Consider the following 283,434-nt stretch of genomic DNA (forward strand, 5'->3'; position numbering starts at 1 on the left):
CCGGGTTAGACGGAATCCGTGAGAGAGCCCAGACCTGGATTGCTGGGGGACATTCAAAGAAGACATGATTTATGGATTCCTCAGGTGCTCCACACCGTACACATATAGTATCCCCTTGGATTCCTCTTGAACGTAGATTATTCTTTACCGCTATGCAGCCTGTTACTAGTTGCCAAAGAAAGTGTTTTAACTTAGGTGGGCATCGCACTTTCCAGCTGTGTGCTTTCAATAAAGAAACTGATGAACCAAACTCTGGAAGTGTCCTAACTTTATCTGGGTACACCCGCTCCACCTCATAACCTGATTTAACCGTATATCTTCCATTATGTGTGAAATGCCATCCGTCCCGATCTGTTATCCGAAACCGGCTTAGAGGTATACTCTCAATTAACTGGACATCGTTCGGGTCCACCAAAGCCCTAAGAACCTGTGAGTTCCATGTTCTTGATGTTTCATCAATAAGTGAATCCACTGTAAGATCCGGGTAAAGATTGTGTTGATTTTTGTTTGCTGGTCTCGGGCGGGTGGATGAGAGCCAAGGATCATTCCATACTGAGATAGAAGATCCTGATCCCACCCTTTTGATTAGTCCTTTGCTAACCAGAGATCTAGCTGAGATAATACTACGCCAGCCATAAGATGACGAGTAAGATCTAATTGGTTCCAGGGGTGATGCATTCCTGAAATACCGTCCCTTGAAAACTCGGGCAAATAAAGTATCCGGTTTCTCAATTAATCTCCATAATTGTTTCCCAAGCATAGCCGTGTTAAAGTCTGTTAGGTCTTTAAAGCCCAAACCTCCTTCAGCCTTAGGCAAACACAGCTTGTCCCATGATTTCCAATCATTCCTCTAGTACTACCCCCAGGACTCCACCAAAACCGTGCCACTGCGCTTGTCAGTTTTTTCATCACCGTTTTCGGGATACGATAGCATCCCATTACATGATTTGGTAGGGCTGTTACCACTGATTTTATAATCACCTCTTTACCCCCTTTAGTAAAAAATTTGAAAGTCCATCTGTTGACCCTGTTATTCAATCTCTCTTGAACAAAACCAAAGACTTGTACTTTTGACCCTCCCAAACTTTCAGGAATACCCAAGTATGAACCCATGCCACCTAAATTCTGTATACCCAACATATCTCTTAATTCCTGCCTTAAGCCTTCCTCAACCTTATGTCCAAACTGGATCGAAGATTTATCAAAATTTATTTGCTGGCCTGATACCACTTCATAATCCTTCAGAATCCGAAGAATAGTCTGACATTCTTCACTCTTTGCTTTACAGAAGAAAAGACTATCATCTGCAAAGAGTAGATGGGATATCGGAGGGCAAGCCCTGGCGACTTTTACACCCGTCAGAAGTTTTTCCCTCTCCGCCTTTTTAATATTCGCAACCAGCGCTTCCGTACACATAATAAATAGATAAGGAGAGAGAGGATCCCCCTGACGAAGACCCCGCTGTGGAATTATATTTCCCTTCGGTTGCCCATTAAGTAAAACTCTATACTGTACCGAGGAAATACATTCCATCATCAATTTTATCCAATGGTGATCAAATCCCATTTTGGATAGAAGTTGTTCAATGAAAATCCATTCAACTCTATCGTAAGCTTTACTCATATCCGTTTTTATAGCCATGAATTTATCCTGACACGCTCTGTTAGTCCTCAATCCATGGAACATCTCCTGAGCTATAAGTATATTGTCTGATATCAATCTTCCCGGCACAAACGCCGATTGTGTTTCCGAAATAAGAGAGGGAAGACACAACTTCAGCCGTTGGCACAATACCTTTGATATAATCTTATAACCTACATTACATAAACTGATAGGTCTGAGTTCAGTCATCCGCGTAGGTCTCTCTGTTTTAGGTATTAAGCAAATATTCGTCATATTTAACCTTGTGTCCAGTGTCCCTGATGATAAAAAATCATTAACCATTTCCAGTAGATCCTTTTTTATTATATGCCAAGAGTGCTGAAAGAAAAGAGTTGTCATCCCATCCGGTCCTGGAGCTTTTTCGGGATGCATCATAAACAAAGCTTGATGTACTTCCCCCTCAGTTGCCAGCCGGATTAACCTCTGATTCATCTGTGGAGTAATCGTGGGATTAATCTCATCCAAAAAATCATCGAACTCCGTAGGAGAGGTAGTCTGGAACAAATCTCCAAAATAATCTACTGCTACCTTCTCTACCCCTTGTTCCTCAATAATCCAATCACCATTCGTATCATATAGGCCAACAATTCTATTACAAGCCCGACGTTGTTTTGTCAGGGCATGATAGAACTTAGTATTCAAATCCCCTGCAGTGTGCCACATATTACGACTTTTATAAACTTTTTGTACGAAAAACCATAAATTATAGATATTGTACCAATGAAAATATAACAACTTTCATTATCCATAAACTTACTTGAACAATTGACCTTAATCATGTTCGGTAGTTCCCACCGCAGCACCAAAAACTATATATTCACGTTCCTTTTTGTCGAAGAAAGAGAAAGAAGCAATCTACATCAAATATACGTTATATAATATAGTCATATATACTTACTATTACCTTGACAATGCTTTTGATTTCCCATTTTTCTGGAAGAAGTAAGCTCTGAATCAGGAGAAAACTCCATTGGTATCTTTATTGTGAATCATGCAAAAAAGAAGAAGAGAGCATTAAGTTAAGAAGAAGATAACATTGGAATCGATTACCAAAAAAAGATAACATTGAATCTGAATTTTTTTAGGAAAAAGATAAACATGTATTTGTTTTCTTTTGATACATTCAAAACCCAAAAGAAAAAATCAATTCGAGGAGGAAGATGAAACTGTGGAAAAAAAAAAAGAACGAATAGAAACAAATTAGTTCACCGAAAGTTATATATACATAACAATAAACAGTTCGAAACGTGCAATGATATAGAAGTTATGATGATATGTTCACTTTTGGACGTGGTGATCTGAGAAAATTAAGGGATTTAGATTTTGCAGTTTCAAAAAAGTATGCAAGGGATTTTGCGGTTTTTTTTTTTTTTAGGTTTACCCAATTGCTGAAAATTCTGAATGTTTTTAATTAATTATTTTGAAAACAAAAGGTTATTTTTTTAGAAACTGTAAATATGACACATGTCAATCAGAGAATTGTTAAATGACTTGTGTTAGTTTAGACTCCAGAAAAAAATAAGAGATGCAAATAAAAATTCATAAAAGAAAAATTCATAAAAAATTGTTGTACCTGATTGAGTCGTAAAAGGTTGTTTATTTGTCTTATTTTCAAACTTTCATATTTTGATAATGTGTTTTACTTTTCTGTATTTTTCAATTTAAAAAAAAAAATTTCTACATGTCAACTTTAGATTGGTGATGCGACTTTGGTATACAAAGCATGGATGGAGTAAAAGTTAATTAGAGCTAAAACACTTTTTTTTTCTTTTCGAATGTAATGTTAAGAACCCGATTCCCGAGCTCCAGTTAATATATCTTTTTTTTAATGTAATGGTAATAAAAAAATTTGCGTACTTAAGAGTATCATGCCTGGACCAGATTCCGAGCTCTAGTTAACTGACCTTGGTGTTGTCATGTCTGATATGTTTCCATGTATCTCGTGTACTGAAAGTGTTTTTTTTATAGACATCCCTCTTACTAGGCCTGGGTTCGCAGGTTAACCCGCCCCGCACGACCTGCCAACCCGCGGATCATTTCTTTTTTTTTTTAGTTAAAATTTTGACCCGCTCAACCCGCATCCGTCCCACTTTATTTTACGGATAACCCGCGGGTTATATTTTTAATAAAAAAATAATTATTTAATTAGTTTTTCTATAAAATAATATATTTATAAGTAATTTTTTATATTATTTTTTAAAAATTTAATTATTTTTTTTAAAATTAATTATTTTTCTAAAAAAATCGAATTTTTCAAAAAAAAAAGATTTTTTTTTATTTTTTATTTTATTTTGCGGGTTGGCGGGTATCCGCAAATCAAAATCCACCAATCCGCACCCGCGACTTGATTTTTTCAAAACGCTCGCCCCGCGGCGGGTCAAATGGGGCGGGCCCCGTGGGCTTTAATTTAAATTCCCAGGCCTACCTCTTACCCTTCCAAATGAAAAACATCCTCTGTTCACATCTCTTTCCTTCAAAGTGTGTAAATGCACCTCTATTGAGACCCAAGCCATCTCCAATCGATTCAGAAACTCCTCTCAAGTAAAACCGTTGAAATCTATTCGCAGATCCAAAGCTTTCTCAAAGTCATCAAACACAGCCATTATACTTTTTTTTACAGAACGCAACTTACCATCGGGTAAGACCATGAAATAATCAGCTAGTTTTAGATTGGTTAAGTCTATGTTTCGACAAGGGGCGTGGTAGCTTAATTTCTGTATGTTTGTTGCAGTTTCATTTTCAAGCAATTTGCTATGATCTTTGATATAACCTTTTACAGTGATCTTTGCTATGATCTTTGATATAACCTTTTAACCTTGTACAGCCTCGACAGAGGCCTCTTTTACTTTGGCAGATTCATTTTCAAACAATTTGCTATGAACTTGGTCACGAAAGCGTTTGCTCAAAGTCTATCGAACAGTAGTTCTAAGTTCTGACACCGACACCATGAAACAAGAACACAAACTTCGAACGATAGCTGTATGCCCTGTATATAATCTAAACTAAGCTAGCTTCTGCTTTGCTTATAACATACTTGCAAGGACTGGCCTTGAACAGATAACAAAGGAGTTTACTTCGTACTTAGTTTCAGCAAACACAAGTTATCGAGAACAGAGTAATTAACAGAGTTTCAGCAAACGCAAGTCTTCACAAAATCATGTTGTAACCTGAAACTGTACGAGCCAAACTTCTGAGAAGGATCCCACAAGATTCCAAGTACATTAAGACAAACGAACGAGAGAGAAACACACAAAATACCATTTTGTAGCGAGATTCCGTGTGAGATAAAAAAAAAAGACATTTGTAAAATAAAATAAAAAACTTAGATGTTAATCTCATTGCCCTTCATTCTTAATCTCTCACCACTGATTCTAAAATACTCTCAAAATAAAAGAGTTTATTCCCAAATAAAAATTACCCTCCTTTATTTTTTTTTTCTCAAGACCCTACAGGTGCCATGTCTTTACCTTTGGTTGCAGCCGTTGCAGCAGCCGAGGCGGCGGCAGAAGCAGCAGCAGCAGCCGCGGCGGCTGCAGACGCAGCAGGGCTAGGAGTTGACGGAGGAGGAACAGGATGGCTCTGCTGTGCAGCAACCTCTTGACGCTTTTTAATCTGAGGAGAATTGAGATCGGCAAGCAACTCTTTAATCTGCTTCCCAGACATAGTCTCGTTCTGAAGCAAAGCGTTCGCAAGTGCATGCAGCTCTTTATTATAAACCGTGAGGATGTTTCTCGCATTGTTATAAGCCTTCTCCAAAAGAAGCCTCACCTCCCTCTCGATGAGAAGCCTCGTCTCGGTGCTCATGCTCTTCCCATTGTCATCGTAGTTATGCGCCACGAGACCAACCTCTTTGCTCATACCGAACTTGGTAACCATCGCTCGAGCGAGCTTAGTCGCCTGCTCGAGATCGGACGAGGCCCCTGAAGTCACCTCGCTCTCCCCAAAAATCAACTCTTCTGCCACCCTTCCTCCCATGCAAACATCGAGCCGAGCAAGCATCTGTTTCCTAGAAATGCTGGTCTCGTCTTTATCCGGCAGCTGAGAGACCATGCCGAGAGCCATACCGCGTGGCACAATGGTCGCTTTGTGGACTGGAAGAGCGCCTTCCGTGTGGATGGCCACGAGGGCGTGGCCGCCTTCGTGGAAGGCGGTCAGTTTTCTCGACTCCTCGGATATAACTGCAGATTTTCTCTCGCTTCCCATCATGATTCTGTCTTTGGCAAACTCGAGATCAGACATCGTCACGTCTTTTGCACCGTCCATTGCAGCTTTTAGAGCAGCGACGTTGACCAGATTCGCCAAGTCAGCTCCGGAGAATCCAGGTGTTCCTCTAGCTATGATCATTAAATCAACATCTTCAGCCTTAAGTACCTGAAAACACACACAAGAGCCATAAACATTTCTTAAGAACTTTTATTTTAAAAAAATTCATAATTTGGGGGCCTAAGGCGAATGTTTCATTTGGCTTGGCCCATTATAATCTAAAGTTTACCTTTGACATGTGAGACTCAAGAATCTGGCGACGACCTTCGACATCAGGGTTAGGCACAACAATATGGCGATCGAACCTCCCAGGTCTAACCAGGGCCTTATCCAACGACTCAGGGAAGTTTGTAGCCGCGACGACAATAATCCCTTCGTTCTGTTTAAACCCATCCAGCTCGACGAGGAGCTGGTTCAACGTCATCTTCATGTACTGCTGGTCCTTGGGGTTACGGCTTCCTCCAATAGCATCAATTTCGTCGATGAAAATAATACAAGGGGAGCACTTCTTTCCAGCGGCGAAAAGATCTCTCACTCTTCTGGCTCCGACTCCAACAAACATCTCTTCAAACTCGCTGCCACTGCAGGAGAAGAAAGGCACTCCAGCTTCTCCGGCGATGGCCCTTGCTAGCATTGTCTTCCCTGTGCCAGGAGGACCAACGAGCAGGACTCCCTTAGGAAGCTTTCCTCCCAAACGAGTGAATCTCTGTAAATAAAAGGAGAGAAACATTCATATATTGTTACTAGTAAGAAGAAGAGGTGTGAATTAAATTAACCTTGGGGTCACGGAGATAATGCACAATCTCCTCTAGCTCAGCTTTTGCTTCATCAACACCTTTTACATCGGCGAATTTGGTGTTTGAGTCCATACTAGGTTGCACTTCTTCATGCAAACCGAGTCCTAACATATGTTAAAGCGCAGCTAAATTAGTTTAAAAAAAAAAAAAAAAATCATCCAAAACAGCTACTGTATTAGAGAAATGAATACCTTTGCCAATTCCTCGATCCTCGATAAGTGCTCCAGCACCAGAAATAAGCAAAAAGCCAACTGCAATAGTCCGGAAAGTACTCCATAGCTGTTCTTTGAAGCTACTCCTTTCAGTGGATATGGTATGAATCGGTGCAGCAGCAGTTCCGAGAACACCATCTTTTGTTCCTTTTCCTAAGTTTCTAAATGCTGCAAGATCTCCAAAACTCTCTTGCTCCTGAGAAGCACCAGCAATACCTAAGAGACAAAACATTAAACTTGTCGTTACAGAAACCAATATAATGCTATCAATCAATCAACGAGACAGTGCATACACACAAACCTCTTTGCAATGTTCGGACGAGCTCACTGTTATCAAGCCTATCAACTTTAACCAAGGCCTTGATATACTCGGTGAGTGCAGAGGGATTGGAATGCATAGAAGGGCTGCTCTCGAATATTCTGATAACCGCTTCAGGATCGTTTCTGCGGAACAGTTCTCTCAGTTGTGCAACCTCGTTAAACTCATCTCTTTCACGCACTCTCCGAGCAAAGCTACCAACATAGCTCGATTGAAACCTTGAAGAAGCTCCACCACCACCACCTGCTGCAGCTACATAAACAAAAAAAAAAAAAAATCACATTTAACATATCAATATATGCTTCTGGAAAAATAGAAAAAAAAAAAAAAAAAAAAAAACCTCCAATAACTCTTCTAGGAAGAGAAGTATAAGCTCTAACAAGTAAGCTTTTCCATTCCCGTTCATGGCTCGAAACCTGTCATAGATATTAATTAGTAAGCAAAAATCTTCAATAAAAATGAAACTGATTTTGCTTACTGTTGTCTCAACTCAAGACTACACTTTTAGACATTTTCTTGGTTAAATTTCAAATCACAGCAACGAAAGTAGCCATGGATACAACGGAGAGACGTCTATATAAGTTTTCGAGCCTCTAGGGTTTGCAAAAAGATCATCAGCTTGTCCCGTTACACAAACCGATCTAAAATTGACCAAATCCAAAAAAAGAGAGGAAAACCAAAAAAAAACCTTGGTGATGATGCGCCTCCAAGCCATCGATCAATCCAATCAATCTCCTTTTCCCGACCTTGGTTGTGATTGAATGTTTGGAAATCGAACACGAGAACCTCTTTTCTTATTGGGTTCGGAAATAAAAAAAAAAAACCAATTTTGTCTAATCTCAACTCTTGGAACCGGACCGATACACGTGAGAGAGAATTTTGGTAAATGACATAAACGCCATTGGTGATAATACCCAATTATATAAATTTAGTGGGCTTTTTCTTTCGGCCCACACTGGCTTAAATGCTTAAAAGCGCTCTTGGCTTGACAAGTGTTTGGTAGGCTATATATATGTGTTGCAAGAGCTCATCTCTACCGTAACTACAATTTCAGACTATCCCCTGAAATAGAGAAACCACTTCAGCTTGATTTATGGTGTAATTCTCAGCTTCAAGATTGGTCTGTTAAGCTCAGAGCCATCAAATGATTCTATTGGAGATTTGACTTTCAAAGTTTGTAAGGACTTCACAATGATCTAAAAAATTTAGTCAATAACTGATTTTACCACATCATACTTTCGGCTTTCCTAAAATCTCTCAAAGTCCTTAAAAACATTATTCAAAGCCTCAACTTCTGGTTTTCCTTCTTCATGTTTCTTTGGTTTTTTATAAAAGCTAGAATTTGTGGCTTTAGTTTTTTTCTAAAACCACAGCCATAAAAGCCATATCCAATATTTTTGTAAACTCATCAGTTAGTCAAAGTCCTAAACAATCATAGCCCAAGTCTTGACACTACTGATTATAAAAACTGACAGTTTCATGTTTTAATTAAGAGGAAAACAGCAATTTTATATTTAAATTCATGGTAACCAAAAACTCCAATGTAGCTTTAAGAGAAATAAAGAAGGAATTAACATACACAACACACTATCTCACAACACAAAAGACAACAACAAGCTGTTGAAATTTTCCCTCAAAACAATTTAACCTCTTCTTGTAGAAACACCAAAAGGTTTGGAGAAATTAGTAACATAGGAAGGATCCGAGGAGACAGGGCTGCTGGTCTTCAAGTCCCCGGTGAACAATCCAGAGTTGTTCATAAACTGAAACTCATCCATGGACTGCCTGATAACATGGTTAGTCCTTCTCTTAGCCTTTGTTGATTCAGTCATACTCATGTAACTCGGCTTGTTCTTGCTAGAGTTGTCTGAAACAAGTCCAGTGGTTCCCGAAGCAGGTGTGGTTGAACCGGGACTAACATTAAAGTCATAACCAGAACTCGATGATGACATATGAGGAGGAGGTCTTGCAGATACCCGAGTTGTCACATTGTTTCTTCGAACTTTAACAACCTCAGGTGACTTCATATGTTTAGTAGGAGGCGTGGCTGCATCCGTAGCGTCCATAAGTCGAGTCTCCCATGGTCGAGCAGCCATCCAACGCTCCAACCAACTCCACCCCCAACTATTCTTATCAAACTCTTGACTTTTCAGATAGGAGATTGAACTGTTTGTCTTAAGATTTGAGCTAGGAATTGACCTCCATTGCTGCAAAAAAAAAAAAAAAAAAAAATCAAAAATTCAAATTCATAAAAATGAGATGAATAAAGTTGAAAGAGTTAGTTACCTTTTGAGCAAGAGCATAAGCCAAAGCGCGTTCTCTCTTAAAAGCACCATCTTGTCTTTGCTGCAACTTTGTCTTTATATCATCGACCGTTCCTTTCCTATCGCACCAACCTTCCTAAGAGAGTATTATCAAGTTCAAAAACCAACGAATTAAACAATTATTTTTCCAATGCGCGAACAGAGAAAAAAAAGCTGGAAAAGACAAAAAGACCTCGACTTCTTTCAAGAGATCAGATTTGCTTCTGTGCTCATCTAAAAGCTTTTGAACAGCTTGTCCTTGCACAGTCATCCTCACGCGACGAGCTCTCACACGAGCCTGAACTCGAACCAGAGCTTGCATGCACCTTAGAGTCACAGCCGCTTGTTTCCTCACTTGCCTCCCTCTCACTAAAGCTTGTAGCCTCACTATCCCTTTCAACGCCCTCAACGCTCTTCTCGCCTGATAAAACAAACAAAATCAAATCCTCCTAAGTCTCAAAATTGATTGCTCTCTCAGTAACATTCTCTTAAACATTCAAATTAAAAAAAAAAAAAATCATTTTTAATAAACACAAAGCTTTGAACTCACCAAGAAACCACGAAAAGCGGTTTGGATTCTGATAGCAGCCCATTCTTCTCTAACGGCTTTGAAATCTTTAGGAGGAGCCCTGAGCACAGTTGCAACAGCTGCAGAGTAAGAAACCGATTCAGACCGCCCGTGTCGGATTCCCTTCCAAGACGAGGCTAAATCCCCTGAAGGATTCCTCCATAGCTTCCATTTCTTGTTTTTTCCACTATTGCCCTTTTCCTGTAAACAAACAAAATATTCTTAATTAAGCTTTTCATTGAAACGATTGAGAATAAAACTAACAGTTAATTAAGCTCTTCTTACGATTTCATTTTTCTCTGCCTTCTTGAGACCCATAATTGACTTAACCCATTTTCCTGAAGCACCCATCTAGTCGTAGATTGCAAAAAAAGGTTTTGGCTCGAATTCGTAGACAAACAACACCTGAGATTTATTTTTAAGGTTTTTAGTAGAAAGTCTGAGAGGGATAGAGAGAGAGAGAGAGAGTGTGTGTGTGTGGGAGAACGTGAAATTGTGGTGGTAATGGAGGGAGTGGTGGGTTAAAGAGACGTTTTTGAAATTTGAACAAACTTCAAAAATGGACAAGAGAAAAGATTTATTAATTTTTAAAAATTAAAGTATGCTCGACTCTTTAGGCTTTTGTCTCTGGTTGTGTTTCACACTGTACCAGAGTTGCATGCATTAGAAAAATACCATAAAAAGGCACAATATATATATATATATATATATATATATATTCATTTATTTATAGATTAGGCTTTTTGTTCTTCTTTCTTTTCTACAAGACTCACTCATGTAATACCCTGTTTTGTTTTATTGCTATTATTGTTGATGTATCATTGGATTCGAAATTTAAACTCCCAAAAATGTCCCAATCAGATTTAAACACATTATCTTTTATTGTAAAGAAAAAAAAAACACATTCTCTTTCAAAAGCAATGCCCTTTTGGATTTTGTGATTTGTATGAATCACATGACGCATTTAACTACAATTTGAGTAAAATGAACAAGACTGACACCCCAGTTTATCACATAAGAAATTGTTTTAAACATACTGCATTATTTTTAGTGTAAATACTTCATATTTTCTAGTTAATTAGATGGAAAAGATAGATAGAGTGTCTAATTAGATACTCCTTCTGTTCCTTCTGTTCCTGAAAGTATGATTTTTTAGATTTATTTTTTGTTCCAAAATGATAGAATTTCTAAAATTTTAAGGTACTTTTAGTAGTTAATGTTGAAAAGTTGTATACTTTTAAGAAACATTAATTGAAAATATTTGAATTGGTTGAATACTATTGGTTGATATTTATTGGAAATGTATAGTAAAATAAATAATAAATTCAATTGTAAAAAGTTAATTGTTTTCTTAATATACGTGAATACTCTATAAAATTCTTATTTCAGGAACACAAGGAGTATATAACAAAAATAAAGTTGAAAGGTGAATTATTCTAGTACATATTATGATTTATGTCATTAACTAATGTTTTCTCCCAATAAATTTTGAAATAAATTTTGACATCTTATCTAAAATTTATTCATTTTTATCTCTTTTCTATTTTGCATAAGAAAATCATCTCATTTTGACCAAAAAAACTAACATTAGAAAATTTTGCAAGAATAAACCAATATTAGAAGAAGATTGAGATAATTGTGCACACCTTACTAACTTAAAAAAAATCCTAAATCAGCCATCAACATTGAAATTCGACCAGATGAACCAAAGACGATCAAGAGTAGCTTGTAATCCAACCTTGGATCAGCTGGGAGATCAGCTTGCGATGTGGATGAGGTCTTCTTATCCAAAAACGCACCAATTTAATAGTTGTCAAAGGGTCAAATTAGCATACTAAAAAGATCTAAAAAAGTTTAAAGAGACTAAAAGTCCAAGCCAAGTCGTGGATGTATTGTTGAATAACGTAGAATGATTGAGATCTGAGAGTGTCAAAATGGATAAAAATTAATGGATAATCCAACCATGGATAGGCAGAAAATTTGGGTACAAATGGAGTAATGGATAAAATGGGTTAATTGACTTAATGGATTGGATTAAAATGGTTTGGATTGTACTTCCTCCGTTCTTAAAAAATAGATTTTTTAGTGTTTTCACACATATTAAGAAAACACTTGAAATCATAAATTTCTTGATTTATATAATTTTCAATTTTCAACAACTTTTAACCAATAGTAATCTAATAAAACCAATTAATTTTCTTAAAGTTTGCGATTTTCTCATAGAAAACATAAAATATACATCCTTTTGAAACAAAATATTTTTCCAAAACATTGATCTTTTAGGGACGGAGGTAGTAATGGGTAAGAGCATCTCCAACTCACCTCAATATTTGCCTTTATAATAGCATTTAGAGGTAAAATCACTCCAACCCTACTATATTTCTTTCTCTAAAATAGAGATTGCTATTTTCACCTCTATATTTAGAGGAAAAAATAACATTTCTCTATAATAGAGGCATATTTTTTTATTCACAAAATTATCCTTTAACTTTTTACTTTAACAATTATAACCAAAATAAATATTTTTAGTGAAAATGTATTGTTTATATAAATATATAATCATACTTTTATTTACATAATAGTTTCTATAAAAATATTCAGGGTAAATAATATCATAATTTTATGAAGATTAAACTAAATTGGGTTGGTTTTCAACTTTCACCTAAAATAGGGAAACACATTGGAAATGGTCTAATGAGTTAACCATAACCATAACCAAACCAATAAAAGTTTACAACAAACAAAAACTTAAATCAAATATATAAACAAAAATAACAAAACCAAATTTCTAAACCAATTTAATACACCAAACTTTATTTATTTTCTGATACATATAATTAAATGTTAATAAACTAAAGCTAACCAAATTCTCACACACACATATATATATATATATATATGTATATATTATGTTGGCTTTTTATTAAACCATAAACTCGTGTTTTCCCCCCCAAAACCATAAAATCAAATTTCTCTCCAAAACCATAAAATTGTGTTTTTTCGTCAAAATCGTAAAATCAAGTTTTAAGGCCAAAACCGCAAATTCGAGTTTTCCCACCAAAACCGCAAAATCGAATTTTTCCGCCAAAATCACAAAATCGTGTTTTTCCGCCAACCGAAAAAAAAACATGTTTTCTCGCCAAAATCACAAAATAAAATTTTTCAGCCAAAACCGTAAAATCGTTTTTTCCTGCCAAAATGTCTTTTGCTTAATAATTATTTCTTTTTTTGTAAAACATAATAACCATTTAAACTATAAAATCATTGTTAATGGGTTAACCATTAAAACCATTAACTCATTAATTTAAATGAGTTATTGATTGACCCAGTCCATTTGACAAATGGATTGGTTTTATGACTTTATCCATTACCCATATAAGCTTTATGGTCTGGGTTGGGTTGGTTTACCCACTTTGACACCCATAAGAATGATGCATTCACATTTTTATAATTTTTTTTTTGAATAGAATGTTAAATTTATTCAAAGAAAAACTTTTTTACATCATGTGCGTAACTTTTGTGTTTAAAACTGGAAAGAAATAACTCTTATAGCTAAAACCAGAACAACCCAAAACCTTGGGAGTTTATGCTTGTGAAGCAAACCAAAGCTGCAGAAGCACTCCGAGTATTTGATTTCCAGTACCCGGGATGGACAGACATTTGTTCTTTACTTGACGATCAATGAATTTGACCAGGGAAGCACTAGGAGTAGGGGTTGAGCCATGACGTCTCTCATTCCTTTCCCGCCAAAGCGAGTGTAGTGAGGTTTGAAAGACAACTCGAACCAGAAATCGGACCCTGCAGTCCAAAGTGTTGCTTACAAGCAGAGAAAGGATGCCAGTTTGTACTGAAGTGCGTTCCTAGAAGCCCTCTTGTTAATTTAGTCCACACTGCTGCTGTGAACACACACTCGAAAAATAAATAATTGCGGATTTCAATACCATGTTGACAGAAGATACAAGCTGGATCAATGCTTGAGCTCCATGTGATCATACGATCCCCAGTTGTCAACCTGTTATGCAGAGCCAACCATGTGCAGAAAGCATACTTTGATGTGGCTTGTTGAAACCAAATCCCCGTGTGCCAATTAACTATAGGAGCAGCTTGGCGAATGAGATGCCATGTTCTCTTTGTGCTAACCAAGTTTTTATAAGTCCCTTCTTTTTGTTTCCACAGAGGAGTGTCCTCTGCATCAACAACCTTTAACCGCTGATTCTCCATGACTGCCTCAATCTGATTCCTGCCTCAATCTGATTCAATACATCAACTCGGTGAGCCCTTTTTCGTCTGTTGAATACAGATGCCACTGATGCTGTAGCTCTAATACCCATATCAATACAACCTCGTGGCCCTACTACATCATAGAGACTCCCCATATCTGACCAGTTATGATACCAAAAGGATGTAGATTTTGGGATACTATGTAAGAGTTTTGTTATTTGATCAGTTTTTCAGATGGAAGACGACTGAAGGTTCTCTTTATCAAACAAAAAGCTGTTGAGAGTCAACTAATTAATCAACATTCTTAAATAATAAATTCAGCCTTTAGATCAAAGATTACACAAAGTTCTACTAATAAGAACTTCAATTTACAGCCTTGCGGATTTACCAAACCAAGGATCCACTACAAATACAAAATGGGAGCTAAAAGGAAATAAACTTTTATTTGACATGAATTAAAGAACAAAGGAGGTGAGAATTATAAAGCCGTTTCTCACACCTTACTAACTTAGAAGTCACAAGACTCGCTTATTGGTGAATCTATTTAACAGCAAAAGCCTAGCAGTTTACCTGAACTCTAGGGCTTGGTATTCCCATGTATGCTAAGCGTGGAGAGACTCTTACTCTAGGACTAGGCCTTGGTGAAGGAATAGGACCGTATGGTGAGGGGAAACGTGCAGAAGCAGGCGAAATCCGAGGAGACAAGCTGACTTGTTCAAATGCTTGTGACTGCAGCTCCATGGGATAATCTCTAACACACCCAATTCTTGGACCAACTCCACTGTTCCATTTGCAAGATAGCCTCTTCGACAGCTCGAACACCGGTCTTTGTGTCTCTTTCTCTTCTTCTTCTTTGTCCTCTGAAATGTCGGTTTCCACATGTTTATTTTCTGTTTCATCTTCTTTTGTTTCTTCTTCGTATTTGAATGACGAATATTCCTCGTTCACAGTGCACCTCTACATTCAGATTTATAGCTTAGTGAATACAGATCATTCTTCAGATTTATTAGCATTTATTATGTGACAGAGATTTTGTTTTCTTTACCTTAACATTGGTGAGATCAACATTGTTCTCTTCCAGGAAACTTATGAACTCCTTGAAGTTGTCTTCTGTTGGTAGGTAGTGTCCACTGTATGGCCATATAGCCTCGAGAACACCTTCGCGGGCGACCAATCTGCCTGCAGCGGTTGTGGCACCGCCAGATAAAAAACTAGAGTGCTGGAAAACGCCTTTCTTCTTCTGACCAACGTACAAGGTTCTAGTGGTGCTAAGTACGAAGATCGTCTTGGATTCCTCTGTTGAAGTGATCAGAGTCATGTTCTGTTTGTACATTAGTCTCCCATCCTCTACTATCACCTCGTATGCTTCTCTCTCCATCTACAAGACAAACGTTTAATGAGTTAGAAGAAGGTTAGGTATGCTGTACTATTGTAGGTGAAACCAAAAAAAAAAATAAACTCACAGGCCCGAGATATTTAATACACTGTTTTTGTAGAACACTTCTTGGGTGGTGTTCAAGATTTACGTCTTTTCCATCGCCAACGTCCAACCTTTAGTTTCAAGTAATAGGAAACATAGTTTAGAACATATCCATAACTATAGAAAGAGATAAAAAAAGAGTGTGATGTAGTCTAGGACTGACCAGTAGAAGAATGGTTGTGCACTCATGCTTGCTGACCAGACATCGTAATAGAAGTGCAAGTTGTGTCCATAACGATGGCGTGGGTCAATCTGTAAACGCAGAAAAGACACAATTTTAGATTAAATCCAGAAAAGGTTGAAGATTTGTTTCATTTCAAGAGAGATATATTTTTGTCGAGACTTACAGCTTCAAGCCAATGCTGAAGAGCTAACTTCTGAGCTTTTTCATCTTTTGACAAGCCTTTTCCAACCTTAGCAGCTCGTGTTCTAGCTCGTGCCCACTTCGAAACAGCGGTTTCATGTTTCTCCTCTTCGAAGAAGGAAACCGAGCTCAGTTTCAGAGCTGCAGAATCCAAAGTCTTCCACCTATTTAAACAATTAAAAAAAAAAAATCAACAGTTCAAAACACATTTTACTAACTAATGTAGCGGAAGCTAAGATAAAAACAAATATTCTTACTAATTAATGCAGATAGAATATTTCTAAATGGAAGATCCTCAAATGACTCACCAGAGCTCTTCAACCACAACCGCGCAATCCGCTAGATTCCTTCTTGTCCGGTAACTCTTGTACACCTTTTGTAGCGTAGTTGCAGCTGCGTCAAGCTCGGTGATCGGTCTTGGTGAGAAGAACACAAAAGGCTTAGGGGGAGTAATCGTGGGTTTCGTTATTTGGATTCTCTCGCAGGTTCTTCCGTTCAAACTGTTGCGTTTAGACTTCTTCACGTCCACAATCTGATCATCTGCCTGGTTCGTCGTTGGCTCAGTCTTCTTGGCTTCTGTTGGAATCTCCCAGCTGTTGAAGCTCAAAGACCTCTCCATACCGGCGGCCTTAGGAGAGTTTTCTGGCGCCTCACTCTTGAAACTGTTGGTTCTTGATGTCAAGCCGAAGGATCTGATTCCAAGAAAACTCTCGACAGGGTTCTTGAAACTGAAGAACTGGTTTGACAAAACTTCTTTACAAGCAGACACGAGAAGTGAAAGAGAAAGTCCCATTACCTGCACGCACGCAGTCGAATCAGATCAATATCAAACGTTGACAAACGAATCTTTCTCTAAAGTAATCAACCACCAACAACTTTCATTAATATATTATTTTTTTACTGAGGTCACTAATATCATCACCAACTCAATTATTGGTGCCGGCGATAGAGATAAATAAAATCATCTTATCCAGACATTCCAACAACCTTACTAAGAAAAATCCAAACACTATGGACACAGCAAGATGCAAACATTACGAATCTTTTAATCTTTCAGAAGAAAATTTAATAATCAGGATATCTAACGTACCTCAAGATTTGCAGAGATACACCAAGAACAAGAAAACTCGTTACCAAAGACTAAAAAAAGTCAAGTTCTGTTCTCTCTCTCTCTCTCTGTCTTCTACTCTCTAGAGAAAACAAAATGAATACGACTTCCAAGTAGAAGAGTAATAGCTCTATATATACGCAGTTGGATATGCGTAGTAGTGTGTAGTTAGTTGACGAGTATTAAATGGGGTAAAAAAGACTAAAAGTAGAGTCTTTGTTTTACAAATTGTTGAATATGAGAAAAAGCTTATAGTGAAGAAGATTCAAAGATGGTGCGTCTGAAAAACATATTAGTTTTAAAATCATATTATAGGAACGAAGATTTCATTTGTTTGTTAACCCATTGTATTGTTACTTTTCCTTAACAAAATGACAAAAACATGATAGAAAACGGAGTAGAGGCCACACAGGGAAACCCACAGGGGACGCAGGGTAATTCAATGGTAGCTTCGCCGAATTTATTATTTAGAAAAGGACAATTTATTTTGACCAAGAAAAAGAAAAGGACAATTTATTAGTCTACAGTTTACTTTTTTTTGGATTTAGGGACCGCTTTGGAGACAGCTTCGGGCGGTTGGTAACGGTTGTGGGCGTCTGGCAACAATTGCTCAAATCGCTCTAAACCGATTCAAACCGCTCTAAACCTCATAAATTCAAAAGTTGGTTCCAACTAATGTTTGCGGTTGCAGATGGTTGCGGGAAGATAAATTTTTCTTTTTTTCAAAACAATATAAATACAAAAATAAAAAAATTCAATAAAAATTTTAAATTGAAATTATAAAAATACAAAAATATATCTATCATACTTTAATTAATATTATAAAATTTTAAAATAAAAATATTTTTTTATAATGTTTAAAAATTTAAATCTATAACTTTCTAAATATAATTTTTATATTTACTATAATATTATGATTTTTAATATTTTTATAATTATATAAAATGTAAATATTGTTAATTTATTATTTAACCGCTGCTGCATTTGGTAGTTAACCAGTCATAAATATCCCGCAAACACACCAATTTCTAATCGCAGAACCAGTCGTACAAATCTCTTAAAACCGCTAGAAACCGCAACCACCTACATCCGCAAACTTCCGCAACTGCAACTGATGCGTTTAAATCAGTCAGACCCTTAGTAGTTTCTATCAAATCTTACCTGAATTGGCAATAAAATCTATATCAAGGCAGAAATTATGTATAAAAATATTTGGATTACCTTTAGGCTTTAGCCTCTAGGGGTTCAGTAAACATTAAATAACACATACACTGCTTTAAAATCTTATACTTATTTCAATAAATGAAATATTATTCATTGTTTATTAAAATTTATCAAATATTTATTACTTTTTTACATAATTTTAGTCTACGTTGCACGAAAACTTCATCGGACGTCCGCTTCCGCTTCGGAACCGGAATCAAAATCGGAACCTTGTGGAAGCTTACAGAATCTCGCTTCCAAAACGCTTCTAAAATATTCTTTTTAAAAACATGTTAAAAGCTTATGATTCCGTTTTGGAATCACGCTTCCATTCCTTATAAAAAAAATACAGTGTCTTATATCAATAAAAATATAAAATTATAGTTTTAATTAATATAAAATCCAAATTTTAATAGTATTGAATAGAGAGAATTGAAATATACAAATATTAAAATTAACACTATAAATTATCTTTATGCATTGAGGTTTTTATTAAAGATAATCATATATTCAAATATATTATGTCAATTAATTATAAAGTATTAAAAATAATTAATATAATAATTTATTTTAAATTTAGTTTATGTGTATTTTCACAGTTTTAATATGAAATCATTTCGAAATTATTATAAATGAATAAATGCTTTATTTTAAATTTAAATCATATAATTTTTAGTTCTAGATTTTTAATAATCTTATGTATGTATATATATATGGATATGCGGTCACAAATAATGGGCTTTAATTATGTAAGTAAAAGAGTAAATAAAAAGAAGTAAAAATATGATGTCAAGTGGTATATAACCCAGGTTAAGGGGTGTCAGGCATAAGGAAAATAGCCATCAGAGCTGATGAATTTCTAATGTTTAATTCGTAACAAACTTATTTCTTATATTGAAGGTGTGTTAGGTTCATGGGTCTGCCTCTGTTCCAACATGTACCCGCTTCCTAATTTTTTTTAAAATCTCGTTTCCGCTTCCGCGTATCCGCTTCCGTTTTCATGTAAAATAGATTTTAGTCACTTAATATTAGATAAAGTTCATGGAAATGAAAAATATCAAATTCAAAAATATAAAATAAACAGTCTATCAGTTAAACTTGCTTTGTGCTTGAGCCAAAAAAGAAACATGAATCTTCTTGAACCTGGACATTTTTAGGAGATATGTAGTTTCCTGGAGTTGCTAAAAAAATGTAGTTTCCTGGAAATCTTTTTGGTGGCTTGATAGATGCTGATATCACCCATGAACTAAATATGAAAAATTGGAGTTTGAATGCAAAAGATTTCAAATAAGATAATTATGAAAAATGTTGGTGCATGATATGACGTTTTTAATGTCTTGTAGATGATCTAATATTTCTCCTGGCTTTTGTCTTCGGAGTCTTGATAACTTATGGCTTTGTAATGAACTATGTACCCTTACTTCTAAAAAGAAGAAGAAAAAAATCTGTTTATTACATTAATTTTCTATTCAAAAATGAAATAATAAGTGGATTTACTCCAAAAATGAAATAATCATATTCCCTATTCTATTTGTACTTATTATTCGTAAACTAGAATAGTAGCAAAACTCAGTTCCATTTCAGAAAATCAATTTTGAAGTTGCACATCATATTGTAGGTTTGGTAAGTTCACCAAATGTTATGGAGGTGCAACTCGACCAAAAGACATATCAGTGGTTTCATAAATGGAAAAAGTTGAAAATATAGGGGCAAAAATACAATAAACTGAAAATCGAAAGAAAAAAAGAAAAGAGAAGAAAAGAAAAGTGTTTCCGTTTCTCGTTGTGCATCTCTCCTCCTCCTTATCGCTATCGCATCTTTTCTAACTCCGTCTCCCATTCAGGTCCGATTCATCGCTAACTATATTTCCGTAAAATTTACAGTTGTCAACTATTGAGTATTTTCTTTTGCTCTGTTTGATTGGATTCTCCAAATTTGCAATCCAATTTACTAAAATAATTTTTGGTCTTGTGAAGATACGGTGTGTGATATAATGTCTTCTGCTACTGAAACCGTAGAAGAGCAGCAAAAGCTTCAGATTTATCCGACGTCTAAAGCTGGTGTTTCCCCCTTTTGGCGAGGTTCTTAAAGCGTAACTATTTAGCTGATTTTGCAAATGGCAATTGCTCCTTGTATTTAAACTGTTTTCTTGTCTTTCAGACAAGTATGAAAGAGATGCTAAAAAGTATTGGGATATATTTTACAAGCATCATGGAGATAGAGTAAGCCCCCTTTTTATTTTTATTTTTATAGTTCATTTCTATCTCAATTCACATGTAACTGAACTAAATAGCTAGAGATTGTTTTGTACTATAAGACTACAACATTGGTTGATTTTGGTGTCTGAAGATTAAAATGACCTTCCAAATCTTTAAAGGTCTCAAGATCTGAAATTGGTGATTATTGATATGTTTGAGGGCATTGCTTTGTTTGTATGTTTTGAGCTAACGCGAGTGTGAGCTCACTGTGCAAGTGATATTACTGTCGTTTACTTGACATTCTCTTGTTTTTTTTATCAGTTTTTTAAAGACCGGCACTATTTGGACAAGGAATGGAACAGCTATTTTTCTGTGAGTAGTAAAGCCAATTCTTCTGGTATCTGCTCCATTACCTATTCTAGTCCTGAGTTTGTATTATTCTCCTTTTTTTCTTCAGGCTAGTGGAGAAAAGGTCATTCTTGAGGTAATCACGAATCCTCAAGCTATTCCTAATATAAATCCTAAATGGCTAGATAAAGAGCTTTTGTAGAATAGTATTCTGAGCAATTCTGGTCTTGATTTTGCAGGTTGGATGTGGAGCGGGAAACACCATCTTTCCGCTGATTGCTACATATCCACACATATTTGTTTACGCTTGTGATTTTTCACCACGCGCTGTTGACTTGGTCAAGGTCGGTCTTCATTCCTCGTTTTATGTTTTTGCTTTTCTTTCATTGATTTCTCTTTGCTAGTGAGGTCAATGATGTAAGCTTTTAAACGTATTAAATGGTGTACGGTTTGACGTATGCTTCACAATTTTTTTTGTTTACTGGCATATGTTGAAACTTGATCAGAGAGTGTCATGTAACTTCAGGCTCATGAAGAATACACAGAGACGCGCGTGTGTGCATTTGCTTCCGACTTGACCGGGGATGACCTTGACAAGCATATTTCTCCATCTTCAGTTGACATTGTGACCATGGTAATTTCATAACAAAAATATAGTATATTACTGTGTTATTTATTTACTAGCTAGAATTTTATATTCTTTATAGATATCTTAATTGATTGACTATCTTTTTTGTTTCTTAGAGCCTTTTCCTTTCTCATCATGAACTATTTACATCTCATGTGTTGAGCAGATATTTGTTTTATCTGCGGTATCCCCAGAGAAGATGCCCTTCGTATTGCAGAACATCAAGAGAGTACTTAAGGTATCAATCAAATTTGTTCTAATCCCCAGAGAAGATGCCCTTCCTTTACCATCTTGTTGTTCTTTTGTTTTTCAGCCAAATGGGTGTATACTCTTCCGTGACTATGCTGTTGGTGATCTTGCTCAGGTTTGATCCCTTTTAGTTATTTCCATCGTTGTATTATTGAAATTCAGCAAAAACACTGATCAATACATCATAAATTGTATAAACATTGGAACGTTACGTTACAAGAGAATTATTAAATTTGTAGTCTGGCTTTACCTTTTGAGAAGAACAATCAGTTTTTTTATGTGTTTTAGTGTATGTTTTAACAGGAAAGGTTTTCTGGGAAGGATCAGAAGATTAGCGACAATTTTTATGTCAGAGGCGATGGCACTGTAAGTTCTTTCCTTCCTTTTCTCTTTTAAAGTATGCATTTATTTATTTTTGGCAGAACTGTGACGATTTTTTACCTCTCTACGCAGCGTGCATTCTACTTCTCTAATGAGTTCTTAGAAACTCTGTTTGGGAAGGAAGGTTTTGAAGTTGAAGAGATTGGTGTTTGCTGCAAACAAGTTGAGAATCGTTCGCGAGAACTGGTCATGAATCGTCGCTGGGTCCAAGCTACTTTCCGTCTATCAAACGGCACTAAAAACCCATCTGAGGAGCAAGAAAGAAAAGAGATTGTTGATAGTACCGACATTGACATATCCGATGGTCTTGCAATGGAAATGTTCGGAGCCTCCCCATCTACTCATGATGTAAAGTAATCTCATTGGTTTCACATATTTTGTCCAAAACTTGTAAAGTTCTCATCTCTCTTTTTTGTTCTATGGATAGATGAGCGAGTTTAAGCTAAGGGACTCTGCTTTCAAAATCAAACTTCTGTCCAAAGAGTATCAACACACTTGCAAATCCACGGGGTTGATGCTATGGGAGTCAGCTCGGTTCATGGCCTCTGTTCTCGACAGGAACCCAAACATTGTTTCAGGAAAACGGGTGTTGGAATTGGGCTGTGGCTGCACAGGGATTTGCTCCATGGTAGCCGCCAGATCAGCTGACCTCGTAGTAGCTACCGATGCAGACACAAAGGCACTTGCACTACTAACGGAGAACATCGCAACGAATCTCGAATCTTCTCTACTTGAGAAACTGAAAACAGGTGTGCTTGAATGGGGAAACAGAGAGCATATAGAAGGCATCAAAAGTTTAGCTTCTTGTGGAGGGTTTGAAGTTATCATTGGGACAGATGTTACCTATGTAGCTGAAGCCATTATACCTTTGTTTGAAACTGCAAAAGAGTTGATGTTGCGGAAAGTGGGAGAGGTTCAGGAGGAGAAGCCAGCGTTGATTCTGTGCCATGTTTTCAGAAGGGTTGATGAGCCTTCTCTCTTGTCAGCTGCGTCTAAGTTTGGGTTCAAGCTTGTGGACAGATGGGCTATGAATTCGAAGGAATCTCCTGTTGGGAACATCGTTGACCGTTGGTTTTACGAAAATGATTTGGTCGCGGAGATCCCTAGTTCGGCTTTGCATATTCTCTACTTTCAGATGGAGTAGCCTTGGAGATTTGATAAGCCAAGTTCTTATGATTTTTCTCCTGGAATCTCGATCAATTGAGTTTTTCTATATAATTTTCATTAGTGAGTGGATTGCGTTGGCTGATCTTGTTTTGTTATCTTGCAAGAATCTGGCCTCTTTTAAGAAGGTGCCAGTAGAATTACAGGGAATATATTGCACTGAATTTTCGAAGATTTTTGTTTTTGACATATAATTTCCATTTTCCAAAAATCAACCATGAAGTTACATGGGATTGTATCCAGTGCATTGTTCTAAAATTCGGTCAATGCGGGAGTATAAAAGCTGTAGATACGCTGAACGGGCAGTCATTGTACCGTTTCTACCTATACGGTTTGATCGTAAACCGGTTGAGTCGACTATAGTTTTCTTTAATTATGACATGCACATATTGTCTAATCCGTAGTTAAATATAAAAGTCAAGTTAAAGATAACGGCAACGTTTGAATGCTTCCTTTAGCGCATTTGTTAAACTTAATTTTATGCAGAAAATATATGAGACACATCACATCCTTATTAATTCTAAGACAAAATCAGCCAAATAAAAATTAAAAATTTGCTTAATTTGGTATATATACAATAGCTTTTACCTTTATATCATATATAATCAGCATATATTAAAATTTTCAAAAGAAAATATTCACCGTATATACCCCGCATAAACTCTAATATACGAGGTATACCCGGTGAATACCCCGTTTATACACTATACGGTAGACTAGCGTATAACGTATTTTAGAACACTGATCCAATGTGCTCCAATAGAAAGAGGCTCTAAGCATATACTTTAGCCTTGCCAAATCATTTGCATGTGTATTTGTGATTAAGAATGGTATAACCAAATTTGGTAGCGTTCTCTCTTGGCATGATGCATAACCATTGTAAGATACATGGGCAGGGGATAAGTACTGTGAATTACTCTAGTTGGTGAAGTAACATAAATGGTCGCGTGACCATGTACTTGCTTTAAATTCAGGAGAAAAGTGATGTTTGTAATTGAGTGCCAAAAAGTAGTGTACTTGTTTAAAAATTCAGTAGCTGAACTTTAGAATATAAACTAAATATTTCGGGTCGGCTGGACCGGATTCAAATATTCACTGGCTTTGTGGGATGGGCAGATGAAGATTCCTCCGGGTTATTCACCAAAACAGGAGGACACATGTTCCAGAAATGCTGCTTCAAAACTTAAACCCCTTTATGATCTCAAATAAGCATCGAGACAATGGTTATTGAAGTTCCGTACTCCCTACCTTAACTTGTTTGAGATTTGTTCAATTACAATGTGTGACACTTGTTTTCTTGAAAACTATTGATAATGTGTTTCTCTGTATATGTTGCGATATTGTAATTGTTGACAACAGTGACAGCGGATAACACATAGAGAAGACTTACAAGAGTGGAAGAAGCCGACGTTTCAAAGTTCACACAAGACGAGAAATTGCATACAGAATGTCAATATTGATGTCTTACAAGCAAATTCATGACCCTTGATTTGCCCTTTACAGACTTTTGAGGAAAGATTTGTAACTCTGCCTTGAATTCAATTCATACTAAGTCGACTTCATCTTTTCCCGCATCTTATATTGCAGTGTTGCAGGAGCACAATCTAGTGGTGTTTCTCCTGGTGACAGGTAACAAGTTATTCAGACAAAAACAAGAGCAATTGTTCCCATGTGGAAGAAAAGTTTTCACAAGAAAAATGAAGACAAGTGTGTGTCACATGAGAAGTACCTTGTGCATTTTTGTAGTCAAGGCTGGCTCCATGTTCCATTAACATCAACGCAATATCAGTTTGGTTGAACAGAACCGCCTGTGGAAAGCAAAGCATTATGTAATTACCCACGCAAATCGATCACACAAGTGGCCAAGAGAGAGAGAGATTACCAGATGAAGCACTGACATTCCCTGCTTGTCATGGTAATTTGCGTCCACGCCCTGAAATTTTTAATAGTTTTAGTCTCTCTGTATTTGTGAGTTATATCACACAGTTGCTGAATTGGACAAGGAGTATTACCTCACTCAGAAGCTTTTTCACACCAGCAGTGTCACCATTCTTAATTGCTTCTCTTAATCCCTTTTTCAAAACCAAATAAGATGAGATTGAAAATATGATTTATCTCATGAAAATGAGATGTAAATAGTTACCTCCCCAGTGACTTCATAGTCTTTTTGGGGCTTGTCTGGTCTGCGAATTTCAACAGCTTTAATTACTAGAAAGATATAGAAAAATCAGTGTAACAGAATGTTCTAATCCTAGAAGCAACAAAGAAGACCGGATGCAAGTTTTCTACACAACTAATCACTCATAAAAATATGAAATGCAAGAGCAAACTCAGTTTCATATTTGATTCAACTAATCAAGTAAAATCTATATGCAAAAATGTACTTACAAGTATCTAAAGCGCTTATGGAGTAATCTTTATGTGAAAACCTTGTAATGAATACTATAAGTAAATTCTTCAAACAGACCTAGCATTGGTGCTGGAAGTGGAACCTTTACTTTTAGCTGAAGTGTCAGACTTTGGTTTGGGATCTGACTGAGGAAGAGCCATAGGAGGAGCCCGTGTAGCCTGTTGTTCCAAAAGGGAGGAACATATTATAGATAAGAAGAGTAAGCAAGAAAACTCTCTCTCTCTCGCATGAACTTAAATCAAGAACAGAGAACAACACTCCATAAGCCCAACTCAGTGCATTGAAATTTGTATTACCTGTGGGTTAGAGGTTTTGGGTGGAGCAACAACACAGATGCAAAGAGGCATACCACACTTGCATTCCACTGCTTCACTATCTCCGGGGCCCATCTCGAAATTACTTGAGTTATTATTGCCTGTGTGAATCATATTGCTCTCCCAAAATCAAGATTACATACTTCATTTTAATCAAAACAAATCTGATATCAAAATGAAATCACAAGAGTTAAACCATTCCAAAGGAAATCAAAGAAAATACAATCGGAGGATTAGCGAACCTGATGGTTGAGGGAAGTTGAGACAGACAGGGCACACGAAGCGATCTAGAGAAGTCAAGAGAAGGAAATAAAAGAACACAAACTACATTTTCTTTCCCTTTAATCTTTTTTGGTTATTATATTTTCGGCCCCATATGTTTACAATACTTACAAAATATCCTTACTACATTTATGCTTTCCTTGGGGTTCCATTGGAAAATAAAAGTATGAATACATTTTTAGTTTTATACCCAGCAGTTATTGCGCTAATGTATAAATTTTGGCACATAGTAAAATAGATAAATAAGAAATTTCTCTCGTTTTCTTTGCTAGGCAATTCTAGATCTAACGAATTAACTAACGACCTTAATCAAAAAATTTATCAACAAACGGATTCTAAAAAACGAGATATAGAGAGCTTTGCAAGATTAGAGAGAGCTTGGGAAAAACAAATATACATGATCGGTGCATAAAAGTTACTTTACCAAAAGTGTGGGCCACAATGTGTGGCACCTAGTAGAAAAGGTTGAAGGTCAGCTCAACGATGATGGCACCGTCAACTTCTACTATGATACAAAACACAACCTCAACTTCTGCTTCAATTTTTTTTTTAAAATATCAGAAAAACTCATAAACATGATATCATTTTGCTCGTAAAAAGCTAAAAAGTAGATAGTATTTTTTTGGACACTAAAAAAGTAGATAGTATTGTATATAATCTCTTTTGTTGTATAAGTTCTAGTGGGAGTAGTGGTGGACTAGCCATTTTTTTGGAATGAAGAGGTTAAGATTCACTTTTTAGGAACCCTTCGCTTCATTGTTATAAAATGTAATTATGTATGTTGAAGATGACAATAAAACATTTTACTAATCCACTCTTAAAGTTTATGCATGCTCGTGGCAAAAGCTAATTGATATATTTGTAGCAGGATTGTGCCAGTACAAACCAAGGCTATTGATAGGAGATCTCAATGACATTGTAGTACCATAAGCTCTTTCTTTCTGAACGGTCTAGCATCAGCTCTTTCTGAAGTCTTCTTTGATGGCCAGGAAAATGTAGTTGTGTGGATTTCAATGTGTTTGTCATGCACTGTAAAATTCTAAACTAATTATAACACCACATTAGTAGATTATAACATTAAAAGGATTTATAAATTCCTTCATGCGCAAGCTAACCATCTAATGTTGGGGTTAAATTATTGTTTTAACAATTTTGAACGTTCAAAGGAAATCACATTAATGTTGTCTTTTCTAACGAAATAAGAGAGTTGTATAATTTCAAAGTTTACCGAATACAACACAAACAAAAATTGAACCTGAATTGGACTTGAACCATCCATTCTTATAGAAGTCTTAAGATACGAATGACCAGCAAACAAACGTCTATCATCCAACAACAAGGAAGAGAGATCATAGATGATTTAATTAAGAAGAAATAATAATTTTAAAAATAAATGATCAGAGAGCGACAGGGTAACGGTTAATGCAATCAACCCAAGGATTGTTCCTTGCCGGCTTCTTCACCTTCCTCATTGCCTTCCAAACCACACTGTTACACTTAAAACCTGACCCAAAAGCAATCTGCCAAACCCTATCGCCTCTACGAACACTCTCCTTGGCCTCCATGTAAGCAAGCTCGTACCAGATTCCACTGCTGGAAGTGTTTCCAAACCTGTGTAAAGTCATCTTAGAAGCCTCCATGTTCTCATCACTCAAGCCTAGATTCTTCTGAAGCTCCTCAAGCACCGCTTTGCTTGCCGCGTGGAAGCAGAAATGCTCGAAGGCAAGCTTGTAGTCCGGGATGTACGGCTTGGATAGATCAGAGGAGGATGACGACTTGGCTCCGTTGATTTTCGCAGTGGCTGAGGAGGAGGTGGTGGTAGTTTTGGCGGCGGGTGAGAAAGTTCTACGGATCAAAGCGGCAAAGAAGAGAAGCTGCTCGGAGAAAGGAAGGACGAGAGGGCCTAAGGTGGTGATGTTGGTCTTGAGAGCTTCACCTCCAACTTCCATTAGGTCTCTGCTTATTTTTAATCCCTTGAATCCTTGTTCATCTTCTTCCTGGTACACACTCCTGATACCATACACAATTTACTACGTTATGATCATATTTTTTTTTTTAAACCTAGCAATAAAAAGTATAACCAAAATGGCTTAAGGATTACTGGTTTCGACCCCGAACCTCCTCGTATTAAAAAAAATAAATAAATCCAGGTTACAAAAATAAAATAAAATGAAAACCTGAAGCTACGGTCGTCGGCAGCCTTGTGAGTCCGGACAATGTGCTCAAGGCGGTACTTAGCATGGCGGAAGTCACGGCGGCGGTTAGACAGCATAACGGCGGAGCAACCCATCCTAAAGAAGCAGTTAGGTATAACCATTGACTTGTCACGTCCCACGTACCAATTATACCCAACCATCTCGGTACTCACAACCACCGCGTAACTATTCGGGTTAGACTGAAGCATGTCACGAGCAAGATCAACGGCTATGATTCCTGCTGAGCAACCCATCCCTCCTAGGTTGTAGCTAAGTATGTTCCCTCTCATCTTGTAGTGGTTAATCACCATCGCGGAGAGTGACGGAGTCGGGTTAAAGATACTGCAGTTAACCACGAGGACACCTACGTCTTTCGGTTTGACACGTGTCTTCTCGAAGAGTTCGTCGAGTGCGCCGAATATCATCATCGAGGCTTCTTCACGACCTTCTTTCATCGTTGTTGTGTTTTCCGACGAAGAGATTGATCTTGGGACGTACGTTTCATCGCCTATTCCTGAGGCTTGAAGGATCCTCTTCTTGAATCCGAGGATCTCTTCGTCGAACTTGCCTGATTTTCTAGCTAGATCTATGAACTCTTCTCTTGTCACCTGAAACCAAATACGTATGAAATCAAGTTTAGACAATACACGTATTAACAATTTACCCAAGAAAATTAAAGAAAAAATCTAAACCGGAGATAACCGAAACCGAGATAGATTCTCATTTAATTATCAGTCAGGTTCCTATCGATCTCCTACGTATTTGGTATAGCAGAAGTCGAATAATTATGTATATGCCAAACCGGTTTTTATTTGGTATTATCGATGTATGTTTTCTCAATATTTTGCTAAATTATTTGGTTTTAGATTTAACCTAACCAAGATCGATAAGTTTTAAAAATAATTTGATTTGGTTCGACATTTTGGGTGTCTCAGAGCATCCATCTAACTAAACCGGTTATAACCTAAATGATGGTTTGGTTCAGATTCATTATATTACCAGTCCGGTTCCTATTGAACTCAGCGATTATACTATGGTTGTAAATAAATTTGGGTTTTCAAAAATAAATTATAAGTCAAACCGGTTACCATAATATCACGTGATTTAAGACAAGGTTTGATGTGTGAAGACGTACCTTAAGTTCATCGGAAGGCTTGAAACAAGCGAAGTCAATGAGATAAACAGATCGTGGACGAGACATGAAGTAGACGCAAACGGTCAAGACAAAGACACCGAAGAATCCGATGACGGTTGCGATATCATAGTCCCAAAGCTTCTTCCAAATCTCTTCTCCGCTTAAACTCCCAACTTCGGCACTAAACACAAGCACAAGAACCGGTATCGTCGCCAAGTAAACCGCATGGTTTATGAGGTAGTGATAACCAAGTTTCACGTACTTCAAGTTTACGGATTGAAGAAAATCCGGTAAACGTCTCCGGACTCTGACCGAGAACGTTGGTGAACCGGCGTTTGGACCGGAAGGTTCGATCCCACGGTTAACAATCTCGGTAGAGAGTAGATCTTGTTCGCTAGACCTACTCATTTCTTCTTTGTTTTGGAGATAAGTTTTTGTGAGTGAGATCTAGTGTTTGATGAAGGTATATTTTTATAAGGAGTTGTGTTGGCAAAAAGATGTAAATGTGAGTTTGTGTAGTTATATGCGAGTAATGGTAACATTGGTTGGATTGGGTTTGGTGATAGGTGAGAGGTAGTTAATGTCGCCAACTACTCGTACTGGTCGTAGTTGGAGTGAGTTATGTCACTCTTAATACCTCCGTTCAAAGAACGTGTAGTTTGGGATCTTATGTTTGCATTTATTACATTCTTGTAGTATGTGAAGGAAGGACTATGCTAGGTGAGCACCTTTTCTTCTGTTGAGAATTTGTCAACTTTGATTTCCGGATCACTCCTGTTATATTGATTTTTTTTTTTGCTGGATGATTGTTACGTGTCAGTGTAGGAAACAGAATACGTAATAATGAAATAATCGAAAAACTCTTAATTAAACTGAAAATTTATGTCAAAGGCTAGGCTGTGGATCGATCGATCTCGTATCAAAATCATCGAAAGCATTGAAACGTTCGATGGATGGCTCTCGGGAAATTCCAAGAAGAGATCACTCGATCCCAAATATGGATCCTACACACGGGCAAAAATTATGTGTTGTATTTGTGGGACCAATAAGGCAATTAAGGTGTTTTGTGTTGAACCTAAAGATTAGGGATGCACTACATAAAGTTCTTGACTAGTTGTTTTGGCAGACATCCAAAAAAATTCAGAAGACATATAAAATCTCTAAAACAAGAGACGAATTCACGTATCATCAATATTATCCATTTTTATCAACTTGAACTTTTATACGTCGTTGTTATTCTAAGGAGTTTGTGCCATAGTTCTTTGTTTCCTAATTTTACATACAAAAACTCTCAAATACCTAGTGTAGATTTTAGAATCTACATTTTTGGCTCCGTTCATTGAAACGATAAATAAAACACATACATCATTGCAAAAAACCCGATCCAAGATCTGTAAGCACAACAATGGATCTCTCTATTACGGATTCCAAAATAACCAAACCTTGCATCAATGGTGCCAATCTCACAAGATCTGAAATAAGAAACGAAATTGATACCTTTCTCACAGATACAAAGCAAACTGAATCAAATGTAACCAACAGGACGAGCCTACTACAACAAGCATCAACCCATATTAACATCTCAAGATCCTCTATGATCCCCAATTATTTGGACTCTCCGCCACAATGGCAGACCAATACGAGATGACCTCAACCATGGTATCAAGATCAGTATTTTCCTTGCCAACGGCACATACCCTCGAAGAAATAGTTGAGCTGCAATACAATCATAATAGATGAATCTCAAAGCCAAGAGCTCGCTCAACGAACTATTCTCTGTCGCTTAGAACAAAATGAAAAGAATCTCACGTCACATCGAGCCAAAATACTTGAACACCTAGGAAGCCGACCTGAAGCAAAAAATCGAGTCCCACACCTTGATAACAGCTGGATTACCAGGGAATCTTAACACTTCCGAATTTATCAACTCCCGATTTGTACTCTTTGAGATCAAGGAAGCATCTAGGACAACACCTTAATATGGAACAATCAATCTCAGTTTGAGATTAAACATGTTGGATGATATTCAAACTAGAGAAATCAAACATGAAGTCCGCCGGTTCACACCCCTTTTAACTTAAGCGATGGAAGACCTGTCCAATGACCACACAGGAACTTCCGAGCTTTTGAGCTCCTGAAAACATAACCCCATGAAGCCTGATTGCGCATCCGCATCAAACAACCAGATTACAGCAAAACAAAACATGAGCTATGGATAATGAATTTTGGTTTTTGCAGACCCAAAACCTGAAGTGGTAGACTCAAGAAGTATCACTGATGTTGAATCTTTACAAGGTTTGAGAAGAATAATGACTAGTTACGAAGAATCCACGTCATCATGCACATGGCGACAATATCTATTCCAGATATAGATCGCGTCATTGTAAGAAATCTGGCGCACTCCTTACACAAACCGAATAGAAAGTCTACTACTGCGTGACATAGGGAAAATCAGATTCCCAAAAATACTCTAGGAACACATATCCAAAGGCCATGTTCAAGCTTTTTTCCTGGTTGTCTCTTGAGCTCATCTAACTGACAAAGAAAAAGAAGTCAATTATTGATGTTTCTTCACCGATAACTTAATCGACCAGACACTTGAGTGGTTCACCAAGACTCAAAGGAAATTACATTGTTAACTTTACCCATGTCGTATTCCCAATCCTAAAGCAATACTCAGTATTCATTAAACCGACAGCTTCAAAAGCGGATTTGTGGAACCTAAAGTAAGTACCATTCAAATTTTAGGTCGTACATCACATGGTTCAGAGATATAAAAGCTCGAATCTCATACCTCAACGAAGAAGTAACCTTTGCGGCCCTCAAGAAAAGAGTATGGTTCTCGTTTAGGTTCATAGAAGAGATGTCAGTGAGAGCACAAATATCATTGGATGATGTCTTTCATTGAGCTTTATACTTCGCGGTCCACGAGGAGGAGTTTATATCCATTAAGGAACAATACAATGCGAAAAAACGGTCCCAATTCGAACAAGAAACCACCTAACCAGAACATGTCATCCACTTAAGATCTTAACAGATTTTTCTCATTTCACCAACAAAATAAAATTTAAGCCGTACTAAAAAAAATAAGAACAACAAAGAAGAAGAAAACGAAAAAATGATTCTGAAAAGAAGTCGTGAAAATGCCGAAAATATGTACTTCTGTTTTAATAAAATAGATTAGTTCATTGCAACTAATTATTTATACAAAAATTTTATTTTTAAAGCCCTTTTAAAAAAAACGTTTATTTTGGACTATGGTACAGTTGTTAATTTGCTGTCTAAATATAATTCTCTGGGTAGGTCAGCGGTCATATATGTAAGTGCGACTAATGTTTCAAAAAAGAAAGTAAATGCCACTAATGCATGCGACAAAGCAAGGACAACACATGGCCATAATCATTTCTTTACGTGGGTGTGTTTTGTTATCTTTTTTTGATAATCCAGTATCCGACCACTTTGCGTGATCGACTAGCCCACCGGGCCTAAGCCCATGCCATTACAGGATTTTTAAGCGTCCACTTAAGGGCCCCTGGTTACGCGAAGTGGTCTGGAGGGCGAGAGGCAGCCCATGTAAATACCCCCCGTGGCCGGGGCTCGAAGTCGGGTGGCGGGCACCTCAGCCGAGGTTCCTTTACCACCAGACTACGAGGCCCGGTTATAAACTTTAAAACTTTATGGGTTGAACTTTTTATAGTGACTGGGCTCACCCCGAAGGGCCACCTCGCCAGAAACCGTATCCCACGTTCAGTACTGGCCGTAGCCCACCTGACGCAGGGGTTTTTTAGCTAACCCAGTTCCACCCCGCTTTCCCCGAGTATCGAACTGGCGACCTCGGGTAGTCGTGTGTGAGAAACATTCAGTACTGCCGCTAGGCCACCTGACGTTCTCTGTTTTGTTATCTTTGGTTACCAAACAAAAATAAATGGTGAATATAATTACGTCTACTTCAAATTAAATAAGAGGTCACGTTCTTGGTTATCGTTTTGAAATAAACTTTCAATCTTCCTATCAATTGGATGATCCGTGAAACATCGGATGACAAAATATGACCCCTCGAAAAAGAAAGTAGGATACAAAGAAAGGACACATCATGATAATAAAAAGTTTGTTAGTTTAAAACGTTGAAGGAAGAAAGTAGAGACGTATGGGAAATTGGTTCGTTAACGAGAGAGAGAGAGTTGAGGATATTGAGATGTTAATTTGAAAAATGGATACAGTTAGGATGATATCTAACTTATGGCTGTCTTCTTAAATGAGTCAAATGGCTGATCCATTTAACGGGAAGTAGTTTTTTTTTTTTTTTTTTTGCTAAAATTAACGGGAAGTAGTTGAAGCAACTCTTTATCATTATTGCAATTTTTTCTCTTTTCTACAATTTTATAGTTTTAAAAAGAGTTAAATTAGATAGGTTCGATGTTTTCTGAGTCTTAAGTAGAGTGGGAATTTAACTCTTTACCTGCGGGTCCCGCTGCGGGACGGGTGTGGATCGGCCAATTCAAAAGATTCAACATGCGGGGGTGCGGGTCGAGTTGGTTTTAAGCGGGGCGGGTCGCGGGTGCGAGTCGGTTGAATTTGAATCGCAGATACCGCCAACCCGCAGAACATAAAATATTTCAAAAAAAATATTTAAAATATTAAAAAAATTATATAATTTTAACAATAAATATAAAAAATTATATAATTTTAATTATAAATATTTAATATTAATTATTTTAAATAAAAAATAATAATTTATAATTTAAATAATTTTTTATTTAAATTTTTATGACACGCGGGTTCTACGGGTTACTCGGAAATCTAAACGGGGCAGGTATACAATTCTTTCTTCGTGGGTCATGCGGGTCGAAATTTTGACTCGAAAAAAATGAATCGATCTGCGGGTTTGCGGGTCAGGCGGGACGGATCGACCCGCGAACCCAGCTCTAGTCTTAAGACTGACTTCCGTAGGCTAGAAGAGAGATGCCCAGATACAATTGACGCAATCAATCCAAACTGTACCAAAATAAGGTGGAAACTCGTGCAAGCTTGAGGTTGTTGATTATTGTTTCATTACAAGATTGAGAAAGATGACGTAGGATTGTGGGATCTATACTTTTTTTTGCATCTGAAATTATATTAAAATAATCGTAAAGGCACAAATTTGATACAAAGACGAATATCAAAATCCAGTGTCGGCCTTCAGAATATAAAGACCGAAAGCAATTAAAAAATTTAAGGTTTGGCAATCAATAAAATACTTTGAAGTATTTGTTAAAGAAAATGGAGATGCAAAGTAGTTTGCATCCAGTTGTTAACCTTTCGACTAGCTCGCCATCGTAGCAGCATCACTTGGCGCCTAACCTGTTACACCTCAAGTTAGCGCTTCATCTCACTACCTCCAAACCTGAAACAAGTAAAGAAACTGTTCTTCAAAGTGATCTGAATAACTGTAATTAAAGCCATCTAATAAATCACAATAACGTTTTTCAAATGGTTTTGACACCTTAACTCTTCACTAGTCGGTAGTCGCACTGTGTATCCCTTATATATTAAAGCACAAGTCACTTGAGCAATCAAAATTTGACATGTGTAAATTTTTTTTAAAACCTTAAAAATTAAAAAAAAATCATAACTGCTTTTAAAAAGTTAAATTTAACATTGTACAAAAAACACAAATCTGTATCACCACGTTCGTTTGATTGTAGAAGTTTAGTAACTGAAAAAAAAAGTTTCTGTTTTTTCTCTAATTATTATCATAACATGTTGAAATTTCAGCAACTTTCAATATTAACTGTTTCATCTCCTTTCATTCAAAATTTTCTGTATTTTTCTCTCCTCTTCTTTGTCTTTTTTTTTTAAGTTTTGAGTATGATAAAGATCTTTATTCTTCTCTTTTTTAAAAAAAATTTCTATGATTCTTTCTTTAGAAGTATAAGTTGAAGATTCTATCAGATTTTACAAAGGAATCGAAAGTCATAGTTTTCTTTCAGAGTACTACTATCAGAGACATGAAATGATTTCAATGTGAAAATCTTTATCTTGTGGAAAAAGGTAAACACATTTACATTTGTAATTTTGATATATAAAACTGTTTAAATAAACGAAACTCAGTTTTGTATACATTTTTTATATACAAAGAAATATAAATCAAGCTTTTGTGAAACAAAACATGATAAAGGTTAAAAGGGAGTTAGAAAAATGAGAGTGCCGTTAGTCTCTATTATATCATATATGTGAGGCTCGGTAGGAGAAACATATTCTAATTTAAATACTAAGTGTTTATGTATATATTATTCTAAAGATTGTTAACTCTACTAATCTACCTATGATTTTTTTCTTGCAGATATATAATTCAGATATAAAAACGATTGTACAGGTAATTCATTTAAGAGATTTCAATGACAGTTTACATACACTCGATATTAAAAACATTATATAAAATCTATTCTTTTATACAATGTGCTAAGCTTACGATCCAATGTGTTATCTGAGTTTAAAAAATATGTGATTTTGATAACAAAAGTATGATTAAAATAATAATTTATTTTGATATGCTGATAATCATATCAGTTTTATGATTTAAAAACTTTTAATACAGTAAAATTAATTGATCCGTGCGGCCGCACGAGAGATAATACTAGTATCACTAATTTGCATAAATAACCTTAAACGCATACAAACTTTAAGACTAATCATGTTCAGATAACAAGATAAACAGTAAATACTCAAAATTCAAAAACAAAGAGCATAAAAGATAAATAATTATTAGTACACTATATAGTAATACATTAAAATATATGTAAAATATTTGAGAATCCATCAATTTTTGAGCATTAAACATGAAAAAAAAATTATGTTAGTCACAAACATCCATCCTAATATTTATATAAAGGTTAAAAAACCGACTTAAATTAACTATGTATAATAAAAATTAATCAAAAACACGTGGAAGGAAAATTATCACTCACTATAATACCATCAATAAAATTTTAATTTAATAACTTCATAGACATTCTTCAAAATTTGAAAGATAAAAAAATAAAAAAATTAGAATACAAAAATATTTATACATAAAATTAGGCAAACGGATTTCGATGACAAAAAAGATTAAACTACATTTCTCATTTTTAGTGTGCTATAATTTGTTTTTTGATACATTATTCCAATTAACACACAGCTAGGTGCCCAAAACGAATCGAATTCAAGTGGCAGAAGTTTCAGCGGCGACTTCTTTACCAATTGAACAAATGCGGCTTGGTTGTTATAATTCCTACTATTCATTTTGAGAATTCGAAAATAGTAAATCTACTATATAATCTAAAATATGTGCTAAAGAGGAGAAATTAAAATTCATATTCCAAAAATACATCAAACAAAAAAGATCAAATGTTTTTTTTGTGTGGAAATATCCTGTCAAGCCGATACAAAAAAAAATAGAACAAAAAAGTTTTTTAAAATATTTAATACAAATTCAAACTTTTTTAAAAATAAAATAAAATAAAATAATAAACCTAGTTAATATGGAAGAAGCGTTTAGAATGTGTAGTGAGAGTTTGAATAGAAGTGGTGACTACTACTCATTACATTCTCCAATTTTGGATCTCCACGCCGATAAAGCCAAAACCCGCCACGAGAAAGCTTCCACAACCAAAGCAAAGCAACCATCTTTATTTTCCCCTACTCCGAGATTTCTAAAGCACCATTTTGTCCACAAATCACACTAAACCCTAAAAAAAAGACCACTCTTTTAGTTCTTTTGACATCCCTTTTCATAGTCTTCTTAACATTCCCCGATTTTTCGAAAGTGATCCTCTTTTGATTTTGATTCCTTTTCTTTTAATCTTTCTGCAATGATTCCTTATTTTGAATCAATGCTTGGTGGATTGGATTCTATTATAATAGCCGAGAGTGGAGGTTTAGGTCTTTTCCTCAGTGAACGATGGGCGCTCTCAGAAGAAGCGTTGGTCTGATCGATTCAAAGGGTTGCTCCAAATTGTTTCCTGTGTCACAGTCTCCTCCTCCTCTTCCTATGTCTCAGCCCAATGGACCCTTCTCTTCCCTTGTCATTTGCGTCACTGGTTTATCCAAAGGTCCTGTCTTTCTCCTTTTTAATTTGGTTCTGTGATTCTAAATTGGGTTTTAATGTTTCATTACACAAAAAAAAGTCTGTAGATTTATGTTTATCAGTCTCTAAATTTCATACCTTGACAATATTATCTATTGATTTTCCAGATGCTGTTCATAAATCTTGTTTATAATCTGTATATGCATAAATTTTAATAGTTGGAAATCAGTTTTCCAGCATTTCAGATGCTGTTCTGGTTTTATATTTTAGAAATTGGATGTTGATTTTGATTGGTGATAAGTTGCAGAAGCAAGGACACAAGTCAAGGAAGCGACAGTGAGACTCGGAGGCGAGTACAGTCCCCACCTTCACCTGCAGTGCACCCATTTGGTTGTCCACATATCCTTTTTTCATTATCTTACTGCAATAGTGTTTGGTCCTTCTAAACCTTTCTTTGAGAAGAGTTTTATTAGTTGATTGCAATTTTACTATGCTTTTTTGGGATGCTTAACGATATCTTACAGCTCATGTGGACGTAAGTTTGAGCACACTTTGAAACATGGCGCAAGAATTGGTCTCTTCGTTGTTACACTTGGCTGGTTTGTTGATAGCGTCAAGAGAAACCGTAAGTTTGCTTTAAACTATTTTCTCAATTGATTTATAGCTCAATTTTTTTTTTTATGGTTACTTCTTCAGTAAAGTAACTTTCTAGTTATAAGAGTCTTAAAAAGGTTTGTATTGTGTAATATTTGTAGTCAGGATGAGCGAATCACTTTACATTGTCAAGCAACTTGGACAAAATAGTGAAAAGGTGGATGAGCTGAGATGTGTTATTGATCTCGAACCTGTTTGTCGTCCTCGTACGATTCAGCAAGCTGTGCATTCTGGCAAATCAACGAAGCCCCACCACCAGGTATCTTCTTCTGGAACAGAGAGTGGCACTAGTGAAGACATGACGACTCTTTCTCACCATTCCATCTTTGTCGACTCAGACATTTCTGATGAGCTCCGACTTAAGGTAAGTTGCACGGTTTAATTATACTCTTTTCAACTTGCTTGACAGGCTCCACAATCTTCTCTTTTGAATCTCGTTAATTAGATATTGTTGTGTTGTTTAGGTGTCGAAGGTTGCTGGAGATCAAGGAGCAAAGGTTATAGATTCATGGTTTATTGGTTGCAATGCAAGTCTTGTAGTGTGTGAAGGTGGGGCTTCTATCCAGAAATATCTTGGCCATGTCAACACCATTGTCTCTGTGAGTTCTTCTTTATGTCTATTAAATTGATTAACAGATTTGTTTGGTGATGACTTATATACATGCTTGCTTTTGTGTGTGTTTTCTTATCAGCCACTATCGGTTTTAAAAACGGTGGAGAGGCAACGACAAAGACTTGTTCACATGTCACCTGATTTAGCCAGACAGTTAGGATTAATTCTTGAAAATCTTGAAGATGGTGCTGAAAAGGAGGCTCTTAATATTACCGAGGAAGGCAATTCTCAAGACGTTGTTCCTAAAATCAGAAGTAAATCAAAACAAGTGAGGAAAGAGACTGTAAATTTAGCTAAAACTGGGGTTAGGAGACGACGTGCTCGCCATATGCAGGTAATAACTGAGAATCTTTCTTTTTATTTATTCCCTAAAGTCTTAAGATTCTGAATTTTGGATGTTTGTTGTTCTCTTTTTTTTTTGGGATGTGATAGACTTGTCAAAACCCAATAAGACGGATAACACAGAACAACCTGCTGGAGAATATTTGCTGGACGATATCTGAAGCAGCTGCAACTGCCACTATTTTCACTGATTCTTCTTGCACTAGCAGCAGCGGTTACATCACTGAACCCCAACAGCCTTCTTCTGTTGCAGAGGAAGGGAAAGATCCAGTAGCTTCTTTTTCAAACTCGACCAGAGCACTCACCGAGAGGTCTCTTTTTCTTCATTCTTTAGTTAAATTGCTTCCAGTGATAAGCCTTAGTGCTGTGGTCAAACTATGTTTATTTACTGGTGCAGCGAGAAGACAGAAGTGATATTTAAAGACAGCTTCCTAACAATACTATATCCAGCTGATCGGTTCTCTGAGATGGGGCCTTCCTCACGCACTTATTTCAGTGATAACGGTTTCACTTGCCTCCAAATCTTAGACTACATCCACACATTTTATCAGGTAATGGCTTCCCCTGATGCTTTATGGCTAAGTCATTGTATTCTTCAGAATCACTCACTTCCTTAGTTAGGAAGAGTGATTCATAGTAAAATCTATAGATTTATTATCATCTCTAGTAATAATCAGTCTGGAGAGGTGTGTTTATGACTGTAGATTTGTATATGTCCGTTACCCCCCTCATAAATCACATGCTTCTTGCTTGCTTGTACTGATTTTGCAGGAGAACTTGCCGGATAATGAGATAGAGCTCGCAATTCACACTGATTCAAGGCATGCCGACCGTCTCAGAACAGCTTATTGCAACAAAGAGGAATCAGATGATGGATACATTGTTTTCACAAGAATAGAGTTACTAGGAAGCAGGAAAAGTTTCGAAATGCTTAAGCGTGTGAATGGTGAGAACAACAGTAATGTTTATGAGCTCATGATTAGAGCTTGAAACTTGGAAAATGTCTTTTGGAGTGTTTAAATCATGAATCCAAGACTTAAAATGCCAATGAATCTAAACAGATTTACAAAAATATGATAATTTGCAGAAGAAATGGGTATTAGCATCTATAGAGTGAAACTGTATAAAAGCATAGAGAATCAACAAAAACATCATAAAAAGATAACGCAAGAGGTGTATAGTTGATCCTCTGATGCTACAAAAAGTTATTTTCTGAACAAACCTAAAACATTTTTGATTTTTTTCCTGCTTACTTTTTTCATTTTTCAGCTACTCTCTTTCTCTTCCCATGTACAGAACAGATACAACAAAAAAGAATAGCATCCGGCCACATCTTTCCTTATATGATGACTCTAAGGAGACCAGCCTGAGGCTCGGAATAGTCAAGGCCTTCTCCTTCAAGAAGGTAGCGCTGAACAGCAACAGGGAGCCTAGCAGGTGTGCGGGAGCCTCTAGTGTGGTGGCCAGTCCCTACACATATGTAAACCTGAAGCCTCTCTTGTGTTGCTCGGGCTGTGCTCCTCAGCACGCTAAGCTCCTGCTTCAACACCTGAAGTGCTTCACTCACATGTAGCCCGTGCAAGTCTATCATTCTCTCGCTCCCTCCTTGACCCCCTGGGTTCCTGTTATTATTGGTTTGATTATCGCTTATATAAATAATAGCAGAGACTATTGAGTGCTAGTGAGGTAAAGAGAAGTGAAACCTCTGGCGGTAAATGGCTTCTTGAGCTTTCTCATGAGCAGCCTTCATCTGCAAGTTATGCAACTGTCCCTTGGCACTTAGGTCTTTAGCTAAGGCCTTATTGCCAACAAGGTATGCTTGTCGTGCCTACGCTCCAGCCACAAGAAACATAGAACAGTAAGTGAGCATACATATGATAAATAAGGCTGGACAATAAAAGAGATCACCCTCAAGATTAGGCCCCATTACATAAACGGACAAGTATATATTGTACCTGTTCAAAGTATACATTCCTTAGACGTGCATAGTCGCGTGCTTCCTCGCGATACCCAGAATACATATTCCCTGCTCGTCACCAAAATTTGAGAGCCAGATTTGCGATATAACAAGACTGAAAGGGAAAATTTACCAACGGCGTCCCCGGTCTCGAGCCAGACAGGAGCAGGTCGATTTTGCAGCTTGTCAGAATATATACTCCCACTCTTGTAAGCAGCACCAGGAAAGGCATGAGAGTTTCTGCTGGAGCCAATAGATGAGGAGTCTGCTCGTTCATATTTCCACATACCAGAATCCTGGGATGCTAACTTCTTCACAGCAGAGGCATAGTCGATTGAACCAGGTTGAGAAACTGATGAGGAGAAAAACATGTTGTCCTCCTTTTGGTGCCCCTGAGGGCTAAGGGAAGGAAAATCCATGGGAGTAAGATTAGGAGCAGCAAAACTCTTAGGGCTCATCTTCTGTTTCAAGCCGCCGCCATCCACTTGTAGCTACAGTTAAACAAAGGGATCACTAGTATGAATAAAAAAAGCATAGAAACAGATTGAGTAAGAGAATATACCTCGAGCTGAGTAAGCATCTCAATAGTGGAGTGCAAATCACAGCCATTAGCAAAATACACTTGTGCTAGACTTTCAGCAGCAAATCCAGGGAACTGAGAAGCAAGATAATCCACTGGGTCCACCTCCATTTCCCCAACGTTCGGATTATCACTGTGTCGACCAAAAGGGTTTCTTTCCTTCTCAGCAGAAGGAAACTTTTCAGCTTCGTACAAGGACGAGGCAGCTAGTGAGAAACTCCCAGAATCATCATAGCAACTGTCATCTAGAGTCATCAACTTGAAGTCTGGTGTAATGTCATCAGGAAGTTGGTGATTCCAGAACTGACGCGCTTCATCATCATCATCTGAATGGCGTGATGCAGATGATTCAGCTAAGAGTCTTGATGATGAAGGAGAGCGTAGAGTGAATGGAACAAACTCAGCAGCATGAGGGTTCAAAGTTGTTGTTGGTGGTTTGGTACTCTTTGGAACACTGGCCTGGGTGGTGAAGCTCATTTCTTTTCTTTTTTTCTTTTTAAATCCAAAACCTGCAAAAAGAAAACACTTGTCTTTCATCACACACACACTTTCAGTTTCAGTGGCATTGCAGCCTTTTATGCAAATTAAAAAAAAAAAAGAATCTCAGTTTCGTAGCAGACAGAACACAATAAAAGCTAAAATTTAATGCTACAAATCCATAATATTCCTTTTAACTCTAGAAAATTAGCCTAATCCATAAATAGCAGAATTAAAAAAAAAAAAAACAAATCACAATATGTTTCAAGGGATTCTTCGAGATTTATTTAGGATTAAAAGGAGACAAAGAAAGCTAGCAATTTCTCCCAATCTCTTTGCAGAGTGGATCCATGGGAAGAGATACAAGATAAACAGAAAGATAGATAGAGAGAGAAAGAGAACTTTACAGGTTTTTGGTTTACCTAGGGATTCGAGTTTTGGGTAAGCGTCGTCGTCGTCTTTCTATAAATCTCTCTCTCTCACTCTCTGAATATATTTGTTTTGGACCAAAGCTAATAACACTTCCACCAACCACGAAGATCTATTAAAACAAAGGAGCCTAGACACACCCAACCTTGCGCCTCTTTTTTCATCATAAAGCTAGAATTAATTCATCAAACTAAATTTATTAGTATATTTATATTTTTTTAATATTCCAATATCTATTTCAAAATCTGTTTTATTAAAATAAACAAAATTATATTTTTTAATTGACGTGTTATTTACGATTTGTCTATTAGAAATATTTAAATTCTTAAATATTTATTAAAAATAATAATACAATCAAATTCTAACTAATTTACTCATATTTTTATTTTATTTTAAATATAAATATATACTTCAGTTTATATAAAATATGATGAAAAAATTATAACATTCTCTTTAAAAATTTAATCATTTTCTACAAATAATACATTAATTTCCTAAATAATAATATAATATAATTAAAATTAATATAAACATATTTATATTTATAAACGAAGAATTCAAATTGTGTTATTTGTATACAAAATTAATCATAATTTATTTTCTTGTAGAAAAATAACATATGGAACTAAATAAGAGAAACTAGAATAAAGAGGAAGATAAATTTTATTAAATGGTAAAAATACATTTATAATTTAGAATTAATTAATATAGACTTAGAGTTTAGAGTTAAGGGGTGAAATTTTAAATATAAGGTTTCAAATTTAAAAAAAAAAAAAAATTTAAAAATTCAAAATAAGAAAATTATTTAGGTTATTTTCTTTATGGAATGCTATTTTTGTGACAAAAACTTAGAAATTTCTATTCGAGAGAATTGTCTATACGAAATACTAAACATATTTTATTTCAAATGCTTTCAGAAATTTTTGTGTGGTTTTAAAACATTTCACAAAGTTTTTAAATGCTTTCACAAATTTTCAGAAACTAAAATAAAGATTTCGTAAAGGTGAATTTGATCTCTCAAATTAGGATTGAGAGATATTTAACCTATGTTATGATACTAAATTGTAACCCCGCTCACCTGGCAAGCAAGAGAAACCCGGGTTTATAGTTGTGATCTATCAACCTAAAAACAAACAAACTAACCAATCCTAATTCAACATCAGAAAAATATAGTACAATGCATTGTATTATATTCTTAGAGTTGTAAACATGAACACAACAATGACAAGCCCTACCATTTAACCAGGCATATCGTTTCGTGACGATACATGGCTATTTAGTAAGGGTGGGCGTTCGGATACCCATTCGGGTTCGGTTCAGGTATATTCGGGTTTCGGGTTTTCGGGTTCAAATATTTTAGCTTCATTCGGGTATTTCTAAATTTTGGTTCGGGTTCGGTTCAGATCTTTACGGATTCGGTTCGGGTTCGGATAACCCATTTAAATTATTTTAAAATTTTTAAAATTCATTATATACTTTAAATTTATCAAAATCTATAAACAAAACAATATATTACATATAAATTTGAATAGCATATGTCAAAGTACCTAAAATTAACATATAAATTGGTTTGGTTTGGATTGAGAATCATTTGATATTTTTAAGTATTGTTGGTATTTTGAGTATACTTTAGCTATATTAGACATGTACTTTTGACTATTTGTATATATTTATAAGTATTTTGGACAACTTAAAAGTATCTTATATATTTTGATGTTCTTAATATATATTAAATCTAAAAATAATTAATATATAAAGGTATATAAATCAATTTTGGATATAATCGGATACCCGAAATATATACTTCGGTTAGGATTGGGTTCGGTTTCGGTTCTCTAAATACCAAAATTTTGAACCCATTTGGATATTTAATCAATTTTGGTTCGGGTTCGATACTACTTTTTCGGATCGGATTCGGTTCGATTTTTCGGATCCAGCTTTTTTGCCCAGCATAGGATCAGGAAATCCATGGAAATCATGCAAAATGCCAAGTAATTTTCTTATTGACATTTTTTTTAAGGTTGTAAAAATATCTGAAAAATCACAACCTTAGTAAAAATATCTATGAATCTTCTTTTTTTTTTAGGTAGTTTCCAAATGTAGATACTTAATGACAATTACTTTATAGTATTTGTACATGAATCTTTTTTTTTTTTTTTGTAAAAGTGTACATACATCTTGTGTACCATGTATTTCTTAATTATAGAAGGGAAACTAATCTGAAACCCCAGATAACTAGGAGAAATAATACCACCTTTTTTTTTTAACATTAAATAACACCACCTTTCCATCCCAAAATTTATGGAAGAAGGCTCTTAGAACTATATATAAGAAGTGCATATATAGAAATATCAATGCTTAATAATTAATATGAAAACTGATGTATTTCAAACCCCATTGTTCTGCTTTGCCCTGGATTCCTTGTAAAGGAGAGAATCTGAATAAGCGATGTTCACTCTTTTTTGGCCTTTACGGTGATGCCTAATGATTCTTTTATCAACAAACTTCTTTGTTTCTTTGTTGTTACTATTACGCTCCTTTGTCTCAACTTCTTGGATAGACTCCAAAACCTTTACTACGTCAGACATTGTTGGTCTATACTTGGGATTTTGGCTTAGACACTTGAAGGCTAAGGCAGCTGCTGCCTGAGCTGCCTCAGTTTTGTACTGGCATTCGAGCCTTGGATCGATTATCCGATCTAGCTTTCTTTGGTCCCTCAACATTGGACGCGCCCATTCCACGAGGCTTTGTTCCCTTCGTGCCCGGGTAGTGTCCACTGACCGTTTCCCTGTTATCAGTTCCAACAGAACGACTCCAAAACTGTAGACGTCATTCATTGTCGTCAAGTGACCTATCACATAAATAAACCATCACAACAAATCTCAAGGGATATCTGTTATATGGTAAAACATTTCTCAACTTCAACAAAAATGTTACCAGTCATGATATATTCGGGTGCAGCATAACCTTGCGTTCCCATCACTCGAGTTGTTACATGTGTATGTTCTCCTTCAGGTCCATCTTTGGCTAGGCCGAAATCAGATAATTTTGCGTTATAGTTCTGCGAAATTCACAAAATGAATCAAATCAGTAATTTAATTTATAGTGCTTGCAGTATGAGAAAGGGAAAAAAACTCACGCAGTCTAACAATATGTTGGAGGTTTTGAAGTCTCGGTAGATGACAGGTTTCTCTGCTTCATGGAGAAAAGCTAAGCCTTTAGCGGCTCCAAGGGCTATCTTCATCCTTATTCCCCATGCCATTGCTACACTGTTTCCTGTTCCAACGTAAAAATATTATTCAAATGCTGTTTAGATTTAAGGTAGTATATATAGTATATTATTATATTTTGTAAATGAAAAGTAAAGTAAAATTTGAAGAAGTCATTGTGAAGCATGTATTTTTTTTTCCATCAAACTGTTTTGGCTTGCTTGGTCAATAACCAAATGTAGTGCCAAAATTGCAAAGAACGAGAACATGTGGTTACTGAAAATAATTACAAAACTCGTATACAAAATTTTCAATATGATATATATTATAAACCAATATTACAAAATTTGTGTATTACTCAATATGATATATATTATATAGCTGTGCTATATAATATGTTTTTGAATTTTTTTTATACAAAATTTGTATTTGTTTAAAATTTATATGTTATTTTGAAAAAAATATGTTCTTAAAAATTTCGCAAATCCATAGTTTTAAAATAAACACTTTTGATAATGAGCCGACATATATGAAATGCCTTTATTTTATGAGTAAATAACAAATGTATCGTCCTTTAGTGGTATTACTCATATTTTTTAGTGGTCATTCAAAACTGTCATCAAAGACTTGGGTGACTGTTTCTTAAGATTTAACCAAAAACTGAAACTCGGTTTAAGGGAAGTATAACTAGGCCTGGGCATTCGGGGTCCCAATCGGGTTTCGGTTTTGTCCAATCGGGTCTCGGTTTTTCGGGTTTATCAAAATCAGCCCCATTCGAATTATATAAAAATTCGGTTCGGGACCGGTTCGGGTTTTATCGGGTTCGGTTCGGGGTTAGTAAATCTTCAAAGAACCGGTACAACCCGGTGTACTTTCGGGTTTTCGGTTCCATCCGGTTCTTCGGTTTTAAAGTACTTGATTTATACCTATTTTGTAACCAAAACATAAGTAAAATCAGTTCTTCGGGTTTAAAGTACTTGATTTGTACCTATTTTGTAACCAAAACATAAGTAAAATCGATTCAGAAATAAGAAAAAAACATCAAACATGATCATTCAAAGTCAAACGAAAGGTATATGTTGTTATTGATAGAAAGAAAACCAATAAATGAAATCATAAAACGAAAAATTAAGTTATCATGAAATGAAAAAAATTATTCAATGAAAATAAAACCAAAATCTAAAAGTTTCAAGCCTCAACCGCCACTTTCAACCATCAACCTTCATGTAGTAGATAGTTATTGTAGATGTTTAATAATATCTTAGTGTATTTTGGCTACATATCAGGAATTGAAATCATGTTTGGTACAAGTTCTTTTTTGGCATTTTGAATGTTTCGGGTTCTATCGGATATCCATTTAATTTCGGGTTCGGTTCGGATAATACCCATAACCCGAAATACCATAAAACAAGATCCATTCAGTATTTATGTCGGGTTCGGATCGGTTCGGATTCATTTTCATCGGATCGGGTTCGGTTCGGATTTTCGGGTTCGGTTTATTTGCCCAGCCCTAAGTATAACAATAATGGGCACCTATTTTTTAACGAACTCATGTAAAAAGTGAAATGAATAACAACTCAACCAAGTTAATATGTACGAGGTAAAAGTTTAGTCGACAACGTACGTCTAAAGAGCTGATTCTCCAAGCTACCTCGAGGCATGTACTCATAAACAAGTACTCTTTGCTCTTCTTCACAACAAAATCCTATCAGCTTCACGAGATGTTTGTTACTTAGCTGTCCCAAAAAGATTATCTCCGCCTTCAAATTAAACAAAAAAGGAAGATCACCTAACGTTAATTTATATACAAAATTAATTAAAAGTCTATGAAAGAGAAGTCAAAAAGTCTATTTAATGAAATACTGAAATTTCAGCACAATGGACTTTGTCACCCTTCGAGGCTGAATTCCAAATTCATATATACATTTATTATTTATTCTTACTGAAACTAAACTAAAAATAATTCTAAAATTCGAATTAAAATTCTAATGAGATAAATCCAGAAATCAATTTTACTTTTGTATAGTTTCATAAAATATCCCACATATATATTATTGATAATGCTAATTATGAAGGAGAAAAGTTAATTTCAAATTTAAAAGAAGTATCTTTTCTTTTATGGGTAGAGAGACTTGAATCTAAATCGAGACATATTGAAATAGAGAGATAAATAGATATTATGTACCAGCCATTCTCTATGGCCTTGGTGACCATGGAGATCAAGTGCCTTAACAGCAACCGGTTGGGCTTCTAAACCCGGTTTAACCTTGTCATCAATGAACCCTTTGTAAACTGGCCCAAACCCTCCTTCTCCCAGCATGTTACTTCTTGAGAAATTATGCGTAATAACTCTCAGCTCAGACAAGGTGAACATACGAAGCTTTTGAGATGTGAAGGAGTTTGAGAGGTCATCCATGACCGACATGGGCGAGCTTGGATCACTTATGTCCGATAACGACAGCCTCTTGATCACCGGACAAGTTCTTATTTTCATTGCGTTGCCCCTCTCCTCTACTTCGTATCTACTCGCGTTCTTTGTCCTGTAACATCCTAAAAACAGAGATGTCAATGATGTCTTCTTGTTCTTGGTTACTGCCATTTTCTTCTTCTTCTTCTTCTTCTTCTTCTTCTTCAACTTTTTGGAGAAAATGGAAGATAGATAGTGTTTTACTCTTTTTGATGTATCTTTTGTAGATTGCGTAGGTTTAGAAATTAAGGGTGTTTTAGTTAACCTACTTGTCTTCAAAGTCCTGTATTTATAGTGGTTGTTGTGTCTTATTCGTAGTGACTAACTTGGAACTTTCTAGGGACATTATATACTGTAAAGGTAATTAGTTGTTAAGTTAGTCATTACTTCTTTCATGTGTAATTTTTTTTAATTTGGACCATCACTTAGAAATTTTATTAAATGTATTTTATTAAGACTAATAATACATAGAATCTTTAAAATACTTTAATCATAATATTTTTTGATATCTTTTCATTTTAAATATAAATATATTTATTTTAAAATTTGAACAAATCTGTTTTAAAAGATTTTTACAAGATCTTCATTTTTGAAATTATATTTAAATATTTTCACTAATTTTGAAATTAGTTTGAAATGTTATTATACATTAATAAATTCAGTAATCGTTTATAAAATGAAAAATAAAAAATTATGTAATATTTTATATATTATATAATCATAATCAATCATATTAAAAAAAATTATTATATTGAGTTAAATATAATAAAATTGTATTAAATTTATAAATTTTATATATTTTATATATTTATTTTCATAAGTATAAAATATTTATGTTCAAAAATAAAATCTAATACGTTGGTAAGATGTGTTAACATTAGCAAACTATATAATACATGTATAAAAATTAACATGTATTTCTTTAAAGCTTATAATATAAAATCTTTGTAACTACTTCAATCATAATATATTTTTATTTTAAATACAATATATATTTATATATTATATTTTAAAAATTCTAATAAATCTGTGTAAAAATATTTTAACAATAATTTAATGTATTTTAAGTTATCGTTTATAAAATTAAAAATAAATAAATTATATCATATTTTATCTACTTTATAGTCATGATCATGTTAAAATACAATTATTATACTTAAATAAATATGATAAAAGTATATTAAATTGATAAGTTTATAAATTTTATTTTCATAAATATAAATTTTTATTTTAAAAATATAATATGATGATAGAACAACTTAAAATTAGCAAACCATATAATACATGTCCTAAAATTAACATATCTTAGACTTTTGTATATACAATAATATATTATCTAAAATGAATAAGCATAAAAAATATTAGTAAAAAGAAATACAACTTTGAAACACGGATCAGAATTTAGCATAAATTAAATACAAAATAATTTTAAAATATGTTTTCTCTTGAATATATTAATTTGCTTAATAACTAAATGCAAATACAATAAGATAAATATATAATAAGAAATGAAAATACATACGATTTTAAACAATTGATTAATTATAACATGTCAATTATAAAATTATTGTATTTGAAATAGTTATATAAACATTTAAATATATGATTAACGTTAAAAATATATATCACTAATGTTTAAAAACAATAATTTATGTATAGAAAAGTGAAAACAAACATCCGCGTGGTTGCGCACGTCAAAATCTAGTTTATTTATTAAAATTTCTGAGCTGATATTTATTTTTAGGAGAGAGACAATTCTTTGTTCTCGTTATCTCCAACAATAAGATTCAGATGTTAGAAAATTATAGTTTATTTTATCACATTTGTTTTCTAACTTCTAAACTGAACATTTTAGTTTAGTGGACGTAATAATGTTTGATTGTAGGTTCTTTCTAATGTACTTAGACTCATCTTTCAAAAGTCTACGCACTAACGAATATTTTGTTATATTTTCAATGATTTTAAGGTCTACATTCCACTAATTCGATATCTTTATCAAAAGAATAATTTATAATAGTTTCTGTTGTTCTTATCATTTACCTAGTTTTTATAATAATTTGGTACATATTTCCGGCTGGCTGTTATTACGCACAAGGGAAGATATGATTCGCCTTGTTCAGAGGAGAATGAGATGATTAGGACATAATTGGATGTCCGTTGACTTTATTGCTTACGTGATAACAGTTTAATGAAGAGGTAACGAAGCGAACAAATCCGTCACTTCTCCTGTTTAATGATCAATTAATATCAAAGGGTTGGTACTGGTTCTCAGGTACATAACATGACTTCCTGGCACAGGTTTTATATTGCACCGTTAGTTCTTCTCGTCAGAATTCAGTACCAGTCAATCAGTTGAGTAAAAAGGATTATTCTTTTATGTATTTTGATGCAAGCTGGTATTTTATGTTACTTGTTACGGGCTTCCAACTTAATCAATTAGGTTATATTTCAAAATTTAATGCGGAAAGCCCAAGGAGTTATTCCAAACTATTTCGTCCATCTTAAAAAGTGAAATTTAATAAAATTCTTATAAAAAACGATTAGAAGTACATAGAAAAAATAAGAGGATACATGATTTGACGAGATATCAGTTGGTATTTTTGAACCAACAAAGAATTTTTTTTGCTTGGATTTTTTTATTAGATGTCATCAAAATTATGAAAAGATAGAAATAAAACGAGACACAAGTTTAACATGCTATTGGAGAGCTTAATAACACAACTGGATAGCAATTCTTACTAAAATATACAAGGGAGTTTAATTTATATGGAGATATAAAGTAAATGTTGAATATAAAACCGATAGAATTAACCAAGTGGTGTTAACTTAATGGTAATTTTTTGGAGCTTGGTGTGTACCCACATCAGTATTGAGTTCGATTTTTTCTGGAAACTAAATTATTACTATTTGGTCAGTCTGGACTTTGGCTTCAGTCCAAGTGGTTTACAATGCGGACCGTAACAGATGGTCAGTTCACCCCGTGGTATTAGTCGGAAGGTATTCCAAACTCGGGCTAGGCAGTCTGATACGCTTTCGGGCTAATCCACTCTATTACTAAATGCGTTGCTCCCGGAGCGACCGAATCAGCCGATAGGACTTATAAAAAAAGACCCGATAGAAATGAGTTTAAAAAAAACCGATAAAATTTTAAAAGAAAAAAAAAACCGGGTAAAATTTTAACTATTGCCAAGTTTACGAATCCTACTCAACAAAAGGAATATTAAGAACATTTAAGTCATCAATAATTTTTACAAATATTTATCATTACATGCATTATCAATACAAATTCATCACGTGGTCAAACAAATTATTAATAAATGGAATATTAAACTTCTTATATAAGACTAAGTTTTTACTAAAATAAAGTACCATATATTATGTAATTTAAAAAAACTCAAGTAGAGTAAATATTTTAGAAAAATTCTTCAATTTATAAAATTTTGAAATTAATACTCATGTACTATGGCAGTGTAAATATTTGGAATAAGTACTTTTAAAATAATAGCATAAAATTTATTTCTACTATCTAGAAAAATATATATACAAATTTATCTCTATGTTTTTTAAAACTATAACAAAAAATATTTTTTAGATAAAAACACAATACATACTATCTAGTACACAATAATTATCCAAATCACTAGATATTTTCTTTTATATTGTTTATATTTTTTTTAACCAACGTAATTTTTTTTTTTGGACAAAGCCAATGTAACTTCTAAGGTGAGAGTTTAGAGCGAAAAACCACTACACAGATCATAATATATATAGAGAAATTTGGCGACATGCACATAACAAACAAAAAAATCAACAATATAACCATAACCTTCATTAGGCTATGATATTTATGTATTAATTTCTATTTTGCCCTTTCTCAATCTTCTTCTTTTTAATTGACTTTATAAGTTTAAAAAATATTTATTTGAATTTTTTAAATATTTATAAAAAACATAGATTTTTTTTCTATAAAAAAAGTTTTGAATTTTGTAAAACAAACATATATTGATAAATTGAATATGTACAGTTATGACAAAAAATAAGATTTTGTTCTATTCTATTTAAAAACCTAGAATATAATTGTTATTATACAATTTCTCTTTCTTCTATCTCTCACTCTATCTCTCTTCTCAATCTCCATCTCTAAATCCCTCCATCTTTTCTTCTGAATCAATATTTCTCTTTTTTTCTCTATCTTTCTTCCTCTCCCCATCCCCCTCCCCCTCTCTCTCTCTGCATCCTTCCTCCCCCTCTCTCTCTCTCCCTCTCTCATTTTTTCCTTATACGTCCACATAACTATATATATCGCCACAATTAATAAAATAGTAACTTTTTTTCATCATCCCATCTTCGTTTTCATACTTATATTTCTATTTGTAATTCTTCTTTTTCTCATATTTTTACATATACACCATACTTTTCATATACGCCATACTATTCCCCATCGATTATTTTTATCTCATTTAGCTTCTTTTCTTTTCTTTCCTATATACATTTGCATACTATACTATTTAGTCATAAAATATAGAATGATATATTTTATTATTTAGAGTATATCAGTCAAATATATTCTTTTACGTAATTTAATATGCACTAAACATCATTCCTGCAAATAAACATGTTCTTTCATATTGTTTACTACTTAAACTGCATTGAACCCTATAAATAAATAGTACTAATACATCAAATTCTTATAACATATATGGTTAAGATGATCTATTCTATATCGAGATTATAAATAGAATAGTATATGATCGTAGTGTGTGATATACACACGCCCACTCGCCGTAAAGGACTGTGATGTCTACTTACGTAGCAAAATGACACATTTTCTAAAGTATGGCTATATTTTTCATTTTTGCTCTGATATGGTTATACAGCAAATTGATATATATAATTATTTATATTTCAAAAAAAATTCAAATAAGAAAAATATCTGAATCCATTTCACCAGGCTGATACTCACATATAGATGGGTTGGGAAACATCTGGTTTGTAAACTCCATAATTTTCTCGTCTGTGCAGATTTTAAGATGATTCCACTTGTCCTTAGAACATATGGTTTGAGTTTAGAATTTTCATGGCAAAATACATCTTGGTTGGCAAGCTTTGGCATTGTCACTGCACATATGTCATGCTCGGTCTTTCAGTTAGTTAAATGGTGTCTTGTCGACCTCAGGTCCAGCTACCGTCATGGATGTTGCATCAGTAACTTGTTAGGAGAAATTCTCTTTTTTTTTATAGGATGAAAGTTAGAGTGTTGGCTGAGGAGAAGGAATTGGCGGTCCAGAAATCTTGGATTGCTGCTCGTTTGACACACGATCCAAAGGTCTGGTCGATGACCGAGTGTGATCTAAATGGAACCGGAAACCAACAACGCTTTTTGGATTGAGTCGGTGGGTGGAATAAATGGGTACTGACTCGTTCAATCAATGGAGAATATGGAGCTTGAATCACCCAAACAATATGGTGTGGATTCCTTAGAACTTAGAGAACTAAGGGAAAATAGGACACAAATTACTCAACTTTCACTAAAAATTAAATTTATCAAGGGTAACTTATAACTGAGATGTTAAAGGAACTTATATAATGCTCAGAAATAGCTAAGAACTTATATAATAACTTAACCTTGTCTTTGGAACATGGTTAAGTTTAAAATTTAGGCCAATTATTTTAATGGAAAAAGGCTCTTTGCTTAGTAATATATATCGTTGTTTTTAGAACACATATGTCAGTAGTTCACAAAAAAGAAAAAAGAACACATGTGTCATGATCGATCCTTCGGTCGGTCGAGTGGTATGTCTTATAGACCTCCGGTTCTGCTACCGAACGATGTCGAACGATTTTTCTCTCCGTTTTTAAAATAAAAATAATAAAATAATATGTCATTGTCACCAAAGAAACCCTGAAAATGAAATCCCTCCCAGGGACTATCGTTGTTATTCTTCGCCGTAATTGTTCGTTAGCCAAAAAAGCATATTCCTTTTTGCCATCTTTGTCGTTAATAGATCCCAAACACAACAGAGAAAGAAAACACAAAAAGCTTCACTCTTTCTCTATGTTCCTTGTCTTTTCCCTTCAATTAACAAATTTACGTCGCGTGTAAATCCTTTGCAATACATCGACTAATACGAAAATGTAAACACGATCACAAATTCGCCTGACTAATTTTGCGTTTGTGTTTGTTGGGTTCTGTCTTTGATTCATGCCTCTGGTTATGAGATCGTTCATCGATTTGTTAGAAAGCTGGTCTTGTCTTAACCTTTCTTTTTTGTCTTTATTTTATTTTTTTCTTGCAGAACCAATTAATATTATTCAAATGGATTCGGACGATGGGAACGTATCACACATTCTACCAAAGAGGAGTCTTTTACATGTACCTGGAAGCTTGGCCTTGGAAGCATTTAGTTGCATCACCAAGTTCACAGGAGCTATGCTTTGCTGGTGGAACAACAACAACAATTTGCAGAAGATGGAGATTTCTAACTATCAATTGAGGAGCTTAAGCAGCTGTGATGATTCTTCGGAGCAGCGTGTGAAGAGTTGTTATCATCCCAACTTCTCTCTGTTTCGTATTCACTACGGATCAAAAGATTTAATCCCTGCCTTGTTCTCTAAATCAACTATTCAGCATTTTGTTAATGAAGCTGAGAGGCTACACTCTTGTTCCGTCCTCTCCTTGGCTGTTTCCTTGATGTAAGTTTTTGTGTAAGGCTCGTAACTCTCTCCTTAGGGGTTGGTTGTGTGTTTCTGATGTGTGGTGTTTATTTTAGGTCGGTGAATGGACTTGGTTTGTCTCTAGGGAGTGACGATGTTCAAGTTTCCAACAACGTTGAGCATAGGTCTTGTCAGGTTGGACGCAATGGTTTGAGTTTTCACAAATTGGACGCGAAAAGACCAACGGTTGAGCCTCGAACCGGGATCGAGTTCCCCGTCTCGTTAAAGAAAAATGCATCTGGATTAACTTCTGAGGTGCTTGTTGCAACTGGATCACGGACAATGAAGATCGTCAAGATTAAATCTCTTAAAGTATATGCCTTTGGTTTTTGTAAGTTGCATTCTTCTAGCTTTGGTATACTTTTTTCATTTTTAGCTATCTTAATGAAACATTCTCTGCCTTTTAGATGTTCATCCTTCGTCGGTGTGCCAGAAGCTTGGTCCAAAGTATGCTTCTATTCCCGGGAGCAAACTCGGCAGATGTGATGACTTATACAAAGATCTTTTAAGGTATTTACATCTTTTGAAATTCAATCTGTTTTTAGTTGGTGTAGCTTTTTAGTTTCGGGTTTGATATTTTGTTTTTCATTTTTTTCAGGGAGGATATTGTTATGAGTGTGAGGCTTGTTGTTAACTACAATGGTTTGAAGATCAATACTGTGAGAGAGTAAGTGGAAAGTTCTTACGTTATTTATCTTTATAATTGATTTTCAGTTTTATTTTAATCTTTTTACTAGTCATTTGATGATTTGAATTATTTAATAAGCTATTCTCCTGTTTGTCTATTTTTTCAGTGCTTTTGAGAAGTCTATGCGTGCTCGTTTGGTGAAGGTAAACTCTGGAACACGCTGTGAATTATGTTTTTTTTTTTTTTGCGCAAAATATTATAATCCCTTCCTTTTGTTTTTGTGTTTTTTGTCAGGCAAATCCCAAGACTAATTTCAATTGCTTGAATGATTTTGGTTCATTCTTCACACAAGATATTCCAATCCCCGCGGTACTCACATCACATGGCTAAATACTTGTACTCATATAAACAAACACACCTAAGACTCATTTTAGGGGGGCTCCCATTTTCAGGGAACAGTAATAGACTTTCGACGAACAGCTGATGGACAACTAATCACGGAGAGTGAGTAATCATTTGCTGGGTTCTGTATATAAATCTAGGTTCCTTCTCTCTGTAACATATGGTAAACATTTGCAGTTGGTGGTAACCTGGTTGGAGCTGTCCGTAGCAAGGATCTTTGTAGTTAGTTCCTTCTTTCTTTTTCTATTTTATATGTTTTGTTTTTGTGTACCCAAGGTCTGAGATTTTGCGGGCAACGATGCAGGGGCATTCTTTGATATGTACATTGGAGATGTTCCAGTGTCTGAGCAGACAAAAGAGGAGATTGGTAGGAACGTTGAGGGAATCTTAAAGAGTTGCTGAAAAAATCAATTTAGACCGACCATTGGCCTCTGAGTTTTTGAAGAAGGCACTTGGGTTCGGAATCTTCCAATCAATGTCTCTAGTTCGTATATGAATACGGAATATAAGTACTTAGTAAGCTGGCTTCCAACCCGACCCAGCTTTATTTTGGTAGACACTCGGCTCTAAATAAACCCTCCCCCCCCTGCCTGGCTCTGTAGTGATGATATTTTTTTTCAACAAGGCTTATCAATTATGTAACGAAACTTCATATATAATCGGATTTATTTAATGACATATATACCTGGAAACAGTTACTGATCCAAATCTTCAGTATGATCCTGTAATGTTAGCCTGATCTGGCGAAGCAAATTATAACATTTGCGTATAATAAAACCTTAACAGGGTGCTGCACTGCTGCTAATGTAATTGTCTGTCTTTCACCATATTGTGGTTTATGATCTATTAGCCCTATAGCTATTCTAGATTTTGATATCTTAATAGCTCAGAGAAGTAGTTGCTTATTCTATTGAATTTGATCACAAATTTTTTTGTTGTAGACGAAATATGTACATTATCTTTCATATCAATAAAAGGATCAAACTATTAGTGAGCCATAAATCACAAATGTTTCAAACGAGCTCGATAATATGAGAATATGTCGATATGGATCTTCTCACTGATTGGCATCAGACATTTTTCCTCTTGGTTAGTGATAGTACTCCCCATATTTTTCTATAATCAAAAATGCGTTGTAGTGCTAATACTAAAAAACGAATGTCAATCGCTATGCACTGGCCGATCAAGACGTACTGTGACGAAAGCCTTTTGAAGAAGCTCGTAGCCAGCTAAGTTCAAAGCACCAAGAGGAGCAGTCCAGAAGAACCTCGGAACAGCTCCTTTGTAGAAAGCAAGAAACCCCTCATGCGTCACAATCGAATACGCAGCCATCCACATAGACAAATCCACGCCTTGCGGAGCCGTCATCATCCTAGTTTTAATCACATCAAACGGCGTCGTCATAACAGCCGTGAAACCGCCCGACAAGGCTCCAACCGCGATAGCCTCCCACGGCTCAAGCACTCTCCCTAGCCGTCTCTCCACCAGCTTCTTCGATTGGCTGTAAAGTCCCATGCCAGCGACGTAAAAGGGAACCTCGCGGAGAAGAGTAACGCCGGTGCCGCGAAAGAGGCCTTTGAGGCCATCTTGACGCCACGTGGAAAGCGTAGCTTCCACGATGTTGTCGAACTGATTGGCTTGTAACCGTTGTTTCAGCACCTCGCACGGTATCCTCAGCGTTGTCCCCAGAACCGTGCCGAGAAACGACGCGATTGGCTGAACCTACACAATTAAAAAAAGAAAAACTAATCAAATGATTGAAAGGAAATGTAGCATTTAAAAAAAAATGAGATTTTTTTTTTTTTTGTAATAATAACTTGGATGTCGAGGAGACCAGGAGCAACGAGGGGTAAAGCGAGTCTACTTGCTTCGTATATACTTGTTCGTAAACCATGGCTGAAACAAGACAAGAGACCAAACAAACATCATGATCCATGTCCGATGATAAGCAAAAACCTGAAGCTGTGATGTGAATTAAACCTTGCGAATTGACCAACAACGGCGGGGATAGATCCCTTGTATAAACCACGAGCACCAATCTCTGGAATCTTTGACATTATTTCAATAAACGACAGTGTTGTTGATGCTTGAACTTGTGTCTAATCAATTCATTCAACACCAAAACAACAAGAAGTGAGTTGAAGTCAGAGAGATTAGAGATTAATTAAACGGACCTTGACTGTGTCGACGGGATGCATTAGAAAGGCAGAGAAAGCGCAAGAGATTCCTCCTGCTAATGCTGATTTGAGAAGATGACCTATATCTAATCCACCAGATTTGATCGAAGGAGGAGATCTTGAAGTAAAGTTTCCAACTTTTGCAAAATTTAAGCTACATGACGTATCTGAATCCGTACATTCCCGACCAGTATCGACTACGCTTTTATGGTGAAGACATGGGTACTTTACAAACAAATGATTCAGAATAGAGACAACTTGAGATTCGGGTTCTCTTTTCTTCGCCATTCTTGATCTTCTTGGATCTACGGATACACTGAACTCTTCTTCTTCGTTGAAATCTTCCATTGTTCCGACCATGTGAAAAGAAAAACACTACAAAAGAGTTTATCGAAGATGAATATAGTGAGGATAGAGATCCAACATGTGATTTCAACAAAAAGTTTTGGTTTGTTAAGTCCGCAAGTTGTTTCTGTAAAAATATTTGTTTATACGCAACGAGGCGTATGGGGTGTTCGACCAAATGACTGAGTGGCATAAGACCATTTCTTTTTCTTATCTTCTACTAATTTATTATAACAACAACGCAAAAGCCCACAAGGATCACAACCCTTTCGGAGACTAAAGTTGGCGAGTTCACAGATCGAACATTCCGGAGACAACTGTTGGAACTCGTTTTTGACAAAGTGGTGTAGACCATTTTTCCAATGGGTTTTTCGACGGAGACGTCTATAAAAAGGACCGGAATTTGGGTACGATGTAATAGTCACCGTGAACACTATGAGTTAGTGTATTTGTTGGTCAAAATCGAAGTTGTGTTGAATGAGAAATAAATGTCCAAAGTGAATAACATACAAAGCTTGCAAAGCTTTTAGTGTGGCTAATATATAATTTTAGCAAATGAGTCACTTTGGATATTCGTGTTTGAATTTAGATTTAATATGTTAATTAGATATTATATCAATTAACTTGTTTTAAATTTTATTCATAAAATATTTTTATGTTTCTTAAATATAAAAATATAAACCTAGTAAAGTATATCGGTGTATTTGATTTGGTCGATACAACATTATGACTTAAATTTGCTAACGTCTGGAATGTTTATTCATGGAAATCGAATTTCCTTTATTGCTAGGATTATGACGTTTGTGACTCCATAAATGACATAACGTGTTTATCTTTTTTTTGTAGTTATAAAAGGAGCACTTGTGTTAACTTATTTATACACATATAAAACATACGATCCTCCGTATTTTTTTTATCTTTCTCTTTGATTTTCTTTTGAGTACGAGAGTATACACAAAATTAGTTTCGCCAAGCTTCTGATAGAGTGACGCAAATCAGAAGATTTTTTGCAGTTGTATCTTGGAACTCATTACATTATCGAACCGTCGCACTACGGGACGTATTTTGAGTTAAGAAAAAAATTATATCTCGCCTCTGCAGTTGAATCATCATTTTCTTAATCTTTGATATAATTTTATCAAATTTATTCTTTACAATATTTAGTTCTCCGTAGTTTATATAATACGGTCCTATCAACAACAAGAAACACATGATTAAACATAAGACCAGAAGATAAACTCCTAGTCCTAAAACCAACATAACTAGAGCTAAGAGGGAGTGTGCTTGAAACGCTTAGGAACTAAGGGATCCATAATCAAACTCCAAAACGAGGACAAACAAACGTTCATTTTGAAAACCTTGGAGAAGCACGTGCTGAACCCATAAACCAGAACTTGAGAGGACCATAAACTGTTGGAGTAAGCTTGAAGTAGCTTAAGATAGAAGCAACCTAATCCTATTGGTTATGGAAATTTATAAGGATTAGGAAATATTGTGTTTTGATAAAAAAAATGAGATTAGGAAATTGTGAATTCCTATATAAGAAGATGTCAATGTATGACATAACTTGTGATTTGAAATATTATGATTTGTGAGCTTGATAATAAGAGAAGGACTTCTTATTAAACACTTTGTGATTCTATATTTGGTATCAGAGCTATACTTGCGACTTAGGTTAAACCATCTTGTGAAGAACATCAAATATGAGCGACGACGGGAAGGAGGAAGTCACCATGAACACTCGAGAAACCGGGCGATCTACCATAAAGTTTCCAATGCTAAGTTCCTCTAACTATATGGTATGGGCTATGCGGATGAAGATTGCCCTCAAAGTCAATAAAGTTTGGAAAACAATCGAACCGGGAAGCAAGGCTGAAGATAAGAACAATCTAGCTATTGCTCTATTGTTCCAATCCATACCTGAAGCTCTAACCCTACAAGTTGGTGACCTTGACACGGCAAAGGCAATATGGGATGAAATTAAAGCTAGACATATTGGATCTAAGAGAGTACGAGAAGCTAGGCTGCAAACATTGATGGCCGAATTTGATAGGTTAAAGATGAAGGATGGAGAGACGATTGATACTTTTGTGGGAAAACTTTCGGAGATAACTTCAAAATCAGCATCATTGGGGTAAATCATCGAGGAACCAAAAATTGTGAAGAAATTCTTGAAAACCTTACCAAGAAAGAGATATATTCATATTGTTGCTTCTTTGGAACAAGTGCTTGATCTCAATACAACAAGTTTTGAAGATATCGTTGGTAGATTGAAAGCATATGAAGAACGAATCTCTGAGGAAGAAGAAGATTTGAGCGATGACCATGGGAAGTTAATGTATGCAAACGCTAATTCTACTCAAGAGAGTCACAGTGGCGGTTATAGTGGTAATAGAGGCAGAGGACGCGGTGGTCGTTCTACCTGGCGAGGAAGAGGTCGTGGCCGTTCAGGTTCCTTCCAAGAAAAACGTGAGGCATATCGCCAAGGACGTAACAGAGAAGTCAGAGACACCTCTCATATCACATGTTTTCATTGTGATAAACTTGGACATTACGCAAGTGATTGTCCCGATAAGTTACTTAAAATCCAAGAAACAATAGACAAGAAGGAAGACGATGATACACTTGAGGCTGACGATCTAATGGTGAATGAGGTTGTCTTTCTCAATGAAAAGAAATTTAATCCTAGCAACTTCAAAAGAGATTTAGAGAATGTATGGTATCTTGACAACGGAGCAAACAATCACATGAGTGGAAATAGGTTATTTATTCAAGATCTTGACGAGTCTATCACGGGACAGGTTCGCTTTGGGGATGATTCTTTTATTAACATAAAAGGAAGAGGCTCAATTCGTTTTGTGTTTGAAGGAAAAGAGAGAAAGGTTCTGAACAACGCATACTATATTCCGGGTTTAAGAAGTAACATTATCAGTCTGGGGCAAGCAACTGAAGCTGGCTGTGAAGTGAGTATGAAAGGAGATACTCTAATACTATTTGATCGACTGGGAGAGCTGATGATTAAAACCACGAGAGCAAAGAACCGTCTATACAAAGTTACCTTGCAAGCCGACCAAGTTCAATGTCTTCAGATCAAATCATCATCTGATTCTTCCAAGTGGCATGCTCGTCTTGGGCATATCAACTATGAAACATTGAAGCTAATGGTCAGAAGGGAACTAGTCGAAGGAATATCAGACATCACGACCAGCAAGGAAACATGCGTATCATGCTTACTCGGGAAACAAACGAGAAAGCCTTTCCCTCAAGCAACGCTTTATCGAGCCTCTCATCCCCTCGACCTCATCCATGGAGACCTATGTGGACCTATTACACCCTCCACGCCATTACAAAAGAGATATGTGCTTGTTCTCATTGATGACTATTCACGATACATGTGGACAGTTCTATTAAAAGAAAAGAGTGAGGCACTTGACAAGTTTAAAGCGTTCAAGATGATTGTTGAACAAGAAACTCAAGTCAAAATCAAAACATTAAGGACGGACAGAGGAGGTGAATTTGTTTCCCATGAATTCCAAGTTTACTGTGATCAAAACGGCATCAAAAAGCACTTGACTGCACCCTATTCTCCTCAACATAATGGGGGTGGTTGAACGACAAAACCGGACGCTATTAGAGATGACAAGAAGCATGCTGAAACACATGAGTCTACCAAATAATATGTGGGGAGAAGCAGTTCGACATGCCACTTACATCATTAATAGGGTTGCAACAAGGTCACTTGAAGGGAAAACCCCATACGAGGCACTGAGGAATCGAAAACCAAACCTGCAACACTTAAAGGTATTCGGTTGCTTATGTTATGCAAGGACAGAAGCTGCAGGAAGAAAGAATCTCGATGATAGGTCAAGAGAATTGGTGCATCTTGGAATAGAACCTGGTTCCAAGGCATATCGTTTGCTCGATCCTACGAGTAAGAGAACTGTTGTGAGCCAAGATGTGTCCTTCTTCGAAGAAAAAAAAATGGAATTGGAGTCTTCCATCAACGAGTGAAACACAGAACCCTGGAGGTTTTGAAGTAGTATTAAGAGATCCAAGTAGTAATAAAAGAGAAGAGGCTGTTACCGTGAATGAGGACACAAGTGAAGATGATCATGAAGACAACAATGGCAATGATGTTGATGATGATAACAATGACCAGGGTGATAACGATTGACAGCCACAGCTAAGGCGATCAGACTGAGTCTCTACAAAGCCATCTTATCTTAATGATTATGTCTTAATTGCCGAAGAAGAGAGTGAGCGTCTTTTGATGATAATTAATGACGAACCATGGGATTTCAACGAAGCAAAGGAGATAAAATATTGGGTCGATGCATGCAAAGACGAGATTCTATCCATCGAGAAGAACAACACTTGGGATCTCGTCGAGTTGCCTCTAGGCATGAAACCTATTGGTCTCAAGTGGGTGTTTAAAATCAAACGTAATGCAGATGGTAGTATCAGCAAATACAAGGCACGTCTTGTAGCCAACGGATACATTCAATGCCATGGCATCGACTACGATGAAGTATTTTCTCCGGTAGCTCGTGTTGAGACAATTCGACTAATCATTGCGCTTGCAGCTTCAAAAGAGTGGGAGATACATCACCTTGATGTTAAAACTGCGTTTCTCCATGGAGAGCTAAAAGAAGATGTATTTGTCACTCAGCCAGAAGGTTTCATCGTCGCCGGAAGGTTTCATCGTCGCAGGAGAAGAAAACAAAGTTTATAAACTTAAAAAGGCTCTTTATGGTTTGAAACAAGCCCCTAGGGTGTGGAATGCAAAATTAAACAGCATTCTGCGTGGTCTGAAGTTTCATAAGTGTTCTAAGGAGCCATCGCTTTAAAGGAGAGAAGATAAAACTGGCCTTCTAGTTGTTGTGGTCTATGTTGATGATCTGCTGGTTACAGGTTCATCACTGAAGATGATACACGAGTTTAAGAGGGATATGTCAAACAAGTTCGAGATGAGTGATCTTGGACAGTTAACGTATTACTTGGGAATAGAAGTGCGACAATATGAAGGAGGTATTGTATTCACACAAGCAAGGTATGCACAACGTATACTCGAGGAAGCCGGCTTAAGTTCTTGCAATCTATCACATGTTCCGATGGAGATGAACCTGCAACTATCAAAGGCACCCGACGAGGAGAATGTTGATGAGAGCGAGTTTAGGAGGAGAATAGGCTGTCTACGGTACTTACTGCATACTCGTCCCGATCTTTCTTATAGTGTGGGAGTACTAAGTAGATATATGCAACAACCTAAAGCTTCTCACGGCTCAGCACTCAAGCAGGTTCTGCGATATTTACGTGGAACTTGTTTGCTTGGTCTTGCGTTTCCGCGAGGAGGAGATGTGGATGTAGTGGGTTATAGTGATAGCTCACACAATGTTGACAACGATGATGGGAAGAGCACGACATGACACATTTTCTACCTTGACAAAAGCCCTATCACTTGGTGTTTACAAAAACAAGAGATAGTTGCTTTATCATCCTGCGAAGCCGAATTTATGGCAGCCACAGAAGCTGCAAAACAAGCAATTTGGCTCCAAGAGCTTTTGAGTGAAGTCATTGGAAAGGAGTGTAAGAAGGTGACTATACGAGTTGATAATAAATCTGCAATTGCACTTACAAAGAATCCGGTATTCCATGGTCGTAGTAAACATATTCATAGAAGGTTTCACTTCATACGTGAATGCGTGGAGAACGAGCAAATAGAAGTTGAGCATGTTCCAAGAACTGAACAAAAGGCGGACATCCTAACAAAATCTTTTGGAAGAATTAAGTTCAAAGAAGTGAGAAGTTTGATTGGAGTTCAAAAAGTATGTGAAGATGAGTTCAAGCTTAAGGGGGAGAATGTTGGAGTAAGCTTGAAGTAGCTTAAGATGAAAGCTACCTAATCCTATTGTGTTATGAAAATTTATAAGGATTATGAAATATTGTGTTTTGATAAAACTAATGAGATTAGGAAATTGTGAATTCCTATATAAAAAGATGTCAATGTATGACATAACTTGTGATTTGAAATATTATGATTTGTGAGCTTGATAATCAGAGAATGACTTCTTATTAAACACTTTGTGATTCTATATAAACAACCACAGGTCAAAACCACAAACTCACTATTACAGCCACGACATAAACAAACGAAAGACCAGAGTCACCATAAAGCCAACAACTACTAATCACCTGTCTATAACGACAAACCAGATTCGAGAGAGAGAGAGAGAGAGAGAGAGAGAGAGAGAGAGAGAGAGAGAGAGAGAGAGTAAAGCACAAGATCAAGTCTTGAAACTCCAAGTGGGGATATCTTCAAAAAGGATCATTGGCTCAAACACGCGGACACTCGTGTACCCAAACCCAACCATCTACAAGCAAGAGAATGGTCACCTCCTCGCAAGAGAAGAGAGCCAATGATCGAAACCACTGTGTCGTCTTGAAACCTCACTCCACAGCATGAAGGCACAGAGAAAGCAAGTAGATACATCCACATCAACTTACCATCCAAAAGACGAACCCCACAAACGAGACTTTGACAAACACAAACCACCGAAGGATCGAGAGAACGAGCAGAAGCAGAAGCCCCCCAGTTCAGAAGCTACGACTAAAGGGAAGCACAGCAGTGACAAAATCATACCCGGAATACATAGCCCCGCCATATAATGACCCGTCGATAGAGCTTAGGCACACACACAACTAAACTCCGAAGAAGACAAAACAACACCAACCCACACAAGAACACAACTTGACTACTACCTAGATAAAGAGGGATGAGAAGATGAACTGAATCCAATGGACTCCATGGAGATCGATTGACAAGCTACAAACCGGATCCGAAAGTACAGCTAAACTCCATATCTGAACCGGCTCAAACCACCACCGCAAACCAGATCAAAGTTTCGAACAAGTCACAACCACGCCAACCAACATCGAACTGACATGACCTCATATCCTCAACCTCCCTTGACCAAAGAAACGAAGACTAAAGAGAACTAAGACGAGGAAGGGCCTCTCCAGTACTAGCGAGGAGCGCCAGTGACCAGAGAGGTGTCGATCTGAAAGAGTGAGGCGAGAGGCGGCGGTAGAGATGGCATAAGACCATTTCAAATAGATCACTCTCTTTTTTTCTACTCAAAATAGAATAATTTTATAACAGTTTTGAATTTTACTTCAGTTCAACTTTATTTTAAAATGAAAGAGTGATAAACAAAAAAATAAATGAATTATTTTATTTATGCATTAAACTTATTTTTATTTTATTATAGATGAAAAAATGAAACACAGTTAAATTTAATTTACTCTAAATATTATTTTATAGTGAAAATAAAATAAAATTGGAGATAATCTTAAATAACATATGAAAATTAGACAGCCATAATTTTTGGAACTCTCTTTACAATTCTTTTTTTTTGTTTACGTAAAGCAATAAAAATAATGTTTGAGAGTTTCTAACAAAATATTACAGATATTATAACTTTAGATCTGAACCCGGCCGGACCCAAAAAGAATCGATCCGAACCAAAAAAAATTTAAGTATCTAGGGTCAAAATGTCTAGGATCTGAAATACCATGACCTGGAAGAAACTGATCCGAACCCGACCTAAAGACCCGTTCGCCCATGCATAATTTCTATCAATGTTTTGACCGATCAAGAACTTGATCCATGAACAATTTCACAACACTCCACTCTTGTCTTCTCTCACCTTGTAAAAATTACGAAATCAAGGGGAAATCGTATCAGATACCCTAGCTAAATCAATAAAATTACAAAACATACCTAAGTATTATCCGCTCACTCAACAACACGTCGGATCTAACCGGATCTCAATCACACCTAGACTCAAACACGATTTCTCATGGCTCTCTCCCTCTTCACAAGCAATGTTCATAAATTTCTCTTGTTCTTTTATCTTCTCTAAGCCATTTTTGAAACTAGGGAGAACTAGCACCAAGAACTACAAGGCAAGTCCCTTATTCATGTCGATTTTGATGTGATGGAGAGATGGTGGATGCATGTTGATTTCATGTGTCTCATCCAAATCTCTAGTTAATTGGTTTGTTATTGTGGCAACGAAAGATAGCTAAGATGAGATGGACAAAGAACAAAGTCAAGAATGCAACCCTCGAAGAGATATCTCTCCATGAAAATAAGAAGATACGAACTCATATATTGTCATTTTATCATATGATAAGGAAGACCTTGTACACGCTGACTCTTTTTGGAGGGTGTTTTATGGCCAATTCCCAGTTTCTATAAACTGATCATTGTTACTACTATAATAACTGAAGCTAACTCTAACAATATCACGTGTGTGTCTTATGCAGCTTTAATGTTTGAGGTGTAGACCAAAATTGTCTTAGGATGTGCACTTCAAAGTATGAAAAAAATTTCTCTTAATAATTGAAGAAACTAAGGTTAGTTATCCTTTGCATATGAATTAATTTAGATTGTTTTGTTTTAATCTTTATTCTTTGTTTACATGTCATTGAGAATATCATGATTCCATCTGGTGAAGAAGAAACTCTTGTGGCTTGAATAACATAAAAGATTATGACGATTATAAACATGATGTCATTGTTGACAATTGAATGTCGTGTCTTCCAAAAGGATATGTCGTATGGTTTGAAGAGATGTTCAACAAAGACGTGGCTTAACTCAGCTGGTATAGCTCGTGAACAACATGAAAAATATATGGGAGAATGGTTGGAAAAAACTGAGGACAAAATTGATTGGTTAGACAAAAGAGTCGCACCGTCGGAAGCTTATGTGAAAGAGAAATTAGATGATGATATAAAGGCTTTTGAGGACATTGCTTGTGTAGGGGAGAAATAAAAGGAATCCCCTATATATTAATTGAGAAGCATTTGAAAAATTAGAACCTTAATTTTGTATTAATTAAAAATAGATCCATATCCTAGGTGGCATTCTAAATGCCTTCTAAATTCTATTTCAAAGAATTCTAGAACATCTAATATAAAGTATAGTTTAATCTAATGGTGTTACATTATTCCATAATTATATAACACTAGAGAACATTATATTAACCTAAAATATATGAAGTGTATATTCTTTCCTTAAATAAAAGCTACGGAATTACCTAATATGATTTACATATATATGAGAATTAATGATTAAGAATAATAAAGATTTGATAACAATTTTTACAACTTTCTTCATTTTTGTTTAAATTTATATTATTAAAAAAACTTAAACAATCACATTAACCATATAATAAAAAAATAGATTTTTCTTATATGTTATATTTTGAATTTTTTAAAATGACTTTAAATTACAAAAATGAGGAAACCTTTATATGTTATATTTTTTTTAAACGACTTTAAAATACAAAAATGAGGACACTTTATATGTTATATTTTTCTTATATGTTAGAATTTTCTTATATGTTATATTTTAAATTTTTTTAAAACGACTTTAAATTACAAAAATGTAAGTTTTCCTTAAGTATACGACTAAAAACATTAAAATGACATGTATCAATTCGATGGTTGATTTGAAAGCTTTCAAAACCATATGGAAGATAAAAGTCAAAATAATTCAACTGTGAAAACAATACTGTTCACTTTTTTCAAGAATGTGTTCGCTGGAAAAAATAAGGTTTTTATATCATAATTTGTTTAATGTCCACTAGAAAACATTATATTAACCTAAAATATAAGAAGTGTGTATTCTTTCCTTAAATAAAAGCTACAGAATTACCTAATATGATTTACATATATATAACAATTAATGATTATGAATAATAAAGATTTGATAACAATTTCTGCATCCTTCTTCATTTTTGTTTAATTTTATATTATTAAAAAAAATAAACAATCACATTAACCATATAATTAAAAATTAGATTTTTTCTTATGTGTTATATTTTGAATTTTTTAAAATGACTTTAAATTATAAAAATGAGGAAACCTTATATGTTATTTTTTTTAAAATGACTTTAAAATACAAAAATGAAGACACCTTATATGTTAGATTTTTTCTTATATGTTATATTTTGAATTTTTTAAAAAAACTTTAAATTACAAAAATGTAAGTTTTCCTTAAGTATACGACTAAAAACATCAAAATGACATGTATCAGTTCGATAGTTGATTTGAAAGTTTTCAAAACCATATGTAAGTTAAAAGTCAAAATAATTCAACTGTGAAAACAATATTATTCACTTTTTCAAAATTGTGTTCGAGTAAAAAAATAAGGTTTTTATGTCATAATTTGTTTAATGTCCACTAGAGAATATTATATTAACCTGAAATATAAGAAATGTGTATTCGTTCCCTAAATAAAAGCTACGAAATTACCTAATATGATTTACATATATATGGCAATTAATGATTATGAATAATAAAGATTTGATAACAAGTTTTGCATCATTCTTCATTTTGTTTAATTTTATATTATTAAAAAAAATAAACAATCACATTAACCATATAATAAAAAATTAAATTTTTTCTTATATGTTATATTGTGAATTTTTTAAAATGACTTTAAATTACAAAAATGAGGAAACTTTATGTTATTTTTTTAAAAAAACAACTTTAATACAAAAATGAGGACACCTTATATGTTAGATTTTTCTTATATGTTAGATTTTTTCTTAGATGTTATATTTTGAATTTTTTAAAACAACTTTAAATTACAAAAATGTAAATTTTCCTTAAGTATACGACTAAAAACATTAAAATGACATGTATCAATTCGATGGTTGATTTGAAAGTTTTCAAAACCATATGGAAGATAAAAGTCAAAATAATTCAACTGTGAAAACAATACTATTTACTTTTTTCAAGAATGTGTTCGATGGAAAAAATAAGGTTTTTATGTCATAATTTGTTTAATGTTCAATCCGATCAACCCATGATGTATTAATTATAGTTTTGTTCTATTATTTTTAATAAAAATTGATCCGATCCATCGGAAAGAAATTGTATAATAACAATAAAAAATATTTTATATATATAAATAAAATGATCACATATATAAAAAAAATATTGATATTATATACAAATAAACTCATCCTGCGAAAAGTGCAGGTCTTAATATCTAAATGAAAGGTTATAATTGGTAATCCTTGGGTGTAAGTGTATTCGATCGCAAGCGTCCGCGGAGGAATCATCAAGAAATGACAACGTTAGTGAAAGACACGTCTATAATATTATTTGAGAATATAGTTTTAGTGTTGTACTCATGTTAAATCTTATAGTAGTTAGTTACAGAGTAAATCTTGACGAATTATAATTATACATAATTATCATTACTACAACTTTTATTTCCTTTTTGGGTGATAAATTTCTAATTGGGTTTTAATTTAATTTTCCTTTCTTTAGTTTCTACAAAACTTACGTAATAATAAAAAGGAAATATTTTTATATTTATAAAAAATTATATGTAACGAATTTAGTTTTATTATTAAGAAATTGCCACAAATACTACATTCATAGTAGGTCTGAGACTTATTATCAGAGATCCGGATTCGATACGAGATCCGCTCCGGATCCGCTCCGAAAATAGGATATCTGGGATGTCCATATCCGAATCCGAATAGTAAAATCTTGGATCCGTCTAAACTGAATTCGGATCCGGGTATCGTAATTTTTAGGTCCAGATAACCGGATCCGTATTTTTAAAACATATTGAATTTTTAAATTTCAATAATATTAATATTTGATATATTAATATTTATACATAAATTAATTTTATAATATTAGATTTTAGTTTTACAATATTACAAACATATACATATATTTATAAATCTTGTATAAATATTTAGTTTATGTATTATATTAAAAAAATAGTATTATATATTTTTTTTAAATATTTTTTTTGATTATTTTTATGGATCCGGATCCGAATATCCGCGGGTAATAGAATATCGAGACGGATATCCGAAATTCGGATATCCAGAAACCGCAAATCCAGATACGGATATTAAATCCACAGATCCGACATATCTAGATACCCTAAATTTTCCGGATATCCGGATCCGTCCCAGGCCTAATTCATAGTACCATTTTTCAAGTTTATACTAATCACTTTTACCCTCATTTTAAATGAAGGGTAAAAGATATTCATACCCTTAGGGTTAACTAATCTATACTGAGGATTTAGAGTTGAGGGGTGAGATATAATTTTTGGAATGTGAAATTAAGGATTCCAATAAATATATAAATAAATGCTTAAAAAAATATTAAAAAAATAGTTTCAAACAAAATTTTTGATTTAAAAAATTCAAAAAAATTATTAAAAAATTTGAATTTGAAGAAGTATAATTCGAAAACATAATATATATATATTATTTTTATTTTTATTTATTTTATTTGTTTAAATAATTATTTAATATGCATATAGAGAAAAAGAGTATAACAGTCTTTTGCCACTTAATTAAAAATGTATTTTTGAAAATATCTCTTTAATGGTGGTACAGATGAATAATGGTATCATGAAAGTGGTAAACATGAAATTCTTCATTTATTTTTCTTCATATTTTTTTATTAAACAACATAAATAAAAAATAAATGTCTAAAAGTTTTAATATATATATCTATACATGAAACATAGTTTAAATAAATAATATAGGAATTTGTCTTTAAAAGAAAACAAAATATTTTCAAACCAAAACTTAAAACTAAAATAATTGCAACAAAAATTAATCAGTTTTTAGCCTAATTAGAACATAAAAAGTTGTGGCTCATTTAAAACAAATATGTACAACTTATACTTAAAATCAAAGGGTTAAGTAAGTCAGCAATTTATTATTACCTAGAGTAATCTTTTATTTAGTTTTATGCTATATGATAATAACCTCCTACTATTTTTTTGAATTATACAGGGGTATCTTGGCTACACAGAAGTGATCCAGACTAATTACGTGTTGCCACGTGTCGGTCTTATGTCCCAGGCGATGCCGAAATGTTAATTCTGCAGTGGTCGGGACTCGAACCCTAGTGGTTTCACCGTATTGGACTTTTGCCCTCAAATTAATCATCACCAAGCCACGAGCCTTGGTTTCACCACCTACTATTGTTTCACCCAACGCCAATGTTTTGAAACTAGACCAAATATTGACGCGACGTACTGATTGAGTAAATGGTGGGACCAGTCTAACCGGTCCAACCAAGTTTTTATGATATTTTTAATTAATTAAAAATATAAATTTATAATTATATAATTAATTTATATAATTTTATCAATATTATAATTATAAAATGATTTGAATATTATAAAATAATATAATTAGGTAATTATCTTAAACTAATGATAATTTTTGTATACCAAATTGTTGAAATTTTTATTGTTTTACTTCAACTTAAAATAAAAACCAGATTTTGAAATTGAACCGGTTCACCGGTTTTTGCGAGTCTACCAGTTTTAAACCGGTTTCACGGTTTAATTCATATTCAGTTTTTAGAGCAACCCAGAACTGGCAAGTTAGGGATTCCGAGCGGTTCGATCGGCCGGCACGGTTAAGTTTTAAGAATAATGCCCAACACACAAATGATATTTCTACTCATTATTTAGCAACTTGTAAATATTGATCATAATATTAACTATTTTTACTTTCGCCTTTCTACCTTCTTGGTGGCTCTATAATTATTTGTATTTTGAATATGTAAATTTCGTTTAATTAGTGAAATATGAATTTGATGTTAAGATAATATTTCCCTTCTTTGAACGTCTATGGTCGAAGAATCAAAGCAAAGTTTGAAATACAAGCTTTAACCAAGACATCTTGCAAAAACAGCAAGGAATAAGAATAAATCACCAACATTCGTAAGGAAAAGAATAACTAGTTGTTTCCAGTAGCTTTTCTGAAATGGCGATCATGTAACAACGACGGTTCTCCAAGCGCCAGATATGATTCATCCTATAGAACACTCTTAACAATGACTCGGCCTAGTGATTGAGTCAATGGTGGGACCAGTATAACAGGTTCAACAGAGTTTTTATAATATTATTAATTAACTAAAAATATTAATTTATTATAAAATAATAAGAAATATTGTAAAATAATCTAGTTAGGTAATTGTCTTAAAATAATGTGAATTGTTTTATACCAAATTGTTGAATTTTTATTTTTTACTTCAATTTTTTAAAAACCCGATTTTGATATTGAACCGGTTCACCAGTTTTTATGAGTCGTACTGGTTTGAGGTTTAATTCAAATCCGCTTTTTAGAGCAGTCCAGAACCAGAAGTTAGGGATCCATGGTTTGACCGGTTCGACTAGCAGGCACGATCCAGTTTTCAGAACACTGCCCAACGCACAAATGTTATTTCTGCTCATATCATAATATTCTCATTTTTATTTCTGTGATTCTGCCACATTGGTGGCTCTATAATTATTTGTATTCTGAATATGTAAAATTTGTTTAATTAGTGAATATGAATTTGATGTGAAGATAATATTTCGATAATATTTTAACGTCTATGATCGAAGAATCAAAGCAAAGTTTGGAATACAAGCTTTTACTAAATACATCTTGCACAAACAGCAAGGAATAAGAATAAATCAACAACATTCTTAAGGAAAAGAATAACTAGTTGTTTCGAGTAGCTTTTCTGAAAAGGGAATCATGTAACCACAACGGCTCTCCAAGCACGAGATACGATTGATATCGACCATCCCGTAGAACACTTTTAGCAATGACCTGTCATAGTGATTGAGTAAATGGTGAGACCAGTCTAACCGGTTCAACCGAGTTTTTATAATATTTTTAATTAATTATAAATAAAATTTAAAATTATATAACTAATATTTATACTTATTTCAATTTTATAATTCTAAATTAATATGAAATAATATAATTAGGTAATTATCTTAAACTAATGATAATTTTTGTATACCAAATTGATGAAAATTTTATTTTTTTACTTCAACTAAAAAAACCAGATTTTGAAATTGAACCGGGTCACCGGTTTTTGCGAGTCTGCCGGTTTTAAACCTGTTTCACGGTATAATTCAAATTCAGTTTTTAGAGCAACCCAGAACTAGCAAGTTGGGGATTCCGACCGGTTCGACCGGCCGGCACGGCCAGTTTTCAGAATATTGCCCAACACACAAATGATATTTCTACTCATTATTTAGCAACTTGTAAATATTGATCATAATATTAACTATTTTTACTTCCGCCTTTCTACCACCTTTGTGGCTCTATAATTATTTGTATTCTGAATATGTAAATTTCGTTTAATTAGTGAAATATGAATTTGATGTTACGATAATATTTCCGTTCTTTGAACGTCTATGATCGAAGAATCAAAGCAAAGTTTGGAATACAAGCTTCAACCAAGACATCTTGCAAAAACAGCAAGGAATAAGAATAAATCGCCAACATTCGTAAGGAAAAGAATAACTAGTTGTTTCCAGTAGCTTTTCTGAAATGGCGATCATGTAACAACGGCGGTTCTCCAAGCGCCAGATATGATTCGACCATCCTATAAAACACTCTTAGCAATGACTCGGCCTAGTGATTGAGTCAATGGTGGGACCAGTCTAACAGGTTCAACCAAGTTTTTACAATATTATTAATTAATTAAAATATTAATTTATAATTATAAAATAATAAGAAATATTATAAAATAATCTAATTAGGTAATTGTCTTAAAATAATGTGAATTTTTTTATACAAATTTTTGAATTTTTATTTTTTACTTCAATTTTTTAAAAACCCGATTTAGATATTGAACCGCTTCACCAGTTTTTATAAGTCGTACCGGTTTGGCGGTTTAATTTAAATCCACTTTTTAGAGCAGTCCAGAACCAGCAAGTTGAGGATCCATGGTTTGACCGGTTCGACTGGCAGGTACGATCCGGTTTTCAGAACACTGTTGGCACTGCCCAATGCACAAATGTTATTTCTGCTCATATCATCATATTATTATCTTTATTTCTGTGTTTCTGCCGCCTTGGTGGCTCTATAATTATTTGTATTCTGAATATGTAAATTTTGTTTAATTAGTGAAATATGAATTTGATGTGAAGATAATATTTCAGTAATATTTCAATTTTTTTTAACGTCTATGATCGAAGAATCAAAGCAAAGTTTGGAATACAAGCTTTTACCAAATACATCTTGCACAAACAGCAAGGAATAAGAATAAATCAACAACATTCTTAAGGAAAAGAATAACTAGTTTTTTTGAGTAGCTTTTCTGAAAAGGGAATCATGTAACCACGACAGCTCTCCAAGCGCGAGATACGATTGATATCGACCATCCAGTAGAACACTTTTAGCACCCTGTCATAGTGATTGAGTAAATGGTGAGACCAGTCTAACCGGTTCAACCGAGTTTTATAACATTTTAATTAATTATAGATAAAATTTATAATTATATAATTAATATTTATACTTATTTCAATTTTATAATTATAAATTAATATGAAATATTATAAAATATTATACTTAGGCAATTATCTTAAACTAATATGATTTTTTTATTCCAAAGTTAAATTTTTTATTTTTTACTTAAATTTTTTAAACACCAGATTTAGATATTGGACCGTTCACCTATTTTTACGAGTTTTACCGGTTTAACCGGTCTAACGGTTTAATTCAAATCCGGTTTTTAGAGCAACCCGGAACCGGCAAGTTGGGGATCCACGGTTCGACCGGCTGGTACCGTCTGGTTTTCCGAACACTGCCAACCCACAAATGTTATGTCTGCTCATTATTTAGCAACTTGTAAATAATGATCATAATATTATCTTCTTTACTTCCGAGTTTTTACCGCCTTGGTGACTCTATAATTATTTGTATTCTGAATATGTAATTTCGTTTAATTAGTGAATTATAATTTGATGTTAAAAATATTTTGATAATATTTCCCTGTTTTTAACGTCTATGATCTAAAAATGAAAGCAAAGTTTGGAATACGAGCTTTTACCAAAGACATCTTGCACAAACAGAAAGGAATAAGAATAAATCAACAATATTCTTAAGAAAAAGAATAACTATTTGTTTCCGATAGCTTTTCTGAAAAGACGGCTCTTGATATCTTGCATATTTCCATTGTTTTATCCATTCACCCATGGGCATTTTGATCATATAGATTATGATTTAGACATATTTAGGTTGCATTTTGCATACATGGTCTTTATCAGGTATTGGAGTACCACGTGGAGTTCTTGGAGACAATTGAGTGCATTTAGAGCTAAAAAGAAGTGATAAAGGTGATCATTGGACGAGCAGTGCATGGGAGCGACCGCACCAGAGCGACACCGTGAAGTCGCTGTGACACCCCTTCAGAGCGACTTGACCAGAGCGACACCCCGATGTCGCTCGCGTAGAAACAACGAAAACGCGCCCGGAGCGACCAGTCGCAGCGACCCCTCCGGTTCGCTCCCGAAGCCTGGAGCGACCTTACCACAGCGACGCGGAGAAGTCGCTCGCGTCTTCATCCCCCGGAGCGACCTTACCACAGCGACGCGGAGAAGTCGCTCGCGTCTTCATCCCCCGGAGCGACCTTACCACAGCGACGCAGAGAAGTCGCTCGCGTCTTCATCCCCCGGAGTGACCAGTCGCAGCGACCTCTCCAGGTCGCTCCTGAAGAAACGACCCGGGAGCGACTTCTCGCAGCGATTACTGGAGGTCGCTCCCGACCTATTGTTTCCCCGAATTCATTTCTACTCAAGGGCCTTTTGGTCATTTCATTATGCACTCTTTACACTTTCTAAACCTATGTTTAAGAATCCTTTGTAAGCCATTTTGGAGGCAGATTGATCTGGATCTTAAGAAAAATAACCAAAAAAACCTCTTGGAAAGTTTATCTCTTTGGATTCAATCGATTTTTTGTTATTGCAATCCTGTTGTTTTCATATCGATTCTCTGTATTCCTCTACATGATTAATCTGAAATCCAATATGGGTTTAAGAGGAATCATGGAGATTAGTGAGTAATCACCTTTTGAATTCATGGGTTAGAGAGATTAAGTGTGATTAGGTTAGAACTAAGATGTTTTAGTGTAGATCATTCTTAATCCTTGCTAGTAGAGTATTCATAATGCTTCTTCTGAGTTAGCTACTCAAAAGTTGACCTTTAGGCATTTTCCACCCAGAAGGTGTTTGATGAAATGCCTGAGACAACTCTTCTAAGCTTTTAGCATATTTTACCGAAGACATTTGTTGTTAGAAGTGCTAAGATAGCCTTTAGACTTGCTAGTAATGACTGCTTTCATATTATTCAACCAAAGACATTTGTTGTTTGAAATGTGTTAGTAAATGAACATTCATCTAGACATAGAGTCTGTTTAGAATTGTGTTTAAGCTTAAGGTTGATAGTTTGATTGTTCGTTTTGCCATCCTTAGTTCGAAACTTGATCACCCGAGGTCTAATTCCTATGCCCATGAGTTCTCTTTTCCCTTAGTTAAGAAAGTCGTTTCATTTATCGTTTTTATTATTCTGCAACTGCATTAGCGTTAATCGTTAGTTTAGAAAATCTTTTTAATCATCGATTGCACTTAGATTAAGCAAAATCTCTTAGAATTGGTTCGATAATCTATTATAGTACATCATTTGTTTTAGGAGCCTCGAAAACTCTTAGCATCAGCTCTCCAAGCGCGAGATACGATTGATATTGACCATCCCATAGAACACTCTTATCAATATCTCGAGCAATTGAATTGTTCCGCACACTCTCCACATCAAACGTAATATTACTGAAACCACGCTTGAGCTTGAGCATAGAGATTTGTTGTAAAAGGAGCCGGTACAGTGGCCAATGCGAGGGACTAGAAATTGCCACAATGACCTCTCAATGATATTTTTATTTAGTTCTGAACAATTATTTATCGAAAAATTAATAAATATTTATTTTACATTAAATTTAATATTTATCAAGTGTTTATTGAGAAAATTTAATTTTTATAAATTAATAATGTTTATATTATTTTATTAAATTATAGAGTAATTAGCTTAACTATATTATAATATTTTTAAAATGGTTTATTTTAAAAAATATTGTCTTTAATATTTACTAGATTTTATATATTTGCACTTATATTTTATATTATATTTATTTAGTGGTTTGCGTATTTAATGTTTTCTGTTAAATGTCTAATTTAGATATAAATTTTACAAAATAATATACAAATATTTAAATTGTATAATAATTATAGAATGATTGAATATTGTGTACCAATTCTTGATAATATATTTATACAGGCGTGGTCGGATGGTACATTGGATTAAGAAGATGCTAGACAACTAAAATTTGAAATATGGTCTATTTATGTAAACTATGTATGATCAAAAAATATTTTAAATGATTTGTCTCGCGGTTTTTGGGATCATTTGGGTCTTTAGATTTCGACCATCTTACCTAGGTCTGGGAAAAATTAACGGGAACCAAAAACCAAACCGTCCCGAACCGAAATTATCAGATCCGAAACCGAACTGAAAAACATAATAACCCGAACGGTTTCTATCTTAAAATATTGCGGATACCCGGACCAAACCGGAACTAAATTGATAATCGAATGAGTATTTTTGGGTACCCGAAATATAATACATATTTAAAATATTACTTATATTTAGATTTAAATAACTAAAATATTTAAATTATGTTATAAATCCAAAAATTATTTAATTACTTTTGTACTAAGTACTAAAATATTCAGATTTCATTAGTTATAATTTTTAAATTAAAAAATATTTTATAAACTTTAAAGTTTTTAAAAAAATTAAGTATTTCAAGTATTTTTTGGGTAACTCGAATACTTTTTATTTGGGTAATTCAGGTAGACTGGTCATTTTTAGATACTTTTGGGTAGATTGAGTACAAAAGTAACCAGAACCGAACCGGACCTGATAATTTTTGAGTAGCTACCGGTTCCTGATGTTATTATATGTTCTAAAGCGAAACCAACCGATCCAAACCGATTTTTGGACGGTTCCTGTTTGGTTACCTGAAGTCCAAAACCGAAAAATCCGAAACCCGAATTAATCAAACCGAAACCAAAGCAAAAATCGAATGCCCATGCCTAACCTTACCTAGGAAAATAGTGATAATGATGATGATTGGTAAATGTTTTAGAAATGCTGTAGAATTTTCATTAGTAACCTTTTTTTCTTAAGTATAAAAATATTTTCCAATCATGCTTTACAAAGATTTATAAAACTACAATATTTTTTTATTTTAGAAAACAAAATACATAGAACACTTATGTATTGGCTTTAGAAAATTTACAAGTAAATAATTAAATCTCCTCATATCTACAACTGAAATTCTTCCCAAAAATTTATACAGTTACTTTGCTCAAAAAATAAATGAATTAATGAGTTACAACAAAAAAAAAAATAACGTTAATTCTACAATAAAATATATAAAGGTACGGCTCTTTCCGATCAATCCAAATAAACTAATCAAAGGCCCTATTTCAAGTTTTCAACATTAATAAACGTGCCACATCAGTTTATATTTTTCGACAAGTTTTCGGAAAAGGCAACTAAATATAAATAAAATAAAACTTGATAAAAAGGAGTCGAATATCCCCTGTAGTTCCCCTGATAATTATAAAATCAATGTCTGTCACTTCTAGACAAGTCAATTTAATTTCCCTGACCGGAAAATCCAAAGCACGGTCGTGGTCTCGGATTCAGAAAAAGAAAAGAGAGAGAAGATGAGTTCAAGATCTGACCTTACAATCATGCGTGTTTGCTTCATAATCTTCTTGCTTGGAGTTCTTGTTGAGCTATGTGATGGAGGGATTACCAGTGGATATGTTAGAAGCAGGGGCGGACGCAGGTAGTAACTAGGTGTGGCATGTGCCCACACTGTTTTTTTTTTGTTTTTTTCCTTAATAACTAATGTTTAATTTATTTAAGTGCCCTGGATCAAAATATTTGTTATATATGTGCATGCCCATATTAAACAAAAGGCTGGATCCGCCCCTGGGACTACTTAGAGGAAGTGATTTACCTGACGACATGCCATTAGACAGCGATGTCTTTTTACCTGACGACAGGCCATTACACAGCGATGTCTTTTTACCTGATAAAAAAAAAAAAGACAGCTATGTCTTTGTACCAGACGACATGCCATTAGACAGCGATGTCTTTAAAGTTCCCCCCGGTCCTAACACTCCCCAACAGGTTCATATAACGCAAGGTAACCATGAAGGCAATGGAGTGATTATTTCATGGGTGACTCCTTCTGCGCCCTGTTCTAACACAGTTCGCTATTGGTCTGAGAATGGAAAATCGAAGAAGCTAGCAGTAGCAACCATAAACACCTACCGTTTCTTCAATTATACATCTGGTTACATCCACCACTGCCTCATTGATGATTTGGAAGTAAGTCTTTAACAACTTGTTTGTTGTATTTAGTTACAGGTTTTTATTTGTTTTTATTTAAATGGCTCGGTGTACATAATACCTGCGAGAGGTAGTAGATAGAATAAACAGTCAGAGAATAATCAAATAAATATAGTTAGGTCGTTGGTTAATATAACTGCATCTTATGTATCTTATGTTTGATTTTTTCTATTTATAAAATCTATTTTGTATTTGATTCTATATGAGTGTTGCAGTTTGATATGAAATACTACTATGAAATTGGGAGTAGGAAGTGGCAGAGGCGATTCTGGTTCTTTACTCCGCCTAAACCTGGTCCTGACGTACCTTACACCTTTGGCTTAATTGGTATCAACTTGTGTCTTTGGTAGATTCATATTTTCTGTTGTGACCTTAGATATTTAATTTATTTCTAATACAATATCCAGGGGATCTAGGACAAACATATGATTCAAATCGAACGTTAAGCCATTATGAGATGAATCCGGGAAAAGGACAGGCTGTTTTGTTCCTAGGAGACTTGTCTTATGCGGATCTTTACCCTTTGCACGACAACAACAGATGGGATACTTGGGGAAGATTTGTTGAGAGAAGTGTTGCTTATCAACCTTGGATATGGACTGCAGGAAACCACGAAATCGACTATGCTCCTGAAATTGTAAGACTTTGAATGAATACCCTTGTTGGTTTCTCGAAATGGAACTTGACTTTTTTGCTTTTGCAGGGTGAAACAGAACCATTCAAGCCTTTTACGAATCGGTATCATACGCCGTACAAGGCATCGGGAAGTATCTCTCCATTGTGGTATTCCATCAAGAGGGCTTCAGCTTATATTATTGTTATGTCTTGTTACTCATCTTACGGTAATAATGACTAGAGAGAAGAAATGCACTTTAAGAAAGATAAACTATATTATTGGTTGGCTTTTCTTTAAAGACTTTTTTAATCTGATGGATTAATTAGGGGTATACACTCCTCAGTACAAATGGCTACGAAAGGAGTTCCAAAGAGTAAACCGAAAAGAGACTCCATGGCTGATAGTCTTAGTACATTGCCCCTTTTACCATAGCTATGAGCGTCATTACATGGAAGGTGAAACAATGAGGGTCATGTACGAGCCGTGGTTCGTCAAGTCCAAGGTCGATGTCGTGTTTGCAGGCCATGTTCATGCCTATGAGAGATCGGTAAAAAAATTAAATTTAGTCCTCCCCAGTAGTATTAATCTACCCTTGTATCTCCACTGCCTCCAAGTGATCATCAAGTACACTAACGCAGGAACGTGTTTCTAACATTGCCTACAACATTGTCAATGGATTGTGTGAGCCAATACCGGATGAGTCGGCTCCGGTGTACATAACCATCGGGGACGGAGGAAACGCAGAAGGCTTGCTTACTGAGTAATTTTTTACCATATTAGCTAGCTGTACAAAGACTTTCTATGTTTCTGATGAATGACTTGGTTCTTCTTATCGTAGCATGATGCAGCCACAGCCGAGCTTCTCTGCCTTCCGAGAAGCTAGCTTTGGGCACGGGTTGCTGGATATCAAAAACAGGACTCATGCCTACTTCAGCTGGAATCGGAACGATGATGGGTCTTCCGAGGAAGCGGATTCTGTGTGGTTGCTTAATCGGTTTTGGGGAGCTCCAAAGAATATTTCCCTGGGTTTTGGTTGCCTCCCGAACACAAATTGATCTATGCTAAACGATGGAACCAAATGTGAGAGTTTATCAGGTTCTTTGACGTTTTCGTTTCGCAAGGTTGTCCTTTTATAAACAAATCACTAAGAAAGTAAGAAGATGATATCTACAAGATAGTAAGTGCTATAATAAAGATAAGATAGTAAAAGTGTAATAAAAAGTCAAGCAATGATGATAAATAAAACTCGTTTGAAATTATCTGGAGTGGCGCGTTGTATATTGAAGTTTCATAAAACTTTATTTAATAGAAATTGTAATTATGAACTTGTCTTTGCAAAAAATGAAATCTAAGCTCGTCTTTACAAAATTTAATGGAACTTCTTTCGAGACGATAGATTTTGAAGTTTCATAAAACTTTATTTAATAGAAATTATAATTATATCAATAATTTATGTAGAGAAAAAAACAAAAATAGCACTAAATCAAGTTTATGTTCCCAGACTAGCACTCAAGGTCAAAAGTCACAAAAATAGCACTTAATGTTTTATCAAAAGTCACAAACTTAGGGTTTAGAGTTAAAGGGTGAGGTTTAGGATTTAGGATTTAGGGTTTAGGGTTTAGAGTTTAGGGTTTAGGGTTTAGGGTTTAAAGTTTAGGGTTTAGGGTTTAGAGTTTAGGGTTTAGGGTTTATGGTTTAGGGTTTAGGGTTTAGAGTTTAGAGTTTAGGGTTTAGGGTTTAGAGGTTAGAAATGAAGTTTTGGGGATAAGATTTCAAATATTGAAAAATAAAAAAATTAAAATTTTCAAAGGATAAACTTAGAAAGGTGCTATTTTGGTCATTTTAGTTTTTGAGTGCTATTTTTGTGATATAAACTTAGAAATGTGCTATTTTGGAAATTCGACCATTTATGTATTTTCAATTTTATATAATTCTGATCATGAGCGAAAGCGGATAGGCTGTGATTCTAGGAAGAAAGTTCACGATGGGGTATTAGTCAATCGTGTGTGCATTTGCGGTAAATCGAGACGATTGTGAAAAAAAACCCAAAGAATCAGGTATATTGGTCGATGGTCATGAGTTTGAGTGCGATCGCTAGTCACGATCATCGAGATGGATAAACCTCAAGGTCAAGATAGTAATTCAGATCAAGTCTGGTGCGAGAAACAATTGGATTGTATATGCTAGGCGAGTCATGGTTCATGAGTGGATTCACGATGAGCATGACTCAAGATGTTGGTAAGCATAGGGCTGAGAAGACAAGCAGGGGCGGACCCAAAAATTTGTTTAAATATGCGGCATAAATGTTATAAACATAAAATACAAAGATATTTTTTAATATTAAGCATGTAAACATTATGTAAAACAAGTTAAATAAAGGTATTTAAAACAAATTTTAAACTGAATTTTTAACAAATAAAAAGAGAGAGTGGAGTACATACTACACCTTACTTTTACATGGGTCCGCCCCTAAAAACAAGCCGAAACAGAGTGACTGTGAGGCTGAGTTATTGGACTGGAGTGTTTGAGTAGGGGTTATTGGTTGTTGTAGTTTAATGGATTTGGAAGTCCGAACTAAATCTAGTGTTATTTGTTCTATGATTTTCAAATCTGTATTAAAATCATGTGTTATTGGTTTAATGATTCATAAATTTTATATCAAATCAAATGTTATTCAATCGTACGGATTTACTAATATATTTGATTTCATAATGGATTTGTTTGGATTTTTTAGTTAAAAATACAAAGACTCGAATCCGAAGGAAAACTTCTGGATTTACATATTTTACTTGGATTTATAAATACTATATGGATTTCCAAATCAATCAAAATATATAAACCAATAACACCTCATCAGTATTGAATTGTTCCACACACTCTCCATATCAAACGTAATATTTGCTGAAACCAAGCTTGAGCTTGAGCATAGGGATTTGTTGTATAAGGAACCGGTACCGTGGCCAATGCGAGGGACTAGAAATTGCCTCAATGACCTCTCAATGATATTTTTATTTAGTTCTGAACAATTATTTATCAAAATTAATAAATATTTATTTTATAGAAAATTTAATATCTATCGAGCGTTTATGAGAAAAAATATTTTTGTAATTAATGATGTTACAATATATTATTTTATTAAATTATAGAGTAATAAGTTTAAATATATTATATTTTGGATTAAAAATTTTAAAATGATTTATTTTAAAATTAATAAAAAAATTTATAGTCTTTAATATTTAATAAATTTTTTATATTTGCACAAATATTTTATATTAGATTTATTTAGTGGTTTAGAATTTTCCGTTTTCTGTTAAATGTGTGATTTAGATATAAATTTATAAAATAATATTTTAATATTTAAATTTTATAATAATTGAATATTGTGTACAAATTCTTGATAACTAGGTGATTTTTCCGTGCTCATGCACAGATACTAAAATATTTATAAAGTAAATAAATTATAATGATTTATTTTAATTTTAAATAATTTTATAATTTGAATTGTAATTAATTAATATGTTATTGGCTTTAAATAATATTATGTTATTTTAATTATACATATGATTTTGGATATATAATATCTATTATGTTTGGTTATTATTTAGATATATTAATGGATAACATATATTTTTCCGGGTCAACCTTAATATGTTTGTCCTATAGATTAAAAACCTGATTATTTTTTATTTGCACTTAATTTTATTCTTGTCTTAGATCGTAAATATATTTAGTAAGACTATTTATTATTTGATATATGTTGTTTTGAGAATAAAATAGTAAAAATAAACTAAAGTGTTAGATCGATTCAAAATTACATAAATGAATATAACAATGATAGTCTTTTGAAATCTCATGCATGTATATATATACTAGGGGTGTGCCGGCGCTACGCGCCAGAATTTTATACAATAATTTACTTTATATTTTTGAACAATTTTTGTATTTTAGTAAAAAAATATTTAGCAGACATATGAAGGTATTTTATTGTATTTCAGTTTCTGCATTATTGGTTTTGAAATTATTTTAAAATAATCAAAATTTGAATGTATGTATAAAAATATTTTATTTTTTCTAAAATGGAAATTTTGACATTTATTAATCTTCATTGCTTTTGACAAATTTTTAAATTGGATTTTATTTTCCTAACTTTTAGAAGGATATAGACATAGATATTAAGTTGTGGCATATCATTTAATTCACGATTATCCTTTCAAAATTTTAAAAGTGGATTTGTTTTATGCCAATGAATATGAAATGCAGTATAAACAAAGTAAAATTATTAATCACATGTACTAATACTACAATATCAGCAAAAGTTTCATTTGAATCGAGACTAATATAAAGAATATTTTATTTGTTTCATTTGTCAGAACATAGTTTCAAACAACATATACATGTGTAATTTAATATATTCCAATTTCAGTTAGCTGAATTTTTTGGCTGAAGACTGAATTTTTTGGCTGAAGACTAAAATATATGAAGCATATTTTACTTATATCATTTGATAGAACGTAGTTTTACATCTTCTATGAAAATAATGACTGATTTAAAAGTGTAATATCTGAATTATTTATTATTTGAATGTAAAAAATTGGTTTAAGGACAAATTATGTTGTCCCAGGGATCATGGCATAAATTCCTCAGCCTTACAGAAAGTATGTAAGAACTGACATGTACATGTCTTACAGCTTATCAGTAAGAAGTTCATATTTTCTGTTTATGTTTGTATGGACTGTCGTTGTTTTTGAGATTGTGATCATTTAATCGATAACGTACGTTTGTTATTATAGATTAATAGTTTTGTTATTTCAAACTTGTCATCTTCACAATATTTGTCATGCGGAGGTCATGATTTGTTCACGGATTAATTTGCCTTAGATATTTCATTTCAACTAAAAGAAGACATGTTTAGTAAATAACTTTTGTTAATAGTCAAAACATCCACCACTGCATTGAAGTTAATATAGAATAGATAAAGTCGGTAAAGCTTTGTGCGATAAGAAACTTAAAGGACATATTTAGTAAATAAATTTCTTTAATAGTCAAAACATCCACCACTACATTGAGTTTAAATAACATAGAAAAAGAGTTGCAAAAGCTTTTCACGATAAGAAAATAAAAGGAAGACATTAAAACAGAAGAAAATGTAGTGGGGATTTGTGTTTTCGAGGTGGAGCTATGCCAGGCGTGCCTTCTTCTTTCCATTCTCATTTGGACCAACCACCTGCTTGGTTGATGCCGGACGCCCGCCTCCAGGTACAACAGTTGAGGATGGTTGATGTTTGGCATTTGTATTCACTTCGAGTTCATCTGACTCACCATATGGTAGCTCAACATCAGTCTTCTTGTCACCAGCAGAGACCTTAGATGCTACTGGATTCTCTCTGGGCATATCATCATCAGTACCATGGTCACCTCCCTGTTCAGAATGCAGTAATGCTCATGAATATATTCTTTAGGAAAAATATATTAAGACAGTATGAGGTACCAATATTAATAACAAATTCTGGGAGAGGTGCGTCCTGACGCTCAGAAATGATACGGGAAATGGTGAAGGTTTGGTGTTTGTGAGTGAAATTGAACTCTACTAACTTGAGCTGGAAGATGAAGGTCTTACCTACAATATCAGCAATAAACTCTGGGAGTTCGTTGTCCACATGAGCTTTGACACCTACACACAATATTTTTAGAAAAAACAAACATAGGAGGAAGAGTATTATGTAATGCTAAATGGCTGAATATATGCATACCAAAATATGGTCGGCTTCAGCAGCTTGAATGTTGGTTAACTTAGTCATCTCCACATCAAAAGCCACAAAGAAAGTTTCATCCGTCTGGTCTGAGACAGACAGCTCAACTTGATACCTGTAGAAATGGAATATATGTTAAAATTATATTAGTGTAAGGGAATATATGGGGGTAGAATACAATATTTGGATGAGCATGGCTATTAGAGCGTTACCTGAGAACGCCTACAGCGCTGGTATTATCACATACGATGCATGTGAAAGAAGAAATTTATCTCTGAAGTTTCTTTGAACATGTTGAACAACCTATATAGCGCCATTCTTATTCTGTCTGGATACCAGTAACTTTGATGGTGCAGAGAATCTCAATTATCTGTCATCAGTAAGAGGACTATAACAATTAGCATCAACAATTTCAGGATTAAATAATGATTTATGTAACTTTGACCCGTGGCTCAGATGTGAGAACACATTGGTTAAGCTCAGATTAGAGGTTCTATTTTCTAGGCATGAAGCAGCTTTGATGAAGAGCCAGTCTGGTTTGAGACATCCCCAAATAACTTTAAGAGAATAAATGTGGCAACACAGAAAACATAAGATGGAATCATATGGCAAAATATTTATGTCCAGTCGGTGCTGGTTGTCTAATATTAGTATTATAGTCACTTAGACCATCCGGATTAGCGGTTTATAACAGGTTTGTGGGCTCGAAATTTTAGGCCCGGTGGATTTAAAAAAGAGAAAAATGCGATTAGTTTGATGAACCGGGCCTTGCGCATGAACCCGTAAGGGGTAGATTTTGCCACGCGGCATACGCTGGTTGGTCAAGCGTTCCGCGTTGAGGAGGAGGAAAGTCGGGCCACGTCGTGTTTCTTCTCATTTTCTCCTTTCTCTGAAAAAACTAGGGTTTCACCGTGAGAGGCGACTTTTCGTGCAACGACGATTCCCGGCGATTTTCTCCACGTAATCGACGACGAGCTCTTCTATCCACGAGCGTAGGTGAGTACCTTGTAGGTTTATAGCTTTATTGGGTCGAATTTGGGGTGGGAAGCAATTATTCGATTTCGAAAAAAAATTGGGAGTTTCGAGTAAGGGATCTAAATCGATATATGGGGTTCGATCAAGGGTTGTAGATCGTGATTGTTTTTTGATTTAGGGTTCTTTTTTCTGAGATTTGAAATCCAATTAGGGTTTCGTTTTATGGGTGAGTGATGGGTTTATAAATTGAGTGATGGGTTTCGTTTTATGGGTTAAATCGAGTGATGGGTTTAGGGTTGTAGATCGTGATTGTGGTTTACGAGTAATTATTTGACAAAATCTTGATTTATTTGACAGATGGATCCGGAAGAAGATAGAAGACATTCAAAGAAGCAACACGAACACATCAACATGTTAAGTTTCGTGGCGGATTCTGAGTACGGTATTCCTAAAAGGTGTCCGTGTGGTGGGAGACTCATTAACGAGGTGCGCGAGAAGGAGGACTACGACACTCTTCCTGGGAAGCGGTTCTTCACCTGCAGAAACTACGAGGTAAAGTCTCCTCTGTTAAACTTCAGTTTAAGTTGTATATCATAATCTGATCATTCTTTATGTTCTATATTGTAAGTTGTTTATCTGATCATTCTTGATGTTATAACCAAGGCTGATGGGCTCCATTATCGTCAGCCTTGGGTGATAGGTGTGCAGGAGGAGCTCGAGAGGCTAACTAAACGGGTGGAAGAGGCTGAGCAGGTGATGCTGGGGGTGTCCAATCTTAGTAAACAGTTTGAGAGACTTGAGGTTAGTCAAACATTTTTAGCCCTTTCATCGCTGTAAATTTTTTTTCCTTGTATTTGTAATACAGTTACTAACACAAATGTCCTATACTTTTGCCATGTCCAGGAACAGGTTAATTCACTCAATGAGGTGGTCTATGACCTCACTGTGCAGGTCCATTCCCTCGAGAAGGTCTGCTTCGATTGACAATGAAAGGTTAGAGTCAGCTAAACTATATCTATGGTCATTGTTATCTCTGGATTGAAGTAGACGTAGGACTAGAAGTAGAACAAAAGTATAACGATTTGTAGAACTAGAACTAGACATAAACTAAACTAGTACGAGAACTAGAAGTACAAGTAAATATTATAAAATCGACACATTGATTGTTGGTTGGTTGGTTGCTGTGATTAATGTTGAATTGTACTTAGGTTGGTAGAGATAGTTTAATTTTCTCTCTTTTGAAACGTAAAACTTGCTGTTTTTCGCCTGATTTGATGTCTATTGACTGCTCATTACTATGTAGTAGTTCTGTAATGAATTTTGGTTGGTATAGTTAGTTAAATTTTATCTCTTTTCACACGTAAAAACTTGTTTAAAAACATAGTAACTCCACCAAACCAAAACAAAAACACGAAACCCTCAAACCAAAACAAAAACACGAAACCCTCAAACATGGACCCTTTTTCCCTTCACGCTCCCGGGTTTGTTAACCTATTAGCTTCGCAGAGCAGTAGTCCAATAGACGTTGACTCTGCTGAGGCTGCTGTTAACTCACCCGGGTTAGTTAAACCAGCGGAAAGGAGAAAGTGGTCAACCAAAGAAGACCTTGTACTGATCAGTGCTTGGTTAAACACCAGCAAAGATCCGATAGTTAGTAATGAACAGAAGTTATGGGCTTTTTGGAAGAGAATTGAGGCGTATTTCAATTCTAGTCCTCAGCTCATTGGCTCCCTTCCTCGAGAGTGGGGTCAATGTAAGCAGAGGTGGGGAAGGGTGAATGCAGAGGTCTGTAGGTTTGTGGGTTCCCATAAAACCGCTCTGAAGGAGCAAGCGAGTGGGCAAAGTGAAAATGATGTCATGAAGACTGCGCATGACATCTATTTCAATGACTACAATCTCAAGTTCACGCTTGAACATTGCTGGAGGGAACTTCGGTTTGATCAGAAGTGGAGGTCACACTCTCAGCCGAAGGAGAAAAGGAAGGAAGCTGGTGCGGAGGCGGTGCCTGAGGAGGAGGAAGAGGTTAGACCTCCTGGTGTTAAGGCTAGCAAAGCTGCTAAACGCAAGAAGCCAAATGAAGCAGCTTATGATCATATACATAGCATCCTAGCTGAGAAAAACACCATTTCCAGACAAAAGATCCTTGATCGTTTGCTAGCCAAAAACATAGACACACTTTCTGATAATGAAGTGGCTCTCAAGAATAAACTCATCTCTGAAATGCTTTGATGTCTATTGTGTGTATTTCCTTGCTTTGCTTGAGTAGTTGATGTGTATTTCCTTGCTTTGCTTTATTGATTATGTTATCTTTTCTTTTGTAGGTCACGGGTTGGAGGTGACAGTGTTGCAGGTCACGGGTTGGAAGTTTAGGTTGTTGCAGGTCAATCTTAGTGGTCGTTACCTTTGTTTGTTTGCGGTTTACTCACGGGAAAGTGTAGGTTTTGTTTCTTTCTACACTGCAGGTCACTCATGTACTATGTCTCTCTATTTATTATGCTTTTGTTGTAACTCTGAACTTGATTCACGGATGTACTAAACCAGTTCACGGGTGTACTATGTTATAACTCTATGTCTCTCTATATAAATGAAGTCTCTACTCTCTGCTTTTTAATCAAAGTTATCTTCCATTTCTTCTCTTGCTCTTGTTTCTCTTGCACTTGTTTGTCTTGTTTTTGTTTCTTTTCTCACTACAAAACGAACATTCAACAACATACAACAAACTACAACAACTAAATTCAACTAGGATGTTCTTGATCGAGTGAAGTCCGTGACCAACAAACAACATACAAGAGCAACTACCTTCAACAACAAACAAGAGCAACTACCTTCAACAACAAACAACATACAAGAAAAAGTCATCAAGGTAAGAAGTAAAAAAAAAAATTATTGTTAAGGAAAAATGGATTATGAAAATTAGAAAGAGATTATAGTTAAAATAAAATATGGAAGAAGTAAAAAAAAAGATTGGTAAGAAAATATGGTTTATGAAAATTAGAAAGAATTATAGAAATGTACAATTAAAAATATGATAGAAAAATGCAAAAAAAAAAAAGATTTTGATAGAAGATCATATAATAGAATTATAGAAATATGTACAATTAATGAAATTGTAGTTACAAATCTCCTTTTCTTTTTTAGGAAAAAAAAAACCCACCAATGTCTTCCTCATCGAGTGATGAAGTTGATGAAACTTTAGAAGAAATGGTCGACCAAGTTGTTGATAATTACATCGACTCAGTGATTCATGGTCACCCCAACAAGTCCAAAAGACGGGCTTATATCGAAAGAGCTCGGGAACAAGGACACAATCACCTATGGAACGATTATTTCAATGATAATCCTACATACCCACCGGAAATGTTTAGGAGGCGTTTTTGAATGAACAAATCATTGTTCCTTCGCATTGTGGAACGTATAAGTAATGAAGTTCCATACTTTCAGCAAAGACGAAGTGCTTGTGGAAGGAACGGACTATCTCCACTTCAAAAGTGTACGGCAGCTATACGTATGCTGGCATATGGTCAATCGGGAGATACATATGACGAATATCTCCGACTTGGTGACAGTACAGCACGTTTATGTTTGGCAAATTTCACTGATGCAATAATACTATTGTTTGGAGATGAATATCTACGAAGCCCTACAGCCGAGGATCTTCAACGATTACTCGATGTTGGAGAGGTACGGGGGTTTCCGGGAATGATAGGCAGCATCGACTGTATGCATTGGGAGTGGAAAAACTGCCCAACGGCTTGGAAATGTCAGTTCACACGGGGTTCAGGAAAACCGACAATTGTCTTAGAAGCCGTGGCATCACAAGATCTTTGGATATGACACGCTTTTTTCGGCTTACCAGGTACACTCAACGATATCAATGTTCTTGATCGGTCACCTGTTTTTGATGACATCTTACATGGTCGAGTGCCTAAAGTTAAGTTCAAGGTCAGCAACCACACTTATCGTATGGCCTACTATCTTACTGACGGAATTGATCCAAACTGGTCAACATTTATCCAATCCATCCCACTTCCTCAAGGTCCTAAAGTCGAGAAATTTGCACAAAAGCAAGAATCCGCCAGAAAAGATGTCGAACGGGCTTTTGGAGTATTACAGTCGAGGTTTACAATTGTTAAAAACCCAGCTCTACAATGGGACAAGGAAAAGATAGGTAAGATAATGAAAACTTGTGTCATATTGCACAATATGATAGTAGAGAACGAACGACACGGATACGCTCAAATAAATACTTCTGAGTTCGAATCAGGAGAGTCAAGCAGAAGTTCAAAGGTGACAAGCAGAGAAAGTATTCAAGCTGGTGATATGTTAGGCATGCGCAGAGAAGTTCGAGATCAAGAGAAGCATGCTCGTTTGAAAGCTGATTTAATGGAAAATATTTGGCAACAGTTTGGTGATGAAGATGAATAAGCTTTGTATATTTTTCAATTTCTCAATTTATGTAATCTACTCTTTTAATGTATTGAATAAATAGTTTTCACAAATTTAATAATATTTTTAATATTTTATTCATGTATTCTGAATAATTTGAATTTTAAAAAAAAATTAAATATTATTATTTTAGTCTTATGAACTCTTTCTTCAGGTTTACCAATGCAGAAAAAGACAAATACAAGTTCATAACTATTCATGGACCCATGAGGGAGTTCACCAATGCTCATGCTCTTACTTTTCACAGTGTTCTTTTCCGACAGCTGTGTCTGAGACAAATTAGATGTGGGTTCCAGAAGTTGTATTTAAAAAACGGCCTGCATAATGGGAAGTTAGTTAAGAGAATGCTATATTTGTTTGTAAAACTCAATACATCAACATTAACCGCATGGGAGAGAGGTTTTGTCTAACTGCAGGAGAGAAAAGGAATATTAAGTTTACTCACCACCAACAACCTTAGGATTGATGCTAATGACCAACATAAATTTTGGTTCAGAACCATAGCTTTCAAATTTGACATGAAATGCAAAAGATAAACCAGTCAAAAAGAGTTACTACATTCACATCTCTGTAAAGATTCAATAAAATTGCCATGGAGAGGAGAGGACGATAACATTTATAGTTGTAAAAGATGACAGCCATGGGAATCCCAAATGTAGCGAGTACCTTTATATACGCAAAGTAGGCATAACACGTTGTGTTCCTGATTGCAAAAAGCTCACCAAGTATATCTCGCAATTTTAGAAGTGGTGATGCGTTAATATGGTTGAAAAATGCCTAATTGATAAGAGAAGATTAAAAGAATACCAGGTAACTGTTTGTCGGTATTTGCCATCGTAGTCAAGGAATCAAAATATTTCAGTTTGTATTGACTTTATCGAATCTGTGATTAACGACGTATCCGAGAGTCGCAAGTTTTTTTTGGCTCAATGTAACATCAAAGCTGCTTAGAGAATAAACAGAACAAATAAACAGATTTCGGAGTTGTAACCTTTGTATTAATCCACCGTGTTTGAGCAGCGACCAGCCTTCGAATCGGCAAAAAAAGTGTAAGATTTCGCCATTGACAGAGTTGTTGCTTGATTGTGATTGACCTTTGGATTTCGTTGCAGTGCGTCTGTCCTCGCAGGGGAAGAACACTTTTTGGTGTTTTGAACGGCTACCTTGGTGGATGATAAGGCCGACTTAATGCTGGTAGGAGTGGTAGGAACAACGTTAATGCTTGGATAAATGTATAGGCAAAATCTGAAGACGTTACAGAGGCGTTGGTCTGAGGTTTTGAAATCCCAAGAGTCACGGTGATAGAACGCAGCTACGTTGTTAACGAAGAGAGAAAACCTTTTTTAACAAAAAGAATATTGCTTATGGTAAAAAATCATTGTACCAGCCTTCAAAGAAAGTTATAAGAACACGATAATATGTTGGGCTCACTTTTATAAGAGAAGTATGGCCCATTAGAATAATTCATCGTTGCATCATCGAAAGTTCGAAACAAAGCAGGAGGACACGTGGCGTAAAACGCCCACTTCTTCCTGATGACGTGGCGCATTCCGGAGATACTACAGTCTACTTTATTATTATAGATAGATAGATAGATAGATATTAATATTTCTATCATATTATTTGAAAATTTCATATTTATTTATTGATATGTTAAGTTGTTCTATAATTTATATGTATAAATATATTACTACAAATAATAATATATTATTCTTAGTTAAATTTTTTAGTTTAGATAAAAGAATTGATTAGTTTAGTTACTCATTTTGTGAGTATATTATGTTACATATATTCTTTCAAATTAAAGTATAACTATTTTAATCTCATTCATCCAAATTGAATCAACTGTATTAATTATATTAGTTTGGTCTTAGATGTGTAATAACTCATCCTAAAATTATATATGGATAACATATAATATTAAGATAAATACTGAGATAAAGTTGGAATCTTGGATGTTTTCTTAAAAATAATTTGGTATATGCTAATTTTCAAAAATAAAATTAGAAAAATAAAAGTGATGATCGGTACGAAGTTGCATAAAAACATAACCGATAAATTTTAAAAATAGTGACAATGATGATGATTGGTAAGTGTTTTAGAAATTCGGTAGAATTTTTCTTCAGATTTTTTTTTCTAAAGTATATATATTTTCTAATCATGCTTTTCAAAGATTTTATAAAACTACATTTTTTTATCTTTGAAAACAAAATACATAGAGCACTTATGTATTGGCTTTAGAAAATTTAAATAATTAAATCTCCTCATATCTACAACTAAAGTTCTACCCAAAAATTTATACAGTTACAACAGAAAAAACTATAACATTAATTCTACAATAAAATATATAAAGGTTCTGCTCTTTCCAATCAATCCAAATATTAATCAAAGGTGATATTTCAAGTTTTCAACATTGATAAACGTGCCACATCAGTTTATATTTTTCGACAAGCTTTCCGAAAAGGCAACTGAATATAAATAAAATAAAACGTGATAAAAAGGAGTCGAATATCCCCTGTGGATCCTCCGTTGGATAATTATTAGAGAAAATTATTTAGATTAACTCTTATCTTTTACTTAATTACTAGTTTAACTTTGTGTAATCAATATAATCTAACATACGTACATAAAGACCAATTAACCTAATAGTTCATCTTTACTACAATTTGCCGTTATTCATTTTATTTCTTAGTAAATAAAAAATTTAAAAAGTGAAAAATAATTGAAACCCTAGCTGTCGTCAACAGGAACAAGAAAAACTTTCTGAAAGACAAAACCACTGTTTCGTCTAAGATGTTGAGTTCAAAATTGCAGACGGTTTAATCTTCTTCCTCCGAGTTGTGTCGACTTCGCCGGTGGGAAGGCCTCTTGTTATCTCCGCTGTCAAACACTCCGACGACGAGAACCACCATTTTCAACCGTCAATTACTTCTGTCACTTCATGGCTTCGAATCTATATTTAGTTTCCTCCTCCGATTTATAAATTTTGTTTTCTGGAACATTGAGATTTCCATGGAGTTTGGATAGCTTTTGATTTGGTGTTAAGTGTTATAGATCAGAATATTGGTTACAACAACGAACCATATGGGTCTCATACTTGATTATGCATTGTTCAATGATAGGTACATGATACTTTGTCTTCTTGGATGTGAAACGTTAATGATTTGAGAAGAAGGTTTGTTACTAAGTGATTTGACTTTTTGAATAGTTGTTTGTATAGAGTTGATGCTTGGTGGGTTCTCGTAAGAGAATGCGTGTAACAAGCACATCTCAACTGTATCGTAGCTTGGAGTTTTTCTGATGATGAATAATTTGATTACAAATTTACAACTAACACTCGTTTTTGTACTAAAATTTCATGGTAACAATTTTCTTTTGTTTTTCATTGTTAGATATGGTTTCTTCTAGCAGTAAGAAAAACTATCCCCGTCTACTTTACAATAAAGGAAAAGCTCCTAGTCAGCAAAGGAGTCTGAGCTATTATAACTATTTGTCAAGATGATTCCGTCCATCCTGAGTGCTAAGGTCCCTGGAAGAAGAATGAAAAACAATTCAGTGTAAGAAGATTGAAAAAAGTTCCACAGAATCACCCCTAGGAGACTGCATGGTGTTTATACCATAAAATACTTTGAGTGTCTTGCGATTGGTTGCACATTTGAAGGGTTACGTAACAAAACCATTCAGGATCTCCGACCGAGTTGGAGAACCTCAAAGCATTCATTTATTTCTTGATTCACCAAAGTAGTACGTTCAGTTTTAGATTCTCTTAGTGAATGTGTCTTATTGTGTAAATTAAACATTTAGTATCAAAATGTGTTTCATCTACAATTAGCAATCCATAATTATCATAAGGCCGTCTGTTCTGTTTTATTATTTTTATGCTTTTGTTTATTGTCTAAGTTACTAATTATTGTTATATAGAACCTCGTACAATGATCTCTTTGATACTTGGAGTACCAATATAGAACAAAAGTTTTAACTCGCAAAGTATTAAAAAAACAGAAAGGCACGCGTGAGAAGAAGAGCTAGAAGAGAAACAAAGTAACTCTCAAGAAACAAAGCATGAAAGACAGAGAATTGTTTTTTGCAATTAAGACAGAGAATTGTTCATTATAGAAGTGGAATAAATCTTTGTTATGATATTTTATGGAACCAGTGAAGCTACATCTCTCGGCATTATAGAAGTGGAACAAGCGCTCCACAAGTATGAGCTATGATAGTAAGGGTGATAAATAGATATGCATTGCTTACGTGCATCTGATTGCTTAAGTTTTTGTTACGGTTTGGTTTACTTAATTTATTTCGGTTATTTAATTTAATTTGTTGGTTAGAAATATTTTAGTTTAATTGAATTGAAATATTTGTATTTAAAAAAAAAATCAGAATTTAATGGTTATATCCGGTTTTCAATAACCAGTTCGGTTAAATAAAATTTAATTAATTTGTGGCCAAAGAATGATTAAAATATGTCGCCAAAGTAAAAAAATCTATTAAATTGTAATTAAATATGTGGTCAAAAGAGAAACAAATCTGTCAAATTTATATTAAATCTGTCAAAAAATAAGTAAATTGTGGTCAAAGAATAATTAAAACCCAAATAAATTTGTCAAAAATAGAAAAATCGGTGGTCGAAGGAAAAACAAATCTATCAAATCCTATATAAAGCTGTAAAAAATAAGTAAACCTGTGGCAAAAAAAATTAAATTTAATTAAATTTGTGAATATTTAATAAATTTGTGACAAAACATGACAAATATATCATTATAAATCTGTAGAAATCTAATTAAGTCTATAGAATTTAAGTTAAATCTATAGTTAAAGAAAAATAAAAATAAGTTTGTAGCCACATATAACGTAGACAAAATAAGTCTGTGAGTAATGATATTTTCATAATTATTATTTTTGATAACAAAGGATTGAGAAATATAATAGGTATAAAATTTAAACTAGTAATTAAAATAAAATAAAAGTCATTATAATAATAAACAAAATGAATTAGGGTTAAACTAGCTTTTTCCCTAATTATTATTAGTTTTTTTATTTTCGAAAACAAAATACATAGGGCACTTGTAAAGGTTCTGCTCTTTCAAGCAAGGAAACTTTTTGTTGAGTTTGCGTTCTCTCTCTCTTATCTCTTCAAAATCTTTTAGAGAGAGAGAGAACGACTTCAGTTGCTCGATCGCTTTGTTCGAGCTTCTTCTTCGGCATCGGTGCATCCGGCCGGCTTTTTGTTCCGACGACGCACTTGTCCTTCGGTGGTTTGTCGGTTTTGACTCTGGCGTCCTTACCTTTCTTTTTGGTGATGGACGGCTGGCTATTGTCTCCGTGTCACACCTTTCTTGGTGTTGACGGCGGTTCTCCACCGGGATCTTCCCGGTTAGTTCGATTTACGGTTCTCGCTGCTCCTCCGCTCGATTGACTCTCCTTCCTAAACCTCGGCTGTTCTTTCCTTTCCTCGGGTGAGGCTTATACATCTTCGGGCTCTCCTATATCTGATATATTGCATATTTCCATTGTCTTATCCATTCACCAATGTGCATTTTGATCATATAGACTAGGATTTAGCCATGTTTAGGTTGCATTTTGCATACATGAGTCCTTATCAGGTATTGGAGTACCACATGGAGTTCTTGGAGACATTTGAGTGCATTTGAAGCTCAAAAGAGGTGATAAAGGTGATCATTGGACGAGCAGTGCATGGGAGCGACCTCACCGGAGCGACACCCCGATGTCGCTGTGACACCCTTTCAGAGCGACGTGACCGGAGCGACACAGCGATGTCGCTCGCGTCACCATCACCCGGAGCGACGTGACCGGAGCGACACAACGAGGTCGCTCGCGAAGAGCGACCCAGAGCGACGTCTCGCAGCGACCGCTCCAGGTCGCTACCGAAGCCTGGAGCGACCTCCCGGAGCGACTACTGGAGGTCGCTGTGCGCCTTCTGTTTGCTCGAATTCATTTCTACTCAAGGGCCTTTTGGTCATTTAATTATGCACGTTTTTACTTCTGAAAACCTATGTTTTAAGTAATTTTGGCAGCCACCAGACAGATTATCTTTGTTCTAAGAAAAAAACCTTTGGAAAGTTCATCTCTTGAATCATCTCTGTTCATCTAGTTATTGCAATTCTGTGTTTTCCAGTTCGTTGTTGTATCCCTCTGTATGATTAATCTGAAATCCAAAATGGGTTTAAGAGGAATCATGAAGAGTAGTGAGTAATCACCATTTGAATTCATGGGTTAGGAAGATTAAGGGTGATTAGGTTAGAGCTAGGATGTTTTAGAGTAGATCATTCCAAAACCTTGCTAGTAGAGTAATCATAATGCATCTTCTGAGTTAGCTTCTCAAAAGTTGATCTTTAGGCATTTCCCACCCAAAAAGTGTTCGAAGAAATGCCTGAAACAACTCTTCTAAGATTTTAGCATATTTTGCCAAAGACTTTTGTTGTTAGAAGTGTTAAGATAGCTTTAGACCAGTTAGTAATGATTGCTTCCATATTATTCAACCGAAGACATTTGTTGTTTGAAATGTGTTAGTAAATGAACATTCATCTAGACATAGAGTTTGTTTAGAATCGTGTCTAAGCTTAAGGTTGATAGTTTGATTGTTCGTTTGCCATCCTTAGTTCGAAACTTGATCACCCAAGGTCTAATTCCTATGCCCATGAGTTCTCATTTCCTTAGTTAAGAAAGTCAGCTCATTTACCGTTTTTATTATTATGAAACTGCATTAGTAATAATCATTAGTTTGGAAAACCTTTAAAATCATCGGTTGCACTTAGATTAAGTAAGTACTTGCATTCTCAGTGCTTGAAATCCCTTAGAATTGGTTCGACAATCATTTATACTACAAAATTTGTCTTAGGAGCCTTGAAAACTCCTAATATCAAATTGGCGCCGTTGCCAAATTCTAAGTAGATTTGAACATTGAGATTTAGTCATTTGCTTGAGACTAAGTCATTTTTATTTTCTTTAGTTACTGATTCTCTTTCTTCACCTCCCTTTAATTTACAGGTGTATGAACTTGAGAAGCAGGGGTCCATCAAACCTAGTTCCAAGAGCCGCAGACATCAGAGCTTTAGAGAGAGGGCATGCTAGAAAGAGAAGAGAAGAAGAGCAATAGTGTCAATTGCAGAGATTGGATACGGATATGGGAGACATACCTCAAAATGATGCCAACAACGTTCCACAAAACCAACAGCGAGCAGCTCGACCCATTGGCACTTATGACCGCCCCAACATTCATGGTCATAGATTGGGAATCCGAGCACCAGCTGTAGCAGCCAACAACTTTGAGATCAAATCAGGACTCCTCAACGTGATCGAGAACAACAAGTATCATGGCTTGGCTCTAGAGGATCCATTTGATCACTTGGACAGGTTCGGCAGCTACTGTGGGTTAACAAAAACCAATGGTGTGTCTGAGGATGCCTTAAAGCTGAAGTTATTCCCTTTCTCTCTAGGGGATAAGGCACGACAGTGGGAGAAGTCTCTACCAAGTGACTCAATCACCACTTGGGATGACTGCAAGAAAGCTTTCTTGGAGAAGTTCTTCTCTACTTCAAGAACTGCTAAGCTGAGAAATGAGATCTCCAGTTTTCAACAGAAAGGCGTGGAAGGCTTCAGTGAAGCCTGGGAGAGATTCAAGGGCTACCAAGCTCAATGCCCACACCATGGTTTCTCTAAGGAGAGTTTGCTGAGCACATTCTACCGTGGTGCTCTGCCTAAGTACAGGGCCAGACTGGATACAGCTAGCAATGGGTTCTTCTTGGGAAGAACTGAGGAAGATGCAGAAGAGCTGGTTGACAATATGGTAAAGAGTGATGCTGTCTACAGTGGAGACCACGACAGAGGCAGTCGAACAGATGACAAGCAGACGAGGAGGGAGTTAAAGGCTCTCCAGGATAAGATTGACATTCTCATTGCTGATAAGGCCACCCAGGAGCAGCTGCACTTTGTTGGTAACCCAAACAAAGAAGCCACACCTGTTGTCCAGGAAGTTGATGGTTTGGAAGGGTAAGAAGAGCTGTGCTTCATCAACAACAATGGTAGCTGGTACAAGAAAGAGCCAAACTTTCAGTACAACAACTACCAACAGAGATCTTACCCAACAACCAACATAGTGGTTATCAGCCTCGGAACAACCAGCAAGGCAGCTATCAGCCTCAACAAAACCCTCCTCCTGGTTTCAACAACAAAGGACAACAACCTGCCCAACAACAACCTACTACGTCTACCTCTACTCCTCCAGTCAGCAGCACTGATGCCCTACTAAAACAAATCTTGGAGTCTCAGACAAGAAGTGAGAAGCATGTTGGCTATGAGTTGAAAAACCTTCACGCAAAGATTGATGGAAGCTACAATGAGCTCAACAACAAGTTCAAAACCTTGGAGAACCAGTTTGCTGCCATGAACACTCAACAAAATCGCCAACAAGGTTCTTTACCTGGAAAATCTGAGCAAAACCCCAAGGAGACCATGAAAGCTATCACCCTCAGGAGTGGTAAGGAGTTACCTCAGAAAGCTCTCACCAAGGATGCTGAGAAACAAGGTGAGGGGGTTGCCATCAACATAGATGATGAAGTGGTGATTGTTGATGAGAAAATCAATGATGAAATCTTGGAGAAGATTGTGGAAGCGAAAGGTAAAGGAAAGGTTGGGGAAGAGAAGAAAACAGTGAAAGATGGTGAAGTTGTTGCTCCAGCAAGTGAAAATTCTTTTGTTCCTCCTCCTTATGAACCCAAACTACCATTCCCTGGTAGATTCAAGAGGCAGCTGCTAGAGAAGTACAAAGCTCTATTTGAGAAGCAAATGAGTGAAGTTCAAGTCACAATGCCCATCATTGATGCTTTCATGCTAATTCCTCAATATAGTAAGTTCCTGAAAGATGTTGTAGCTGCAAAGAAGAAGGAGATGGAGGGCATGATGATTCTCACTCATGAGTGCAGTGCCATCATCCAGAGGCTTGTTGTTCCAAAGAAGCTAGAAGATCCAGGATGCTTCACATTACCTTGTGCTCTTGGACCTATGGTATTTGATAGATGTCTCTGCGATTTGGGAGCTAGTGTCAGCTTGATGCCTTTATCTGTTGCTAAGAAGCTTGGTTTCACTCAGTACAAGAAGTGTAGACTGTCTCTGGTATTGGCTGATCGTTCAGTGAAGTACCCGGTGGGTATCTTGGAGGACCTCCCCGTTATGGTTGGAAAATATGAGATCCCTACAGACTTTGTGGTGCTTGAGATGGGTGAGGAAGCTGCAGATCCTTTAATCCTTGGAAGGCCTTTCTTAGCTACAGCAGGAGCAATTGTTAATGTGAAAGAGGGCAAGATTGATCTCCACTTGGGTAAAGGGCATGTTCTTCACTTTGACATCAAGGAGGTAATGAAGAAACCAACAGTTCAAGGGCAAGTTTTCTACATTGAAGAGATGGATGCCCTTGCTGATGAGCTCCTTGAAGAATTGTCAATAGAAGACCCTCTACAGCATGCTTTGACGATAGAGAGGCCAGCTGAAGTGATTCAGAACCTGGAGAGTGCTGCCTATGGGATGATGTTGGATTCACACAGAGGATTTGGTAGTAAGGATCAGTATGAGGAGCTGCCTCAAATTGTCCATCAGGAAGCCTCGGTCATTCAACAAGGGGACACCCAGCAAAACGACTGGAGCGAGCTTAAGGCGCCTAAGGTGGAGCTTAAACCTCTCCCCAATGGTGTAAGGTATGCATTTCTTGGTCCTAATGGAACTTATCCAGTCATTGTGAGTAGTGAACTTACTGAAACTGAGCTATCTGAACTTTTGAAAACACTTAAAAGATTTAGAAAAGCAATAGGTTACTCACTTGATGACATCAAGGGAATATCACCCTCTTTGTGTATGCATAGGATACATCTTGAGGATGAATCAATGACTTCTATCGAGCATCAAAGAAGGTTAAATCCTAACCTGAAGGATGTTGTAAAGAAAGAGATTCTTAAACTCTTAGATGCTGGTGTTATCTACCCTATCTCAGATTCTAAATGGGTATCTCCTGTGCATGTTGTGCCAAAAAAGGGTGGTATAACTGTGATTAAAAATGACAAGGATGAATTGATACCAACAAGAACAGTCACTGGGCATAGGATGTGTATTGATTACCGCAAACTGAACTCTGCATCTAGAAAAGATCATTTTCCACTCCCATTTATTGATCAGATGCTTGAGAGACTTGCAAATCATCCATTCTATTGTTTTCTTGATGGATATTCAGGATTCTTCCAGATCCCCATACATCCCAATGATCAGGAGAAAACAACATTCACATGTCCTTATGGTACCTTCGCATATCGAAGAATGCCATTTGGTCTATGTAATGCTCCAGCCACCTTTCAAAGGTGCATGATGTCGATCTTTTCTGATCTGATTGAGGATGTTGTGGAGGTGTTCATGGATGATTTCTCTGTCTATGGATCTTCGTTTTCTGCTTGTTTGTCAAATTTATGCAGGGTCCTACAGAGATGTGAAGACACCAACCTTGTGCTGAACTGGGAGAAGTGTCACTTCATGGTCAAAGAAGGGATTGTGCTGGGGCACAAGATTTCAGAGAAGGGGATTGAGGTGGATAAGGCCAAAATCGATGTTATGGTTGGTTTGCCCCCACCAAAGACAGTGAAAGACATCCGAAGTTTTCTTGGTTGGTTTGGTTTTACAGGAGATTCAAGGATTCTCCATGATCACTAGAGAAGGGGATTGTGCTGTGCAAAGAAGCCACCTTCAGCTTTGATGTGGAGTGTCTAGAAGCCTTCAAGAAGCTGAAAGGTGAACTCATCAGTGCTCCAACTATCCAACCACCTAATTGGGATCTCCCCTTTGAGATCATGTGTGATGCTAGTGATTATGCTGTGGGAGCTATTTTGGGGCAGAAGAAAGATGGCCAGACCCATGTGATCTACTACGCGAGCCAAACCCTGAATGATGCTCAGATGAGATATGCCACAACAGAGAAGGAGATGCTAGCCATTGTCTTTGCCTTTGAGAAGTTCAGAAGCTACTTGGTGGGATCTAAAGTCATTGTCTACACAGATCATGCTGCGTTGAGACACCTTTTGGCGAAGAAGGATGCAAAGCCCAGGCTCTTGAGATGGATTCTTTTGCTGCAAGAGTTTGATTTAGAGATCAAGGACAAGCCAGGAGTTGAGAATGGTGTAGCTGATCACTTGTCCAGGCTGAGAGTGGAGTGTGGCATTCCCATTGATGAAGGACTCCCTGAGGAACAGATCATGGCTATTGGAGCAGTGATAGCAGTTTGTGAGACTGGAAGGAAGCTTGAAGAAGTCAAGGCAACAGAAGAGAAAGAACCTTGGTATGCTGATTTGGTGAATTACCTAGCCACAGGAAAAGAGCCTTTGAATCTTGTGGGTTATGCCAAGAAGAAGTTCTACAAGGATGTGAAGAGATACTACTGGGATGAGCCCTACCTCTACATTCTCTGCAAAGATCAACTTTATAGGAGAGTGGTTGCTAATGAGGAGATTGATGGGATCCTTACACAGTGTCATGGATCATCTTATGGAGGCCACTTTGCTACCTTCAAGACTGTTGCTAAGGTGTTACAAGCTGGATTCTGGTGGCCACACATGTTCAAGGACACACAAGACTTTGTTTCAAGGTGTGATTCATGCCAAAGGAGGGGAAACATCACCAAGAGGAATGAGATGCCTCAGAATCCAATCCTTGAAGTTGAAGTGTTTGATGTGTGGGGTATTGACTTCATGGGGCCATTTCCATCATCACATGGCAACAAGTACATCCTGGTAGCTGTTGATTATGTCTCAAAATGGGTGGAAGCTATTGCAAGTCCCACCAATGATGCAAGAGTGGTAATCAAGATGTTCAAGAGCACCATCTTTCCAAGGTTCGGAGTTCCAAGAGTTGTAATCAGTGATGGAGGGTCTCATTTCATCAACAAACTGCTTGAGGGACTTCTCAGGAAGAACGGTGTTAAGCACAAGGTTGCAACTCCTTACCATCCTCAAACAAGTGGTCAAGTTGAGATTTCTAACAGAGAGATCAAGTCCATTCTGGAGAAGATTGTGGGGATTACAAGGAAGGATTGGTCAGTTAAGCTTGATGATGCGCTTTGGGCTTACAGGACAGCTTACAAGACACCTCTGGGGACCACACCTTTCAACCTATTGTACGGGAAAGCTTGCCATCTACCAGTGGAGCTTGAGTACAAGGCACTTTGGGCAGTAAAGTTGCTGAACTTTGACATCAAGAGTGCCAAGGAGAAAAGGCTTTTTCAGCTACATGAGCTTGATGAGATAAGAATGGATGCCTTCGAAAACTCAAGGATCTACAAGGAGAAGACTAAATCTTTCCATGACAAGAATATCCTAAAGAGAGAGTTTAAAGAAGGAGATCAAGTTCTTCTCTACAACTCAAGACTGAAGTTGTTTCCAGGAAAGCTTAAGTCAAGGTGGTCCGGCCCTTTCAAGGTCAAAGAGGTTAAGCCATATGGAGCAATAGTTTTGTGGAGTACTGATGGAAGAGACTTCACAGTCAATGGGCAAAGGGTTAAGCTCTACATGGCTGATGCACCTGAGGAAGATGGAGTTTCAACTCCACTGTCTGATCCTACCCCAGCCTAGTCCAAAAGGAGGCAAAGTCAAGCTAGAGACTTAAAACAAGCTCACTTGGGAGGAAGTCCCATGCGTATCCTTGTACATATTGCATTGGTATTTTCATTTTCATCATATTTCATAAAAAAAAAAAAAAGGGAAAGTGTTGAAGTAGTGTTCAGGTGGTTCATCGATCCGGTCAAGGCAAGGACTCGAGCGTGGTAGTGAGGTTCCGCAGCGACGCCACGAGGTCGCTCCAGCTGGGAGCGACGTGATCAGAGCGACTGGTCCAAGTCGCTCGCATATTTGGTGTCCGGAGCTCGAGAGTCGCTCTGGGAGCGACGTCTCGCAGCGATCACGTGAGGTCACTCGCGTTTTTCGTCGCTGGGAGCGACGTGATCAGAGCGACTCGGCTAAGTAGCTCGCGTTTTCTGTCTCTGAGGCTCGAGAATCGCTCTCGGAGCGACGTCTCGCAGCGACCACGTGAGGTCGCTCGCGTATTCTGTCGCTGGGAGCGACGTGACGCAGCGACCACGTGAGGTCGCTCGCGTTTACTGCGACACGGAGTGACCCATCAGAGCGACCACTCCAGGTCGCTCCCGAGCCGGTCCAGGTAAGTCCCTCTTCGATTTTGTCCGGTTTAATTCGAGTTAACCAGCCTTAAACCTAACCGGACGACCCTAGAACTACCCATAACCACGACCTTCATCTCTTTCACTCTCTCTTCCTCTCACAAACACTCATACTCTCTCAAACAAACCCACACCAAAAATCTCCTAACTTTCTCAATTCTCACCCAAATCTCTTAGTTCTTGTTTCTAAATCTAAGCTTTCGCCCCAACAGTCTATTCCTGACCACCCATTTCCCATTTCCTTCCATCCAAAGCAAGGTATTGTGTTTTTAAATTCAAATTCGTAGGTCCATGAACCCTAGAATCTGAAAATCGAAATTTGGTCATTTTCTTGCTTGATTGTGGTAAAATAGACTAGGGAAAGCTTATATATCAAGTTGGGTTGTTGAATTGATGGTGGAACTGAGCTTAATTTGAACTTTGGCAAAATTAGGGTTCATGGATTTGGGGCTTTTCGAAATTGATCCTAATTGAGTGTGTTAGTGGGTGAGTTAGTATGTTAAGGTGTTGAAAGGTTTGATTAGAGAACCCTCTCATTCTAGAATTACTTTGATTATTGAATTTTACTTGTCTTGTAATTTTCACATGATGAAAAGATTGAGAATTGTGATTCTTTACGTTGCTTCTTGAAGTTTACATTTGCAAAGTCAATCGACTTATCCCTTTCCAAGTTTTGTATTTCTCAGGTACAATGGTTAAGAAAACTAAAGGAAAGTCGGATGCTGAGAGGCAAGAACCTGAAAGTCAAGAGTCTTCGTTGAGAGGAAAGGCTTTAGCCTCGGAACGAGCTGGTTCTGGGACACAAAGGACTTCTCGACAGAAAACCGTGGCTGCAAAGAAGGCAAAGGAGCAAGAGAAGAGGGCAGGGAAGAGTATAGCAGTTGCCACAGATGAGGAGAGTGGCGATGAAAGTGCAGATGAGCAGGCTCCTACAAAGAGGGCCAAGATGTCCAAGGGGAAAGAGGTTGCTGAGGATAGAGACAGGGCGAAAACTCCATCTGAGGAAGAGCTGTATCACCATTTGTTGAATGGGGTAACTTGGACTCCGACCAGATTCGCTGACCTTGATTTGCTGAAGGAGGTGGGTCTCGATTCTGATATTGAGGCAATGCTGGGGCACCTGAAGATGCCCAAACTCCTCACCATGGCCTACCCCACCTACCGGGATGTCTCCTGTCAGTTCTTGTCTTCCCTTGAGGTCACTTACCATGACGATCCGCACGTGAGGCAAGGATGGGGAAAATAAAGTTCAAGGTCAATGGGAGAGAGTACAACATGAACTTCAAAGACATTGGGAGAGTCATGGGTTTCCAAGACTTGGCAGACTACTCCCTTCCCAAGTGTGAAAACCTCCCCACTCAGCTTTGGAAGTTAATCACTGGAAACAAGCACTCTACCGGGGCTGACAAGAACTCACATATCCGGCACCCGTCTGTACGCTACCTCCATAGGATGCTCGTCCATGCATTCTACCCACGGAAGCAAGCTGGTAGTGTCACCGAGGAAGACATGCGACTGCTCTGCCCGGCTATCCGCCCCTACGCCCCACCTGGAACGTTGCCCCTTCCAAGCAACGACATCTATGCTTCCTTCGGGATGGTCAGCTTCTTCGTGAATCGTCTCGAGCACTACAGAGACTGGGCATGGTACACAACTGATTCGCAACCAAAGGTTGGGATAGGCGGGATGATCACGCCACTGCTCCAATTTCTGAATGTTCCCTTGGGAAAGGACGCAGCAGGGCCTAAGTTCATCGATGGCACTTACTTGAGGATTGCCACCTATTTCAGTGGGATGTATGGGAAGGACTACGTCTACCACTACTACTTGCAGGGCAAGCCGGTCGAAGTGGTTCTTCCAAACCAGAGACTGACGAGCTTAGAGAGACCTGGAGCTATCAGCTTCAACTTATCCCAAGAAGACTTTCTTGGAGAACACGGGTCTCTCGGTCCCATTGCTGCACCAAGGAAAAGGAGTGTTCCGACGAGACACGACTTCACAGAACCTCCTAGGGAAGAATCTGTACCCATCTATGGACCTCCACGCTACTACTTCAAGCCACATGATGGAGTCCTTCCCCCTGGTGCGCTTCGTGATGCTCATGACCACATTAGCCGACTTCAGCGATGGAACAAGGCACAAGACAGAACAATCGAAAAGCTGAAGGACAAGTGCAAGGCGCTGAGCAAGACGGTGAAGAAGCAAGCAAAGACTTCAGCCAAGTTCATGAAGAAGGTGGCCGATGTCTTGACCAGAGGAGGAATAGCTGGATGTAGCTCAGCGGACTTCGCCTTCGCGAACACATCAGTCCCCCAGCCCCCACCTCAGCCCACTGATCTTGGTTTCCCACTCACTGATAGACAGCTCCAACGACAATGGAGAAACCCACCCACTCAGCCTTCCGCCTCTGAAAACAAGTCTCCATCCCTAGCCTCTTCAGAAAGCGAAGCTGAGATTGAAGAAGTTCAGAGCCAACAATGGTATGGAGATTACAGCTCAGGACATGGAGGTTACTACACCACGTTCCCTCCGGACGACGATGATGCTGGGGCATCTGCCCCCACTTACTATCCTTGAAGGTACTTCTCTACTTTCTCCTGTATATACCATTTCGTTTTTGCATATTAGTTTTCTCTTTTTGGGTATCTCTCTCTCCTTGACAACACAGAGACTGTGTCATTTAAGTTTAGGGGAGGTACCAAGTATTTGATCATGTTTGCTTTGATGTTGTTTCATTGAGTCATGCATTGCATATCTATTTGCATATAAAATAAAATATCATTTAGTTTGCATCATTTGCATTTCTAGGAGAATCTAGAGCATATAGGTTGCATTCACTTGCATTGGGAGCAATGATTTTAAATGCCTTGTAAAGAACACTACTTTGCACCTAGTAGCTTATGCATCTCTCAAAAAGGACTTGTATGCTTCGAGCCTTGAAAACTCTTCCTGAAACTTGTTGATTGCTGAAACTCAGTCTTTGAAGCCAACTACAACCTTATTTGAACTGAACGAACTTAATGCATCTTGCTCATGGTCCCTTGTGTACTGAATCATGGATATACACACTTGAGTTGTCACATCCTTTATGCCAATCTTTTTGACAACCTCTAGTGGTAGACCTCTCCCCAAAATCCCTTCCTCTGTTTAAGCCTTCATTGATTGATGAGTGAGGCCTTTTTCGGAAAGTCTTACATGCACATAATGTTGAGAGTATCGGGAACGACAATGCTTGATCTTCATTCTTTCTAGATTAGGCACATTATTGTCTAGCCATAGGATGGGGGTGAGTGTTGTGAAATTTGATTTGGGAGTATGAGAAAGTTGAAGGAAAAGAGTGAACTCTTGTGTTTAATTGACTAGTCTTTATGGGATAAGTAGAGAAATTTCTAGCTTGATTTGTAAAAAGTCTTGGCCCCCAAACAAAAAAAAGAATAAAAAAAAAAAGAGAGAAAATGGGGCTAGCAAAGTTGTTTAGAGCTAAGATTTGTTTAGAAGTTAAGAAAATCCTTTATAGATTTCAAAGAAAAAGAGTTTTATGTGCAAAGTGTTCTTGGGATTTTTTGGTGAGAGATGAGAGTTGGGTTTGACATTATGAAGTGATTGTGTAACTTGTATGTTTGGGAAAAGGGTAGAACAATGGAGATTGAGCATTGTATGCATAAGTTGGTCCCTTTCTTAGATATATTATGTGCAATGTCAAGGCTACTCGTTTTGAGAGTAAACCACTTTACAAGATCATGGATTTTGAACCTCGTGACCCACTTGAATAAAAGTCTTCCCTTACTCAACCAAATGATTTGGACCAATTGACCATTTGCAAGAATTCACTTGATGTTTTATGCTTAATGAATGTGAGAGTTGGTTGATTTGAATGTGTTGATGCTTGATGATGAGTATAAGGGCAAAAGGAGTTGAGATAGGCCTAGAGAAGCTAGAGTGTAATAAGAGAGTGTGCTCATGTTAGATTAGGTGTTGAATCGAGTGCTAGTTGTTTTTCTTTTGGCTATGAGCTCCCACCTTCAAACCTCTCTCCCTATGAGTTCTAGAAAGTTCACTTGTGGACAAGTAAAAGAACAAGTTTGGGGGAGTTGATATCTTGCATATTTCCATTGTCTTATCCATTCACCAATGAGCATTTTGATCATATAGACTAGGATTTAGCCATGTTTAGGTTGCATTTTGCATACAGGAGTCCTTATCAGGTATTGGAGAACCACATGGAGTTCTTGGAGACATTTGGGTGCATTTGGAGCTCAAAAGAGGTGATAAAGGTGATCATTGGACGAGCAGTGCATGGGAGCGACCTCACCGGAGCGACACCCCGATGTCGCTGTGAGCAACGTGACCGGAGCGACACAGCGATGTCGCTCGCGTCACCATCACCCAGAGCGACGTGACCGGAGCGACACAGCGAGGTCGCTCGCGAAGAGGGACCCGGAGCGATGTAACCGGAGCGACACAACGAGGTCGCTCGCGAAGAGCGACCCAGAGCGACGTCTCGCAGCAACCCCTCCAGGTCGCTCCCGAAGCCTGGAGCGACCTCCCAGAGCGACTACTGGAGGTCGCTGCGCGCCTCTGTTTGCTCGAATTCATTTCTACTCAAGGGCCTTTTGGTCATTTCATTATGCACGTTTTTACTTCTGAAAACCTATGTTTTAAGTACTTTTGGCAGCCACCAGACAGATTATCTTTGTTCTAAGAAAAAAACCTTTGGAAAGTTCATCTCTTGAATCATCTCTGTACATCTAGTTATTGCAATTCTGTGTTTTCCAATTCGTTGTTGTATCCCTCTGTATGATTAATCTGAAATCCAAAATGGGTTTAAGAGGAATCATGAACAGTAGTGAGTAATCACCAATTGAATTCATGGGTTAGGAAGATGAAGGGTGATTAGGTTAGAGCTAGGATGTTTTAGAGTAGATCATTTCAAAACCTTGTTAGTAGAGTAATCATAATGCATCTTCTGAGTTAGCTTCTCAAAAGTTGATCTTTAGGCATTTTCCACCCAAAAGGTGTTCGATGAAATGCCTGAAACAACTCTTCTAAGCTTTTAGCATATTTTGCCAAAGACATTTGTTGTTAGAAGTGCTAAGATAGCCTTAGACCTGTTAGTAATGATTGCTTCCATATTATTCAACCGAAGACATTTGTTGTTTGAAATGTGTTGTCTGGATTTGGTCATTGTATTTCAGTATCTAGCACGGAGTCCGAACTAGAGGAACCTGCATCCACCGACCAAGAAGAAGCTGCATCCACCGAGCCGGAATTTATTATCACCATGCCGACTTTCCAGGAAAGACTGTTCGCACGTAATTGCTATCCTGGCAAACCTCGACTGGACATCTATTCAAAGGCGAGTATCATTGGATCATTAGTGAAGTTGCTAAGAGGCTCCCCTGAAATGAATTGTCTGCTAGGAAGTCAGTTTGGAGCTTTGTTCCACTTACCTGTATCGCGCTGCTCAAACTACTTGTACATTCTCTCCTCAGCCGTCAGCTGGTTACGATGCGCCTATATGATCTCTGGTTCTTGTTTGCAGACAAGCCACTACGCTTTTCTCTGCGTGAGTTCGGATACATCACGGGGCTGAAATGCGAGCCTGAAAGGGAAAAAGTTGGAAACGGGTCAGAATCTATCGATGCCACACCTGGACGTATGTGGAAAGAGTTGTTTGAAACTGAAGATGAAGACGTGACTGTACCAGACGTTCTTCGTATGCTTGAACAGCCTAGTCTTCCTGAGTGGAAGCGGTTGCCACTAGCTCTCATTGCGCTTGTAGATGGGCTCCTGGTTTGTGGTCACAAACTTCTTCGTGTGACGCCTGCTTACGTCGAGATGCTGGAAGACACCAGATCATTTCTTCAATATCCATGGGGGAGAGAGGCATTCGTCAGCACTCTGTCTAGATTGAGACCACCTCAACCTTCTGATCCTTCTAAAATGGATAAATCCCTTTCGGTCATGCACCTTCGTTTGAAACAGCAGTCAACAGCGTGTTATGGGTTCCCTCTGGCGCTGCAACCTTTTGCTTTTAAAGCTATCCCCTCATTGCTTGAGAAAATTCCCGAACCTAGTAAAACCACTTCTTTCTTGCAAGAACCAGAAGGATGCGACTCAACAAATGCACTTCTGAATTTTGAAGACATACTTCTGAATTTTGAAGACATACTTCTGGTGGAAACCCAAACTGAGGTACAATGCTGTTGTCTATCTTATTTGCAAAACAGAAGTTAAGACGCTCAAACTTTGTGTACTTATGAATGTTTGTGTTCTTTGTTTGAGGTTATTGTTACGTATTCAATCCCAGATGAAGGTGGGGATCCAAAGTGGAAGAAAGAAGTAATCGATCCCCAAATAGATAACTTAGTTCGTCGAATGCGGGAAGGGCAAGAGTTCAAAGCAACAGACTTTAGAGGAGGTGATTCATCCCTTCCACCTCTGAAGCCAGCCGAAAAGGCTGAAGGTGTTGGTGTCAAAAAGAAGTGTCAAAAGCCGTCTAATCGGTTTGGGAAAGCATGTGATGAACCTGGAAGTTCGACTCAGGCGCCTCAGCGTCCTATTCGACCTCGTCGTGGGATATGTAAACAGGCTGAACCAGGAAACTTATCAGATAAGGAGCAAGAGCTGAAAGAGTGGATACGAGTTGAACTGAAAACGCAGTTTGGTAAATTGCGGAACGAGATTTTTGACTGGTTGCATCATGATAGGGGAGGCTCGTTCACGGTTCCGCAAAACACAGCAGCCGGTAAAACAAACAGAGACAACAGTCACGCTGACCCTACCGGCATGGAAGGTCCAAAGAAGCGACGTCCGTTCAGTGGTGATGGTAATGATGAAGCTGAAATATTTTGGTCTGATAGTAAGAAACACAAGAAGAACAACGGCGATGGGTTTAGCGACGATGAGACGATGAGAATGCATGATAATCATTGTGATGGCCGTACGCCAAATGCTCGCTTCTGGGAAAAGGTAATCAAACTGCTCCTACAATTTTTAATGATAAACAATGCCTGAATCCCGGTCTAACTTTTTTGAGGAAAATTCAACGTGTAGGTAGATTCAATGGCGGGCGAAGGCCCCTCTTTCTCGAAGTCGGCAAACATTCCAGAAGTCGATGTTTCAACGCCGATTGGACCAGAAATTGTATCAAAGCCAGCAAAACCGACTCTCCCGGAACCGTTGGAGGTAAATAGATTATAACAATGAATTTATAGGCTCTAGATATATTATGTTTTGCTGTTCAGCTTGGTTTGGCCAGGTATTCAGCGTAGATTATCAGTTGTTCGTTTTAGTTAGTGAGGTGTACAGGAATACTGATTTGTTTGGTCAGGTATTCAGGTTATTTAGTTAAGGTATTCAGGTTAATTTTTGAGGTGTACAGGAATACTGATTTGTTTGGTCTGGTATTCTGGTTAATAGTTCAGGTATTCATGTTAATTTATGAGGTTTACAGGAATACTCATTTGTTTGGTCTGGTATTCAGGTTAATTTAAGAGGTGTTCAGCTTAAGTAGTCAGGTATACTGATCTGTTTGATAGTTTTCAGGTGAGAGATCAGAGGTATTCATATTAGTTAGTCAAGTGTTCAGATAATTTTGCCAGGTGTACAGATTATGTTGATTAGGTATTTTAATGTTAAACTACATCTGAATCGAAGTATTTGAATGAGCTATATCTGAACGTTGTCAGGGCGAGGGGGGAGATGAGTCTCCAATATCAGGGCTAAATTTGTTAGCAGAAGAGGTTGAAAAGGGGACACGGAGTGACAATGTCTATAAAGATCCACAGGAGAACACTTGTAGGATGCTTACCGTTTGGTCTCATCCTGAATCTTACGTCCTTCCGCCGGAGGAACAAGGTGGTAAAGCGTCACCGACAAATTCTGAAGATTACAAGACACCGCCAGAGGATGATCCGATGACTGAATGTCGCACACCAGACGTTGGGAATTCGAAGCTGAGTCGATATCTGACTAGGTCATTAAAAAAAGCAGAGCTAGAAGGGAAATGTATTCCAATAAGCTCAACCAAAAAAGATGACCTCCAGACGAAGCGTATTCCGAGACGTTCAACAAAGATTGGAGGAGTGTACACCCCAGACAAGAGATTGAAGAAGCTTTTCCAAAGCTGCAAGAAACCCAAATATACGCCCTTAGCAGACTTGGAGAAAGCGCAGTTTCAAGAGTTTCAGTCAATTCTCCGCGAGAAACCGGCACAGTAAGTTGTTTGGATATACTGTATAAATTTCTTGGACTGTCAAATGTTTAATATTGACTTTTGGTTTGTTCTCAAATTTCAGGGAATTCGAAATTGTTATTGGGATCCATGTCTCAAATAAGTTCTTCCTGTCGTTGGCGCGGCCAACAAATTGGGTCAGTACCGAGGTATTCCATTCATCAGAACTTAATCCGTTTTATTCAAGTGGTTTGTACATATTTTTCTAATGGTTTGTACATATTTTTCAGCACATTTCTGTGCTAATTAGTATGCTAGTAAGGCGACATGGACGCAATTATCTGAGTCGGAGGTGCAGATTTGTAGACTACTTCAGTATTGCGGGCATCATATCAAAGTTCGCAGAGTTCGAGAAGGCCTCAGATAAATTGGGATTCAACTGGGGAGGGCTTGTCAGTTTCAGTTTCACCGGAAAAACGCCGCGTCGGAATGACAAGAAGGTGTTGTTGGTTGATGTGGACAGGGTGTACGCCCCAATGATGTGGGGAAAAGATCATTGGGTTGGTCTTGTGATCAACTTGACATGCAGACAAGTGGAGATTTTGGACTGCAACATTCCCCTTAATGAGTCCGATAATGAGGTGAACAAGCACATGGCTTATCTTCTACGCGCATTGCCTCATGTCTTAGCTGCGTTTTCGCCTCCTTCCGATAGTAGTCATCCTGAAGAAGACCAAGCATTTTCATGGGTGCGTCCAGACAATATTTACTTCAACGAAAGGTCTGGCGACTGTGGACCATGCGCGGTCAAATTTCTGGAAATGCATGCAGCGGGATACTCCTATGAGGATATGGGGCAGATCGATGACAAAAAGGTGGACATATTCCGTCAGAAATACGCGATGGATACCTATGAAGAATTTATTGGAAACGCAAAAGTTCAAAACGATGGTTGAAGACGTGTATACTGCCTGCTTCATTTCATTTGTTAAACCGAATTGTTAACGGTTATTGTATCTTTTCATTCATCCAGACACTATAATTCAAACAGATCCGTTTATCTTTGAAGATTTTATATCGTATTTCTTATATATTTAGGGTTTAGGGTTTAGGGTTTAGGGTTTAGTGTTTAGGGTTTAGGGTTGCATGTTTAGGGTTTAGGGTAATTAGAGTACAATATCCATGCAAGATCTCACCATAGTGTGTTAGTTGGTGTTTTTACTGTTTCATTTAATAAGTATTAGTGTAAAATTTAAAAATTGATTGCAATAACTATTTCTCTGAGTGCGTTAGGTACAAAATGTGGGAGGGGACAATAACTTTCCTAGTAACTCATAAGACTCCTTTGTTTATTTCTTTATTCTATATATACATATTCAATGCTTCTGATAAACATCTCCAACAGAACTCAATAGTATGGCATCTCTAAACATCCCCAATCTTCCAGAAGAAATTTTGTGTAAAATAATAGAGATGGTGGGAGCGGATTCATTCTACTATCTTGGTGGTATTTTGCGGGCTGGGAAACGCGGTTATGCACTTGTCCACGAACCCTCCGTCTTAAGGAAGTGTAATGTTCAGCCAATGGTCACCTTTGCAACATGTCAAATCTGCACTGGTGGTCAGTTTCGAGAGTTTTTCATCAAGTGCGTAACAGCTGGCAACACAAACGCTATCTACTATGAAGGGCTCTATGCAGCACTGATCGTAGGTCCTGAGAAATGTATTAGAATATTGCAACCAAATGTCCCAAATCATGATTTATCAACTTTAGCAGTCGGCATTTTCAACGTGTGTATTGGCAATGACAAGGAAGCCAGTAAACTGTTTCAGCAGTTCGAAGCTAATCACTATGACCTTCGCTCGGATGCGATAGTTGGACTGGGAGCTGATCTAGAGTGGCGATTGATATCATTTGGAGCGCCATACATGAACAGATATGGTGCATCTTTCAAATTTCCGGATGATGAGGTAATCAAGTCACCAAGCTGCCTTTATGGCCATGATTACACAGTCGATTTTGAAGGTTCTTGTAAAAACTGCAGGCTATTTTGGATATGCTGCAACATTTCTCACATCCTCTAGGACTTTATTTATGTTATCCTCGATGTTATCTGTTTTCTATCGTATAGCTTAAGTATTCGTAGACCTTAAGTATTCGTATACCTTAAGTATTCGTCAATGTTATCTGTTTTCTCTCGTAGACCTAAAGTATTCGTCAATGTTATATGTTTTCTCTCGTATACCTTCAGTATTCGTATACCTTCAGTATTCGTATACCGTTTAATCAATGAAAAGTGAGTAAAGATAAATATTAATGGAATTATGAATAAAGATGTCAATTGGGCTGTCCATGTCCAATGGGTATGTCCTTTGGACAAAGCAGTTTATTGGACATTAATCTTAAGTCCAAATTGTCCAAACACAAAAAAAAGACCATTCCAAAACAGACCCTTCCAAATAGAACCATAAACCATTCCAAATTGGACGTCCATGTCCAAATGGTTTTAGCCCATCTAATTTGGACTTAATAGGTTTCAGTCCATTTGACATCCCTAGTTATGAATGTTAAGTAATAAAAGTGAGTAATTAATGAAATTATTCGTAGACCTTAAGTATTCGAATACCGTCAGTATACGTAGACCTTAAGTATTCGAATACCGTCAGTATACGTAGACCTTAAGTATTCGAATACCGTCAGTATTCGAATACCGTCAGTATTCGAATACCGTCAGTATTCGTATACCGTGAGTATTCGAATACCGTTAGTATTCGTATACCGTCAGTATTCGAATACCGTTAGTATTCGTATACCGTCAGTATTCGAATACCGTCAGTATTCGTATACCGTCAGTATTCGTATACCGTCAGTATTCGTATACCGTCAGTATTCGAATACCGTCAGTATTCGAATACCGTCAGTATTCGTATAATTAGCAATTCCTAATTTTACTAATATTAAACATGCATAAAAAGACAGCAATAATAAACAGAAATCATAAATTTTATTATATAATATAATAAAGAGTTCAAAAAAAAAGAGATCAACATAATTACAAAAAACAATAAAATTCAAAATATTTAATAATATTAAAAGAGGAGGAGGTTCCTAGTCGGAGTCGGAGGTGCTGGAATCGGTGCCGGAGCTGTCTGGGTAGTTGTCCATCCTGAACTGCCCAGAACCCAATGTGTCGTCGGTCCAGTCGGAAGCGTCGTCATCCACGTCCGTGTCCATCTGCATCCACTCCCAGTAGTCACCTTCTTCATCGTCCTTTAACCCCGTCTCTTCTTCGCCGGGGTATCCATAACCCTCATCCTCCGGGTCACCTTTTCTCTCCGCCTTGCGAGCACGTTTGCTACTGCGGTGATCGGGGCTTGTGCGGCGGCGTTTGCGAGGGCTGGATGGAGGTGTTTCCTTTAACCCCTCCTCGACTTCCTCCGCCTCCTCGAACAGGGCCTCGAGTGTGGCGAACTCCTCAGTTTCCAGACCGTCGCGGATCTCTTCCTTCAAACCGGCCTTGGCCAACAGGATCAACTGCTGCTCGGTGCGTTCGCCGACTATAGGCAAACTGTAAAAGAATCGTTTGTATTTTGCGACGGTCATTTTGCCCTGGCTGATATCAGACACCATTTTTGGAATGAAAGAGTTTTGCAGAGAAAGAGGTTTGCAGAGAATGTGTTTAGAAAGATGAAAAAGATATTAAATGACAACAGAGTAGTATATATATTACGAAAATAATTAATTAATTTTTTGGTAACAGACGCGGCGTTCCATTACTACTCCTCGGTTTAAACCATGCGAATTAAATCGTTGCGACTCCTCGGTAGAATTAAATCTCCGACTGATTAGACCATATGAAATGAAGTAGGAAACTTTCTTGTCGTAGACAGAGTTCACTTAAATTTATTGGCGTGTTAAAACCATAAGTGTACGCGTGTTCGTACACCAACGAAGAGAGAGATGAGAATACCTTAAGTTCATACATTCATTAGTACAAATATGTATAAAGAAGATGTCTTTTCCGTGTCAGAAGGTTGCCCTAATTTCAAACTACGTTATGAAGCTTACGTAACCGAGGGGTATAATGATGACTTCGTACACCCTAACCGAGGGTGTATAATGATGACTTTTGTACACATTATGAAACTACATTAATTCAAATGGGTTTGCTTCTTAATTGGATATGGATAGGCCCATTATGAGATAAACAGTTAAAATTTGATAGAAGAGTACAAATTAACCTTAATATAAAATTACATAACAGAGTACAAATTAACCTTAGAATCCCTTAACCTTAACATAAAGAGTACAAATTTGATAGAAGAGTACGAAAATTACATAATAGATCCGACAAATGCTAAGATCAGCGATCCACCATAATTAATTGCTTAAGCTCTTTGATCTCCTCACGCATTTGCGCAAGTTCAAATTGCAGCTCACGGCGGAGCGACACCTCCTCAGCATACTGACTTCTCAAGCAATCCAGCTCTTCCTCGAGGGCGGTAAGGCAGTCATGACGGATGTGCAAACCATCGTTCTACAAGAAAATATATTAGATTTGTTAGCTAAAAACAATACCATTTCCGTTAACAATGGAGGCAAATTTAAGTATTGTGAACTCCAATATTACCTTAAAATCTTTGCATACGTAATAGTTTCTTCCTCTGTCATCAGCTTCCACGGTGATAGCTCCACCGCAGATACACTTCGTTGGAATTTTGTAATTGGCATAGACACAATTGCTCACCCAGTCATACTCCCTTTTGTGATGCTTCATCTCTTTATAGTAAGGATCCGTCATTTTGTGGTACTGGTGAGTGTGGTGAAGAGAGATTGTTGAGTGTTGTGAAGAGAGATTGTTGGGTGTTCTGAATTCTACTTAAATAGTGCAAGATTGTAACGGCTATATTTTACTTCAAAAGCATTTCTAACGGTAAGTTGCTTCAAAAGCATTTCTACTTAAATAGTAGAATATAATATTGAGAGGGATATATTCACCATTTTTTTTTCAAACGTGTTTATTGGTTCATAGAATTTTAGTAGAATCATAAAAAAATGACACATTACAAAAAACCACATCAAGAGTTCATTACTCATCCGATTTATTACATTACAAAATAAAGAGTTACTTGAATATGATCACCAACCCAAGTAAAACTAATATAATAACCATTCCACCAACAAAGTATTCGAAGCCATTGGTTAACCTTGTTCTGTTTTCAGCTAACTCAGACACTATCTTCTCTAGCCTAACCAGCTTCTGCTCAGTCTCATTCTGGAGATCCTTAAACTTGTTAAGTTGTGGGTCATAGTCATTCCAAAAGGTAAGATAATCTACCTTTTCAGACAATTGAAGTGTGTGCGTATCCCTGGCTCTCATCTCCTCCATAACCGCCTCATCCCACCATTTATGAACATGACAGTCTCCATCATTAACATAATCACACGTGTAGTATCTTCTACCTGGATCATTTACAGTGCGAGATGTTGCTAGCTTAGGCCGACCACCACAGTAGCATGTCTGCGGGAATCCAAATTCGACCTCGGGTTGCGGAGGGTACTGAACCGTCGCAGCATAATTGTAATTTAGCTCAGCTTGGTCCCGACGAATAAGATCTTCAACCTCACGGTCTTCTGTGTGGCTGGAGTCATTCCCACCATAGTCCTCTGATTCGGAAGGCTGGCTATAGCTATAATCAAGTCCCATCTTTAGTATAAAAATAGAGTAAAGAGAGAATCGCTAAAAATCTGAAATATAGACGACACAAGCAGTCATACTTAAATAGATTGAGATTGTAACGGCTATATTATTATTGGACCACAATACAACGGCTACATTGTATTTAAATGTCTTTCTAACGGCTAGATTGGCTACACAGATATCGTACACCTCAAGTTATAAACAAGTTACATCAAATCATAAACATGAACACCATATTTAGGAATGACAATAAAACCATACATATCTAATAAATTCAAGAAGAAGCACTGCGTAATCCATATCTCATCAGTTCGCAAAATAGCATTATAGATGTGTTATTAGGAAACACCTAAACAATAACTCCCTTGTCAACAATACATAAAATCTCCTCCATCCATAACCCATCATTGTAGCGGTTCTTTACAAGACTTTTTGTTGTGACCTGAGATATGACATCGACTACATGTGTTTAGTTTCTTCTTCTTCGGCCCCTCCTGAAAAAACATAACAGCCTTTATTCAGAAAATATCCATGACTACAGTCAGATGAGATTAGGTCGTACCGGTATTTCTCCTGCAGAACGTTTACGCTTGGTCGGTGGACGTCCTGGTGGTCTCTTCGTCTTTGGTGGTAACATGATAAGGTCACTAACCTCCGAAGGTATGAAAAGATCTTGCGGATCTGGAACCGGGAGTGTAACACCCTTTGTTGTTTCATTCCATGTCTTTTTTAGATAGGCGTCTGCAACGAACTCTGAGTGCTGCAAGTCCCGAAACATAGCCGCAGCAATGGCATGTCGACATGGTATTCCAACTTTCTGGAATTCAAGACATGTGCAAGACCTGGTTTCCAAATTAACAGAACTCCCGAAGCCGGTTGTTTTTAGAGTTACCTCAAATTCAAAAGCAGACAGAGGCATCACAGCGTACGCTCTTGCGTCTTCTAGATTGTTCTCCATCAACTCGTCAACAGCCGGGGGGATCTCACCACTCATTTTCGATATCTTTCGCTGTCTACTCACAAACCAACGACTAATCATGCGTCTGATGAACTCAAATAGCGCCATTATCGGGGAATCGCGCGCAGGAACTAGTGCTTTGTTGAGAGACTCAGCTATATTCGAGCTCATTAGATTGTACCGCTCGCCCTCAAAGTGTGACCTTGTCCAATGTCTAGGATCGATCTTCTCAAGATAATCCCAACAGCGCTTATCTGTAAGTTTGATCTCCGCGTAAAGTCTCTTAAAGTGGGATACCTTGAATACCTCGGCTGCCCTGCCAACCATTTGCTTCTGATTCCTTTTCTTGAATTTTGCGTCGACGTTTCTCTGTAGGTGTACGAGGCAGCACCCATGGTGTGAAAGAGGATACCACTTATCTTTAGCAACACATATTTGATTTGCTCTATCAGACACAATAGATAAATCGGAGCCATCTTCTACGATCTCTGTCAGCTTCTCAAAAAACCAACTCCAAGACTCGTTTGTTTCATTGTCTACAACAGCAAACGCTATAGGGAATACCTGAAAATTGGCATCTTGCCCACTTGCAGTTAGTAAACACCCTTTGTACTTCCCAAACATATGAGTACCATCCACCACAATAACCTTCCGTAGATGCTTCCACCCGTCAATGCAAGCTTTCAGCGCCATGAACGCGTACTTAAACCTTGTCTGACCCTTATCATCTTTTTCAGTTTTGATATTAGTAATGGACCCAGGATTTGCATACTTTACAACAAAAAAATATTTCGGCAGGAGCTTGTAAGAGCTCTCTTCTGTTCCTTGTGCAGCCACAGTTGCTAACTCTTTTGCTTTCCAACATTTCCAATATGTGGCCGTAAACAAGAACTCACTCCGGAGCATCTCGGGTAATTCAGATGCGCGCGGTCCAGCTTGGAGCCTTTCATACTTCGATCTCATTAGTGCAGCTATTACTTTCGACGTCGCATGTTTCTTATATTGCGCTTTAGCATCAGATGTGCAGACATGCTTCAGTTGCGCCTTCCTCACCTGATATGTCGAAGATTCCCCCAATTGCTTAGCCATAACATAAAATTTGCAGTTTTTATCAATGCATTTCGCTGCGACGTAGTTAAACGCATGTTTGTGGAACTTGAACCTGAACACCTGCTTTAAGGCATAAATGTGCAAACTGATCTTGAATTCTTGCTTGCTACTGAATAGCTTCCCAGTGTACATATCAGCATCTGCTAGAGTGAAGTCAATATCATCGACGGTATAATCGTTAACTGCTTCGTTGTTAGACGAAGCTTCTACATCCTCAAATCCATATAGCTCAACGGCTCTAACGGATTTCATGAGTGATTCGTCATCAGCCTTATCCTTTTCACGACGTCTTCTTGCGTCTTCCTCACGGCTTCGAGACTGAGGTACCGGTTCGATAAAGTCGTCATCCTCGTCTTCTCCAACCAGGGTTTCATGTGTCTGACCACCCGAAACACACTGAGGTACCGGTTCGACAAAGTCGTCATCCTCGTCTTCTCCATCAGATGTATCATGTGTCGGTCTAGACGAAACACATTGAGGGACCTGCCCAACGAAATCATCACTGTCGTCAACTTCCCGAGTATGCATGTTGAACGGCTTTGGAGGAGTCTGGAGAACCAACATTTGGGAGCTGTTGTCCAAACTTGGGTCCTCTTCTTGATTTGGATCTGAATGATTCTCAGTGTCGGCCACTTGATCACTTGACTTGACACCTAAATTGTTACTTGCTTCTTCAATATTCTCCATCGAAATCCTAGATGAGCCTATGTAATCTCTACCCTCATCTACGTAATCTTCAAAAGTTGATGGTGGGTTTGCGGTACGCTGTTTGTTTGTAGATGAACCACTGCCTTTGTTTGAAGAAGGATTAGTTCGTCCACTCCTCGTTTTAGTCACCACCTCACCACGTACACCTCCATATGTTACGTTCGTTCGACCACCACCACCTACCCCTCCATCCTCATCCTTATCATCGTCCCATTCGCAATTTCGTCCAACAAAATCATGCCATAAATTGTAATCATAATCCTCATCGTCGGCATCTTCGCCTTCCCCTAACGCAGCATCTTCAGTCGTCTCCACTTTATTCTGAACTTCACATGCAGTTCCATCCACTTCACGCATCCCAAAACCATTTGAGGCATAAACTGCTTCAATTTCCGCAACTCCCATCAGAATTATTTCATCTTCGGTCAAATCAGTCTCACCGTCATTAACTTCATTCCGGGTGTGCACATCAGCAGACGTACTCCCAACTTGCATTTCGTTGCTGCTGGCAACTTCTTTGGACTTCAAAAGATTCCCCATTGGCCTCAGAAAATGGATTTTCCCATCTATTTCCTCTTTGAATGTGACAAATACGTTGATGTACTTGTCCACCTTACGTGCCGAAGTAAACAAGTCGAAATCCTTATCTTTGGAAATTTGAACAGGAGCTTCTCTTTCACCAACAGCACAAGATCCGTGTTCACCAAGCCAATATGACATCTCAACGGCAACAGACATTCCAACTAGACCGTATGACTCAATAATGGCCCGCTTCAAGTCTTCAACAGAAGTTATCAACTTCGCATAGACAGCCCTCCCCATACGGTCGCTATCAAGTTTAAAATCCCAGTCACCAGTGTCGTACATAATCCACCGTCCAGAGATTACAACGATGTATGAATCGTGAACACCTACGAAAAATAAAACATAAATTTATTTAAAAATTCAATGTGCTAATCAGAAGCAATAAATATAGTTTCGCACAAAAAAACACCTGAATTCCGAACACCCTCAAATCTGTAATAAATGATTTCAGCAATAACTATAATGTCATAAATGCAATGGTGTACGGCTTATATATGATTTACCTTCGATGCTAGATACAGAACACCCACCATCCGCCATACCCTTTCCTCCCTCACCATATCGGATGCAGCTCATGCCTCTGTGTGTAAAATTCGCTGCCTCAAGTTCCCTTGTTCGGTAGCCTTTTTTACTCCTCAACAAGGAGACAGGCAAAGAGATAGGGTTCGTACGTTTTTGTATTAAATAATTAATAGTTGCCCTGTTTTTAATTAATAAATTAAAGTAAAACACATGTTTTCCAAAGTCACCAGTCATTAATGGCCATTCGTCCACTTTGGAGCCGTTGTTTCCCGCGAGAAATCATCACATATAAGGCATTCAAGTTTTGGGGTCAAATAGCCCAAAAACGAAGCCCAATACCATGTTTCCTTCTGAAATTAAAATAATATAATATTCAATTCGTCTCTTACGCGCACATCCGGCGCGCGTGTGTCGGTATTCTTGAAGCAAGTTTTTCTGGGCAAAAGACAGCCTGGTCCCACGAATTTCAGCTCAAGATTGTGGGGCAAAAAGTTTTAAACTGTCTACTTTTTCTTCTTTCTCCTACTAGGTTGCCCAACAACCTAATTAAAACATGGACTTGCCCAAATTTCTAATTCAAACTTAAAAGTTGTCCAATCTTCTAATTTTAGACAAGTTTTCGGAAAAGGCAACTAAATATAAATAAAATAAAACTTGATAAAAAAGGAGTCGAATATCCCCTGTGGATCCCCTGTTGGATAATTATAAAATCAGTGTCTGTCACTTCTAGACAAGTCATTTAATTTCCCAGACCGGTAAATCCAAAGCACGTTCTTGGTCTCGGATTCAGAAAAGAAAAGAGAGAGAGAAGATGAGTTCAAGATCTGACCTCACAATCATGCGTGTCTGCTTCATAATCTTCTTGCTTGGAGTTCTTGTTGAGCTATGTGATGGAGGGATTACCAGTGAATATGTTAGAGGAAGTGATTTACCAGACGACATGCCATTAGACAGCGATGTCTTTAAAGTTTCTCCCGGTCCTAACACTCCCCAACAGGTTCACATAACGCAAGGTAACCATGAAGGCAATGGAGTGATTATTTCATGGGTGACTCCTTCTGCTCCCGGTTCTAACACAGTTCGCTATTGGTCTGAGAATGGAAAATCGAAGAAGCTAGCAGAAGCAACCATGAACACCTACCGTTTCTTCAATTATACATCTGGTTACATCCACCACTGCCTCATTGATGATTTGGAAGTAAGTCTTTCCAACAACTTATTTGTTGTATTTAGTTACAGGTTTTTATTTAAGTGGCTCGGTGTTAATACCAGCGAGAAGTAGTGATAGAGAGAATAAACATTCAAAGAATAATTGAATAAATTTAGTTATTTGTTAATATAATTGCATCTTATGTTTGATTTTCTCTATTTATAAAGTCTAAAAATAATAATTTTTTGCAGTTTGATATGAAATACTACTATGAAATTGGGAGTGGTAAATGGCAAAGGCGATTCTGGTTCTTTACTCCACCTAAACCTGGCCCTGACGTACCTTACACCTTTGGCTTAATTGGTATCAACTTGTGTCTTTAGTAGATTCATATTTTTTTTCTTGGGCCGAACAAATGCTGTGACTTTAGATTTTTAATTTATTTCTAATACAATATCCAGGGGATCTAGGACAAACATATGATTCAAATCGAACATTAAGCCATTATGAGATGAATCCGGGAAAAGGACAGGCGGTTTTGTTCCTAGGAGACTTGTCTTATGCAGATCGTTACCCTTTGCACGACAACAACAGATGGGATACTTGGGGAAGATTCGTTGAGAGAAGTGTTGCTTATCAACCTTGGATATGGACTGCAGGAAACCACGAAATCGACTTTGTTCCTGACATTGTAATAAGACTTTGAATGAATATCCTTGTTGGTTTCTTGAAATGGAATTTTTGACTTCTTTTTCTTCTTCTTTTTGCTTTTGCAGGGTGAAACAGAACCATTCAAGCCTTTTACGAATCGGTATCATACGCCGTACAAGGCATCGGGAAGTATCTCTCCATTGTGGTATTCTATCAAGAGGGCTTCAGCTTACATTATTGTTATGTCTTGTTACTCATCTTATGGTAATAATGATTAGAGAGAAGAAATGCATTTTAAGAAAAATAAACTATATTATTGGTTGGCTTTTTTTTTTAATACTTTTTTAATCTGATGGATTAATTAGGGGTATACACTCCTCAGTACAAATGGCTACAAAAGGAGTTCCAAAGAGTAAATCGAACAGAGACTCCATGGCTGATGGTCTTAGTACATTGCCCCTTTTACCATAGCTATGTGCATCATTACATGGAAGGTGAGACAATGAGGGTCATGTACGAGCAGTGGTTCGTCAAGTCCAAGGTTGATGTGGTGTTTGCAGGCCATGTTCATGCCTATGAGAGATCGGTAATTTTTATTTGAATTAGTCTTCCTTAATAGTATCTACCCTTGTATCTCCTCTGCCTCCAAGTGATAATCAAGTACTAACTAACGCAGAAACGTGTTTCTAACATTGCCTACAACCTTGTCAACGGATTGTGTGAGCCAATATCGGATGAGTCGGCTCCTGTGTACATAACCATCGGGGACGGAGGAAACTCAGAAGGCTTGCTTACTGAGTAAGTTCTACCATATTAGCTTTGTACAAATGTCTTTTCTTATAATTTTGATGAATGACTTGGTTCTTCTTATCGTAGCATGATGCAGCCACAGCCGAGCTTCTCTGCCTTCCGAGAACCTAGCTTTGGGCACGGGTTGCTGGATATCAAAAACAGGACTCATGCCTACTTCAGCTGGAATCGGAACCAAGATGGGTCTTCCGTGGAAGCAGATTCTGTTTGGTTGCTTAATCGGTTTTGGCGAGCTCCAAAGAAGACGATGGTTGTTGCCTCATGAACACAAAGCTAAACGATGGAACAAAGTGTGAGAGTTATTCTTTGACTTTTTCTTTTCTCAAAGTTGTCCTTTTATAAACACATTACTATGAAAGAAAGAAGATTATATCTGCAATATTATAAACACATTACTAAGAGAGTAAGAAGATTATATCTGCAATCTTGCAAGTGTTATAAAATAAAATAAAGATAGTAAGTGTTATGAAAAGTCAAGCGATGTAATATGGAAAGAGTTATAAAAAAAGAAGATAGTAAGTGTTATGAAATATTCGATAGCATGAATTTCATTTATTTGTGTGTTGCGGAATGACTAGTGATGTGATACTCGAGCAGCAATAAGGAGTCGACTGACAATGCAAATAAAATTCGCAATTTACAAAACACAAATTTCAAATGGAGATCGTGTGCAAAGCTCCAAAAAAAGTGAGAAACATTATTAACAATGTGTTTGAATAATTGAACTGGTAACAAACTCAATTATGTGACTTCTTCTTTGACAAAAACATAAGAAACCGTGGGAGCGAAAGCTTCTTCTTCTTCTTACCAGGCTTGCTCGGTGGGAACTGACTGGTTTCAGAGTTATCTTCTGTTCCATATGATTCACTTGGGCTGTAGGCATAAGCCTCAGGTGACTGCGCCAACTTACTCAGCTCATTAGCTCCTGCAGAGCTTGCTCTTATGATTTTCTCAGTGTCACCACCAACTTTTCTCTTCTGTTCATGCTCTGCTCTCCACTTCCTCAGCTCCTGCTCCACCCCTAGCTTCCCCTCTTTCGCCTTCTCAGCCTTTTCGGTTGCTTCTTTCAGCGATTTCTTTCTCGCATTCATGTCTCTGTTCACTTCTTCCAGCTTCTCCAAGCTCCTCCTCTCTGCCTCTTTAGCTTCCTCGATCCGAGACACCGCTGCTGCTACTCTTTCGTTCGCCGCTTCTTCCGCCTCGTGAGCGCGTTTGCTCAGCTCATAGTACTCTTCTAGCGAGAGCGTAACGACGTCGTTATCCTTCGACGTTGATTCGCTCTCCTCCAAAGCCTTGATGGCGGCCAAGGCCAGCCTCTCGGAGGCCTTAGCCGCCTCGATTTCTTTCTGCGCGGCGAACAGCCTGCTCTCCATTGTGCTTGCTCCAGCCTTCGCTTGCTCCGCTTCTTCCTTGGCCTTTCGCAGCTCTTCGCGAGCGCGTTCTGAGAGAAACTTCGCTTCGTCGGCCTCTTCCGCCGCTTGCTGAAGCTGCTTGGGCAGCTCAACCATTTTGTCTCTAGATTCTTTCTCCTTGCACTGAACCGAAGCTATCTCCGACCTCGTTCTCTCGATCTCTGCTTCTAGCGAAGCAACTGCTATTGAAGCCATTCCTTCTCTCTGTTTGACCGAGGCGAGAGCTGACTTCTCTTTCTCGAGCTCCAGCTGCAAGGACTCCGAGGCTACTTTCAAGCAGTTCACTTCAGCTGCTGCTTTCTCGATACTTGTCTTCACATCTTCTAGTTCCTTCTTTGAAGCGTCGTGACGGCTTTCTGATGGAAGGTCGCGCGCTTCCTGGTTTAGCTTGGATTCCATATAAGCCACCAGCTCCGCCTTTAGATCAAGAAGCAGCGCCGAGGCGGTGTCGAGCTTCGATTTGAGATCTTTGGAAGAAAGTATCTCTTGGTTAAGCTTCTGGACTTGCTCTTCCGCCTGCTTCAGCTCCTTCTCCCAGCGGTGCGCATCCTGATCCCTCGCCATGGCTGCTCCGATCCTCTGCTCCTCGGCCTCCAGGTGAGAAGCGTGCGCTGACTCCAGCGACTCCTTTGTAGCGATCAGCTCTATGGTGAGTTCCTCGACTCTCTTCTCGACTTCTTTCGAAGCCGAGGTCGCTTCCTCGACTTTCTTAACAGATTCATCTCTATCTTTCACCAGAGCATCGTATTCACTACGCAGAGTCTCTAGCTCCTCTTTGACCGAACGAAGCTCTGTAACTGCTGAGGCAAACCTCGCCTTGGCCACCTCGAGCTGGGCCTTAGCAGCGACGCTGACGTCATCGGAGATTCCTTGCTCCATCTCCTCGACTCTCAGCTTAGCGAGCTCGGAGTCCTGCTTCGCCTGCTGCTCTTCTGTTTGAGCTTTCTCCAGGTTAAGCTTCAGCTGTTCGATGAGCCTCTTTGTGGTTTCTAGCTCCTTGAGGACTTGGAGCTTCGCGGCCTCGGCGGTTTCTGAGTGGGTTCTGTACTCGGGGATCTCCTCCTGAATCTTCTTGAGCTCTTCTTCTATGAGCTTGCGTCTCTCTACCGTTTGGATTCGGTGAGATTTCCAGTCGGTGATTCCTCCGAACTTCGAGACGGCTTCTTTAACTGATTCGAACGGTGCAGCTGTGTCGATTAGGCCTCTGTAGGAGGAGTCCACGGGTGATCCATGAGATGATGATGAAGTTCCACCGTTTCTTGATGTACCTTCTGTAATCTTTACACGAGGTAAACCGATCTCACCCGTGATTTCATTGGTCTCCGACACTTTTCCACTGATCGTTGGATTAGGAGTTACTTTTTCAACAGTAGTTGCAGTTTCATGGGAAGCAATAAAGGAAGATTCCTCGGGATTAGAGAAACTGGATGGCTGCGACGTGTCGTCGACATAACTTCCCGTGGCATTGCCTGTAGTTGAGCCATCTGTTTGACTTGGTGGTGGAATTACTGTTGCAGCATTATCACTAACAGCATCTGCGGTTACAGTAGCCTCAGATGTTCTAGTAGCTGGTTCTGAACTGGTTTCAACTTCAGGAGGTTTTAACTCCTCCATTCGCGTGCTACCTGAGACCAAAAAAACAAAAGAAAGTAATAAAAGATGTGAAATTAGGAAAAAGTAAGTCATATTTTTTCTTTTTTTTTTATGAATCAAACAACAAACTAATATGATGAGCAAAAATCTAAATTAGAAGTGTTATTCACTAATTGAATATCAAATATATCAAGTTCTACTTATCTTAACATTCATACCCCCAAAAAGAGAAAGTTCTAGTTATAGTTAAGTACCAACTCAGAGAAAACAAAACGGAGTGAGTAGTTTTTTCAACAAGCAAAAGATGATTCCATGCTAAAAAAATATTGAAAGCAGAGAAACAATTCCGAAGCCTAACAATAATTTTAATATCGAGAAGCAAAGTTTAAACAAATAATTCTGAATTAGGAACCTAGGAAAAAGAGAAGTTCGATTAACAAAAGAGCAGAGAAAAAGAAAGTCTTACGATGATCGATTATCGGAGGGAGTACAGGAGACAAATTAATTAAAAGATAAAAGTATCAGACAGATGTGTGAAAATTCCTCTGGGGGAAGAGAAAAATCATGAAGCTCTGTTTCCCGACCTCATATTCTTCATCTATCTATCTGTCATTCTCTCTCTCTCATAATTCTCGGTTTGTTTGTTTCTATCTTTTTCTTTTGGTTATTTAAAATATTACTTTTGAGATAAAGAAAATTAGTGGCTTCAACCATCGCCTCTACGGCATTGGCCCACGTTTGGAAGTAGATAAACCACAAACTACGTCACATAAACAACAAAACCTTGGTTCGGTGAACTATTATTAAGGGTATCGAAAATTCATCTACTCTATTATTATTTTTTATTTTTTAATATTAAAAATCTACTCTATTAAAGTAGTTACACAATATGGAATGAACCTTAGAACAAATTTTTTAAATAGTTTTTTTATATTTTTATTTTATAAATAGTCTTCAAAAATAGGGCTTTTTGCAAAATTGACCTACAACTTAAAGTCAAACATAAAACTAACCTCTTTTTTTTTGAAAATTGGTTTTGCCCTATTCACCCCACAAGTTCATATAATTTACGAAAATACCATCAATTTTTTTTTTCTCGAAAATAACATCTTTACTCTCTCACCCTCATCATCTTCAAGTAATTACAAGATTGCCATTGTCATCAATACCACAACCACCATGAACAACCAATTTGAAGCTCTTAATGCTCCCAAAATCGATTTACCCTTCTTCTTTTTCCATTCTTGTGAACTAAACACAACATATCTCTCACTTTCTCTCCACAATGAGCTAAAAAACCCAAGATTTTGATTCTAAATTTTTTATGGTTCATAGAGTCATAGAAGCTAACGATTCTGGGTGGGTGACTTTCGTTTGTGATTCTGTGTGCTTGGAGAAGCCTTATGTATGCTAAGGAACTTATCTCACCAATTTAAGATATGACATCGAGTTTTTTTCCAGATCTGTTCGTCAGACGACTTACTTGGGAAGTCGTCTGGCTGTAGACGACTTACCTGGAAGTCGTCTGGCTGTAGACGACTTACCTGGAAGTCGTCTGGTCAACGCAAAGGTTATTTTTGCAATTGACTTTGAAATCTGTAACCTGAGACGACTGAAAGTAAAGTCGTCTACTATTGTTTGGTTTCAAAAAAAATTCCAAAGAACCTAGACGACTTACATTTCAGTCGTCATAGGTTAGTTTTGCATTTGACTGGATAATTACAGAAGTTTGACTTCCCCAGACGACTTACATTTCAGTCGTCTGTCGAAAATTAAAATAATAATATTTTTTTTAAAGTAAACGACTTACAATTAAGTAGTCATAGGTTAGTTTTGCAATTGAAAAAAAAAACTTCAAGATTTAATTATACACAGATGACTTATAATTCAGTCGTCGAGGATTTTTTTCTGAGATTCTGGTCAAACCTCGTAAATCCTGGACGACTTACATTTCAGTCGTCTCGTGGACGACTGAATTATAAGTCGTCTGTATATAATTAAATCTTGAAGTTTTTTTTTTCAATTGCAAAACTAACCTATGACGACTTAACTGTAAGTCGTCTACTTTTAAAAAAATATTATTATTTTAATTTTCACTAGACGACTGAAATGTAAGTCGTCTAGAAAAGTCAAACTTCTGAAATAATCCAGTCAAATGCAAAACTAACCTATGACGACTGAAATGTAAGTCGTCTAGCTTTTTTGGAGTTTTTTTTTAACCAAACAAAAGTAGACGACTTATTTTTCAGTCGTCCGAAATAACAGATTTCAAAGTCAATTGCAAAAATAACTTCTGCGTTCACCAGACGACGTATAGTTTAGTCGTCTGGACAACTTAGATTGAAGTCGTCCGCGTCTTCTCCGCTAGTTTTTAAGTCTTCTACGTTAGTTTTTGAATAACTTGTATTTTTAAGAGTGATAAGTAACTTCAAGATATGTAAAACTCATATTTACAAAATATGTTCTCTCCCTTAGTTTTACTAAATTTAACTAAGTTTTTCAACGCAAACTTATAAAAAATATGATATGCTTTGACTAGTTACTATTGTTTGTTTCCATCTCTTAAGTATTATTGTTATAGACAATAATGATGACTGATGACTATTGTTATGAGTTGGAAGAAGGGTTAAATGCTTCTTAAAATGTTGTATCAATATGAAGCTACCAACATTCTTGTTTATTAAGATGAGAAAAGGCCATTGGAGTTTATTATTGCATATGAGAGATCCAAAGATAAGAAAAAGGCTACTGAAGTCTATTATTTCATTGATTTGTAAATGTGTAAACACATTGTTAGCACATTTAATACATCTTGGAAAACATTATTACTGATTTTACAAAAAATTCACAACTAAAAGAGTAGACATGCAATTCACAAAACAGACCACAAACAAAACTATTATAGATCATTCCTCTACAAAGACAAGCTTGGATTCCACTTGAGTAGACAAGACCAGATGACTTTTAAGAAGTCCAGACGACTTCTAAGAAGTCCAGACGACTTCTAAGAAGTCCAGACGACTTCCAGGAAGTTCAGACGACTTTGTCAGAAGACTTTTAGGAAGTTCAGACGACTTCCATACGACTTTACAGGAAGTCTAGACGACTTTCAGGAAGTCCAGACGACTTTCAGACGACTTCCAGACGACTAATAAGTAAGTCGTCCCAGAAGTCTTCCAGATCTGAAAAACCTGCATATTAAATCCAGATCTGAAAAACCTGCATATTCAAAAACGTTCAAATGGCTTAAAAACAGAAAAAATGAGTGGAAGATTAGATAAATCTACCTTTACAGAACACACAAAAATACATATCTAAAAATAATAGATCTACCTTTAAATTAGTGGAAGATGAGTACCATCTAATTAAAAACCTGCAAAAAAGATAGATTAGTAAGAAAGACATGAGACAAAACTGAAAAATTCATATAAAGTTTGGTGTTTTCAAGTCAAAGAGATTAGAGTGGGTTTGGAGAGTTTTAGTTTGGGAAAAAAGTAAGAACTTTATACAACAAGAAGTTACCAAATGAAGAAAAATCAGACATAAGAACTTACCAAAAAGCTCAGAAAAATCCAGACGACTTCCTGGAAGTCCAGACGACTTTGTCAGAAGACTTCCAAGAAGTCCAGACGACTTCCAGACGACTTCCAGACGACTAACAAGTAAGTCGTCTCAGAAGTCTTCCAGATCTGAAAAACCTGCATATCAAATCCAGATCTGAAAAACCTGCATATCCAAAAACGTTCAAATGACTTAAAAATAGAGAAAATGAGTGGAAGATTAGATAAATCTACATTTATAGAACACACAAAAATACATATCTAAAATTAATAGATTTACCTTTAAATTAGTGGAAGATGAGTATCATTTGATTAAAAACGTGCAAAAGAGATAGATTAGTAAGAAATACATGAGACAAAACTGAAAAATTCATATAAAGTTTGGTGTTTTCAAGTCAAAGAGATTAGAGAGAGGTTGGAAAGTTTTAGAATGATGAACATTACATTTTTGTTGCAGCCATTTGAGAGGAGGAGAGAGAATGTGTAAATTTTTCTTTATATAGGGAGACAAAAAATCCAATTAGGTTAAATATTTTTGACTGAGACGACTTCCTAGACGACTTACATTTCAGTCGTCTGTTGAAGAAATTAAAACAGGCGACTTACATGTAAGTCGTCCAGAAGAGTTTAATATTTTTAGTGGGAAATTAAATATTTTTAGCGGGAAACTAAAATAGAAGACTTTCCAGACGACTTACTTGTAAGTCGTCTGGTTTAAATTATTTAAGCGGGAAAATAATTTTTTAAAAAAAATTTAGGCGGGAATATTTGGACGACTTACATGTAAGTCGTCTGTTTTAATTTCTTCACCAGACGACTGAAATGTAAGTCGTCCGAGTAAAATGATCCGGTTAGGTTAAAACGTACATTGGTAAAATTAAAGGTTCGGTACGATGTGGACGACTGAAATATACGTCGTCCGGGTAAATTATTCAACAGACGACTGAAATATAAGTCGTCCACACCCTAAACATAACCCCTAAACTTAATTATCTAGTTAAACACTTCATAAAACCAAATCAAACTTGAAAAGTGTTTACTATACACAGAAATAAACACATATAGGTGAAAACTAATTTTTGAAAAAAACATTTTTGTTTTCCAAAATCTAACCCTAACAATACATACAATACTACAACATATGTTTGTCAAACTCCGAAACCAAAGTATTTCATGATTCACTACTTCCACTCATCTATCTTCAAAACAAATCAATTTTATCATATATTAATTTATATCACTTAAAACTGTTTATAATTACTTGATTTTTATTTTTCACGCATCAAAATATTTTTTTACAAGATTTATAAATTATTTTTAAAATAAACTGGTACCAGACGACTTACACTTCAGTCGTCCAGACGACTTACACTTCAGTCGTCCAGACGACTCAGACGATTTACTGGGGCTATATTCGTAAAAATGGCTTCTGTTTTTTTGTTTAGTCACAAGGGGTTGAGCTGTAATTTCACTAGGATTTTAGGTTAGTTTTGCCTTTGATTCAAGTTTGGGTATAGGTTTGGGATTAAAATCAAGTTGTGGGTTAGTTTTGGCAAAAACCCCTCAAAAATAACTCTCAAAACTATCATTTATTAATGAGTAAAAAACAATAGTAATTCTCTTCAATAATCTCTTTTAAATTTTTATCACAACAATATCCCTCAAACTAAAAATCAACTAACTAAAGTTCATTAACTAATCAAACGCCTATAATACCTTTTTAAATGTGACTAAATAAAAAATGTGGTATAACCCATCACAAAAAAAAAATGTTGCATACAAGCTGTGCCTCTTGAAGTTGAAGCGACCTCCCACAACGAAAAAAATATTCTCACTGTCGACAAAAGGTGGGTTTCAATCGTTATTATCAATGGTTTACGGAAAAATATATTTTTACTTAAAATTTTCGGATTGAAATTTGGAGGTTTCAATTTGTTGTTCTTCAGATGATACATATAAACTTGTTTTGTTGTTTGAATCGAACATAGAGAACAGAATCAGAACTACAAAAAACAAAGAATTTTAGGAAGCTTCATTTACAAAAAAATGTGGCTTACGAAGAAAGACTCAACTTGTTTTTGTCTTCCGATCAATTCTTTAGTGGTCTCAGATTCAAATTGTTTTTGTCTGATTGTGTCGTACGGCTAGATTATGTCATATGATTCAGTTTCAAACCCTTGTGTTGTTGTTGTGATCAATTTCCTTGTTCTTGTAAAAATTATAGCCTTTTCTTATTAAGTACACATTTACAATTATGGTTAGCATTTGCTAAATCATACTATTTTAAGCTGAGTTGTCCACATAAGAAATGTTGAGAGAATAGTTTTGCATATGCCATGCTCAATTTCCTTGCAGACAAAAAAATTAGAAAAACAATATTTCCAAAGTATGGAATCTTTCGCACAACAGTATTACAATGTTGTAAAACTTAAAAATGTATTACAAACAACTTCTGTAAAACTAAGTTCCACAATGTTTTACATAATAACTTTCATAAAATAAAAATAAACATTTTTTACGAAAAACTTCCATAGGAAAAAGGTTGATAAAACGAACCTTAAACTTCATAATACATATAAACCATAATCCTCACTGTTCAACTTATTAAAAGCATATATGCTCTTCCGTATGGAACTTACAAGGTGGCTTAAGGAAAGCAAGACTAGAATTTGGAGATGAAGTCAACGATAAGTTGGAGGATCTCTTGTGGCTTCTCTTGGTTAACGAAGTGAGCAGCCCCCTCGATGACCACAGGCTCTTCGAGCAAAGGAACTTCTTCCTTGAACTTGGGACCATGTATGTATTCCCTCGCACCAGGAAAATGGTAGACCAGATCCTGCTCCCCAATCGCGAATTTTGTAGGTACCTGGATTTTGCATCCCACCCATGGAGCAAACAGCTCATTGTTTCTGCCGGTATAGGAAAAGGCGTCGATTATGCTTTTGCGTTAATGTAAGAAGCAAATCACATTTTTTATGAACAAGCATTTACAAGCCATGATATGTAGTAAGCGGTTTTATTAATGTAGTTGTTGTGTTACCACTGGGATTCAAAACTGTATGATATGATGCATATCGTTCAAGATAAAAAAATTATGTTCTTCAAACTTTCTGACATACTAGAAGGGATAGGTAACAACATATACTCGGCTTTTGTTTTCCATGTTTTATTTTAGTATTATTGTTATATACATATTTTGTTGCTTTATTAATTCACTGTGAAAAATGCTAGTAAGTTCGAAAATCCTTAAAGACACTTAACTAGTTAACTGCTGCTTATATACACTAGTAACTTTCTAAAACACTTTCAAAGATAAAATCTAAGGTTAGTTGGAAAGTGACATGCAAATGCAAGTAATCCACAAGCAAATTGCGAAAAACATGTAATAAGACGGGAAGTAACTTGCATGTAGACCGTATTTTAGCAAGTACTTGTATTTTGAGTACCTAAAAGTTTGAGTTCTCAACATTCAACTATGTAAGATGCAGAATAAAAGTAGAGAAGTTACCGGTCAAAATTGCGGTAGTAATTAACTCCACCAGTGTAACCTTTCTCTTGAAACTTGCTAACATAGTAAGCAACATCTTCCTCCGTTAGCCATGACGGTAAAGGAATAGTTTCGTCTTTAGGTCCCCAAAAGCTTTTATCCTTGGGCAAAATAAGCGGTCGAGGTGTTCTATATGTGAGTATCCTCCTCACTACTCTCTCGACCCCAACCTCAGAAATCTCAGCTTCTATTTCTCCCACTTCCTGCATTACCACAATGAAACCTTTAAACGATTTTTAAAAGTAATTAGCGTTGGATAATTCTAAGCTTGTGAAAACTTAACATATTATTAGATGTTTAATATGTTAAGATAAACACAATAATGAAACCTAGAAATAGGAAAATGAAGTTTCTATTTAGGTTAGGTTTGTGTTTTTCATATCCCACATGTTAAAGTGAATTGTCTTTCATATAAATATAGATCAATGGAGAGGTGTTCCATAAGATTTAAGAGAAACATATTGAGAGTTTTAGTTTTGAGTAGTTTCTAAAGCTAATAAGAAAAATTGTTTTTGGGGTGATTTTTGGGGTGATTGATAGTTGTTGTAGGTGCTGTCCACAACCCTATTTATTTCTAAAGCACCAAATTCATAGCAATCAAGCTTTAAATTTTTTTTTGAAACCACAACTCTTGAAATAACCTACAGCTGTACAAATGATCTGCAGAGCCAAATATCCAAAGAAATTTTTTAGTGCTTTCCATAAAATTCTACAGCAATAAAATCTAAAGCCACAGCAAAAAGTCTACAGATTTTTTTCTACAGCAAACATTTTAAAGCTACAGTCCTTACCAATCAGACTCTTTATAATCCTTTGTGTTTCTAGAGATTTGAATTGGTATCAGAGCCTCAGATTGGAGATTCGATTTAAGCTTAAGTTGTAGCTTAAGATCCTGGTGCGTGTGAACAAGAGATCGCGTAAGCAAGATGGCAGACGTGATTAGGGCTCCACGCACGAAGGACTTTGGATCTACATCCATCCAATGTCCGATGTTGTCATCGACAAACTACACAGTTTGGTCCATGAGGATGAAGGTTTTACTTCGTGTTCGTGAAGTGTGGGACACGATCGAACCCGATTCAGATGATTAAAAGAAGAACGATGTGGCGATAACTCTTTTGTTTCAATCTGTTCCTGAAACATTGATTCTCCAGGTGGGAGAACAAACCACATCAAAAGAGATCTGGAATGCCATCAAGTCGCGACACCTAGGAGCTGATCGTGTAAGGGAGGCGAGACTTCAGACGTTGATGACGGAGTTTGATAGGTTGAATATGGATGATAACGATACGGTCGATGACTTCGCGGGGAAGATATCGGGCCTATCATCCAAAGCAACCTCGTTGGGAGAGAACATAGAAGAATCCAAGATGGTCAAGAAGTTCTTGAAGAGTCTTCCGAGACACAAGTATATCCAGATCGTAGCATCACTTGAGCAAGTTCTAGATCTCAACTCGACAGGGTTTGTAGACATAGTTGGAAGGCTTATGGAGTACGAGGAGCGTGTAGGAGAAGAAACTCAGAAAGAAGACCAAGGGAAGCTGATGTTTTCGAACAATGAAGAGCATAGTCAGAGGGGCTATGAGAATTCCCGTGGTAGAGGAAGAGGATGGAACGGTAGAGGCAGAGGTCGAGGTAGGTCACACAGCCATGTGGAGCACAAGGTGCCGCCGCGCATGCGTCCAGAGCCATGCGAAGCGACACACATGCTGCCACCAACCAGAAGCTGATTGGTTGTTGTCTCCTATAAATACCTCACGACCCCAACTCATTTCTTCACATCCAGACATGTCCAAACTAAGTTAAAAACGTGAGAGAAAACTAGAATAAGAAAGCAAGTGATTCCGAGCTATTTCGAGTGTTTTAGAGAGTTTTCGAGGTCAGTTCTCTACTGCTTTCGAGTCAGCGCCTAGGGAAGGTTCTGTCAAATGAATTCGTCCAGGCCAGTCAGTTCCTTTGATGATCAAGTGGAGGTGATTTCCAGACTTAGTTCAGTTCCATGGGTTCAGTTCAGTTGCAGGTGTTCAGAACGTGGTGTCAACCATCTAACAAGCTGAGTGTCTCCAGAAGCTCGAGGTGTCGCCCTGCATGGAAGCTGTACATGCAGCCTGACACGTAGAAGCACGAGGTGGATCGACCAAGCACGAGGTGTCTTCGCGCATGCAACCGAAGCATGATGATTGACATGTGTGTGCTGTTGTGGCGCCTTGCATGAGCTCTAGTCATGCAGCCTGACATCTGGGAGGAGTGGTGGCGTCCTGCATGTGTCATGGACATGCAGCCAGCCATGTGGAGCACGAGGTGCCGCCGAGCATGCGTCCGGAGCCATGCGAAGCGACACACAGGCTGCCACCAACCTGAAGCTGATTAGTTGTTATCTCCTATAAATACCTCATGACCCCAACTCATTTCTTCACATCCAGACCTGTCCAAACTAAGTTAAAAACGTGAGAGAAAACTAGAAAAAGAAAGCAAGTGATTCCGAGCTATTTCGAGTGTTTTAGAGAGTTTTCGAGGTCAGTTCTCTACTGCTTTCGAGTCAGCGCCTAGGGAAGGTTCTGTCAAATGAATTCGTCCAGGCCAGTCAGTTGCTTTGATGATCAAGTGGAGGTGCTGTCAAGACTTAGTTCAGATTCATGGGTTCAGTTCAGTCGAAGTCTTGAAGTTCAATACTCCGCCGGGAAGTCCGAAGAACTGTCCAGAAGCTAAAGAAGGTTCTGTCCGAATCCAGATCAGTCCGTACAGACCTGTAAGTTTCTTCATGGTGAAGCCGAGGTTCTGTCCAAGTCGAGATCAGTCCAGTCCAGTTCAGTCAAGTCGTTCTTTGGGTTTGGGTCATGTCCTCTCCGATCAACCAGCTGCTTCTCGCCTAGAACACTGTGAGTTGGTTTTGTGTGAATTCCATTTGGAATTTAGGGTAGATCGAGTCGCATATAGATTAGAATGATCACGCTATTGAATGGTATAGTCCTTAGAGTTATTTTATTTACAGAACTAGACTTAGTTTAGCACGGGCTAAGCTGAGATGAATGGAATTAAGACTGAGTTAATAACCTGACTAGGACTAGGGCTAGGATGCATCATGTTTTCTATTCTTGTGTGTTGATATGGTTGAGTGCAGGTTCCCGTTATCTTTAAAGATAGTTTCATAGCAGGAGGCTGAACTATCTGGGTAACGGTTTGATTGAGTTGTTTAGTATTGATATTGTTGTTTAGTAGTTGGTACTAAGGTCTTAGGCCATATAAGCCGGACTACTGGTACTATTGGTTAGTCTTGTTGAGTCAAGAGTCTAGTTAGGATCTGAAACTTTATCTTTAGTTTAGGTTCTGGATTGAGTTTGTGTTGTGTGAGTGTGCCGACAGTATGTGCGTAACCCACCCATACTAGGCTTGTTAGGGGTGATTAGTGTTTCCTCGGCCTCGTACCCAGCGGGTTCAAGGAAACCCCTGATTCGCTGGATCGAGAAGACTCAGACGAACGGAGTCATGTCCTATGGCTGAGTATTACACAACGGTGTAATGTGGCAGTGACCCGAAGGACTGTGGGCTGTCGCGCGGTGACCCGAAGGACTGTGGGCCTTTGTGGTAGGAAGATAGGATATTGCCGATAGAGAGGAGGAACACGAAGTCACCAGGGCCCAGGTTAGAGTGTTGTGTTAGAGGGTCGTAAGGGTTATGGAACCCTCGAGTCAGTGTAGCACCAATATACGGTGTTACGAGTTAGATCGAGTCATTGGTAGTTACTATCTTATTATTGTTGTGGTTGTGGTTGTTGATTGTTTGTCTTGCGGGTTCTGACATTAAGTCCTAAGTCTAGTTTAGGTACCGGATTTGGCTTGGTGTGTATTTGGTTAGTGTAGGCTTGACGTTGGCCTATATGTGTTCGAGTGATTGCTTGTGAAGGGTGGTAGATATTAAAGCTATGCGGTATCATTGGTTGGCCGATCATGTTCTTGTCTGATTGTTGGTCGACCGGTTAATGATACTTGTTAAGTCTAAGAGTCTAACACTACATGAGTACTGAACTCAAGCGTATATATGGTTAAATAGGGATTGGTTGTTGAATTGTTTTAATGCAAGTTCCCGTTACTTGAAGCTAGAACATGGCAGGAGGCCAAGTCTAACTTAGTAACGGTTTGCTTAGCCTTAGCTTTTATTGCATGTTAGGGCTAGATTGATTGTTATTTTGGGTTGTCTGGGTTAGAGTCTAGGTTGCGGGTAGAAGCCACCAGCTCACTGAGTAATACTAGATTACTCATCCAACTTCATTGTCCTTTTTGCAAGTCGCTTTAGGTAAGGATGATCGGATAACTTGGTGCTGGACGTTAGGACCGCCGGAGTAGATTTCATGCCTTTTGTAAACGGTATTGTGAATTGTGTTATGTTGAATCGATTTGGCATTAGGCCGGACCCGGTCTTGAATTATTCAATGTATGAATATTTCCTAAATCAATAAAAGTAATTGTTTTATATGCGCTTCATGAGTACTCTGATATTTGACTAGTCCGGTCTAACACAACATTAGGTCGTGGTATGGGTTGAAAATCCTTAGGCCTTGATCTAACGGAAAACGCTAACTATAGGTACGGGTTGCAAAGCCTTGTGCCTTGACGCAGCGGGACGAGTTAGTAAAAGAACTGGTCTAGGCCGTGGAGTAAATTTTGTGACTCTGATCGGATCGTCCCTAACCCGTCAAGTAGCGCTTCCAAACCATGGTGTTGGGTTGAACGGTCAGTCATGTTCTTGTTTGATTGTTGGCTGGCCGGTTGGCTCATTCATCTCTAACCCTGGGTGTTGGACGGTCGATCGGTCATGTTCTTGTTTGATTGTTGGCCGGTTAATCGACCATATGTCTAGGACGGTTCGACGGTGTTACAATAATGATCAAGGTGAGGATCATGGACAGGAAGCTACAAACCAAGATGAGGAAGAAGAAGAAGATGCGGATCACAATGCAAACCAAGACGGTGGAAGTCAACTGTTGGTGACTAGACAAGGCCGAACCATAACAAAACCAAGATATCTCGATGATTATGTGTTATTTGCAGATCAAGAAAGTGCAATAATGTTGCTCACAGTGGATGGCGAGCCAGAGAACTATTTTGAAGCTGAACGCGTACGAGAATGGGTTGAAGCGATGGTGGCCGAGTTGGAGTCTATCACAAGAAACAAGACATGGGAGCTTGTGGATAGACTGGCTGGAGTGAAACCTATAGGGTTGAAGTGGATCTTCAAGATAAAAAAAAGGCGGATGGTACATTGAGCAAGTATAAGACGAGACTTGTGGCAAAAGGCTATGTACAAAGAGAAGGAATAGATTTCGATGAAGTGTTTGCACCAGTGGCGCGACTCGAAACTATTCGACTCTTAATAGCCCTCGCAGCAACGAACGGTTGGGAGATACATCACATGGACGTGAAGACCGCTTTCTTGAATGGAGATCTAAAGGAGTTAGTGTATATAACTCAACCTGAAGGTTTCGAGAAGAAAGGAGAAGAGGATCGAGTGTATGTGTTACACAAGGCTTTGTATGGGTTACGCCAGGCACCCAGGGAATGGAATGTGAAACTCGATCAGGTTCTCAAGGACATGAGATTTGAGAAGTGCACGAAGGAACCATCAGTGTATCGCAAGACTAAAGGAGGAGACGTCTTGATCATAGCCATCTACGTTGATGATCTATTTGTGACATGAACTTCACTTAAGGTGATTAGACAATTCAAGGAGATGTCTAAGAAGTTCGAGATGTCAGATCTAGGTAAGCTAACGCACTACCTTGGCATAGAGGTGATTCAAGGAGCAGACGGAATCAAAATAAAACAAGAGGAGTATGCTCAAGGAATCCTGTGTGACACAAAGATGGAAGCGTGTAACGAAACTCAAATTCCAATGAAGGCGAATTTGAAAATCTCAAAAGCTGAAGATGAACGAGAGATAGATGCTACCGAGTTCAGAAGAATCATAGGATGTTTGAGGTATCTGCTTCACACAAGACCCGACCTGTGTTACGCAGTAGGTGTTCTTAGCAGATACATGCACAATCCGAGGGACTCTCACGGACAAGCCATCAAGCACATATTGCAGTATGTGAAATGAACAACAAACTACGGTTTGTTCTTCAAGAGAGATGGGCCAAGGAGTATCGTTGGTTATAGTGACATCAGTCACAACATTGATCTCGATGACGGGAGGAGCACGTCAGGACATGCATTCTACTATGGTTCATCATTGATCACTTGGATGTCGCAGAAGCAGCAGACGGTTGCATTGTCATCATGTGAAGTAGAGTTCATGGCAACAACAGAAGCAGCAAAGCAAGCTATATGGATCAAGGAGTTGTTGAGTGAGATACTAAGCAAAGAAGGCGAGAAGGTCAAGCTTAGGATCGACAACAAATCAGCTATTGCTCTAACGAAGAATCTAGTTTTCCATGGAATGAGTAAGCATGTACTCAAGAAGTATCACTTCATTCGTGAGTGTGTGGAGAACGGACATATCGAAGTGGAGCATGTGTCGGGTGTTGAGCAGAAGGCCGACATCCTTATCAAGCTATTAGAAAGGATTATGTTCAAGCAAATGAGGAGTTTAATCGGAGTTCAAGAAATTGATATCCCTAATTCAAGTTGGAATTAAGGGGATGAATGTTGGATAATTCCAAACTTGTGGAAACTTAACATATTATTAGATGTTTAATATGTTAAGATAAACACAATAAGAAAACCTAGAAATAGGAAAAAGAAGCTTCTGTTTAGGTTAGGTTTGTGTTTTCCATATCCCACATGTTAAAGAAAATTGTTTTTCATATAAATATAGATCAATGGAGAGGTGTTCCATAAGATCTAAGAGAAACATATCGAGTGATTTAGTTTTGAGGAGTTTCTAAAAGTAATAAAAAAAATTGTTCTTATAATCCTTTCTGTTCCTAGAGATTTGAATTAGTTAGATATCTAAACAATCACACAAACGCAAGAGATTTATGTTTTTTTTTTCCTTTCAATTTCTAAGTTATATGAAGGTTTCTCTAGTAAGTTATGATTCTATTTTTACAAGAGTTTATAATTGAATTAGCAATCTAACGATCGATAATTCCTAAACAAAATTCACTATGGATTTTTGTGTGTATGTTTATGAATATGCATTGGTATATACACAATTTACCAAAGAAACCTGAAAAACATAAATAAAATAGAGATTTAAATTTTTTTTTTTTTGATTAAACACAGTTTTCCCAACGGCTTCCCAGATCCAAGAGACTAATCTGTGTCGCTGCGGCCCGAATGTTAAATCCGCAGTGGCCGGGAATCGAACTCAGGTGGCGGTGCTCACAGCTGTGAGTCCTTTACCACCAGAGTAGACGCCCCGGTTTAGAGATTTAAAATATTAAAACTAATATAGATTTTAGAATCCTCTCCGGTTATTTTAAGCTTTGGGAAAAAGAAGAAGAAATGAACGAACCTGAAACCTACACATGTAGAAGTCGTCGCCGTAGAACTTACGCAGCACGTCGATAGGTTTAACGGTAGGATCTTTAGGACCGAAAGAGAAAGGAACAGAGAGGTTGACCAGAGCTTTGACTTTATCAGGTCGGAAAAGACAAAGATACCAAGCGATGAGAGCTCCCCAATCATGGCCAACCACAAACACTTTATCTTCGGTCAAGGCGGATATGACAGCGATCATGTCACCCACCAGGTGGAAGCAAGTGTAGGAAGAGATCTCCGACGGAGCATCGGAGTCACCGTAACCGCGTAAGTCAGGAGCGACGGCGCGGTATCCAAGAGCAGCGAGTCCGGGGATCTGGTGACGCCATGAGTACCAAAGAGTAGGGAATCCATGGATGAGGAGGACTACAGGGCCATCGGAAGGGCCTTGGATCGCCACGTGGATGTCTACGCCGTTACCTCTTAACTTTCGGTGCTCCATATGTTGTTGTTTCCTTGGTGTTGTTTCAGTGACTAATCTTCTCAATTTTTTATACTGTGTTTCTATGTCTACACTTGTTCTGGATTTGACATTTATCAACTCTGATACTGAAAGCCTTCAGTCAAACAAAAAAAAAAAACTCTGGTAGAAATATAACTTCATATTAAAACGACCGACAGCACACCTACCCTCTGCTTAGACATGTCAATTAGGGCCGAAGCCCGTAGCCCGAGCCCGCCCAGCCCTAAAAATTACCGGGCTTGGGCTTCGCTTTATAAGCCCAAAAAAAATTGGGCCTTTCGGGCTAAGCCCATTTGGGCTTTGGGTATTTTGGGCTTAAGTCCGTTTGGACTAGGACCGGTCCAAAAACCCGAAATTTATATTTTAGCGTAAATATTATCATTTTTTCTTGTAATCGAAACTATTATTAGTATTGATATATTATTTTAATATTTTTATCCAAACTCTAATAAAGCAAATATAAAAGTTGTTAATGCACTTTATTGTTTCATCATTACAAGTGTTACATTTTAAATTTTACAAAAGTACCTTCTTCTTTCATGTACAACATGTTTTTATTTTCAAAATACAAATTATGAAACGTTTGACCATGTTTATCATAAATTTTGTTCTCTTATATTTTTTGTTTTAATTGATAATTGATTATTTAAATCTTATTAAATTTGGTTTGTGTATAAAATGTTTTTAAAGCATACGAAAAAATAAAAAAAATTGTGATAGAGAAGAAAATTTTAAACTCACTTTATAAATTTTTTATTTTTTAAAAATGAAACTCTTTTTTTTAATGAAAATTCACATGTATTAAAACGATGGAAGTGACAATGACAAATTATTTTTTGAAAAGCCCACAAAAGCCCCAAAAGCCCTATAGCCCTATAAGGGCCGGACCGGGCTTTGAATTCTAGGCCCAAATAATTTTCGGGCCGGGTCGGGCCGGACTCAAATATTTACGGACTTAGCGGGTTTGGGCCGGGCCGGGCCGGACCAGCCCGAATTGACACCCCTACCTCTGCTAACGGAGACACAAATTTGTACTTATAAAATTACCTAAATTAAGTTAGAAAATTAATTGAATTTTAAACTGTTTTCCAACTCGTCTATTATTTTTATGATTAATTATTTCTTATAATATTTAATGAATCCAAATTTAATAAATACAACTTATATCTTTGAATTTTATAATTTACCATTATTACCGCATAAATATTCATTAAAAATAATATATATATATATATATATATATATATATATATATATTTAACATTTTTTAAATATGAATTGTTTTAAAACAAAAAATGTTATTAATATGATAAATAAGAGTCTGACTGGTTCAAACGCAGCAGCTGCAGTTGTAGCGGGAGTTTGCGGATGCAGATGGTTGTGATTTCTAGCTATTTTAAGAGATTTGTACGATTGGTTCGAAATTGGTGTGTTTGCGGAATGGTTTAACTACCAAATGCAGCAGCGGTTAAATAATAAATTAACAATATTTACATTTTATATAATTATAAAAATATCAAAAATTATAATATTATAATTAATATAAAAATTATATTTAAAAAGTTATAGTTTTAAATTTTAAAAAATTATAGAAAATATTTTTATTTTAAAATTTTATAATATTAATAAAAATACAATAGATATATTTTAGTATTTTTATAATTCCAATTTAAATATTTTATTGAATATTTTTATTTTTGTATTTATATTGTTAAAAAAAAAGAAAAATGCATCTTCCCGCAACCGAAAACGCTAGTTGAAACCAGCTTTTGAATTTATGAGGTTTATAGCGGTTTGAAACGGTTCGAATCAGTTTAGAACAGTTTGAATGATTGTTACAAAACGGTAACAACTGTTACCAACCACAGAAACTGTGTTTGCAGATTGCAAGGAGAAAATCGGTCATACCCTGAGTGTCGTGTAAAACTGTTGAAAAGTTGAATAACTTTACCAAAGTCCACAAAAGAAGCAGAAAATAAAACTAGACGAATTCGTTCTATTCTGAACATATCTTTTTTTCTTTTCCATTGTTAACGTACATATCATTTATTCTTTAGTTATAGAAGAAATATCTCTCTTGTTTCTCTTTTTCTTTTCCACTCTTAAAGTTTTCTACCAAAATAATTTAGGTGTAACTCATTATCATTATGTACGCTAAGGAACTTTTATATTTTATCTACAATATGATTGTAAACATATCATTCTCCTCTTCAATCAATTAAGCAATATTTCTTTGGTTTCTCTTTCTTTATTTACCGTACCTATTTTTATACATAGATTTATATGATTTAACATAAATATTATTATAATACGTTAACATAATACTTTTATGATACAACTAAATATTACTGTATATTATTTACTCTATTATACTATAGGTATATCACTAATACTATAATTTAATATCTTCTTAGTGATTATTTAAACATACCATTATACACTTATCATTATTATATCATTATTAGTAAATGTACAACAATTGTTATCGACTATTAATATATAATAGAATTTGATCCGCATGTTCGTGTGGCCGTTGGTTTTTATTTTATTTTTTATAAATTATTTAATAACATTTTTAAACATATAAATATTTTATTCCTTTTTATATTTCTACAAATCAAAACCAAATTCATACAGACTTTAAAAAACCTGTCCATTCTTCACCTAAAATTTTATAATATCCAAGCGGAGTTCAATTTCAAAACTCAGAAAACTCGATATCCTAAAAATCGATCCGTACCTGAACAAATACCCGAATACTCATACTCGACTGATTATGTAATAAAAAGTTTATCGTTCAAATATTTTTGGAATTATTATGGTTAACACATAAAATAAATAATGTCAAATTATTATGGTAAAAACAATTAATGAATTAAAAAATGTAAAAAATGAATGTAAAGATATAATAAGATAATTAAAAAAGGTAAATTTTGTTTTTTAAATGTATATTAAATACTGTCAAATTATTTGGAAAGGGTAATTAATAAAGTAATTAAGATGAGTGAAAATAAAAAAAATAAAAGATGTAATAAATCTATTGAAAACAAGGTTAGTTCTATTTGTATTTTAGTTTTAATAATATAGATCAACAACTAGCCACCACACAATTTATATATTGTTATGTTATAATGGGGATAACTTAAAAATCATAACAGCACGGTTAATTATTTATTTAAACTATAGTTATTATATAGAGGTCCAGTCACATATACATAAATTTTAAATATGAAATTTACTGAAATTGACTGACTGCTAACAATATTTTTGAGTGATTTTTAGTTCAAGCTCTTCGGTGGCAAGGGTCATAATTTTTTTTATTTACCTTTTTAAAAACGGTTATAATTCATAGATATATTTATATTTCATTCATTTCATCCAAACATTTCATCTCTTCTCAAATACTTTTATCAAATAGTTCTTTTGATTTTTCACTCGTAGAAGAGATGATTCGGTTGTTGTTTATTTTATGTGCAATTATAATTTTTTCTTCTATGTATTGTCTTTTTTGAAAAATTTACTTTTGAAAAGTTCACTATATTTGTCGGTTTACTTATCAATGCTCTGTTTTCCTTGTAAATTTTCAGTTATTCATGTAAACGGTTCACATTAAGCATTATTATTTTCTGTTAGAGTTTTATGTTTTCTTAAAAATTAATGGAAAATATCGAGAAGTTTAGTTTTTTTGTCTCAAAAATAACTAGAGTGAACTACTTTGCATGGACCAAAATTTTGTAAGTTTTTCTAGAGATGAAAAGGTTAATCAAGTTAAAATCGGAAACAAATCGCCTCATGGAAATAAGGCAGACGCGATATTTTACTCAGGAAACATCTAATAAAAATGTGAGCATTTTTATGCACACATAAATGAACCAACTGAGCTATGACAAACTTTGAAAGAAAGGTTTGGAAAAAATAAGGAAGTAAAATCTCTTTCTGGTCTTGAACAGTGGAAAATCTGAGGTTTCAAATTTTTTAAGAAATTGAGGAATACAATTCTGCCATTCTGAAAGCAGTTTTGTGTACATCAAATAAATTTGCAAGGATCAGTACATCTATTTGTTGTTGCACGTTGACGAATAAAGAGAAATGAAACAGATTAAGGACCTAAAGGTTCTTCCCTGTGTAGAGTTTGAGATGAAAGACATGGAAGAAACAAAATAGAACAAAAGATTTTCTAACACTGTCTCAAAAAAAAAAAGTATTTGATGAAAGTGTTAGACATGTTCATACTCAAATCAATTCAAGCAAGTTCAGACAGCATTAGGAGTCCATTTCAAGCTAAGAACAGATACAGACAACGAACTAAAAGAACAAGCAGAGTCAATGAAGACAGTCCCTTGCTCTAGTGCAGTCCGCAGCATCAGAGCCAACTAACTAGGGAAAAAATCGTACGACCGTCCTAGGTCCAAACCTGTGTCTCTCCGTATAAAGTCAAGGGGCTTGATTTTTCTTAAAAATACACATTTTTTACATAAATATTTTACAAGTTTTTAATAAATAAAATTAAAAAGGGGCCTAGAAATGTTTTAATTATATATGGTTAAATCACAATATATTACTGTTATATTTTATAAACAAAAATGTATTTAAAGCATTGAAAAATAAATAATCTTAAAAGGTAGAATAAAAAAATTTGCCCTGGGCCGATAAGAATGTTAAGCCGGCACTGGGCAGCATCATGTATGCCATGATTGGCACCCGAGTGGATTTGTCTTATCTAGCAGGAGTGAATAGCCGGTTTATGAGCAAACCTCTAAAAGAGCATTGGCAAGCAGTGAAGTGGGTCTTGAGGTATATTAAACGCGAACTAAAGCTTGTGTATAAGAGACAAAGTTTGTTTTGAAAGGGTTTCGACTCTGATTTTGGAGGAGATTTAGAAAGCAAAAGGCCAATTGGTGAGTATGTTTTCACTCTTGGAGATGGAACAATCAGTTGGAAGTCTGGTCTATAGAAGTGGTGGCACTACTTCCACCGGATGCCGAGTATATATATGGCACTAACTTAGGCTGTAAAATTAAAAGTTTGGATAAGGGATTGATGAATGAGGGGGTTTTCATCAAGATGCAGTTGAAGTGTTTAGTGATTCTTAGAGTGCCACTATCCAAGAATGATGTGAACAAAGCATATTACTCAGAAGTATAACTTTATACTGGACTTGATTGCAGACGGTTTGGTGAAGCTAACAAAGACTACTCTTTACAATACAGCTGATGCCCTTACCAAGGTGTTACCGGTGAGGAAGCTCTAAAATGCTCTGGAACTATTCTAGATTTCAAAGAACTGACAATAGTCAGAAAGATTGGTGGAATCCAAGAACTAGAATCAATGAAACTCAAATCCAAGGTAGAGTTTTGTGGATATGGTTTTGAGTCCGAACAGAGGAATGTCTGTTCTTCTCTACGGATAAGTGTTGATGGCATTCAACTTAGAAGGCTTTTATAGTTGCAGAAGACCATGACTACGATTCCAACATGAAATGAGAGCAAGTGAGAGTCCTGTGGCGTGTGCATTGGATCTTTCTCAAAATGAACCAGAAGTTGGCTGGTTCTTGAGAACTAAGCTTCGACAGAAGAGGAAGTCGGTTCTGCAGTACTCTCCTTTTGGGACCACTCTCATACGACATGGTTGGGGTTTCTTAAGGAACCGACAAGAGGGTTTTGTGGCTAGGGTTTAGACAATGAACTTGTATATAAACCAAGTAATTTTAGTGGATTCAGGGTATCAGATCCCGACGAGACGTAGAGTGAGTTTAAGAGCCTGAACTCATTAACCTTGTTGTGTTTTGTTTATCTTTCTTCCTCTGTTCTTACTTCTTAACAAATCAATCACAAACGAGTGCAAACACGAGATAGAGGATTAACTTGATATGCAACCGTTTCAGGTTTTAAATACTCACAGTGATAGTTTAAAGTTCTAAAAAATGTGATTTGCTTCTTACATTTCAATCGTCTGGTTTAAATTATTTAAGCGGAAAAATAATTTTTTTAAAAAAATTTAGGCGGAAATATTTGGACGACTTACATGTAAGTCGTCTGTTTTAATTTCTTCACCAGACGACTGAAATGTAAGTCGTCCGAGTAAAATGATCCGGTTAGGTTAAAACGTACATTGGTAAAATTAAAGGTTCGGTACGATGTGGACGACTGAAATATACGTCGTCCGGGTAAATTATTCAACAGACGACTGAAATATAAGTCGTCCACACCCTAAACATAACCCCTAAACTTAATTATCTAGTTAAACACTTCATAAAACCAAATCAAACTTGAAAAGTGTTTACTATACACAGAAATAAACACATATAAGTAAGTTTTTCTAGAGATGAAAAGGTTAATCAAGTTAAAATCGGAAACAAATCGCCTCATGGAAATAAGGCAGATGCGATATTTTACTCAGGAAACATCTAATAAAAATGTGAGCATTTTTATGCACACATAAATGAACCAACTGAGCTATGGCAAACTTTGAAAGAAAGGTTTGGAAAAAATAAGGAAGTAAAATCTCTTTCTGGGCTTGAACAGTGGAAAATCTGAGGTTTCAAATTTTTTAAGAAATTGAGGAATACAATTCTGCCATTCTGAAAGCAGTTTTGTGTACATCATATAAATTTGTAAGGATCAGTACATCTATTTGTTGTTGCACGTTGACGAATAAAGAGAAATGAAACAGATTAAGGACCTAAAGGTTCTTCCCTGTGTAGAGTTTGAGATGAAAGACATGGAAGAAACAAAATAGAACAAAAGATTTTCTAACACTGTCTCAAAAAAAAAGTATTTGATGAAAGTGTTAGACATGTTCATACTCAAATCAATTCAAGCAAGTTCAGACAGCATTAGGAGTCCATTTCAAGCTAAGAACAGATACAGACAACGAACTAAAAGAACAAGCAGAGTCAATGAAGACAGTCCCTTGCTCTAGTGCAGTCCGCAGCATCAGAGCCAACTAACTAGGGAAAAAATCGTACGACCGTACTAGGTCCAAACCTGTGTCTCTCCGTATAAAGTCAAGGGGCTTGATTTTTCTTAAAAATACACATTTTTTACATAAATATTTTACAAGTTTTTAATAAATAAAATTAAAAAGGGGCCTAGAAATGTTTTAATTATATATGGTTAAATCACAATATATTACTGTTATATTTTATAAACAAAAATGTATTTAAAGCATTGAAAAATAAATAATCTTAAAAGGTAGAATAAAAAAATTTGCCCTGGGCCGATAAGAATGTTATGCCGGCACTGGGCAGCATCATGTATGCCATGATTGGCACCCGAGTGGATTTGTCTTATCTAGCAGGAGTGAATAGCCGGTTTATGAGCAAACCTCTAAAAGAGCATTGGCAAGCAGTGAAGTGGGTCTTGAGGTATATCAAACGCGAACTAAAGCTTGTGTATAAGAGACAAAGTTTGTTTTGAAAGGGTTTCGACTCTGATTTTGGAGGAGATTTAGAAAGCAAAAGGCCAATTGGTGAGTATGTTTTCACTCTTGGAGATGGAACAATCAGTTGGAAGTCTGGTCTATAGAAGTGGTGGCACTACTTCCACCGGATGCCGAGTATATATATGGCACTAACTTAGGCTGTAAAATTAAAAGTTTGGATAAGGGATTGATGAATGAGGGGGTTTTCATCAAGATGCAGTTGAAGTGTTTAGTGATTCTTAGAGTGCCACTATCCAAGAATGATGTGAACAAAGCATATTACTCAGAAGTATAACTTTATACTGGACTTGATTGCAGACGGTTTGGTGAAGCTAACAAAGACTACTCTTTACAATACAGCTGATGCCCTTACCAAGGTGTTACCGGTGAGGAAGCTCTAAAATGCTCTGGAACTATTCTAGATTTCAAAGAACTGACAATAGTCAGAAAGATTGGTGGAATCCAAGAACTAGAATCAATGAAACTCAAATCCAAGGTAGAGTTTTGTGGATATGGTTTTGAGTCCGAACAGAGGAATGTCTGTTCTTCTCTACGGATAAGTGTTGATGGCATTCAACTTAGAAGGCTTTTATAGTTGCAGAAGACCATGACTACGATTCCAACATGAAATGAGAGCAAGTGAGAGTCCTGTGGCGTGTGCATTGGATCTTTCTCAAAATGAACCAGAAGTTGGCTGGTTCTTGAGAACTAAGCTTCGACAGAAGAGGAAGTCGGTTCTGCAGTACTCTCCTTTTGGGACCACTCTCATACGACATGGTTGGGGTTTCTTAAGGAACCGACAAGAGGGTTTTGTGGCTAGGGTTTAGACAATGAACTTGTATATAAACCAAGTAATTTTAGTGGATTCAGGGTATCAGATCCCGACGAGACGTAGAGTGAGTTTAAGAGCCTGAACTCATTAACCTTGTTGTGTTTTGTTTATCTTTCTTCCTCTGTTCTTACTTCTTAACAAATCAATCACAAACGAGTGCAAACACGAGATAGAGGATTAACTTGATATGCAACCGTTTCAGGTTTTAAATACTCACAGTGATAGTTTAAAGTTCTAAAAAATGTGATTTGCTTCTTACATTTCAATCGTCTGGTTTAAATTATTTAAGCGGAAAAATAATTTTTTAAAAAAAATTTAGGCGGGAATATTTGGACGACTTACATGTAAGTCGTCTGTTTTAATTTCTTCACCAGACGACTGAAATGTAAGTCGTCCGAGTAAAATGATCCGGTTAGGTTAAAACGTACATTGGTAAAATTAAAGGTTCGGTCCGATGTGGACGACTGAAATATACGTCGTCCGGGTAAATTATTCAACAGACGACTGAAATATAAGTCGTCCACACCCTAAACATAACCCCTAAACTTAATTATCTAGTTAAACACTTCATAAAACCAAATCAAACTTGAAAAGTGTTTACTATACACAGAAATAAACACATATAGGTGAAAACTAATTTTTGAAAAAAACATTTTAGTTTTCCAAAATCTAACCCTAACAATACATACAATACTACAACATATGTTTGTCAAACTCCGAAACCAAAGTATTTCATGATTCACTACTTCCACTCATCTATCTTCAAAACAAATCAATTTTATCATATATTAATTTATATCACTTAAAACTGTTTATAATTACTTGATTTTTATTTTTCACGCATCAAAATATTTTTTTACAAGATTTATAAATTATTTTTAAAATAAACTGGTACCAGACGACTTACACTTCAGTCGTCCAGACGACTTACACTTCAGTCGTCCAGACGACTCAGACGATTTACTGGGGCTATATTCGTAAAAATGGCTTCTGTTTTTTTGTTTAGTCACAAGGGGTTGAGCTGTAATTTCACTAGGATTTTAGGTTAGTTTTGCCTTTGATTCAAGTTTGGGTATAGGTTTGGGATTAAAATCAAGTTGTGGGTTAGTTTTGGCAAAAACCCCTCAAAAATAACTCTCAAAACTATCATTTATTAATGAGTAAAAAACAATAGTAATTCTCTTCAATAATCTCTTTTAAATTTTTATCACAACAATATCCCTCAAACTAAAAATCAACTAACTAAAGTTCATTAACTAATCAAACGCCTATAATACCTTTTTAAATGTGACTAAATAAAAAATGTGGTATAACCCATCACAAAAAAAAAATGTTGCATACAAGCTGTGCCTCTTGAAGTTGAAGCGACCTCCCACAACGAAAAAAATATTCTCACTGTCGACAAAAGGTGGATTTCAATCGTTATTATCAATGGTTTACGGAAAAATATATTTTTACTTAAAATTTTCGGATTGAAATTTGGAGGTTTCAATTTGTTGTTCTTCAGATGATACATATAAACTTGTTTTGTTGTTTGAATCGAACATAGAGAACAGAATCAGAACTACAAAAAACAAAGAATTTTAGGAAGCTTCATTTACAAAAAAATGTGGCTTACGAAGAAAGACTCAACTTGTTTTTGTCTTCCGATCAATTCTTTAGTGGTCTCAGATTCAAATTGTTTTTGTCTGATTGTGTCGTACGGCTAGATTATGTCATATGATTCAGTTTCAAACCCTTGTGTTGTTGTTGTGATCAATTTCCTTGTTCTTGTAAAAATTATAGCCTTTTCTTATTAAGTACACATTTACAATTATGGTTAGCATTTGCTAAATCATACTATTTTAAGCTGAGTTGTCCACATAAGAAATGTTGAGAGAATAGTTTTGCATATGCCATGCTCAATTTCCTTGCAGACAAAAAAATTAGAAAAACAATATTTCCAAAGTATGGAATCTTTCGCACAACAGTATTACAATGTTGTAAAACTTAAAAATGTATTACAAACAACTTCTGTAAAACTAAGTTCCACAATGTTTTACATAATAACTTTCATAAAATAAAAATAAACATTTTTACGAAAAACTTCCATAGGAAAAAGGTTGATAAAACGAACCTTAAACTTCATAATACATATAAACCATAATCCTCACTGTTCAACTTATTAAAAGCATATATGCTCTTCCGTATGGAACTTACAAGGTGGCTTAAGGAAAGCAAGACTAGAATTTGGAGATGAAGTCAACGATAAGTTGGAGGATCTCTTGTGGCTTCTCTTGGTTAACGAAGTGAGCAGCCCCCTCGATGACCACAGGCTCTTCGAGCAAAGGAACTTCTTCCTTGAACTTGGGACCATGTATGTATTCCCTCGCACCAGGAAAATGGTAGACCAGATCCTGCTCCCCAATCGCGAATTTTGTAGGTACCTGGATTTTGCATCCCACCCATGGAGCAAACAGCTCATTGTTTCTGCCGGTATAGGAAAAGGCGTCGATTATGCTTTTGCGTTAATGTAAGAAGCAAATCACATTTTTTATGAACAAGCATTTACAAGCCATGATATGTAGTAAGCGGTTTTATTAATGTAGTTGTTGTGTTACCACTGGGATTCAAAACTGTATGATATGATGCATATCGTTCAAGATAAAAAAATTATGTTCTTCAAACTTTCTGACATACTAGAAGGGATAGGTAACAACATATACTCGGCTTTTGTTTTCCATGTTTTATTTTATTAGTATTATTGTTATATACATATTTTGTTGCTTTATTAATTCACTGTGAAAAATGCTAGTAAGTTCGAAAATCCTTAAAGACACTTAACTAGTTAACTGCTGCTTATATACACTAGTAACTTTCTAAAACACTTTCAAAGATAAAATCTAAGGTTAGTTGGAAAGTGACATGCAAATGCAAGTAATCCACAAGCAAATTGCGAAAAACATGTAATAAGACGGGAAGTAACTTGCATGTAGACCGTATTTTAGCAAGTACTTGTATTTTGAGTACCTAAAAGTTTGAGTTCTCAACATTCAACTATGTAAGATGCAGAATAAAAGTAGAGAAGTTACCGGTCAAAATTGCGGTAGTAATTAACTCCACCAGTGTAACCTTTCTCTTGAAACTTGCTAACATAGTAAGCAACATCTTCCTCCGTTAGCCATGACGGTAAAGGAATAGTTTCGTCTTTAGGTCCCCAAAAGCTTTTATCCTTGGGCAAAATAAGCGGTCGAGGTGTTCTATATGTGAGTATCCTCCTCACTACTCTCTCGACCCCAACCTCAGAAATCTCAGCTTCTATTTCTCCCACTTCCTGCATTACCACAATGAAACCTTTAAACGATTTTTAAAAGTAATTAGCGTTGGATAATTCTAAGCTTGTGAAAACTTAACATATTATTAGATGTTTAATATGTTAAGATAAACACAATAATGAAACCTAGAAATAGGAAAATGAAGTTTCTATTTAGGTTAGATTTGTGTTTTCCATATCCCACATGTTAAAGTGAATTGTCTTTCATATAAATATAGATCAATGGAGAGGTGTTCCATAAGATTTAAGAGAAACATATTGAGAGTTTTAGTTTGAGTAGTTTCTAAAGCTAATAAGAAAAATTGTTTTTGGGGTGATTGATAGTTGTTGTAGGTGCTGTCCACAACCCTATTTATTTCTAAAGCACCAAATTCATAGCAATCAAGCTTTAAATTTTTTTTTGAAACCACAGCTCTTGAAATAACCTACAGCTGTACAAGTGATCTGCAGAGCCAAATATCCAAAGAAATTTTTTAGTGCTTTCCATAAAATTCTACAGCAATAAAATCTAAAGCCACAGCAAAAAGTCTACAGATTTTTTTCTACAGCAAACATTTTAAAGCTACAGTCCTTACCAATCAGACTCTTTATAATCCTTTGTGTTTCTAGAGATTTGAATTGGTATCAGAGCCTCAGATTGGAGATTCGATTTAAGCTTAAGTTGTAGCTTAAGATCCTGGTGCGTGTGAACAAGAGATCGCGTAAGCAAGATGGCAGACGTGATTAGGGCTCCACGCACGAAGGACTTTGGATCTACATCCATCCAATGTCCGATGTTGTCATCGACAAACTACACAGTTTGGTCCATGAGGATGAAGGTTCTACTTCGTGTTCGTGAAGTGTGGGACACGATCGAACCCGATTCAGATGATTAAAAGAAGAACGATGTGGCGATAACTCTTTTGTTTCAATCTGTTCCTGAAACATTGATTCTCCAGGTGGGAGAACAAACCACATCAAAAGAGATCTGGAATGCCATCAAGTCGCGACACCTAGGAGCTGATCGTGTAAGGGAGGCGAGACTTCAGACGTTGATGACGGAGTTTGATAGGTTGAAGATGGATGATAACGATACGGTCGATGACTTCGCGGGGAAGATATCGGGCCTATCATCCAAAGCAACCTCGTTGGGAGAGAACATAGAAGAATCCAAGATGGTCAAGAAGTTCTTGAAGAGTCTTCCGAGACACAAGTATATCCAGATCGTAGCATCACTTGAGCAAGTTCTAGATCTCAACTCGACAGGGTTTGTAGACATAGTTGGAAGGCTTATGGAGTACGAGGAGCGTGTAGGAGAAGAAACTCAGAAAGAAGACCAAGGGAAGCTGATGTTTTCGAACAATGAAGAGCATAGTCAGATGGGCTATGAAAATTCCCGTGGTAGAGGAAGAGGATGGAACGGTAGAGGCAGAGGTCGAGGTAGGTCACACAGCCATGTGGAGCACAAGGTGCCGCCGCGCATGCGTCCAGAGCCATGCGAAGCGACACACATGCTGCCACCAACCAGAAGCTGATTGGTTGCTGTCTCCTATAAATACCTCACGACCCCAACTCATTTCTTCGCATCCAGACATGTCCAAACTAAGTTAAAAACGTGAGAGAAAACTAGAAAAAGAAAGCAAGTGATTCCGAGCTATTTCGAGTGTTTTAGAGAGTTTTCGAGAGTTTTAGAGAGTTTTCAGTAAGTTTCTACTGCTTTCGAGTCAGCGCAAGGGAAGGTTCTGTCAAATGAATTCGTCCAGGCCAGTCAGTTCCTTTGATGATCAAGTGGAGGTGCTTTCCAGACTTAGTTCAGTTCCATGGGTTCAGTTCAGTTGCAGGTGTTCAGAACGTGGTGTCAACCATCTAACAAGCTGAGTGTCTCCAGAAGCTTGAGGTGTCGCCCTGCATGGAAGCTGTACATGCAGCCTGACACGTAGAAGCACGAGGTGGATCGACCAAGCACGAGGTGTCTTCGCGCATGCAACTGAAGCATGATGATTGACATGTGTGTGCTGTTGTGGCGCCTTGCATGAGCTCTAGTCATGCAGCCTGACATCTGGGAGGAGTGGTGGCGTCCTGCATGTGTCATGGACATGCAGCCAGCCATGTGGAGCACGAGGTGCCGCCGCGCATGCGTCCGGAGCCATGCGAAGCGACACACAGGCTGCCACCAATCTGAAGCTGATTAGTTGTTGTCTCCTATAAATACCTCATGACCCCAACTCATTTCTTCACATCCAGACCTGTCCAAACTAAGTTAAAAACGTGAGAGAAAACTAGAAAAAGAAAGCAAGTGATTCCGAGCTATTTCGAGTGTTTTAGAGAGTTTTCAAGGTCAGTTCTCTACTGCTTTCGAGTCAGCGCCTAGGGAAGGTTTGTCAAATGAATTCGTCCAGGCCAGTCAGTTGCTTTGATGATCAAGTGGAGGTGATGTCAAGACTTAGTTCAGATTCATGGGTTCAGTTCAGTCGAAGTCTTGAAGTTCAATACTCCGCCGGGAAGTCCGAAGAACTGTCCAGAAGCTAAAGAATGTTCTGTCCGAATCCAGATCAGTCCGTACAGACCTGTAAGGTCTCATGGTGAAGCCGAGGTTCTGTCCAAGTCGAGATCAGTCCAGTCCAGTTCAGTCAAGTCGTTCTTTGGGTTTGGGTCATGTCCTCTCCGATCAACCAGCTTGCTTCTCGCCTAGAACACTGTGAGTTGGTTTTGTGTGAATTCCATTTGGAATTTAGGGTAGATCGAGTCGCATATAGATTAGAATGATCACGCTATTGAATGGTATAGTCCTTAGAGTTATTTTATTTACAGAACTAGACTTAGTTTAGCACGGGCTAAGCTGAGATGAATGGAATTAAGACTGAGTTAATAACCTGACTAGGACTAGGGCTAGGATGCATCATGTTTTCTATTCTTGTGTGTTGATATGTTGAGTGCAGGTTCCCGTTATTTTAGTTTAAAGATAGTTTCATAGCAGGAGGCTGAACTATCTGGGTAACGGTTTGATTGAGTTGTTTAGTATTGATATTGTTGTTTAGTAGTTGGTACTGAGGTCTTAGGCCATATAAGCCGGACTACTTGATATACTACCGTTAGTCTTTGAGTCAAGAGTCTAGTTAGGATCTGAAAATTTATCTGTAGTTTAGGTTCTGGATTAAGTTGGTTTGTGTCGAGTGTGCGACAGTTTTTAAAAAACTTTTAGGCGGAAATATTTGGACGACTTACATGTAAGTCGTCTGTTTTAATTTCTTCACCAGACGACTGAAATGTAAGTCGTCCGAGTAAAATGATCCGGTTAGGTTAAAACGTACATTGGTAAAATTAAAGGTTCGGTACGATGTGGACGACTGAAAATATACGTCGTCCGGGTAAATTATTTCAACAGACGACTGAAATATAAGTCGTCCACACCCTAAACATAACCCCTAAACTTAATTATCTAGTTAAACACTTCATAAAACCCAATCAAACTTGAAAAGTGTTTACTATACACAGAAATAAACACATATAAGTAAGTTTTTCTAGAGATGAAAAGGTTAATCAAGTTAAAATCGGAAACAAATCGCCTCATGGAAATAAGGCAGATGCGATATTTTACTCAGGAAACATCTAATAAAAATGTGAGCATTTTTATGCACACATAAATGAACCAACTGAGCTATGGCAAACTTTGAAAGAAAGGTTTGGAAAAAATAAGGAAGTAAAATTCTTTCTGGGCTTGAACAGTGGAAAATCTGAGGTTTCAAATTTTTTAAGAAATTGAGGAATACAATTCTGCCATTCTGAAAGCAGTTTTGTGTACATCATATAAATTTGTAAGGATCAGTACATCTATTTGTTGTTGCACGTTGACGAATAAAGAGAAATGAAACAGATTAAGGACCTAAAGGTTCTTCCCTGTGTAGAGTTTGAGATGAAAGACATGGAAGAAACAAAATAGAACAAAAGATTTTCTAACACTGTCTCAAAAAAAAATTATTTGATGAAAGTGTTAGACATGTTCATACTCAAATCAATTCAAGCAAGTTCAGACAGCATTAGGAGTCCATTTCAAGCTAAGAACAGATACAGACAACGAACTAAAAGAACAAGCAGAGTCAATGAAGACAGTCCCTTGCTCTAGTGCAGTCCGCAGCATCAGAGCCAACTAACTAGGGAAAAAATCGTACGACCGTACTAGGTCCAAACCTGTGTCTCTCCGTATAAAGTCAAGGGGCTTGATTTTTCTTAAAAATACACATTTTTACATAAATATTTTACAAGTTTTTAATAAATAAAATTAAAAAGGGGCCTAGAAATGTTTTAATTATATATGGTTAAATCACAATATATTACTGTTATATTTTATAAACAAAAATGTATTTAAAGCATTGAAAAATAAATAATCTTAAAAGGTAGAATAAAAAAATTTGCCCTGGGCCGATAAGAATGTTATGCCGGCACTGGGCAGCATCATGTATGCCATGATTGGCACCCGAGTGGATTTGTCTTATCTAGCAGGAGTGAATAGCCGGTTTATGAGCAAACCTCTAAAAGAGCATTGGCAAGCAGTGAAGTGGGTCTTCAGGTATATCAAACGCGAACTAAAGCTTGTGTATAAGAGACAAAGTTTGTTTTGAAAGGGTTTCGACTCTGATTTTGGAGGAGATTTAGAAAGCAAAAGGCCAATTGGTGAGTATGTTTTCACTCTTGGAGATGGAACAATCAGTTGGAAGTCTGGTCTATAGAAGTGGTGGCACTACTTCCACCGGATGCCGAGTATATATATGGCACTAACTTAGGCTGTAAAATAAAAAGTTTGGATAGGGATTGATGAATGAGGGGGTTTTCATCAAGATGCAGTTGAAGTGTTTAGTGATTCTTAGAGTGCCACTATCCAAGAATGATGTGAACAAAGCATATTACTCAGAAGTATAACTTTATACTGGACTTGATTGCAGACGGTTTGGTGAAGCTAACAAAGACTACTCTTTACAATACAGCTGATGCCCTTACCAAGGTGTTGCCGGTGAGGAAGCTCTAAAATGCTCTGGAACTATTCTAGATTTCAAAGAACTGACAATAGTCAGAAAGATTGGTGGAATCCAAGAACTAGAATCAATGAAACTCAAATCCAAGGTAGAGTTTTGTGGATATGGTTTTGAGTCCGAACAGAGGAATGTCTGTTCTTCTCTACGGATAAGTGTTGATGGCATTCAACTTAGAAGGCTTTTATAGTTGCAGAAGACCATGACTACGATTCCAACATGAAATGAGAGCAAGTGAGAGTCCTGTGGCGTGTGCATTGGATCTTTCTCAAAATGAACCAGAAGTTGGCTGGTTCTTGAGAACTAAGCTTCGACAGAAGAGGAAGTCGGTTCTGCAGTACTCTCCTTTTGGGACCACTCTCATACGACATGGTTGGGGTTTCTTAAGGAACCGACAAGAGGGTTTTGTGGCTAGGGTTTAGACAATGAACTTGTATATAAACCAAGTAATTTTAGTGGATTCAGGGTATCAGATCCCGACGAGACGTAGAGTGAGTTTAAGAGCCTGAACTCATTAACCTTGTTGTGTTTTGTTTATCTTTCTTCCTCTGTTCTTACTTCTTAACAAATCAATCACAAACGAGTGCAAACACGAGATAGAGGATTAACTTGATATGCAACCGTTTCAGGTTTTAAATACTCACAGTGATAGTTTAAAGTTCTAAAAAATGTGATTTGCTTCTTACATTTCAATCGTCTGGTTTAAATTATTTACGCGGAAAAATAATTTTTTAAAAAAAATTTAGGCGGGAATATTTGGAGGACTTACATGTAAGTCGTCTGCTTTAATTTCTTCACCAGACGACTGAAATGTAAGTCGTCCGAGTAAAATGATCCGGTTAGGTTAAAACGTACATTGGTAAAATTAAAGGTTCGGTCCGATGTGGACGACTGAAATATACGTCGTCCGGGTAAATTATTCAACAGACGACTGAAATATAAGTCGTCCACACCCTAAACATAACCCCTAAACTTAATTATCTAGTTAAACACTTCATAAAACCAAATCAAACTTGAAAAGTGTTTACTATACACAGAAATAAACACATATAGGTGAAAACTAATTTTTGAAAAAAACATTTTAGTTTTCCAAAATCTAACCCTAACAATACATACAATACTACAACATATGTTTGTCAAACTCCGAAACCAAAGTATTTCATGATTCACTACTTCCACTCATCTATCTTCAAAACAAATCAATTTTATCATATATTAATTTATATCACTTAAAACTGTTTATAATTACTTGATTTTTATTTTTCACGCATCAAAATATTTTTTTACAAGATTTATAAATTATTTTTAAAATAAACTGGTACCAGACGACTTACACTTCAGTCATCCAGACGACTTACACTTCAGTCGTCCAGACGACTTACACTTCAGTCGTCCAGACGACTCAGACGATTTACTGGGGCTATATTCGTAAAAATGGCTTCTGTTTTTTTGTTTAGTCACAAGGGGTTGAGCTGTAATTTCACTAGGATTTTAGGTTAGTTTTGCCTTTGATTCAAGTTTGGATATAGGTTTGGGATTAAAATCAAGTTGTGGGTTAGTTTTGGCAAAAACCCCTCAAAAATAACTCTCAAAACTATCATTTATTAATGAGTAAAAAACAATAGTAATTCTCTTCAATAATCTCTTTTAAATTTTTATCACAACAATATCCCTCAAACTAAAAATCAACTAACTAAAGTTCATTAACTAATCAAACGCCTATAATACCTTTTTAAATGTGACTAAATAAAAAATGTGGTATAACCCATCACAAAAAAAAAAATGTTGCATACAAGCTGTGCCTCTTGAAGTTGAAGCGACCTCCCACAACGAAAAAATATTCTCACTGTCGACAAAAGGTGGGTTTCAATCGTTATTATCAATGGTTTACGGAAAAATATATTTTTACTTAAAATTTTCGGATTGAAATTTGGAGGTTTCAATTTGTTGTTCTTCAGATGATACATATAAACTTGTTTTGTTGTTTGAATCGAACATAGAGAACAGAATCAGAACTACAAAAAACAAAGAATTTTAGGAAGCTTCATTTACAAAAAAATGTGGCTTACGAAGAAAGACTCAACTTGTTTTTGTCTTCCGATCAATTCTTTAGTGGTCTCAGATTCAAATTGTTTTTGTCTGATTGTGTCGTACGGCTAGATTATGTCATATGATTCAGTTTCAAACCCTTGTGTTGTTGTTGTGATCAATTTCCTTGTTCTTGTAAAAATTATAGCCTTTTCTTATTAAGTACACATTTACAATTATGGTTAGCATTTGCTAAATCATACTATTTTAAGCTGAGTTGTCCACATAAGAAATGTTGAGAGAATAGTTTTGCATATGCCATGCTCAATTTCCTTGCAGACAAAAAAATTAGAAAAACAATATTTCCAAAGTATGGAATCTTTCGCACAACAGTATTACAATGTTGTAAAACTTAAAAATGTATTACAAACAACTTCTGTAAAACTAAGTTTCACAATGTTTTACATACATGTAAGTCGTCTGTTTTAATTTCTTCACCAGACGACTGAAATGTAAGTCGTCCGAGTAAAATGATCCGGTTAGGTTAAAACGTACATTGGTAAAATTAAAGGTTCGGTCCGATGTGGACGACTGAAATATACGTCGTCCGGGTAAATTATTCAACAGACGACTGAAATATAAGTCGTCCACACCCTAAACATAACCCCTAAACTTAATTATCTAGTTAAACACTTCATAAAACCAAATCAAACTTGAAAAGTGTTTACTATACACAGAAATAAACACATATAGGTGAAAACTAATTTTTGAAAAAAACATTTTAGTTTTCCAAAATCTAACCCTAACAATACATACAATACTACAACATATGTTTGTCAAACTCCGAAACCAAAGTATTTCATGATTCACTACTTCCACTCATCTATCTTCAAAACAAATCAATTTTATCATATATTAATTTATATCACTTAAAACTGTTTATAATTACTTGATTTTTATTTTTCACGCATCAAAATATTTTTTTACAAGATTTATAAATTATTTTTAAAATAAACTGGTACCAGACGACTTACACTTCAGTCGTCCAGACGACTTACACTTCAGTCGTCCAGACGACTCAGACGATTTACTGGGGCTATATTCGTAAAAATGGCTTCTGTTTTTTTGTTTAGTCACAAGGGGTTGAGCTGTAATTTCACTAGGATTTTAGGTTAGTTTTGCCTTTGATTCAAGTTTGGGTATAGGTTTGGGATTAAAATCAAGTTGTGGGTTAGTTTTGGCAAAAACCCCTCAAAAATAACTCTCAAAACTATCATTTATTAATGAGTAAAAAACAATAGTAATTCTCTTCAATAATCTCTTTTAAATTTTTATCACAACAATATCCCTCAAACTAAAAATCAACTAACTAAAGTTCATTAACTAATCAAACGCCTATAATACCTTTTTAAATGTGACTAAATAAAAAATGTGGTATAACCCATCACAAAAAAAAAAATGTTGCATACAAGCTGTGCCTCTTGAAGTTGAAGCGACCTCCCACAACGAAAAAAATATTCTCACTGTCGACAAAAGGTGGATTTCAATCGTTATTATCAATGGTTTACGGAAAAATATATTTTTACTTAAAATTTTCGGATTGAAATTTGGAGGTTTCAATTTGTTGTTCTTCAGATGATACATATAAACTTGTTTTGTTGTTTGAATCGAACATAGAGAACAGAATCAGAACTACAAAAAACAAAGAATTTTAGGAAGCTTCATTTACAAAAAAATGTGGCTTACGAAGAAAGACTCAACTTGTTTTTGTCTTCCGATCAATTCTTTAGTGGTCTCAGATTCAAATTGTTTTTGTCTGATTGTGTCGTACGGCTAGATTATGTCATATGATTCAGTTTCAAACCCTTGTGTTGTTGTTGTGATCAATTTCCTTGTTCTTGTAAAAATTATAGCCTTTTCTTATTAAGTACACATTTACAATTATGGTTAGCATTTGCTAAATCATACTATTTTAAGCTGAGTTGTCCACATAAGAAATGTTGAGAGAATAGTTTTGCATATGCCATGCTCAATTTCCTTGCAGACAAAAAAATTAGAAAAACAATATTTCCAAAGTATGGAATCTTTCGCACAACAGTATTACAATGTTGTAAAACTTAAAAATGTATTACAAACAACTTCTGTAAAACTAAGTTCCACAATGTTTTACATAATAACTTTCATAAAATAAAAATAAACATTTTTTACGAAAAACTTCCATAGGAAAAAGGTTGATAAAACGAACCTTAAACTTCATAATACATATAAACCATAATCCTCACTGTTCAACTTATTAAAAGCATATATGCTCTTCCGTATGGAACTTACAAGGTGGCTTAAGGAAAGCAAGACTAGAATTTGGAGATGAAGTCAACGATAAGTTGGAGGATCTCTTGTGGCTTCTCTTGGTTAACGAAGTGAGCAGCCCCCTCGATGACCACAGGCTCTTCGAGCAAAGGAACTTCTTCCTTGAACTTGGGACCATGTATGTATTCCCTCGCACCAGGAAAATGGTAGACCAGATCCTGCTCCCCAATCGCGAATTTTGTAGGTACCTGGATTTTGCATCCCACCCATGGAGCAAACAGCTCATTGTTTCTGCCGGTATAGGAAAAGGCGTCGATTATGCTTTTGCGTTAATGTAAGAAGCAAATCACATTTTTTATGAACAAGCATTTACAAGCCATGATATGTAGTAAGCGGTTTTATTAATGTAGTTGTTGTGTTACCACTGGGATTCAAAACTGTATGATATGATGCATATCGTTCAAGATAAAAAAATTATGTTCTTCAAACTTTCTGACATACTAGAAGGGATAGGTAACAACATATACTCGGCTTTTGTTTTCCATGTTTTATTTTAGTATTATTGTTATATACATATTTTGTTGCTTTATTAATTCACTGTGAAAAATGCTAGTAAGTTCGAAAATCCTTAAAGACACTTAACTAGTTAACTGCTGCTTATATACACTAGTAACTTTCTAAAACACTTTCAAAGATAAAATCTAAGGTTAGTTGGAAAGTGACATGCAAATGCAAGTAATCCACAAGCAAATTGCGAAAAACATGTAATAAGACGGGAAGTAACTTGCATGTAGACCGTATTTTAGCAAGTACTTGTATTTTGAGTACCTAAAAGTTTGAGTTCTCAACATTCAACTATGTAAGATGCAGAATAAAAGTAGAGAAGTTACCGGTCAAAATTGCGGTAGTAATTAACTCCACCAGTGTAACCTTTCTCTTGAAACTTGCTAACATAGTAAGCAACATCTTCCTCCGTTAGCCATGACGGTAAAGGAATAGTTTCGTCTTTAGGTCCCCAAAAGCTTTTATCCTTGGGCAAAATAAGCGGTCGAGGTGTTCTATATGTGAGTATCCTCCTCACTACTCTCTCGACCCCAACCTCAGAAATCTCAGCTTCTATTTCTCCCACTTCCTGCATTACCACAATGAAACCTTTAAACGATTTTTAAAAGTAATTAGCGTTGGATAATTCTAAGCTTGTGAAAACTTAACATATTATTAGATGTTTAATATGTTAAGATAAACACAATAATGAAACCTAGAAATAGGAAAATGAAGTTTCTATTTAGGTTAGGTTTGTGTTTTCCATATCCCACATGTTAAAGTGAATTGTCTTTCATATAAATATAGATCAATGGAGAGGTGTTCCATAAGATTTAAGAGAAACATATTGAGAGTTTTAGTTTTGAGTAGTTTCTAAAGCTAATAAGAAAAATTGTTTTTGGGGTGATTGATAGTTGTTGTAGGTGCTGTCCACAACCCTATTTATTTCTAAAGCACCAAATTCATAGCAATCAAGCTTTAAATTTTTTTTTGAAACCACAGCTCTTGAAATAACCTACAGCTGTACAAGTGATCTGCAGAGCCAAATATCCAAAGAAATTTTTTAGTGCTTTCCATAAAATTCTACAGCAATAAAATCTAAAGCCACAGCAAAAAGTCTACAGATTTTTTTCTACAGCAAACATTTTAAAGCTACAGTCCTTACCAATCAGACTCTTTATAATCCTTTGTGTTTCTAGAGATTTGAATTGGTATCAGAGCCTCAGATTGGAGATTCGATTTAAGCTTAAGTTGTAGCTTAAGATCCTGGTGCGTGTGAACAAGAGATCGCGTAAGCAAGATGGCAGACGTGATTAGGGCTCCACGCACGAAGGACTTTGGATCTACATCCATCCAATGTCCGATGTTGTCATCGACAAACTACACAGTTTGGTCCATGAGGATGAAGGTTCTACTTCGTGTTCGTGAAGTGTGGGACACGATCGAACCCGATTCAGATGATTAAAAGAAGAACGATGTGGCGATAACTCTTTTGTTTCAATCTGTTCCTGAAACATTGATTCTCCAGGTGGGAGAACAAACCACATCAAAAGAGATCTGGAATGCCATCAAGTCGCGACACCTAGGAGCTGATCGTGTAAGGGAGGCGAGACTTCAGACGTTGATGACGGAGTTTGATAGGTTGAAGATGGATGATAACGATACGGTCGATGACTTCGCGGGGAAGATATCGGGCCTATCATCCAAAGCAACCTCGTTGGGAGAGAACATAGAAGAATCCAAGATGGTCAAGAAGTTCTTGAAGAGTCTTCCGAGACACAAGTATATCCAGATCGTAGCATCACTTGAGCAAGTTCTAGATCTCAACTCGACAGGGTTTGTAGACATAGTTGGAAGGCTTATGGAGTACGAGGAGCGTGTAGGAGAAGAAACTCAGAAAGAAGACCAAGGGAAGCTGATGTTTTCGAACAATGAAGAGCATAGTCAGAGGGGCTATGAGAATTCCCGTGGTAGAGGAAGATGATGGAACGGTAGAGGCAGAGGTCGAGGTAGGTCACACAGCCATGTGGAGCACAAGGTGCCGCCGCGCATGCGTCCAGAGCCATGCGAAGCGACACACATGCTGCCACCAACCAGAAGCTGATTGGTTGCTGTCTCCTATAAATACCTCACGACCCCAACTCATTTCTTCGCATCCAGACATGTCCAAACTAAGTTAAAAACGTGAGAGAAAACTAGAAAAAGAAAGCAAGTGATTCCGAGCTATTTCGAGTGTTTTAGAGAGTTTTCGAGGTCAGTTCTCTACTGCTTTCGAGTCAGCGCCTAGGGAAGGTTCTGTCAAATGAATTCGTCCAGGCCAGTCAGTTCCTTTGATGATCAAGTGGAGGTGCTTTCCAGACTTAGTTCAGTTCCATGGGTTCAGTTCAGTTGCAGGTGTTCAGAACGTGGTGTCAACCATCTAACAAGCTGAGTGTCTCCAGAAGCTTGAGGTGTCGCCCTGCACGGAAGCTGTACATGCAGCCTGACACGTAGAAGCACGAGGTGGATCGACCAAGCACGAGGTGTCTTCGCGCATGCAACTGAAGCATGATGATTGACATGTGTGTGCTGTTGTGGCGCCTTGCATGAGCTCTAGTCATGCAGCCTGACATCTGGGAGGAGTGGTGGCGTCCTGCATGTGTCATGGACATGCAACCAGCCATGTGGAGCACGAGGTGCCGCCGCGCATGCGTCCGGAGCCATGCGAAGCGACACACAGGCTGCCACCAACCTGAAGCTGATTAGTTGTTGTCTCCTATAAATACCTCATGACCCCAACTCATTTCTTCACATCCAGACCTGTCCAAACTAAGTTAAAAACGTGAGAGAAAACTAGAAAAAGAAAGCAAGTGATTCCGAGCTATTTCGAGTGTTTTAGAGAGTTTTCGAGGTCAGTTCTCTACTGCTTTCGAGTCAGCGCCTAGGGAAGGTTCTGTCAAATGAATTCGTCCAGGCCAGTCAGTTGCTTTGATGATCAAGTGGAGGTGCTGTCAAGACTTAGTTCAGATTCATGGGTTCAGTTCAGTCGAAGTCTTGAAGTTCAATACTCCGCCGGGAAGTCCGAAGAACTGTCCAGAAGCTAAAGAATGTTCTGTCCGAATCCAGATCAGTCCGTACAGACCTGTAAGTTTCTTCATGGTGAAGCCGAGGTTCTGTCCAAGTCGAGATCAGTCCAGTCCAGTTCAGTCAAGTCGTTCTTTGGGTTTGGGTCATGTCCTCTCTGATCAACCAGCTGCTTCTCGCCTAGAACACTGTGAGTTGGTTTTGTGTGAATTCCATTTGGAATTTAGGGTAGATCGAGTCGCATATAGATTAGAATGATCACGCTATTGAATGGTATAGTCCTTAGAGTTATTTTATTTACAGAACTAGACTTAGTTTAGCACGGGCTAAGCTGAGATGAATGGAATTAAGACTGAGTTAATAACCTGACTAGGACTAGGGCTAGGATGCATCATGTTTTCTATTCTTGTGTGTTGATATGGTTGAGTGCAGGTTCCCGTTATCTTTAAAGATAGTTTCATAGCAGGAGGCTGAACTATCTGGGTAACGGTTTGATTGAGTTGTTTAGTATTGATATTGTTGTTTAGTAGTTGGTACTAAGGTCTTAGGCCATATAAGCCGGACTACTGGTACTATTGGTTAGTCTTGTTGAGTCAAGAGTCTAGTTAGGATCTGAAACTTTATCTTTAGTTTAGGTTCTGGATTGAGTTTGTGTTGTGTGAGTGTGCCGACAGTATGTGTGTAACCCACCCATACTAGGCTTGTTAGGGGTGATTAGTGTTTCCTCGGCCTCGTACCCAGCGGGTTCAAGGAAACCCCTGATTCGCTGGATCGAGAAGACTCAGACGAACGGAGTCATGTCCTATGGCTGAGTATTACACCACGGTGTAATGTGGCAGTGACCCGAAGGACTATGGGCTGTCGCGCGGTGACCCGAAGGACTGTGGGCCACAGTCGGTTGAAAGTTCCTTCTTCTGGCCTTTGTGGTAGGAAGATAGGATATTGCCGATAGAGAGGAGGAACACGAAGTCACCAGGGCCCAGGTTAGAGTGTTGTGTTAGAGGGTCGTAAGGGTTATGGAACCCTCGAGTCAGTGTAGCACCAATATACGGTGTTACGAGTTAGATCGAGTCATTGGTAGTTACTATCTTATTATTGTTGTGGTTGTGGTTGTTGATTGTTTGTCTTGCAGGTTCTGACATTAAGTCCTAAGTCTAGTTTAGGTACCGGATTTGGCTTGGTGTGTATTTGGTTAGTGTAGGCTTGACGTTGGCCTATATGTGTTCGAGTGATTGCTTGTGAAGGGTGGTAGATATTAAAGCTATGCGGTATCATTGGTTGGCCGATCATGTTCTTGTCTGATTGTTGGTCGACCGGTTAATGATACTTGTTAAGTCTAAGAGTCTAACACTACATGAGTACTGAACTCAAGTGTATATATGGTTAAATAGGGATTGGTTGTTGAATTGTTTTAATGCAGGTTCCCGTTACTTGAAGCTAGAACATGGCAGGAGGCCAAGTCTAACTTAGTAACGGTTTGCTTAGCCTTAGCTTTTATTGCATGTTAGGGCTAGATTGATTGTTATTTTGGGTTGTCTGGGTTAGAGTCTAGGTTGCGGGTAGAAGCCACCAGCTCACTGAGTAATACTAGATTACTCATCCAACTTCATTGTCCTTTTTGCAAGTCGCTTTAGGTAAGGATGATCGGATAACTTGGTGCTGGACGTTAGGACCGCCGGAGTAGATTTCATGCCTTTTGTAAACGGTATTGTGAATTGTGTTATGTTGAACCGATTTGGCATTAGGCCGGACCCGGTCTTGAATTATTCAATGTATGAATATTTCCTAAATCAATAAAAGTAATTGTTTTATATGCGCTTCATGAGTACTCTGATATTTGACTAGTCCGGTCTAACACAACATTAGGTCGTGGTATGGGTTGAAAATCCTTAGGCCTTGATCTAACGGAAAACGCTAACTATAGGTACGGGTTGCAAAGCCTTGTGCCTTGACGCAGCGGGACGAGTTAGTAAAAGAACTGGTCTAGGCCGTGGAGTAAATTTTGTGACTCTGATCGGATCGTCCCTAACCCGTCAAGTAGCGCTTCCAAACCATGGTGTTGGGTTGAACGGTCAGTCATGTTCTTGTTTGATTGTTGGCTGGCCGGTTGGCTCATTCATCTCTAACCCTGGGTGTTGGACGGTCGATCGGTCATGTTCTTGTTTGATTGTTGGCCGGTTAATCGACCATATGTCTAGGACGGTTCGACGGTGTTACAATAATGATCAAGGTGAGGATCATGGACAGGAAGCTACAAACCAAGATGAGGAAGAAGAAGAAGATGCGGATCACAATGCAAACCAAGACGGTGGAAGTCAACTGTTGGTGACTAGACAAGGCCGAACCATAACAAAACCAAGATATCTCGATGATTATGTGTTATTTGCAGATCAAGAAAGTGCAATAATGTTGCTCACAGTGGATGGCGAGCCAGAGAACTATTTTGAAGCTGAACGCGTACGAGAATGGGTTGAAGCGATGGTGGCCGAGTTGGAGTCTATCACAAGAAACAAGACATGGGAGCTTGTGGATAGACTGGCTGGAGTGAAACCTATAGGGTTGAAGTGGATCTTCAAGATAAAAAAAAGGCGGATGGTACATTGAGCAAGTATAAGACGAGACTTGTGGCAAAAGGCTATGTACAAAGAGAAGGAATAGATTTCGATGAAGTGTTTGCACCAGTGGCGCGACTCGAAACTATTCGACTCTTAATAGCCCTCGCAGCAACGAACGGTTGGGAGATACATCACATGGACGTGAAGACCGCTTTCTTGAATGGAGATCTAAAGGAGTTAGTGTATATAACTCAACCTGAAGGTTTCGAGAAGAAAGGAGAAGAGGATCGAGTGTATGTGTTACACAAGGCTTTGTATGGGTTACGCCAGGCACCCAGGGAATGGAATGTGAAACTCGATCAGGTTCTCAAGGACATGAGATTTGAGAAGTGCACGAAGGAACCATCAGTGTATCGCAAGACTAAAGGAGGAGACGTCTTGATCATAGCCATCTACGTTGATGATCTATTTGTGACATGAACTTCACTTAAGGTGATTAGACAATTCAAGGAGATGTCTAAGAAGTTCGAGATGTCAGATCTAGGTAAGCTAACGCACTACCTTGGCATAGAGGTGATTCAAGGAGCAGACGGAATCAAAATAAAACAAGAGGAGTATGCTCAAGGAATCCTGTGTGACACAAAGATGGAAGCGTGTAACGAAACTCAAATTCCAATGAAGGCGAATTTGAAAATCTCAAAAGCTGAAGATGAACGAGAGATAGATGCTACCGAGTTCAGAAGAATCATAGGATGTTTGAGGTATCTGCTTCACACAAGACCCGACCTGTGTTACGCAGTAGGTGTTCTTAGCAGATACATGCACAATCCGAGGGACTCTCACGGACAAGCCATCAAGCACATATTGCAGTATGTGAAATGAACAACAAACTACGGTTTGTTCTTCAAGAGAGATGGGCCAAGGAGTATCGTTGGTTATAGTGACATCAGTCACAAGATTGATCTCGATGACGGGAGGAGCACGTCAGGACATGCATTCTACTATGGTTCATCATTGATCACTTGGATGTCGCAGAAGCAGCAGACGGTTGCATTGTCATCATGTGAAGTAGAGTTCATGGCAACAACAGAAGCAGCAAAGCAAGCTATATGGATCAAGGAGTTGTTGAGTGAGATACTAAGCAAAGAAGGCGAGAAGGTCAAGCTTAGGATCGACAACAAATCAGCTATTGCTCTAACGAAGAATCTAGTTTTCCATGGAATGAGTAAGCATGTACTCAAGAAGTATCACTTCATTCGTGAGTGTGTGGAGAACGGACATATCGAAGTGGAGCATGTGTCGGGTGTTGAGCAGAAGGCCGACATCCTTATCAAGCTATTAGAAAGGATTATGTTCAAGCAAATGAGGAGTTTAATCGGAGTTCAAGAAATTGATATCCCTAATTCAAGTTGGAATTAAGGGGATGAATGTTGGATAATTCCAAACTTGTGGAAACTTAACATATTATTAGATGTTTAATATGTTAAGATAAACACAATAAGAAAACCTAGAAATAGGAAAAAGAAGCTTCTGTTTAGGTTAGGTTTGTGTTTTCCATATCCCACATGTTAAAGAAAATTGTTTTTCATATAAATATAGATCAATGGAGAGGTGTTCCATAAGATCTAAGAGAAACATATCGAGTGCTTTAGTTTTGAGGAGTTTCTAAAAGTAATAAAAAAAATTGTTCTTATAATCCTTTCTGTTCCTAGAGATTTGAATTAGTTAGATATCTAAACAATCACACAAACGCAGGGAAAATGAGCATTTAATTCCCGAAGTATTTGAAATCGGGAGTTTTAATACTCAAGTATTGCTTGCGCATACTTATTCCCCAACTAATAGTTGACTGCGCAAAATTGAAAACAAAATAGTCAACTGTTAACTGATGAACGGAAAAATAACGGTTTCCGTCAACTTTTTAACGGTGGAATATTTTAATCATGATTTTGCGCAGTCAATGATTAGTTGGAGAACAAATATGCGCATATAATATTTGAGTATTTAATTTGCCGATTAAAAATACTTAAGGAATTAAAAACAACGCTCTTTTTTTTTTAGAAAATCATAATTTGAAATATTCTCAAGTTAGATATAACCAATATACGAGAGTTTTATCTATTAGACAATTATATGTTGTACATTGGATCTCTACTTTAGATGATCATATATAATTATATGTACTTTACACATTCATATATTGTATATCAGCAATACAATGCAAATGTAATTATCTTATGTTATTTTTTATGCTTTTATAAACTAAATAAATCTTTTTCCGGGATTAAATATCTTGTATATTATTTCAAATTATGAACCTTTCTAACTATGAACTATTTTAAAAATCATATAAAGTGATTTAAACATGAAGTACATCAACAATACGATGTAACTGTAATTATTTTGTATTATTTTATATGTCATTGTAAAAAATCAACAATCTATTTCTAAAGGTAAATATCTCGTATAATGATTTTATTTAACTTGAAAATATTTTTACTTATGTGTTTTTTTAAAGGGATTGATGTTAGTGACTTTCAATCTTATACGAAATATAAAGAAAAAAATGAGTTTTTAATTCCTCAAGTATTTTCAATCGGAAAATTAAATATTCAAGTATTATATGCGCATATTTATTCCCCAATTAATCATTGACTGCGCAAAATCATGATTAGAATATTCTACCGTTAAAAAGTTGACGGAAACCGTTATTTTTCGTTCATCAGTTAACAGTTGACTATTTTGTTCCCAATTTTGCGCAGTCAACTATTAGTTGAGGAATAAATATGAGCAAGCAATACTTGAGTATTAAAACTGCCGATTTCAAATACTTCGGGAATTAAATGCCCATTTTCCCCACAAACGCAAGAGATTTATGTTTTTTTTCCTTTCAATTTCTAAGTTATATGAAGGTTTCTCTAGTAAGTTATGATTCTATTTTTACAAGAGTTTATAATTGAATTAGCAATCTAACGATCGATAATTCCTAAACAAAATTCACTATGGATTTTTGTGTGTATGTTTATGAATATGCATTGGTATATACACAATTTACCAAAGAAACCTGAAAAACATAAATAAAATAGAGATTTAAATTTTTTTTTTTTGATTAAACACAGTTTTCCCAACGGCTTTCCAGATCCAAGAGACTAATCTGTGTCGCTGCGGCCCGAATGTTAAATCCGCAGTGGCCGGGAATCGAACTCAGGTGGCGGTGCTCACAGCTGTGAGTCCTTTACCACCAGAGTAGACGCCCCGGTTTAGAGATTTAAAATATTAAAACTAATATAGATTTTAGAATCCTCTCCGGTTATTTTAAGCTTTGGGAAAAAGAAGAAGAAATGAACGAACCTGAAACCTACACATGTAGAAGTCGTCGCCGTAGAACTTACGCAGCACGTCGATAGGTTTAACGGTAGGATCTTTAGGACCGAAAGAGAAAGGAACAGAGAGGTTGACCAGAGCTTTGACTTTATCAGGTCGGAAAAGACAAAGATACCAAGCGATGAGAGCTCCCCAATCATGGCCAACCACAAACACTTTATCTTCGGTCAAGGCGGATATGACGGCGATCATGTCACCCACCAGGTGGAAGCAAGTGTAGGAAGAGATCTCCGACGGAGCATCGGAGTCACCGTAACCGCGTAAGTCAGGAGCGACGGCGCGGTATCCGAGAGCAGCGAGTCCGGGGATCTGGTGACGCCATGAGTACCAAAGAGTAGGGAATCCATGGATGAGGAGGACTACAGGGCCATCGGAAGGGCCTTGGATCGCCACGTGGATGTCTACGCCGTTACCTCTTAACTTTCGGTGCTCCATATGTTGTTGTTTCCTTGGTGTTGTTTCAGTGACTAATCTTCTCAATTTTTTATACTGTGTTTCTATGTCTACACTTGTTCTGGATTTGACATTTATCAACTCTGATACTGAAAGCCTTCAGTCAAACAAAAAAAAAAAACTCTGGTAGAAATATAACTTCATATTAAAACGACCGACAGCACACCTACCCTCTGCTTAGACATGTCAATTACGGCCGAAGCCCGTAGCCCGAGCCCGCCCAGCCCTAAAAATTACCGGGCTTGGGCTTCGCTTTATAAGCCCAAAAAAAATTAGGCCTTTCGGGCTAAGCCCATTTGGGCTTTGGGTATTTTGGGCTTAAGCCCGTTTGGGCTAGGACCGGCCCGAAAACCCGAAATTTATATTTTAGCGTAAATATTATCCTTTTTTCTTGTAATCGAAACTATTATTAGTATTGATATATTATTTTAATATTTTTATCCAAACTTTAATAAAGCAAATATAAAAGTTGTTAATGCACTTTATTGTTTCATCATTACAAGTGTTACATTTTAAATTTTACAAAAGTACCTTCTTCTTTCATGTACAACATGTTTTTATTTTCAAAATACAAATTATGAAACGTTTGACCATGTTTATCATAAATTTTGTTCTCTTATATTTTTTGTTTTAATTGATAATTGATTATTTAAATCTTATTAAATTTGGTTTGTGTATAAAATGTTTTTAAAGCATACGAAAAAATAAAAAAATTGTGATAGAGAAGAAAATTTTAAACTCACTTTATAAATTTTTTATTTTTTAAAAATGAAACTCTTTTTTTTAATGAAAATTCACATGTATTAAAACGATGGAAGTGGCAATGACAAATTATTTTTTGAAAAGCCCACAAAAGCCCCAAAAGCCCTATAGCCCTATAAGGGCCGGGCCGGGCTTTGAATTCTAGGCCCAAATAATTTTCGGGCCGGGTCGGGCCGGACTCAAATATTTACGGGCTTAGCGGGTTTGGGCCGGGCCGGGCCGGACCAGCCCGAATTGACACTCCTACCTCTGCTAACGGAGACACAAATTTGTACTTATAAAATTACCTAAATTAAGTTAGAAAATTAATTGAATTTTAAACTGTTTTCCAACTCGTCTATTATTTTTATGATTAATTATTTCTTATAATATTTAATGAATCCAAATTTAATAAATACAACTAATATCTTTGAATTTTATAATTTACCATTATTACCGCATAAATATTCATTAAAAATAATATATATATATATATATATATATATATATATATTTAACATTTTTTAAATATGAATTGTTTTAAAACAAAAAATGTTATTAATATGATAAATAAGAGTCTGACTGGTTCAAACGCAGCAGCTGCAGTTGTAGCGGGAGTTTGCGGATGCAGATGGTTGTGATTTCTAGCTATTTTAAGAGATTTGTACGATTGGTTCGAAATTGGTGTGTTTGCGGAATGGTTTAACTACCAAATGCAGCAGCGGTTAAATAATAAATTAACAATATTTACATTTTATATAATTATAAAAATATCAAAAATTATAATATTATAATTAATATAAAAATTATATTTAAAAAGTTATAGTTTTAAATTTTAAAAAATTATAGAAAATATTTTTATTTTAAAATTTTATAATATTAATAAAAATACAATAGATATATTTTAGTATTTTTATAATTCCAATTTAAATATTTTATTGAATATTTTTATTTTTGTATTTATATTGTTAAAAAAAAAGAAAAATGCATCTTCCCGCAACCGAAAACGCTAGTTGAAACCAGCTTTTGAATTTATGAGGTTTATAGCGGTTTGAAACGGTTCAAATCAGTTTAGAACAGTTTGAATGATTGTTACAAAACGGTAACAGCTGCTACCAACCACAGAAACTGTGTTTGCAGATTGCAAGGAGAAAATCGGTCATACCCTGAGTGTCGTGTAAAACTGTTGAAAAGTTGAATAACTTTACCAAAGTCCACAAAAGAAGCAGAAAATAAAACTAGACGAATTCGCATATCTTTTTTTCTTTTCCATTGTTAACGTACATATCATTTATTCTTTAGTTATAGAAGAAATATCTCTCTTGTTTCTCTTTTTCTTTTCCACTCTTAAAGTTTTCTACCAAAATAATTTAGGTGTAACTCATTATCATTATGTACGCTAAGGAACTTTTATATTTTATCTACAATATGATTGTAAACATATCATTCTCCTCTTCAATCAATTAAGCAATATTTCTTTGGTTTCTCTTTCTTTATTTACCGTACCTATTTTTATACATAGATTTATATGATTTAACATAAATATTATTATAATACGTTAACATAATACTTTTATGATACAACTAAATATTACTGTATATTATTTACTCTATTATACTATAGGTATATCACTAATACTATAATTTATTATCTTCTTAGTGATTATTTAAACATACCATTATACACTTATCATTATTATATCATTATTAGTAAATGCACAACAATTGTTATCGACTATTAATATATAATAGAATTTGATCCGCATGTTCGTGTGGCCGTTGGTTTTTATTTTATTTTTTATAAATTATTTAATAACATTTTTAAACATATAAATATTTTATTCCTTTTTATATTTCTACAAATCAAAACCAAATTCATACAGACTTTAAAAAACCTGTCCATTCTTCACCTAAAATTTTATAATATCCAAGCGGAGTTCAATTTCAAAACTCAGAAAACTCGATATCCTAAAAATCGATCCGTACCTGAACAAATACCCGAATACTCATACTCAACTGATTATGTAATAAAAAGTTTATCGTTCAAATATTTTTGGAATTATTATGGTTAACACATAAAATAAATAATGTCAAATTATTATGGTAAAAACAATTAATGAATTAAAAAATGTAAAAAATGAATGTAAAGATATAATAAGATAATTAAAAAAGGTAAATTTTGTTTTTTAAATGTATATTAAATACTGTCAAATTATTTGGAAAGGGTAATTAATAAAGTAATTAAGATGAGTGAAAATAAAAAAAATAAAAGATGTAATAAATCTATTGAAAACAAGGTTAGTTCTATTTGTATTTTAGTTTTAATAATATAGATCAACAACTAGCCACCACACAATTTATATATTGTTATGTTATAATGGGGATAACTTAAAAATCATAACAGCACGGTTAATTATTTATTTAAACTATAGTTATTATATAGAGGTCCAGTCACATATACATAAATTTTAAATATGAAATTTACTGAAATTGACTGACTGCTAACAATATTTTTGAGTGATTTTTAGTTCAAGCTCTTCGGTGGCAAGGGTCATAATTTTTTTTATTTACCTTTTTAAAAACGGTTATAATTCATAGATATATTTATATTTCATTCATTTCATCCAAACATTTCATCTCTTCTCAAATACTTTTATCAAATAGTTCTTTTGATTTTTCACTCGTAGAAGAGATGATTCGGTTGTTGTTTATTTTATGTGCAATTATAATTTTTTCTTCTATGTATTGTCTTTTTTGAAAAATTTACTTTTGAAAAGTTCACTATATTTGTCGGTTTACTTATCAATGCTCTGTTTTCCTTGTAAATTTTCAGTTATTCATGTAAACGGTTCACATTAAACATTATTATTTTCTGTTAGAGTTTTATGTTTTCTTAAAAATTAATGGAAAATATCGAGAAGTTTAGTTTTTTTGTCTCAAAAATAACTAGAGTGAACTACTTTGCATGGACCAAAATTTTGTAAGTTTTTCTAGAGATGAAAAGGTTAATCAAGTTAAAATCGGAAACAAATCGCCTCATGGAAATAAGGCAGACGCGATATTTTACTCAGGAAACATCTAATAAAAATGTGAGCATTTTTATACACACATAAATGAACCAACTGAGCTATGGCAAACTTTGAAAGAAAGGTTTGGAAAAAATAAGGAAGTAAAATCTCTTTCTGGTCTTGAACAGTGGAAAATCTGAGGTTTCAAATTTTTTAAGAAATTGAGGAATACAATTCTGCCATTCTGAAAGCAGTTTTGTGTACATCAAATAAATTTGCAAGGATCAGTACATCTATTTGTTGTTGCACGTTGACGAATAAAGAGAAATGAAACAGATTAAGGACCTAAAGGTTCTTCCCTGTGTAGAGTTTGAGATGAAAGACATGGAAGAAACAAAATAGAACAAAAGATTTTCTAACACTGTCTCAAAAAAAAAAGTATTTGATGAAAGTGTTAGACATGTTCATACTCAAATCAATTCAAGCAAGTTCAGACAGCATTAGGAGTCCATTTCAAGCTAAGAACAGATACAGACAACGAACTAAAAGAACAAGCAGAGTCAATGAAGACAGTCCCTTGCTCTAGTGCAGTCCGCAGCATCAGAGCCAACTAACTAGGGAAAAAATCGTACGACCGTCCTAGGTCCAAACCTGTGTCTCTCCGTATAAAGTCAAGGGGCTTGATTTTTCTTAAAAATACACATTTTTTACATAAATATTTTACAAGTTTTTAATAAATAAAATTAAAAAGGGGCCTAGAAATGTTTTAATTATATATGGTTAAATCACAATATATTACTGTTATATTTTATAAACAAAAATGTATTTAAAGCATTGAAAAATAAATAATCTTAAAAGGTAGAATAAAAAAATTTGCCCTGGGCCGATAAGAATGTTAAGCCGGCACTGGGCAGCATCATGTATGCCATGATTGGCACCCGAGTGGATTTGTCTTATCTAGCAGGAGTGAATAGCCGGTTTATGAGCAAACCTCTAAAAGAGCATTGGCAAGCAGTGAAGTGGGTCTTGAGGTATATCAAACGCGAACTAAAGCTTGTGTATAAGAGACAAAGTTTGTTTTGAAAGGGTTTCGACTCTGATTTTGGAGGAGATTTAGAAAGCAAAAGGCCAATTGGTGAGTATGTTTTCACTCTTGGAGATGGAACAATCAGTTGGAAGTCTGGTCTATAGAAGTGGTGGCACTACTTCCACCGGATGCCGAGTATATATATGGCACTAACTTAGGCTGTAAAATAAAAAGTTTGGATAAGGGATTGATGAATGAGGGGGTTTTTTTTTTTTTTTTTTAGAAGGCGAAAAATAAGGCGAAAAATAAGGCGATTTGGCGATCAACTCTCACGGCATGGATTCGGCGTTCCCGCCGGGGCTACCCAGGTCTCCGACGGGTTCAAAGGGTAATCAGAAGGCGCAAAACGAGACAGAGATGAAGGCGAACCCATCGGATCGATTAGGAAGTGAGTATTTGGATTTGGGAAATAAGGAGAGTTTGAGATTGGAAGATACAACAAAGCACAAAGCGGAAAACCTTGCGGGGGGATCTGTGAATGGAGGAGTTTCATGGGTTAAGATAGCACAGGAGAGGAAGGTCCTGAAGAAGTATGATCTGGAGATAATCGAGGGGGAGGAAGGGAAGGTGGTAGAAATCCCAAATGAAGTGATTGAAAAGGTAGATCTACTCTGGGAAGATTACTTGATTGGTAAATTTCTTGACACTGCACCACACGTAGCAAGAGTACACGCTATTGTAAACAGGATTTGGAATCAAGGCGAATCGAAGCAGATTGATGTTCACATAGTCGATGATACAACTATGAAGTTCAAAGTTCAAAATCCAACAATGAGAGCTAGGATTTTGAAAAGAGGCATGTGGAATATAGGGAGCGTACCGTTGGTGGTGACGAAGTGGACACCGGATGAGTTGAAGGAGAAACCTGAAATCAAGTCAATCCCAATGTGGGTTTATCTTAAGAATGTGCCAATGAACATGTTTTCATGGCAGGGACTGAGCTTCATTGTCAGTGCAGCGGGATTTCCGGTTAGGCTTCACCCAGAGACAGCATCTTGCTCAAACTTCAAACTGGCGAAGATATTTGTGAATGTTGATCTATCGAAGGAGTTGCCAGATAAAATCAACTTCACAAAGAATGGGAAACCATCTCTGGTGGAGTTCATTTATCCTTGGCTGCCACTGCGATGTCGAACCTGCGGGAAATGGGGACATGTTGAGAAAGCTTGTATTCTGAATAAGAAAGATTACATGGAGAATGGAACTTTGAAGAAGGATAACGTAGTGGAGGGAAGTAATGACAAGGAGAAGGAAAAGGAAAGTGGGGAAGGTAATGAAGTAAGAGTAGAGGCAGCTAAGGAGATAAATAGAGAGGACGAAATTGAAGAAGGGGAAATGGTGGAGAACTGGCAAGATGTAACTCCAGAGAAGGCTAGTAGAAATTCAAATCTGAAGTTTGGTCAAGTAAAGATACTAACTCCCTCTCGATTTTCAAATCTTTTGGAGGTGGATGAAAAGGGGGATTCGATAATTGAAGTAGAAAGTGAGGAGATACTAAGTGTCGTTAAAGAGATAGTAGAGGAAAATGTGAGTATAATCAAAGGAAAGGAAGCAGAGGCTATAGAAGAGAGAGGAATTGCTGATGAAAACAAGGGTGAGGTAGAGGGAGAGAAGGAAAATAAGGAAGCAGAAAGTCAGAATCAGGGCATTGCGGGAATTCCGGTTACTCAAGAAGATTGGCCTGATTTGGCAAGTGCATCCAAGATCAGACCCTCCTTACCGAGAAGATCAAAAACGATGCATCGAGTTGTTCCAGAGACAACTGGTAATATGGGGAAGCGAAACAAAAATTCTTACAAATGACAGGGTTCTTTTGGAATGTTCGTGGGTTCAACAAGCAGTCGAAACATCGAGTTGTTGATAAGTGGATTCAAGATAAAGGCTTACTGTTTGGGGGTCTCCTGGAAACAAGAGTTAAGGAGAGTAAATCAGGAAAAATCATTTCTTCAGTGTTTAAAGGGTGGTCGGCTGTAAATAATTACGAGTTTAACAGGAAGGGAAGAATCTGGGTGGTTTGGAGTCCTCGGGTTAGAATGACGCCGGTGTTTAAGTCAGATCAAATAATAACAATGTCCGTTCTGTTAGAGGAAGCAGAGGAGGAATTTTTCTGCTCTTTTGTATATGCTGAAAATACTGCAGAAAAAAGAAAAGAGTTATGGAAAGATATCAAGGATCATCATAATTCAAGGAGGTTCAGAAATAGAGAATGGATCATAATGGGTGACTTTAATGAGGTGCTGGAGGGGGAAGAACATTCAAGTCATCAGGATGGAGATATAATGACTGTGGGAATGAGAGATTTTGAGAATGTAATTCAGCATTGCAGACTTCTGGATATGGGATTTCAGGGTCCGAAGTTCACTTGGAGTAATAAAAGAGATGAAGGTACAATCAGTAAGAAGCTTGATCGAATATTAGTGAATGAAACGTGGCTTCATAAACGTACGCAGGCCTATGGAGTTTTTGAAGCTGGAGGAGTATCAGATCATTTGCGGGGAAGGTTTCAGTTGGAGGTGGAAGTAGTAAGTAAAAGGAAGCCATTTAAATTCACCAATGTGATAGCTGAGACACCAGAATTTAAGGAGATAATTGCGAGCTATTGGAGGGATAATCAACCTCTGTTTCAGTCAACTTCGGCTCTCTTCAGATTCTCGAAATACCTCAAAGGATTGAAGCCTCACATTCGATTCCTAAGTAAAAATAAATTGGGAGCACTTACTAAGAAGGTGAAAGAAGCATTTAGAGACCTATGTAAGAAGCAGGAAAATCTGATTGAAGCTCCTACACCGGAAAATGTTCACGCAGAGCATGAAGCAGCAGTAAGATGGCAGAGAATTTCGGATATTGAAGAGAAGGTGTTGAAACAGAGGTCGAAATTACATTGGTTGCAGGTTGGAGATAAAAACAACAAAGCTTTTCACAATGCAGTGAAGATAAGAGAAACAAGGAACATGATCCGAGAGATAATATGCCCTGATGGAAGAACGATCTCTACTCAAGAAGAGGTAAAGAAAGAAGCAGAAAGATTCTTTAAAGAATTCCTTACGTATGAGCCGATGGACATAGAGGAAAAGTCTGTACAGGATCTTCAGAGTATTATCTCTTTCAGATGTAGCGAAGAAGAAAGAGCAAGGCTTATAAGAATTGTTACAGAGGAGGAGATAAGAGAAGTTGTATTCAGGATGCCAAGTAGTAAATCTCCAGGACCGGATGGGTATACAAGTGAGTTTTTTAAGTCAGCATGGAGCGTAATTGGAAAAGACCTCACCAATGCAGTTCAGTCCTTCTTCAGTAAGGGATTTCTACCTAAGGGTTTAAATGCAACAATACTGGCGCTGATACCTAAGAAGGACAGAGCTCAAGAAATGCGAGATTATAGACCGATCTCATGCTGCAATGTGCTATACAAAGTGATCTCCAAAATCATCGCTAACAGACTGAAAGGTACATTACCACAGTGTATATCTTACAATCAATCTGCGTTCATAAAAGATAGGCTTTTGGTTGAAAATTTGTTGTTGGCAACGGAGATAGTCAAAGATTACCACAAAGAAGATGTTTCTCCTCGCTGCGCAATAAAGATAGATATTGCAAAAGCCTTTGATTCAGTGAACTGGCAGTTTCTATTGAATACATTGGGAGCCCTGAACATGCCTGAGGAATTCATACATTGGATCAAATTATGCGTCTGTACGGCTTCATTCTCGGTTCAGGTTAATGGAGAGCTCGCGGGGTTTTTTCAGAGTAAAAGAGGGCTCAGGCAGGGGTGTGCTTTATCACCATATTTGTTTGTCATTTGCATAAATGTGCTGTCTTGTATGCTGAACAGAGCAGTGGAAAGGAAGCAGATTGGTTATCATCCTAGATGCAAAAACATCCTCATGTCGCATCTATGCTTTGCAGATGACCTGCTGGTATTTACTGATGGAACAAAGAGATCAATAGAAGAAGTTTTCAAGGTGTTTAAGGAGTTTGAGAGTTGCTCGGGTCTGAAAATAAGCTTGGAAAAGTCCACCTTATACACTGCAGGGATAAATGAGAGTACTAAGGCGGATATTATAGCTACCTTTCCCTTCTCATCCGGAAGCCTTCCAGTCAGATATTTAGGCCTACCCCTTCTCACCAAGCGTATGACAGTAAGTGACTATCTCCCACTGGTTGAAAAAGTGAGAAAAAGAATGAGTTCTTGGACAGGGAGACTTCTCTCACATGCAGGTCGTTTGCAGCTCATAAAATCTGTTATAACAAGTCTTGCTAACTTCTGGATGGCAGCATTCAGGCTACCAGGAAGCTGTTTAAGGGAGGTGGAAAGGTTATGCTCTGCATTTCTTTGGTCTGGCCCGGATCTCAAAACAACAAAGGCGAAGGTTAGTTGGAAGGATATCTGTTTCCCAAAAGAAGAAGGTGGTTTGGGTCTTAGGCCTTTGAAGGAGTTAAATAAAGTTTACGGTTTGAAGCTGATATGGAGACTAATGGCAGAGAAGTCGCTGTGGGTTCGCTGGGTTCAATGCTACCTGATTCGGAAAAGCTCATTCTGGTCAGTTAAAGAAAACACAAGCTCTGGATCCTGGGTCTGGAGGAAGCTATTAAAACTTAGAGGCCTTGCAAAGCTGTTTATTCGAAAAGAAGTGAGAAACGGAGAATGCACATCTTTTTGGTATGACAGATGGTCCAGATTTGATGATCTAAAAGAAACACTTGGAGACAGAGGACCACTCGAATTAGGTGTCCCTGATTATTACTCTGTTGCAGAGGCAAAGAGAAATAGAAGAAGGAGGAATCATAGAGTAGACATTCTGAATCAGATAGAAGATGAGATAAGAAAGCTTGGTGATGATCGTGAGGAAGATATTGTATTATGGAAACATGCTGAAGGAAAATATAGAAACATGTTTTCGACAAGCAAGACATGGGATCAGATTCGAAGCAAGAAGCCTGTTTGTGTGTGGCATAAGGCTGTCTGGTTTTCGCAATCTACTCCTAAATATGCTTTCATCATGTGGTTAACTCTGAAGGAGAGATTGCAGACTACTGACAGGATGCAGCAGTGGAATGGATCTATAAATACAACTTGCACTCTATGTAATGAAGCGCCGGAGTCATATGCTCACCTCTTCTTTGGATGTCGATATTCTGGGATGGTTTGGAGAAAACTGGTGGAAGGATTGATGTCTGAGGATTTTACTGCGAATTGGAGTGAACTGATAGTTATGGTTTCGAAGTCATGGCTGACACCCATTAAGACTTTCATTCTTCGTTATGCTCTGCAAGCCACAATGCATACAGTTTGGTGGGAGAGGAATGCACGCAGGCATGGAGAGAAGCTGAGAGATGAGACTACATTGATAAAGATTGTGGATAAATTCATAAGACTGAAACTTCTATCACAAAAAGGAAGGGGGGATTACTTTGAGGAAGGTCTAATCACATGGTTTGGTGCACAGCCACACACATGATTTAAATAGATAGTTATATGAAATCTATTGTCTTGTAGGGAAACAAAAGTAGCACACTTGATGTAAAACAGTTTTTTCTGAATAAAATTTAACATTTATTCAAAAAAAAAAAAAAAAAAAAAAAAAAAAAAAAAAAAAAAAAGAATGAGGGGGTTTTCATCAAGATGCAGTTGAAGTGTTTAGTGATTCTTAGAGTGCCACTATCCAAGAATGATGTGAACAAAGCATATTACTCAGAAGTATAACTTTATACTGGACTTGATTGCAGACGGTTTGGTGAAGCTAACAAAGACTACTCTTTACAATACAGCTGATGCCCTTACCAAGGTGTTACGGGTGAGGAAGCTCTAAAATGCTCTGGAACTATTCTAGATTTCAAAGAACTGACAATAGTCAGAAAGATTGGTGGAATCCAAGAACTAGAATCAATGAAACTCAAATCCAAGGTAGAGTTTTGTGGATATGGTTTTGAGTCCGAACAGAGGAATGTCTGTTCTTCTCTACGGATAAGTGTTGATGGCATTCAACTTAGAAGGCTTTTATAGTTGCAGAAGACCATGACTACGATTCCAACATGAAATGAGAGCAAGTGAGAGTCCTGTGGCGTGTGCATTGGATCTTTCTCAAAATGAACCAGAAGTTGGCTGGTTCTTGAGAACTAAGCTTCGACAGAAGAGGAAGTCGGTTCTGCAGTACTCTCCTTTTGGGACCACTCTCATACGACATGGTTGGGGTTTCTTAAGGAACCGACAAGAGGGTTTTGTGGCTAGGGTTTAGACAATGAACTTGTATATAAACCAAGTAATTTTAGTGGATTCAGGGTATCAGATCCCGACGAGACGTAGAGTGAGTTTAAGAGCCTGAACTCATTAACCTTGTTGTGTTTTGTTTATCTTTCTTCCTCTGTTCTTACTTCTTAACAAATCAATCACAAACGAGTGCAAACACGAGATAGAGGATTAACTTGATATGCAACCGTTTCAGGTTTTAAATACTCACAGTGATAGTTTAAAGTTCTAAAAAATGTGATTTGCTTCTTACATTTCAATCGTCTGGTTTAAATTATTTAAGCGGAAAATAATTTTTAAAAAAAAATTTAGGCGGGAATATTTGGACGACTTACATGTAAGTCGTCTGTTTTAATTTCTTCACCAGACGACTGAAATGTAAGTCGTCCGAGTAAAATGATCCGGTTAGGTTAAAACGTACATTGGTAAAATTAAAGGTTCGGTACGATGTGGACGACTGAAATATACGTTGTCCGGGTAAATTATTCAACAGACGACTGAAATATAAGTCGTCCACACCCTAAACATAACCCCTAAACTTAATTATCTAGTTAAACACTTCATAAAACCAAATCAAACTTGAAAAGTGTTTACTATACACAGAAATAAACACATATAAGTAAGTTTTTCTAGAGATGAAAAGGTTAATCAAGTTAAAATCGGAAACAAATCGCCTCATGGAAATAAGGCAGATGCGATATTTTACTCAGGAAACATCTAATAAAAATGTGAGCATTTTTATGCACACATAAATGAACCAACTGAGCTATGGCAAACTTTGAAAGAAAGGTTTGGAAAAAATAAGGAGGTAAAATCTCTTTCTGGGCTTGAACAGTGGAAAATCTGAGGTTTCAAATTTTTTAAAAAATTGAGGAATACAATTCTGCCATTCTGAAAGCAGTTTTGTGTACATCAAATAAATTTGTAAGGATCAGTACATCTATTTGTTGTTGCACGTTGACGAATAAAGAGAAATGAAACAGATTAAGGACCTAAAGGTTCTTCCCTGTGTAGAGTTTGAGATGAAAGACATGGAAGAAACAAAATAGAACAAAAGATTTTCTAACACTGTCTCAAAAAAAAAGTATTTGATGAAAGTGTTAGACATGTTCATACTCAAATCAATTCAAGCAAGTTCAGACAGCATTAGGAGTCCATTTCAAGCTAAGAACAGATACAGACAACGAACTAAAAGAACAAGCAGAGTCAATGAAGACAGTCCCTTGCTCTAGTGCAGTCCGCAGCATCAGAGCCAACTAACTAGGGAAAAAATCGTACGACCGTACTAGGTCCAAACCTGTGTCTCTCCGTATAAAGTCAAGGGGCTTGATTTTTCTTAAAAATACACATTTTTTACATAAATATTTTACAAGTTTTTAATAAATAAAATTAAAAAGGGGCCTAGAAATGTTTTAATTATATATGGTTAAATCACAATATATTACTGTTATATTTTATAAACAAAAATGTATTTAAAGCATTGAAAAATAAATAATCTTAAAAGGTAGAATAAAAAAATTTGCCCTGGGCCGATAAGAATGTTAAGCCGGCACTGGGCAGCATCATGTATGCCATGATTGGCACCCGAGTGGATTTGTCTTATCTAGCAGGAGTGAATAGCCGGTTTATGAGCAAACCTCTAAAAGAGCATTGGCAAGCAGTGAAGTGGGTCTTGAGGTATATCAAACGCGAACTAAAGCTTGTGTATAAGAGACAAAGTTTGTTTTGAAAGGGTTTCGACTCTGATTTTGGAGGAGATTTAGAAAGCAAAAGGCCAATTGGTGAGTATGTTTTCACTCTTGGAGATGGAACAATCAGTTGGAAGTCTGGTCTATAGAAGTGGTGGCACTACTTCCACCGGATGCCGAGTATATATATGGCACTAACTTAGGCTGTAAAATAAAAAGTTTGGATAAGGGATTGATGAATGAGGGGGTTTTCATCAAGATGCAGTTGAAGTGTTTAGTGATTCTTAGAGTGCCACTATCCAAGAATGATGTGAACAAAGCATATTACTCAGAAGTATAACTTTATACTGGACTTGATTGCAGACGGTTTGGTGAAGCTAACAAAGACTACTCTTTACAATACAGCTGATGCCCTTACCAAGGTGTTACCGGTGAGGAAGCTCTAAAATGCTCTGGAACTATTCTAGATTTCAAAGAACTGACAATAGTCAGAAAGATTGGTGGAATCCAAGAACTAGAATCAATGAAACTCAAATCCAAGGTAGAGTTTTGTGGATATGGTTTTGAGTCCGAACAGAGGAATGTCTGTTCTTCTCTACGGATAAGTGTTGATGGCATTCAACTTAGAAGGCTTTTATAGTTGCAGAAGACCATGACTACGATTCCAACATGAAATGAGAGCAAGTGAGAGTCCTGTGGCGTGTGCATTGGATCTTTCTCAAAATGAACCAGAAGTTGGCTGGTTCTTGAGAACTAAGCTTCGACAGAAGAGGAAGTCGGTTCTGCAGTACTCTCCTTTTGGGACCACTCTCATACGACATGGTTGGGGTTTCTTAAGGAACCGACAAGAGGGTTTTGTGGCTAGGTTTAGACAATGAACTTGTATATAAACCAAGTAATTTTAGTGGATTCAGGGTATCAGATCCCGACGAGACGTAGAGTGAGTTTAAGAGCCTGAACTCATTAACCTTGTTGTGTTTTGTTTATCTTTCTTCCTCTGTTCTTACTTCTTAACAAATCAATCACAAACGAGTGCAAACACGAGATAGAGGATTAACTTGATATGCAACCGTTTCAGGTTTTAAATACTCACAGTGATAGTTTAAAGTTCTAAAAAATGTGATTTGCTTCTTACATTTCAATCGTCTGGTTTAAATTATTTAAGCGGAAAATAATTTTTAAAAAAAAATTTAGGCGGGAATATTTGGACGACTTACATGTAAGTCGTCTGTTTTAATTTCTTCACCAGACGACTGAAATGTAAGTCGTCCGAGTAAAATGATCCGGTTAGGTTAAAACGTACATTGGTAAAATTAAAGGTTCGGTACGATGTGGACGACTGAAATATACGTTGTCCGGGTAAATTATTCAACAGACGACTGAAATATAAGTCGTCCACACCCTAAACATAACCCCTAAACTTAATTATCTAGTTAAACACTTCATAAAACCAAATCAAACTTGAAAAGTGTTTACTATACACAGAAATAAACACATATAAGTAAGTTTTTCTAGAGATGAAAAGGTTAATCAAGTTAAAATCGGAAACAAATCGCCTCATGGAAATAAGGCAGATGCGATATTTTACTCAGGAAACATCTAATAAAAATGTGAGCATTTTTATGCACACATAAATGAACCAACTGAGCTATGGCAAACTTTGAAAGAAAGGTTTGGAAAAAATAAGGAGGTAAAATCTCTTTCTGGGCTTGAACAGTGGAAAATCTGAGGTTTCAAATTTTTTAAAAAATTGAGGAATACAATTCTGCCATTCTGAAAGCAGTTTTGTGTACATCAAATAAATTTGTAAGGATCAGTACATCTATTTGTTGTTGCACGTTGACGAATAAAGAGAAATGAAACAGATTAAGGACCTAAAGGTTCTTCCCTGTGTAGAGTTTGAGATGAAAGACATGGAAGAAACAAAATAGAACAAAAGATTTTCTAACACTGTCTCAAAAAAAAAGTATTTGATGAAAGTGTTAGACATGTTCATACTCAAATCAATTCAAGCAAGTTCAGACAGCATTAGGAGTCCATTTCAAGCTAAGAACAGATACAGACAACGAACTAAAAGAACAAGCAGAGTCAATGAAGACAGTCCCTTGCTCTAGTGCAGTCCGCAGCATCAGAGCCAACTAACTAGGGAAAAAATCGTACGACCGTACTAGGTCCAAACCTGTGTCTCTCCGTATAAAGTCAAGGGGCTTGATTTTTCTTAAAAATACACATTTTTTACATAAATATTTTACAAGTTTTTAATAAATAAAATTAAAAAGGGGCCTAGAAATGTTTTAATTATATATGGTTAAATCACAATATATTACTGTTATATTTTATAAACAAAAATGTATTTAAAGCATTGAAAAATAAATAATCTTAAAAGGTAGAATAAAAAAATTTGCCCTGGGCCGATAAGAATGTTAAGCCGGCACTGGGCAGCATCATGTATGCCATGATTGGCACCCGAGTGGATTTGTCTTATCTAGCAGGAGTGAATAGCCGGTTTATGAGCAAACCTCTAAAAGAGCATTGGCAAGCAGTGAAGTGGGTCTTGAGGTATATCAAACGCGAACTAAAGCTTGTGTATAAGAGACAAAGTTTGTTTTGAAAGGGTTTCGACTCTGATTTTGGAGGAGATTTAGAAAGCAAAAGGCCAATTGGTGAGTATGTTTTCACTCTTGGAGATGGAACAATCAGTTGGAAGTCTGGTCTATAGAAGTGGTGGCACTACTTCCACCGGATGCCGAGTATATATATGGCACTAACTTAGGCTGTAAAATAAAAAGTTTGGATAAGGGATTGATGAATGAGGGGGTTTTCATCAAGATGCAGTTGAAGTGTTTAGTGATTCTTAGAGTGCCACTATCCAAGAATGATGTGAACAAAGCATATTACTCAGAAGTATAACTTTATACTGGACTTGATTGCAGACGGTTTGGTGAAGCTAACAAAGACTACTCTTTACAATACAGCTGATGCCCTTACCAAGGTGTTACCGGTGAGGAAGCTCTAAAATGCTCTGGAACTATTCTAGATTTCAAAGAACTGACAATAGTCAGAAAGATTGGTGGAATCCAAGAACTAGAATCAATGAAACTCAAATCCAAGGTAGAGTTTTGTGGATATGGTTTTGAGTCCGAACAGAGGAATGTCTGTTCTTCTCTACGGATAAGTGTTGATGGCATTCAACTTAGAAGGCTTTTATAGTTGCAGAAGACCATGACTACGATTCCAACATGAAATGAGAGCAAGTGAGAGTCCTGTGGCGTGTGCATTGGATCTTTCTCAAAATGAACCAGAAGTTGGCTGGTTCTTGAGAACTAAGCTTCGACAGAAGAGGAAGTCGGTTCTGCAGTACTCTCCTTTTGGGACCACTCTCATACGACATGGTTGGGGTTTCTTAAGGAACCGACAAGAGGGTTTTGTGGCTAGGTTTAGACAATGAACTTGTATATAAACCAAGTAATTTTAGTGGATTCAGGGTATCAGATCCCGACGAGACGTAGAGTGAGTTTAAGAGCCTGAACTCATTAACCTTGTTGTGTTTTGTTTATCTTTCTTCCTCTGTTCTTACTTCTTAACAAATCAATCACAAACGAGTGCAAACACGAGATAGAGGATTAACTTGATATGCAACCGTTTCAGGTTTTAAATACTCACAGGTTTGATAGTTTAAAGTTCTATATATATTTTTTTTCTATTTTGATTGTCTGATTTTCTCATTATACTTCTGTTGGCACTTATTCTAACAGGAAATCATTTTTTCCTCCCTTTAAATCTACAAATCTATTTTCGGGGAAGAAACAAATAGTAAAATACTGCTTTGAGTTAGTACAATGTGCAAGATGTAAATATGACACAACAAGAATTTTCCTGAATTAGATTAAGCCAATGAAGCTTAACATCAATAATTAAAAAAACAACAAATAAATTTAGCAGCCAGCCAGCCATATTTGTTAAGCTAAAAACTAAACCCCTTCAAATCTCAATCTAATTACCCTTTTTTCTCCTCTCCGCACGAATTAATTAATTCAAAGTTGTAAATCTACGAAGGGGCCAAAAGTTAGTAACATATTCAAAATGTTCGCCGAGGCGGATAACAATATGATGCATCCTGATCCGAATCTCTCCTCCGCAATGACCGACCAGACCGAGGACGAGTACGGCCTACGTAACAGCAGTGCATCTGCGGTTGGCACAGGCATGTACGGTAGAATGAGCTGCGAAGGTTCTCCAGTGATGATGTCTCCCTGGAACCAAGCATCTCCATTTACTCAAACCGAATGGTCTAACGTCGATGAAAATCTACCTCAGAATGGTCTTATTGGCTCGCTTGTACGTGAAGAAGGCCACATCTATTCTTTAGCGGCCACAAAAGATCTTCTTTACACTGGTTCCGATAGTAAGAACATCCGCGTGTGGAAGAATCTAAAGGAGTTTAGTGCGTTTAAATGCAACAGTGGATTGGTAAAGGCCATTGTGATTTCAGGGGAAAAGATTTTCACAGGTCACCAGGACGGTAAGATTCGCGTTTGGAAAGTATCTCCTAAGAACCAAAGCTCCCACAAACGCTCTGGAACGTTACCTACTTTAAAAGATATATTCAAGGCCTCTCTCAAACCAAGTAACTATGTTGAGGTGAAGAAAAACCGCACCGCGCTTTGGATCAAACACGCGGACGCTGTCTCTTGTTTGAGCCTAAATGAAGAACAAGGGCTGTTGTATTCTGCTTCATGGGATCGAACAATCAAGGTGTGGAGGATCTCTGATTCGAAGTGCCTAGAATCAATCCCAGCTCACGATGATGCTGTAAATTCTGTGGTATCAACAACGGAAGCGATTGTGTTCTCTGGATCAGCTGATGGAACAGTGAAAGCGTGGAAGCGTGAGCAACAAGGAAAACACACAAAACACACGCTCATGCAAACGTTAACAAAGCAAGAAACTGCTATCACAGCTTTGGCTGTGAATAAAAATGGTACTGCTGTGTACTTCGGTTCGAGTGATGGTTTGGTGAATTTTTGGGAGAGAGATCAGAAGCAATTGAACTACGGTGGTGTTTTGGAGGGACACAAACTTGCTGTTCTTTGCCTTGAAGTTGCGGGCAGTCTTGTCTTCAGTGGGTCTGCTGATAAGACAATATGTGTGTGGAAGAGAGATGGAAATATCCATACATGTCTCTCTGTACTAACTGGTCACACAGGTCCTGTAAAATGTTTAGCGGTAGAAGAAAATCTTGAAGTGTCAGAACGGAAAGACCATAAATGGATTGTATATAGTGGAAGTCTGGACAAGTCAGTAAAAGTATGGGGAGTTTCAGAATCATTCATTGACATGAACAACATGTGTACGATGCAGCAACAACAACATGTCATATCTCATTCGGAGGTTGTTATGTCTGATGGCAGTTTCTCCTCATCAGCTGGTGGAGCCAGCAGCCATCAGAGAGGTTAATCATGTTTTGTGGTTTGCTCTCCTAATTAAATAACAAATTTGCATGAATGTCAAACAACTCATCAATTTTAAAAGTTAAATTTCAATACAAACAAAAAGAAAAGTTTAGTCTTATGATGCAATACGTGTATTATGAATTTGAGACTTTAATATTAAAGTTCGTTATTATTTTCAACATTTTGTGATATTGTAGTCTTGCTTATGTTGTATCATGTTCTTACTACTTTTATGAGATTTGATAGAATCATGTAGTCATTTTATTCTATTATTTCTCGTGGAATTATTGATAGCTTTTCAGTTTTCATTGATCAAAAGTTTCAAAACCATGAGCTATCCGGCTCAGTTTAGCTCGTGTTGGTTCAGTGTGAGGTTGATATACGGCCACGACTTCGCACAAATGAGTAGATACAATATCTTTTATAAATGAGACTAGCTGAACATTATTTTGTTAGCAGATTCTGTTTATGTATAAACAACCTATTCGGGTTTTATTAGAGAGGTATTGTACAACAAAGCAAAAATGTTACTGGATCAACCAAGCAGGCCGTTCCACTCTCTGTAGAAGGCCCTGTCGAGCTTTGCAGTCTAGTGACAACTGGTGTTTGAAACACCGGTAGTCTGTGAGAAACTGAGACATTACTGTGTTGTAGCTGTCTGTCTTGTCCTGCAGGAGCTTTGGCTGTGGCTGGAGAAGTAAACACACTCTTATGCCATGCTGACATTAGAGGCGAGGTCACTTCAGGCTGCAGGTGTCAATACATATCAGAGAAGGGAAATCTTGATTCATCAAAGGTGACGTGCCTACTGATATACACCCTTCCCGTTGCTGGAAACAAACATCGGTATCCTTTATGTTTCTCACTGTACCCCAAGAACACGCAGGTGAGGGAGCGAGGATCAAATTTGTTCTGAGCATAATTTCGAAGAGTAGGGTAGCAGGAGCAGCCGAAGACTCGCAGCATTGAGTAGGGTGGACTTCTCTTGTATATACTCTCATACGGACTTGTTGACTCTTCGATCGCTGTATGAGGAAGGAGATTACTCAGGAAATTTGCAGTTGAAAAAGCTTCTACCCAATACTTTTGAGGAGCTTTGCTGTGAAACAAGAGAGACAGGCCAAGCTCAACCAGATGCCTATGCTTTCTTTCCGCCAGCCCGTTCTGTTGACATGAGATAAGTTGTTGTATTCCGCTTTGTTGTAAGTGTTTAGTGAATTGATTGCTTATAAATTCACCTCCTCCATCACATTGAAAAGAACTAATATTTGTGAGTAACTGATTTTGAACCAGAGATTGGAAGGCAAGGAACACTGAAAAGAAGTCTGATTTCTTTTTAAGAGGATACAACCAGCTATATCTAGAGTAGTTATCAATGAGGACTACATAATATCTAAACCTTTGGACTGACGCTACTGGAGATGGCCCCCAAAGGTCGCTGTGTATCCTTTCTAGAGGTCTTGAAGCAACAAACGTTGATGCTGAGAACGGAAGTCTGGAGCTCGTGTCCATCTTGCAGGATTCACAGAAACCTCTGGATCTCTTATTTATGACGATAGACTTAGTAGAAGATAGGTGCTGAAGGATGTGTGGATTCGGATGACCCTATCTCTGATGCCAAATCTCATCGCTGGCTGTAACTTGTCTTGAAGTGATGAGTGCTTTGGCGATTGGTTCCTTCAGAGAGTACAAGCCCTTAGTGTTTCTTCCCCGCAACAGAACCTTCTTGGTGGCCTTATCATACACTCGAACACAATCAGCATCAAAATCAAAACCGCAGGGGTAATCCTTGGTAAACTTAGACACTGAAAGTAGAGGTTTAGCAATCTCAGGACAAACCAAAACATCGTTGAGAATTAAGTTACCTGAGGTGGAAGCTATACTTGTTAAGCCGGTATGAGTTATTGGGAGAAACTCTCCATTTCCAACCATCACTGAGTCTGATTCCGACATGCCAGAGATGCGTAGAGCCGCTAGAGCGTTGTGCATTTCGTCCAGTTGATAACTGTTATCGAATCTGTACCAGCATTTCACTGCGACGTGGCCTTGTTTTCCACATATTTGACATGAGGGTCGACTGTCTGCTTCTGAGGACACAGATGATCTCGACGAGAACGCTGAGGAAAGGTGCTGGGGAAAACCTCTTCCTCTGGTTGAAAAGAAGTTGCGTCCTCCTCTGCCTTGTCCTCTGTTTCATGTGAAGAAGGGTCTTCCTCGAGTAGTGTTAAACGCGAGGTGAGGAATAACGCTAGTGTCAGCGGTGTAGCTTTGGAGACGGTCATCAAATGCAACCAGGCGAGGGACTATGTCATCAAATGCCGGAGTAATCTGAGAGTCCATAGATCCTTCAATGCTGGTCTTGATAGGTTCATAATCTCTCCCAAGACCAAACAAAGCTGTGAAGATCTTCATCCTTTCCGGTACTGGGTTGCCAATAGAGGTAAGCTGATCACAGATAGACTTGATGTCTCGTAAATAGTCGTTCATGGTCTTCTCTTGCTTTGAAATAGTCTGAAGTTTCCTCTGAAGTTCGAACAGTCTTGAGGAGGTTGCTCTGTTGAAGTGGCTCGCCAGAGTGTTCCAGATCTCAAGTGAACTTGAGCAGTGAACCACAGCGCTTTGAATAATGTCTTCAGAAAATGACCCTAGAAGCCAAGATTGAATGACCTGATCTGTTGGAAACCAGAGATGGTAGTCGGGGTTGGGCACTGGTGTAGAGGTTCCAGTTATGGTTGGTGCATTTATGACCGGAATGGGCTGAGGTGTAGAGCCAATGACGAATCCCAGTAGTCTCTGACCGTTCAGGAATGCCTCAAACTGACGCTTCCATAGTATGTAGTTTTCCTCGGTGAGTTTCACTGTTACTGAGTTGACAATGTCAAGCATTGGTGGGTTGTAAGGTTCAATGGCTCTGTAGTCCATGGCTCTGATACCATGAAAATGTTTTAACTGAAGAGAAAAAAGCTAGGGTTTACTGAATAACTTTCATTTCACTTGTCTTAGAAGGTTACATTGTGTTCTCGTTTTATACACAAAGATGAAAACCCTAAGTGTTCTAGACACGTGTCTCGATCTCATTATCTCTAAAGATCAAGGGCTGAAAACCGATTTGACAGCTTCAAGCCATTGTGGTCTTCCGTGCAAGCTTTCGTCATGGTCTGAAGCTGTACTTTGCTTTTTGCTATCTTATCTTCTTCTTTCCGACTTAGTCGTTGAGTGGTTGAATTCAAAGTTATGGCAGCGATGGGCTCTTTCTGTTTGGGCTTCACTTCGGCTTCTTGGCCCACCTTGGCCTTTCACTTTTGTTCATACGTGAAACGCTGTCGAGTGTTGTCGTTTGATGCTCCATTCTCAATAATGTCTAACCTGATTTGTCTATCTTTCCTCTTTGTACTGCAGATAGCGGGTAATAGTAATAAGTAAAAGACTTTTCATATAGAACCACTCAGGCATATGTCTAACACGGAGGAGGTCTTTCCTGTTGCTGCTCCGAGGCATCCAAAAGGATGTGAACAGAGCCAAATCCACTGTCTAAGGTTTTCTCATAAAGCGCCTTGATTACTAGTAATTGAGGAAGCAGATCAAATGTAAGAGCTGATTTCCCAAATCAGAACACAAACTCATTGTAGTAAAGGGAGTATGAATTTGGTTTTATTAGCAACTCACTTGATATCTGTACGATGTCTGCTTGTAATCCAAAACCACACATGTTGCATAGATTACCAGAGCAGTTAACAGAGCAGTGACGGAAATCCCATCAAGAAGTAGTGCTGATCTATGTTGTAAATAATGTGACGCCGCAAGTCCCATAATGCTAGTGATATCCAGAAGCACTTGAAAAAAGAAAAGATGGAAAACATTGGAAGAAGAAAAAAAAGTTTGTCTATTTTTGGTAAAAACATTAAAAATAAATTAAAAAGATGTTTTCATATTAGTTACAAATCTAGCAGAAATTACATTCTTCCTGCTGACATCGTACAGATATCAAGTGAGTTGCTAATAGATGAAATAAAATATAGAAGAATGCAGATTTTGAAAAAGTAGACATATGGTCAATGTTTAGACGATCTGATTTGTTATATTTCTGAATATAAAATGACATATAGATTGAGTATTCTACAATAGTAGATGTATGTTTTTTGGTATAATACATATTCTAAGTCAAGTAAATTATTATGTTTTCAATGGATTCACAATTAATTGTAAATTGTCATAGATAGTAGATCAGCTATTCATCATTTGTTTTTTGCAGACGATAGTTTGTTTCTCTTCAAGGCAGACATTCTCCAATGTCAGGCTTTTCAAGAGATCCTACACAGTGGCAAAGCCACGTTATAGGGTCTGGGTGCAAGTGCACCCGCAATTATATGAAAATCCAAACTTTTGCATGTAAAAACAGTTAAGTTTGGGTAGCTACTATGGTAAAAGGGCGCATGTGCTGAAAGAACAGATTCAAACTACACTTGGGATTTTGTCTGAACGTGGAGCAGGTACATATCTAGGCTTACCCGAATGTTTTAGCGGATCTAAAGTTCAACTCCTAAACTACATTCAAGACAAAATGAAAGGAAGGATGTGTAGCTGGTATACTAAATTTCTTTCTCAAGCAGGGAAAGAGATTATTTTGAAGTCAGTAGCTCTTGCCATGCCCATTCATGCCATGAGCTGTTTCAGGTTACCTAAAATGACTTGTAATAATATCACCTCAGCAATGGCTAATTTTTGGTGGAACTCGTCAGAAAATAAAGGCAAAATACATTGGCTCAGTTGGGACAAGCTTTGTATCTCTAAAGACTTAGGAGGCATGGGGTTCAAAGACATTGAACTCTTCAATCAAGCTCTTCTTGCCAAACAAGCGTGGAGAATTCTTTCTTTTACATCCTCACTCCTTAGTAGATTTCTCAAAAGCAGGTATTTTCCTAATAATTCCTTCCTGCCTGCTTCATTAGGCTCTCGGCCATCTTATGCTTGGAGAAGTATTCTCTTTGGTAGAGAATTATTGAGAAAAGGTCTCAGAGATATGGTTGGAGATGGTAGTTCTTTATCTGTCTGGTCTTCTCCATGGTTAGTTGATGGAGATCGAAAGAGGATTCCTCTTATGAAGAACATACTGATCGATCTCAATCTCAAAGTCAGCAGCTTAATTTTGGATGTTTCTCAATCATGGAATCAAACTTTGTTAGATGATCATTTTTATCCTCATGATAAAGAAATCATTCTCAAAATTAAACCTGTTACTTCTTCATCAAACTTTTACATTTGGAATCATACTCATTCTGGTGAGTACTCGGTGAGATCAGGTTATTGGCTAGCTGAAAGAGAGGCTAAAAAGGAAGCTTTTGTTAATGGAAACACTCTTCCATCTCTGAATGGTATCAAGGAATACATATGGTCTATTGATACTGAGCCAAAAAACAAAAAAAATCTCTGGAAAGCCATTAGTGGCGCCTTGCCAGTTGCTGATAAACTATCTGAGAAGAACATGAAGGCTGATACAAGATGCCAAGTCTGTGGTTTAGAAGGAGAATCGGTGAATCATGTTCTCTTCACTTGTACTGTTCCTAAGCAAACTTGGGCATTGAGTCACTTTCCCTCCCCGTCAAGCGGATTCGATCCTAATTCAGTCTTTTCAAACATCTTCTACGTGTTAAAGACGAGGAAGAATCACCTCGTTCCAGAAGAAATCAGAAGAGCAGGAGCCTGGATTTTGTGGGAATTATGGAAAAACAGAAACGCCTTCTTTTTTTAAGGTACTTTAAACCTGGGACCTCCATTCATCAACTCAATATACAAAAACGTTGATCATTGGTTCCTTATCAAGTCTATTGAAAAACAAGAAAAACTCATTGACTTGAAAAAGAAAAAGAAGAACATATTTGGCTGGAAACCACCTCCTATCTCCTGGCTAAAATGTGGTTGTGCATGGGATAAGATCAGAAGGAAAAGTGGAACTTCTTGGATCCTTAGTAATAGAGAAGGAAAAATTATTCTCCATGGAAGAAGATCATTCACCAACATCCAAAACAAACAAGATGCTTCTCTAGAAAGTTGGAAGTGGGCTATTGAATGTCTAAAAACTCTTCAATACGACTCTATCATCTTTTCAAGTGAAGATCACGATTTGATTGGAGCTATTTCTAAACCTCATGCTTGGCCTTCTCTTAAGTTCTACTCTTCGAAGATTTTACCACTTTTGAACGATTTCCAGGACTGGAAAGCACAATTCAACTCTCGTCACAACATCAGAGGAGCTATTCTTATTGGTGAAAGTGTGATTAAGGAAGATCTCTTCCAATCTTATATTGCTAGAGGACATCCTTCTTGGCTTACTAATCTTTTTGTTTAAGTCAAAATCCTCCTCTTTGTCTATGCTTGAATTTGTTCCTTGTACAACACTCCAGGATTATACTTCTATAAAATTCTAGTGTTAAAAAAAAAGTAGATCAGGTTTACTAACACTTTTAGACCAATTTTGAAGTTGCTTTCATTAAAATAACTGCATTACAAAATTAGTTTTCTAAGTGAACATATATGTTTATATTATATTTTGTATTTTTTCTGTCTTTTCACTGTATTGATTTGAATAAATATAAAATCATCAATGACCAAAATGGCAAAATTAGTTTTGTTCTAAAAATATAATAACTAAGATTAGTTGTCCATTATTAACAAAATTTTCGTCATTTATTATAAAAGTAAGATATATAATCATGACACACAAATGAATAATATAATTTCTTAGATCTTGATGTGTATATTTAGAATTATTTGCTTAGAAGGCTTAATAATACAATCTATTGTTTAAAAAAATTTGCGATGTGTATATTAATTCCGGCTGAATTTTTTTTCTAATAAACAATAATTCAAAGATCCAAAAAAGGATAAAAAGCATTACCTAACATGTATAAACATGAGTTGCGGTACCTAAATGTAGAAAATGATGAATTAATAAATCATGTCATTTTTAATATTTTATGGCGCTTGGGTTTTGTCCTTTACACCATAAAAACCATCAGTTTTCTCTTCAGCATGCGTTTATATAAATATGGATACTTTATTCTGAAAAAAAACAACATTGAAAACCTCGAAGATCGCCAAGACCCACATTTTTAGTTAATTTGGTATATCTAGAAGACGCGTAGTAATAAAATTTTAGGAAAATTGGTAGGAATCCACATGAACTTGTTCAATATGATTAGGGAAAAGGTCATGCTTCATACGAAGCAAACAAACAATCGGTGGTATCTGATGCGTAGCAGGAAATACACCATAACCAAATCGTTTAACTTTCAAAATATTTGTATGGTAAATGATTATTTTTGTCACAATACACTCTTTAGTGTAGGCATGTGCATTAAAACCGAACCGAAAAACCGAATCCGAAACCGAACCAAAGTTCAAAAATAATCGAATGGTTCCTATGTTTCTATAACCGAAAAACCGAACCGAGAACCGAATGGGTACCCAAATATCCGAAATAAAATTTATATACCTAAAAATATTAACTATATTTACTATTAAAAATACTAAATATTCAAAACTTACTACTTATATACCGAACTATCCAAAAAAATCGAAATACTCAAATATTTTTTTTTATTTAGAGTATTTTAAATTATCCAAATTATCCTAAAGAACCGAATATTTTTTATCCAAAATTTTAAAATTTATCCGAATTACCCTATTTATATTCAAAAAATCCCTAATAAATTGTTTTTTACCCCAAATCATCCAAAATTAACCGAAAAAACCGGAACCGAACCGTAACTGAATTGAAACCACAAATTTATCGGATATTAGTCGGTTCTTATAATTGTTATCTGAACTGACCCGAAACCTAAAAGAATCGAACCGGTTCCGAACCGAATTTCATAGATAACCGAATGGTTCCTATATCTCTATAACCGAAAAACCGAAAACTGAAAAAACCGAACCGAAAACCGAACGCCCAGGCCTACTTTAGTGGATGAGAATGGATATATAAAAATTATTTTGATGAACACTATTTTCTGGGAACGAAGAACCAATGTCAATTAATAACATCTCTATATGCAGAAGTTGTTAGAATATTCTACAACATTATACATGTCAAAACTTTAAGATTGAGTGGATATCAAGGATTTAAACCCAGATGTATAGCAAAACTTCTTAACGAAAATAAAGGAAATAGCCAGACTAGGAAGAGGTTTCAGAATTTATTTATCAGCTACATTTCTCACAGAAATAATTTATGTGCAGATATTTACCAAAATTGGCTAATTTTTTTCATACAAAGCTTTGTTTTATTGTTTGTTATGGTTTGGTTAAGTTACCAAGATCACTTTAAATTTGAACAATGGAATTCAGTTGATGTAAGAAAACTTTTTTAAAACATATTTATCTTTTGCAGTGTTTTAAAAATTGGTCAGTAAATAGATGTATGCATAAAAGGACATAAGAGCATGATTATTGAGAGTTTTTAGAGTCAGATTCTTAGCGGAATATAAAAACCCGTCTCTTAACTGTTAACTAAAAAAGTTAAAAACCGGTTCTTAAAACTCTTATTTAAGAACCGGTTCTTAGTTTTTTTAGTTAAAAGTTAAGAGACGAGTTCTTATATTCCGGTAAGAATTTCACCCTAATAACCCCTCATTAATTGTGCTCTAAGAAAACAATGTTTATAAAACAATGTTTACAAAATCGTCTAAACTTTAAAAAAATCGATTTATACGACCAACTAATCAATCTTATAAAATTGTCTAATTAATTACTGTCTATCAATTTCTTAAACACTAGTCCCTCGTGGTAGTTTTGATGCGACTCTGTTTCTTTCATAAAAGACTTCATGACCCCCCACACCTCCACAGTCCTAGTCCACACACAGACACATATATACTCTCGCCCCTCGCTTTCAGTCTCTCTCTCTCTCCCTCACTCAATCTCTCTAGGTCGCTCCCACCAGAAACAAAAATGGGTTCTTGCCCGAAAGCCGCTTCTGGTTTTCAGCAACGACGAAACCCTCTTCTTGTAAAACAGACATAACTAGAAACTAGAAACAATTCGTTTTTTTTTCCTCACTTCTTTTTTTTAATTCTCCATCTATTCAAAAACACCCCCACAAATGGCAGCCATTTCATTGGTTTTAACCTGTTTCTTCTCGATCTTTCTATTGACTCATCGAGTCAACTCAGAGTCACTCCAAGAGAAACAAGCACTTCTCACTTTCCTCCAACAGATCCCCCACGAGAACCGTCTCCAATGGAACGAGTCGGACTCGGCCTGCAACTGGGTCGGAGTCGAATGCAGCTCGGACAGAACTTCCGTCCACTCACTCCGGTTACCTGCCACCGGTTTAGTCGGTCAGATCCCATCCGGATCGTTAGGCAAACTGAGTCAGCTCCGAGTTCTGAGTCTCCGTTCCAACCGTCTCTCCGGTCAGATCCCTCCGGACTTCTCGAATCTCACTCACCTCCGGAGCTTATACCTACAGAACAACGAATTCTCCGGCGAGTTCCCGGCGAGCGTCACGCAGTTAACCGGATTGGTCCGTCTCGATATCTCTTCAAACAACTTAACCGGACCGATTCCTTTCTCGGTCAACAACCTCACTCAGTTGACTGGTCTCTTCCTAGGAAACAATCGATTCTCAGGGAACCTCCCGAGCATAACCGTCGATTTAACGGACTTCAACGTCTCCGTTAACAACCTTAACGGATCGATTCCAACGTCGTTATCTAAATTCCCAGCCGCGTCGTTCGCTGGAAACGTGAATCTGTGCGGCGGTCCGTTGAAGCCTTGCAAGTCCTTCTTCGTCTCTCCGTCGCCGTCTCCCTCGTCGCCGGATGCTCCGTTATCCGGGAAGAAATCTAAACTCTCCACGGCGGCGATTATCGCGATCGCCGTCGCGGGGGCGGTGGTGGGGCTTCTCCTTTTAGCTCTCCTCTTGTTCCTCTGCTTGAGAAAACGACGAGGGGGGAAGGAGGGTGGGACGAAACCGGCGGAGACGGCGACAACGAGAAGCGTCCCTTCAGTACCTCCGGCGGGAGGAGCTTCGTCGTCGAAGGAAGTCACGGGGACGTCGTCGGGGATGGGGGGAGAGACGGAGAGGAACAAGCTTGTTTTCACGGAGGGAGGAGTGTTTAGTTTCGATTTGGAAGATTTGCTGAGAGCTTCGGCGGAGGTTTTGGGTAAAGGAAGCGTTGGGACGTCGTACAAGGCGGTGTTGGAGGAAGGTACGACGGTGGTTGTGAAAAGGTTGAAGGACGTGGCGGCGAGCAAGAAAGAGTTTGAATCGCAGATGGAGGTTGTTGGTAAAATCAAACACCCGAACGTTGTTCCGTTGAGAGCTTATTATTACTCCAAAGATGAGAAGCTTCTTGTCTTCGATTTCATGCCCAATGGAAGCTTGTCTGCTCTTCTCCACGGTTTGTCTCTAAATTCTCCCTGCTCTGTTTTTTTGCTTAAACTATTTTTAAACAAATCATCCCTAATGCATATTAGTTTAGACATTATGTAAACTTCTACTGAAGTGTAGCTAGATTGTGTGAAATTCTTACTAATTGTGGCTAAGTTATGTGATTTTTTACTGAATTACAGCTATATTGTGTGTAGTGTATGAATCTCTTTGGTTTGGATTTGCTAGGTTATTGTTGATTAAGTTTTCTTTTTCTTTTTCTTTTTCTTTTTCACCGTAGTTCAAGTTTGTATTCACATTGGCATGGTCAAGATTTGCTTACGTAGTTGCAGCTGTCTGATGCTTAAATGAAAGCTGAGTGAGATTAAATGAGTGATGATTAGATTGTGATGTTTGATAATATTATTTTATTTAATATTTAATACTTTCGACACGGTCTCTGTGTTCTATGCTTTGCTGTCAAGTAAAACATTCTTATTATTTCACTGTATAAATAATTTCTTATTTTATGTTATTTTATTTTGGAAGTGCAGTAGTAGTTATATAGCTGTAGTTGTTATGCAATTATTAAAATAAAAAAAGGAAGCTACCGACAATTATACGGGTCTGTCTGGTAATTGTCATAATAATTCATAATCTTTGCTTCTCTCTCACTCTTTAAAGAAAAAAGAAAAAGACTCTTTACTTCCACATGGGTGTTCTTTATCACATCATATCTTTTTTTTTTTTTTTTGTCAAACACATCATATCTTCTTATTCACTCTTTTTCTTCAAGTAAACTTTTGTCTAACTCAGTTAAAGTGAAGTAGTTTCAGTTCCCATTTGCTGAAACTGCATTTACAGTTTTGAAGCTCTAACCAGGCCCGTGCCTTCCATAAGGCTGATGAAGCAAGAGCTTCAGGCCACAAAAAAAATTATAATTTTTGAGGCCACATTTTCAAAATATTAATATAGCTGAGTGGTTAAAAATATTGCTTTTGACTTCTTAGTTTAAGTATTTTCTTTTATGTATTGTGATTTTTCTTAAACTATTAAATGTCTCTGTTTTTATATTATGTTCACATTGTATTTATCTTTTATTTTGGACAATTGATTTGTTATTTCTTTTGTTTCTATTATCTTTGCTATTTATAACCATTTGTTATCATTGGGGGTTTTATAATCTCCATCAATCATTGCATATGAAATTATAGAAAGTAAAGAAGAATGTAATGTGATTGAAGGTGCAAGTGAGAAAGAACTAATGTTAGAATATAATGGTTCAAAAATATTTTTCTCTAAAACATTTTAACAAAAAAAATGGTTCAAGAAACTACTAAAATGTTATTTATTATTTGTTAAAAACACTAAACATTATAGTTACAGTACCAATTAATAGTCTACTATTCATCTAAACTTTTTATGCAGGACTAAACAAAAATATGTTTCTCTTAAAAGTAAAATATTGTATATAATATGTTGATAAAAATATCATTAAATAGCATAGGCCACTATTTATAACTATGCTTTAAGCCACAAAATATATTGGGACGGCCCTGGCTCTAACCCAACTTAAGATTTGAACTATAATGTCAAGATAGCTAATACTATTGTGAAACTGTATTCTTAATATGTAGTTATCTGGCTAATAGCTCTATGTTGTTTTAGGGAGCCGTGGCTCGGGACGAACACCGTTAGATTGGGATAACCGTATGAGAATAGCAATAACAGCGGCAAGAGGTTTGGCTCATCTTCACGTTTCAGCCAAATTGGTGCATGGGAACATCAAAGCCTCAAACATACTCCTACACCCAAACCAAGACACATGCGTCTCTGACTACGGACTTAATCAGCTCTTCAGCAACTCCAGTCCGCCAAACCGTTTGGCTGGTTATCATGCTCCCGAAGTTCTCGAGACTCGTAAAGTAACTTTCAAATCCGATGTGTACAGTTTCGGGGTGTTGCTGCTTGAACTCCTGACCGGTAAATCGCCAAACCAGGCATCGCTTGGCGAAGAAGGAATCGATCTACCTCGGTGGGTGCTTTCCGTGGTTAGAGAGGAATGGACCGCCGAAGTTTTCGATGTCGAGCTGATGCGATACCACAACATAGAGGAAGAGATGGTTCAGCTTCTTCAAATCGCAATGGCGTGTGTCTCCACGGTTCCTGATCAACGACCGGTGATGCAAGAAGTGCTGAGAATGATTGAGGATGTGAACAGAAGTGAGACTACCGATGAAGGGTTAAGACAATCGTCTGATGACCCGTCAAAAGGATCGGAGGGTCAGACTCCTCCAGGGGAGTCAAGGACACCGCCACGTTCTGTCACGCCTTAGTAAATTAAAGCAGCTTTAGTCTTGTGTGTGTGTTCACTTTCTCCTTAAAAGGAGATAGAAGAAAAATGAGATTTAGTGTGTGAGGTCTTTGTTGGGTTACGGTAAAGCAAAAAAAGACACGACGACTATTCTGGCATTTGGACCACGTTCTAAAGGATGGCATCTCCCATCTATTTTTTTTTTCTTTTTTTTTATCAATACATTCAAGATATTTTAGGGGTTTGTTTACTCTTATTTGAATATTGTGTTTACAGGTTTAAATCGAAGTTCAATCTACACCACTTTGTACTTTATATGATTTGACTATAACACTACGAATTAGAGTATTTTCAAAGCTGTACTATATTTGGGTCGGGGGTTTTAATCTGAAAACGACACTTTTTATATCAATATTTAAGAGTTTTTCTTTTACGAATTAATCAGAGAAGATGGAAATTTTAATTTTCAATAGAACTTCCATTGTTCTGCATATATAAATGACATAATTTAGGAATAGACTGATGCAAATTTATATTTACTATAATGAAAAATTGTGAAGTAAAGTTTACATTATCTATTGAATGTCGCTGAAATTTCAATCGTAGTAAGAAAACAAGTAAACAACAATCAACAATGAAACCGTCAAGCTACTACTAATCATCCATGTCGTGTTATCATGGTAGAACTCAAGGGTAAGAAGATGATGGGCGAATTTGTTTTCCCATGCGCCTTCCGCAGGGCAGTCCTGAACTTAATAATCCACGCTAGTACCGGTCCTGGTTTGTAATGAGCTGGTAGCAACAACAAAAAAAAAAATTTGGGCCGATGTGGGTAAGTTTATTAAAAATGCTAAGGTATCATAACAAATGTACTAGCTCACATATAAAACTGCATCAGCTTTATATGTGACCAGAAGAGCATTGGTCATAACATTTGCGTGCAGTGATTGTCTGCAATTTTTGTTCTTTTGACTTGAGGATATGACTATATCTGGGAAAGTTCTGAATTATGGTACCTGTGAACCGTTAATTGGCCTTGAAATGTAGGTTTTGATCATCTTGATGTCTTCTCTTATAGTCTTCAGCACATAGAGTTGGCTCTCAAGTAAGTGTTGTGAGATTTAATGGTTTAAATGTCTACTACAACAGTTTTTTATCTCCCATATTATGTCCAATGAATTTGATATGTCAATTGTGCGTTGTATATCTTACATCTAACATGCTGTCCATCTTATCGAAACACTGCTGCTACGTACATCAATGTAGCCATAATTGAGGAAGGTCGAGGAAATGTACATGTTTCCTTGCGGCATCTTCACAAAGCTCTCAAGTGTATTCAGAGGTTGCTTGGTCTTGACCATATCCAGGTTCTTTCCCGATGCTCTATATATTTTTAGCACATCACTTTTGTATGTAATTTGTTTTGCTTATACTAATACTTTCTACTTTTTATGTGTATTTTCCCTTTTGTCTCAAAAGCCATTGGTCACCACCCTCTTTGAGAAGTCCAAGGGCTCGACGTGATACTCGGCCGAAAGATGGAAAGCACATGAAAAGTGATGAGCATGTAGAGGTACTGTATATTATGTGGTTATGGAAAATCATCGAGTGACACAGATTCGAGAAAAGTGAGAATATATGTATGTTTGGTAGCTACAGTATTGTCCTTAGAATCATGTTCTCAAATTTAAACTCACAGATCAGGTATTAGACTGTTATTGAGCTTTGACCAAAAGAATATGGGATCAGGATGTTACAAATAGTATCATCGGTTCGTTTATAGAAATGTGAATGATTTTAATGTTGTGAAATAGACACTTTTAGAAGAAGAAAAACAGCAGCAATGCACTATATTTAATCTTTGATGTTTATTTGCGAAATCAATGCTTTACAATTGTTATTTTCAGTACTGGTTGCTGATATATTATGTACATGTGATTATCCCTTTGTGGAATGTAGAGTAGTAAACAGATTGTACTGTCCCAGCATGGCTTGCTAAAATTGTCGCATTATCCTCTGGAGATAGACAACACTATTGCAGTCCAGTAAATACTCCCAGTTATCTGTATAAATGACATGATTTGATCAAATAAGTCACATATCTTAATATCATAATATCCTATTGCCGTTTACAAAGTAATAATAAATGTTTATTAAACGTTTAATAGAATTAGACAAAAAAAACATTCAATAAAAGCTTTCTCCTGGGGGATCTTAGTCAATATCTCCCTATTTAAAAATGAAAAATATTGAAAAAAGTAAAGAGAAGCAAAGGAATGGTTCTGGTTTAGAACCTCAACAAAAAAGTTCAAAATTGTTAAGAAATAACTTATAATTTATAGTATCGAGAAATTTAAATAAGAGTAGAATTTGATATCCGTAGGAAGCAAATAACACTAGTATAAGGGAGAGAGTTTATTATAAGGAAGAAGAAGAAGATGTAATGGTTCTTTGATTATAAACTCTTGTTCTTGTTTATGGTGTACAAAAGAGTGAGATGAGTGATGGTATTTATAGTGAACAACAATACATAAAATAACAAAGATGGTGCTTAATTTGGTAAATGAGTGGGTGATCATAGTGTTTGATGAGTAGATGATCATAGTGCTTGAGTTGGTAAAGGAGTGGATGATCATAGTGCTTGAGTTTGGTAAAGAAGTGGATGATCATTTCAATGCTTAATTTATAACACTCCCCCTTGATCATCCATCTTGTATTACGTGGTGCCTCGTTAAAAACCTAGTCATGGAAAACCCAATACGAAAAACCGTAGTAAAAGTAAAAAGAGTACAACTACGTAAGCTCCCCCTCGAATGAGTAGTCATAGAACCTTTAGAACAATGATAGATTTTCATCTCTCAAATTGTAACATTCTCTTTGGTTGTCTATCTTTTGTATGTTCTTTGTTGCCTCGTTAAAACCTTGTCATGGAAAAACCCAATGGGATAAAAAAAAAAACCATGATAAGGAAAAAGAGTACAACCACACTTACTATCATATTTCTTTCCCTGGAAACAATATCTTCAGGATATGCATTCCAATCAACTCTCTTCAGAGAATTAAGCTTAAGAGAATAAACTCTATTCATTTCTATTATGATATCTAGGTCCTTTAGACTTCTTGTCCATAATTCTCTTTTGACTTAGACAATAGTTTATTGGTCTATTTGGATTTCAAACCAAATTTCTTACATATAATCGTATAGAAATTCGTCTCGTACATACGAATTATTCATTTGTAACTATAGAAGTTACTATTATGATTTTCTTTCTTTTCATATGAAATTACATCTTTCAGTAATGAAAAAGATTAATAATTTTCTTAAATAACACTCTTACGTATGGTATTTCAGGACCAAACATATACGAGCGTCTTAAATAAAATACTTTAAGGATCTTTATGATAACATCTTAGTTTTAGATCTCCAGTTTAGAATACATAAAACAATATAGTATTGTCAAGAGTTTTCTTCCAAAATATAATTTTTCTATAACTCTTCAGGAGTTTTGATTATATTCAAATCATGATTCTATTGATTTATAATCTCTTGATAAATACAAATGGATACATTTGTTAACCTTATAATATTTCATATATCCCATAAAATAGTTTGTTTCAATTCGATCGAATATGCAGAGTTCCCGGGAACATGATTTTGATATCATCAATCCTTCATGGATTATACTTTCAGGGATTAACATTTTTCAAGTGGATTGTTTCATTCAAGTTCTTCCTTTATTACCAGACTATAAGGAATTTAAAACTAGTTGCATCTACCACATGAAATTATGTCTCTTCACAATTAATTTCATATTGATCATTCTTTGTGTGCAACGGTTCATTTACATCTCACTTGTTTTACACCTTTTAGTGTATGGACTACTGGTCCAAATACTTCTCTATTTCACAAGAAGTTTATATCTTTGTCTATTGCATCTTTCTGATTTGGCCAATCATTTCTTTGTGTACACTTTTCAATAGACTTTCTTTCATGATCCTCTTTCTCATTTATTATATCAACTGCTACTTTGCATGTATAATATCATCGACGTCAATTTTCTTATCGGTTCCATTTTGTTTCATACATGACATAACTTATTGAGATCTCTTCATTTGTCTCAGGTACCTGAATTTTCGTCAGTCATGTTTAATTTCTCTTCTGGAGATCATACAAAACTATATTGCCTCGTTTTGACCATTATCAATATATGCTCCTTTTTCATTTACGAGGATTTATCTTTGGAACCAATCTGTCTACCACCCTGCAGGCGTGACTAGCAGTTTGATATTGTTCTTGTAGAACATTTATTCTTATTGGAGCATTTACAGCTGGTATATGTGACTTGATCACTATATTTATATGGGTCGTGTCTGGCAACTGCTTTAGTAAGTTTTGAAATGAATTATCTTTTGGACTTCTATTTCACATTGTGTTTAGCCCGAGGATCAATGATAATTCATTTCAACTTATTTTCTTTTCCAGCTGTTTATTTTCTCCCCCTTATGTTGGAAGTACTAACTCACTTTTAGAATTCATGTATAGCCTTACTTATAGTTTTCGGGGATGGCTCTGGATTCTTAAGTGTCAATAGAGATTTATATCCAACATATATTTCCAACCTCATTTGAAAACACATCTTCATTTGAAGCTCTGTGGCGGAGCAACATCCAACATTCTTAGATGAAAATGATTGGTTTCTGATTCTATACCAATGATGGGGAGAACTAGTGAAAATTTATTGGCTTGATGCGATCCAATGTTGCTCAAAATGTTTAGCACTTATCTCAGTGAATGTGCTATAGTCGTTAAAGACTTTAAGAAGTGAATTCACCAATATTATAAAAATGCATAGTGGGTGATCAGTCCACTAACATCTTCGTTATTTATGCCAATATCTTATTTTGGCTGGTGAAAACCATATTACCCTTTTATCTTATGGGTAAGCAACATATGTCAAATCATTCGGAAGAATCTTCTGGTTCTTATATGACTATGCATATGACCTTTAAGTATATATTCGCATTATTAATGAACCAAAATGGTCTAACTGATTCATGCCAAATGTAAACTTCTAGTTTACTATACATTTATCTTCATTATACTAATCTTTGTGTAGTACAATATATAAGAGGCTGTAGATATTTTCTCTAAAATACTTATACTGCTTTGAGAATTATTTCTGATTGAAATGTATATATCATTTCGTTTGCTTATTGTCTCAACATAAGTGTCTCAAAATCTTACGGATTTACTTTGAGAAAAATTCATTAATCTTAGTTTTAGTGTAAACATAATCTTCTGGATGTTTGACTTATCATAAAAAGTGAGATTCTTTAACTCTTCCCCTCGAGAGTATAATACTACAGGTTTATCAATCTCGAATGTATCTCATTTTTTAATCAACAACATATCCTACATGGGTTATGTATTTTTCGTAGATCCTTTTAACTTTTGATACTTATAAAAATACAATACCTTAAGAACTTTAAATTGCATTCTTAAGAACTTTAAATTAAATTTTTATGTGCAGTAATACTATGTATACTTCTGGAGCATCATATATATCCTCTTTTTAAGCATTCTATAAGTTTTACTACCTTGTATTGTACACACAATAAATTTTCTTTCATCTTCAGATGAATTCATAATTTCTTTTCTTTATTACCATGTTTATTTTCTCAACTTTAAGTGAGAGTATGAGTTCTATAAAGAAACTCTTTGGACCTTGACCTCATTTATGCTCACGTCTAAAACCACAATTTATGAGTTTTTAAATGTCATATTCTCTTCAGGAGAATGAATCATAATCAACTAGACGTGATTTATCAATAGATATTTTTTCAATATATATGCATCATAAAACAATTTCTTGAAGAAATTTTACTTTTAAACTTAACATCCAACATAGTTGGCTTTATTTACCGACTTCAGGTCTTGTAATCTTTAAATGCAAAATACAAAATGAGCTTTAGGTAATCACTTCAGGTGATAATACCTTTTTTATATATATTATCTTCCAAAACTTATGGATCTTTTAGAGTCAAGCTTTAAACTTAAAATCCTCAATATAAATGGTAATAAAATCAAAATATTTCAAATATATATAAATATGTATTAACAAAGGTGTCTTATTATATCAGAAAATAAATAAAACTTTCATAGTAATTATTATATAGACTATATTATTACTCTCATGCTTTTTAACAAAGTTTAACCTATCAATCAATTTAATGAACAAATTTATATCACTGCCAACTTCATGCAAATTGATTTATCTAATCAAGTTTGTTAAACTTGTGTATAAAGCATAAAAATACTTATCTTATAAACAGAAGTATATCGGCGATGAAAGTTTCAGCTGTTCACGTTTCTGAATTGGCTGATAACTTGTACATATCTTTCCGAGAGAATACACAATCCTGAAAACTTTAAATTTTTGCTCATATAAACATGGCCATTACATTAGTAAATATCAACATATAATCCAAATTCTTTTATGATATTAGACCAAAGACTAATCGACAACAAAACTAACCGATTACAAATAATTTCTTTTATGATGTTAGACCATGAATCATAAAGTATGTTTCCTTAATACCATTAAATCATGAAGCATATTAAAGTATAATAAGCAAAATTTAATTCATAAAATAACTATTATTCTTACATATAGACAAGCGTTGATATATATATATATATATATATATATATATATATATATATATATATCATCGTCTAAAATGACTATATATATATATATATATTTTTTTTTTTTTAGAATTTCGCAATTTTAAAATGAATCATTTATTATGAACTTCATAATTTAAAAACCGTTTACATTAATCATACAAGAAATTACAAGGAGAAGCGATGTAATAAAAATTAAACCGATATTCATCTTAAATTCACTCGGAGTAAATTCTCCAACGAATAAACCATAAATAGAAACACAAATAAAAATGGCACATAAAAACAAAAGTGCGCGAATCATCTTTCTTGAAATGAAAAATCGGAGGAGAGCGATTTGAAATTTTTGAGAGAAGATGAAATGTTTTGGATGATGAAATGGAGTGAAAATGAGTTGTATTTATAGATGAAAATTACTGTTCATGACCATTGGAGAAAGGGGAAATTTTTGAAAAATTTTCTTTGTGACCGTTGGGGTTAAATCGAGTGCACCAAAAATTAGTCTGAAAATATCGTATTAAACGGTCAATCAAATCTATAAAATTTCATAAAAGTGAAAAATTATGACAATGAAATATTTATGTTATATGACAACAAATCATGCGACGGCTCAGCCGATCAATGCAGAATAATAAATAAATTATACGGCGGCTCGGCCGACCAATTAATAATAAACAGAATATAAGGCGGCTCAGCCGACCAATAAATAATAAACAGGATATAAGGCGGCTCGGCCGACCAATAAATAATAAACAGGATATAAGGCGGCTCGGCCGACCAATAAATAAATTAAATTACTAGTAAATAATATAGGCGGTATTCCGGCCATTATAACATGATATAAATAATAGTAGAGGCGGTATACCGACCATTATAACAGGGTATAAATGATACAAATAAATTTTACCGAATCGCAGAGTGGTCGTGCTGATAACGTGTTAAGAAATAACTTATAATTTATAGTATCGAGAAATTTAAATAAGAGTAGAATTTGATACCCGTAGGAAGCAAATAACACTAGTATAAGGGAGAGAGTTTATTATAAGGAAGAAGAAGAAGATGTAATGGTTCTTTGATTATAAACTCTTGTTCTTGTTTATGGTGTACAAAAGAGTGAGATGAGTGATGGTATTTATAGTGAACAACAATACATAAAATAACAAAGATGGTGCTTAATTTGGTAAATGAGTGGGTGATCATAGTGTTTGATGAGTAGATGATCATAGTGCTTGAGTTGGTAAAGGAGTGGATGATCATAGTGCTTGAGTTTGGTAAAGAAGTGGATGATCATTTCAATGCTTAATTTATAACAAAAATACTTTTTGCCATGTGTTGTTTATGATTAGCCTACAGTGTTATTTGTGATTTAAATTAATTATTAATTAGATTATATTATATTAAAAATATTATTATCAAATTCTGTTAGAAACTCATGTGCACATATTCAACGATGTAGATGCCCTTATGAAATGATAGGTATTAGCTGGTTAATGATAGGTGGCTTAGGGCCTGTCTGTTTCTCCATCTGGATGAGCCATTTGGATGAAGATGAGAGTTTTGTTTGTTTAAGCACTAAAAGTGCAACTCATTCAGATGGATCATCCGGATGACTTTTGGAAATTTAGGCTTAATTTTAAAGTCCATTCAGGTGAACCAATTTGGATCATTTGAATGGAGATGGTTCACTCAAAATGATCACAAATTACAAACCTAAACATAATATCATTTTTGTCACAAACGAAAACTGACAAAACTACAAAAACACTTTTTCCCATGCTAAAAACTATTTTTTCACGTCAAAACCCCAAAACGCATTTTCCCGCTAAAATTGCAAAAAAATGTTTTTACGTCAAAATTGCAAAAACGTGTTTTTCCGCAAAAACCGAAAACATGTTTTAATGCCAAAATCACAAAAAAAATGTTTTCACGCCAACACCCCAAAATACATTTTCCCGTCAAAACACAAAAAAACACGTTTTCCCGCCAAAGTCGCAAACCAAGTTTTCCCGCCAAAATTGCAAAAACGTGTTTTCCCGCCAAAACCAAAAAATGTGTTTTCCCGCCAAAACCAAAAAACGTGTTTTCTCGCCAAAACCAAAAAACGTGTTTTCTCGCCAAAACCAAAAATTTGTATTTTCCCGCCAAAGCCGAAAAATCTCATTTTCCCGCGAAAATCGTAAAAATGTATTCCCACCAAAAACGTGTTTTCCCGCCAAAACCGCAAAACGCGTTTCCCGCCAAAACCGCAAAACGCGTTTCCCGCCAAAACCGCAAAACGCGTTTCCCGCCAAAACCGCAAAAACGCGTTTTCCTGCCAAAACCTCAAAAGTCGTTTTTCCGCCAAAACCGCAAAAACGTGTTTTCTTACCAAAACCGTAAAAACACGTTTTTCCGCCTAAACTGCAAAAGCATGTTTTCCCGCCAAAATCTCAAAAATGTGTTTTCCTCCAAAAACACAAAAATGCGTTTTCTCGCCAAAACCGCAAAAACGCGTTTTTCCGCCAAAACCGCAAAAACGCGTTTTCCTGCCAAAATCGCAAAAATGCGTTTTCCCGCCAAAATCGCAAAAACATAGTTTCCTCCAAAACCGCAAAAACGTGTTTTCTCCCCAAAAACGTGTTTTCTCCCCAAAAACGTGTTTTCCCGCCAAAACCGCAAAAACTTGTTTTCTCGCCAAAACCAAAAATTTGTATTTTCCCGCCAAAACCGAAAAATATCGTTTTCCCGCCAGAACCGAAAAATATTGTTTTCCGCCAAAACATACAAAATATGTTTTCTCGCTAAAACCAAAAAAACTTGTTTTCCCGGCCAAACCGCAAAAAGAAAACTCGTTAATTTTGAAATAATTCTAATGTAAATATATTAAACTAAATAATTAAATGTAATATAGTTAAAATTAATATTAAACATATGATTAAATCAACACAAAGATATTTTGGTAATTTCTTTACTAAACTCATTTGAATGGAAATGAAAATAAAGAAACAAACATAAGATCCATTTAGATGATTCATCTAGATGAGCTATGTGGATGGACAAACAAACAATCACAAAAATCTAAATGGATCATTTGAATAGATCATACAAATGAATCATTTGGATGGAGATGGCAAATGGTGAAACAAACAGCCCCTTACTCATCGGTCTGGAGTTACTTCTCCAGTTACTTAGAGAATAACAGTCTTGTTCGAGTACTCTTTGGTTTGTTTTTCCTAATCCATCTAAGAAAGATAGATCAAAGTTAAAAAAATAATAATAGATAGATCAAAGTTGATGATGTCAAAAGTGTATTTTATACTGATAGTGAGGTTGCTGGTGAAGTTTCTGGTCTCAAGATGTGTTTATTATTAGTTGGAACTGCGACTGAAAAGCAAGTGATATGTTGCTTATGCTAATGAGCCGCAACATGAGAAGATACTAAGGTAATGTTGAAGGAAATTTTTTGGTGATGAGAGGCCATGGTATTTCTTGTATACTTTTTCTGCATTAAGAGGGCATGGTATTTTGAATTAGCATTTCCATTTTGGTGTGATTTTTAGGTGATAGGCTCTAGGCATATATCTTACAGTTATACGACAAAGAAGGAGCAGATGACTAGAGATTAAAATCCTATCATCAGTATGGTGGCATGTACGCTCTGACATTTGCTTATACGGAAACAAAAAAATTTATTGGTAAAATACCAATCTATTACACGCTAATAGGGCACCAAATGGAAACAAGTTTGGTATTAATAAATAGACACCAAATGGAAACAAGTTTGGTATTAATAAAGGCGGCGAGTGAGTACGTTCGAGTGTCTAACGTATTCCGAAAACAAAAAAAACATGTTACACTAAAAATCAGTAAGAGGATATACCGTATCTAATTTTTGTTTAAGTTATGGGCCAAATCAATCCATACATGGTAAAAGGTACATAGTTTTCCCTTGAAGTTTAGCAACATAAGAGCTACTAACAACCACTTTCACAAATTCTATTGTGAGACCATCCACCGGTTAATGCAAAGACGGCCATTAGTGGCAAGATCAACTTGCTTCATCTGCATTTTTTTACCTCATGTATTTATGAATGATTTTTAAAGCCGATTAGTTTCATGATGTTTACGTGCTTCTTTCTTTATTTTGCAATTTAGCTACAACAATCACATCTCAGTCTGGAATTTTAACTTGAAACTTTTAGCTTTCTAAGCCATTACGGACAATGGTTTTGGGAGCTCCATTGGAGAATGCTAGACATCTTACTCAACGTTATGACAGAGTGCGCCAAGAAGCTGAAGCTCACGTTCTACGAAATATGACATTTCTGGTTTACTAATATTTTTTTTTAAAATGATTGTATTATTATCAATATCGGTTCTAAATGTAGTATTTTTTTTTGAAACACCAAATGTATTATACAGTGAATAATGTATATATCGTCAAGGAAAAAGCGGTGTAGGAATTATAAAGATACTAAAAGTTGTAAAATGTTTATGACATGAAAAACAATTGAATCATAACTAAGTTGGCTTCTTATTCATTTATCATCCCAAATGCACTTTTTGATATTAAAGACATCTATTTTGAATTTCAATCTTTTTAACTTCGTTTATAATTTATTTTTATACTACAGTATATATTCATTATATATGTATATATAAAATATAATAGTGTAAACTAAATTATAAATATGTGAAAAAACTCGGGAGTAACCTACCAAAAATACATATTAAAAATAACATCTTACGACTGAAAGAAGTTGAAGAGATTAAGCATTTAAAAATAAAGTAAAATCTTTTCTTATGTGTTTTCATATGTCCATGATCTAATGTTTTTGAAAATTTACTAGTAAAAAGTCAAAAAAACAATTATATGTATTTATTCATAATCCGTGCGTGGTGCTACCTAGTATAACTAATTTTTGTACTTCAAATTTCATACAATCAATTATAAATACTTTACTGCACTTGTGTGTTGATTCTAACATGCCAATATAATTCCATAATTTGTCAATCTCTTTGTTTTTGTTTGTTAACCAAATAAATTTATCTTTCGCACGTACATGTAAATGATGATAAAAATAAAAATAAGTTTGTGGTCACTGGTCACTCACGTAATTGTAACTTTTAAAGTTATTCATTATAATTTGGCCATCTACGGATTATCGAATATTCTAATACCTAAAGGTAAAAGCTGGGATAGGATTTTATTGTTCAAGCATTTAACTTTACAGAAAACAAAGGATAGTGGTGGTGTCAGCTTGGCGAAGCATGCCTGACATGTGCATCTCATCAATACTCCTTTATGTTCATATCCGCATTAGATCTATATCGGTTATCTTCACGCATGGTGTTATCTTTACTACTTTCTTTTATAAAATTGATTGGAAAGTAAATATATAAACAAAAATACAAAAAGTGAATAAGGTGGAGAATATGATAAATAGTACTGACAAGACAGTTTTCATACCCAAAACGCTTCAAATGGCAAACTCCACAAAGTCTTACAAAGACCATGAGTCCGATTATGAAACCTCAACAGCCGGACCAGACTCCAGCCGCCGCACGAGCTGGCTAAGTAGTTCTTTCACGGCCAGTCCTAGTTGTAGTAGCTCTATATCTCATCCAAGTAACCATCATGACCTCAACACCTACAACCACCAATCAAAGCCTCACAAAGCCAACCAGATCGCATGGGAAGCTATGGCTAGGCTACGCCGACGCTGCGGCCGTGCGGTAGGGTTAGAACATTTCCGGCTTCTGAAGAGGTTAGGCAGTGGTGACATTGGAAGTGTGTACCTCTGTCAAATACGTGGAAGCCCGGAGGTCGCGTTTTACGCCATGAAGGTTGTGGACAAGGAGGCAGTGGCGGTGAAGAAAAAGCTTGGAAGGGCGGAGATGGAGAAGAAGATTTTAGGGATGCTTGATCATCCTTTTTGCCCAACTTTATACGCAGCGTTTGAGGCTTCTCATTACTCTTTTCTCGTCATGGAGTACTGTTCCGGTGGTGATCTCTACACCGCCCGCTTACGCCAGCAGTCAAAACGTTTTGGTATTTCCTCCACTAGGTAATCCTTCTTTAAACAATAGTATTCCATCCACTATCTAAAAATAGAGGTTTCAATTGTTCTTTTGCTTTTTTTTTTTTGGGCTTCGTTTTAGATTTGAACCACAATTTTCTTTTCTTAAACAAAACTTATTTTGTTACAAAAAAAAACCAAAACTTATTTATTAATTGTAAATGTTTTCTATCAAATGGCACTATGTATACTTATCAAGAAAATGTTTTCACCTTTTGTGTTAGTTGACCGATTTATATATGGTTTCTGTAACCACCCATTTTCGCAGGACCTGGATTAGATTTTTTCGGCTAAAAATATGTACCAATCTTTTTGTGGTGAAGGCAATCTCTAATTTATTTTTTTCTTTAAAATAAAGTAACTCTATAATAGAGATATATTATTCAAATTTATTTTGTAAAATAACATTTAAAAAAAAATAGAAAGTAGAAAATAGAAAAAATGCTATTAAATAAATCTATTATAGAGGAATATATATATATATATATGTATTGGAGTAAACTTACCCTCTAATACTATGTATTATTGAAGAGAATGTAAAAATAAGTTGGAAATGCTCTATATATATATATATATATTAGTAGGTTTACATATTTTGGCAATGTAGCAACTAATCATCAAATGGTGGATAATATCAGGTTTTACGCCGCAGAAACACTAGTTGCTTTAGAGTATCTCCACATGATGGGAATTGTGTATAGAGACCTAAAGCCGGAGAACGTATTAATAAGAGGCGATGGTCATGTGATGCTCTCTGATTTCGATCTCTCTTTCAAATGCAACGTCGTTCCACAGCTCCTCAACCACAATGACTATGACCGTCAAGTCCATGACGATGATGATGATGATGACTTCAGCATATGCTCGACACCTTCTTGCACCACGACTCCATTACACCCCGTAATCTCCTGCTTCTCTCCCGCTTCTAGCAGAAGAAGAAGAAGAAAGAATGTTATTACCACCACAATACACGAGACAGCAGAATGTACTAGCGGATCCGTCAAAAGTAATGATGTTTCTAGAACGTTCTCTCGACAACCTTCTTCTTGTTCTCGTGTTTCAAGTGGGCTTAGAGATCTCTCCGGTGGATGTCCATCAATTTTCGCTGAACCAATCAACGCTCGTTCTAAGTCGTTCGTGGGAACACATGAGTACTTGGCGCCGGAGGTAATCTCAGGTATAGCCACGGCAATATATTTTTATAAATTTTTATTTGCTTTATTTTTTTGAGTGAAAATTATGTTTCTATGATTGTAGCTAGGTAAGCCAAACAAATGTTCAATTTTGCTAACTAGTTATTATTTGTCAGGGCAAGGGCATGGAAGTGCAGTTGATTGGTGGACTTTCGGTGTATTCATGTACGAGATGATATTCGGGACGACTCCGTTTAAAGGCGATAACAACGAGAAAACGCTAGTAAACATTCTTAAAGCACCCTTAACATTCCCAAAGGTTATAGTGAATAGCCAGAAAGAGTACGACAATATGGTGAGTGCTCAAGATCTTATCACCAAATTACTGGTGAAGAACCCTAAGAAGAGGTTAGGGAGTCTCAAAGGCTCTATTGAGATCAAAAGACATGACTTCTTCGAAGGTGTTAATTGGGCACTAATCAGGTCAATAAAGCCACCTTGGGTCCCTAAAGAAGAGACTAATCACAAGATTAAGAGTGATAATCGTAGCGTTAATTATTTTTTGCCGCCGAGGTTTATGATGACTAGGAAGGAAAGGGATGAGCCTTACCATGTGTCTAATCATTTTGATTATTTTTAACTTTAGGATATATCTTTCTTTTTTTTTTACTGATATGGTATTATTTAGCGTGATAACATTCCCAAAGGTGATATTAATCTCGTGATAATCGCATATTTTTTTTACTGATATTGAATTATATGCGATTATCATGAGATTAAAAGTGTAAATATCATTAGGTGAAAGACATGTTATTTCTACTTTGTACTTTTAAACATGTGTCTCTAAACCCGCGTTCTCCAGTTTGCCGGGTGAGCGGATTTACAAACGATGCATACGGTTTTTTCTTTGTTTGGATGATTGATAAATAACTCGTTTTGTTTTCATTTTTCAACCATGTTTACACCATGTATCCAACAAAATGAGCGGGTACATATATATATCCGGAAAGATACACGGCATCCTCGTTATACACCAAGTAGTTAAAATACAGACTAAAGTTAGATATGCATGTAAGCATGTTATATATTACTATCCACACATTTCAAAATTAATAATGTAGAAGTGATGCGCGATGATGTTATTAGGATATACCATAATGATTTCACTCACTGGAATCACGACCGGGGATCTTTTATGTGAGACAATTATGATTCTTCCCCAAGACTAATGATGGGAAACTTAGTAAATTATATGTTTCCCATTACTTTTACGGAAGAAAAGTAAAAGGTTTTGGCCGAAAAGAGAATTGTCATAATAAGTTTGAATTTAATGACTTTTCTAATCTATAAGAGTTTTTATTTAGATTTTTAACGTTAAAACCTTTCGAGTTTGTTTTGGATAAAATTTCCAAAAACTAAGTATTTAACGAAAAAACCCTCAAACTAACTTTATTTAATGAATTAAATCCTATAAGGTCATAATTACCATTACTACCGATAAATTTTTAGTTTAGCGGTTTCTACATTAAGTAAATATAGTTGAGGGTTTTACCATTAAAAATAAAATAAAATCAAAATTTTGTAACATTATCTAAAAATTAGTAACTTAAATTTTCAAAATTAGCATTTTTAATTTCTTTTTTTTGTAAATATATGAGTTTGATGTGTTTTGAACATCAACATTATATCTGTATAAATTAAAAATGTAAAAACCCAGAAAATATAATAAAAATTATCTAAAGATGTATTATTACATTTTTATTAGATAAGATATAATTTTTATTATATTTTCTTGTTTTTTAAATTTTTAATTTTTTTAGTAATTTTATTACAGGTAAATCTTTAGATAATTTTTATTATATTTTTTGGGTTTGTACATTTTAATATATATATATATATATATATATATATATATATAATGTTGATCTTAAAAACACATCAAACTCATATAATTACAAAAAAAAATTAAAATGCTAATTTTAAAAATTTAAGTTACTAATTTTTAGATAATATTATAAATTTTGATTTTTTTTTGATTTTTTTTTATTTTTAATGGCAAAACCCTTCAACTATGTTTACTTAACGTGGAAACCCCTAAACTAAAGATTTACCGGTAGTAATGATAATTATAACATGTTAGGGTTTAATTCATTAGTTTGAGAGTTTTTACCCAAAACAAACTTAGTTGAGAAGTCTTAACGTTAAAATTCTTTTTTATATGGACCGCTTTTTAATCGGAATAGTCTGTACTCCATCAGTTTTCTATTATATACCTTATTTTTAATACACAGTTTTAATAAAATATTTAACTAGACAAAAACATCATTAACTATCTAACAAATCACATATCAACCAATAAAAAAATAATGTACATAATATAAAAAATTATATTGCATAAGAATTAATAAATTTTATATTAAGAAGCGAAAGCTGCATGTAGTTTACACTACAAGAAAACATAAGCTTAACGAAGGCAGTTTTCCTCGTGAGTTCGTCGTAAAAGAGGCTTTACGAGGAATTAGCGAGGAAACACGTTTTCTCGTTACTCATCCGTCGTAATACATATTTCTTCGTCAATTCTTCGTAACTTAGCGAGGAAAATATTTTGTCGTAAAGACGAAGTACATCATTTCGTCGTAAAGACCACGTAAATATTCCACGTAAGGAAGCCGCTATATTTCCTCGTAAATACCTCGAAACGTGTTCCTCGTAAACTACACGTAAATACCTCAAAAGTGTTTCCTCGCAAAATACATACCACGAAAGTATTTCCTCGTAAAATACTCGTTTATCTTTCCTCGTCATTTCCTCGTAAATATTTTCTCGTAAAATACTCGTTTATTTTTTCTCGTCATTTCCTCGTAAAGTTTCCACGTAAATAGGTCGTACATTAGCTACGAATTTACTTCGTTTTTATTATTTTACAGAATTTAACTACTGTTACGACCCAAAATGATTCTCGCCTTTTCTAAGCAGTACGGCTCTCTCTGACTCAATACCTTGAGAAAGTTCATTCGCACTGCTTTTCGTTCCCACTATCGTTCCCATCAGCACAATCTGGATCCCATCTTTGGTGTGGTTCCTATCGTTCGGTTCCCATCGTTCTACAGTGAGATAATTGCATCAGCATGATCACAGACATGTCAAAATCAAGTTGTAAAGAAACATTACATCTTCAAAGAACAAACACACAAAAAAAAACATAAGGATTACAAAAAACAATAACCTTGCATGAAGATTTCTTCACAGTTTTGGTACAAACACGACCATCTTTCCCCAATTTTTTATTTAGTGGAACGACCTGGCCGCAGCTGTATAGAAGATGAAGCGGCCGCAAAAGCAAGAGTGTTTGGCTAGTAACAAAGTGTCAGATTGTTCTTGATCAAACCACCATAATCAAAGAAGAGAGGATTCTACTTTATGATTCAAATAATTCTTACTTGCTGGTGTTACAGATCCTGCTTTGGTGTTATGTCAGCGACGGTACGGAAGAATATGTCGAGAGGGAGAGGATGAAAGAAAAGGTAAGGCTGTTATGGTGGAGAGATTGAGGAACCATGGAGGAAGAAGGATGAAATTGAATGAGACGTGCGATGTTGTTAATAACAGTCATAATTGCATGAACTGAACGGCAATATGAGGCGTTAAAGTTCCGGTGATTTGGAGGTGGTATGAAGTAGGGTTAGCTTTCCGTAACAGTGCCTGGAAGATGAAGCGGAGACGAGAAAGGATGAAAGTTTAGGTCTTCATGGCCCGCTATTAAACAAAGCCCAAAGATGATGAAGAAACAAACGTTAAAAAAGAGCTTTTGGTTGAGTGCTGACGTGTCCAAAAGCGCCCCATCCTCTTTGATGACGTGGAAGGTTGTGGTCAAAGCACAAGCCAACTTTATATATATAAGATTTTTTATTTCCTTTTTTTGCGGTGCTTCTTCTCTTTTCTTCTCTCCTTCTATTACCTTTCACGATTTTAAACCTTTTTTTATTTTAAACATTTTTATTATATTTTGTTTTTCTTTCTTCTTCTTTTATGATGGATAATAATAACAGAGAACATCACCTATGGTGGTTCAGTCTGAGGTAATGACATCATCAACCATGGCTCCACATAAAGAGAAATTGCGGCGGCTCAACCTGAATTGACGGCTGAAGAACGTTTGAGTTTTTGATTGATGATTCTTCTTGTTATAGATTTAGCGATTTAAGGTTGGTAAAGCAAAATTTGGGTATTATTTGATTTTATGGTTCTTATTATTCTGGTTTTTTTTCGGTTTAGGGTTGTTAATGATATTTCTGAGTTTTCTATTATTTAGGGTTTTTGTTGTTCTCCCCTGCAAGGATTTTTTTTTGTGTTTTCTATTTTATTTCATCTTCATATATGAATTCAGTATAACTCGATACTAACTCATTCGAATTTGCTAAAAATAATTGAGTAGTACTAGTATTACCCAGTATAATCATTATAATTCAACTGAACTCGGAATAACTCAGTCGAACTCGATATAACTAACTCAGCAGTATAATCAGTACTCCCTCCGGATACAAATATATGATGTTTTAGTTTTTTTCTTTGTATATAAATGTATGATGTTCTATCTTTTAATTAATGTATTTTTTTAAAACTAAAATATGAATTAACTAAAAGTAAAACCAAAAAGTAATAGATAAAACTAAATATTTAATTTTTCTTAATGTGTGAACAATCTTAAAAGTCTTACATTTGTATCCAGAGGGAGTATAACTCAGCCAAATTCGGTATAACTAACTCAGTAGTACTCAGTATTATTAGTAAAACTTAGTATAATTAACTCAGCAGTACTCACTATAACAAAGCTATATCAGTATAACATAGTTCGACAGTTGTACGTCAATAATTAAATTTTGAAATTTTAAAAATCTGAAATTTTGAAAATTTTAAATTTTGAAATTTTAATATTTTTTCAATTTTTTCAATTTGAATCTTTTTCAATTTTACTTTTTTTAAATAATTTTAAAAAATAAAAAATGATAAAATCGGATATTCATGTTTCATGAGAGTCATAAGGGCATATGGAATTTAAGAGGCCCATAGAAAGTTGGCTCTGCCATAGGAGCATGGAAGGAGATGGCTCTGTTGTATGTTTCATTTTTCATGTACATGTACTATTTATAGTACAATAAATATTGCAGTCTTTTTAAGAGATATAAAGACATGTGTTGTTGTTGATGATAGTGTAAGAGTATGACAAGTGTCATTTGGATTTTAATACTCGCCTTTGATTATCCATCTTCTACTACGTACTGCCTTGTTAAAAACCTAGTCATGAAAAAATTTGAAGGGATAAAACCATCATGAGAGAAAAAGAATACATTGACGTAATCCCCTCCTAAGAATAATGAATATAGTTTTCCCTTCGTATGTCACGTAAATGACGCATTCCGATATCATAGACGTGTTTCGGAATGTTGTAGTGGGAACAGTCTTTGTGAGCAAGACACACGGATTGTTACATGACCGTACATACTCGATGTCTAAATCTTGATTTTTCTCAAGCTCTCATATGCATGAATAAAATCTTGGAGGAATATTATTTACTCTATTGCTCTTAATATAGCCTTCTTTGAGTTGAGCAACAGAAACCGAGTTGTCTTCAAATATTTTTGTTGTCTCTTTCTTAGTAACCATTCCATTTGCTTCCTGTATGTGATGACTTTTTGACCTAAGCCATACACATTCTTGACATGCTTCGGGAAGCGCAGTAGATTATGCATGATTTGAAGAAGTCGCAACCAGAGTTTGTTTCTGGGAACACCAAGAGATCGCGGATCAACGAACAGTACAACCATAGCTGGTTTGCAATCGGACTTTATGAGGATCTGATAAGTATCATGCATCTGCAAAACCAACTCTTCCAAACTCGGAGTTTCTTGGATAAATCCATCTAAATCAATCTAAATCAACTGTACCTCGGAGAGAAAACAAAATATGTGCTTTATGTCGTTCTATTGCCTGCGATTAGGAGAAAAAATATATCTTGCAAGTAAGTTAGTAGCTAAAACAATTTCCGGCTACTACAATTTTGCAAGATATAAAAGCCCACCGATAGCGCTCATATAAGGTACTTCTGTACCTCATATATCTTCGTTATCTTCACAGGTCTTAAAAGGATCTTTCTTAGCATCGAGAGATCTATTAACCACTGCAGTACGCAAAGGACTCGTTTTGTCCATATAAAAGTGTTTCAATATCTTTTTCGTATAATTTGACTGATGCACAAATATTCCTTCTAAAAAATGCTCTATCTAGAGTCCAAAACAAAATTTTGTCTATCTGAGATCTTTCATTTCAAACTCTTGTTTCATATGAGTCTGTGCATCATCAACCTTCTTTTGAGTTTCAATTATGTTCAGTTCCTCTACACATACATCACTGATCATGATTTTTTAACAAAAAAACGCATGGACATGTCACATTATTCACATATACCTTTCTCAGTAAATATTTACTTAAGCGATTGTACCACACGCATCTGGATTGCTTTAATCCGTAAAGTTGTTGTTGTAACTTGACCGAACAAATATCTCTAACAAATATCTCTAGATTTTGTTCTTAATGCTTATGAAATTTTCAATCCCTCAGGGATTTTCACACACACACAAACACACACACACACACACATATATATATATATATATATATATATATATATATATATATATATATATATATATATATATATATATATATATATCATTATCCAATGATCCATAAAAATATGCAATCACAATATCCATTAAATGCATTTCAAGATTTTTAGATGTTGCTAGGCTTATCAAAAATCTAAATGTAATTGCATCCATTACCGGGGAATACGTTACCTCAAAATCAATTTCCAGTCTCTGAGAAAAACCTTGGGCAACGAGTTGGGCTTCATATCGTGTTACCTCATTCTTCTCATTTCCCTTTCTCACGAATACCCACTTGTACCCAACTATATTTACATTCTCAGTTTTTATAACTATAGGTCCAAAAACATTCCTTTTATTCAGGGAGTGTAACTCATTTTGTATGGCCATCTTCCACATCTCCCAGTCATGTCTTTAATGACATTCCAAAATGGACCTTGGATATGGATTATCACTTTCGTGATCTATTTCTTTGGACACAGAAAAAGAAACATTCCATCAACATCTTTTATCTTATTTCGTATCCATAATTTTTCATCTATGGCGTAGTTGATAGAAATCTCTTTTTTTTGTTTCCTTCTCGTTATATGGATCATTATATTTATTTTGTTCTAATGGAACCTTTTCACTTATGTCTTCTTCCAGACATTTTGATGGAAACAAAGTTATGATGGACAACGACACCTATTGTATGGTTCGTGGTATGGGAAAAGTTATCATACAAAACCAAGATGGGTCAGTAGTTACTCTGAGCAACGTCAGATATATACCGGAAATGGGAAGGAACCTCATTTGCTATGGCCAACTAGAACAGTCAGGTTGTAGATACAGAGGAAAGAATTACATGATTCACTTCTACAAAGGAGATAAGAAGGTGATATCGGAAAAATATGCATGTACTATCCTCAAGGAAATGTCATAAAGGCTGAGGTTAACACAGTAAAGGAAATCGTTGATATCACTGACAGATGGCTCACATGAACATCAGATCAAGGGAAGCATTGGTAAGGAGAGGATATGTGAAGAAGGAAGAAGTTGGGAAGTTAGAATTTTGAGAGGCGTGTACAATGGGAGAATCTCACAAGTAGAGTTTTCCCAAAGCCAAACACACTACCAAAGGAGTGTTAGAGTACATACACTCGTACCTTTGGGGTTCTCCAACAACAACACCGAGCTTATCAGGGGCTCATTACTCCTTAACTTTAACTGATGATTACTCCAAGAAAGTTTGGATATATTTTCTAAAAACTAAAGATGAAGTTCTTAATTGTTTTACATAATGGAAGCTATTGGTAGAGAACCAGACTGGAAAAAGAATAAAGTGTATAAGGACTGAAAATGGGTTGGAGTTTGGCAACCAGAAGATGGACGCGTTGTGCAGAGAAAAATGAATCAAACGGCATAAGACTTGTCTTTACACACCACAACAAAATTGTTTCTCCGAGAGTATGAATCGGACCATAATGGATAAGGTGAGGGCAATGGCAAGTGAGACTAGTCTAGAAGAAACTTATTGGGAAGAGGCAGCGTCAACTGCATTATACGTAATTAATAGGTCACCAAACGCATCAATTGAGTTTGAGATTCGAGAAGCTAAATAGACAAGCTGTGATCCAGAATATGGTCATCTGGAGAGATTCGGTTGCATTGCATATGTTCATAAGGTTAAAGAGACTATAAGTACAAGGGAAGCGAGAGGGATCTTCTTGGGGTATGCACAGGGTACTAAGGGATATCGAGTGTGGCTTTTAAAGGAACAGAAGGTTGTCATCAGCAAGGATGTAGTGTTCAACGAGGAAAGGTTCTTTAAGGATCTTGAGAAGGAAGAGGATCAGAAAGTGTTGCATAAGGAACCAGAGACTAAAAGAGATAAGAAGAAAGTGAACTTTAGGAGTGAGTTAGAAGAATTTGAAGGGGGCGTTCAAATTCAGGTGGAGTTGATGAGGCAGAGTCTTCACATGTCCGAGACAACACGAGGAACATGCATAACGGTACATAATCAGAACTTGAATCGGAAACAGATTAAGAGAAATGAGACCATCAGACTCAGTACTTGGGAACATACTTATTAGCTAGAGACAGGGAAATGAGGACCACAAAACCTCCATCAAAGTTCGAAGATGCTGATTTCTTGGCCTACGTGATAGACCATGGATTTGACCCATGTTTTCCCATGGTTTATAAGTGTTTTAACTACTAATTATTATATTATAGAGTTTATTTAGTATATTTATACGATCAGGAGTGATTTGGAGGAAAGTGATGATTTTGAAGCATTTTGGAGATAGTTGGAGTAAGCACCCGAGATGACCATCGAGCACAACCATCGGTCGAAATTGATGAAGAATAATCGATCGATGTTCACATCTTGACATCGATCAACATCGAAGCGCGTAGAAAGCACGTTTGGTCTCAGCCGCCTTAGAGCCCAATTCTTCACCTATTTACAAGATTACCCCTGAAGAGTTTTAACCTAATTATATAAGTTTTGTCAACATGTTAGAGGCAAAGTGTGCTTTCTTGTTTTACTGATTTCACAGCAAAAGGTTTTTAGGATTTTTAGTAGATTGGAGAGAAGATCCAAAGATTTTTGTGAATGGAACTCTATTAATATATATCTATTTATCTAATGCAGTTTTCATACCTAATTGATGTTATGAATTGCTTGGTCATGTCTGAGTAGTTCTCTTTGTTAGATTTAGGGTTTAAATAGGTTATGGGGGATTAGCCCCAACTATAGATTGCTAAGTTGTGATATTCATCTTTAGGATTGTCATTAATGCATGATTCTAGATTAGCTACCTAGAACTTGCCCTAAGAGTTGTAGACATAAGCGATAGCTTGCATCTCACCCTGAAACCATCCTAACTGAGCTAAGACTTGCTAAGAGTAAGGCGAGAGCTGATCAAGTGAGATTAGTGAGCACATTCAACCCGTGCATTAACGCTTGACCAAGAGCGTCGATCGATAGTCCAATAGAATAATCGGTCGACGTTTCAGAAAGCGTATCTTTGGAGAAAAATCAAACTTGGGAATATGCAAAGAGACCTAAGGATCATAAATTCATCGGGTGTAAGTGGATTTACAAACTGAAACCTGAAATCCCAGGAGTTGAACCACCTAGATACAAAGCTAGGCTGGCGGCTAAAGGATATGCGAAAATAGAGGGAATTGATTATAATGATGTTGTTGCACCCGTGGTCAAACATGTTTCTGTTCGCATACTGATATCAGCAGTGGTAAACTACGATTTAGAACATGAGCAGCTTGACGAGAAGATGGCGTTTCTACACAGGGTATTGAAGGAAATTATATACATGGAGCAGCCAGAGGGATATGTTCATAAGGAAAAAGAAAAGTTGGGTTTTTCTATTAAAAATCACTATACGGGTTGTAACAGCCACCAAGGGAATGGAATCATAGGTTTGGCGCATTCATGATGAAGCATAAGTATAAGAGAAGTGAATATGATTCCTATGTGTATCTAAAGGGATTGACGGTGGAGGATATGGTATACATATTGATTCAGTTGATGATATGCTGTAGCAGCCACGCAGATGGGCACAATTCAGAAGCTAAAGGATCAATTGAGTGAAAAGTTCTAGATGAAAGACTCAGGTCATGCTAAGAAGATTCTAGGGATAGATATACTACAATATAGAACCAAATCATCTTTGGTTCTATCATAGAATGAGTACTTAGCTAAAGTTTTGAAAACTTTTGGAATGTCGAAATTCAAAGCAGTGTGTACACTGCTTGGTTCACAGTTTAAGCTAAAGGCCCTAACTAAAGACGAGGAGTTAGCAAGCTAAGGAGATGGAAAAATTACCTTACACCAGTGCGGTTGGAAGCCTCATGTACACAATGGTGGGTTCTAGGCAAGACCTTACATATGTTGTTGGAATGGTATGTAGATACATGAGTAAACCTGGCAGAGATCATTAGTTAGCAGTCAAATGGATAATTTTGTATATTAAAAGAGCATTGGATTTAAACTTAACTTTTACGAAGAAGGAGAATTTTAAAGTCAGAGGATACTGTGACTCGGATTACGCTGCATAATTAGATAAGAAAAGATAAATTGCAAGTTATGTATTCATTGTAGAAGGAAACACAGTGAGTTTGAGGTCTTCGTCGCAAAAGATTGTCGCCTTATCAACCACCGAAGCGGAGTACATGTCGTTATCCGATGCAATCAAAGATTAATTTGGTTAAGAGGCATTTGTGAAGAGTTAAAACTAAGTACATGAGTGGTGGAGGTAAACTGTGATATATCTAGCCAAGAACTTCCTCTACATGGAAAGAACTAAACACATTGCAGTGATGTACAACTTCATACGAGAGATAATAGCAGATGATATGTTGGCTAAGACCTTACCAAAAGAAAAGTTCAGCGGGTGTTTAACTCGTCTGAAGGTGCTTGAAGCTTGAGAAAAGAAGATCGTCGTCTTTGAAACTGAGAGGACGATGAAGAAGGCGGAGTGAGTCTCAGAAGACAGAGAGACAAAGGGAGATGGTCTGATTAGTAAGAATAAGTAACCTAGCTTGAAGTGAGGACAAACAAAGCTTGAACCAGGATCTGGAAACTCGAAATACATGCAAGAAGCGTTGTCAGAGATTGAAGACAATGTTGAGCTCTTTCGAGATTAGGGTTCACAGTCATCAGTGGTGTCTCACACCAAGGTGGAGATTGTGAGGTTTGGTGTGTGATTTAGCTGAATAATCTGATATGAGCTTAGGCCCAGCTGAAACCTAACAAGAGAACACATAAGCGGTTAGTAATTGGGCCTCGGCGAATTGGAAGCTGACCCAAAGTCGAGCTGACTAACTTACCTATAAAGTCAGAGGAGAAGGTTTGACCGTAACAACCTGATCTTCTTCTTCCAACGACTTGCTTCTTCTCTGTAACGGAATAAAATCCACCATTGTTACAAGAGAAAAAGCTTATGTAAAACAATAAAGAGAGATAGAGAATTACTAATTTACCAGGTTCTGATTCTGAAGGAGATATACCCAAGGTCAGAGGAGACCTCTAAAACTTGCTTGTCTTGGGTTCTTCTTTTAGCTTTCTCTGTTCTTAGCAAACACACTAGTGACTGGAGTCGCGAACTGACCATACGTGAGAGTACCTGGGAGAGAGAACAAAGAGAGAATTATAGATTGGGTTAGATCAATCGAAGAGCAAAGCAATCAAGACGGATACTTCTACACTGATTATTTTTATCTTTATTAGATTTATACCTTATCCAATCCAAAGCAAATTGCCAGTGTGAAATTGACCATCGACGTCACACAGCTCTTGTCCTCCACCTCTCAAATTCAAACTCGGTGATGGCCCGTCCATCCCAATTTCAAATCTATAAACCTTAATTCCAAAATCCAATTTCAACTTTGTTTTCCTTTTACCCTATTTAACAACCGTTACTGTTACGAACTTCTATTTAATTCATGAGAAGAATGATTCATTTTGTATAGTTTTCATTTTTTATAGCTCTCTCGTCTATGAAGAATGTGTTATATCATCAGTAAGATTCTTATATCATAAGAGGAGGTTTTCTTTTTTTTTGCTAGATTATATTCTACTAAAAAGTTTACAAAGCCTGGCTTAGTGGCAAATGCCTTGCAAAGAACCGAACCTGAAGCTATTAGTAGCAGCCCAACTAAAAGTTTACTTGCCCAAGCAAACTAGTTAGCTAGCAGAAAGAAGACGGAGGATTGAGAGAGAGTTGCATATCACCCTAGGCCGCATTGAAGAAGAGATCAGTGGGGCCATGCTTGGAACAAAGATGAAGAGAATTGTGGATCTTCAATTCGAATTGCCGCAATCCTTAACTTGATGGTTTTATCAATTTCCTTGATGATAGCTGATGGGTGTCTGAATCTGTTTTTCTTTCCCAAATGCAGTAGATAGTAGCCTGCCAAGCCAAAAGCATTAGTAATCTGATGTGTTGCGGTGATTTCAGCCTTTCCAGATCACCGAGTAATACATTCCAATTTCTTGGTGTAGAGAAACCCACTCTTCCTGCGATCGAGTGCCAAACCTCCCAAGAGTAAGAGCAAGCGTAGAACAAATGGTCCCTTGATTCAAGATACGAATTACAGAGGATGCAAGTTGGATCAGTGTCAATTCCCCAGTCCACCATTCTGTTTTTGGTAGGGCATCTGTCAAAAACGAACACATGGCAAGAATTTGTGACGTGGAATTCCCTTCGAGAACCAGATCTCCTTACACCAAGGGACTCGTTGTTGCCTCACACGCAACAGGTTATAGATTGCCTTTGTTGAGTAGACATTCGATTTTTTTCCATCATGCATCCATTCTAACCTATCCATGTCGTTGGTGAGCGATAAGGTAGCGAAATATGATAGAATTTTAACATGTGTTTCTGATTTTTTTTAAGTAGTAGGGGGCACGTGCCCCCATAGTCAACAACGTTTGTCCGCCCCTGCATATACCTCAAAACAAAATAATTAGTACCAAAAATATACAATCAAAATATAACCAAAATCTGTGACAGACTATAAATATCCAACATCCCAAAAATATTTGGGATTTTTTTTAAATTTACAGATTTCTTGAAATTTTGGGTATTCATAGATTTCTTGAGGTTTGGAGTACATTTTTGATTTTTCGTGTATTTACAGTTTTTCTCGGGTTATTGGTTAGGTCTTCAGATTTGTTTGTTTATTTTTTAATTTTAAGTTTTTTTTAGGTTTTCCGGGTTTTAGAATTTTTTTCAAAATTTTGGATACATTTTTCGGTTTTTGGGTAATTTTTGCAAAAGAAAAAAAATTACCCATGTCAACTAGCAAATGAGAAAGTGTATATGTGCTATTTGGCTCAGCGTGGTTAACCAATATTATTTTGACTGAAGTTTTATAGTTCAGTTAATTTATTTGAAAAAAATAGTTTAAGATGAAGTCGACATGGTATCAAAGTTGAGGTAGTGATATGAACGATGAAAATTGTTTAAGTTGGTATTGACTATATGTTTCCTTCTTGTTCTAAGATAAGATACAACAATAAAAAAAATAGAGTTTCTCATATTTATATGTGTTTTTGAAAGATAATTGCTGATCTTTTGAAACTATGAATCTCTTTTTTTTCCTCTACCAGTTAGGGTGTGATGTCTAATTGTTTTTATTTTGGTTTTTCTTTGTCAATGCCCAATAAATTTTATGTAGATTTTACATTAAAACGCCTAACCTTGAATTATATATATATCAAATATTTTCCAGTAATAACCATTTTAATCAATTTTATTACATTATAATTTACATATTTCATTGTTAGATGATTTATGCTAATTTTAATCATATTTTCTTAATTTTTTAAATTTTAATTATAAGATCAACTTATGTAGTATAAACCACTTTATGAGCTTTGGATTTTGCAAGATTACAATCATAAATGTATTTTCTAGCCTTGTGTTTGTTCATAAGATGTTAGTTGTAGTTTGACAACCTATTAATATTACTTTTAATTGAATAAAAGTAAAAATAATTTATCTACATGAGTGTTTTATATAGAAAAAGTTAAACTATTCTTTTTGAAAATCTTTTTTTTTTCATTTAAAACAAATTTTAGGTCTTTTTGAAAATTTCTCTTTTAAGCTACTCCACTTTTTTTTTTCTGTTCCACAATTATGCAATGTCACTTATCTGAGCTTTAAAATATAATTCACCTATTTCATTTTAGTTGATTTTTAAGATTAGTGCACACACATTAAGAAAATATACATTTTTATTAAAATATTATTGGTAACATTAAATATATTTTTCTGTCATCAATTACAGACTCATACTGACTCTGTGAACCATCCCAACAGATCTTGATCCATGTGAACGACGAAAGACGGTTCCTTCCTGACACTGCGTGCTAGGCTATCCGCTCTTGAATTTTGTGTCCTTGGTATATAGATAATCTCTGATCGTGTGAAATCTTCTTTCAGAATCTTAATATCTTCCATATAATTTGTAAATGCTAGTCATTCTTTAGGTTCTGAAATCATCTTCACCAACTGAGAACAATCCGTTGCAAACGTAACCTTGAATTGGCGTACGTTTTTCATGCATTCCATTGCCCAGAGTAGTGGTTCTATATCCGCATGTAGAGGAGATAAACAAGCTCGGACATTCCTTGCTCTCAACAGCCCATTAAATCCTTCTAAAGTACTCAGATACCCTTGTCCGGAGAAAATCTCATTCTACTTCCAGGAACCATCTGTAAAACACCATCACCCTGGGATTGATGGGAGAGTCGTAACCTCGGCCCTGGGATACTATCCTATTTCCGTTCAATACTTGTGCTTCAGCCCAAAGTATTGACTCTATTTCGGCCAATTTGAGCGTGTCCCTTGGATCCATGTTCGGATTACTAAAAATTTTATTGTTTCTTCCTTTCAAAATATACAAAAGTATCCATGAAAATTGATGATCATCCATCAGTGGGGAAACTCTCCAGAAGAGATGATCCATATTTGTAAAGAGGGAGCTTGTGGGGAAGATAGATGGATTTGATGGTATCTTGGAGAGAGAGCCCAAACCTGAAATGCTGGAGGACATTCAAAAAACACAAGGTTGATCGATTCTTCATCCGCTCCACAACGTGCACAACATATGTCTCCTTGTATTCCTCGCACTTTCAGATTCTTCTTGACTGCTATACAGCATGTTACCAATTGTCATAGAAGATGTTTTAACTTTAGGGGACACCGTATTTTCCAGCAGGACGCCTTCAAAGTAGGGGTGGGCGTTCGGATATCCGTTCGGGTTCGGGTCGGGTATTTCGGTATAGAGGTGTAGAACCCGTTAGGGTATTTCTGTACTTCGGATCGGGTTCGGATATTTTTAGTTCGGGTTCGGTTATTTCAGATCGGGCTCGGTTATTTAGATTTTGAAAAAAACAAAATTAAATTTTCATTTCTCAAATTTTTTGTAGTTTAAAAATATAACTTTCCTTTAACTAATTTTTTTATTTTTGATAGATTGAACGGTTAATAAATTTAGACTTAACATTTTGAAACTAAAAAAACATTAATTTGGTTATTGTTTGTAAATTTTGGATGTAACTTTTTGTTAATCTTTGAAATAAAAAATTTGACATGCATTTTAAGTGAGTAGCGCATCATTCAATTACGTATATCATATGAACTTAAAATATGTGTAGTATCAATATAAATATTTTATGTAAAATGAGAGATGTAAACTAGAAATATAAGGTTAATTATACATATGTTCGTTATTTTCGGATATCTATTTGGGTTCGGGTTCGGATATCCAATCTCTCCTAATTCAATACCCGTTCGGGTATTCTGCTACTTCGGTTCGGATTTCGGTTCGGGTTTTTCGGATCGGGTTCGGATGCCACTTCGGATATCGAGTAAAGTGTCCACCCCTACTTCAAAGCATCAACTGTGGGTCCAAACATTAAAGGTGGTTTGTCCCTGTCTGGATAAACTCGTTGTATCTGATATCCTGATTTAACCGTATACTTTCCATTATTTGTGAAATGACATCCATCCCTGTCCACTATCTTGGGTTTACTCAGTGGTATACTTTCTATAATTTTCACATCCTGAGGATCCACCAAAGCTCTGAGTGCTTGCGAATTCCATGTTCGCGAAGTAGAATCAATAAGAGAATTTACTGTTAGGCATGGGTTGAAATTGTGTTGATTTTTATTTGCTGGTCTCGGGCGAGTAGTTGGGAGCCATGGATCGTTCCATACATATATAGATGATCTTGATCCCACCCTTTTGATCAGTCATTTGCTTACCAGAGATCTAACAGAAACGATACTCCGCCAGCCATATGACGGAGAATATGAACGAATCGGTTTCAGGGGTGATGCATTCCTGTAATACCGTCCTTTGAACATTCGGGAAAATAAAGTATTTGGCTTCTCAATCAGATGCCACAATTGTTTACCAAGAATCGCTGTGTTGAAATCAATGATATCCTTAAAACCTAGTCCTCCATCCTCCTTATCAAGATATACTTTCTCCCATGATTTCCAGTGCATGCCTCTTGTCCTTCCCCCTGGACTCCACCAGAATTATGCGACCGCGGTCGTCACTTTTTTGGCGGTTGCCTTAGGTAGACGATAACAAGACATCACATGGTTTGGTAATGCCGTAACCACTGATTTAATAATCACTTCCTTTCTTCACCTTGTGAAAAAAACTTGAAAGTCCAACCATTAACTATATTATTTAGCCGGTCCTGCAAAAAGCTAAAAATTTGTATCTTAGAACCCCCCCCCCCCCCCCCCCCCCCTAAGATTTTCTGGAAGACCTAGATAGGATCTCATGCCTCCAAGATTTTGGATGCCCAATATATCACTTATCTCATGTCTAGTTGATTCTTCAATTTTGTGCCCAAATTGAATCGAGAACTTATCGAAGTTTATAAGCTGACCTGATACAACCTCATATTCCTTTAAAATCCTGAGGATGGTTTGAAATTTTTCTTTTTAAGATTTACAGAAGAAAATGCTATCATCCGCAAAAAGCAAATGAGATATCGATGGACATGCTCTAGCTACCTTCATTCCCGTTAAGTGTCTCCATCTTTTCGACTTTTTAATATTTGCAATTAAAGCCTCAGTATATAGAATAAATAAATAAGGTGATAAAGGATCCCCTTGTCATAAGCCCCTGTGTGGAACGATAAGAACCCGTGGTTGACCATTTAGTAGGTTCCGATATTGAACCGATGATATACACTCCATCATTAATGTAATCCAATAAAGATCAAAGCCCATCTTTTGTAATAGAGACTTGAGAAAATCTCATTTCACTCTATCATACGCTTTACTCATATCCGTTTTAATTGTTATATATTTTCTTTGTCATGCCTTATTATTCCTTAATCCATGAAACATTTCATGAGCAATAAGAATATTATCAGAGATCAACCTTCCTGGCACAAATGCCGATTGGGTCTCTGATATGAGGGAGGGTAAGCATATCTTCAATCGCTGACACAGAACCTTCGAGATAATTTTATACCCAACATTACATAGGCTGATTGGCCTCAGTTCTGTCATTCTTGTAGGCATCTCCGTCTTTGGGATCATACAAATATTAGTAATATTTAACCTCAGATCCAGTATTTCAGAAACCAAAAAATTATTCACCATGTCCACCAAATCCTTTATAATAATATGCCAGGAGTGTTGATAGAAAAGAGTTGTCATGCCGTCTGGTCCTGGTGCCTTCTCTGGGTGCATCATAAACAAAGCGTCTCTAACCTCATTCTCCGTTGCTACTCTCAACAATCGTTGATTCATCTGAGGAGTGATACGGTGTTACTTCTGTGAGGAAGTCATCAAAATCAGTTGGAGAAGTGGTAGTAAAAAGTTCTTCGAAATAGTCTACTGCCACGTTTTCCACAGCAATATCCTTTGTAATCCAATTCCCCCACAGCATCATGTAAACCTACAATCCTATCACGGACCCGTCGTTTCTTAATCAAAGCATGGTAGACTTTTGTATTAAGATTCCCAGATGAGTACCACGTATTCCTACTTTCCTGGTGCCAATACTCCCTCTTCGTCTTTATATGCATCTTACAATTTCCTCGAAACCTCTACAATATCCTCCTAAGACCTAGAATTATCTGTTTGTACCTCCTCAGGAGCTTTCTGTAAATCATTAATTTTTTCCTTTCCATAAGGTGAATTATTTTTTCGCCATTTAGCAATTTCGTGTCGACAAATACTAATTTTTTCCACTATCTCAACTTCACTTCTTTCACTGTAATCTGACCAGCCCATTGTAATTGATTCCAGAAAACCTTCTTGTCCAATCCATCTTTTATCAAAGCGAAATTGCCCTTTCTCTTGGTGACTTTATCTTCTACGTAAGCCACCACTGGGCGATGATCAGATGCCACAATCCCTAAATATTCTGTATAAGAACATGGAAACAGAGTATGCCACTCCTCATTTGCTAAAGCTTGATCTAGACGACATCTTATCGTCACTGCCCCTTTTCCTTTTCTTCTTCTCCCTTGCCATGACATTTTATTTCTCCGAGCCGGAAATTCCAATAAACCAGTATTCCTTATCATATTATTAAAAGGAATAAAAGAATCAACACTTCGCAAAGATCTTCCATCCTTTTCATGATTTCCAGTGATCTCATTTAAATCACCAAAGATGAACCAGGGTTCCGATCTCGAAAGCCCATATCTAGTCAAACGTTCCCATACTTGTTCCCTTAACTTTGGAACAGGATCACCATACACAAACGTAAGATAAACCGTCTTCCCAAGAGCCACCGCTTCCACATCAATCATTCTATTACTAGAATATAAGACCTGGTTCTGATACTCATTGTTGTAAAAAAGCGCTAAACCACCACTCCTTCCCACTGGATCTACAGTGACCAAATTATCGAATCCAAAGTGTGCTTGAAAGTCTTGAACAAACTCTGAATCTTGCTTTGTTTCAGATAAAAATAAAAAATTTGGTTTATGTTTATGTCATATCTCTCTTAGATAGCTTATGGTTCACGTACTTCACATACCTCGACAATTCCAACTAACTCTCAATTAAAAATATAAAAAAGCTCCCAAGAGCTAGCTAATTTGAGTTTAATAATACCTTGAAATCCCAACCACCAAAAACCAATAAACCACCAAACTTTCTAACACACCCGTTATATCAGGCGCCCTCAAAAAGAAAATAATAAGCCTTTGCCCTGCTCCCAGTATAGACATTGTTGCCACTTTCACCGCACCATATAACTTCGAGACACTAGAAGCCATAATAGGAGAACCAAATATGTGAGCCAGTATCTTCACGTTAAACTTATATGTATAGTATGTTTAAATTTCATACTCTGAACCGTACAGTATATAAACTATGCAAGGCTTGTACTGCAATAAGTCTTATCAAACCAGTGAACATTTACTTGTTGCGATATCTTCTTCTTCGTTTCCGAAATTAATACCCGAATCCTCTCCAAATAAACTGTCTGCGAGTCCATGCAACAAGAACGTTCTGTTCAGTCTTGAGCCACTTCCCAATACCAAAAACCACACATGAACCAGATCCTTTGCTTGTCTTCCAGAAAGATCAAGCTGCATACATGATACTGCATCAGACATCATTACCCGACCCTTTAGATCACTTCTCATCAACAACATGAACCAAATCCAAAAACCAAAACAACCATCTTTATTCCATACGTTCTAAGAAACAAGCAAACTACATCTTATTGAAAACCCTTTTAAGACCCAACGAGACCATTAAAAACTTAAACTGCTCATAGAGCTTATTGAAGCAACAAGAGAAACAGAAATTTAAAAAAACAACAACATCCCCATAACATAGTTATTGGTACACGCTGATCCATAAAAACTTAAGGTTTAGGTAACTGTTTAGGGTGTGAGGAACCCTTCTCTTCCACTTGCTTGGCGCCTCCTCCCTTGCGGAGACTCTGTTTAGCTGGTGCGCACTTGCGATGTGACATAAGAACTTGAACAAACTTCGAGTCGTTTCCACCTGCAACTGAGAACAAAGGTTTTCGCAGTCCCAGCTTCTTCTGCGCCGCAGCTGTCACTGTGCCCTCTGCAATGCCTCTAGCCATATCTTCTTCGACAACTTCTTTTGCCTCCACCTGGTCCATATCTTTTCCTTCTCCGTCTGTGAGATTTTGGAACTCTTCATCAAGTTCCAGAACTGCATCTGTCTCCGTCCTAGTGTGATCGGTCTCTCCCAGTTCCATTCCCTCCTCCCTAGACCAATCTAAATCCTCATTGATCTTATCCTTCTCCAGAGTATTAGTTCCATCTTCGAAAAACTCACTAACCAAATCCAAACCATTTTCCAACTCTCCAGGATTTGACGTTACCTGATCAGGATCACCGGGGAGTGGAGATGTCACATGTGCAGGTCCTGGTGGAGTAATTAGCTTCAAACTCTTCTCCACTTCTTGTTGCAACCTCCCCCTATCACTCCCATCAAGCCTAATTTCTCCTTCTTCGCGTGGCTCCTCTATGTTCCTACGCACTAGAATTTTTTCCCTCGTGGCTGACTTCTTTCACCTCGCGTTGCACAAGATGATCAACCCCTCACCTCCTCCGAGTGACGTCTTGTTTGTTCCCATCGGGAGTTGCGGTTCCTGGAGCTTCCCTCCTCAATTTTTTTGTGGTTGCAGTTTGAAAATGATTTCTTATTTCCACGTTCTGACACCCTTTCCCATTTTATTTCTTGCTCCTCATACATCTTTCCTTTCTTCTTTCCTTGGTATCTCCTTGGATCCTTTTCATTCTCATGATGGCCCCCGTCTCCATTAATCACCACTCCCTTGTAACTCCTTGCTTGATCGTCTTTTCTGAAGCTCCCTCCCTACTCTCTCTCTTCTTCTCCGGGTTTGGATTCAAAGGACAGTGCTCCAAGTCATGACAGAGACTGAGACAGAGAGAGCAGTACCCAAACAGCTTTTCAAACTTTAAAGTGACTAGAGCCTCCTCTTCCTCATAGTATTCTCCACCTTTGAAAACCACTGTTGTCTTAAAGCACAACTCCTTACGTCCATCTATGATCACCCGTATTTTACCTTAGTCAAGATCCACATCTGTAGTTTCACCAATAGCGTCTCCAGTACTCTGGAAAGTAGGGGTTGACCAGAACTCTGTGGGAACATCTTCAATCTTGATCCAAAAAGGAATCTTCAGTCTCTTGCCATCATTGGTGGTAACATTAAAATATTATTAAAGAAAATTAACTTAACCAATAAAAAATACAGTATTATGTAATTATTTGCAAATGTCAAATGACAATAGATTTTTTATATAGAATAGTGAGATCATTACTAGTTATATAATAAAAAAAATTCTTTAAACATCAAATAAATTGAAACCAAGAGAGTGTAATACTTTCATCCATAATCAAGCAATAGAGTACCGGCAAAAAAAAAAAATTGTAAAGTTTGATGGGAATTGGTATCCTAAAATCGTTGTAATTTTAAAAAGTTATATATCAAATTGAGAAACATTTAAAAAGTTATAATATGTAGTTTGTATTAATTAAAAAAGTGTCATGCTGAGTTGTCACGTAATTAGAATGTTAATTTTGCTTACGTGGCGGCTTGAGAATCAATTGAGAATTTTGTTAGTCCAAAATTAAATTACTAGAAAATGTTATATTATATAGTATGTCCATTGTGGATCATTCATTTATCAAATTGAAATTATTATATATTCTTTCCTTAAATAAAACCTACGAAATTACCTAATGTGATTAAGATATATATGGCAATTAATGATTTTAAATAATAAAGATTTGCTAACAATCTGTATATTTTCTACCATTTTTGTTTAATTATTTATTTTTAAAATAAATTACACAATTACATTAATCATATAATAAAAATTTAGATTTTTTTTTGTATATGTTGTATTTTGAATTTTTCAGAACGAGTATACATTACTAAAATTGTTAAAAGCCTCACATAAACTTTTGTGATCAAGGTTTAATTTTTTTTTCTATAATAAGATACAATGATTATAAAATCATAAGAATAAATATTTTTAGTTTAATAGGTGTTTATGTTTATATATATATATTTCATATCGTTTAAATTAAACTATACATCATATGAAAATACATACTTATATTTTGATATATGCGTTTAACATATATTGAAAAGTTAATATTTTAGTTTTGAAATCTTCATTGTTTTTTTAAATGATTGTAAATTATTGAAACCACTAAACATTCTACATTAAAAAAACATTTGTGTAAAATTTTGTTACATAAATATGCAAATAATCATAAAATCATATGAGTAGAAACCTCATTTAATAAATATCCATATTAAAAATATACTATATATTTATGTTAATATCATTTAAATTTAATTATATATCGTATATGATAGATAAGATTGATTGTTTTTATTTATTTACCCTAAGATGATTGCAAATAAACAAGAACGGTCGTTTGATTTATATGAGCACGCCAATTTATTACATAATAGTAACTAATTTCTTTGTTATATTATTTTATTATTTCATAATATGCAGGGAAACATAAAATAAGTAATAAATATAAAATATTTATTATGCACAAGGCGCAGATGTTAACCTAAGTATGTATCTCTTAAATAATTTTAAATCTTAAAAAATTTCTAAATCTCAGGCCAAAACAAAATAACGAAATGATAATAAACTCAAAAATCAATATTTATATTGAGCAATAACCAAAATGAAAATAGTGACACAAAAATGAAAAAAATATTGAAGATACATATGATTGACCCATGAACATAAACTTTTCATAACCATAATTAACTTTGGAATTGCTAAATCATGATATAAAACCGAGCTGACAGTTTCTTTGTAACCAAATAGTAGGCATGAGATTTTTCGGCCTAAACGTTAGGTTCTTATGCGATAAGTGATTTTTTGACTTAAAATATTTTAAAAAATGGGATCAGCTCATCAGTAAACAAATTATGTAATTAACAAAAAAAAAATTAAAAAAATTGTTGAAAGATCAAAAATATTAATTCGATCAAGAATATAAATTGTATTTTTCCATACGACATTTCTTAAATAATTTTCATATTGCGCAGGTCTTATTCTAGTGTCAATTAAAACACATTTTATTAGTAAAATACCAGGGGTCTGACTTATATAAGTAACAATGGAAAAGGTGAGATATGATTGAAATTTAAGGGGAGAACGAGATTAATGTCTTCTTCCAGTAAGGGAAGGTTTCATATGAACAAGCTCTTCTTTATTCGCTCCCATGTCTAAAGCTAAACGACCAGCCTCTAGGAATCGTTTCACAGCATCTTCCATATACATCTTCCCTTGAATCACAGTCATTCCTTTTCCTATTTCTTTAGGATATGTTGTAAGTACATCATCTCCTTTTAGAACCGCAGCTAGTTGTACAAGCTCTTGCTGAAACTCACTCAATTTAGCATTCTCATTCGCCTCCGTCATTCTTATCTTAACCGGTTCGGGTAACGTCTCGGGACAATCAGTTCTAGGCTCTTTCCGGATTTGCAAAATGTTCTCAAACGTCCCTGCCCATTCATCTCTTTTTGTGAGGAAAGGCGTCGATAGATTGAATAGTTTCTTTACAGTCGCCGGAATCGAAGAATGCTCATATTCAGATGATGGGAATGGTGACCCGTTTGGTCCATGTACGACCGTTCCTTTCTCGATCCATGGAGACACAGCTATTGTTGGTACACGAATACCTAAGCGGTTGAATTCGAATAGGAATGGTTCTGGTCCGACTATACCGTCCGGGCTAGGCACATTGCGAACCGGTGTTGGAACGTGGTCGAAATATCCACCGTGCTCGTCGTAAGTGATTAAGAGTAAGGTTTCGTTCCATTGTGGGCTCGCTCTTAGTGTCTCGTACACTTCCTTTATAAACTTCTGAAAATGTGTAAACGAAACATTGTTGGACATTAGAAAAAACATTGGAACATTAATAACATTTAATTTGCCCTTCATTTGTAAATTCTAAAATATTAAGTTATTTTATGATAACTAGCTTATAGTCTATGTCATGCAAATTTATATTTTTACATTGTCAAAGAAAAAACATATACATCCAAACATAAAAATTACTAGTCTATTATTATTAACTAATTCATATACTTAGTAAAATATTTCTAAATTACATAAACTATAATGTGAATATATATAAGTATTAAATATTTTAAAAATTATATTATCTATGGAAAAATGAAATACACTATTAATTCAAATCATTATGTTTCTAAGTAATCATTAAAAACTGTGATTTATCCACGAAAGTTTGATAAAATAAAAATAAAATTGCTAGTAATTGGAATCGTATATTCAACATAGAGCTTTAGTTTATTTTGGAAAGTTACATACTAATATAGCTGATTAACATATTTCTAAAGTTAGAATAAATATAATGTGAAAATTTCTAAATGTTCTATATTTTAAAATCTCAATATTTATGGATAATAAAACATCGTTTCTTCTTAATTTAGATATTGTTCTTTTAAATAATAATTTTAATTAAAAAATCTTATCTTTCTAGAAAATTTTAAATACTAACTTTATATACATAAAATTGATATATACATATATTTGTATGAATTAAATAAGAGCCAAAAGAAACCTGTCCTTGGTAGACGTCATGAGATGGATGATCATCATTAGCTGGCTCAAATTTTGTATCCATGTAACGTTGCTCAATCACAGCATAACCAGGGAGCTTTCCTTTCTTTGCATGATCCTTGAAGGATAAGGCATAGCTATGGAACTTAGGAATGTATTTAAGTTTCCTTAGGTTTCGATAAAACAATACCGCCGGAATATTCTGGAAGTATATTCCGAAAGAGATATCGGCTTCATCAAGATTTTCGAAAATGGTTCTTTGAGGATAACCTAATGCAAGTGACTTTGGGTCGTTGCTTGTGGCTCCTCCCGACGTGCCTGAGTGCACGAACATCCGGTTTGGTTGCGTCGATGATGGAACCGATGCAAACCATCTGTTTAAAACCATTTTCAGATTTATTGCCTTTTAGTACTAGTCATTTTTATTACTAACACAAAGTTTGTTATACACAAAAGAGTGTCAATAAGAATATATTACGTGCTGTACTTAACCAAAACAGGAGTATATATCACGTATTTTATCAAAAAAAAAAAGAGAGAGTATATATATCACGTAACAATACTTCCATAAAGAGATGAAAATACAAAAAAGTAATATTTAGAAAATTATTCTAATGGAACCATATGTTTTTGTTTTTAACCATTTTTAACAATCAGTAAGATGGCCAGTCAGTGCCGTTAATAAAATATATATACCCAAAACGTAACGTCAAGATGAGTCAGTAAGAGGACAAAGGATGCGACAATAAAATTCTATGACGTAATAATACTTTCAAAGAAAGGAAAATACTAAAAAAATTATATCATTAAAAGAATTACCTATCAAAGACAGCGAACTCAGAGACGAGTGTCTTGTAGACAGGAACCTTATCGGGTTCGAATCCATTCATAACACTTGCAGACATATTACCAGTGGGGTCCTCCGAATATGCTTGTTGAACAAACCCGTTCATCGGTGGAGGATCTTTGGATGTATCATTCGACCCGAATATCTGTTCCCTTATCGCCTGAAACGAATGACCCGGATCCGGATCAACGTAATGTGAACCTAATCCGAACTGAATTTTCTTTGAAGAAGGGTCCGATGCTGAGACCGGGTTCGATTCCGAACCATCTACGCCGTTGATTTCTGGGTTTAGTTTTTTCATCCAACCAAGCATGTGATCGAATGATCGATTTTCCATTACCAAAACTACGATGGTTTTGATTGGACTTGTTGCATGAACTTGGTTGTTGTATAGAATCGTTGTTGCTAGTAGGAGAATCGTTGTAAGTGGTGAAATGCATTTTTGGACTGACATTTTCTTGAGACGAGAGACTTTGATGATAGAGAGATAATCAATGGTGGGGATAACTTTTGTCTTAGGCTTCTTCTCTCCAAGCATATACTCTATATATATAACACAAATAAAAGGAATGTCTTTACAAACCTTGAATATATTGAAAGTAGTCAAAAAGTTTCACACCAATTTTGGTATTTAAGTTAAAAGAATTTAGTAAGACATTATCTAGAATTTAGTAGATGTTATCTAGAATTTAGTAAGACTTCTTTATTAAAAATTATGGATTTTTTTTTGGTTCAAGATCCAGCAAAACTGATTACCTGATACAAAGTCAGCATATAATAATGATAACTAAGGCTTTGATTGGTAGAGCATTAGTATTAGCATTATGCTCTACATTATCAAATTAATAATTGATACAAAAGCATTTAAAAGAACATTTACTATATGTTAATGCTCTCCAAATATTCTTTGTCAAATGCTCTCATATGAAGCTTTTAGAAAAGCATTTTCATTTACAATTTATTAAATTAAGAAAAATATATAATTAATTCATTTATTTTATTTAATAATATCATAAAAATAAAATTTATATCCAGAAAATAAAATCTTGATTTCTAAATTAATTTACGACAAAAATATTTTTTTTAAATAGGTATTTCACATTTAAAACATAATTTAATTTATTTTAAATGTGAAAGATTATTTTTTAAAATATATATTTTAATTATAAAATTTATTTTAAATAATATTTTTTGATATAAACATATTTTTTAAATGATTAAACAAATAAATAAATTAATTATATATCTTTTTAATTGTATATGTTAATATATTTATATATATATTAGACATATATTCATTAAAAATAAACATATTATATATTATATACTAATTTTTATAATAATTTTAAATAGAATACTCATACTGCTTTACCAATCATACTATTAAACAATTTAGCCAAAACATACAGTTCTTGCAGCATACTTCTTCTATAGCATACTGCTACTGCTTTATCATTTGCTCAGCCAATCAAGGCCTAACATAAAAAAATAATGACAACTAACATAAAAGTCATTAATATAAATGACAATGAAATCGTATCCAAATAAAAAATTTACAATGACCAAAATACATGCAAATGTTTAGTAGTATATGTATGTGTGTGTATGTATGAATTTAGTGTAAATTTTGCCTTAAAAACTAAAGTTCAATAAAGCGTAATTTAAGATCTTTGAAATATAATAGTGAATATCATTATTGAATTGAAAGACGAAGTAAAATATACGGAATGAATAACGTGGTCTTGATCAAAAAGAAAAAAGAAAAAAGAAAAAAAAGAATAACGCGGTCAAACCTATGCGGTCAAAACCATTGTTAATAATTTCAAACCTTATTCCAAAGGGTAATAAACTGCATTGACTAATAACATCGAAATCCACCTAAATAAATGTCATTTATATCTAATCAAATAGATAAATACTCTTTTTGCTTCATAATAAATATCAATTTATTTTACTTTTTTTTTTTAAATAAGTGTCATTCTACAATTCCAATACATTAAATCTACTTTTTACTTTTTTGAATAATCAATGAATTTTTATTTAAATTATTTTTATTTAATTAATTTTACGTTAAATTGAGATATATTAATTTATTATACAATTTTCTTAATTTTCGTAAAAAAATAAAAATGACATTTATAATGAAACGGATGAAATAAATGATTTGGACTGTGGAAACCTCTTTGATCTAGTGGTTTTATTTAATGTTTCTATACCGAAAAGTCTGAGCTTCCAATCCTATAAATATGAAACTATGCAAACTAATGGAATTTTTTTACAATGGATATACAGTGTTAAAAAAGATGACTTGATCTATAAAAACAAGAAAATAGATAGAAAATAGGGAGAATAGACTTTACACACATTCGACTCATTTCTTTACTAAATTCACTTGTTCTTTTGTCGAGGCTCGTTAATTATCAATAGTAAAGCCATTTGTCTCTTCATTCACACCTCAATTCGTTTGAGAGCCAGACTTGTTGTACGCATGCATTTGAAACATTTTAATAGAGCCCGTCTTATTATGGAGCCCCCATTTCTATTTTTTTTGTTTATATTTGTGTATTTTATATAATGCTAAACGTACAAAAAGGTTAACAAAAAAAATCATGTTATATCTATGAGAATAAAATATTAAGCTGTGACGTGGGTGTTTAAATTTTTAGGATTTAGATAATAATAAATTTAACACAAAATTTAAAATAAATAAAAACTATCTTCTTTTTAATTCAGTCACGGGCTTACAACGACTTTTCAGCTTCTAGTGAAACAATTTTTTGTTCAGAGAAACTAAGTTTTTATTTTTCTGAATGGGCCCCCAAAATACAGGCTCGGCTCTGCTTCGTCTATCTCATTTTTAACTAAACTGCTGCATATCTTTCCAAAACACCTTCACGATTTTTCATATCCCCAGACGATCCCGGTTTTCAGCTATTCCTATTTATAAATTTTAACAGTTAATAGTTTCTTCTACAACAATACAACTCTAAAAGGAAGGGATTGGCTAGTATAAACTTCAAGGCAAAGGAAACACAATGGTGAACAATCAGAATATGTAGAAAACCATCACTAAGTTTCATATGTAGAAAGAATATATGGTCGTCACTAAAGACTAGATTGAAAGTAACCAGTGAGAAAATTACCTATATGGCTATATCACAATCAATCACCCAGTCACGCTCTGAAATGACATGAATAAAAACCAAGTAGCTCCACGTGTTACACAAACGCCCCCTTGCCCCCCTCCGATCCTAGTGGGCGTAAATGGAACTACACTTGCAAGGCTGGCGAAACCCTAGCCATGACCTTGACAAGAATAAACCTAGAGGGTTGAACCCACAAAATAATGGGAAAGGCAGTCACAACCCAGTGGTTCCACTAGGAGGAAGTTTGAATCACATCTATACTTCTTTCCTGCATCTAGTTAAGACATGGGGTCAAAAAGAGAGGTTACGACCACTTGACCACAGCAAAACACTGGTTACAAGCCTAAATGCTTAATTTTATTTATTTCATAGGGGTTACTTGACCCCCCCCCCCCCCACTACCTTGAAGGTGGCTCCGCCACTGCCTGCATCCACCTGGTTTTCCGCCCTGTATTTATTTCATGAAGGACATATAACAATGGACACATTGTCCAAGAGAAAGAAGTTGTCCGATTCAGTTTGGGCTGAGCCAAATAGTTCTCCAAAGAAAAACCAGTCCAAGGAATCTCAGTGACATTTTAATGCTCATAGAAACATGACAAACGTTCAAAAACGTAAACTAAAAAGTTTATTAACTCAAAAGAAATTTCACAACTGCTCCGATTCATGTATCAGTTTAAATATATATATAAGAAATAACTTGTGGCTCGTCTCTCATTTCTGGCTGACCAGATTGCTCGGGTACATCCAATTCAATTACACAACCCTTCAGTTGTTCACGATAAAGATCTCATGAGATGGTCTCTCAATCTGTGCAGGTAAAAATGCTGCCATTGCTGGAGTCCACACAAGTTTTAGAGTCTCTGTGGTCAGCTCAAATTGCATGTAGACACGAATGATGGATACAAGTCCGCCGGGAAGGAATCTCACTAGTGTGATGGCAACTCTAGGCCCATACAATGATTGCAACTGGTTCGTGTTGTGAAGTTTTTGGCTGAACCACACAAATGCAATGGGAAAGAAGAGTCAAAAGAAGCTGTACACCACCATCTCTCACTAGTTCTTCACCAATCAATGATGATGCAGCACCGCTGACACAGATAACTTTGAAAGCATGGGACTAAATTAAATTATAACTGCAAAATTTTAGCAAGAGATATACGTTAACGAAACAAGCTCAGTTGCTGCAACAAGGAGAGGGGCTCTATCGTTTAGACATAAAAGTTGTTGTCTTCCTTGTCCACTGTAAATGGATTTGATGGTACGATTGTTTTAAAATAGTATGACTGTTCTAAAATAATCTATTGAGATTGATTCATCTTAACTTGTAAATCTGTCAGACCGTCCAAAATCATGTAATAAATGTGAATTGGAAATTTCTAAACCTAACACATAAATGATAGAACGTGAAAGTCGTCTTTGTTTAATACTCGACCAAAACTTACTTATTTTTTATAAATCATGAGTTCTAGAGTTGAATTCTAAGAAAAATTTCAAATAATCACGAATTTTTCAAAAACATGTAAAATTATATGTTGAAGGATAATTCTTATAGTTGTTTTTACAAACGTACTATTTCTAATTAAAAAAATATTTGAAACGGATGATAGAACCAGACCGAAAATGACGCTTGGAAATTCCAGCCTCGCTTTAGTTTCAACTTTCTAAAGTCACACTCAATAATCGGGTTTTGAAACGTTCGAGAAAAACATTGTCTTAGTTAAGCAATAAAACAAATAGAAGTAAAAAACCGTTGAGGGGAAAGAAGAATGTCGTTGGAATCAAATCTATTCTATTAAAAAAGAAGAATGTCTGAAAAATCTACTTATACAAGTTTGTTGCACCCTTTCATTTAACTAATAGCACATTGGTCTACCTATTATTTCGCTGTTACCATATATTACTCTAACCATGATTTATTCTCTTTTAGTTCATATAAGGTCGCATACGTGTTTTATAAACGAACCTATATATTAATGTTTCAAATTGGCTTATAGTTTTCAATTTCAAATTGGACCTATATTATTAATGTTTCAAACGGACCTATATAACAAACAGACCTTCTACGTGTTTTATATATATAAACACTTTCTTATATATTAATGTTTCATAATGCAGAATGCTGCCATGTGAAATACAAAAAAGAGAAGATGTATATATGAAAATGCTGTAGTTGGTATAACTTATAGTACACGAAAAATAAAAATGCTTCTTCAATATATCGATCTCATTCATATTACAACCATGACAGTATTATTGAGTTAGAACACTAAGCACCTTATTCATCTCAAAATCTAATATACAAGCTATCTATACCACCTTATTTATGCCACCTTATTCATCTCAAAATCTAATATACAAGCTATCTATACCAAACCAAACCATTTTAGCGCATACATGGTATGATTCAAACAAATTATAACGTTGGTATAGCGAAAAATTTGACAAAAATTCAAATTTTAAACTCTGCGATGTTATTGCCTTAATTGTTACCAACTATCTAAAAATCAATTTAAATGTATTGTGCAAATCTTTTTGTTAACAATATATTGTAGATACAATATTTAATAACAAAATCCGGAAATATTTATATTGCTTCGTCTACAAGTTTTATTTAATATCACAATTAGTTATATTTTCCTTATACTTACAGAATTTTCGCTAACCTACTTTAATTGGATTAGAATTAACTCTTACAAATTAAAAAAAATTTAAAAAAGTATATTCTAATTACAATATACTCGCATAATATTCCTTATTCCACAAAGTAACATATTTATCAAATCTTTAAAATATTGTGACCTACATTTGCGTAACCTAAATCCGCTGTACCACCTACTAATTATAAATATAGCATCATAATACCACGATATTCATCAAACCTAGGGATACAGAAAAAAAAATGGCGAACAATATACAGCTAACTTTCTTGAACGATATCAAACCACGCAAGACTGCATGTCGCATCCAAGTGAAGATCATTCATACATGGAGACATTTCATGAAAGACGTTGGAGAATCTATGGAACTAATCCTATGTGATGCAAATGTAAATTTAACGTTCTATATCGATTTGTGATTTCTATATATTGATTTTTTTAAGATACAAGCTAACGGATATAATTCTTTTTATCTTTTTAGAGGGAACAAAAATCCATGCCTCGTGTAATAAGACATACATTGCTGAATTTGCCAAACATGTCTGTCTTGGAGTATAGATGTCTAAGTATATATTTAATCTTTTTAGTGGGCAAAGATTAGGATGCTGCCTGTGGGGAAATTTTGCAGAGAATCTTCACACAGCTAGCCAGTAAACAGAAGGCATGGTAATATGTCTTCTACGATTTGCTAAGATTGGGCAATATAGAGGTATCTAATAATCAACTTATGTTTTGATCTACACATTTATATATTGCAATAATAGATATTAACCTAGAACACGGCATTTTGTTCAACTCAAAAGGTTCTTCATATTTTATTTATTAGGTGAAGTTCAAATCTCAAATGCTTATGATGCAAGTCAGATGTTTGTCAATCCTGAAATACCAAAAGCAGGTGAGTTCAAACAAAGGTCTTTAACAATCTTATAATAACAAATATATAGAAATCTACTAACATATTAAAAAAAACTAATATCTCTAATACCAATCCGGTTGCATGTTTTGTCGGAGAGTGCTTCAGATATTCTTCAAACACATCAATATCCTCAGCTTATATATGTCCAGATATGTTCTTAGTATGTGTCGGAAACAACAATCAAACTGTTCCTGTATTTTTTTTGCAAAGGTTACCGGTTCATATCGGAGAGGAACGAGTCTGTGGTGTCCTCCTGCGTCGCTGAAACGCCAACGATCGGAGAAGACTTTCGTTTTTATTTTTGCTTTGTTCGATATGTCTAGATGTTGTCGTAACATAGAAGATCACGCATGGGCTTGGGCCTCGATATAAGAATTGAATTTGTTAACATTTAAACTCATTTTGCTAAAACACAATATTTAAAAAACCCATTCTTTCAAAACCCATTTTAATAAATCATAAATTAAAAAGTTAGATTTTAATTTTCAAGTATAATTTAAATATTGACTATGTTTAGAAAAAAAAGATTTATAATAACTACAGATTAAATCCCTTTTATATATTAGGTTTTCTATTTTGAATATGATATATTATATATATATATATATATATATATATATATATATATATGTGTGCAACAATCTTTCCAATAGCGACAGATATAATTACATTTCATAATTTCTATACTATTAAACAAACAAACATCATTTTAAAAAACATTTCAACCAAATTTCAAAAACGCAAACGCTTGATCACATCCATATAAACTTAAAAAATCAATATAAACACAATAATAATCTACATAAACTTTGGTTTTAGCCGGAAAAAATCCGCGCTTTCTAAGCGCGGATCAAAATCTAGTTAATAATTAAAATCAAAATATAGGTAGAGTAATACTACTATATAGTTACTCTAATCCGACGGTCCATTTATATACTTGTCCCTACAACGATCAATGTTAGAAAAAAAAAGTTCAATTGTTTTTCCCCGCTAAGAATTAAATAGCCTCTCGTCTCCTCAACTGTTATTTCACCTTTAACGGCCAGATGTGAGAGAGAGAGAGACAAGTGCATTAATGGCAACCTTCACCTACCACTTATCTCGTGGGTGAGGAGAGATTAAACTAACAGTAGAGAGAGAGAGAGAGAGCAAAGCAAAAGCAAATCTCATCTCGTCTTGTGATGTGGAACTCGACGGAGAACGCATTCTCGCGTTCGAGCTCGTTGAAAGACGAAGTCGAGGAAGAAGAAGAGCTTCGATGGGTGGCGTTGCAGCGTCTGCCGACTTACTCTCGGATCCGCCGTGGCATTTTCAGGGATGACATCGGTGAGCACAAAGAGATCAGCATTGGTAACCTCGAAGCTAGCGAGCAGCGTATTCTACTCGACCGCCTTGTTAATTCCGTCGACCATGATCCTCAACTCTTCTTCGCTCGTGTCCGGAAGAGATTCGACGCGTAATTCTCTTTTTACTTTTTACTTTTTACTTTTTAATTTGCTTACTTCTCAAATTTCAATTTGAATTATTTTTTCACATTTTGGCAGAGTGGATTTGAAATTCCCAAAGATTGAAGTTCGGTTTCAGAATCTGATGGTGGAATCATTCGTTCACGTGGGAAGTCGAGCGTTACCAACAATTCCCAATTTCATCATTAACATGGCAGAAGTAATTTCTCCATTTCTTTTCATCTTTTATTGTGTGGGAAAATGATTTTAGGCTAAGAAGATTACGGGAACCTCTTTGTATTAAAAAATAAATAAAAATTTGTTATGAGCATCTTTTGTGTCTGTTACAGGCGTTTTTAAGGAATATACGTTTGTATGGTGGGAAAAGAAGCAAACTAACCATCTTAGACAATGTCAGTGGTATCATTAGACCTTCGAGGTATTTTTATTATTTCTGTTACATTTTTTTTCATTCATTTTAAAAAGTTTTTATACGTTTTGTTCAATTAATTCTTCATTCGCTTTTGCTTTTTGTAGATTGACACTCCTTCTCGGCCCTCCAAGTTCCGGAAAGACAACACTACTCTTATCTTTAGCTGGACGCCTTGGAAACACTCTTCAGGTACAAACAACATGGGTGATAACAGAATCTTGCTTGCTTTGTAAAGATATTCTTCTTACGGTTTGACATATTTTTTTCCTTGGCAAATGAAAGACATCAGGGAAAATAACTTACAACGGATACAATCTCAAAGAGATAGTTGCGCCAAGGACGTCTGCGTACGTCAGCCAACAGGATTGGCATGTGGCAGAGATGACAGTTAGGCAAAATCTCGAGTTTGCTGGTCGTTGTCAAGGTGTTGGATTCAAATATGGTAAGAAGCCGTGTGTGTGTTTGTGTAGTGTGCAGTGCACTTATTTCTTAGTTTGCCACTTAAAAAACAAACTGAAAAAAAAAACAGATATGCTAGTGGAGCTAGCAAGAAGGGAAAAGCTTGCAGGAATAGTAGCTGATGAAGATCTTGATATATTTATGAAGGTAAACTGTTGTTTTAAGTTGATATTAATCTCTTTTTCTATGTTTAATCATACCCTTGATTCAATTCGAACCCTGTAGTCTTTAGCTCTTGGGGGACAAGAGACAAGCCTCGTCGTGGAGTATATTATGAAGGTACCAAATTCAAACTTTTATATTATGAAGATGTGGTGGCCATTTCCTATAGTTTCTTCTTCAAACTCTTTCTGAAATTCTCATACATCCAACAAAGATCTTAGGGCTGGACACATGTGCTGACACATTGGTTGGTGATGAGATGATCAAAGGAATCTCAGGAGGACAAAAGAAACGGCTCACAACAGGTTTGTGTGTGTTATGTCTTTCATCATGTAAGATGATTTAGCCATTTGATATTTTTACTAATTGAGTGGAATTTGAAATGACAGGGGAACTGTTAGTAGGTCCAGCAAGAGTCCTTTTCATGGATGAAATATCAAATGGTTTGGATAGTTCAACGACTCATCAGATAATAATGTATATGAGGCATTCAACTCATGCGCTTGAAGGAACCACTGTCATCTCTTTACTTCAACCTTCTCCCGAGACATACGAGTTGTTCGATGATGTTATCCTTATGTCCGAGGGGCAGATTATCTACCAGGGTCCACGTGACGAGGTTCTTGACTTCTTTTCATCCTTGGGATTTAGCTGCCCTGAGAGGAAGAATGTTGCAGATTTCTTGCAAGAGGTAATAAGGTTTAAATAATTTGAAGTCGTTCATTTTTTTTTATTATAAGATTTTAAAAATGAGCTTCTGTTAATAATGTTAGTTCTGGAAGTGTTTTAAAATCTCTGTGCACCAGTAAAAAGTTCACATTCGTTTTGCTCCTTTGTTTTTTTTCTGGATTTAATTCGCGTTTGTTCACAACAAATACAGGTTACTTCGAAGAAAGACCAGCAGCAGTACTGGTCAGTCCCTTTTAGGCCTTATCGCTACGTACCACCTGGGAAGTTTGCTGAAGCTTTTCGATCTTTTCCGACCGGCAAGAAATTGGCAAAGAAACTTGATGTTCCATTTGATAAACGTTTCAATCACTCAGCCGCATTGTCTACATCTCAATACGGTGTTAAGAGGAGTGACCTTCTCAAGATCAACTTCTCTTGGCAAAAGCAACTGATGAAGCAGAATGCATTTATTTATGTGTTCAAGTTCGTTCAGGTTCGGCTCCCAAATTATTATTTGTCTCCATAGTTATTAGTTGGTAAACTTAAAAGGAACTCATTCTCATCCACATATTATATATATATGCAGCTTCTTTTAGTTGCCTTGATCACAATGACTGTGTTTTGCCGGACAACAATGCATCACAACACTATTGATGATGGCAACATATATCTTGGGTCGCTTTACTTCTCCATGGTCATCATTCTCTTTAACGGATTTACAGAGGTTCCAATGCTAGTAGCTAAGCTTCCGGTTCTGTATAAGCACCGAGACTTGCATTTTTACCCGAGCTGGGCTTATACATTACCTTCCTGGCTTTTGAGTATTCCCACTTCAATAATAGAGTCTGCCACATGGGTAGCAGTCACGTATTATACAATCGGATACGATCCGCACTTCTCCAGGTACATACATTTTCATAAAACGAATTTTAATTGCACAAAAAGGAGTTTAATGGGGGTGAAATTTTGTCTGATCAATCTTCAGGTTTCTTCAGCAGTTCTTGCTGTATTTCCTTCTGCATCAGATGTCATTGAGTCTTTTCCGGGTGATGGGTTCTCTAGGCCGACATATGATAGTTGCTAATACGTTTGGGTCTTTTGCAATGCTGGTGGTCATGACTCTTGGAGGCTTTATAATTTCCAGAGGTGTGTATAACTCTTTCTTGAACTTTCTCCTTTTTAGCACAATGAATATTCATTAATTTCTCTTCTTTTGATTCCTCAGATAGCATACCCACCTGGTGGATTTGGGGTTACTGGATCTCTCCATTGATGTATGCTCAAAACGCAGCTTCTGTTAACGAGTTCCTCAGTCCTTCTTGGCAAAAGGTGGAGGAAAATGTCTACAACAACCTATAGAATCTGGTATATGGATATATACTAATTTTTTTTTTTTTGTCTTTGAAGAGAGCTGGGAATCACACCAGCGACTCTCTTGGTGTGGCATTGCTACGAGAAAGAAGTTTGTTCACTGAGAACTATTGGTATTGGATTGGTGTTGGTGCTTTGCTCGGATACACGATTATTTTCAATCTGCTCTTTACAGTCTTCTTAGCTTACCTCAACCGTACGCTTTCTCCTCCTTTTTTTCTTTCTACCCTAAAAAAGCATATCAACATGTTGCTAATCTTGGTCATAACCCTTTTGTAAAAAGCTTTGGGTAAGTTACAAGCTGTTGTATCCAGAGAAGAGTTGGACGACAGAGATAGGAAAAGGAAAGGCGATGAGTTTGTTGTGGAACTAAGAGAGTACTTACAGCATTCAGGCTCACTACATGGTGAGTGGAACAAGCATGTTATTCTCAAAGAAAACTTAATTAATGCTTATTAGTTATTTGGGTTTCCAGGAAAATATTTCAAGAATAGAGGCATGGTTCTGCCCTTCCAACCGCTCTCTTTGTCTTTCAGCAATATCAATTACTATGTGGATGTTCCGTTGGTATGTAACAAACAAGTCTCCAACACTGTTTCAGACTGAATGCATTTTTTTATTTTTATTTTCTTGCACATGCTTTTTTTAGGGACTAAAAGAACAAGGGATACAAGAAGATAGATTGCAGCTACTTGTGAATATTACCGGAGCTTTTAAGCCAGGTGTGCTTACAGCGTTGGTGGGAGTAAGTGGTGCTGGCAAAACAACGCTGATGGATGTTTTAGCCGGAAGAAAAACCGGTGGGACGATCGAAGGAGATGTGTACATATCTGGTTTCCCAAAAAGGCAGGAAACTTTTGCAAGAATCTCAGGCTATTGTGAGCAGAACGATGTTCATTCTCCATGCCTTACTGTTTTTGAGTCTCTACTTTTCTCGGCATGCCTTCGTTTACCATCAGATATTGACTCAGAGACACAAAAGGTAAAACAAACATTATCTCTTTTTTTTTATCTCTCGGATTATTTATATATGCTGACTGACATTATCTCAAACTTTATAGGCGTTTGTCCATGAGGTGATGGAGCTAGTGGAGCTAACCTCATTGAGTGGAGCATTGGTGGGTCTACCTGGAGTTGATGGCTTATCAACTGAACAGAGGAAAAGGCTGACTATTGCGGTTGAGCTAGTTGCAAACCCTTCTATAGTGTTCATGGATGAGCCAACTTCGGGATTGGATGCAAGAGCTGCTGCCATTGTGATGAGGACTGTTAGAAATATTGTTAACACTGGACGTACCATCGTCTGCACCATTCATCAGCCTAGCATTGATATTTTCGAATCATTCGACGAGCTTTTGTTCATGAAACGTGGTGGTGAACTCATATATGCCGGTCCACTTGGCCAGAGGTCTTGTGACCTTATCAAGTATTTTGAGGTAGCCTTAGTTCTGCTTTGGGAGATAATAGGTTTATATACTTAAATTGTGTGCAATTAGGACGAGGTTGAAAGATGGTGTACACGTGTCGTTGAGATACATGTAGATGTAAGTCTGATCTATTTTTTTTGTCATTAGTGTATTGAAGGGGTGAAAAAGATCAAAGCCGGTCATAATCCAGCAGCATGGATGCTTGATGTCACCTCATCGACGGAGGAACAACGACTTGGTCTTGATTTTGCTGAAATTTACAAGAACTCAAATCTTTGTCGGTATGTGACTTAAGTCTCCTCCATTAAGTTTAAAACTTTTTCAGAGGTTTGGTTTTACTTTATTACCACATTTTTTTCATGTCTCTAGACGCAACAAGGAGCTGGTGGAAGGCCTCAGCAAGCCAAGTAATATCTCAAAAAAACTCGAGTTTCCGACCAGATACTCTCAGTCTTTCTACAGTCAGTTTGTTGCTTGCCTGTGGAAACAAAACCTGTCGTACTGGCGAAACCCGCAGTACACCGCGGTTCGGTTCTTTTACACGGTGGTCATCTCTCTAATGCTTGGCACAATCTGTTGGAAATTCGGCTCAAAGAGGTAAATTTAATTTTACTACTATCTCCATCAGTCCACTTGTATGAACTTCTTTAAAACCATTCACATTACATTTTCAGGGACACTCAACAAGAGTTATTCAATTCAATGGGATCCATGTACGCAGCCGTTCTCTTCATTGGAATCACCAACGCAACCGCTGCACAGCCTGTTGTTTCCATTGAAAGATTTGTTTCTTACCGCGAGAGAGCAGCTGGAATGTACTCGGCACTTCCCTTTGCTTTTGCACAGGTCATTAAAAAAACATCTGTTTTATTTATTTTTGAAGAATTTTAATTAAAAAAAAGATTGGTTTTTTTTTTTGGCAGGTGTTTATAGAGTTTCCATACGTGCTAGCCCAATCCACTATATATAGTAGCATATTCTATGCGATGGCCTCATTCGAATGGTCGGCTGTGAAGTTCTTGTGGTACTTATTCTTCATGTACTTTTCGATTATGTACTTCACATTCTACGGGATGATGACTACAGCCATCACCCCAAACCACAACGTTGCTTCCATTATTGCTGCCCCTTTCTACATGCTCTGGAACCTCTTTAGCGGTTTCATGATCCCATACAAGGTAATAATAAGTAGCTTTCACATTTCAATCATTTACAAAAAATATCTAAAAGTGACACTTCTTTGCTCACATGAAAACTTTGAAGTAGTATGTTTTTCTTTTTACCTTTTGTGTTTGGATTTGATTTGGACAGAGGATACCGTTATGGTGGAGATGGTACTATTGGGCAAACCCGGTGGCGTGGACACTGTACGGTTTATTGGTGTCACAGTACGGTGATGATGAGAGAGAGGTGAAGCTATCGGACGGTGTTCATAAAGTTATGGTGAAACAACTACTTGAGGAAGTGATGGGATACAAACATGACTTCCTCGGTGTCTCCGCTATTATGGTCGTCGCCTTTTGCCTCTTCTTCTCGGTCGTCTTTGCTTTCTCCATTAAAACCTTCAATTTCCAAAGAAGATGATTTGATTGCTACCAGTTTCTCTCAACTTATGAACTCATTTATTAATATCTATACATATACCAAACCTAACCAGCCTATTTATTTATTTGTATATTGGAGATTTCATTTTCATACCCCAAAATGTTGGGTATTGCTGCAAACTTTCTTCCACTCTTACATGTAATAAGGATCAATAAGAGCTTTGTGTTGTGTGTTATTTATCTTCTAATGTGTATATGTATCTATAAAACCATTAGCATATTACAAGCCAGATTGGCTTCCCATTTCCCTCCTTCCCTCATGTACTTGTCGATGTCAGTAGCATCAAGTCTCTATGCATCCGATGGTGTTCCCCAGAGGTAAAATCTTCAATAAGTATGTTCTGTAAAAACTTATGACCAAATGCATTTTGTAAAACTGAACTTAAGATATGTAAACATCATTTTTATGGCTGTGAAAGTAGAATCATAAACTTTATAAGCCACTGGCAATAAAATTGAACTTAAAGATAAATGTTCAAGCAACAATATGACTTTATAAGTGATATTGCAGTTCATATATACACCTTACACAAACCAACACCACTCACTCGTCGATCCTTACAAAAGTAGAGCCGGATCAGCAAAAAAAAAAAGCTCATAAATAAAGAAAGTAAGCTTGTCCCAAAAGACTCAAACATTCATAATACATCACTTTCCAGCTTTCTTCACTTCGTTGTTCGTCCAGACTACATTCTCCAGAGAATTAGACAGCTTCTTATAAAACTGCAAACACACATCATTCATTACCTCTGTTTAGCTTATAAAACCAGTACTAACCTTATGATCTCTCAATCTAAAAAACCAAGCTATGGAGTTTTACCTTGTGGAATTCGAGAGTGTCCCCTTTTGATTTCGAAACTTGAACCATATGAAGACTTGGTGCTACTTGGAATATCTCTGTTGCCACATTGAGATTCCCTTTTCTCCCAGCCTTCACATTCTCAAGCCTCATCTGATTTATAAGTAATAATACCACAGATTAGTTATTTGCTTCTTTTTTTTTCATTTTCTAACAAGAGTTTTTTTTCACTAACCTTGTAGTTCTTCTTTTGCACATCAAAACCGAGAGGCTTTGCAGCTTCTTCTATCTTGTCGATGATTTCGTTCGCCCCTCCTCTCAGAGTTATCCTTGTTTCTCTCTTAAATTCCTTATTTGTAAATACAAAACAAAAATTATTTAGTCACCTGATTACATGCCAGTGTACAAAAAACACAATACCTGTTCAGGATCAAACAGGTTTTCCAAGTTAAGCCCCCTTGACATTGAGATGATCTCAAAGGCATTGATTGCAGCTGGCTGCTCTTCCTTTTTTTCAGTAACATGATGTTCCTGTAGAAGACCCAATCACATGATGTTATTATTCTTAATACAAAATGAAAGGGAAAAACAAAACTATTCTCAATCTCACCTCAGAGTCCTTGAAAACAGCATCAACATCATCCATGTTTGAATCATCCTTCTCCTCAAACACTGGAGGCTTGTAATCTTTCTTGAACCACTCATCTTCGAACACCTCTTGTGGTGTTACACGCTGTGACACACAACAACTCTTTAGTAGAGACAAAGAAGATAGACTTTTGTTGTTAACAAATGTAGTAGCAGTACTACTTACAGTCATGGGGTTAGGATCTAAGATTCTAGTGATCAGTTTCATGGCGCCAAGTGATAGCCATGGAGGACAGTTGAATTCACCAGATGAAATCTGCAAACAAACATAAAAAGAAGTAAGGATTGCTTGGAAATATTCAAATCTAAAAAAATGGAGAATTTGTGAGTTTGCTCACTTTCTTATAAAGATTCATAAGATTAGAATCATCGAAAGGCAAGTAACCTGCAAGCAGGACATAGAGAATAACACCACATGACCACATGTCTGCTGTTGCTCCATCGTAGCCTCCGTCATTAAGAACCTAAAAAAAACCCCACAAAGATGAGAGATCTATACTCATCATATGTATTAACAAAAATGAATGATGTTGTTAAAGGCAGACCTCAGGAGCAACGTAGTTTGGAGTTCCACACGATGTATGAAGGAGTCCATCATCCTGAATCATCATATTATAACATTTCTGACAAAAAAAATATTAAATAATACTATTAGAGTCATTACCCTGACTTGCTGAGACAAAGCACTTAATCCAAAATCTGAGATCTTGAGGTTTCCATATGCATCCAATAGCAAATTTTCAGGCTGACAAAACATAACACACAGAATTATAGTTGAATCAATTGTTGTTGTTAAAACATTAATAATGTGTGTGTACATTAAGTAAAACTTTCTTAGAATGTATGTAACCTTGAGATCTCTATGGTAAACACCTCTGCTATGACAGTAGTCCACAGCATGCACAAGCTGTTGAAAATATCTACGAGCCTCATCTTCTTTCATCCTCCCATCATTCACCTTCACAGTAAATCAGATTTTCAGTTTACACATCCCATCAATCACAATTATATTTATTAAAAAAAAAGTGCTAACTTACAATCTTATCGAAGAGTTCTCCTCCTGTAACATACTCCAAGATGATAAATATTTTTGTCTTGCTTGCCATCACCTGCAAAATCACATGATATTATTAAATTAAATAAATAAAAACAAAAGCCAAAAAAACAAAAGGAGTGTTGTTACCTCATACAGTTGAACAACATTTGGATGCTTAATCAACTTCATAGTAGCTATCTCTCTTCTGATCTGTAACAAGAATCAAATAATAAGTAAAGATCAGTTTCCTGATCAAATCAAAAGAAACAGAGAGACAAGAGAATAGAGAGACCTGTTCAGACATCTTATGCTTGAGGACTTTCTCTTTATCAAGAATCTTGAGGGCTACAGGTTCTCCAGTTTCAGAGTTTCTTGCAAACTTGACTTTAGCAAAAGTTCCTTCCCCAATTGTCCTTCCCACTTCATACTTACCTACTCTACGCTTGACTTGCTGCCTCCGATTCATTTTCACCAAATCCCCAGATTTAGAAAGTTTCCACCAAATGCTAAGAACCTCCAAAACAAAGATCACTCCTAATCAAGACAAGCTTAGAATGAAGAAGCAGAACTGATGCTGAAGAATCAAGAGAGGATTTGATGAGTCAAGAAGAAGCAAGACATTGAGAGACAGATAATATCACCATTTATATATATTTAATAAGACAGCTATGCAATATATCTATATTTTACCTTATTTTAAATAAAAATCCCAAAAAAAGAAGCTTAGGTTTTTTTTTTTTTTTGGATCAGCACAGAAGGAAAGATCTGAAATCTGCAGGAGATTGAAATGGCCTTTGAGGAGACGAAGAGGCAGAGGTTATACACGATGACCTGATGATGAAGACCAAGATTGATATTCTTTTTTCATATTTATTATTATTTTTCTTTTTTTTGGAGAAAAGTTACAGTTTTGCTAGATGGAGTTAAAGGACAAGGATCCTTACAATAGAAAGAATCAAAGAATCAATTGCTGTTTCATGTTGTAGAGTTTAACCACTAAACGACAGAAAAAAAAACTTAACTGATTCAAGATCTTGGGATGAACTCAAGTTGTCTTTGTTTTCTCCTTCTCTGTCAATTTCTTTATTTTTAATTATAAATTTCGTTTTCACGCGTCTATATGCATGAGCGTATGATTCACGATGACAAACCGCATATTCCAATGAATTTATTACTAACTGCGGCGAATTTGTTGAGAGTCTTGTGACAACAAACTGCCTCTAATACCCACACATCAGTAAGGAGACAGAAGAGTAAAGATACTTTTCATTAAGTTGTAATATATATATATATATATATATAACAGAATTTATATAGGGATAAGTTAATTTAACTAGACATAAACGTATATCTAGACTTAAACAACTTGCATGTCTTGGGAGGTAGATTTTTAGTGAACAAATCAGCCAGTTGATTGCAAGTAGCAACGTGAAGAAAGTTAAGGAAACCAGCTTTCAATCTTTCTTTGACAATATGATAATCAATCTCGATATGTTTTATTTTATCGTGGGAGTTTGATGCAATCTGTATAGCAACCTTAATGTGCAGATCACAGAGGACTTAGCCAAATAAGCTCACAAGTTGTGTCTGCTAATGCCCTGTGTTCGGCTTATGCACTACTCGTTCTTGTAATGAAACTGTTCATTCTCTCTAAACTGAAACTATGAAACATACATTTGTTTCCTCTGATGTAAACCTCTGAGTCTATCCCATAAAACGTTCATAAGGAACTGCAGCAACAGTCCCTCGAGCGTTATTAGAAGTCGTAGAAAAACTGTCGATATCAATAATGACGAAAGAGTCCCAAAGGTTCATGAGAAACTGCAATGCAACAATTGCCCCTCGAGACAAAAATTCAAAGTCTTACAACAGAACACCACCAAACGATGCATTGAACAAAAACTAAATTTAACCCATTTTCTCAGTTTAGTCAGCATCCATCTCCTCGAGTGCAGTTTTAGCTGCCGTCTTTGCTTCTTCCAGAAGATCATCAGGGACCTACGATGAGACCAAATTTTCAGATAACTTCTTTTTGAGATCATCAATATGCAGAACTTATATATATATAAGAACTACCTTCTGATGCTCTCGTTTTGAGTCCTCACATATCCAGCTCATCTCCAATTCAAATGCCTTGTCTTTGGCTTCGTCATGTAGCTTGTAAATGCTGCACATGCAACTCACATTAGAAGCAAATGGTTGCATATAAATCATCAGTCTTAAAGAGAAACACATGAGTTTGCTATTGAAATCGAGTATAAAAGAAGCAAAGCACTGCTCACATTTTCGCCACTTCAATAACGCCTTCCTTGCATGTCATCTCAGATAATTTCAGTTTCTCAATTTCCCTGCAAGAATAAATAACACTTGTATGCATAATAAATAACGCCTTCCACAGATCAAAAATAGCCAAACTCTATACAATCCAGAAACATGTGTTGTAAAGTTCTAACTAAATCCCTTTAACCATAAAAGCTAAACTGATACTTCGTGAATCAGTATCTGGTTGACTACGAAGTTAGTTAGAATATGCTTCAGACAAGGAAGCAAAATTGGCCTATCCATAACAAAATAACCAATTCAAGTTCACACAAGTCTGCTTACGTTTTAGCAGCTTGTTTGCCTTTGCCAATGGCAGCACCAAAATACCTCTGCAGGATAAAGAATCCATAAAATTAAAAAAAAGCTTGAAGAAGTCGACATCAGATATCTCTCAGTTCAAAAGGGGACATAGAAAGAAAGAAGACTTACGTATGATATCCCCGATGGCTCAATCATGTACAACTGAGGTCCATCTTTATCATAACCCCCGAGAATGACCCCGCATCCAAAAGGCCTGAGCCACCAATAAAGGGTACACAAATGCACGTAGCTTGCAACACGCTCTGAAAGTTCCTTCACTGGCACAGCGTCCCCATAAACACTAAAACACATCATCACACAATCAGGAAAGGATTAGTGCCCATATGAGATAAGTCATAATCGAAGAACAATCCTTTTCATAGTTATACTTGTAACAAGCAAACATTAGCAGCAGAAGCTTAAAAAAAAAAAAAGAGAGAGAGAAGAATGCTTGGCAATAATAAGAAGAAGAACCTCTCATAACTTCTGGCTTCAGATTTGGCCCTTGCAACAATTTGCCTGCCATCAGCTGCAAGCCCAGCAACAGCCTATAACAACATAACAGGATCTCCTCAAGATAATGAAAAGAATATATATATATATATATAACTGAAAAGTATATACCATGCCAGCATGACGGTGAACAGAATGGATTCTGCGGTTAGATCGTGGTAGCATCATCTTCGAAGCAATAAGTTTCTCCACACCCTAGAAAAAAAGATAAAACCTTTGTCAATTCTACATAAACCTAAAGGTATTAAACTAATCTGAGGAGGAGAATCAAACCATTACGATCCCGTCCTTGCACTTGATTCCAACAACGGTTCTGCGAAAGAAAGACAAGGACGAGCTTAGAAACCCTAATTTCGTATCCATGGCCAAAATCAAAAGCTAAATAGGGCGAAAGAGTACTACTAACCCACTGTTGTCGACGGCTTTGGCGGCGTACTCGATCTGGAAAACACGGCCATCGGGGGAGAAAGTCGTCACTGAGAGATCGTATCCAGTTCCAATGCTACTCATCTTTTGATTTGATCAAAAGGAAGGGTCGAAGAAGAATGAATGGGGAGGGGGAGGGGGAGGGGGAGGATTTCTTTGTTGTCAAGCCAGAAGAACCGAAGCTACTCTGGGTCGTCGATTCTGTTCTTATCGGGCTTTTTTGTTTCTAGTTTGACCCATTTAGCTGCTTTTTTCAGGTTTCTTGTGTTAAGTAGGAACCCCACACTACTATTATCCCCCTAATATGATAACTACTGTTTTAGTTTTTAATAACATTTTGTTAATAAAAATAATCGTTTAAAAAAAAAAAAAAAAAGTAAAACTACAAATAAGAAATTAAAATTAAAATTTAAAAAAAAAAAGTAAAGAACCCAATATCTTCACTTTTAACCTAACGTTCGTTACATCGACGATTTTATAAATTTTATATCATCTATCCAAAAGGCATAAGACTTCAGACTATAAAAGGATTCGAATAAAATATGTATGACCTAAAACTATTCTTACCAGGCGTACAAATCGATTATTTAACAGCTCTCTGGATCCGACATAAAAATAATACACAACAAAATTGGTTATCATGATCCAGACCCAACTTTTATGTCTGGTTCGATTGATCGGGGGAAAGAGAGCAAATCTCCCGCTTTTTCCTCAATGTCCCATATCCCATGCCAGCATTAAGCTCCAATTTACCAATGATGGGTTTGTGATAGTAGCAATTCCGATGTCAAAAAGGCTCTTAAACTTGCACAAACAAGAAAAGCGTTAATCCTAGCAAGAGAACAACCTGGCCAACCAAATGAAATCGCCTCAAACCCAACTTTAAGAACCAAAGACTAGTCCTAAAAGTGAACGTAAAGTACTTTTCCAATTACAACCGGAGAAGACCAAGCAAATGAACACAAAAGCCAAAACATTTTTGCTATCATCAGCGTCACTAAAGACTGAAAATGAAATAATGGGAGCGATCGTTTGGGTTGTAAGAGCTGGTCTTAACTTTAATTTTTATCTACAACCTTTGAAATTTCCTTTTTTTTTGTTGTAACAAAAAAGTTTAAAATTACATTTATTACGGCTAAATCCAAGAATCCTACAAACTAAATTCTACCGTAAATTTTCTACAATTACATCTCAACCAATCATCCAGTATCTTTTATTTTACACAATTTTATTTAATAGAAATTCTAATATGTGTACGGAACTTATGTATTTTTTTAAGTTCTGTACATAATGAATGAACTACTCTAGAACATCGTTTATGTCAAAAAGTTCATTTCAAATCTTGTAGTCTTGTCTTGGAAGGAGCTATTGGCTTTTAATGACAAATTGGTCCAAATATTGCAAGTTGGGGATTACATAGAGTCCGTTTATTCATGTGGTTTGTTGGTGCATGGGAAGATGTTACTACTCAGTGCCGTCCCAGTAGATTTCGTGGCCTAAAGCAAATTTATGTGGTAACATATATTTAATTTTTTAAAATATTTTGGTCCAAAATATATTTAATATTTTTTGTTTAAATATAAAATGATATAGTAGTTTAGTTATAAATAAAAGAGTGAATTAGGCGAAAAAATTCAAATCAGAAAATTCAGATGAATATTAGATTAATAGTGGATATTTTAATAAATTAAAATCACTAGTTTGTTTAAACTATTATTATCTTCTTTTTTAACTATTATTATCTTTAGTAACAAAAAGAAAAACAAATAGAAAGAATAACAAATAAGTTATTCAAATTAGAAGAGAAAAACACACATGTCAAAATAGAAAAATAGTGGAAACGTTACAAGTCCAACATATTTAACTTTGAAGATGCAAGATTCCAACTGAAACAATTGGTGAAAATTAATGTTTTAACCTAACTATAAAAAATAACTATAATCATTATTAAAAAATGTGGCCTCAAAAATTGTAAATTATTTTGTGGCCTAAAGCTCCAGCTTCACTGGCCTTATGGCAGGGACGGCCCTGTTACTACTAACTCTTTTGGATGTTTAATGTCTTTCTTAGTCACCTTCTGGTTTGCATGTGCATAGATAAACCAGGAAGTTGCAAATAAGGCAGACCGGTTGGCATCTGTACTAGAAGTTGAATAACTTCTAAACCATCACTACAAGAAAACAGCGGTATTCTGACGGACATTCCGACGGAAAATGAAATCCTCGGAATATACCGAGGAATTTCCGAGGAAATTCCGAGGAAACAAAAAATTGGGGTTCCTCGGAATTTCCTCGAAATATACCGACGGAATTCCGAGGAAACCTCCGTCCGTCGGAATATTCCGAGGAAATTCCGAGGAACAATGTGTTCCTCGGAAAAAACCGATGAATTCCGAGGAAATATTGTAGCCGTTGGAGAGCCGTTGGGGGATTTTACAAAATTCCGAGGAAATTCCGACGAACTAGCCTTTTCCGTCGGAATTCCGTCGGAATTTCCTCGGTATGTCGGCAGGATTTAATCTATATAAACAAGCACTCCTCTTCCTCTTCATTCACTCCATATCTTCATCCTCCCTCTTACTCTATTTACACACGAATTTGATTCATAAAAAATATGTCTTCTTCAAATTATTTCCGTTCTTGGATCGATCGACCTCATTTGGATCCGAACACGAGATTGCTTACGGAAGAATACCAACGAGGTATAACCGAATTCATGGGGTTAGTTCACCGACAACCGGAAGCAAAAACAGGTAAGTTAAGATGTCCTTGCTCTAATTGTAAAAATAGAAAGGTTATTAAAGAGTGGGATGTTTGGACTCATCTATATTTGAGTGGGTTTACACGAAGTTACAAAATTTGGTATCATCATGGGGAAACTGATTATGAACATGGTAGTACTAGCGAACCTCAGCCAGCGGTTAGATTAGAAGAACCAATTAGAACGGATGTAGATTATGGTGTAGGTACTGAGCAGATGGTAAATGATCATTTTAGAGGGGAAGATTTACCCAATGCAGAAGCTAGGAGATTTTATGATATGTTGGATGCTGGAAAGCAACCATTGTACGAAGGTTGCAGAGATGGTCATTCAGCTTTATCATCTGCTACAAGATTGATGGGCATTAAAACAGATTATAATTTGGCTGAAGACTGTGTGGATGCGATTGCTGATTTTGTAAAAGGTATTCTACCCGAGGATAATGTAGCTCCTGGTTCATACTACGAGGTTCAGAAACTCGTAGCTGGTCTTGGTTTATCGTATCAGGTAATAGATGTATGCAGCGACAACTGCATGATTTATTGGAGGGCGGATGAACAGCGGGTTACATGCAAATTTTGTGGAAAGCCTCGTTATAAAGATACGAGTGGAAGAGTTCCAGTGCCATATAAAAGGATGTGGTATTTACCTTTGACGGAAAGGTTGCAGAGGTTGTATCTGTCTGAACGCACAGCGCAACCAATGAGATGGCATGCGGAGCACTCAACAGATGGTGAGATCAGACATCCTTCAGATGCAAAAGCGTGGAAGCATTTCCAATCAAAGTATCCCGACTTTGCGTATGAGAGAAGAAATGTCTACCTTGGATTATGTACTGATGGTTTAGTCCGTTTGGCAAGAGTGGAAGACAATATTCTCTATGGCCCGTCATTCTTACACCATACAACCTCCCCCCAAACTTGTGCTTGCGACGAGAGTTTTTGTTCCTCTCGATTCTCGTTCCCGGACCAGAGCATCCTAAGAGATCACTTGATGTGTTTCTTCAGCCACTAATATATGAGTTGCAACAACTATGGGCTCAAGGTGCTGAAACATACGATGTTTCGTGTAAAGAAAACTTTCAAATGCGGGCAGTACTAATGTGGACAATAAGTGATTTTCCAGCATATGGTATGTTGTCTGGATGGACAACGCATGGAAGGCTATCATGTCCATATTGTCAAGATAACACTGATGCTTTCCAACTAAAACACGGAAGGAAAACGTGTTGGTTTGACTGTCACAGGAGATTCCTACCACCTGATCATCCATATCGTAGGAGTAGGAATTTGTTTACGAAGAACAAGAGGGTGTTTGACAGTCCACCTCCGGAAATTTGTGGGAAAGATTTGAAGATACAACTAAGAGATTTTGGTGCAGAAAGGACGCCAGAAGTCGGTGGACATGAGCGTTTTCCGGTAGATGCTGTTGGAGAACTACATAACTGGCACAAAAAAAGTATTTTCTGGGATCTGCCATACTGGGAGGATCATCTGCTAAGGCATAATTTAGATGTCATGCATATTGAGAAGAACTTTTTTGACAATCTCATGAACACGATCCTTAATGTTCAAGGTAAAACAAAGGATAATTTGAAGTCAAGACTGGATTTAGTCGATATATGTGCTCGTTCAGAACTTCATGTTGATGAAAATGGTAGGGCTCCTTTTCCCATATACCGACTTGATGCAGCGGGAAAAGATGCGTTATTTGATTGGATTTCAAACGATGTGGAATTTCCAGACGGTTACGCATCAAATTTGCGTAACTGTATCGACAGAAAGGAAGGAAAGTTTACTGGCTTGAAAAGCCACGATTGCCATGTAATGATGCAGCGCCTCCTTCCGTTCGCCTTCAAGGAACTATTACCACGAAATGTTCATGAAGCAATTGCAGGGATAAGTGGTTTCTTCCGCGATTTATGCACGAGATCAGTGACTCTTGAAGGTATTGAAAATTTGAAGACTAACATAGCCGTGATTCAGTGCAACCTTGAGAAGATATTTCCTCCCTCATTTTTTGATGTTATGGAGCATCTTGTTATTCACCTGGCAAGAGAATTGGAACTTGGTGGTCCTGTGCAGTATAGATGGATGTATCTGTATGAGCGGTATATGTTCCATTTGAAGAAGATGGTGAAAAATTTAAGTAGGGTGGAAGGTTCTATAGTCGCACAGATGATCAATGAAGAAACTTCAAACTTTGCCGAGTACTACTTTCCAGCAGAAGTTCAGACCAAAAACAGAAGACCTGCTCGGCATGATGATAGAGGCGAACGGGCAGCATATCATGTTACGGTTCCAGACATTTTCACAGATGTTGGACGACTTAGCGGAAAACCAAAGGACCGTCGACTTACTGAGCAGGAGCGCAGTCATTTGCAAACATATTTGCTCACCAACTGCGAAGACGTTCTTCAATATGAGAGGTAAATAAATGAGCTTACAAATTTTTATTTTAACAAGTTGAAATTTAAATCTTAATTAATTACATTATTGTCATCATATACAGGATTTTCATGGCAGAAAAGCGGTTCGAGTATAGATACGCCACAGAGGACGAACTAGAAGAAATGAAGCAGAGAGAATTTAGTGGATGGATGTTTACTTATGTGAGTGCTTTAAACAAATTAAAATATATTTTATCACATATTTATACTAATTCACATTTATTGATATAATATATATATATGTGCTATTAATAGGTGTCTGCTGGTTTGGCCAGAGGTGAAACATTTGACGATTGGATACGTGAGATGGTCGTTGGACCAAACTTTGTTGTGAAGTCATATCCGAGATTTTGTACTCGAGGATATGCATTCACAACTCAGAAGAGGAGACGTTCGAGTACGACTTATGATGCTGGCGTTTGTTCTGCATCAGGAGATGATGTATACTACGGACACATACATGAGATTTTGGAAATTAAGTATTTGGGCATGGTTGGATTGCGCTGTACTGTTTTCTATTGTGATTGGCACGACAACACCCCAGATCGAGGTGTGAGAACAGATGCATTTGGTGTTACATCAGTAAATTCGAGGCGAAAGCTGCAATATTATGATCCTTTCATTCTTGCTTCTCAGGCCGATCAGGTAATTAAATGTTAATTATTCAGAATGATTCATCATCATGTGTATTAATTTATAATTTTTCTAAATGTTACAGGTTTGTTATATCAAGTACCCCCGGGTAAGAAACAGAGATGATCCATGGGTTACTGTTACAAGACTCAACCCGAGAGGCCGAGTTCAGGGAAGTTCTGAGCTGGAAGACCCACTACAACCAAGCACATCCGGCAACTTAAGTGCAGCAGAAGATTTAGCTGGAGTTGGCCTTGTAGTCGATTTAACCGACTTTGGAGAGGAAGCCGTCGTTCACGTAGAGGATGAACCAGTGATTGGAGAGTTTCACGAAGATCCAGATTCAGATTCATCTGGTGATGATGACTCGGAAACAGACTACCATTGAACTTATTTGTTTTTATTTTAAAAGAAATACCGAGGAAATTCCGAGGAACACTTGATATAACCTCTTTCCTCGAATAATAGTTATTTGGTTTATCTAGCAAGGCAAAGCTGAATACGAATTAAAAACTACTCAGAACACAACCAAATAAAACGAAGAAACCATGTAAAAGAAATACGAACTCATAATTAAGAAACCCAAAAAAAAACTCAGTTCAAAATTAACAGAAAATAAGACCATAAAACGTTAGAATAGAAAAGAAAATAAAATAGATGGTGATAGCTCCTACTCCTCGTCTCCTGCTCCAGATGTTCCTGCATCGTTGGGTCTCTTGGACCTCTTTCTTACCCTGTGTGTACCACTCGAACCCGAACCAGAGGTGGATGGAGAGTTGTCCCGATGAACTACATCATCCTTTTGGCAACGACACGGCCTGATACGTGAAATGGCAGCCCAGATCTTGTGTAGCATGTCGTTGTTTGTCTTTATGCTCTGATCTCTCCAATGTTGTTGCTGGCGCGAAGTGGCGTTCGGTGGAAGCTCTTGCAGCTTGTACTGGCTGGAGTCTGATGGGAGTAGCTGATGGGGTTGTGAATCATCTGGAATGGCTTGTGCAGCCTCATCTTCTCCTTCTTCATCAACCACGCCCTTGCCTTTGGTCTGATATTTTGGCGTGAAGAAGGATGGCTTGTCTACTAGTGCGGTAGCAGGGGGTAGGAACTCAACTGCAGCCTCTGAAAGTAGAGAAGTGAGACCGATCTGAGGTAGGTGGCAGTAGAGTGTTTTCTTCGCTCGGTCCTGGAATACGTAGACGTAAGGACCATCCCGATGGATCCTCGAGTGGGGACCAGCTATGAACTCCTTACTTACTAGAGAAATGACATCCAGGTAGTTCCAAGCAATGTTGTTCGATCTGTCCAGTGCTACCTCCTGGTTCTTGCAGTCTACACCCACATGTCTAAGGATCCGAGTAATCACTGCACCAAATCCACATGCATTGCTCTTTTTTTTGGTTACTTTCCCCTTGTATCCTGCTAAGTTTGCGGCCAGCACCGCTCCCATGTTGAAGGCAGTAGCAGGTGGGAATGTAGAGTTTCCAAATGCCGGTAGCAAATGCCTCACACCTTGGTACAGGAGGCACAACTCCCATTGCGTGACTGATGCGGCTGTGGTTGTCCCGTATAGCAATGAGCCAATGAGGCGTGTGGCATATCTCAGTACTGGGCTCCGGATAAGTGACTCCTTTGCCTGAGAAGATCTATAAACCCCTGTGCCAATCGTTTCCCAGAAGTTCAACAGCTCTGAAGTCCAATAAAGACCAGATGTCCTCTCCCCTGCACTCAATCCAAATAGTCCGCAGAGGTCTGTGAAAGTTACCTCATAGTATACTTTCTGCACTACGAATGCCAGAAAACCTTCCTGATGCCTATCATCGGGACGGGTGACGTATGCGGATGCTATGAACTGGCGTACCAACTCCGGATAAGTGGGTTCGTTGAGGTTGCATAGTTGGCCTAGACCCATGTTCTGGAACAGTCCTTCAATGTCTGCTTGGATTCCCAATATTGTCATCGTCTCAGGACATGCTAGTTGTGTAGCCGGAACGGCTACCTTCTTCATGTTGTTGTAGTGGGTGGTATCAGACTTATCCCACTTCTTTGGCCTTTGCTTCTCCAGATGAGACGAACCCTCTTCTTGTGGGTTCTTCTTTGCTGACATTTTTGTGCGCTTCATTCTCTACAAAATAGAATCATTGCTCTCAACATGGTTATAATCAATTAAGAACTCAAAGCAACATGAAAATGAAAAGCGAAATCGAGTTGTGATAAAAAAAAACCAAATTCAAAAAAATTGTCAATCCGTAAATCATCTCTAATCCTGTTACAAACTCGTTGATCACAGACAATTGTGTTCTATTCCATGTTTAAACATCTGTTTCATGCATATTTGATCAAGGAATCAACACGGAAATAAGAAATACACAAAACCCAAAAAATTGCTCAAGAACACGATTTCAGAATGTGGAGATTCGCGGAGTATACCTGTCTTAGGGTGAAAACGAGTGTAGGAATCAGGTAGAGCTCGAAAAATCAAGGGGAATAGAGCCCAAAATTGTTCAAATCGGATGATTATAGAGAGAGAAAAGGGGGGGGGCGAATTATAGGGGAAATCGGAGGGGATGAGAGTTCTGAGGTTTAGATCCAAAAAGGTCGGGTTTTGCCTTATAATTCTGTTCGCACACCCATCGATCGATGCGTTTTTTCACATAAACGCATCGATCGATGCGTTTATAAAAAACATACAAGATTTTCCGAGGATATTCCGAGGAAGGCTTCAGATTTTGTTCCATCGATCGATTGCTCATTCCAATCGATCGATCACATTCTTACGGCTTTCGTCCATCTGGTGATCGATCGATGAGTTTTTTCACATAAACGCATCGATCGATGCGTTTATAAAAAAACATACAAGATTTTCCGAGGATATTCCGAGGAAGGCTTCAGATTTGTTCCATCGATCGATTGTTCAATCTAATCGATCGATCACATTCTTACGGCTTTCGTCCATCTGGTGATCGATCGATGGGTTTATCTAAACAAACGCATCGATCGATGCGTTTATAAAAAAACATACAAGATTTTCCGAGGATATTCCGAGGAAGGCTTCAGATTTGTTCCATCGATCGATTGTTCAATCCAATCGATCGATCACATTCTTACGGCTTTCGTCCATCTGGTGATCGATCGATGGGTTTATCTAAACAAACGCATCGATCGATGCGTTTATAAAAAAACATACAAGATTTTCCGAGGATATTCCGAGGAAGGCTTCAGATTTGTTCCATCGATCGATTGTTCAATCCAATCGATCGATCACATTCTTACGGCTTTCGTCCATCTGGTGATCGATCGATGGGTTTTTCTAAACAAACGCATCGATCGATGCGTTTATAAAAAAACATACAAGATTGAAACCCCAAACACTAGTTCCTCGGAATTTCCTCGGAATATTCCGACGGAATTACGAGGAAGACAAGGGTTTCCTCGGAATAGTCTGAGGAAATTCCGAGGAAATAGGGGTTGTAAACCGAAAAAAACGTTTTGCGGTTTGAATAACACCTAGATAACCCTTATAAAGTGTCTTACGTTACTTATGAAGTCTAAAATTTGTTCCTTACCCCTTAATTAACACTTTTCCGATTGTATGAACGAAATCCCACAACATAAGAGAAACACTTATACGTTTTAATGAATGGTATAGGGAATACTTTCAATTAGTTTTGAAATTTGTTATTTCATGGTTTATGCTAATCTATACAAAGAATCCTCAATGGTATACATTACAATTGTATAACAAATGAAAAACCCCAAAAAAATTGATGTTTTGAAACCCCAAACAATTGTTCCTCGGTATTTCCTCGGAATATTCCGAGGAAATTCCGACGGATACTTTACCATCCGTCGGAATTTCCTCGGCATATATTTTCATTTTACCGGGCAAATATTTCGCGAAAATTGAAATTAAAATTCCGACGGAATTCCGACGGAAAATGTCCGTCGGACCCTAGGTTTTATAACCACGAGCCACTTCTTCTTCCCCATTTCTCTCTTCTTCCTCTGCGCGATTCCTCTCTTTTTTTCCGGCGATTTCCCCCTGAAATCCGACGATATCTCCGGCGATCTCCCCCTTTTCTTACACAAATCATGTAAGGACCCTATCCCACTCTCTTAGATTCTATTTGTTAGGTTTTTGTGGAGTTTTGATAGATTTTTGTTAAGGTGATTGGTTAGGATTGTGATTTTTGGTTGTATAATAGGTTTAGAATTGTGATTTAGTTGAATAATTTGTTTTGTTGAATTGATTTATAATTTTTTTATTATTTTTTTATTTTTTTGTATTTAGAAAATCGATTTTAGTATATAAAATCGATTTTTGTATTTTACAAAACGATTTTTCTATATAAATTCGATTTTTTGGATTTTACAAAAAAAATTTGTATATAAATTCGATTTTTTGGATTTTACAAAACATTTTTTAATATCTATACAACTTTTTTTTTGATTAAAAACTATTATTTGGGATTTAAAAATATTTTTAATATATATATATATATATTATTAAAACTATTTTTTGTAATTATTGAACTATTTTTTATTTATTAAAATTATTTTTTTTATTAGAACTATTTTTATATATTTATTAAATATTTTTAATATCTATAAATATTTTTTTGTGATTAAATTATTTGAGACTTTTAAAAAAAAATAATAATTTATATATTTCTGTATTTATTAAATATATTTTTTTTAATTTACAGGTCTCATGATGATCAGATCCGGCCTCGACAGCGTCGTGGTCGTGGTGGTACGGGGAGCCAGTCTCGGGATTCCACCCATTTTCAGGATTCCCCTTCGCCCCACAGCTCCTACCATACATCTCCCTCTGCTGCACCCGCTCCTGCTCCTCTCGCTCCCGCTGCTGCACCCGCTCCTCCTCCTCCGGGTCCTCCAGGAGTGATGAGTGTTGCGGATTTGGTTCAACAGCCCGGTCGTGACCATCTTCCGTATCTCACTCCGTATCCACATGGACATGGTCAAACATGGTAATTAAACATTTTTTTTTCTTTAAATTTTGATTCATTATTAACCGTTTGTTCTTTTTATTAGGTTCAACCGATCCGGGAACGGGATCAGCGCATGGATCAACCGTATGATGTATTCGGCCCTCGACAAGGGACATCCGACTTTCACTCACTTCCCTACCGAAAAGCAGGTTCTGTGGTTTCGTCAGTTTGCGGTAAGTATTCTAATTTTTTACTTATATTTTTAATCTTTAATATTAATTTTTTACTAATTGTGTTTTTTTTTCAGCAAGAGTTCAACTGGAATTCCGATGAGACGCTCTTTATCTATCACCACTTCGTCCATAAAGTTATGGACAACTATGGGAAGCAGATCCACGAGTGGAAGAAAAAGTGGGAAATCAATAAGGTTCGATTTAATTTATTAAACAATTTTTTAATTTATTAAACTATTTTTAAATTTAATAAACTATTTTTTTTTTATATTAAAAGGTACCAAAGTCGATGAACGACACGGTCTGGAAGGAGTTGTGTGCGCATTGGGATAAGGAAGAGACGAAAGAAACTTCTTCCACCAACTCCACCAACCGCAGGAGCGACCGTAAAGGGAAGGGCATCTACAAGCATAACTTGGGTGCTCAATCTATTGCCACTCTGGGAGATCGCATGGTAAGTTCAAATGTTTTTTCTTCAATTATTTGAGTTTCAGAATTTTAATTATTGTGCATTTCTTCTAATTTCTAATGTTTCTTTAATTTATGTTTTTTTTCAAGGCGGAAGAAAATGATGGCGAGCCGGTTGATGATCTCGCCCTAATGAGGAGGGCGTATACCAACAAGAAGACCGGCCAGATTGATGACGGTCTTGTGAGGGACGTGGTCGACCTGGTCCAAACTCAGGTGGTAGACGAAGTGTCTCAGCTTCAAACCGAGGATGACGCTTCGACGGCTTCGACCAACTTGTCTCGGTGTCGAATCAACGAAATCGTTGAATCCGTAAGTTCTTTTTTTTAAAAGTTCAATTCATTTATTTTTTTGTTTAAATTTGTAAATTTGGCTATTTTCTATTCAGTCGGTTCCAAAGAAAAAGGGACGTTTGGTCGGTTTGGGTCGTCGCACCCGGTCGGTTCCTCCTTCTTCTGCACCACCGCCCTTTGTTGATCCAGAAGTACTTACGGCTCAGTTGAAGGACAAAGATGATCGTATATCTTTGTTGGAGACCCAGATGGCGGCTCAACAGGCGGGCTATGAGGCACAGAGGAGGCTGAACCAGCAAATGATGGAGATGATGCAGAGGATGTACCCGAACGAGGTGTTCCCAGACGTGCCAGACCCGTAGATTATTTTTTTTTTTCCCAAAAACTCGGAATGTTTTATTTTTATTTGTGAAACTTTGAATATTAATTAATATGATTTTAATTTTAATTTTAATTTCATATTTTCGAATTTAAATTTCAGAAATTTTATTTTTTTAAAAAAATTAATATTTTTTACATTCCGAGGAAATTAATTATATTTTTCACGCGATCGATCGATGCGTTTTTGGACATAAATCCATCGATCGATCTGTTTAAAAAAAAAAGTTCGAAATATACCGAGGGAACAGTTCCGTCGGTATATTCCTATCGATCGATGTATATATGTCTAAAACGCATCGATCGATGAACGTCCGAGGAAATATCCCGACGAAGTTCTCCCTCGGTATATTCCGAGGACATTTCCGACAAAATAATGGTCCTCGGAATATCCTCGGAAATTTGTTTCCTCGGAATTCCGTCGGAAAATTCCGAGGGATTTCCGACGAAAGAAGAAATTCCGAGGAATTATTTCCGACGACTTGTTTCGTCGGTATGTCGTCGGAATAACGGTATTCCGACGAAATTCCGACGATTTTTTCCCTCAGAATCTTTGATGTTTTCTTGTAGTGCATAAATGATTTTGTAGTCAAACCACTTCACCTCGTGTCTATTTTGGGTTGAGTTTTTAATAAAGTTTGTTTACCACTTTCTTCATCCTCATTGTGTATCCTTCAATCAATGAACATATGTTTCAAACCAAGTAAGATGAGAATCTCTCAGTTTAAAAGTTAATAGCTTTTACACTTGAACTCTGGTGAGGCTGATTTGAATTCGAGATGAACAAAATGTTTTTTTATGTGGTACTAACAATTTAGGGAGTAGCGAAGAAGTATGGCAACATGTTTTTTTTCTTATTTTCTCTTATTTGGAAAGATATATTCAATTGAATGCAAATGTATTTTTATCAGTCCAATGCGTTTTAAATGGTGAGTTTGGTTAATTTTTGATGGGTGGACTAACGTATAAGATGAAAAAATTATTAAAAAAAATCGTCCATCCTTTATCTTTTTTTTTTTTTTAAGATATATTTGTCTCTTGTTAATCTTTTACAAGATGTCATTTGATCCCAATTTTTATGGCTGATAAAATAAAATTTTAAAGTTTGAGAAAAAAACTGTCGGCAAAACATGTATTTTGTTAAGATTTGAGAGAAGATTTGTGAGAATGTGTTGTATATTTCTTATTGCTTACACCTATATATAGTGGTTCATACAAGGTGGAGTTAATGGGAGAATTGATTACAAAGATACTCTACATAATGACATGGTCAAACTCATAAAGACTAAGGTTGAATGGGTCTTCCATGTGGCTGGATGTAAACCCCCAATGGACTCAAGTCTTGAACTTGTATGGTCTAGGTTATGGACCATCCACTTCATGATTCATAACACTCCCCCTTGGATGCCATAACCATATAGGGTTTGTAACATGCTAATGTTGCCTCATTAAAACCTCTCCCGGAAAACCCAAAACCCAATGTGGTAAAAAGGGAAACCAGAGAAAGGAAAAATAGTACAACACACATTACTCCCCCTGATTTGGACATCACTGAAGGTCCTTGAGTCTACGCGTGCCAATCTTGTTGCGTGAACTTCCTGAATGTGCAAGAGGGCAATGATTTGGTGAAGAGGTCGGCTGAGTTTTCACTAGACCGGATCTGAAGGACGTTGACCTCTCCAGCTTTCTGCAACTCATGGGTAAAGAAGAACTTGGGTAGAATATGTTTGGTTCGGTCACCTTTGATATACCCGTCTTTGAGTTGAGCAATGCAAGTTGCATTATCTTCATATATGATGGTCGGACCCGTTGGGTCGCATATGGACGCATAATGTGGTCCTATACCTTTTGTTCAAAGATGAACTTCGATCTTATAGCTTATCTTTATGATAGCTTATTCATTCATACCACAGCTTGGTTGGTTCATGCTGAGAATTCGACCAACCATAAGTATTACCAAAATTTGGCTAATTTGTGGTGATGGTCTATAACCTTTTCTAAGGTTTAATGAATAACCATTTAACCTATCTTAGGCTGGTTAGTATAAAACACAAGGAATTTAAAATTCCTCTATGGATTGATTTGAATTGTTCTTATAGAACTCTTCACTTGCTTACATGTAGTAATTTAATTCAGTCCATGAACAACTTTAGGAAAATGCTGTTCAAGAGAACTTCTTTTCTCATCTTTTGATTCTGAGCTTAATACCGTTTGGTAAACCTTTTGGTACCAATATTATTATCATCATCATCCAGTGAATCATATATAGCATACTACATCTTTTGAATTTCTTCCAGACATCATATGTAGTAAAATATGTAATAGTATCCACCACATTGGATTATATAGACCTTTCCCGGTCTGTCTCACGATTTATCCTTCTTTCAGGATTTATATATTCACTGGGCATCATATGGCGTTTACATATTTATGGCCAATACAATACGCCTTTTATATATCACTTTAAACCCCACGTTTCTTTCATTATTCATTATGAGTACTCTTGTGTGGGTTTATGATCCTCGATACATATCTTTGTATTCATGTGCTACATACTTGCGCATTTTCTATGAATGTATGTGTCGACACACTTATATAGATATATATATATATATAGTTCCTTTTAGTTTCAGACATGGTATAAATCAATTTGAGATTTCATTATCTAGGACCTTAATAACCTTATAACTTGGCGGCCCAAGCTATATGGTATGGTACCTAGTTGTTCAGCTGGCCAGCCTTATATCTCAATGTCTGGAATGGTTTCCTTTAATAAAACTCGGATTTTATCTCATGCACCTTTCTTTCTTTCCGAGGTTCCTTAGAATTTTTGGAACTTTATTTGGAACATTTATTTGGTCTATCTTATATAGACTTTGTAGCAACTTGGTTGTGTCTTTAAGACATCAAAACCGTGTGGTGCTAAGCTGGGATGACATAGTCATTCTTTCTCTCGGGTCAATGTGTCTGGCATTTTATTTTGCTATCATTGTAGCATATGGACGTCTATAAATTATTTTCTAGTCCGATGATCTTTGCCAAGACATTGATGGTTGATACCAGATGGTAGGTACCATTCTTTATCATTCTTTATACCAGCTTATTATTTTTCTCCTTTCATTGTTGGATATTCGGATTCATAAACCTTATGTAATCCTTGTTCCTTGGCCTATAATTAGATCACCCATTTTGGCTCAAGGTTTCTTTTAAACTTATGGAGAAAATATATTCATAATATATATCCAACATATATTCCCAATCCTCTTTATGAGATTCTAAGATCACATGATCTTAGATGGTACATATATTTGTGGTGGATTCTTTTATAATATCTTAAGATGATATATGTCTGGACTCATGACCCGTATCAGTCTGAGGTGGGAATATCTATGATCACTTATATGGCCTGATATAATTACTATGGCCTGATGCAGGTTCATTCTTTTATAACTCATGGTGTCCCCAAGCATATGGACTTTTAGAATTTGAACCTTATAGGTAATGGTCTTTATATCAAATTCAACTAATATGTAATATGGTTGTGGACCATGTTTCACGGATTTTAGTATGGTCATGTATCATGGGATTTGTCCTCACTCCCCCCTCATGAACATACTCTAATTCGTGGTGCTTGGGACAATAAATTCCCTTGTGCATAGATATATTGCACACACATGAGATCTTATGGGATAACATTTGTGCCCTTTTAAATATTTGCATCATAATCCGAATGGCTAAGTATGGTAATGCCATCTAAGTGATAAATTTCGTGGGTTAATCAAACATGATTGCCCTGGCTATTTGCCTAATATCATATTGATCACTAGATCAATAGAGAATGTAGTCTCGACCACTTAGCCGATTTTAATTTAGGTACTCTTATTCTCTTTTGTCCATTGTTGGAAACCATTTTTTTCTTCTTAATTCAATGGACCTTATAGGGTGAATATAATGCCATTTAGGCAAAGCCTTGGTCGAGCTTCTTTTCCTTTCTTTCAAAGAATGTCCAGTTGAGTTCAATAGTATTTTATAACTGAGCCTGGATGGCAGAGCATGTCGTGCCATTTGTCAAGGGCTTCTTTGAACTCTTTGGAAAAGTGAGTTGGGGTATTAATCCTCAATCATATTTATCTTGGCACAATAAAGGCATATAGATATAGTTTCTTATCAAACAACAGTTTGAATAAGATAATGATCATGAACTCAAAGCAATTCATTTTATTAATGAAGTCGTGTATAAAGCAAAGTATCAAAGCAATTCATGAAACATAAACTCAAGAAACATGAAAATGAGAATGTCAAAAGACAATTATATAATATGGCCTTCACAATGCATGTGTTGCCATATGGCGCTCAACTTCAGCTTCATCAGCTATAGGAGACATCATCTCATTATTCTTTAGCTCAATGTATCTTTTCTGAAGCTTGTCAAATCTGTTGATGGTATCTTTGATTTTCTGCTTTCTTTGTTCAGAAGCCAAAAGATATGACAAAAGGTCATTATAAGTGGTGAACTTTTTAGCCGTGTGTAACAACAGCACATCCTTTGGATGGAATGTGTGGAGTAGGTCTTGTATAGTAAAGAATAATGTGTTATCCTTTCACCACATAGTTCAAGACTATAAGCAATATCCCTCAGAGCTGAATTATATTTGTCCACAGATTCAAAATCCTGGAATCTGAGGATCTCCCATTCATGGTTGGCATTTTGCCACGATACCGGTTTGAACCTTTTCCTTAACTGTAACCAAAGGTCACAAGGATCCTCAACATGGAGATACAGGTCTCTTAGTTCCTCAGTGAGATGATAACGAATAATCGTTATAGCTCTATGCCTTTCACTGTCAATGATATCATTGTACTCATTGATGCATTGTCCGAGTCCTCTGGATCTCAGGGCAACAAGAGTATTCTTTACCCATTCTAGGTAATTATCTCCAGAGAGATTTAGGGCAGAGTAATCTGAGGGTTCAAATCTCGACATCTGAATATTTAACGAGTATTTCAAGCACTCAGAATTCTATATAAGCAATAGAATAAATCAATGTGTATGATTTCAATAAAGCTTTCCTTCAAATCATATAATATATTTGCTTAAGCAATTTTAGTATGAGAATGATCAATTGATCATTGCATCTTAGTAATCCTTTTAATTATAATTCAAATTGGATTGATTATATATATAGGGTATTAAGGCCCTTTAGAATCTGAATAAGGATCAATCATCATTCTATTAAATGAGATCAAGCAAGATGGATGAAATCAAGCAAATGCATAGATCAAGAAATAGCTGAATGCATGTTCAGAACTAAGCATTGGACTTAAACAATCTATATGTGATTCCTAATGCATGAGGATATTTGGTTTTCAAAGATCATAAAGCAAAAACCGATTCCTTCACCCTTTTACAGGCTAAACCAAGACAAGAAAATTTTATAATTTTCAGGATATGTCTGGAACAAATTCAATTAGATTTTCAATCAATCGGTTTCAAAGCAGGTTTATGTTTTCAATTAAACAAACATGCTTAACTTTAAAAATACCCGATTTAATCTAATTAGATGCAAGCAATATGAACCAATTTAGATTTTATTTTAAATGCCCCATGATTAGAATGATCTATTATATGTATGCATTCTTAATAAAACTATATGACAAGCGGATGCATGGAAATGATCAGTTCATGATGTGTATGATCTAACAATTTACTAATCCATGTTTGATCTAATAGATGCTATCAGGTATGTATATATGATCAGTATATAATTCAATCATCACAAAATCAGTTTTCAAGGTTGGTTTTTAGATCAAGATAAATTTATATCATTTGTTCAAACTATAATGAACCGATTTCAAGGCCGGTTTAGATTTAGATAAATTTTGACAAACAACTATGTGATCAAATGATTTCAACTTAGTATTTATTTTAGCCTATGTCATAACTATTTAAATAAAGACTATAGGTTATAATATTTTGATAAATACTAC

At 36.3% G+C, this 283,434-nt stretch overlaps 27 protein-coding genes, 3 long non-coding RNA genes and 1 other non-coding gene across 39 annotated transcripts; 11 read left to right on the plus strand and 20 right to left on the minus strand.

Annotated features, from left to right (window-relative positions):
* Positions 1–4,806: 4,806 nt before the first annotated feature.
* LOC106398197 (ATP-dependent zinc metalloprotease FTSH 4, mitochondrial) lies at positions 4,807–8,143 on the minus strand. Its single transcript, XM_048756468.1, has 7 exons — positions 7,942–8,143; positions 7,594–7,669; positions 7,236–7,505; positions 6,914–7,150; positions 6,702–6,826; positions 6,155–6,631; positions 4,807–6,033 (listed from the first exon to the last, which is right to left on the minus strand). Exons 1-7 carry the CDS (start codon positions 7,966–7,968, stop codon positions 5,101–5,103), a joined length of 2,145 nt encoding a protein of 714 aa, XP_048612425.1. The 5' UTR covers positions 7,969–8,143; the 3' UTR covers positions 4,807–5,100.
* Positions 8,144–8,744: 601 nt separating this feature from the next.
* On the minus strand, positions 8,745–10,673 carry LOC106397870 (protein IQ-DOMAIN 6). Its single transcript, XM_013838495.3, has 5 exons — positions 10,410–10,673; positions 10,107–10,325; positions 9,750–9,977; positions 9,540–9,653; positions 8,745–9,460 (listed from the first exon to the last, which is right to left on the minus strand). The coding sequence occupies exons 1-5, from the start codon at positions 10,473–10,475 to the stop codon at positions 8,897–8,899; spliced, it is 1,191 nt and encodes a 396-aa protein (XP_013693949.1). The 5' UTR covers positions 10,476–10,673; the 3' UTR covers positions 8,745–8,896.
* A 3,183-nt stretch (positions 10,674–13,856) lies between these two features.
* LOC106398196 lies at positions 13,857–14,345 on the minus strand. Its single transcript, XM_013838785.1, has one exon. The coding sequence runs from the start codon at positions 14,343–14,345 to the stop codon at positions 13,857–13,859; it is 489 nt and encodes a 162-aa protein (XP_013694239.1).
* Positions 14,346–14,636: 291 nt separating this feature from the next.
* Positions 14,637–17,603, minus strand: LOC106401588 (IQ domain-containing protein IQM4). Its single transcript, XM_013842125.3, has 7 exons — positions 17,280–17,603; positions 16,498–16,985; positions 16,173–16,353; positions 15,989–16,077; positions 15,809–15,896; positions 15,391–15,723; positions 14,637–15,302 (listed from the first exon to the last, which is right to left on the minus strand). Exons 2-7 carry the CDS (start codon positions 16,980–16,982, stop codon positions 14,904–14,906), a joined length of 1,575 nt encoding a protein of 524 aa, XP_013697579.2. The 5' UTR covers positions 16,983–16,985; positions 17,280–17,603; the 3' UTR covers positions 14,637–14,903.
* A 2,592-nt stretch (positions 17,604–20,195) lies between these two features.
* On the plus strand, positions 20,196–23,642 carry LOC106402200. The gene is made up of 12 exons (XM_013842888.3): positions 20,196–20,343; positions 20,477–20,581; positions 20,661–20,722; positions 21,020–21,070; positions 21,156–21,182; positions 21,286–21,390; positions 21,573–21,680; positions 21,841–21,912; positions 21,988–22,038; positions 22,227–22,289; positions 22,377–22,652; positions 22,732–23,642. The coding sequence occupies exons 2-12, from the start codon at positions 20,494–20,496 to the stop codon at positions 23,446–23,448; spliced, it is 1,620 nt and encodes a 539-aa protein (XP_013698342.1). The 5' UTR covers positions 20,196–20,343; positions 20,477–20,493; the 3' UTR covers positions 23,449–23,642.
* Positions 23,643–24,773: 1,131 nt separating this feature from the next.
* Positions 24,774–26,680, minus strand: LOC106397492 (palmitoyltransferase AKR1-like). 3 transcript variants are annotated; one of them, XM_013838079.3, is made up of 8 exons: positions 26,435–26,680; positions 26,175–26,293; positions 25,936–26,036; positions 25,612–25,651; positions 25,481–25,540; positions 25,351–25,401; positions 25,198–25,276; positions 24,774–25,087 (listed from the first exon to the last, which is right to left on the minus strand). In XM_013838079.3, exons 2-8 carry the CDS (start codon positions 26,265–26,267, stop codon positions 25,017–25,019), a joined length of 495 nt encoding a protein of 164 aa, XP_013693533.1. In that variant the 5' UTR covers positions 26,268–26,293; positions 26,435–26,680; the 3' UTR covers positions 24,774–25,016. The 3 variants fall into 3 exon arrangements, with proteins under 3 accessions (XP_013693533.1, XP_013693531.1, XP_013693532.1); XM_013838077.2 differs by having other exon boundaries at positions 26,175–26,356; positions 26,435–26,556; XM_013838078.3 differs by having other exon boundaries at positions 26,175–26,334; positions 26,435–26,531.
* Positions 26,681–27,723: 1,043 nt separating this feature from the next.
* On the minus strand, positions 27,724–30,363 carry LOC106400786 (3-ketoacyl-CoA synthase 10-like). The gene is made up of 3 exons (XM_013841181.3): positions 29,805–30,363; positions 28,652–29,277; positions 27,724–28,484 (listed from the first exon to the last, which is right to left on the minus strand). Exons 1-3 carry the CDS (start codon positions 30,210–30,212, stop codon positions 27,872–27,874), a joined length of 1,647 nt encoding a protein of 548 aa, XP_013696635.2. The 5' UTR covers positions 30,213–30,363; the 3' UTR covers positions 27,724–27,871.
* A 6,967-nt stretch (positions 30,364–37,330) lies between these two features.
* Positions 37,331–40,508, plus strand: LOC106401666. Its single transcript, XM_013842217.3, has 9 exons — positions 37,331–37,876; positions 38,159–38,250; positions 38,374–38,476; positions 38,607–38,869; positions 38,970–39,104; positions 39,198–39,452; positions 39,551–39,771; positions 39,858–40,011; positions 40,232–40,508. The coding sequence occupies exons 1-9, from the start codon at positions 37,726–37,728 to the stop codon at positions 40,448–40,450; spliced, it is 1,593 nt and encodes a 530-aa protein (XP_013697671.1). The 5' UTR covers positions 37,331–37,725; the 3' UTR covers positions 40,451–40,508.
* Positions 40,509–40,594: 86 nt separating this feature from the next.
* On the minus strand, positions 40,595–43,104 carry LOC106401667 (polyadenylate-binding protein-interacting protein 7). 3 transcript variants are annotated; one of them, XM_013842218.3, is made up of 6 exons: positions 42,897–43,104; positions 41,980–42,506; positions 41,551–41,908; positions 41,416–41,486; positions 41,164–41,288; positions 40,595–41,082 (listed from the first exon to the last, which is right to left on the minus strand). In XM_013842218.3, the coding sequence occupies exons 2-6, from the start codon at positions 42,472–42,474 to the stop codon at positions 40,800–40,802; spliced, it is 1,332 nt and encodes a 443-aa protein (XP_013697672.1). In that variant the 5' UTR covers positions 42,475–42,506; positions 42,897–43,104; the 3' UTR covers positions 40,595–40,799. The 3 variants fall into 3 exon arrangements, with proteins under 3 accessions (XP_013697672.1, XP_013697673.1, XP_048612426.1); XM_013842219.3 differs by having other exon boundaries at positions 42,882–43,055; XM_048756469.1 differs by lacking the exon at positions 42,897–43,104 and having other exon boundaries at positions 41,980–42,854.
* A 2,138-nt stretch (positions 43,105–45,242) lies between these two features.
* On the minus strand, positions 45,243–49,026 carry LOC106399681 (probable serine/threonine-protein kinase PBL12). Its single transcript, XM_013840139.3, has 5 exons — positions 48,298–49,026; positions 47,737–47,872; positions 46,043–46,179; positions 45,841–45,964; positions 45,243–45,754 (listed from the first exon to the last, which is right to left on the minus strand). Exons 1-5 carry the CDS (start codon positions 48,709–48,711, stop codon positions 45,291–45,293), a joined length of 1,275 nt encoding a protein of 424 aa, XP_013695593.1. The 5' UTR covers positions 48,712–49,026; the 3' UTR covers positions 45,243–45,290.
* Positions 49,027–54,339: 5,313 nt separating this feature from the next.
* On the plus strand, positions 54,340–57,031 carry LOC106402154 (fatty-acid-binding protein 2-like). 2 transcript variants are annotated; one of them, XM_013842833.3, is made up of 10 exons: positions 54,340–54,714; positions 54,876–55,272; positions 55,350–55,624; positions 55,701–55,803; positions 55,892–55,960; positions 56,088–56,124; positions 56,216–56,290; positions 56,374–56,425; positions 56,501–56,545; positions 56,628–57,031. In XM_013842833.3, the coding sequence occupies exons 2-10, from the start codon at positions 54,896–54,898 to the stop codon at positions 56,723–56,725; spliced, it is 1,131 nt and encodes a 376-aa protein (XP_013698287.1). In that variant the 5' UTR covers positions 54,340–54,714; positions 54,876–54,895; the 3' UTR covers positions 56,726–57,031. The 2 variants fall into 2 exon arrangements, with proteins under 2 accessions (XP_013698287.1, XP_013698286.1); XM_013842832.3 differs by lacking the exon at positions 54,340–54,714 and having other exon boundaries at positions 54,721–55,272.
* Positions 57,032–57,209: 178 nt separating this feature from the next.
* Positions 57,210–59,032, minus strand: LOC106402157 (S-adenosylmethionine mitochondrial carrier protein-like). The gene is made up of 4 exons (XM_013842835.3): positions 58,498–59,032; positions 58,304–58,422; positions 58,141–58,219; positions 57,210–58,045 (listed from the first exon to the last, which is right to left on the minus strand). The coding sequence occupies exons 1-4, from the start codon at positions 58,858–58,860 to the stop codon at positions 57,485–57,487; spliced, it is 1,122 nt and encodes a 373-aa protein (XP_013698289.1). The 5' UTR covers positions 58,861–59,032; the 3' UTR covers positions 57,210–57,484.
* A 20,315-nt stretch (positions 59,033–79,347) lies between these two features.
* On the plus strand, positions 79,348–82,049 carry LOC106400439 (fe(3+)-Zn(2+) purple acid phosphatase 12-like). The gene is made up of 8 exons (XM_048756472.1): positions 79,348–79,605; positions 79,739–80,153; positions 80,390–80,501; positions 80,582–80,811; positions 80,878–81,016; positions 81,117–81,337; positions 81,429–81,550; positions 81,629–82,049. The coding sequence occupies exons 1-8, from the start codon at positions 79,481–79,483 to the stop codon at positions 81,843–81,845; spliced, it is 1,581 nt and encodes a 526-aa protein (XP_048612429.1). The 5' UTR covers positions 79,348–79,480; the 3' UTR covers positions 81,846–82,049.
* Positions 82,050–85,807: 3,758 nt separating this feature from the next.
* Positions 85,808–86,471, minus strand: LOC125586391. The gene is made up of 2 exons (XR_007322908.1): positions 86,408–86,471; positions 85,808–86,209 (listed from the first exon to the last, which is right to left on the minus strand). It is a non-coding gene; the product is annotated as an uncharacterized LOC125586391 (long non-coding RNA).
* A 66-nt stretch (positions 86,472–86,537) lies between these two features.
* On the minus strand, positions 86,538–94,181 carry LOC106413268. Of its 3 annotated transcripts, XR_007322907.1 has the most exons (4): positions 92,769–94,181; positions 92,200–92,692; positions 86,753–87,097; positions 86,538–86,655 (listed from the first exon to the last, which is right to left on the minus strand). It is a non-coding gene; the product is annotated as an uncharacterized LOC106413268 (long non-coding RNA). The 3 variants fall into 3 exon arrangements; XR_007322905.1 differs by lacking the exon at positions 92,769–94,181 and having other exon boundaries at positions 92,200–92,762; XR_007322906.1 differs by lacking the exon at positions 92,769–94,181 and having other exon boundaries at positions 86,753–86,910; positions 92,200–92,757.
* Positions 94,182–99,531: 5,350 nt separating this feature from the next.
* Positions 99,532–99,638, minus strand: LOC125586531. Its single transcript, XR_007323066.1, has one exon. It is a non-coding gene; the product is annotated as a small nucleolar RNA R71 (small nucleolar RNA).
* Positions 99,639–110,467: 10,829 nt separating this feature from the next.
* On the plus strand, positions 110,468–111,532 carry LOC125586174. Its single transcript, XM_048755998.1, has 3 exons — positions 110,468–110,609; positions 110,729–111,381; positions 111,497–111,532. Exons 1-3 carry the CDS (start codon positions 110,468–110,470, stop codon positions 111,530–111,532), a joined length of 831 nt encoding a protein of 276 aa, XP_048611955.1.
* LOC125586390 lies at positions 111,340–114,483 on the plus strand. Its single transcript, XM_048756471.1, has 5 exons — positions 111,340–112,158; positions 112,243–112,374; positions 112,878–113,404; positions 113,487–113,571; positions 113,653–114,483. Exons 1-5 carry the CDS (start codon positions 111,565–111,567, stop codon positions 114,316–114,318), a joined length of 2,004 nt encoding a protein of 667 aa, XP_048612428.1. The 5' UTR covers positions 111,340–111,564; the 3' UTR covers positions 114,319–114,483.
* A 9,156-nt stretch (positions 114,484–123,639) lies between these two features.
* Positions 123,640–125,982, plus strand: LOC106400440 (fe(3+)-Zn(2+) purple acid phosphatase 12). The gene is made up of 7 exons (XM_013840798.3): positions 123,640–124,145; positions 124,349–124,460; positions 124,559–124,788; positions 124,874–125,012; positions 125,114–125,334; positions 125,425–125,546; positions 125,625–125,982. The coding sequence occupies exons 1-7, from the start codon at positions 123,759–123,761 to the stop codon at positions 125,821–125,823; spliced, it is 1,410 nt and encodes a 469-aa protein (XP_013696252.1). The 5' UTR covers positions 123,640–123,758; the 3' UTR covers positions 125,824–125,982.
* A 176-nt stretch (positions 125,983–126,158) lies between these two features.
* On the minus strand, positions 126,159–129,257 carry LOC111205430 (protein WEAK CHLOROPLAST MOVEMENT UNDER BLUE LIGHT 1-like). The gene is made up of 2 exons (XM_022701230.2): positions 129,030–129,257; positions 126,159–128,595 (listed from the first exon to the last, which is right to left on the minus strand). The coding sequence occupies exon 2, from the start codon at positions 128,582–128,584 to the stop codon at positions 126,296–126,298; it is 2,289 nt and encodes a 762-aa protein (XP_022556951.1). The 5' UTR covers positions 128,585–128,595; positions 129,030–129,257; the 3' UTR covers positions 126,159–126,295.
* A 5,230-nt stretch (positions 129,258–134,487) lies between these two features.
* On the minus strand, positions 134,488–143,721 carry LOC111197695 (epoxide hydrolase A-like). The gene is made up of 3 exons (XM_022703172.2): positions 143,126–143,721; positions 135,632–135,873; positions 134,488–135,032 (listed from the first exon to the last, which is right to left on the minus strand). Exons 1-3 carry the CDS (start codon positions 143,591–143,593, stop codon positions 134,786–134,788), a joined length of 957 nt encoding a protein of 318 aa, XP_022558893.1. The 5' UTR covers positions 143,594–143,721; the 3' UTR covers positions 134,488–134,785.
* A 10,249-nt stretch (positions 143,722–153,970) lies between these two features.
* On the minus strand, positions 153,971–155,204 carry LOC125586392 (epoxide hydrolase A-like). Its single transcript, XM_048756473.1, has 2 exons — positions 154,940–155,204; positions 153,971–154,337 (listed from the first exon to the last, which is right to left on the minus strand). Exons 1-2 carry the CDS (start codon positions 155,185–155,187, stop codon positions 154,091–154,093), a joined length of 495 nt encoding a protein of 164 aa, XP_048612430.1. The 5' UTR covers positions 155,188–155,204; the 3' UTR covers positions 153,971–154,090.
* A 9,362-nt stretch (positions 155,205–164,566) lies between these two features.
* On the minus strand, positions 164,567–174,502 carry LOC106401399 (bifunctional epoxide hydrolase 2-like). The gene is given in 3 exon segments (NM_001315966.1): positions 164,567–164,813; positions 165,413–165,654; positions 174,035–174,502. Coding segments are annotated over 3 exon segments (957 nt in total).
* Positions 174,503–188,646: 14,144 nt separating this feature from the next.
* Positions 188,647–193,459, plus strand: LOC106425858 (protein JINGUBANG-like). The gene has a single exon (XM_013866581.3). The coding sequence runs from the start codon at positions 191,371–191,373 to the stop codon at positions 192,742–192,744; it is 1,374 nt and encodes a 457-aa protein (XP_013722035.2). The 5' UTR covers positions 188,647–191,370; the 3' UTR covers positions 192,745–193,459.
* An 8,137-nt stretch (positions 193,460–201,596) lies between these two features.
* Positions 201,597–205,741, plus strand: LOC106425857 (probable inactive receptor kinase At2g26730). Its single transcript, XM_022701233.2, has 2 exons — positions 201,597–203,143; positions 204,781–205,741. Exons 1-2 carry the CDS (start codon positions 201,841–201,843, stop codon positions 205,446–205,448), a joined length of 1,971 nt encoding a protein of 656 aa, XP_022556954.1. The 5' UTR covers positions 201,597–201,840; the 3' UTR covers positions 205,449–205,741.
* Positions 205,742–217,500: 11,759 nt separating this feature from the next.
* Positions 217,501–220,253, plus strand: LOC106445437 (protein kinase PINOID 2). Its single transcript, XM_013886997.3, has 3 exons — positions 217,501–218,161; positions 218,812–219,350; positions 219,483–220,253. The coding sequence occupies exons 1-3, from the start codon at positions 217,530–217,532 to the stop codon at positions 219,944–219,946; spliced, it is 1,635 nt and encodes a 544-aa protein (XP_013742451.2). The 5' UTR covers positions 217,501–217,529; the 3' UTR covers positions 219,947–220,253.
* Positions 218,965–235,008, minus strand: LOC111205432. 2 transcript variants are annotated; one of them, XR_002658006.2, is made up of 6 exons: positions 230,958–235,008; positions 230,805–230,873; positions 230,512–230,723; positions 230,350–230,427; positions 229,801–230,025; positions 218,965–219,098 (listed from the first exon to the last, which is right to left on the minus strand). It is a non-coding gene; the product is annotated as an uncharacterized LOC111205432 (long non-coding RNA). The 2 variants fall into 2 exon arrangements; XR_002658005.2 differs by lacking the exon at positions 218,965–219,098 and adding an exon at positions 222,132–222,410.
* Positions 235,009–242,566: 7,558 nt separating this feature from the next.
* LOC106445438 (non-specific phospholipase C2) lies at positions 242,567–245,503 on the minus strand. Its single transcript, XM_013886998.3, has 3 exons — positions 244,920–245,503; positions 244,102–244,474; positions 242,567–243,380 (listed from the first exon to the last, which is right to left on the minus strand). The coding sequence occupies exons 1-3, from the start codon at positions 245,483–245,485 to the stop codon at positions 242,676–242,678; spliced, it is 1,644 nt and encodes a 547-aa protein (XP_013742452.2). The 5' UTR covers positions 245,486–245,503; the 3' UTR covers positions 242,567–242,675.
* Positions 245,504–252,748: 7,245 nt separating this feature from the next.
* LOC106445439 (ABC transporter G family member 32) lies at positions 252,749–259,415 on the plus strand. The gene is made up of 23 exons (XM_013886999.3): positions 252,749–253,125; positions 253,214–253,334; positions 253,465–253,553; positions 253,652–253,736; positions 253,830–253,989; positions 254,077–254,153; positions 254,232–254,285; positions 254,383–254,473; positions 254,558–254,859; positions 255,049–255,330; positions 255,424–255,740; positions 255,823–255,983; positions 256,063–256,166; positions 256,245–256,404; positions 256,492–256,614; positions 256,684–256,775; positions 256,858–257,190; positions 257,270–257,644; positions 257,783–257,916; positions 258,005–258,232; positions 258,310–258,481; positions 258,559–258,813; positions 258,947–259,415. The coding sequence occupies exons 1-23, from the start codon at positions 252,851–252,853 to the stop codon at positions 259,217–259,219; spliced, it is 4,263 nt and encodes a 1,420-aa protein (XP_013742453.1). The 5' UTR covers positions 252,749–252,850; the 3' UTR covers positions 259,220–259,415.
* A 296-nt stretch (positions 259,416–259,711) lies between these two features.
* Positions 259,712–262,568, minus strand: LOC106445440 (CBL-interacting serine/threonine-protein kinase 3). The gene is made up of 14 exons (XM_013887000.3): positions 262,413–262,568; positions 262,015–262,236; positions 261,870–261,932; positions 261,724–261,795; positions 261,537–261,644; positions 261,351–261,431; positions 261,232–261,285; positions 261,025–261,150; positions 260,853–260,942; positions 260,649–260,771; positions 260,459–260,569; positions 260,274–260,387; positions 260,060–260,191; positions 259,712–259,962 (listed from the first exon to the last, which is right to left on the minus strand). Exons 2-14 carry the CDS (start codon positions 262,186–262,188, stop codon positions 259,888–259,890), a joined length of 1,323 nt encoding a protein of 440 aa, XP_013742454.1. The 5' UTR covers positions 262,189–262,236; positions 262,413–262,568; the 3' UTR covers positions 259,712–259,887.
* A 917-nt stretch (positions 262,569–263,485) lies between these two features.
* LOC106445441 (proteasome subunit alpha type-3) lies at positions 263,486–265,522 on the minus strand. Its single transcript, XM_013887001.3, has 9 exons — positions 265,264–265,522; positions 265,131–265,170; positions 264,969–265,052; positions 264,819–264,892; positions 264,474–264,645; positions 264,327–264,373; positions 264,005–264,070; positions 263,799–263,889; positions 263,486–263,720 (listed from the first exon to the last, which is right to left on the minus strand). The coding sequence occupies exons 1-9, from the start codon at positions 265,365–265,367 to the stop codon at positions 263,649–263,651; spliced, it is 750 nt and encodes a 249-aa protein (XP_013742455.1). The 5' UTR covers positions 265,368–265,522; the 3' UTR covers positions 263,486–263,648.
* Between the last annotated feature and the right edge of the window lie 17,912 nt (positions 265,523–283,434).

This window comes from Brassica napus, chromosome C4 (genome assembly GCF_020379485.1).
Source record: "Brassica napus cultivar Da-Ae chromosome C4, Da-Ae, whole genome shotgun sequence".
NCBI classification, from domain to species: Eukaryota; Viridiplantae; Streptophyta; class Magnoliopsida; order Brassicales; family Brassicaceae; genus Brassica; species Brassica napus.

Bases quoted from the DNA above. Each gene is read 5' to 3' on its own strand.
- LOC111205430 (XM_022701230.2), bottom strand. From the start codon at position 128,584: ATGGAGGAGTTAAAACCTCCTGAAGTTGAAACCAGTTCAGAACCAGCT.
- LOC106400440 (XM_013840798.3), top strand. From the start codon at position 123,759: ATGAGTTCAAGATCTGACCTCACAATCATGCGTGTCTGCTTCATAATC. The intron at 124,461-124,558 runs GTATCAACTTGT...TACAATATCCAG, and splicing joins TTACACCTTTGGCTTAATTG to GGGATCTAGGACAAACATAT. The intron at 125,335-125,424 runs GTAATTTTTATT...TAACTAACGCAG, and splicing joins TTCATGCCTATGAGAGATCG to AAACGTGTTTCTAACATTGC.
- LOC106397870 (XM_013838495.3), bottom strand. From the start codon at position 10,475: ATGGGTGCTTCAGGAAAATGGGTTAAGTCAATTATGGGTCTCAAGAAG. The intron at 9,978-10,106 runs GTGAGTTCAAAG...TTGTTTTATCAG, and splicing joins CCGCTTTTCGTGGTTTCTTG to GCGAGAAGAGCGTTGAGGGC. The intron at 9,461-9,539 runs GTAACTAACTCT...TTTTTTTTGCAG, and splicing joins CTTATGCTCTTGCTCAAAAG to CAATGGAGGTCAATTCCTAG.
- LOC106445441 (XM_013887001.3), bottom strand. From the start codon at position 265,367: ATGAGTAGCATTGGAACTGGATACGATCTCTCAGTGACGACTTTCTCC. The intron at 264,646-264,818 runs GTTCTTCTTCTT...GATGTGTTTTAG, and splicing joins GAAGCCAGAAGTTATGAGAG to TGTTTATGGGGACGCTGTGC. The intron at 263,721-263,798 runs GTAGTTCTTATA...GTCTCATCGTAG, and splicing joins CAAAACGAGAGCATCAGAAG to GTCCCTGATGATCTTCTGGA.
- LOC106425858 (XM_013866581.3), top strand. From the start codon at position 191,371: ATGTTCGCCGAGGCGGATAACAATATGATGCATCCTGATCCGAATCTC.
- LOC106445439 (XM_013886999.3), top strand. From the start codon at position 252,851: ATGTGGAACTCGACGGAGAACGCATTCTCGCGTTCGAGCTCGTTGAAA. The intron at 258,482-258,558 runs GTCATTAAAAAA...TTTTTTTGGCAG, and splicing joins TTCCCTTTGCTTTTGCACAG to GTGTTTATAGAGTTTCCATA. The intron at 258,814-258,946 runs GTAATAATAAGT...TGATTTGGACAG, and splicing joins GTTTCATGATCCCATACAAG to AGGATACCGTTATGGTGGAG.
- LOC106401667 (XM_048756469.1), bottom strand. From the start codon at position 42,534: ATGAAAGACAAGTGTTTTCTTTTTGCAGGTTTTGGATTTAAAAAGAAA. The intron at 41,487-41,550 runs GTAAATTTTCCC...GGTGACGAGCAG, and splicing joins CGAGACCGGGGACGCCGTTG to GGAATATGTATTCTGGGTAT. The intron at 41,289-41,415 runs GTACAATATATA...GCTGGAGCGTAG, and splicing joins GGAATGTATACTTTGAACAG to GCACGACAAGCATACCTTGT.
- LOC106445440 (XM_013887000.3), bottom strand. From the start codon at position 262,188: ATGAATCGGAGGCAGCAAGTCAAGCGTAGAGTAGGTAAGTATGAAGTG. The intron at 261,151-261,231 runs GTCTGCCTTTAA...GGTTTTTTTTAG, and splicing joins CAAACTACGTTGCTCCTGAG to GTTCTTAATGACGGAGGCTA. The intron at 259,963-260,059 runs GTAAAACTCCAT...GTGTGTTTGCAG, and splicing joins ACACTCTCGAATTCCACAAG to TTTTATAAGAAGCTGTCTAA.
- LOC106445437 (XM_013886997.3), top strand. From the start codon at position 217,530: ATGATAAATAGTACTGACAAGACAGTTTTCATACCCAAAACGCTTCAA. The intron at 218,162-218,811 runs GTAATCCTTCTT...GGATAATATCAG, and splicing joins TTTGGTATTTCCTCCACTAG to GTTTTACGCCGCAGAAACAC. The intron at 219,351-219,482 runs GTATAGCCACGG...ATTATTTGTCAG, and splicing joins GGCGCCGGAGGTAATCTCAG to GGCAAGGGCATGGAAGTGCA.
- LOC106398197 (XM_048756468.1), bottom strand. From the start codon at position 7,968: ATGGCTTGGAGGCGCATCATCACCAAG. The intron at 7,151-7,235 runs GTTTGTGTGTAT...TTTGTCTCTTAG, and splicing joins CGTCCGAACATTGCAAAGAG to GTATTGCTGGTGCTTCTCAG. The intron at 6,034-6,154 runs GTAAACTTTAGA...GTGTGTTTTCAG, and splicing joins TTGAGTCTCACATGTCAAAG to GTACTTAAGGCTGAAGATGT.
- LOC125586174 (XM_048755998.1), top strand. From the start codon at position 110,468: ATGCCGACTTTCCAGGAAAGACTGTTCGCACGTAATTGCTATCCTGGC. The intron at 110,610-110,728 runs GTCAGTTTGGAG...TCTTGTTTGCAG, and splicing joins AATGAATTGTCTGCTAGGAA to ACAAGCCACTACGCTTTTCT. The intron at 111,382-111,496 runs GTACAATGCTGT...ATTCAATCCCAG, and splicing joins TGGTGGAAACCCAAACTGAG to ATGAAGGTGGGGATCCAAAG.
- LOC111197695 (XM_022703172.2), bottom strand. From the start codon at position 143,593: ATGGAGCACCGAAAGTTAAGAGGTAACGGCGTAGACATCCACGTGGCG. The intron at 135,874-143,125 runs GTTCGTTCATTT...GTGGTAATGCAG, and splicing joins TCTACATGTGTAGGTTTCAG to GAAGTGGGAGAAATAGAAGC. The intron at 135,033-135,631 runs GTAACTTCTCTA...CTATACCGGCAG, and splicing joins TACTACCGCAATTTTGACCG to AAACAATGAGCTGTTTGCTC.
- LOC125586390 (XM_048756471.1), top strand. From the start codon at position 111,565: ATGCGGGAAGGGCAAGAGTTCAAAGCAACAGACTTTAGAGGAGGTGAT. The intron at 112,159-112,242 runs GTAATCAAACTG...TTCAACGTGTAG, and splicing joins ATGCTCGCTTCTGGGAAAAG to GTAGATTCAATGGCGGGCGA. The intron at 113,405-113,486 runs GTAAGTTGTTTG...CTCAAATTTCAG, and splicing joins CTCCGCGAGAAACCGGCACA to GGAATTCGAAATTGTTATTG.
- LOC106445438 (XM_013886998.3), bottom strand. From the start codon at position 245,485: ATGCTTGGAGAGAAGAAGCCTAAGACAAAAGTTATCCCCACCATTGAT. The intron at 244,475-244,919 runs GTAATTCTTTTA...GGTTTTAAACAG, and splicing joins GAGTTCGCTGTCTTTGATAG to ATGGTTTGCATCGGTTCCAT. The intron at 243,381-244,101 runs GTTTCTTTTGGC...ACACATTTTCAG, and splicing joins ATGACGTCTACCAAGGACAG to AAGTTTATAAAGGAAGTGTA.
- LOC106400786 (XM_013841181.3), bottom strand. From the start codon at position 30,212: ATGAGTAGGTCTAGCGAACAAGATCTACTCTCTACCGAGATTGTTAAC. The intron at 29,278-29,804 runs GTACGTCTTCAC...ATTTGGTTTCAG, and splicing joins AGCCTTCCGATGAACTTAAG to GTGACAAGAGAAGAGTTCAT. The intron at 28,485-28,651 runs GTTTTCATTTTA...GTATGGTATCAG, and splicing joins GCCGACGACCGTAGCTTCAG to GAGTGTGTACCAGGAAGAAG.
- LOC106398196 (XM_013838785.1), bottom strand. From the start codon at position 14,345: ATGGAGAATCAGCGGTTAAAGGTTGTTGATGCAGAGGACACTCCTCTG.
- LOC106397492 (XM_013838077.2), bottom strand. From the start codon at position 26,306: ATGATTCACACAGGCAATAATAACTCAAGTAATTTCGAGATGGGCCCC. The intron at 25,541-25,611 runs GTAACTATTTAC...GTTTTGAAAAAG, and splicing joins ACTATGAAGTCACTGGGGAG to GGATTAAGAGAAGCAATTAA. The intron at 25,277-25,350 runs GTAATCTCTCTC...TGCTTTCCACAG, and splicing joins GAATGTCAGTGCTTCATCTG to GCGGTTCTGTTCAACCAAAC.
- LOC106401666 (XM_013842217.3), top strand. From the start codon at position 37,726: ATGGGCGCTCTCAGAAGAAGCGTTGGTCTGATCGATTCAAAGGGTTGC. The intron at 38,477-38,606 runs GTAAGTTTGCTT...TAATATTTGTAG, and splicing joins TGATAGCGTCAAGAGAAACC to TCAGGATGAGCGAATCACTT. The intron at 39,772-39,857 runs GTCTCTTTTTCT...TTACTGGTGCAG, and splicing joins ACCAGAGCACTCACCGAGAG to CGAGAAGACAGAAGTGATAT.
- LOC106402154 (XM_013842832.3), top strand. From the start codon at position 54,782: ATGCCTCTGGTTATGAGATCGTTCATCGATTTGTTAGAAAGCTGGTCT. The intron at 55,804-55,891 runs GTATTTACATCT...CATTTTTTTCAG, and splicing joins TTATACAAAGATCTTTTAAG to GGAGGATATTGTTATGAGTG. The intron at 56,125-56,215 runs GTAAACTCTGGA...GTTTTTTGTCAG, and splicing joins TGCGTGCTCGTTTGGTGAAG to GCAAATCCCAAGACTAATTT.
- LOC106400439 (XM_048756472.1), top strand. From the start codon at position 79,481: ATGAGTTCAAGATCTGACCTTACAATCATGCGTGTTTGCTTCATAATC. The intron at 80,154-80,389 runs GTAAGTCTTTAA...TGAGTGTTGCAG, and splicing joins GCCTCATTGATGATTTGGAA to TTTGATATGAAATACTACTA. The intron at 80,812-80,877 runs GTAAGACTTTGA...TTGCTTTTGCAG, and splicing joins TCGACTATGCTCCTGAAATT to GGTGAAACAGAACCATTCAA.
- LOC106402157 (XM_013842835.3), bottom strand. From the start codon at position 58,860: ATGGTCGGAACAATGGAAGATTTCAACGAAGAAGAAGAGTTCAGTGTA. The intron at 58,220-58,303 runs GTTTAATTCACA...GTCTTGTTTCAG, and splicing joins GTTGTTGGTCAATTCGCAAG to CCATGGTTTACGAACAAGTA. The intron at 58,046-58,140 runs GTTATTATTACA...TTAATTGTGTAG, and splicing joins CTGGTCTCCTCGACATCCAA to GTTCAGCCAATCGCGTCGTT.
- LOC106425857 (XM_022701233.2), top strand. From the start codon at position 201,841: ATGGCAGCCATTTCATTGGTTTTAACCTGTTTCTTCTCGATCTTTCTA. The intron at 203,144-204,780 runs GTTTGTCTCTAA...ATGTTGTTTTAG, and splicing joins CTTGTCTGCTCTTCTCCACG to GGAGCCGTGGCTCGGGACGA.
- LOC125586392 (XM_048756473.1), bottom strand. From the start codon at position 155,187: ATGCAGGAAGTGGGAGAAATAGAAGCTGAGATTTCTGAGGTTGGGGTC. The intron at 154,338-154,939 runs GTAACTTCTCTA...CTATACCGGCAG, and splicing joins TACTACCGCAATTTTGACCG to AAACAATGAGCTGTTTGCTC.
- LOC106401588 (XM_013842125.3), bottom strand. From the start codon at position 16,982: ATGGGACTTTCTCTTTCACTTCTCGTGTCTGCTTGTAAAGAAGTTTTG. The intron at 15,897-15,988 runs GTCAGTCCTAGA...TTGAAACTAAAG, and splicing joins GCACAACCATTCTTCTACTG to GTTGGACGTTGGCGATGGAA. The intron at 15,303-15,390 runs GTAAAGAAAACA...ATCTGAATGTAG, and splicing joins TTGATCTCACCAATGTTAAG to AGGTGCACTGTGAACGAGGA.
- LOC106399681 (XM_013840139.3), bottom strand. From the start codon at position 48,711: ATGGCAGTAACCAAGAACAAGAAGACATCATTGACATCTCTGTTTTTA. The intron at 45,965-46,042 runs GTGAGTTTTTTT...TGAATTTCGCAG, and splicing joins CCAACATATTGTTAGACTGC to AACTATAACGCAAAATTATC. The intron at 45,755-45,840 runs GTAACATTTTTG...TTTATGTGATAG, and splicing joins ACCCGAATATATCATGACTG to GTCACTTGACGACAATGAAT.
- LOC106402200 (XM_013842888.3), top strand. From the start codon at position 20,494: ATGTCTTCTGCTACTGAAACCGTAGAAGAGCAGCAAAAGCTTCAGATT. The intron at 20,723-21,019 runs GTAAGCCCCCTT...TTTTTTTATCAG, and splicing joins ACAAGCATCATGGAGATAGA to TTTTTTAAAGACCGGCACTA. The intron at 22,653-22,731 runs GTAAAGTAATCT...TTCTATGGATAG, and splicing joins CCTCCCCATCTACTCATGAT to ATGAGCGAGTTTAAGCTAAG.